Here is a 288,358-nt window from a genome sequence, read left to right on the forward strand (position 1 = left end):
TCGGGATAGCGCAGACGGTAACACCTTTCATGTTCTGTGCGGCGCTGTTCAATAGTGCGAATAGTCTGGCAGACATAAAACTGCCTACATCCACACGGTATCTTGTAAATTCCTGGCGTTCTGAGGCCTACATTGTCTCTTACAGATTTAGTTAGTTGCCGGATCTTTGCGGGAGGCCTGAAGATTGTGTCTATTTTATGCCTCTTCAGGAGAAGACTAATTTTCCCTGTTGTCGAACCACAAAACGGTAATAATGCAACCTGCTTGGTGTCTTCTTCAGAGGTCTTCTTCCTTTGAGACTTGGTTGTGAGATCTCTTTGTTGTTGTAACCATTTTCCTTAAAATCTTGGCGTAAGTAGCTCAATTCTCTCGGCAAGTTTTCAGCGTCTGAGACGGTTCCAGCCCGATGTACTAAAGTCCTCATAACTGACTTTCTGTGCTGGGTGATGGAAGCTGGTGGCGTGCACATACCGATCCGTGTGGGTGGGTTTGTGGTAAACGCTATGACCTAGAGATCCATTGGGAAGGAAAACGGTTACAACAACAAACAGATCTCACAAGCAGTGTCATCCAACATCAGCTGTAGCAGAACATGCTCTGGAAAACGGACACCGAACTGCATTCGCTGAGACGTCTATTATTAAAGGGACTAATGGCTTCTGGGATTAGTGGACGATACAGTTTTTGAAGTTTCATATTTGGTTTTTCCGCCCTAAAAAACATAAGAATAAGATTATTTTCAGCAAAACAGTTTTTCCATCCTTGGCTTGTTATTTTTTCTTTATTAAGTTTGGAATAATTTGTTGTTTTACAAATTGTTGGAAGTTCTTTTATATTTTTATATCTTAGTTCTCTCTTCCTCATGTCTTTCACTCTAAAATAGTCAAAAAATTCCAAGAGGTCTTATGTAGTTACATTTGATAATTTTTTTGTTTACAACAGTTTTATCCATACAACCACATTCACGTTCTTCCTTGGAGTAATATTCTAATCTTTGAAGTAGGTCAGCTTTGGGATACATTTTTTACTTTTTATTTACATGGAAAGCAATTTAGATTCTTTAAAATTAAAACATTTATGGTTGAAATGTAACTTTAAGTTTGTAAATGAAAATTTCAATCATTTGGGTGGATAGACAAGGTTTGGAAAAACTTATTTATAAAGAAATTATTTAGTTAGGTTTCATATACTTTTAAATAAATGAAAATTTCGTTTGTAGGTATAGATAAAACAACTTATTTGAAAAGAAGAAAATTTTTAGATTTTCCTTTTTCTAATAAAATGGAAATATCGTTTGTTGATATAGACAAACGTCATCTGGGAGAACTTATTTGTAAAAAAATTATTAATTTTTTATTCTTTTTAATTAATGAAAACTTCGTTCATGAGTATAGGTAGATTTTTTGAGTGAGGGATACAGCAAAAGTGAAATCTTGATTTATACTAGGAAATTTTTAAAAGACATGTTCTTTGCGCCAAACTCTCATTCATATACTAGTCACACATTTCCCTCCAGTGCTAAATTGGTGATCCCTTGTCTAAGAATGTATATATCCAACCAATCCCTTCTTCTAGTCAAGTTGTGCCACCAACTTCTTTTCTCCCCAGTTCTATTTAGTACTTGCATATCTTTTACATGATCTACCCATCGAATATTTAGCATTCTTCTGTAGCACTACATTTTGAAATCTTCTATTCTCTTCATGCCTAAACTGTTTATTGTCCATGTTTTGCTTCCATACACTCTACAAAAGAATTTTCATAAAAAAATTTCTAACACTTAAATATACCAACAAATTTCTCTTGTTCAGAAACGCTTTTCTTGGCAGTGATAGTCTGTATCTATATCTTCTCTGCTTCATTCATTAGCACTTACTTTACTGCCCATATAACAAAACTCATGTACTGCTTTCTCATTTCCCAATGTACTCGTAATTTCCTGAACAGCGCCTGATGTAATGCGACTACAGGCCATTATCATGGTTTACCTTTCGTCAATGTATATGTTATATCCTGCTTTCAAGACACTGTCCATTCCATTTAGTTACTGTTCCAAGTCCAGTGCTGTGTCTGACACAATTGAAATGTCATTAACAAAAAGTTTTTAATTTTCCTCCCTGAGCTTCCATTCCAACTCCAGATTTTTCTTTGGTTTTCTTTACCACTTGCTCAGTGCACAGACAAAAAAACATTTGGGATAGGCTGCTTTCCTGTCTCACTTGCTTCTCAAATTCTGCTTTCCTTTGATGACCCTTGAGTCTTAGAAATGCTGTCTCGTTTCTGTACAAGTTGTAAATAGCCTTTTGCTCCCTGTATTTCACCCCTGCTACCTTAATAGAGAACACTGTAGTCAACATTGTCAAAAGCTTTCTCTAAGTCTACAAATGATATGAATTTAGATTTTACTTCTTTAACCTACCTTTTAAGATAAGTTGTAGGGACAGTATTGCCTGATGTGTTGCTATTTTTCTCTGGAATACAAATTGATCTTTCTTGAGTTCGGCTTCTAACAGTTTTCCCATGCTTCCGTAAATAATTCGTGTCAGTATTTTACAGCCACGACTAATTTAGCTAGTATTTCTATAATATTCACACCTGCTATCTTTGGAGTAACTACTTTACTCTTGAAGTCCGAAAGTATTTCGCTTGTCTTATAGTTCTTGCTTTGACTTGGATCTTTCAGTACTCTGTCAAACTATTCACACAGTATCATATCTATCATCCCATTTTCATCTATGTTCTCTTCCAGTCCTATAGTGTTGCCTTTAAGGCCACCTCCCTTGTTTATACCCTCCATACACTCCTTACGCCTTTCAACTTTCCTTTCTTAGCTTCGGACCGGCTTTCCATCTGGGATCTTGGTACTGATGCAGTTGCTTCTCTTTTCTCCAAAGGCCTCTTTAATTTGGCTGTACGAGGTATCTACCTTTCTCCTAGTTGTACACTGTGTGACCAAAGTATCTGGACATCTCGCTGAAAATGACATAAAACTTCGTGGCGCCCTCCATCGGTAATGCTGGAATTCAATATGGTGTTGGCCTACCCTTAGCCTTGATGACACCTTCCACTCTTGCAGGCATATGTTCAATCCGGTGCTGGAACGTTTTTTGGGGAATGACAGCCAATTCTTCACAGAGTGCTGCACTGAGGAGAGGTATCGATGTCGGTCGGTGAGGCCTGGCGCGAAGTCGGCATTCCAAAACATCCCAGAGATGTTCTATAGGTTTCAGGACTGGACTCTGTGCAGGCCAATCCATTACAGGGATGTTATGTCGTCTATCCACTCCCCCACAGGGCAATGGGTGCATAATGAACAGGAGCTCGATCGTGATGAAAGATGCAATCGCCATACCTGATTTGCTCTTCAACATTGTAGACCTGTGTTGTAATAGTGCCACGAAAAAACAACAAGGGGTGCAAGCCCCGTCCATAAAAAACACAACCACACCATAACACCACCGCCTCCACATTTTACTGTCGGCACTACAAAATCTGCCAGACGACGTTCGCTGGTCATTCACCCTACACACACCCTGTCACCGGATCGCCACATTATGTACCGTGATTCGTCACTCCACACAACTTCCCACTGTTCAGTCGTCCAATATTTACGCTCCTTACAACAAGTGAGCGTCGTTTGGCATTTGCCGGCGTGATGTGTGGCTTATGAGCAGCCGCTCGACCATGAAATCAAAGTTTTCATACCTCCCACCTAACTGTCATAGTACTTGCAGTGGATCCTGATGCATTTTCATTTTGTAGAAGTCTGCATTTCCTTTCGCCTACGTCATTTTCTTAATTTTTATTTTCATTAATTGAACTCATCATCTCTTGTGTTATCCCAGGATTTAATTAGGCCTCGTCTTTTCACCTAGTTAATTCTCTGCTGTCTTCTCTATTTCATTTCTGAAAGCTACCTATTGGTCTTCTACTGTATTTTTTCCCCTCTTTAGTCAATCGTTGCCGTATGTTACCTCTGAAATATTCAAGAACCTTTTGTTCTTTCAATTTATCCACGACCCATCCTCACAATTTCCTGCATTTTTGCAATTCCTTCACTTTTAATCTACAGTTCATAACCAATAAACTGTGGTCAGACTTAAAATCTGGTCCGGAAATCTCTGTATTACCTTTATAATATCGGTTCATTTCTGTTCCACGTATCCAACTATTTTTCATGATTCTTAAACCAAGCCTTAGGTATCATTAAATTATGCTGTGTACAAAATTCTGGCAGGCGGTTTCCTCTTTCATTACTTTCACCCAGTCCATATTCATCTACCATTTTCCCTTCTCCTCTTTATTATGCTATCAAATTCCAGTCTCCCACCACAATTATATTTTCGTGTTTCTTAAATATCTGAATAATTTATTTTACCTCATCACACATTTCTTCTATCTCTGTGGCATCTGCGGACTTCGTGTCTGTCTTGAACACGATAGTGTGTTCACTACACTGTCATAGTTGTTTACTAGTATTCATGTTTTCTTATTCATTATTAAATTAAGTCCTGCACTTCCCGTTTTTGACTTTGTATTTGTACCTCTGTGATCACCTGACGAGAAGTTCTGCTCTTCCCCCTCCGAACTTCACTAATTCCAACTATAACTTCAACTTATCCGTTTCTCTTTTTAAATTTTTAACCTGCCTGCTCGATTAAAGGATCCAACATTCCACACTACAATCAACAGAAAGCGAGTTTTGTTTGATCCTAGGTAGTCCCCACCAGGAATATTTTATCCAAGAAGATGCCATAATCATATTAGCATGCACTCGGGAACAAGTTATGCCTCTATTTTCACATATCTTTCAGTTATTTGCAGTACAAACAGAAAAAGGCCGTTTTTGTTGATGTTACAATGTCGTATTAGTCAATCATCCAGACTGTTGCCCCTGCGACTACTCAAACCTACTTTCTCGTATGAGTGATAAATCCTCAGATGGCCTGAGACGAAATACACTCATGCTAATAGATTAAGGATCATGCTGATACATGGTGAAACAACGCTCTGGTGGGCGGTTGGCTGGTTTAAATCACCTCGGGGTATGACCATGCGGTGCATTTGACGTGCGGTCGTCGCACAGTGCCGCTGGCTGCAGTCCACATACGCCGAGGTGTGTTGGTGCATGTCAAAGTACGGTGCAGCGAGTAAGTGTGCAGACGTTTTCAGACGTGCTAATTGTGACTGTTTGTTGAAAATCGCTCAAAGAACACATACTGATGACGTTCTGAGGGGTAGAATAATTAGGGCGACTGGAGGCTGGTCAAACACAGCATGTCGTAGCACGGGCCCTCCGTGTGCCACGAAGTGTGATCTCAAGATTATGGAAACGATTCCAGCAGACAGGAAACGAGTCCAGGCGCTTCAGTACGGGACGTCCATAGTGTACAACACCTCAAGAAGACCGATATCTCACCATCAGTGCCCGCAGATGACCACGGATTGCTGCAGGTAGCCTTGCTCGATACCTTACCGCAGCCACTGGAACAGTTGTCTCCAGACACACAGTCTACAGGCGACTGAACGACATGGTTTATTCGCCCGGAGACCTGCAAGGTGCATTTCACTGACCCCTGGTCAGCCTGGTGTCAAGAACACAGTGCATGGTCATTGGAACAGTGGTCCCAGGTTATGTTCACGGACAAGTCCGCGTATAGTATGAACAGTGATTCTTGCCGGGCTTTCATCTGGTCTGAACCAGGAACCAGATACCAACCCATTAATGTCCTTGAAAGGGACCTGTGTGGATGTCGTGGTTTGATGATATGGGGTGGGATTACGATTGGTGCACGTACACCCCTGCAAGTCTTTGACAGAGGATCTGTAACAGGTCAGGGGTACCGGAACGTCATTCTGCACCAGTATGTACACCATTTTAGGGGTGCAGTGGGTCCCACCTTCCTCCTGATGGATGATACCGCACGGCCCCACCGAGCTGCCATCGTGGAGGAGTGCCTTGTAACAGAAGATATCAGGCGAATGGAGTGGCCTGCCTGTTTTCCAGATCTAAACCCCATCGAGCACGTCTGGGATGCTCTTGGTCGACGTATCACTGCACGTCTTCACACCCCTAGGATACTTCAGGAGCTCCAACAGGCACTGTTGCAAGAGTGGGATACTATACTCCAGCAGCTGCTCGTCCACCTAATCCAGAATATGCCAACCCGTTGTGCGGCCTGTGTACGTGTGCATGGTGATCGTATCCCATATTGATGTCGGGATACATGCCTAGGAAACAGTTACGTTTTGTAGCGCATGAGTTTCGGGACGGCTTTCTCAACTTATCACCAATACTGTGGACTTACAGATCTGTGTCGTGTGTGTGTTATGCTATTAGCGCCTGTTTTGTGTAGTGCCACGTTGTGCGGCACCACATTCTGCAATTATCCTTAATTCATGAGCAGGAGTGTAGTATCAGTGCCGTAATCAGTGACTCAGAAAGTGTGCTTTATTACTCGCCCCCACAAATAGTGGCGCAGTACACAGGGAGCATATTTCGGCGGGCCGGTAACCCCCTCCTCCACTATATCACACCAAGTGGAAGGATCTCATGGTCTCCGTAAGGGGGATAATGAAGCCTATACAGTGACAACAAGCCAGTGTCACACTGAATATAAATGGTTGGAACACACACGCTGATAGCCTTCTCGATGACGACTTACACTTGACTGTGTTGTTTGACACTCTGATATCTCACAGCAGTAAACGGACTTGGCTTTTATTTGAGGACTTGAGCATTTCGCAGGATTCACTCCATGCGTAACCGTAGCCTGCCAGAAGTTTGTTTTGTGCGCCAAACTCTTAACCTGTACGGAACTTTTAACAAGTGATTGTTTTCAAATAAAGGGAACGGAAATGGTGCAGGATGGTTATGTGCTTTACCTGGTTTTAAATAGAATCAAAGTCCCCTATAACATTTAACAGCAGTGATTTAAGAAGCGAGTGAAGGCGTTTTACCCATGCATTTCTCACTCATCGTACTGTCCATACCCAACTTGAACACTCCCATTCGTATGATTAGATGACTATAGCGTGTTTCAAGATGTGATTCAATGCTAAGATCAATGTTGTACCATTGCGAGAGCACATAAGATGCTTTAAAGGCCTTAAGAATAAAATTTCTTGTAAATGCGTCCCCATAACCAACCGAATAGCGCACAGTGTGCAAAGAGTAATTACAAATTACAAATGCATAGTTATTTAAAAGCGAGTTTTATAATCGAGGTTTTCCTCATTTTGCAGTTTTGAGCCTGGTATCTCTGTGTTTCTTACACAAAGCCGGCCGCTGTGGCCAAGTGGTTCTATGCGCTTCAGTCCAGAACAGCGCTGCTGCTAGGGTCACAGGTTCGAATCCTGCCTCGGGCATGGATGTGTGTGATATCCTTAGGTAAGTTAGGTTTAATTGGTTCTAGGTCTAGGGTACTGATGACCTCAGATGTTAAGTTCCATAGTTCTTAGAGCCATTTGAACCATTTTCTTACACAAATCACAAACAGAGTCTTCGTTTATCTGGTGCAATCTCTTGTTTTGGCACAGTCTGTGATGAAATCCATGCGTGGCGTAACGCGTTACTACTTGTCGTAGCTTGTAGCTTGCATTTTTCCATTCGTCCGTAATTATGGCATCTCTGGATAAAAAATGGATCCAGATGGCTTTGTACTTCTTGGCTAGGGGTTTGTTGTGATTTTCGTAGGGCTTGATATTTGGCAGCCTGTACTGCATTTTGATGTCGTCGATGAAGTAGTTTTCCTTGGTTAATACATTTGTTAGCCTTGAGGGTGCTGACTTCCTGGTGACTAGAATCCTTTTCAAGCAGCGAGCTTTGGCTCTTTCTATTGTTATCAGGTCGCTTATTGTGAGTTTTTCCCATATGATGCTGATCCCATAGGTGGCTATTGGGAAAATGGCTGTCGTGAACAGTAACAATGCCGTATCTAGTGACATTTGTTGAGGCTGTTTGATGTGGTAGATGGCTGTTATTACTGCGGCAGCTCTTTCTTTGTCATGGTTACTGAGGGATGACAAGTTGGTTTGCGGGGTGACTCCAAGATACTTGAATTTTGGCACTATCTCTAAAGGTTTATTGGGAAGGGTCATTACATTTCAGGGAGCGTGTATTCCTCCTTTCCTAAAATTCATTTGTTTAGTTCTGGTGTGGTTTATTTGCAATCCATTTCTTTCCGTCCACGATGTGAGCCTGTTGAGGACCCCTTGGCGCTCGTCTGCATTTTCTGATTCTATTGCTATGTCCTCCGCATAGGGAATAAGTGATTCTGAGATGTTTGTAATGTCTGCGGTCATGATGTGGACTAACGTTGAGCCAATTGTATCTCCTTGTAGAACTCCGTTTGTCTGGTTTATGTTCCTGGATATCGGTAAGCTGCCTGATATTTGGATGTTGTTGTATCTGAGGATATTTCAGATTGTGATTGTCAATGAGTGTGTGGCTACTATCAGATGATTGAGTTTTTGGACCGGTGTCGCTCTGTCGACGAATCATTACAGAAGCTACAACATAGTTCACAGGAGGAACAATACCGTCAGGAAGAATACTGTCTCGATTAATGCGTTTCGTTTGACATTTCCTACATGTAACTACGTCCTGGCACAGACACATCGTACAAATAGAATGTTGGCATTTTGTCAAATGCTTCTGGTGGTCGGGAGTCCGAAATTTGTGCTAGATAGCACTACTCCACTACATCTTTACATCAAAATGGCTTACCAAGTCTACTGGCATTAGTAAGTTTGTCTTGAACATTCTGTCTATGTAAACCTGTCACATTGTGCACGTTTCTAATTTATTATCTTAAATATTAATGTGGAGTCAACGGGAATTCAGGTGATCGATTTTGTTTTAAGTAGGTTAGTTAGGTTTAAGTAGTTCTGGGTTCTAGGGGACTGATGACCTCAGATGTTGAGTCCCTTAGTGCTCAGAGCCATTTGAACCATGGACGCAAAACGGTTAGTCTATGCTGACAGATGTTGTCCACTTAGTGATATACAGAACTGTGCAGGATATATCAGGCTGTAAAGTTTATGACGTTTTTGCGGCCAGAGAGTTCGACGCAGAGAAAAAACAACCAACACAGAGATATGTGTACACGTTAAGTTATAACATATAAAAATATCTCCACTTATACGCATTACACCATGTATATTCACATTGCTGGCTGCTATGTGTTGCTCCCATCGACTGTAGTATGAGTGACCAAAAAAAACTTCGTAGAAGTGTAAAGAAAATAGTACTTTGTACAAGTTCTGTGTACATGTCAACGTACACATTTTTACTGAGCAGTATATTCGGTAGATGCATATTAAACTGAGGAGCCATATCCATGGCAATGCCATTTTTATTGCAAACAAAAGCGTCATCCCATACTTGTAAGTAATTTTAGAAGTCTTCCACAATTATGTTTATCACGAAATATTTTTTCTCTTATGATGCTACACTGCATTGCTATTGCATTTGTAGCTGTTGTTCTTCGATGTTCATAAAGCAAACGGGCACCGGTAGTTTGATGTCTTCGGTTGTTTGTCAAGTACAACATGATGGTGGAATAACACACACCACCTCTCTCACAGATGTACTGGTGACTCTGAGCAGTTCTATAAATGTTTTTTCAGTTAGGTAAAACGAATCAAATGAGTAATTTTACTATCAACCTCCTGGAGTGAAGATCTTGTATGAAAGTGGTCAATTATTTTGCTCCACGCTGCCACACTAATCTGTATAGTTTGTGTGCAGAGAAGAGGGATGAGTCCTATTTCAGCGACATCGCCAAACAGGATATTTTTGTACTCATCTCATCAGTCTTCTGAATAGTTTGATGCTGCCCCTAATGAATTCCTCTCGAGTGCCAACCTCTTCACCTGAAAGTAGCACTTTTAACCTACCTCTTCAGTTATTTGGTTGATATATTCGAATCACCGTCTTCCCATACAGATTTTACGCTCCATAGCAACTTCTAGTACCATGGAATTTATTTCCTGATACCTAAGCCAGTCTATCATTCTGCCCTTTTATTTGTGTTCTCCAGATATTCCTCATTCCTTACCTTATCAGTCCACCTGATTTACAAAGTTATTCTGCAGCACCGCCTTTCGCATGCTTCTATTCTCTTCTTTTCCGGTTTTTCCACAGTCCATACTTCGTTACCTTACAATGCTGGGTTCCAAATATACATTCTCAGACATTTATTCCTCAGATTAATTCATACATTTTCAGATTGATACTAGTATACTTCCTTAGCTCAGGAAAGACCGTTTTGCCATGCTGGTCTGCTCTTTTTGTCCTCCTTGTTTCGTCCATCATGGGTTACTTTGTTACCTAGGCAACAGAATTCCTGAAATTCATCTACTTCGTAATCAGAAATTATGATAAGGTTCTTGTTGTTCTAATTTCTGCAACATCTCGTTACTTTCGTCTTTCTTCAAAGTACTCTCAGTCCTGATCTGTACTCATTACGGTTCATGTTATTCAACAGATTCTGTAAAGATTCTTTACTTTCAGTAGGATAGCAATTTCATCAGTAAATCTTATCACTGATATCCTTTCACCGTGAATTTTAATCCCAGTTTTGAACTTTTGTTTTCTGCCATTTTTGTCTCTTCCATGTGTAGATTAAAAAGTAAGGGCTAAGACTACATCTCTCTCTTACACATTTTTTTTGATCCGAGCACACTGTCTTGTTCTCTAACTCTTATTGTTCACACTTGGTTCTTGTACATATTATATATTACCCACCTTACTCTATTGTTTACTCTTACTTCTCTCAGAACTGCGAACATCTTCCACCATTTGACACTGTCAATCGATTTTTCTGTGTCGTCAAATGCTATGAACATACCTTGATTTTTCTTCTGTCTTGCTTCCATATCAGTCACGTCCGAACGGACTCTGACGCTTGTACCTTTCCTAAAGGATAATTATGGACCTTCAACATCTTTTTCCATTCTTCTGAATAATATTCATGACTGCAACTTCGATTCATGAGGTGTTAAGCTGATCGTGCGATAATTCTCTCACTTGTCGGCTCTTACAGTCTTCGGAATTGTATGGATGATGTTTTTCCGGAAGGCTGATGGTATATCGCCAGTCTCATACATTCTACTCAGCAAGTGAATAGTAAAACTGTTGCCACTTCTACTAATGATTTTAGAAAATCCCGACTGAATGTTATCCATCCCATCTTCCTTATTTGATCTTAAGGCTTCCTAAGCTTTTTTAAATTCTGATTCTAATACTGGATGCCCTACCTCTTCCATGTCGTCTTCTGTTTCTTCTTCTACCACTTAATCAGCCAAGTTATCACCCTCATAGAGGCTTTCTGTGTACTTTTATAACTATCTGCTCTCTCCTTTCAGTTTAGGGGGAGCCGGAAAGATGAAAATGACAAAATTAACGATTATGGTTTTCTTCATTATAAAATTATTTGTAGTTTTCTGAATAAAACAAATCAAGTTTCACCCTTGTAAGTGAATTCTGAGAGTGTTTTTTCTCACTGCAAAGTTGATGCGCCGCGTAAACGGTTGCAGCAACTTGGTGTGTCTATGCAGAATTAGATAGTGTTTTGTTTTCCAACAAGTGACTCTGTGACAAGTGACTGTTTATATCGGTAAACATAAACGCTCTACCGTGTGTGTTGACTTGTGGAGTTTGCTTTGTGTTATTTAGCTTGTCAATTTTGTGTATTTGCTCTTACCAGTTTTACGTCTTTGGTTTGTGGATATCAATATCCCCCGTTTCAGCAATCGAGTGTTTAAGAAAAGGCGCAGTGAGTGGAAGAAGAAATCTTTTCTTGTTTAGAAGGGAGATGCTGCTCGGACTGCTTCACCGACTATTTCAAATGAATCTGATAAAACTTCTTCCAGCAAGAAACTTTGTGACGCCAAAGAAAAATTTGAAAACTATGAAAGTGACAGTAATGATCTGAATGAAATAATTAACATTTCCTTGCTCTCTAATATTTTGAAACGTAACGTATTATGCCAGGTTTGCAAAGGAAGAGGACTGGAATTGAAAATAACGTCACACATTGGTTTGGTATGTAAAATGTTATTGAAGTGTAGCAGATGTGCTGGAGAAGTTTCGTTTTCTAACTCTAACAGTGTTCCGTGAATTTTAATCCCAGTTTTGAAATTTTGTTATATTGCCATTGCTGCCTTTTCGACGTGTAGATTAAAAAGTAAGGGCTAAGACTACATCTCCGTCTCAATAATAGTGAAAAGAAGGTGTATGATATAAATGTTAGACTAGTGTATAGGTTGCGTTGCAGTGGCAAGGGCAGTGCTGCAGGGACAATTTTATGTGGAATTATGAACTTGCCAAAATCACCAACCAAGTTTGGATTTTATAATGAATTGGTGGATCTTCTGCTGAAGTAATTGCACAAGCAACAATCAAGAAATCAGTTGAAGAAGCTGTGACAGATAATGGGAACTGTGATTTAACTGTTGCCTTAGATGGATCGTGGCAACGTAAAGGTCATAAATCTGCAAATGGAGTTGTGACAGCTACCAGTGGAGACAATTGCAAAGTAATTGATGTTGCTATTCTCTCAAAACATTGTAGACGTAAGGGCAATACCAAGGACGAACATAGTGAAATTTGTGAAGCAAATTTTCACGGCATGAGTGGAGCGATGGAAGTTAAGGGCGTGAAACCAATTTTTTCCATATCACAGGAGTGGTATAATGTATGATACACTAACTATCTAGGAGATGGTGATTCTAATGGATATAAAGATGTAGAGGAACTCAAACCTTATGGCAATGAAATTCACATTAAAAAAAATAGGAGTGCATTGGACATGCGCAGAAGCGCAAGGGGGCTCGCTTGCGCAAACTAAAGCAGACATTAGAATCCCAGAAGCTTAGTGATGGTAAGACTCTTGGAGGAAGAGGAAGATTGATAGATGAATCATCTGACAGATTGGAGATGTATTATGGGTGTGCAATTAGGCTAAATACAAGAAGCATTGAGTATATGAGGAGAGCAGTATGGGCATTATTTTTTCATACTGCATCAACAAATGAGCACCCACAACATGCACTGTGCCAAACAGGTGAAGACTGATGGTGTAAGTACCAATCAGGAAAGGAATATGCCCAAAAAACAGTTTGTAAAATGCTGTAATTTATTAAATTAAGCCCATATTCAGAGGTTTACGACAGCCAAGTTTATTGGAAATGTGTTTACATGGGGAAAATCCAAATGAAAGTGTAAATAATTTAATTTGGATTAGGATTAGCAAAAGAGTGTTTGTACAGATAAAAAATTGCATTTTGGAGTGTATGACGCAGTGGCAATGTACAATGAAGGAAACATTATCAAATGTGATGAGCTGAAACTTTTAGGTTTCCAACCAGGGCGCAACACCATTTCCACAATGCACCTAATTGATGAAGAAAGACTAGGGGTGCACGAAGAAGAGACAAAAGCCTACAACATGTAGCAAAAGGGAAGAAAAGACCAGTGAAAAGGAAACTAACACTGGAAAAAGAAGAGGATGCTGATAATCCATAATATGGGGCAGGAATGTATTAAAATAGTTTGAAAGCCATTTCCCGTAACTTTAACATTTTCATCTTTGAGGAACATTTTCTCAAAAAACTGCTAACAGTATATCAATGAAATTTATACACAATATTGTTTACCTATTTTTCTTCATTTTTATAAGAAATTGTAAAAAAAATATTACATAATACATCCGTTAAAAAAATTGTAAAACAGAAACCGATCAATATTTCTTAACATGGCATATAACTTTGTAGAGAAACATTAATTGAACATTTAGTCCAAATTTCAGAGCAAAATCTTTAATGGTTTTAGAAAAAATGTTCCTTCTATATGCCAAAATTAACATGAAGGAGAGGGATCGTTCCGGGTCCCCTTCAACAGAATTCCCACTCCGCTATTAATCTTACCACCCTTCCTTTTACGTTCAGAGAAGGTTGTTTTGACTTTCCTGTTTGCGGACTCAGTCCTTCCGAACGTGTTTTCTGTTTTAATTGATTCGCAATTTTCATTCGGCCGTTTCGCCTTGCCGTCCCTGCACTTCCTATTTTTTTCATTCCTGTTTGACTTCTATTTATCTTTTCTTGAGTTTCCCTGAACATTTTCGTAGTTTCTTCTTATTTCAAACCACCCAATTATTTCTTCTGTTACTCATGGTTTCCTGGCAATTACTTTCCCTGTATCTTTGTTTTTCTTCGCAGCCCCCGTAATTGGTCTTTTTTAGTTATGTTCGTTTCTCTTCAACTGCTTACTGAGCTATTCATTATTGCAGCATCTATAGCGCCACAGAACTTCAAGCAAATTTGATTCTTTAGTGCTTCTATATCCCATTTCTTTTGGCACTGATTCACCTTGACTAGTCTCAAAAACTTCAGATTACGCTTCGTAGTTACTAAATTGTGATCTGAGTCTCTATCTGCTCCTGGGTACGCCTTACAATCCTATATCTGATTTCAGAATCTCTGCGTGGCCATGATGTAAAGTAACTGAAATCTTCCCGTGTCTCCTGGCCTTTTCCAAGTATACATCCCCCTCTTGTGATTCTTTAACGAAGTATTCGTAATACTCTCCGAAACTTATTTCAGAAATCAATTAGTCTTTCTCCTCCCCCGTTCCTACAGCCAAGCGCAAACTTCCCGCAACACTTTCTACTCCGTCCGCTACAGCCGCATTCTAATCTCGCATGACTGTCAGATTTTCATTCCCCTATACACACTGAATTACCCGTATAATAATCTAATAAACTTTATGTATCTCTTCATCATCAGCCTGCGATGTTAGTATGAATACCTAAACTATTGTTGTCGGTGTTGGTTTTCTCTCCAGTCTGATGGGAACAGCTCTGACACTGAACTGTTCACAGTAATTCTTTCTCTGCCCTACCCACTTAATATGACGAATCTTACTCCTCTTCCCACTTCCTTATGCTGTTGATATTACCCTATATTCATATAACCAGAAATCCTCGTCTTATTTCTATTTCACTTCACTGACCCCCTCCCACTATTCCTAGATAGAGTATTAGCACTTCCATTTTCAAATTTTCTAGCTTCTCAACACCATTCAAAATGCTGACAATCTACAACCTGACTTGTAGAACTTTCGATGGTTTGCATTTTCTACCGGAAATGCAGATAAGGGAGAAGTCTGTAACCTTTAGCCAAAGGAGAGATCATGACACTTTCTCAATTATAGGCCACCTGTCGATCATTGCTGATTCTGCCGTCCTTCAGGCGCTGTTTCGCACCTCCAAGAGCAAAATAGTGGTGCCCTGAACATTTGACCACTCCTCTGTCCTCTATGACGAGGCCGTTTGGCACGGTGCGGATGACTTCTTAAGCCAGAAGTCTTCTGCCGCCTTTGTTGATGATTTTTACTCAAAATTGTTGCAAGGATATGTTTCAAATCCGAACCTGAAATTCGATGTGAAAAACAAGTCATCGGGTTCTCGAAATCGCCATATCTACATTTCACGATGTTTAATCCTTTCTTACACAAGAAATCTACAGTTTCACTGAAATTCGCTCCAGAAATCTCTTGATTTGCATACACGCTATTTTCCGCTTTTTTAAATTTCTTATACACGGTTGAATATTTTAAAAATTCACGCAATATGAAATGACACAATAAAAAGCAAGAAAGCCAACTGTTTCCAGAGCCAATACCAATTTGCTAAATATTCACAGGAAGGAAACCGATGCTGGACGGTTTATATAACAGCACATTTACTACAGTTGTCAGTGTCATGGACCGCGTTCCGATGCGAGGGTGTTGACAATTTCTGGATGGTCTTTGGTACATGTGGATGTGCTGCACTTCGTCTCAACATCCCAAGTGTGCTCGATGGTTCAAATGGCTCTGAGCACTATGGGACTTAACATCTGTGGTCATTAGTCCCCTAGAACTTAGAACTACTTAAACCTAACTAACCTAAGGACATCACACACATCCATGCCCGAGGCAGGATTCGAACCTGCGACCGTAGCAGTCACGCGGTTCCGGACTGAGCGCCTAGAACCGCTAGACCACCGCGGCCGGCTTGTGCTCGATGGACTTTAACTTGGGGGAATGGGCAGTCCAGTCTATTCGCCGAATATACCCTGTTCGAAGTACTCCTCTGCCTGTGCCTGTGTATAAGAAAAAGTACAATAGCGAGTAGGACTCGCTGTCTGAGGGTTCCATGCAAACTTAACTATGTATGTAGACAGTTCAGCTATTGGCTTTGATGACTGGGTTTGCGAACATCAAAATGTGAGATGAACGGCCGTATCTTTTGATTGCACTGACTTAGAATCTTAACCTTTCAACGCCGATAAGGGACCGTTGATCTTCATCTACATATACGTTGCTACTCCGCATCTCAAACTGAAGTGCTTGGCAGACGGCTCATCGACCCGCTTTCACACTAAAACCCTACCTTTATACTCTCTGAATCGGCGTGGGTAAAATGAAAACTCAAATATAACTGTGCGACCCTTGATTTCTCTTATTTTATTTCAATAATCACTTCTCCCTATTTAGGTGGGTGTCAACAGCGTATTATCACATTCGATGGAGAATGTTGCAGAATGAAATTTCTGGAAAACATCTCGCCCCAAAGGAAAATGTATGTTTTAATGATTTCCACTCCAACTCGCACGTCATATCCGCGATACTCCTCTCCTATTTTGCGATAATACAAAACGAGCTGCCTTTCTTAGAACTTTTTCAGTCTCCTCCATCAATTCCATGTGGTAAGGATTCCATACCGCACAGAACTACTCTAGCAGAGGATAGACAAGTGCACCGTAGGCAGTCTCTTTAGCAGACCTGTTGCATCTGCTAAGTGGTGTTCCAATAAAGCGCAGTCTTTTATTCATCTTCCCCACCACGTTACATACCTGATACATCCAATTAAAGTTGCCTGCAATTACAATTCGTAGATACAGTATTTAGTCGAACTGACAGCTTTTATATATGTTTGATTTATCGTGTAATCGAAATTTAAGCGGTCCCTTTTAGTCTTCATAAGGGTGACCTCACACTTTTTCTCATTTACAGTCAATGTTTTTTCACAATGCAGGTATTTTGTCTTAGTCACTTGTCAATTGGTTCTCATTTTCTGATCACCTTACGAGACAGTAAATGGTGGCATTATCGAAAACAATCGTAAATCGTTTATATAGGTTAGGAGCAGCAGAAGGCCTACAACACGTCAGATATTAATTCTCAATTACTCGAAGACTTTCCTTCAGTTACTACAAACTGTGATCCTTCTGACAGGAAATCAAGAATCCAGTCATACACGTACAACTGCGACGATACTCCATAGGCACAGAGTACGATTAGAAGACGCTTATGAGGTATGTTATCAAAAGTTATGAGTTAGTACATAACGGTTGGGAGAGGTGGGCTACGGAGTGGTGCGGCAACCGTCATCATAGGAAAACTGTACACCAGCAGAAATATCGAACTAGTTAACGCCACAAACAGAAGTTTTACATAACTTGTATTTCTCCGAGTGTACGAAGACGTATTGTAAATAACGCAACGAAGACGCTCACTGTACTAAGTATGAATAAGGGTGTCGTAACGAAGAGGCTCCGAGTGTAGGTGGGCTGAGTAGCTGCCGCCAGCCGTCCTTCACTGCAGCGGCAGTTGCCGCTCGTAGTACAGAGCTGGCAGAGGTGTGGCTCAGTGGGCACGCACCATTGGGTCTGCCAAATCCTGCACGACTGCTATCGGTGTCAGGTGGAAACCAGCAATTCCAAGTATGTGATTCCTGTGTGGTGGTTTCAAAACGTGATACCACAAAAAGCCTTTTGGAAATCTGTAAATGTGGAATCAATTTGACATACACTGTCCATAGCTCCCATTACTTCATCTGAATAAAGAGCTCCTTACGTTTCACAAAAACGATACTTTTTGAGTCTTTCCTGACTGTGCCGCCAGATCATTTTCCTCGAGGTGATTCATAGTGTTCACAGTATATGTTCCAAAATACCATTTCATACCTGACATATATTTCAACTTGATACGTCTACTCATTCTCAGTGAAAATGGGCCTTGACCTACTGACAGACGGACAACAAATGGCACAAAAAATATTTTTCCTTGATTTTTCCTTTCCTTATACCGTGAGAGCCCAATGGCCTTGCCGCACTGGTAACACCGGTTCCCGTCAGATCACCGAAGTTAAGCGCTGGGCTGGGCTAGCACTTGGATGGGTGACCAACCGGTCCGCCGAGCGCTGTTGGCAAGCGGGGTGCACTCAGCCCTTGTGAGCCAACTGGGGAATTGCTTGATTGAGAAGTAGCGGACCCGGTCTCGGAAACTGACATACGGCCGGGAGAGCGGTATGCTGTCCACATACCTCTCCATATCCACATCCAGTGACGCCTATGGGGTGAGGATGACACGGCGGCCGGTCGGTATCTTTGGGCCTTCATGGCCTGTTCGGAAGGAGTATACTGTGAGACCTTGCTTCTTGTGATTCTAGATCATCACGAAGTACCCTATAGGTTTTGAGGACATTTATGAGTATCAAAATCAGTGACAGAAATGGTTCTGCCTCTTGGTGCACTGGCTAAGATGCTTAAACTTTTTACACCCCCAGAGGACTGTAGCCCTTAGTATTTGACATAAATTTCAACTTAACAGATGGACAGACAGATGGATTGAAGTATGGTAGAACTCGCACCCTGATGCATCTGCACAAAATTAATTACGTATATAGATATTTCATGTATAGATTTTGATGTCTGAGTTTGCTAGTTTGATGATAGATGACTTAAATGGCTGTACCTTTTGATTGCAGTGACTTAGAAGCTTAAATTTTTCCCAACACCAAGGACTGTAGGCGTTAGTATTAGACGGACATCTCAACTCGGTTCAGCTACCCCTCCCCGAGACAAAGGGGTCTTAACAGATCGACACACAGATGAGCGCAAATGTAATCCTATAATGACTCCATTTTCAGAGTCTTTGGTACGGAGCTCTAAAAATGAAATAAGTGTCGAATTGTCCCTTGAAACGGCGCATATGGGGAAGGAGTATAAGGTCACAATGAGGTTTGCTGGTCAGTGCAACGTGTACAAGGATTTTCAGGTCACTATGCCCATGTAACATTACACCGCCCAACATCGTAACACCTGGACAACCATCACAATCATCTTACTATAAGGTATTACGTTGTTTGTCTATTTGGTGCTGAAGATTACTGGCGATCACTCAGTCATGGTGGTAATTGTTACGATGATTCCACATAATCTCTGGAAGAGACAGTGTACTGGAATCTTTCTTCTAGACGAGACTGAATTCGCACACACGAAATGAATTCTGGTATGTATAAGTTACATACTTAAGGCAGTGGACGACATACATAGCGTGTCAGGGGTACGCGAAAAACAGTGCAGTCGTTGCCGTAATGTGGAAACGGACCGATTTAACTCTTCTACAAAAGTCCATGATCGTTGGCTTTTAGTGGAAGAATCATTTCCGAAACAGCTAAGTCCGTAAACTGTTTGCGCGCCGTTATGGTTAAAGTATACTCCGCATGACAAAATGGCTCTATCCAAACCGGGGTCGAGGCAGATGTAGTGCACCATGGGCCATAGATACAGGGCTGAACGATGGCTGCGGTGGTGGATTTAAGTACGCCTATTATCCATTGATACGGCCGCGGTGGCCGAGCGGTTGTAGGAGCTTCAGTCCGGAACCACGCGGCTGCTACGGTCGCAGGTTCTAATCCTGCCTCGGGCAAAATGATTCAGATGACTCTGAGCACTATGCGACTTAACATCTGAGGTCATCAGTCCCCTAGAACTTAGAACTACTTAAACCTAACTAACCTATGGACATCACACACATCCATGCCCGAGGCAGGATTCGAACCTGCGACCGGTTCGGTCGCGAGGTTTCAGACTGAAGCGCCTAGAGCCGCTCGGCCACTTCGGTCGGCCTGCCTCGGGCATGGATGTGTGTGATGTCCTTAGGTTACTTAGGTTTAAGTAGTTCTAAGTCTAGGGGACTGATGACCTCAGATGTTAAGTCCCATAGTGCTTAGAGCCGTTTGAACCATTTTGTTATCCATTGAACCCCTTTATGCCTGTACATGGCCCAGTGACATTAATGTGACTACCCTCTATGTTCGAGATCAAAGCGAAATAAGCACTCACAGAAGGCAGAGCTAGCAGTGGAGCGTGTGTAAAGCATGTCGGGGGATGCAGTAAACAGTGCAGTCGTTGTCTTAATGCGGAAACGAAGCGAATTGTCTCTTGTCCAAACGGGCCTTATCGTTTGCTTCCGGGACAAAGGTGAAAGTATTTCACAAATGGCTATGTTTGTAAACTGGATGCATGCTGTGGTGATTAAAATATACCGTGCATAACAAAATGGTGCTATCCAAAACTGGCAGCGAGGCAGCTGCGTTGCACCACACGCCATAGATGTCAGGGGTGAACGACAGATGCAGAGATATGCACAGGCGAATAGACGTGCAACTATTGAGAAACTGACCGCCCAGATGAACTAAAAGGCTACCAGCCGTGTCGCCTCAAAGCCTGTTCAGCAGATAATGCTTCATGTGAGAATCGGCAACAGGCACCTGCTTCATGCTCCCATGCTGACTGTTGTTAATCGGCGACTAAGGCAGGAATTTGCACCCCTCTACTGGACCTGGCGCCATGTGACCTTTTCGGATGAATCACGTTTCATGCCCCAGCAGACAGATGGCCGTTGGCGTGTATGGCGTGAAAGTTCTGAAAGCAAGCACCCCGCAACAAGAAAGGCTGACAGGGAGAAGGGAAGTTTTTCGTGGCATTCTCTGGATGATCTCGTCATTCTAGGAGGCACAGTGGATCAACACAATTATGCATCTATCCTTGGGACCATGTACACGTCCACATGAACTTTGTTGTTTCCTCGATACGATGGCATCTATCAGCAGGACAATGCAACATGTCACACAGCTTGTAAAGTACGCGCGTGGTTCGAAGAGCACGAGGATGAGTTTATCGTATTCACCACCAGAATCCCCAAATTAAGCCTAATCGAGAATCTGTGGGACCAACTCAATCGGGCTATTTGCGCAATGAATCCTCAACCATGAAAGGGTTAGGGGCTTTGGTTGTTTGGGGGAATAGACCAAACAGCTAGAACATCGGTCTCATCGGATTAGGGAATGATGGGGAAGGAAGTCGCCAGTGCCATTTCAAAGGAACCATCCCGGCATTTGCCTGGAGCGATGTAGGGAAATCACGGAAAACCTAAATCAGGTTGGTTCAGATGGCTCTGAGCACTATGGGACTTAACTTCTGAGGTCATCAGTCCCCTAGAATTTAGAACTACTTAAACCTAACTAACCTAAGGACATCACACACATCCATGCCCGAGGCAGGATTCGAACCTGCGACCGTAGCGGTCGCGCGGTTCCAGACTGTAGTGCCTAGAACCGCTCGGCCACTCCGGCCGGCCCTAAATCAGGATGGCCGGGCGCGGGATTGAACCGTCGTCCTCCCGAATGCAAGTCCAGTGTGCTAACCACTGCCAACCATGAAACATGTAGTCTTTACAGCCCTGTTGGTAGCTTTCCGATCCTCGTAGAGTTTCTTCCTGCTCACATTGCAGCAGTCCACTCTGAACAAGGTAGGTTTTCCGCCGTTTTACAGCTGGTCACATCAGTGTGGCTCGACAGTGTATATTCTGCAAATGTGCAGATAATTATTTTCGGTCATACCATTCTGAGATGTGTAGCATTCGCGAAAACTTCATTACCTCAATGACATTTTTCACAGATCAATGGCGGTAAAAAGCACCTGGTATCAACCCATTCCAGGAAATTTGCATGCATTTACCTGTTCATCTGCAGTCGAACATCGTGTCTTTGACACAGCAGGATGAGGGATAGTGAAATGTGTTGTGTATAAAATATCATCTTTATTACAATTTGCTGAGCGAGACTAACAATTGTTAATCTGAGTGGGCAAAGACGTGGGCAAAGCTCCAAAGTTTCCATTTTAAGTACTGACTCCTGAGGGAGCCACATTACAGGTAATCCACCACGAGACACGGTCACCTCCAGTGGACGCCACCTCGGGGTTTGGTGTGTGGTGATGGCAGGTGCGGGCACCGCTGGTCTGCGCCTTACACAAACTCTCCCTGGTCGCCTGGGGCACGCTCCACGATGATGCGGAAGTAGCTGTACACCACCAGCATGAAGTACACCTCCAGACCTGGAACAGTCGCACCACACGCTCCTATTTGCAAACAATACTCATAACTTGCAGCTTAATTTTGTAAAGGGTAACCCTTCTGTCATACATAGTGCGGGGGAGCGAAAACGAAACGGCAACAGCAAAAGTATTAAGAGCTCTAAAGGGAAATATTCCTCAGAAAAAAATTACTCAGCACACTGAAATGTCAAAATAAATTTTGGGAACCCATAAGAAAAGTTTGGTAAGAGAATCCTACTGTTATATGAAGGCAGTAACTGTTCTCGTAAGAACAGATACCATTGATGACCGTGCAACTTCTCTAGAATAAATGATGATTAATTGAAACCCACAGCTGCCGATGGGGACAGAAGAGAATGTGTGCCCCGTCCAGGCCTTGAACCCAGGATCTCCTGCTTATATGGCAGACGCTCTATCCATCTGAGCCACCAAGTACATAGATGAATAGCGCGACTGCAGGGACTTATTTCTTGCACACTTTCCGTGAGATCCACATTCCCAACTGTCCACGACCTACATACGTAATGTTCGTAATAGATATTTGCCCATCCACTCATTACTCGCGCATACTAATGTACGATTCCCGCAAGAGTTAGGGCAACCTGTGCGCATTCGCACAGACGAAGGTCAACTGCCGGGTAGCCATTTAACTGTGCATGAAGAAAGTAACTGTTCTCAAAAGAACAGATACCATTGACGACCGTGCAGCTTCTCTAGAATAAATGATAATTAATTGAAACCATCAGCCGCCGACAGGTGTAGTTGATATACCTTGATGGGGACAGCTGAAAATGTGTGCCCCTACTGGGACTCCAACCCGGGATCTCCTGTTTACATCGATCGAGCCGGCCGAAGTGGCCGTGCGGTTAAAGGCGCTGCAGTCTGGAACCGCAAGACCGCTACGGTCGCAGGTTCGAATCCTGCCTCGGGCATGGATGTTTGTGATGTCCTTAGGTTAGTTAGGTTTAACTAGTTCTAAGTTCTAGGGGACTAATGACCTCAGCAGTTGAGTCCCATAGTGCTCAGAGCCATTTGTTTACATCGAGGTATATCAACAACACCTGTCGGCAGCTGAGGTTTTCAATTAATTATCATTTAATCCCACTGTTAGATGCAGAGGAGTAAAAGATGACAATGATTATGGGTTTAAAGAGAGTGAACACTTAAGGTCATCAATCTCTTATCCACCGCTGAGGAAGGAATATGTGTACCCCATTTGTCTTCTCTAGAACAAATCTCATGTACAAGTATGAGGACGTTTTCTAAATGTTTGTGTAACGTACACCTAAGGCGGAACGGGGTACCAGTCCGGTATTTGCTTAGCGGGATGTGCGAAACCGCCTAAAATCCGCTACCAGGCTGCAGGCTCAAAAGCTACCGGTAATGAGAGAGGCGGATTTGATTCGGGACAATCGCCTGACTGTTTAGCGTGTCAACGGATTCAGCTATACGGGCTGATAAGTGGACAGAATTTATGGATAAAAAGCTTGCATTGAGGGTGTGTACAAAAGGCTCGAACTGTCTGCTTGCATGATAGATCAAGAATTGTATGATGAGCAGGAGGACATAGGTTCCACCGTTAATGAGTCAAAAAGAGTAGATAACTAGTCTAAATTTCTTCAGTTATTGTCTGAAGTGATTCATTTATGAGCCTGGAGACATACCGTCAAACTTTCGGGTAAAAGTATCATCCATACAATCGAGGAGACAGCAAGGGGTGAAATGTGTATTACAACTAGTAAATAAAATGGAGGATCAGATAACGAATGTTTTAGAAAGGTAAAGAAAACAGATGCAGTTCTGAGGTTCTGCATGATAATGGAAGGAAGACAAGAAAAATCAAAGTGCTCCCACAGGATTTATCTACCTAGAAAAGTGGATGGCAACTAACACTTTACCGAAGGGGGGGGGGGGGGGGGGGTGGAGCTATAGTAGAAAGAAAAGAACTTCCAGAAGTGGCATTTAAATTTACGGTGAAAAGACATCATTGTAAATTCAGCGTGAAAGGTTACCGTTGAAGATAATCTCTGATAACATTGCTATTATCAGCGAAAAGGAGGAAGCATTACACTATCTGTTCAATGGAATGAACAGTCTCATGAGTTCAGAATACGCGTTGATGGTAAACTGAAGGAAAGCGAAAGTAATTAAGTGCAGCGAAAATGTGATTAGCGATAAACTTAATATCTAAATTGGGGAGTACGTAGTAGATTATGTGAAGGAATTCTGTTACCTTGGAAACAAAATTACGCATAGCGGACGAAACAAGTAAGGTGCAGTACACGACGTAGAATAGTGCATGAAAAGGGGTTCATTAGTATAGGATAAGACCCTTAATTTCATGCAGAAATTTCTGAAATTTACATTTAGAGGACAGCGTTGTATGCTAGTTAATCACAGATTGTGGGGAAAACGTAGAAGAAGAGAATTGAAGTACGTGTGATGTGGAGTAACAGAAAGATGCTATATATATTGTAGCATATGAAAACCGTAGGTTCCTCGAAGAATCGGCAAGGAAACCATACGGTTGGAAGCCCTAACTTGAAGAATGGATACACTGATTGAATACAAGAAGTCAGGAAATATCTTCTGTGTTTCTAAAAAGAGTTGTAGCGAACAAAAAGGAGAGGCAAGATAGATATCCTGCAACTAACAGAGGAAACTGGTTGCACAATACGTTGTGCATACGTGTATTAAACATCACACTTTATGTCCCGGTCGGAAGATAACAGTTAAAGTGATTGAAACTAGCATTCAATTACTGTTTCGACAATGCGGTACTGTTTCTACACTGCGATCTTGGCAAAGTAAAGATTAGTAATAAAATCTTCAAGCATTCAAATCTCATAAAAGCCAACAGGAAACTGCGTGGGCTGGAAATTCGTCCTTGACAGCCGTTTGTAATGTAGCTCTAGCTTGCCACTAACATTCTTTTAGTGACAGAAGCTTCAATGGACGTCAGAAACGATACTTTACTGCTGGTAACACCGGAAGTCATGTGGAGAAATAAGGCAGTAGACCGCCAGTGCCGTACGAGACAGTCCGAAGGTTACACAAATCACACCTCAGCAATCGAAGGACATTTTCATTAGTATCTACATTTTCTTGGTAGTAAATCCATAAGATTTTTTATGAAAAATAAAAACATATCTGGATTTATGCACAAGACAGTTGCTGCTATTTCCACACAACGCAGCACCAACGACAACGCCCCTACGCATTGCAACTGTGAACGACAACTTTTTTAAACGACTGTTGTGGGTTACGTAATTTGGACATGATTTCATAATCATTTATTTACCGTGTGGTTTTAAGCACAGTATTAAGTAGTATATGCAGTTTATAAACAGATATGTGAAATTTTAACATAATCAATTGCATCTTTCGCTGGCATCAGGAATTCGTTGACAATTTCACGATTTGCCCTGCTGGGACATTTTGTAGACAATATGGCGGACGGTTCACCTGCGTGTTCCACAGTCGCATTTGGAGATGGAGCCCTACCCCATCTATAAAGGGAATTCACGTTTTTGTCATTATTGGTGCATATTCTGTTAATTGTTGTCCATATTCTGAGCGATAATGGGAGTTTCTTTCTTAAGCCGGGAAAATTCTGCCAGTGTAGAGGAAGCCTTTAATCCAGTCTCGTAGCCATGAGTCGGTTAAACTGAAATGAGACATGTGCAGTTCCATGGCTGTTTTTGCGGTGTAGGTGCTCCAAAATTTCTGTTAAAATTGCTGTGATAGTGGTGTTTATGAACTTGTGTTGCCTCTCAATACGAAGGTTCCTAATAATGCTATATCAAGTATAAAACGTTGATTTCATAAAATTTTTTTTCACTTTCACTTTGCACTGTAAAGCAAATTTGGCTATGACCGATTTATGAATATATCCTTTTGGGTATAGCTAAAAGTGCGTTAATAGCCGTGTTCGTGGTTTCAACATGTAATTGGCCTGAGGTGCATAGAATTTTGCACACACCAGCTGCTTTTAGTGAATGACAAACATTTTTTACAGATATGAGCAGTTCATCTATTTTTCAGATGGACTAACACAATTTTTAATCTCATGTATCTCAAAGACTTTTCCAAAACCATTAAACTTGTCTCGAAAGGGAGGAAAAGTGCTGGCTGTTGTTACTCATTATCACTGGAGTTAAATCATCTTGCTAACAGTCGTCACTGTTTCAATTCGTCATTGATCATTTTTAAAAGCTAATTGTAGGTACTTGATCTGCAGGTGACAGCAAATAAATCAGCTCTCATATTTTATTTACTCTATCCTCCAAAGTTTTAATAAACATCCCTTCTAGTTTGGATGTGGTTGAGATCCTTTCTGTACGCTTTGTAGCTCAATGATCCTGCCGCCCGTTTGAATACTTGGATGGATGTCTGAGGACCAATTACTAATCAGACGTCAAAAGCCATAGAATTTTAAATGAATAGCAAAACCGAGCGGTCTAAGGCGCTGCAGTCATGGACTGTGTGGCTGGTCCCGGCGGAGGTTCGAGTCCTCCCTTGGGCATGGGTGTGTGTGTTTGTCCTTAGAATAATTTATGTTAAGTAGTGTGTAAGCTTAGGGACTGATGACCTCAGCAGTTAAGTCCCATAAGATTTCACACACATTTGAACATTTTTTTGAATAGCAAAATTGAGATACTGCTTAAATTTTAACTTATTTGAACAGATAGCAAGTTTCACTATCACATATACCATCATCGTAAAAGATGAAAATAAAAGTTCTTTCAGATTTTGTGAAACATGAACGTGGACCTATTATTTACAAACGGACAAACAAGGGAGGTGATTGCCTTAGAAGCGGCTGGACAGAAGACACATAGTCGTTATCATGTACGTCTGTGTACCAAGAATGTGAATTTTGCGGCTTTTACGTATCAGGTTCACTGGTATCCCCTAGATGTTAAAGTGACGGCATTTCTCAGAAAACTCTTCACGTGAGAAGAGATGCCCAGCGGTCTCTCTTACTTATCACCCACCCACTCATAGGGAATAATCTCAGGTAACATTAGGAACAACTAAGGAAACAGTGCAACCAAATTTGTAACCAATGATCTCTGTGTCAAACGTCTATATTGCTACTATGTAACTCTGTCGACGTGGAATGGTAGAAGGATGCAAATAAGCGAGACCAAATGTACAAATGTGAGTTCCTAAGGGACCAAACTCCTGAGGTCATTCCTCCCTAGACTTACACACTACTTAAACTAACTTATGCTGAGAACAGCGCACACGCGCATGCCCAAGGGAGGACTCGAACCACCGGTGGGAGGGGCCGCCCAATCCGTTACATGGCGCTTCAAACCGCGCGGCCACTCCTCGCGGCGAGAGAGACCATGTGCGACAGAAAAAGTAACTTACTTGGTAACAGAAAGTGCGAATTTCGTGAGTCCTAGAAATATCATATTACTCCAATAATGGTACGAATGAAAGTAAATCATTTGGACAAATGTAATATTGAGATATTCTCGTGCGATGTGTTTATCTTTCCGATAAAGAGGCGCCAATTTATAAGCAATTAAACTTAGAGCTTTCTTGGATACGAAGCCATTTTACATTATTCTTCTCGGTGGCTTTAGAACTAGTTTGCTGCATTATGAATATCATTCCTGCTGCATTATTTTTGGTCCATGACGTCATTCACGACGCTACCTTCCTGCTTCATAGCACGCGTCCTTTTGTGTTAATTGCCTCTGCATAGCTAAAAGTTCGTCTCCAATACATTTTATGGTATGGCCAGAGGAAAGAGACTTTGTGAAGAAGAGTCAACAGCGCCCCAGGAGTGGTCAGTTATCTCTTATTCAAAGAAGCCAGTGGATGGTGTCTCCTTAGATCATTGCTAGCTAGAAAAACTATACACAGCTATGTTCATTTTACATGTAATGGAAAATTATTCTGGTTTAGAGATTTTTTTAATAACTGGTATCCTGAAAGTGTTTTAATGTAATGTTGCTCAACTTGTGACGCCAAAACTAAAGGGAATGTTAAGTGGCTGGTGGTTCTTATTCAAATATAACACAGTTTATAAAAGGGTACAAAGAATCTAGAGCGTACCGTACACAGAATAAGCAACGACCAAAGGTCACGGTGCTCAGAAAAGCAAAATACGACTCACGAAATAATACACATAACCCATCTTTAACTGACTTTCCCCAATATAAACAATCAACGTTCACTGAGGGGCCAACTGACTATATAGTTTAACAACACGTTACTGCGTATCAAACTAGATAGAATACTAATAAATGAGACCCTCTGAATTCACTCAGGCTACAACAAAAGGGCGTGAATTAAGATACACAAATATCAACAGACTTTCAATACAACATCTCATTCTACAACCAAATAGAAAAAATACCAAACCAAAGCCGTCACTCTACTTAATATTAAACAGACAACCAAGAGCTACAATATTAGCAGTAGAGTCAACTATCTATAGACTCTGTTGCACATAGAACAGTAAACCAGTGAAGCCCAGTAGCAATGACATTTTAATGTATACTAGGCACTCTTCTTTCGGCTAGTACTCTCTCCACTGAGTACTCAACTAGGTAAGACCTACCCTAGTTTTATGTCCTACTGCCAGCACTTATCGCTGCAAACAGATACTCTTCTAACTGTCGTACTCGCAAACACGCTTCAGAACTAGAGTGAAGAGCCGAAGAAATTGGTACACCTGCCTATACCAGGTCAAAGAGGGCAAGCCTTCCCCAACCCTGGTGCTATTCTGCAAATGTTTCATGAAGCACCGCGCCATCCTCCCCCAAGCCAAAGAAAAATTATAAACAATGCTACTGAATGCCGAATAGTGCTATTACTACTAAAGACACAGACCTACTAGAGGCTATGTAGAATAACAGGAGTCTATAGTCAAACCTAAGGCGCTAAAACACAACAGAGTGGAAATTAACTATTTTCCACAACTAATGTATAGCAGTATTGTAAAAAGTTTGCAAAATACGTAAGCAGCATAGGAAGTGCAATGTTTATGTACACATATTTATTAAGTTAATGCTCAAAATTCTACAGAACCCCAATACTAATAATAGCTGACATACGAAAATGCAGGCCTAATAATTCTACGACGTAAGACTAATCTGATAACAAGAGAAAAAAGTGCATGACAGCAAGAAAAGAAAAAAAAAAAAGACACTAAGCAGGTAAATAGAGAAACCGAAAGTAGCTAATCAGGCCTGAAGTTGATGTGAACCACAAGACAAATTTTCCACGTTCAAATTGTTCTGAAGCATAATTTTAGAAAAGAGAAAGATAATGAATTGTGTTAATCACTAGAAAAATTTAAACGACTTTATTGGTTGAAAATAACTGCTGTTGTTGCAGTTGACAAAGACCAGTAGGAACCGAAATAAAATAACAGTAGTTTACAATCAGAACTATAGTGGTAAGGCTCTCTAAAACTCTAACAGACTGTACTTCCTATATTATTTTACACGTCTAAGAAGTCACAATATTCTAAAGTGCGTAGCAAATGTAAAGTATCGGCTGTAGTTGTTATTAATCCGGTGAGGGTGTAGTTGGGTCAGTTTGATCCTGCTCATTTTGTTTTGTTGGCAGTTCGTTGTCGCACAACTGCACATTGTCAAAGTTCTCAGTAGCTGTAATTATTGAACTCCTCTCCCTAATGCGTGCACGCACTCATTCAGCTGCTATCCGTGAAAGGAGATAAATGAGTGCAAACGGTAAGAGGGTATTTGTGACCCTTCCACAGCCGCGAAGAAGTATCTCTGTGCCATTTTTCCGTTTATCTTTTTTCATGGATATTTTGTATTTTTTGGTGTTTTTAGTCAAAGTGGACAACGAAGAAAGGTAAGGCTGAGCGTATGCTTCGTTGGCTGGTGTAATTACCAGACAGTGAAAACGACTTTACGGCAGATGACAGTGAAAATGAAGATTGTGTAAGTGAGCACAGTGGCAATAGTTGTGTTGAGCAAGATGCAAGTGAGGGTAGTGACAAAGAATATAATACGCCACTAAATGAGCGCTGCGTTACCAGAACTAGTCGAGCGATCGGAAAATCAGGTACGCAATTCATTTTATTTTGGTAAAGATGAATCCAAGTGGTGCAAAAATCCACCTCAACAACGAGTTTGGACCCGTTCTGAAAATATCATCAGGGAGGTACCTGGTGTGAGTTTAGTGGCAAGACAGAGCTTGAATGCTGGAGTCTGTTTTACAATGAAAATATTCTTAGTATTATCTTGAAATACAAAAACTTTCAAACTGCAAGAAGGAAAGCAGCTTGTGAAGTTGTTGCGAATCAGTACGTTATGAAGGAGATGACCATCAGTAAGCTGAAGGCTTATATAGGCTCGTTGTACATTGCTGGATTTTACCGATCTGGAAGGCGGAACACCGGTTTGGGCTTTAGATGGAACGCATTGAAATATTTTGGCTGACAATGACGCGGTAACGTTTCCATTTTATTCAAAGTTATCTTCGCTTTGACGATAAATCCACACCTGAAGAAAGAAAACGGCTGGACAACATAACACCAGTACGACAGATATCTGATATATTGGTTGAAAACTGCAAGGAAGCCTATGAACTAGGAGACTATACAACCATAGATCGAATGCTGCTTGCATTCAGAAGCAGATGCTAATTCAGACAGTACATTCCATCAAAACCAGCTAAATGTGGCATAAAAATATCTGCCTTGTTCGACGCAAAGAATTTCTATATCTTAAACCGCGAAATATATGCTGGAAAACAGCCAGAGGGGCCGTTTGCATTGAGAAATAAACAATTTCTTTTGGTGAATCAGCTGGTGCTACCCATTTAAAAAACAAGGCGTAACGTGACTTTTTATAATGGTTTACGAGCTGTGAACTACTGTCACATCTGCTGAAAGAACACGAGCTAACTTCTGTGGCAACAGTGCGTAAGAACAAGAGGGAAACCCATCCTGAATTTTGCAAAACTCGTGGTAGAGAAATCTACTCAGCTAAGTTCGGTTTCCAAAAGGATATTACACTTGTTCCTCACACGCCAGAGAAAAACAAATTTGTTTTGCTCGTATCTAGTCTTCACCACAATGCTCAAATTGATGAATTGACGGGACATAAAAAGAAACCAGATATAAATATGTTTTATAATTCTACAAAAGATGGAACTGACGTTGCAGATGAGCTGTCAGCTACTTATGATGTAAACCGCAAGTCAAAAAAATGGCCTCAGACTGTCTTTTAGGCAATACTGAATATGCCCAGCATAAATGCTGCTATTCTTCAGTGATCAAATAACAATAAAAACCAAAAGCGTCCTAATTTCAGAAAAACACTTGCACAGTGAACACCTGAGTGCCCAACAAGAGATACCTCAACTGCCAAGCACTTTGCGTAAGAGAATCAGAGAATTTAGTGGAGAATCTTCACAGGAATCGACTGCCAGAGTCCAAGGTGTACGAAAAAAATGTCAAGAGTGTCCCATTGCTATCCATCGTAAGACACCTCACGTTTGTGAAGGTCGTCATAAGTACATTTGTCAAGAACACATTGTTCCATTCTATCAACAATGTGCTATGGCATGAGATGATTAACAGCTTATGTGAAAAGTTTATTGTTCATTTTGTGTTCGAAGAAGATTTATCTCGTAAATACTTAGCAAAAAATCAGAATTACTGATGAGAACGTATGGTTTTGCAGATTTAAAAAAATATGAAACGTTAAGAGCGGTTAAAATGATTATTTGGCAGATTTTATGCAAAAATTAAGTAACAACGCATTTGTACGCTTAATGGTGTTTATGTCTATGAAAATCCTTTAATTAATGAATAAATCATAAATTTAATTCCCATATTTTGTCAAAAAGTGACAATAAATCCTTAAAAAATATAAATGAGGAACAGGGTCATGTGACCCCCCACATCCTTGATGTACCCTTTTTACACCTCATCCTCGCCCTCTTAAATATGTAACGTGCGTACTTCATCCGAGCAGCAGCATTTCTGGAAATTATAGATTGCGAAAATAAAACTTGCAATCAAGTACGCTACCCAAACACGCGAAACACAGCTGTATTACTATCGATGGAAGGAATAAGGTATTTCATTACGAAATTTCACTTAAACTGCACTGTATGTAAACAAGTGACAAGGACGGCCAACGACGGTAGCAGTGAAATACGTGACATTTTGAGAGACAGTGTTCGAATCAATAGCTCGGGTGCATGTTTTAAAGTGATGTTATTCTCTGTAATATACAGATGTGTAGATGTGTGCCGGCCGCGGTGGTCTAGCGGTTCTAGGCGCTCAGTCCGGAACCGCGCGACTGCTACGGTCGCAGGTTCGAATCCTGCCTCGGGCATGGATGTGTGTGATGTCCTTAGGTTGGTTAGGTTTAAGTAGTTATAAGTTCTAGTGGACTGATGACCACAGATATTAAGTCCCATAGTGCTCAGAGCCATTTGAACCATTTGTAGATGTGTTCTTAAACTTAGGAGGTCGCAACCGTAAATGACGATAGAGATTCTGTCTACTCTCGATCCTGCTACAGCTGAAATATACGCGTAATATCAAGTGCCCAACCACAACGTTTATGTTAGAACTTCCAGCAAGCAAAGCTCTAAGAAAATGGCTGTAAATATTACAAGGTGTGGCACCCCAATATTGCAATGTGACAACATGACAGTGCCTGTTTTGCAGAAACGAAGACATCAGCGTCATAATAAACAGTAAACAGACGAAATAACGTGATTACAGCAGTATTAGTGGTGGGAATTGCCAATAATTGTCGAAGTGACGTAATTATGTTATGCAATACAGAGTAGTGGAAAATAAAGATACAAGACATTAAGTGCAAATCCAAACAGTGTTGCACGGGCGTCAAACGCACGGTCAATGCCGCAGTGGTTTCCATCCTGGTAATACTATGTTCCTTAGCCATGGGAGACGTACAAAGTTTGCTGTAGTCACACGTCTCGATACTTTATAAAAAGCGATTACTGGAGTGGAGCACTTTTAATGATAAATTGTGTTAAATACACTCAAAGAATCTTGGTGAGGGGTCAAAAGACCCGATACATACTGTTCTCCGTTATAAGAGTTTACTGTATCCTTTAATTGGATTCTAAATGTGGTGGTATTCTGTCCCAATACATACCACCTACAAGTAAAGTTCCGGCGATAACAACATAGCAGTCGTTTGCAGAGTTTAAAAGTGATGGAATGGCAGCTTGTAACGGAAATCTGGAAGCGCTCCATGATAGTCTGCAGTCGTGTTTCAATTGTTAGCCTCTATGCACAAAGAAAAACTTGTCAATAAATGTGAGGTGTTCCATACCCATTAAATGTCATTATTCAGTTCGTTTTAAGTTCTGGAAAGGGTTGTTCTGTTGCTAGGTGCACATCAACTAGACCATCGCATTTAAATACGTTGTAACCATCCTTTGTAAGTAAATCCAGGTGGGAACAGAGCTTTGTAAACATATTTTTCACGTGTCTTTTAATGTAGTAAACATGTCCCAGTCCATCATTTTCGGCTAGGGTTCCAACGTATGACCATTTACCAGAGTTGTTTACAGTAAATGGAGATATTTTACATCATCCATTCGCAGCCAGATCTCGCCATACACTGTGTTTAAAGCAACATATAAGTCGTACCTGTACATCTGAAATAGCTTCTTTTTCCAATTTATTTTACGTTCTTCCTTTACGGCAGTTGTCTTTGCCATATACTCCTGATTGCGCTTTTTGGGCTGTGATCTCCTTTCTCGTACGCATATCCCAGTAACTCCATTTAAAGTTGTCAATTCTATAATGAGGAATGGATTAAGGCTGTGTGATATATTTACTCTGCTTCTTATGTTTTGTAGGTTAACATTGGTTGTGGGTATCAGTCCCAGTTCGGTGATATCTATATCTGACATTATTTTGGAGAACAATAGCCTGGATTTAGACGAAGTGTGTTTCCCCTGCTTTAATATAGCACATCTGTGAACGCTTAGCTTGTCTTTGCTGGAGTCAGTGTTAAGAACCTCTCTGCACTTTACAAGTAGATAATTAAAACAGTAATCTGACAGATCGTAATTTATAACTTTTCTCTGTCTCGAGTGGCAACAAGGTTATCTGTACACAAGTCAATTTTCAGATATTCTTATTACCCAGTAAACAAACAGAAAACGTTGTTAAACACCACACAGCAGCTGTTCTGCAACTTATTAGTTAGCTGACACCACATGGACGTGATGGGCACAGAACACAGTGGAGCACATTGCACATATTGTTAGAGTCTAAAATCTAATACACTTAAACACACTTGCACAGGACCTAACAAGTGACCCATTCTGCAGTTGTATATTGTAGTCTCCACCGTGGTAATGCCATGCTACTTCGTCAAACAAGACTGGACACATTATAAAATCCATAAAGTGGGTACTATTAACTGTGTTTACTCTCGTACTTGTGATTTGACACAGAAATGTGTAATGTATCTTTAATTGAAGGTTATTCACGTTAAGCAGTCTATTCCAGCTGTTTTACCGTTGTCCACAACCACATTGCTACTTCCTTGGCAGCCTCCATTCATGTAGAAGTCGTAGTTTGATATTAGGGAGTAGCACATCCCCAGTTTATTAAAAATCGAGGCAAAATCTTTCGTTATGTCCAAATCCAAAAGGTAATAGTCGTCTACATTAAGCTGTTGCAGGATTCCAGACAGCTTTTCCATCAGAGTACCCATTTAACACCGACTAGTTCCACTTCGTATGGTTCGCTCATAGGATGTTTATATTTCCTCGAATTGGATTCCAGTGCTTCATTGCCGATTTTTTCCAGTATCCAACTGACCGTCGCATAGCCGCTCCCATTTAGGAGAAACGGTACCTCTTCCTGGAAACCACGTCTCACAATGACGAACTTGGAGAAATTATTATCAAAAGAAAATCTTGAGTAAAAATTATTATCTCCAGATACTGAATAATAAAATAAACGAAAAGAATAAGAAGCAGTTAAACACGCAGAATAAAATAAATAAATAAAATCAAACAATTAACCCATTTAAAAAAAAACATCTCAAGAGTTAAATCCTTTGAATAAAAACCAGCCAAAACAGTTAATTGATCCACAACATTACGGACTGCCTCGTCTATAATTGTGTCTAACAGTCCACGTCGTCACAGTTCTTAACAACCGTAATGTTACAGCAAAACGGTCCCATATTTAGTGTTAGCACACTTAAAAAATTTCCTTTTAAGAAGCGTGCCATGGTTGGTGTAGTTTAATTTGCTCGTATCAGTAAGGAGACCGTCCATGTTCTCCAGGAATAACTACAAACCGAAACACCGTCAGTTGGTCTCTTCTTCCTCATAAATAGTGAAGAGATGTTTAGCAAATTGGAGGAAGACACGTTACTACTCGCGCTTTCCACTACCACAGAAGCCTCCTCTTAAACTCTAAGGAACAAAGATGGCGGTACTCCTCATCACGCGGTCTTCTGCTCAATTCTTCAAGCTTTGCCTGTGCTTATAGTCTAAATGCAATCTTCTAACTCAGTTGCACTGCTGTGTCAATCTCTGGGCACTAATTTGGCAAATATGTGTATATAAACATCGCACTTCTTGTGCTGCCTAAATATTTTGCAAAAAAGTTTAGAATAATACATCATCTTAGCCTATGGAAAATAATTAATTGCGACTCTGTTGTATTTTTATCACCACAGGTTTGACTGCAGACTGCTCTTATTGTACATAGCCTCTAATAGGTCTGTGCCATTTGTAGTAATAACACTATCTGCCATTCTATAGCATTTTATATTTTTCCAAGTGAATAACGCCACGTATCACGTTTCTTCCTCCAAACGTGGCCCTTCATGTTTAAATTTGGAAATATTGTGTTGTTATGTACATCAGTACTAGGCCTAATTAGTTGGTTTACCTGCCAAGTGTGGAATTTTTTGCTAACAGGTACTTTTTTCTGCTATTATAAAGCTGGTTAGGCTAATTTTACAACAACGAATATTGAGCCTGCATTTTCAAACGTCAGCGTTATTAGTACTGAGGTACATAAAATAGAATTTTGGGCACTAATTTGACAAGTATGTACAAATTAACTAACAGTTTATTTTACAACGTAGTGTTTTCGCCAATATTGTGGCAACCCACCGTTTAGAGCGTCACAGCGTTTTTTAATATATATCTCAGCCAGGTCCTGCATACTCAGTATAAAACATGACAATTTGCTATGCTGCCTACATATTTCACAGACTTAGTATTATTCAACATCTTAGATGTGGAAAATAATTAACGACTCCCATGCGTTTTTAATTGAGCGGCTATCTACTGGTGGCAGTAAGAAGTTGCAATAGAAAAATTGAACTCTAATGGATTTTCCAGTGCAACCATCTGGTGGTGGGAGTAGGCAACCGCTTTCTCCAGTGCACCCATCTGCTGGTGACCGGAGCAGGCAGATTGTGGAAGTGTACTTGCTTTTATTTACGTATCCAGAGTTTGCAGGATTGTATTTGAGGCAAAGCTCATTTTCAACACATAAGAATTCCTATTTCATTATTTATATTTTATAAACAATTTTTGGGTTCTATTTATTTATAGAGAAATATGCTACCTATTCGTTTCAGTATTCCATGGTGGATGAAATATAGCTTCGAATCAAGATACCAATGTGAAGACTGAACTGGGCTGTCACTCCTTAAACAAATTTTTGGGAGTCTGTATTGCAGACATAATCATAGAGCAGAAGTACGAGGTGCATGGAAGTACAGGAGCACAGGTGTGCAGGGCGTGGAATGGGCAGTGTTTGATGCAAAATTTGCAGAAGTGCAAGGTGCAGTGGGTGGTGATGCTGATGTCAGTGAAATATGACTTGAGGGCATATGTGTCAACTGCAGCAAGGGGGAGGGGAGGGGACACTCTGGGTGGAGGGTGCTTCAGGTAAAACTTGCATAAGTGCAGTGGGGATTAGAAACCCTCACATCCGTGACTTTTGCACATGGAAGGATAGAGTGATATCTGGAAAGGCCTTGGAGATACAGAAGCTCTTCACGGTAGATGATGACAGCCAAAAGAATTGCAGGATAAAAATTTATCAAAATTCTTGACCACTGTTTCAGTATATCTAAATGTATCTTCATCAGAAGTAAAATAACTAAAATCACATCCTGCAATTCATAAAACAATTGTGCCAAAGGCGTCGCCAGTAGTTAAAACATCATCTCCATTTATACAACGTAATTAGTTGTTTTATGAATCTCCATTGGAGGATAAGATTTTAGGTATTTTACTTCTGATGAAGGTATATTTAGATATACCCAACCCTAGGTCAAGAATTTTAATAAATTTTTATCCTGCAACTGTTTTGGCTGTCATCATTTACCGTGAAGAATTTCAACAGTTGCTGTTTCAGCCATGTTTAAAATCTCGAGATACGGAAGTGGTGATGCTGACACCAGCAAAATATGACATACAAAACTGCATAAGAGTTCCTGGAATGACCTCTGCATTGTGGTCAAAGATGGCTTGTTTTCTCCTTGCCCTCCTACTGTGATACTCTGAGCACTTCCTGTACTCTGCTTGTAACCTCAGTGTTTTGCCACCAAGTAAATCTGAACATACACTGGCAGTGGTGAGAAAGACAAATTTATGGCATAGACTCGATTTGATTTCCTTCGTCTTTGTTTGCCGAAAATGAATCCGCTGCTTTTTAGAATTAATATACCAAATAAGACCGAAATTCGAAATGTAGGCATGCTCAATAAATTTTAAGGTTCATTACATGTAATACAATAGCGAAATTCAGAAACTTGTTCTTGAATGTAGTTTATTTTGAATGTGTTATTCACCTATGTCAGTTTTCCTCTAAACGCTTCCATACTACGCCATGAAATTTCGGTGCAGTTTCGTTCCACTCAATCAATCTCAATTTTGATGTTTAATAGGTTGTTATCTTTGTTTCTTGTACTCTATACATTTACATTCTTTCTTTATTTAGAGTTATTCTGCACTGAGTAACATTTATCTCCTGTCCAGCAGTCTAGGATTTACCGGCATCCATCGACAAAGGTTATATACTCTGTAAGCATTAAAATTAGGTTTTTTTCCATTGCAGTTTTATTCGTTACTTGTACTTTTCTTTCACTTCCTGGTATAAGTTAAAAAGTAGAAATCTACTAAGTCTTGTATACAGTTTAAATTATTCCTTTCATTTTTTAAATCGGGTTTATGCACATTGTTAATAACTCATTTCATTTGTCTTTGCAGTTTCATTATATTTCTCTAGGAATAATGACATGTGATTTTACACTAGCGAAGTTGGGAATCTTCGGCAGGTGCTGATGAACAAATTAAACGCAGAAGATGCTGAACTCCTTATGAGATAATTTTCACTTTTATATCATCTCTTCATCATTTTTTCTTTCACAATGATTCAAGACTATTTCAGATTTGGAGCACAACATGGAATCACCAACTTCTTCAAAATAGATTTCTTTCCGTGCTTCTATGGCTATCCATACTTAAATGTTCTGCACAGACACAAATTTCAAGTTTCTGTTGGTATCTTTAAACTTAAGGCACTTTAGCTATGTGAAATTATTTCTTATCTCCAAGATTGCTTTTAACATTTTTCCGAAGTCATGTTTTATTCAGTTTTTGTTTCTTTATTTGACTAATTTATTTATAGAAGGTTCTGAACCCTTAGATATCTTTGTCTGTTCTTGCATACGTTTCTTTCATACATTATGGGAGTGTATGTTCTATTAATCATTGCCTTCCACCTGCTCTTCAAGTTTATACTCCGTCATCTGCAATTAATCTCATTTTGCTACAAATGCCGACTACCATGCAGTATTTCGTACTGTAAGAACGACAGTTCAAATGATGGAACATTTTTCCTAAACATTTTATTAATTTCAGCTCATTTCTCCAAGATTGCATCTGAGTAAACTACGGAGGATTTATGAAAACGGTAAAAAGTAAAGAGATAGGAGAGGCAAAATGTCAGTTTGCAAAAGACACTTCACCCAGAAAAGGTAACTTATTTTATTTAACAAGCCGTGCAGGCTGATAATATTATTTTCTTTTTAGCTCATGACATTCGCCAAACTCGAACGAATGCAATTATTAATAGTATACCAGTCCAAGAAAATCAGGGACAAATTCGATCAGTGTTAATTTGAGATTTCATACCATGAAATTGTATAAGGCTTCATATCACTCAAATGATTCTGTCTCAAAGTAAATTCAACAAAATACCCTATGAATCTGGGACTGCTACAGCAGTGGGGCAAACATTTCACTCAACAAATGTTCTGGAATAACAAATCAAGCATCAATAAACAACAATGAGCAGCAATAAAAAGAATGTGAAATATAACCCCTTTTGCAAACAAGAGGAACATTATTTTAACTGTCATAAACAGAGATTATATAGCTTTCACCAGAGATTAGAAACAAATCTGCAAAAATGGAATTACGTAGAAAGGGAATTCCGCCTGTATCAATGTACGTAGCTTGTGATAATTCAGGCTAGTTCTATAAACGACTCACACTAGACAGCAGTAACAAAATTTACGTCAATCGTGAGTATAAAATAAATTACACATAACTGCCACATCCTCCCCTCATGAACCAGGGACCTTTCTGCTTGCCTCAGCGATACAGATAGCCGAGCGTTAGTGCAACCACGATGGAGATGGGCAGCAGCCTTTTCAGTAGTTGCACGGGCGAGAGTCCGGATGATTGACTGATCTGGCCTTGCAACTTCAAGCAAAATGTCTTTTCCCTCTTAGCACTGCGAACGGCAGAAAACATGGGGAGACTACAGCCATAATTTTTCCCGAGGGTATGCAGTGTACTGTATGGTTAAATTTCGGAGGTAAAATAGTGCCCTATTCGAACCTCTGGGTGGGGACTATGCAGAAGGACGTCGTTATCAGGAGAAAAAAAACTGGCATTCTACGGACCGGAGCATAGAATATCAGATTCCTTAGTCGGGCAGGTAGATTAGAAAATATAGAAGAGGAAATGGATAGATTAAAGTTATAAATAGTGAGAATTAATGAATTTCTGTGGCAGGGGGAACAGGATTCCTGGTCAAGAGAACGTAGCCTATAAATAGAAAATCAAATATGGCTAATGAAAGATTAGGTTTAAAAAAGAATAAAAATGGAATGCGGATAAGCTACTTTGGGCAGTATAGTTAACGCATTATTAAAACCAAGATAGACTAGAAGCCCAGAACCACACAGTAGTACAAGTTTATATGGCAAGTAGCTCCACAAATGATGAAGAGATTGAAGATATGTATGATGACATTATTCAGACAGTTAAGAGAGACAAAAATTTAATACTAATGGGGGACCGGAATTCGATAGTAGGAAAAAGAATAAAAGGAGAAGTAGTAGGTGAATATCGACTGGGGAAAGAAATGAAAGAGAAAGCCGGCTGGTAAAATTTTGCACAGAGCATAATTTAATCGTAGCCAACACTTGGTGTGAGAATCATGAAAGAAGGCCTTACATGTGGAATAGACCTGGAGACACTGGAGGATTTCAGATCGAATGAATAAGGTAAGACAGAGATTTAGGAACCACGTTTTGAATTGTAAGACACTTCCAGGGACAAATGTGGACTCTGACCACAATTTATTAATTATGAACTGTATATTAAAACTCAAGAAACTGCAAAAAGATAGGAATTTACGGAGATGGGACCTAGATAAACTCAAAGAACCAAACGTTACAGAACGTTTCAGAGGGAGCATTAGGGAACGGTTACAAGGATAGGGGAAAAGTATACAGTAGAAGAAGAATGAGTAGCTTTGAGAGATGAAATAATGAAGACAGCAGAGGATCAAGTACGTAAAAAGGCGAGGACTAGTACAAATCCTTGGGTAATGTAAGAGATAATGTCAGTGATGAAGGAGAGCCGGCCGGAGTGGCCGTGCGGTTTACGCGCTACAGTCTGGAGCCGAGCGATCGCTCCAGTCGTAGGTTCGAATCCTGCCTCGGGCATGGATGTGTGTGATGTCCTTAGGTTAGTTAGGTTTAATTAGTTGTAAGTTCTAGGCGACTGAGGACCTCAGAAATTTAGTCGCATAGTGCTCAGAGCCATTTTAACCATTTTTGATGAAGGAGAAAATATAAAGTGCACTAAATGAAGCAGCTAAAGAGAATACGAATATATATAAAAAATTAGATGACAGGATTCAAAAGCATATGTTACTGGGGGTATGGCAGACTCCACCTACAGGAAAATTAAAGTCACCTTTGGAGAAAAGAGAACAACCTGTATGAACATCAAGAATTCAGATTGAAAACCAGTCCTAAGCAAAGAAGGGAAAGCTGAAAGGTGAAAGGTGTATATCGAGGGTCTTTACGAGAGAGATGTACTTGAGTGCAATCTTATGGAAATAGAAGAGGACGTAGATGAAGGTGAGATTGGAGATGAGGTACAGCGTTAAGAATTTGATATAGCACTGAAATACCTAAGTCGAAATAAGACCCTGCGAGTCGACAACATTGCGCTGTAAATACTGATAGCCTTGGGAGAGCCAGCGATAACATAACTCATTCATATAGTGTGCAAAATGTATGAGACAGGCGAAATACCCTCAGACTTCAAGAAGAATATAATAATTCCAATTCTAAAGAAAGCAGGTACTGGCAGGTGTGAGAATTACCAAACTGTAAGTTTAATAAGTCACGATTGCAAAATACTAACACGAACTTTACAGAAGAATGAAAAAACTGGTAAATCCGACCTCGGGGAAGATCAGTTTGGTGTCCAGAGAAATGTTGGAACACGCGAGGCTATACTGACCCTACGACTTCTCATAGAACGTAGAATTTGTAGACATAGAGAAAGCTTTTGACAATGTTGACTGAAATACTCTCTTTCAAATTCTGAAGCTGTCAGGGGTAAATAACAGGGAACAAGAGGCTATTTAGAATTTGTACGGAAACCAGATGGCAGTTGTAGGAGTCGAGGGGCACGAAAGGGAAGCAGTGGTTAAGAAGGAACTAAGACGGGGCTTACCCCGATGTTATTCCATCTGTATATTGAGCAAGCAGTAAAGGAAACAATAGAAAACTTTGGAGTAGGAATTAAAGTTGTAATTCTGTCAGAGACAGCAAAGACATGGAAGAACAGTTGAACTGCACGGACAGTGTCTTGAAAGGAAGATACAAGATGAACTTCAACAAAAGCAAAACGAGGATAAAGGAATACAGACGAAGTAAATCAGGTGATGCTGTGGAAATTAGATTAGGAAATGAGACATTTAAAGTAGTAGAAGAGTTTTACAATTTTTTCAGCAAAATAACTGGTAATGGTTGAAGTAGAGAGGATATAAAATGTAGACTGGCAATGGCAAGCAAAGCGCTTTAAAGTATTTTTGTGAAGTGTTACCATGTGTGGAAGTGAAACATGGACGATAATCAGTTTAGGCAAGAAGAAAATAGAAGTTTTTGAAATACGTTGCTACTGAAGAAAGCTGAAGGTTAGTTGGGTAGATCAAGTAACTAATGAGGAAATACTGAACTGAACTCGGGAGAAAAGAAATTGGTGGCACAACGTGAGTAGAAGAAGAAACCGGTTGGTAGGACACGTTCTGAGGCATCAAAGGTTCACCAATTTAGTACTGGAGGGTCGGGTTTGGGGTAAAAATATATTATTAACAAACACTTCTCAAACCCGATAGACAGGAACTACACAATGCACCAGAATAACTGTGGCAGCAACAATTCTAGCAATGTATGGTAGCCAAGTTGGAACCGATAAACTCTTTAAATATAATGTGATCTAAATAGAACCTAAAACAATATGACTGAAATAATTTAAAGAGAACCGTGGAATAGCAGATAGCTCCAAATAACTGTTCGTACAGTCTACACAGAAAAGTGTTCACGAAATAATTCGAACACGCACCAATGGCTGATCTCACTTTGCCCATGAATTCTGAAAACTCAAACAGCCTACAGTGTTTCAAGGCCGTCTTGCACCAAATCCGAGCTTCACGCTTGTCGTGGATGTAAGCTGGCGGAATAGAGAATCGCGCACACATTCAAAGTCATATTCAGCTATGATAAATCTCATGGGCCATATGACTGACAGCACTTAGCCTTGTGTCGCTATTCTGCAGCGATGGTAAACGACTGAGGGTCATCCAATGCAGTGTCGTTCAACTGGCATGGTGGAGAGTGTGCAAGACCTTGGCGGGATGCCAATGAGGTAGTTACTTAACTACACAGGCAAAGAGTTTATGCAACGCTTCCGACTTCGTATCACTCTACTTTTTAAATTAATTTATTCGGTGGTCCGCTTTTCTGTTGAAGTAACTGAATAATAAATGTTGTCTTATTTAAACCAATATTAGTTTTTTACGATCACGAAACAAAGTAAGGTATTTCGTGAATCGTTCAGTGTAGCTCGTCAATGCCCTCCATTACCTCTGGATGCTGCAGTTTTCACAACAACTGGGAACTGCTGTATAACGTTTGTCATGTCCCTCGTACGTATAGCAGCTACTGTGGTATATATGATGTATAGCCTCAGCCTAAGCCCCTCTCTGTCTAATGTGAACAACACTTACCAAGTTCTAAGAATCCAAGTACGAGGTATGTGATCATCCATGGCGTACTTCCATACATGAAGCCTAGTGTCATAGTCGCTGGGAAACTGAGTGCCAAGATGATTGTGATCGCTGAATTGATGATAAGCCACCAGAAGACAAGGCGGTGTCGATTCTGGAAGAGAAAAAATTGTGGAAGATTTATATGCATATAAAGTTAAGAACTGGAGGTTTAGTTGGCATAAAAACGTATGAATCAATGCAAACGTTATTTATTAACAATACACTATCATACACGGGAAAATTTTCAATTAGGTATCCAAATAAGAAACTAGCTTCAACATTTCTTAATTTTGAATTCTATAGGTTTGTAAGAGGTGCAGAGAACGTATATCTAGCAGAAAGAAGAAAGGCGAAAGAAACATATCTCCTTCCAATGATGGTAATATTCACTAAATAAAAATTTCAGCGACGATTTCATTGCAATACATTAGCAATGAAAAATGAGAAACACACTGATTAGCCAGAACATTATGATTACCTACCTAGTAGTCGGTATGCCCACCTTTGCCACGGCTAACAGTAGCGACGCAGCGTGACGGAAACAGTGAGGCCATCGTAGGTCGCTGAAGGGAGTTGTAAACACATCTGCACAAACGAGTAACCTAATTCGAGTAAATTCCTGGGAGGCGATGAGCTCTGATGCCACATTTAATCACATCCCAGATATATTCGATCGGGTTCAAATCAGGTGAGCTGGGGGGCCACCACATCAACTGGAACTCGGCACTGTGTTCCTTGAACCACTGCACCTAACTCCGCACCTTACGACATAGCGCATGATCACGCTTTAAAATGCGACTACCGTCGGGAAACATGATCTTCATGAAGGAGTGTACGTAGTTTGCAATCACTGTACGATACTCCTTGACCGCCACCGTGCCTTGCACGAGCTCCACTGTGTCCATGAATTCCCATGTGAATGTTACCCAGATCGTAATGGAGCCTTGTCTTCGTCCTGCAATACAGGTTCAAGGTGCTGTTCCTATGAAGGACGACAGATTCGCGCACTCTCTTTTGCATGATGAAGAAGATGTCGGGATTCATCCACGCAACCCTATGCCACTGCGCCAACGTCCAGTGCCAATGGTCATGTGTCCATTTTAGTTGTGGTTGCTGACGTCGTGGTGGTAAAATTGGCACATGCGTGGGTCGTCGGCTGCGGAGGCCCTTCGTTAGGAGAGTTGGGTGCACTGTGTGTCCAGACTCACTTGTACTGTACCCGGCATTATTAAAGTCTGACATCAGTCTCCAGTTCGCTGGACGTCTTGTTTTACCAGTGCGCCCAGCCTACAGCGTCCGCCATCTACAATGAAGGGTGGCTGCCCGACCCATGACGTTCGAACGTTGTTTCGCTACGTGTTGAAGACACTCACCTTAGCACTGCTGGTACACCCGAGAAGTCGTCCAGTTTTCGAAGTGCTCGTGCAGAGCCTTCGGGCCATCACAATTTGTCATGTGTCGAATTTAGACAGATCGGGCGCCTTCCCCATTCTACACACGGACAGCACTTCGCTGATACTACATACACCGAGTGTGTGTCTGACTAGTAGTCATTCCTCACCAGGTGACGCTGCTATCGCCTGGACAGGTTTATATCTATGGTAGCTCGGTTGTCATAATGTTCTGGCTGACCAGTGCTGAGGTCAACGATTGAAACAAAGGCTGCTGCTATCCATACGGCACTGATTGTTATGAAAACTTCATACTTCTCCACTATTCAAAAATTAAATTATACCTCTGAATTTTTCGATATTTGATAAACATTTGATAGCCGGCCGAAGTGGCCGCGCGGTTCTGGCGCTGCAGTCTGGAACCGCGAGACGGCTACGGTCGCAGGTTCGAATCCTGCCTCGGGCATGGATGTGTGTGATGTCCTTGGGTTAGTTAGGTTTAACTAGTTCTAAGTTCTAGGGGACTAATGACCTCAGCAGTTGAGTCCCATAGTGCTCAGAGCCATTTTTTTTTAACATTTGATAAACATATATATACTTGAAAATGTGTACACATCATTTTTAGACAATAAATGTTTCAGAGAGTAGTTGCTGTCGATTAAAGGATACATAATCTATTATTGCTATCTGTGCGCACATGGAATGATAAAGGACGACCGATTTTCAACTAAAATGACATGAATAATTTTTCGATTTGTATTACGGCAATTAGTGTGTAGTGCACCGATGTAGGAAGGTAGATCATTTAAACATGAAATGTATTCGCATTTTCAAATCTAAACCACCTCCAGCTCTACAATGGAGTCACGAAAAAAAATGTGGCTGGCCGCGGCTCGGACCCGGTTTCTTACTTTACGCGGGTGGTCGCTTCGATTACACGAGCGCGACTTACGGTCGGACGCAAACGTATACGTCGTCATCCATGTGTCATATCCTTATTCGTACATTCCATTAATGTTATTCTCATACAACTAATGCGTGTGTGTCGACAGGAACATTGCATCGTACATCTTGACAACACAACACAACACAATTTCGTTAATATCCATAGCCGCACAATGCACTATTCAGACAGGAGCAAGTGGATGTGATGCTCTGTTACGGTGACTGTCGCCTGATCGTGCAAGCTAGGGGATGAGTGTGTGTTGAAAAATATTCTGATGTTGCAGCGCCTGCACGCTCGTAATATGACACAACAGAGAACGTGGATCGTATAAAACGCAAAACATCGGCGCAACAATTGAAGAGAGGACCACAAAGAACGTTTTAGTAAAGGTAGGATACAATACGTAGGCAGCTGTGAGACACTGAACACGAAAGAGGTATCACAACGTTGTGCGAACACTAGAAGCACCTATCACACGCACAAGTATCTAGCTTAACTTTCTCTAGGAGGTACTCAATGGTGATTCACCGAATGGTGTCTCCTGCACCTGCATACGAATGACGTGTTACCCACCAGAATTCTACAGGTGCTCAATAGCGTCACAAACAACCTTTGAGGGACGTCATGACACGCAAAGGACAATTTCTTGATTAGGGACTTATCAGGCAGTCATCAGTTTTGAGCAAGAGCAAGGACTATTGACCAAGGAAAGCAACTCACCTTGTCATATTTGCTTCTAAACGAACAGCGTAACTTGCGAGTTGTTATTTACTTGTTATGTCCTGGATGCAGTCTGAATTGATTTTATTGGACTCGGTGAGACAATTATTTGAGAAGGTGGGGCGCGGAACACGGAAGACACTCTTGAGTCACTTAACAGCTGTAGACAACGAAAATGAATGCTCCAAAACTAGCTGCAGTTAGATGATATATTATTAAGTATTTGACACGAAAAGTCTGTTTTGGCTTATTGCTATTATAAAGTGACGTCTAGTTGGTAATCAGGACAGTAATGGATCTACAGTAAATTTTTTCTGTCACATCTTGGTCAGTATATTACGCTTTATGGTTACGAAACTTAAAAATATGTTTTCGTCAGTTTGATGTTGACAGTTCTTTCTTATGGTAGATGTGTTCAGTAACGTGCTTGAGTACCAGCTGTGGTACTTGGTGTGTAAATGTTCACATTTGTTTCAAAGGTGTATTATGAGAATGGATGCGGCAGTAGTTCACAGTCCATTTCAAGAATGGTAGGGAGGTCATTAAACTTGCTTCATAAACTTGGACAAAAAAAGAGGAAATTAATATCCTAATGCGCTCTTCAAATTAAAAAAGAGGCAACTCTGTAAACTACTTTTAATATAACTGCATATTAAAGAAAGGAATATCGTATTAGTTGAAGAAGAATCACATACAAAATTTAGTGACAGATTCTTCCTACCGTACAGTCTCAAGGCAATAAGTAAAATTTCATTCGCTGCCCTTCTTGCTGTTGAAATTTTGATGCCTGAGAAAGTTAGCAAAAGATAAGAAAGACTGTAAATTCCGTTTCGTTCTTCGCAATTACATTGCAGTTGCTACGACTGCTTACGAATAGGCCACTGAGACAAATCTGACAAGTCCACCACTCTTCCAAGAAACAGTCTTCGTTGGGGCAGGGCAAACGGCATTTGGCGAGCATATCACGAGCATTCTCTCTCTGTAAAATTTGGGCAATGTGGTTCAGCATTACTTCACGCTGGTAGTACACAATGTGCCGAAGGTTGTGTGTTGTCAAATAGACATACAGGCTCAGTAAACCAAGTGACATTTGCTACCATATGAATAGCGTCCCGCTGTCACCTGCCAGCCCATAATGTGCATGTATGCTTGTGAAACTACACTCTTGACGTGCGAGATCGTGATCACTGTTTCAAGTATGTACACATATTTTTGCTGATAGCGTCTTTAGGTATAGATAACAGTCTCATGCTTTCACTATCTAGGCCTTGTCAATCGTGTCTCAGTGAGCCTTTCCGGTACATCAGTGATATCTGCAGAGGGTATTCTTCTTTTGGCCACACCCAACATCCACGTAGCAATACTCAGTCATCTTCATCATATTCAGACTTAGCTTAGGCATCCTTGCCTGTTCCAATTTCAAGTAGACTAGAATTTGTTTTTCCATCTCTTCTTAGGACACACAACATATCTTTTCCGTTGAGGTGTATGTTTGTGTATTAATTTAGGAGTTCGCCCAGCTGACATCCTCTGAATGTATTTATGCCATTTCTTTCTGTCCTCCGCTATTTTTTGAAATGTTCTTTGACACTCAATTGAGTCCTAATTTCACTATCTTTTGCTACCTATGAGTTTGCGACCAGCTTGTGGTCTCAAGAATCATATCTTCGCTGCTTCATCCTCCTTCTTGGACAGGCGGTAAGATTCCATATCTCTGACCCATACTTTAGTACTGGTACCGCCATCACATCATAAAATTTTAATTCTGTTTCTTTCCTAATCTTTTTGAGGAGAGTGTGATTTATAGTACCTACCAACTGTTGAAAATTTTCCAAATTTGAATTTCTGATGGTGAACTTAATATGCGAGATCTCACATCCCAAGTATTTAAAATTATTTATTTATTCTAACCGTTTATCATGAACTACTATTGCTCTCAAATGTCCTTTCCCATGGAATGCTTTTGCCTTAGTTTGATCTTTAGATATTGCCATAATATTTTGCTACTTTCTGGAAGGACCAAATTGCTCTCTGTAATTTATCTTCCGACTCCGTGAAGATTATTTGATAGTTTGTGAGCGGAAATGTATTTGTAACTTCATTACTAAGGGGAGTTGGAACACCCCATCCCGACAATGATAAATTTAGTGACTTGGTTTCCTGTATTTCAGGAACCACTGCAGTCATTGACATGAAGCTTTTACGAGACATCAAACAGTATGTTCTGAGTCAACTCAACTACAATAATTGCATTTCAGCCACTGCTTTCGGAAATACAATTTCTTAACTACACCATTAAAATTTTGTGTAGTTTTTTTGTACATTATCCTAAATAATTTTAATTATACATGACATTATGTTGTTCTTTTAGTTCAGTAGACTTAAGATATTTATGTTTACTCCCTGAAAATTTGAATACTCTACTCGAAGTGATTTCTGATATTTCGGGAAAAATGCAACAGAAAATGTATATTTTCAGAAATGGTTTCTAAAGTTTCAAAAGACAGTAACTCACTTACTACATGCTTAATTTTTTATTTTTAGTTCGTCAGTAGCTCCCTGCACCATACTGTATATCATTCTCTTGATCTTTTTTCAAGTTTCTTCTTCTTCTCTCCTTTCTGGACTCCTTAGTGGGTAACTGTGCTGCATACTCTGCTTTATCAATGTGAACCTTGGTCATCCATTCAAGTTCTCTGATGCAGTTTGCTCAAGGATTAATTCCCAAATGCTGTAGCACTTTCAACCTGCCATTGTTTCCATCATTAAAAGTAATAACAGCATCACTGAGCCCACACTTCACTGTCTTCATTCCACCAAAACACTTTTTATTAACCGAGTCCATATAAGATTACTGAACGACTCATTGGGATTTTGAGTCTGACCATGCAGACACTTCTTCAGTAATTCAGGATTTGTCAGGTCTCTGTAAATAGATTTTATGTTATCCATGACTGCTGCTAGGAATGTTTATAGCTGTATGAACTGGTTGAGTGCTGGGCATTTCGGTAGTTGCACCATGAAACAGGTCCAGGAGGGCAAAGGTGGTGTACTATTTTTTCATCAGCTGACAGTCTGTGGAAGAGGGTGGCCCATACAGTCTGCTTCATTTTCAACAAATCCTCAATATTATTTCTAATGGCCATTCCATACTGCTGCTGTAGTTCATTAATAATTTTGTCTGTGAGCCTGCCTCATATGGTTTTACCATCAGAAAGTTTCTTGTCTCTCGAACTTTGTTTTATCTTCCTCAACCTCGTGCCCATCCTCTTCTGGACACGACCAACACATTCGTTTCGTGATAATCTTCTCACCATAAGGCTGAGCGGCTGCTACATTGTTATACGCTTTTGAGTCTTCATCACCTAAGAGCTTAGTGTGACACACTCCCCTTTCGTTAACAGATCGACTAAAAATTTCAGTAGCTGCAAAGGCGTCCATACCACCACTTGTTCGTTCATAATTTCTGTCACAGATATACCCTTCTTCATTCCCTGTATTACATTTATAATAACGTTTGGTTAAAATATGGAAATCTATTGCCTTTCCAGTATCAACACTGGTCGCCGTAGGAACAGAATTCTTAGAACTGAAGCCGCACTTTTGCCAAGTGCCATCAAAAGCTACTGGTATGTCAGTCATACCATGATTTATTTCAACAGATTCGTTTACAGCACCATTCAAGGGCAGTTCCAAAAAATCCTGCATGCTTGCCGATATTTATCACAGCAGACATTGTTTCTGCTGCAGTGTGTCTTTTGCCAATAGCTCTTAATCCACAAAACCACATAACATTTACTTCAAAATAATTATCCTTACACTTATCAGACTTCCAAAATGAATGAGTATATTTACAACTGGCACAATTAATGATAAGTTTCCTGGCTAATCCATTTGATACCTCACTGCCTCCATGTAAACTAAAACTGTCCGTCCACATATTTCACAGAACACACATTCACTAACATCCTTGTTAGGATGTGTAAATCTATCAGAATATTACCTAACCTACCATTTACATCACTTTCGTTTTGAGAAAACTGTGTATCACAACATTTTATTTTAATCTTCGTAGCAATAACGGGGGTTTCTCTAGATACTGATGAGTTTGCATGTATTTCATTGTCTGTAACTTTACATGCCACATGTCGAACACAATGTTTCCCTTTGTTCGAAAAACTGTTACAAGAAACCCACGTTTCCTAAAAACACTTCGTTTTGGCGTCATACTTTATGTTTTGAGAGATTTGCCAATCGATTCGTCACTTTTCCTTGGAAAAACGTTAGCACTTCGACATACAATGCATGTTTACAATATGAAAAGATAAGATACTGTTTCCGATAGTGCTACCAATACAAAACGTAATTTAACCTTTATTACACAGCAATCCATAGCCTTCTATATAAAAAAATTGCCGATTTTATTAGATCTGGAAGTAACGCACGTAAACATTTTTACATTTTCAATCGGTGTAGATTATATTTAAAGAAATAAAATAAAATATTTCCCATGTGTTTATATGTGATACATATATCATTTTTTTCGGAAAATTGCAAATTTTATGGTGAGATAATAACTGGAAAATGAGAAAAAAATTCCCTTTCCAACTCCCCTTAAGATAATTATGGTCACTACTTTATTCTGCCCTGTCCTTAGGTCGTCGTCTATGTAAATTTTAAATAATGTATGTGATAAAGAACACATTTGTCTCACTCCTTAAGAGATGGTTCTCGCAAATGGACTTCCTATTTGACCTTGCTGTGTATGTACCTACTTTAGATACCACTTATTTTCTGAAATTTCTCATAATTTCATTCTGTTAAGTATATTAAAGGGTTCGCAATGTCGACAAAGTGTTTGTAAGGGGGATGATTGTATTCTCTGTGTTTTGAAATAATCTGGGAGACGAAAAATGCTGTCTAAGCAATATCACCTCATCCTAAACCCATTCTGTTCTTCTGTGAGAAACGTTTATTGAAACATCTATAGCCTTACACATATGTCCTGTGTCCAGAGTTCAAAGGACTAAACCTGGATAACTGTCACACTTCCTGATGAATAGCAACTTCAGTTGCTAATCTTCTGGTAGTTACTGCTTATCCAATAAGTATTTACGAAAGTTAATACCTTTAAGAGCGATGACTCCGAAGCCTATTCAAATTCATCTACGTCGAAATTGTCTTGTCGTGGTGGTTTCCTGGTTTTGGAAATCGTTAACGCAAATTTCAGTTTTTCCACTGATATAATATCAACAAGCTCGAAACTAATTGCAGTTTTCCCCTTTCCATAAACTTTGGAAATAATCCAGTCAGTCACTTTCTGAAATGGTGTTAAATTGACTCGTATCTCTTCCCTCATAATTATGTTGTTTCACCATCTTATAGGCTTTAGTTTGCTTACCTTTTATTGATGCTCCAATTCAGTCAAAAAAATTTCCCACATTTGTTGCCGTATTTCTCTTGCCTTTCTTCTGACCACCGCTGTGAGCCTCTTACACTCGATGTAGTCTTCTTGTTTCCTTGATTGCAGGTATTTCAGGTTGGATTCTTTTATATTTTATTATGTGTGGCAGTTCCTTGTTCCTGATCGACAGTCTCCTTTTTTTATACTTAATGCTTTTACCCAAATCGGTATCAGCAGCTATTTATATTGTTATGACTACTTCGTTCCATTCACCTTTATGTTCTCTTATTCTTGCACATCTTTCGTACACCATCTACTTCTTGTATCTCATAACAAATGCATTCTACAATTTTGTTTTGTGTTAGGGCTTTTATAGCTATACAATAGAGGTCTTAGTTTTGACATTAACAGTAAATGGTCAGCACTAACATCGTATTCTTTTACAACAACATAATCTGTTATAGGCCTAATACCTTTAACACCCCATACACAGTTATGAATGTCTTTATGGGAGATAATCTGTTTGTATACTTAGATTGTTGAAGACAGAAAAATCTATTACCTACTCTCCAGTGTGGTTTTTAGTTCATTCTCCTTGTGGTTTCACTATTCCTGAGATGATACATTTTCCTAATTTACTCAGTGCATATTACGAGGGTTGAACTTTAGTAGTGGCTGAGCCATGCTTGGTTCGTGTTCATGCCATTTTTTGTTTGTCATCTTCTATTGCGGTACTGCCGTCTCGTTTTCTTATTCTGTTTACTGGCCTCACTGACTTACTGCCTTATTTGCCCGTGAGTGGCAGCATCAGCGGTTATCGATAAGTGCACTTTCGTACATCTCTGGAGCGACCGATAGTATTTCCGGGTCGTCGTGTGTCTGGCAGTCAGTGGGAGACGGACCAGCAGTGCAGTCGAGACGCAGCAGGAGTGAAGTCGAGGAGGAGCGCCGGTGAGGCGCCGACAGCCAGTGCTCGCCGACCGCTGGCGACACACATGAACTGTCCGACGGAGGGAGATTGGAGCGGGACGACCATTGGTGGATCGTTCGGTTGGTCGTCTCATCAGCCAACGTGTATTTGGTCCTTTCACCGTTTCCGGGCGTGGAGCACCAAGGAAGTTCCTGTCGCACGAAGTTGGGCCGGAGCTGCTGGCGACGTGCGCGTACGGTTGTAGTGTGAGGTGCTGCTTACGAGTGCTACGATGTTACTCGTCCTCCGATCTTAGACGTGAAAGTTGAGTCCTGACCTAACCTTCTATCGAGCCTCCACTGTTCGCATTTCTTCATTTGATCCTGATTATCGCTTTGGGGCATTTCTGCGAGAAACAACGGCTAAAATTCCAGCCGTCTTCCTGTGGAGTTTAACTTAATTAAATTTATTCCCTGTTATTGAATTTGATCAGCGGTATCTTTTGCCTGGTAACTGTTGACGTTCCGTTTACCTGCCCTGGTCGTTGACGTATTTTTTGGCGTGTAGTTCGACAGCTGAGGTATTTTTGGTTGTAGTGGGCGCCAGTATTCTGGTTGTCGTTGTGGTATTTTTACTGCTTGCTTCGAGCGAAACTGATTTTGTTTGATTGGTCGGTCGGCTGTCTGTCTGTCGGTTTGGTTGCCTTCTGATGTAGAGATTGTTGGTCAGGCTACCCATCTCGCCTAAACGGCCGCTGATTCCGCATAAAGTCCCGATGCAACTGACATCAATAGTTCCTCGCTTTACCTTTCCTTTCTACCGCCACTCCACCTTCAATTCGCATAATATTTATATAATGCTCCTCGTACCGTGCATCCATGCAATATCGTGACTATCTGCCCATTCAACTTCGAGCACTAAACACTACTGTGAAGTCTGCCGGATTCGTAAAACCTTCGACAAAGACTATAATAATTCTATATTAAATATGAGCATAACATTTTTTTCGTCACTGTAAGAGAATCTCTAACTGTAGACATTTACTCTTCGCACTGCTACACTCTTGATGTGAATATTGCCGAGGTATTAATTTTACACGTTACCAAACATAGAGAACGAATGACTAGCCACCACTAAACGAATGTTTGTGTTTGTGTGTTGAGCTTTTTTTCTACCTTAAATTAGAGACTCTTATACAAATGTAATATGCACAAGTCGGACGTGAGCAGAGCGTCCCGCCCTACCTTATTGGCAGCCACTATGAGGAGGATGCTGGCGGCGATCATGAGCACGGCGAACACCGACGTCGCTATGGTGTAACCGTCCACGACTGCAACACAGATAGTTGTCGTATAGCGTCAGTAGCTGCAGAATCGTTGACTGCCTGCTGCTACAGAACCACCCTAAGTAAATACCCACATTGAGAAATCTTAGGGAGAGATTTCCAGAAATCCAAAAACAAAACAATGCCTAAAAAACTGTACCTTGTGAGAGTACAATGGGACGAAGATATTCAGATTGGCACAAAATTGAATTAAAGAGTAGATCAGTGAACTTCTGAAATATTTCCTACCAGGCCGCATCAACACATCGCCGCAGTTTGCAGTTTCTTAGTTATGAAGAGCTTTTATAAATGTGCAGGCGACCAAAGAAGCGTTTTCTGCTATGCGGTGAGGAATGTGATGCGTCTGGCAAGTGTACCACTCTAGCGAAGCACCGACCATGCTCATTGCAATCTTCGTTGGCGTAGGTCAAATGCCATTTGGCAAGCATATCACGAGCATTGTCCGCTGTACAGTTTGGGCGGTGTGGTTCAGCGCCACTTGACGTTGATAGTGCACAATGTGCCGAAGGTTGCGTGTTTCAAAGAGACGTACGGGCTCAGTTAAACAAGCAGCATTTGCTAGCATATGTTTCGCCCACCCTTCCATCCTCCAGTCCATAAAGTGCACCAGTACTTTTGAAACTACCCTCATAACGCGAAAGATCACGGTCACTGCTTCACAGTTTTGGTGATAACATCTTGAGTTATAGATGGCTGTCTCACGCTTTCACAGCCCCGGCCTTGTCAATCGTGTCTTAGTGATCCTTTCCAGTACCTAAACGGTACTGGCAGTGAGTGTTTTATTTGGACCACACCGAACATTCACGTAACAATACGCAGTCATAATCATCATTCGTCGCAGGCCTCATCAGCCTAATCAGACGACTATTGCACAAAGAAACGTACAGTTTAGGAAAATCAGACTCTAGGGTAGAGAGCTCTGAGATATTTAGCGTGTCATGAAACATGTTGGGAGTGACACATTAGACGCCACAGGAGCGAGTATTCATTGCAGTTGACAAAAAATTTTTCTCTGTTGAATTTGAGTGTGATAATGAAGTTATCGTGTCCCATATAACGGGTATAGGTGAAATCAACTTAATTGTTGGCTGTATTTACCGGCCACCCGATTTCGCTGTGACATTTTTAGAGAGTTGCAAAGAAAGTTACGTATGGTAACGGGTAAATACCCAGATAATGCAGTACTAGTTGGAGGCGGCTTTGCCCTACCTAGTATAGACTGGGACATGTATGGATTCAATGCAGAGGGTACAATCTTGATATTATTTCTGAAAAGATTTCCCGAAAACCGTCTTGAGCAACTAGTTCGACATCCAACACAAAACGTATGTATTTTAGAGCTTGAAACTACAAACAGGCCTGATCTTATCAACGGTGTCAGCGTAGGGACACTGAGTAGTAGCCGTGACTTCATTATAGTGTCTGTGATAACTAAAGTTAATAAATCTGTCAAGAATGCTAGAAGAGTATATCTGCTAGAAACACCAGTTAAATCGTCCTAAGCAACTCACTTAATCAATGAGCTGACCTAATATAGTTCCAGTACGACGAATAGTAAATCGTGCTCTGGATAAGTATGTGTCTAGTAAGCGGATTATGGACGAAAAATTCGGAAAATGCTGAGGAAACAAAGGCTGTTCCAATGTGGGTTCAGAGGAGAACGCGCAGATGATGACAGATAAGCGTAGTAGAGATTCGTGCGTGTTTACAAAGATAAATACGCGAATCATTTAACTACCACCGCCATACCTTAGCAAAAGATCTGGCCGAGAAACCGAGAAAAGACTTGTCCTATGTAAAATCACTAAGCGGCTCTAAGGCTTCTAGGCAGTCACTCGTTGACAAGTTTGGAGTGGCAGTATAAGATAGCAAAAGGAAAGCCGACGTTTTAAATTTCTCGTTAAGAAATCATTCACGCTGGAGAATCGGACACGTACCGTCGTTTGGCCATTGTAGAGGCTCTCGCTTGCATACTGTCATTTGACCATCAGAGGCGGGCTGCTAGATTTGTTTCCAGTAGGTTTCAACAACACGCCATTAATACGAAGATGCCTCGGGAACTCAAATGGCATTGCCTGGAGGGAACGCGACGTTCTATTCCAGGAACACTACTGGGAAAATTTAAAGAATCGGCATCTGAAGCTGACTGCAGAACGATTCTACAATATAGTTCAAATGGTTGAAATGGCTCTGAGCACTATGGGACTTAACTTCGGAGGTCATCAGTCCCCTAGAACTTAGAACTACTTAAACCTCTAGCCTACGGACATCACACACATCCATGTCCGTGGCAGGATTCTAACCTGCGACCGTAGTGGTCGCGCGGTCCCAGATGGTAGCGCCTAGGACCACTCGGCCACTCCGGCCGGCGGCAATATAGGCATCCGTGGCTTAGAGGAACAACTAAAAGGGTTGAAACCAAGTAAGCCTTTGGGCTTTATAGAAAGTACTACGGCAATGGTCCCTTACTTACAGTTATCTCGAATCTCTCGCCCAGCGCGAAGACCCAAACGACTGGAAAAAGCGGGGGTGATCCCTCCTTACAAGAAAACGGACATGCAAAATTACAGACTAATGTTCTTTACATCGGTCCGCTACAGATTTATTGAACGTATTTTAAATTCGAAGACAATAAATTTACTTGTGACCGAGAAACTTCTGTCAAAGAATCACCTCGCTTCTAGATAGCTTTGCTCGTGAGAAACCCAAATTTCTTTTTTCTCACTTGATATACTGCGACCTATGGATGAAGAGCAATAGACAAGTCCATGATTCTAGATTTGCGAAAAGCATTTGGGACGGCACCCCACTGCAGACTGTTAACGAAGGTAAAGATTACATGAAATACGTTCTCAGATATGTTCGAGTTTGCTGCTTGACGCGGTCACGTTGCTTAAATATCTGGGCGTAACGTTGCAAAGCAATATGAAATGGAACGAGCACGTAAGGATTGTAGTAGGGAAGGCGAATGGACGACTTCGGTTTGTTGGGAGACTTTTAGGAATGTGTGCTTCACCTGTAAAGGAGACAGCGTATGAGGCGTTAGTACGGCCTGTTCTTCAGTACCACTCAGTTGTTTGGGATCCGCACGAGGTCGGACTAAAGGAGGACATCGGAGCAATTCAGAGGCGGGCTGCTAGATTTGTTTCCAGTAGGTTTCAACAACACGCCATTAATACGAAGATGCCTCGGGAACTCAAATGGCATTGCCTGGAGGGAACGCGACGTTCTATTCCAGGAACACTACTGGGAAAATTTAAAGAATCGGCATCTGAAGCTGACTGCAGAACGATTCTACTGGCGGCAACGTACATTCCACGTATGGGCCATGAAGACAGCATTAGAAAGATCAGTGCCCGTACGGAGGCAAATAGATAGTCGTTTCTCCGTCGCTGTGTTTACGAGTGGACCAGGAAAGGAAATAAGTAGTAGTGGTACACAGTACCCTCTATCAGGCATCGTGCAGTGGCTTAAGAACTATGTATGTAGACGCAGATTCAAAGTATAATGAAATATATTATTGATTTTGTTCCTCGAAGTGTTTGTCGAGAACAAATCGTTGTATGGAAGAGGCACTTGGAAGGGAAATAAACTGAAAGTATTTAAATTATGGTCATAAAAAAAGGATGATGAGGAATTAAAAAATAAAATAAGTGAAGCGGTATGAGAATAGCCAAAAAAGAAGTTAATGATATAATGTTGGCTCGAAAAGATTGTTAATGGTGGAATGTCTGCTAAGACATCCAGGTTAAATTAGATTCTCTTTAGAAGTATCATTAGACGTATGAAGATGTGGAAAATTACCAAAAATAGGAGTAGGTAATTCGGAAAGGATGACAGTAAGACATAAGGTATCTCAGAAGAAATATATGTGTAGAAGAAGAATACAAGAAGATTAAACGTAATTTCTAAACGACTGAAAAGTATCCTAATCTAGCAATCTGAAGGTGAAAAGAGTCATATGGTCAACTGAAAGACTAGATAGATGGGAGGAATACATTAGAGGTTAATGTTATTTCACAGAGCTGTCCAAGAATGTGGTAGAAGAGAATAATGACGTTGATGTTGACGAAAATAGCTGCTTAAGGAAAGCAGCAGGAATTTGATGGAACATATGACCTTAGCCCAAAAAAGAAAACAGCAGGAGCGGATGATATACCGTCCTAAACTGCTAAAATGAGTCGTGAGCAGAGTAACAGTGGTTATAATTCTAATTGATGGCAGAAACAAATGAAACGGGTTATCTGCAGTTCCAGAAATGCATTTCAGTAACACTTCTAAAGAAGGCGGAATGGATAAGTATGAAAACTGTCGAACAGCTTGTCTGGCATCCCACACTTAAAAATTTACGAGAAAAATAAATTTCTGAAGCACAAAAGGAAAAACGAGGATACGTTGGAAGATAGTTTACATTGAATTGAGAAAAAAGTATAAACATGGATCACAACTGTATTGGAGCAGAACAAGGACATAAGGATGCTGGTCAAGAATAAAATGGAAGCACGATTAAAGATTTATTTGTCTGTCATTTGGCATAAAGACCTGGACATGTATGATACATTGGGCATTTAAATTACTCCAGTTGAGGATCTGAGAAAACAAGCAATTCAAATATATTGCGTATTAGCTATAAAATATGTATAAAATACGCAGTAACGTGACCAGCATAATGTGCAATGCAATTTGCTGAAGAATAAGCAGTAACAGTAAGTTCTATCGGCAGCCAGAATAAGAATGGACGTTAAAATCAGCAATAAAGTAACATTAAAATGAACAATAACTATGCGAAGAAAATAAGAATAAATTGAATAATGATTTACATTAAGAAAAGTTGACAGTGAGTTAAGGAACATGGACAAGCACAGTCCTTAAATATTAACGTCTAACCCACTCATTCATGAAATTACAGAGTCTTTGGGTTCATATAAATCTGCTTTTGGTAGTGGGTACACTCTGACATTGCAGTCAGAGTACAGTCCATTAACGGGTGCACAGCACCACAGTCATACTGAGGACCAGGAGGATTTACAACATTTGTACAATCAATACTGGCAAATTCGATGTGATTTTGGAATCCTCTTAAGAGCCTAGCAATATCAACGGGGATGATTGAGCCCAGTGGATCTTTGTGGCGGTCGGATGTGACCAATGAATCATCAAATTAGCGGCGCCCCACTCTCGCCATCCCTGAACACCGATTGTGAAGTAATTGTTTACAGTCGTTTCGTAAGCGTAATGAAGGTTTAATATAACCCAACCTCCTCAGTGGTATTTGACGAATGTCCTTATGCACTGAATGAGAAGATGATTTAAATAGGAACACAGGACAGCCAAAGTTAAATGGCTGCACGAAAAATGTGAGGAAAACGAGAAATAAATGGTAATCAGAAGGACTAATTCAGTATATCGAAAAGGAAAAAAAATACGGCCTTCTGTAAAATTAGCATTGAACTTCGCGAGTGCAATGGAAAACCCACTTGAAAATGCAGAGGAGAAAGCAGATAAGTGGAAAGATTAATCTGAAGGCCCCTGTGAGTGGGAGAATTTGTCTCATGACGAGATAGAAGGAAAAAGGAACTCCATATGGAAGACACGTGCCATACACTCAGTTTAGCAGAACACTGGAAGACTTGCTATCAAGTAAAGTATAAGGAATAGATAAAATCGTTACAGATTTCTACAATCGTTGTGGGAAGTGGCGACCAAACGACTATTCAAGATCACACTTAGATTCCGAGACTGCAAACATACCATCAGAATTTTAGAAGAAATATCGTTATGACAATTCCGAAGACAGCAAGATCATATGGCCAGATTTACCATCAATGTGAGGCAGCTGGGCCGGCCGTGGGGGCCGAGCGGCTCTAGGCGCTACAGTCTGGAACCGCGCGACCGCTATGGTCGCTGGTTCGAATCCTGCTTTGGGCATGGATGTCTGTAATGTCCTTAGGTTAGTTAGGTTTAAGTAGTTCTAAGTTCTAGGGGACTGATGACCTCAGAAGTTAAGTCGCATAGTGCTCAGAGCCATTTGAACCATTTTGAAGATCATATGAATGTCACATTTACCACACAGTCAGCTTAATGTTTAATGCATCCAGGTTGCTGGCAAGAATAATATACAAAACAATGGAAAAGAAAGCGGTGGAACTATTAGATGAAGATCAGTTTAGGTTCCAGAAAGATAAAGGAGCCAGAGAGGTACTTCGGACGTTGTGCTTGCTAATAGAGGAAAACTTAACGAAAGTCAAGATACGGTTGTTGTATTTGACGATCTACAAATAGGGTTAGACAGTGTTTTATGATGAAATTGTTCGAGGTTTTCTGCGAAAAAATGGTGTAACCTAAAGAGAAAGACGGGGAATGTGCAGTAGGCCTTTGTCCAAAAGCCAAGAAGGAACAATAAGAATGGAAAAGCAAGGACGTTGTGCTTAGATTAGAAAGGGTTTTACCTTTCACACCATCTGCTCAATGTATGCTCGATGTATACCGTGAAGAAGCTATGATGTAAATAAAAAAAAAAGGTTAAAGAGTTGGGTTATAACTGAGGGTCAAAGGAGAATAATGATAAGATTCGCTGGTTTCCTCTGTGAAAGTGAATAAGAATTATAAGACCTAATGAGCAGAATGAATACAAAATATAGATTGAGAGTAAACCGAAGAATGACGAAAGTAATAAAAATGAGAATACGGTTAAAGAAATGGTTCAAATGGCTCTGAACAATATTAGACTTAACATCTGAGGTCATCAGTCCCCTAGAACGTAGAACTACTTAAACCTAACTAACCTAAGGACATCACACACGTCCATGCCCGAGGCAGGATTCGAACCTGCGACCGTAGTGGTCGCGCGGTTCCAGACTGAAGCACCTAGAACCGCTCGGCCACTGCGGCCGGCAATACGGTTTAACTTACAGTCAAAATTGTTGACCATAACTTAGATGAAGTTATGGAATTGTGCTCTCTTTCAGACAAAATAACACGTAACTGATGCAGTAACGAGGAAGTGAAAATCGCACTAGGCCAGAAAAGGAGAGCAACTGCACTAATATCAAACAATGGACTTAATTTGAGGAAGATATTGCTGAGAATCTATATTGTAAGTAAATGACACACGCAAGCTCTTTCACATGCTTTTTTCATTCCATATTAAGTAAGTTAAGGGAAGAGATAACTGTGCAGATTACATAGGTATTGTCCATTAAAGTACATCGAATCCCAGGGCCAGGACATATTGGGCTCTTTGTGGCCTCATTCCTTTCATTTTATATAGCTACGGGAACAGCTTGTTTTCTGAACGCCTTTTGTGAGTGTGGGAAGGTACAGCGACTCGGATATGGGACAGGATGGACAGACTGCTACAAAAAACGAGCAGCTCTCTGTACCAAGCAGGGACGGTGACCTCAGGTGACTGTTAGCGGACGTTGGGTCGCCAGCGTGCAGCCAAGGGACCCAGTAGCTACTGCGCATTTTACAACCTGGGCCTGCCAAGCGACAGAACTGATGCTGAGACGGTACGCAAACGGCGAGAGGGCTTTGCTTTCCTAAGCTTCCAAGTATTTCTATCGATAACCATAGCTTGCTTTCCAAAACAAATACGCAGTGCTGAAATAATTGCCCTTGCCTCGTGTACGGCTCTCTGATTTCAGTGCACTTGTGAAGCGAGGCTAGTGATGGGTGTGAGAAGTTGCCATTGGGAAAGTAGTCAGTGGTGTCATAGAGGCAGGGCTGAAGTGACTATAAGTGGGAAGACAATCTGCGATATGATTGGATTGATACCGTGACGCATCGTTTTGGCAGGAATCTGTGTGCTGGAGGGAATCCACGCTGTTCGGCAGCTGTGTACACATTCTTCGCTATTAAAGTGCGCGTCATATGTGTTGGCGGCCGAGTTTAGGTTTGATCTGCGCATCTGACGTCACAAAACACAGTCAGCCAATGAACAGAGAACGACGTTGCCAGATCTCGACTGCAGAGCAGAGCACGGACGAGAGTCTTCAGTTTTAGAAACGTTCAGTCATAAATAAAGTAATAGAACAAAAACAATGTCTTGATAGCAGATTTTCGTTTATAGAAAGTTTGGAAAAAGCGTTCTTTATACCAATTGCTTCATATTCTATTAATTAATTAAACCAAACAAGCAATAAGTCTTCTAATTCAGGCGATAGCAAGGAAAGGTGTTTGTATCAATCTCACGAACCGCTTTTTCGCAATAAAGAACAGCGGTAATTGTTTATTTCCTATTGTACTTCGACAAGTGTGAGTAATTCATAATCATACCAACAGTGTTGGTCAGTATTTTGCGTGAGGTGTTAGATACCTCGTGCTGTTACATTGTAGGACGAGTTGTGGTAGCGTAACGGTTAAGGCGTTGGGTTGGTAGGTGAAGGGTGTAGAGTTCAAACCTTGTGTGGTGCTTATTATTTTCTTTATTTAAAAAAACAATATCGAAGTGTCTTACTTCATGAATTTTATTCGTTTGAATGCAATTTTTTGAAATTTCTAGTGCTTTGTCTCTTCATTAACCCTTTCGCTGCTGCAGACACGTCCTCCCCGCATTCAGCGCTGTGCGCGATTTTGTCATCACTGCACTGCTCGCCTGTGCAGACACATGGTGTTCTCACAGCTTTGACACACTTATCATTCGATTTCACAAAAACTATTTGGCCCAAAAATTAGATTTTTACACATCTTCTTGACTGATACCTTCCCCCCGTAAATGACTTAATTTTGTTTCGATGTTCAACCCAGGTATTGTGCAGCATTGAATATAGTAAACCATTGCACGAAATTTTGAAGAGTTTGCAGAGGTAAATGTCCATAGAGTATACTTTCCGTATGGTTGATTTTAGTTGCCACAATGTTGAGAATGAAATGTGGACAAGGTACCTAAATTTCATATAAAATTTACTGTGTAACAATATCTCATTTAATTTAAGTACCACATAAGTGTCGTATGTAATATTGAGAAATATTCCATCTTTCGCGACTGCAACAAAAGTGTGTCTGCACAGGCGAGCAGTGCAGTGACAAAATCGCGCACAGCGCGGAATGCGGGGAGCACGTCTCTGTAGCAGCGAAAGGCTTAATGCGGCCTTGGTGGCATTACTTCATGTACTGCGCGCTCCCCCCTAAACGTAAGCTTGCGAACTACGCTATACTATGGTGCTGCTTCTCTTGGCGCGTGAGTCGTGTGCAACTGGCAACGCAGCAATCTCCCGCGTCTGGGCGGGCATGCGCGAGCCGCCAAGATAAAAGAATTGAACTATAGTGGGCATGTATGGCTTGGTGGGATAATATTTCTGGGTGCAGGAAGGTGATGATAAATGAGAGACGGTGGCGAGTGTTCACGGTGGACGGAATTCGGAACACGCGCTCAGGACCCTAAAGTCACATTGTCTGGAGAGCGCATCTTAGCCACCGACCGGAATTCAGAGTTGCAGTCACTGCACCACGCCCACATCCATCACAGCAGAACCATCTCCCCGTCAGCGCTGTCCAGCATAGCTGCCCGAGATTAATTTCGGTGTGCGTAAGTTGCAGCTCTGGCCTGATAGTGCGTTCGTAGTCTGCACTTACGGATTTCTGCACGACAACCTGTCTCAGATTCACAGACGCTGTGTCGAGCGTACGAGACTCTTCATTAACTACAGATCGATCCACGAAGGACGGCAGTTCGTGCAGATCGAGAAGGGGACGGGGATTGCGCTGTTGTCTGCTCCAAGCGACAGATGCGGTTCGCAAATACACGTGCTCTGCACCTGATGAAAGTGTGTATCCCGGAAATTGTGTGTCTCGTTTAGTTGTGCAGAATCTGTCGCTCACCACTACCATCAGTCATGACACCTCGCAACAAATGGAACAAAAATTCACTAAATAACTCGCTACGACTGCCTATAGTACTCGCATTGCATACAACATTCACAGCAGAGCGCTCGGGAAGCTACTGAACGCTTATTGGCTGGCGGAGAACGCGTGACGTAGGTGCGCGGAACAAGCATTAACTCGACCGACATCGTTCGTGACTCAGATTACAGCAGGTGTCCAGTCGCTGTATTCGTTTGGGGCTAACGAACCTTCAGACTAAATTACTTGTTGATAGTTTGCATTAGAAGGGCTCAATTACCTTGTTGGGGAAAGTAACTCTGCGAATGATTTAAATCTAATAGTTAACGTTATATACGAGGGTTATTCCAAAAGTAAGGTCCGATCGGTCGCGAAATGGAAACGACTATGAAAATCCGATAAAGCTTTGCACAGATGTGTTGGGTAGTGTCTCTAGTATAACCCCAGTTAGCATCACGTCGCTCTTCTCATTTCTGAGCTCGCAGTGAGTGCGTAAGGATGTCTAGAAAATAGTGTCTGCCGCCAAGTACGAGGGCCTGGTGAGAAATTTCGCCTGAAGCTATGCAGCCAACATTACATAACTGTCGTGCTGTTTCGTCTTCACGACAATTCTCAGCCGCATTCTGCAGGGGCAATGAAGATGCTCCTGCATCGTTTTCAAATGGAAATGTTAGATTACCCACAATACAGTCCGCAATTGTCTCCCCCTGAGTTTCATCTCTGGTCACATGAACCGCTGTCTTTGAAGACAACATTTTGACACAGACAACGAGGTGTAGGCCAGCGTGGAGGATTGGCGGAAAGCACTGGCGGCTGCCTTCTATGATGAGGCTATTGAAAAGTTGGTACAACGCTATGACAAAAGTCTAAGTCAGAACGGCGACTACGTAGAGAAGTAGCTGAAAGGTGTAGCTAATTGTTACAAGCAAAACATTTCTGATGTTCACTGTGGTTTCAATTTGGCAATCAATCGGACCTTACTTTTGGAATAACCCTCGTACATTGACTTTAATAATCATTTTGCCATATTGAATAATCTGTTCATTTCTTTCTATATTTTACTGAATTAATTATTATTTTCACTGAAAGACTGTATCTATTAGATGGTTTCCATACACGTTAAAATAAAATTTTGTGCAAGTCGCCACATTAGGATCTATAGTTAGGGCCACACAAACCACCTTATCTATTAAAGATGCTCACGTTAATATTGTTAACTTAGATTTTAAAGGCATGCGAAGCACACAATTAGTTTCCTGTGCCCTGACATATTTCAAACGCAGAGGGTTTCGCAGATTTGGCGTACCTGTGCTCAGGATTCTACGTCCCTTAGGATCTCATAATGTGCAGTCAGATTCATTAATACCAATGTTACTGAATTTTGTCTATTCTGTCGGAAATCTCTGACAGTTACAGTAATATAACCAAGTGTTAGAGCTCTATGAAATACTATTCAGTGTGGATGCACGAATATTGTTCAAATCACTAAGGGAATGAAAAATTTGAGAGCTACAACGGAGGAATACTGCAGTGCAGTGTGCGGTAGGTTGTGAATTTTGGTTGGACTGTAGTCGAGTCCGTTAAGACAACCGTTCTAGAGAAGCGGAGGATACGGGTTGAAGTCCCAGCCCAATACAACTTTTCAGATTTCACCACTGAGTCATTATTTCTCGCCTACCTCTTTTCCTTCCTTCCCCCTTCCTCAGTTTCAAATCAATAATACAGTTTTTTTTTCGTTTCTGATGCATTTCAGTTTGTTCACGTGGGATGTGAAACAAGCACCACACCACAGTAGCATCTAGGACTTGATGACGTGAAGTAGTAATTCATGCGACATCTTTCCTCTAGGTTAATATTCAAGGGGCCGTGGCTTCTGCTCAGTATCTGTACCTAGACTGATACCAGCGAGTCTTTGTTAACTTACAATGAGTATAAATGTCAGAAGGTATTTTAGGAAATGAGTTTGTATTTTGTGTGTCGGTCGTTTAGTCGATTTTGAATAATGATATAAAGTAAAGCACATCACATATTAAGTCAGGATAGCTGCACACCAGATAGAATGATGGAGCAAGATAAGGCCATATATTTTTGTGAGTCAGGAGAGAATCATGCGACATATCCTGCAGAACAGTCAAGTCCAATATATGGAAATCACGAAGACAGTGAAACAAATAGCCCCCTATTAGAAAATGAGAACAGTACGGCGAACAGCAATACACTTGAAGAAACAGGAGATAATGCACAGTAGCTTGTAGAAGCCTTGGTAATTATTCACAACTGGGCAGAAGAGAAAGGCGGGTGATCGAACACAGAATGATTGAGCCACTCCGGTAGGATCATGCGCACCTTCACCACACAGAACTAATGAAACGGAAGATGACGACTTCAGGGTTATAACATTTTTGAGGGGAATGAGAAAGGAAAATAAGGAAGTGGGCGGGAAGCTACTAGGCGAAACTCCTGAAATAAGGAAACACACGAAGAAAATAGCCAAACTGGCTAGCGAAACGAAGAAAATTGCTCGGAAAGCAGAGGCTCAAGCACAATCCTGTAAATAGGAAAGAGAGTTGAAAACACGGAGATGCGACATTGAAACAGAGAGAAACGACGCCAAACTGCAAGAGGTTACAAATGATTTAGTGAATGAGACTAACGTAAACTGGAAAGCCATCTTCGGAAAATTAGCACAGGATCCGATTTAACGAACCGAACACCCGCGGCCGAAACTGAAGAAGTTCGGGCGCTGCTCACTTTCAAAAATAAGCAGGGGATTATCATCTCAAGTATGGCGAAAAATATTATAGAAGTTCAAGAATGCAATGGCGTAATAGGACCACAGCCGGAGAAGACACTGTTTTAAATGGACCACATAACTATGCGCCATGGGTAATGACACAGCTTCAACATTGGTAGTGGTGGGACCTTACATAAGGTACCGAGCACCAAAATCGTGAGAAGTGCAAAGCTACTGACAGGACGAGAATAGAAAGCGTGTTACCATTAGATTACAAGCACTTCTCCCACGTTAGGAAATTTCAAAACCACTAAGATTAGGAAAACTGGGATTTTTCAATTTTATTCTTACTACCACCGTCTTGGCCATAATTTTACAACCTCGAATTTGTTTTTGCGGTTGGAGTGAATGGCAGAGGAAAAAATGAGAGTTATAGCAAATACGTGCTGGTCTTATAAAGAATTTGGATACAAGTTCCTGGGGAACCACTGGTCGAAGGAAACTCAGGAGAGAGTCAAACACAAGCTGATTCTCGCCAAGGATTATGGAGGTCAAGGTGAACTTCCCTGAGGTAGCGATTAAGAAAAACCAGTTTATAGATGAACCGTACATGACGAGAGAAATAATCGGACACTGTTATGTGAAACTTCCGTCTCATTAACAGCAGCTGTTAACAGGAACATGTAACGTGAGCTAAAAAGCATTCCGGGGGAATCTGCACCAAGTTAGAATTAAGATTACATTGCAAGGTAGGTGCAGTAATGAGAACCACTATGGATATCCATCACACTGCTAAAACTATTTTAACTGCAGTACTAGGAATTAATAAGTAATAATCACTGGGTTCATCAGAGGGAGGTGATATTGAATGTAATTATGGACCACGAAATGGAGGTTGGAATGAAAGAGAAACAGGTACGGGATGAAAAGCAGAGTGTAAAACATCGGCAAAGTATTAGTAGTTGACTGGAGAACGGCGAATGAAATAATCATGGGTACATCTACAATGGAGAACGATTTGGGCAGAATAACGAGAAGGAGATTCGAACAGAGACTGCCTAGAGATTGTTGAAATTCGAGGGCCTAACCCACGCATCGAACAGCATGGAAATGGTCCAGCGAGGCATTGACTGTAGGGCAATGTGGGAGAGGCTAATATTACGACTGCTACACAGATCGGAACTAGCCTCATAAATGTAATCGAATATTACGATATTTATGAAGCTTCATTAGATCGAACAGAAATGACAACAACCAAGGACAGGTGAGAAAAGACACAACGGAAGTTGTTGATTTTGGTTAGCGATAGCTAACTTTCGGCTCTACCAGAGACCACCTTCAATAGATGGGGAGTGGACTGGAAGAAAATTAGAGTTACAGACGTTCTATTGGGAAGGTTACTGAAGCAAGCAGGAATGTGTGACTCAAACTAGACTGTCTGCGTCATGTCTGCTGTGCAGCGAGCTACGTTAATTTAAGTATTAGCCGTATTTTTCTTACTTGTCACTTCTTCTTCCGTGTGTTTTTGCTTTTAGAAAGCTTTAATTGTCGAGTGCTAGTAATAGTGTTCCATAGATTTAGTGTTTGTTTTGAATACAGTCAGAGAGAGTCACTTTAATCAGCCATAGTGCCAGTAGTGCTAGTGTTTGTTTTCAATAGAGTCCAGAGACAGGTAGTGCTATTTTCATTGTTTTCTACATGACGTGTCTAGTAACCACAGTTTAGTCAACTATCAGCCGCCTTTAGTGAATTAGCAGTCTAGATAAAAGTTGATTAATTCTCTACAGTAAATTGATTTCTTAGGATGGATAGGATCTGTGACTTGTGTACGGACGCAGGAGGAGCTGGCCACTGTTCGCGAAAAGCTGAACATGTTGATGGCCGCGGTCAGCCGTCTTCAGGCTGCTGTCTCGGAGTGTAGCGGCAGTGGGGAGTCTGGTGCTTCGCATGGTACAACCCAGGTGTTACATGCTTCACCCACTGTCCCTGATGTCGAGACATCTTCGCAGGTACCGGGTGCGGTTGGGCCACCCTCTCCCCACGGGAGTGGCGAGTTCAGCGGCGTTCGCGGCGCACGAGGCGGAGGGTCAATGTGGAGGCTGGCCGTGTGGCATCGTCCATTCCGCCTATGAGTGGACATGTGGCCGCTCCTTCAGCAAGGTCCGAGCAGGCACACGGGGGGAAGGGTTTATTAGTTATTGGGAGCTCCAACGTTAGGCGGGTGATGGAACCCCTTAGGGAAATAGCGGAAAGGTCGGGGAAGAAGGCCAGTGTTCACTCTGCCTGCTTGCCGGGGGGTCTCATCCGAGATGTGGAGGAGGCCCTGCCGGGTGCACCCGACTGCAAATTGTTGCTCATGTCGGCACCAATGACTCCTGCCGTCTGGGTTCAGAGGTCATCCTCAGTTCGTACAGGCGGTTGGCGGAGTTGGTGACGGCGTAAAGCCTCTCTCGCGGGGTAAAATGGCTCAAATGGCTCTGAGCACTATGGGACTCAACTGCTGAGGTCATTAGTCCCCTAGAACTTAGAACTAGTTAAACCTAACGAACCTAAGGACATCACAAACATCCATGCCCGAGGCAGGATTCGAACCTGCGACCGTAGCGGTCTTGCGGTTCCAGACTGCAGCGCCTTTAACCGCACGGCCACTTCGGCCGGCGCGGGGTAAAATCTGAGCTATTTGTAGTATCGTTCCAGAACCGATCGCGGTCCTCTGGTTTGGAGTCGAGTAGAAGGCTTAAACCAGAGGCTCAGACGATTCTGCGGAGATCTGGGGTACAAATTTCTCGACCTCCGCTATCGGGTGGAGAAATGTAGGGTCCCCCTGAATAGGTCAGGCGTGCACTACAAGCAGGAAGCGGCTACAAGTGTAGCGGAGTACGTGTGGAGTGCACATGTGGGTTTTTAGGTTAGAGAATTCCCTCCCTAGTCCCGACAAGACGCCTCCTGAGACGCGTCAAAGTAGGAGTAGGCAAAATGCAACAGGGAATAACAATATTAATGTGCTAATAGTAAACTGTAGGAGCGTCTATAGAAAGGTCCCAGAACTGCTCTCATTAACAAACGGTCACATAGTACTAGGGACAGAAAGTTGGCTGAAACCTGATGTAAACAGTAATGAAATTCTAAACACAGACTGGAATGTATACCGTAGAGACAGGCTGGACAGTGAAGGGGGAGACGTGTTTATAGCGATAAGAAGTGCAACAGTATCGACGGAAATTGACGGAGATCCGAAATGTGAAATAATTTGGGTGAAGGTCACGATTAAAGCAGGCTCAGACGTGGTAATTGGATGTATCTATAGGCCCCCTGGCTCAGCAACTGTTGTGGCTGAGCACCTGAAGGATAATTTGGAAACTATTTCGAGTAGATTTCCCCACCATGTCATAGTTCTGGGTGGAGATTTTAATTTGCCGGATATAGACTGGGAGACTCAAACGTTCATAACGGGTGGCAGGGACAAAGAATCCAGTGAAATTTTTTTAAGTGCTTCATCTGAAAACTACCTTGAGCAGTTAAACAGAGAACCGACTCGTGGCGAAAACATATTAGACCTTCTGGTGACAAACAGACCCGAACTATTTGAAACAGTTAACGCAGGACAGGGAATCAGCCATCATAAAGCGCTTACTGCATCGATGATTTCAGCCGTAAATAAAAATATTATAAAAGGTAGGAAGATTTTTCTGTTTAGCAAAAGTGACAGATTTCAGAGTACCTGACGGCTCAACACAAAAGTTTTGGTTTAAGTACAGATAGTGTTGAGGATCAGTGGACAAAGTTCAAAACCATCGTACAATATGCGTTAGATGAGTGTGTACCAAGCAAGATCGTAAGAGATGGAAAAGAGCCACCGTGGTAAAACAACCGCGTTAGAAAACTGCTGCGGAAGCAAAGGGAACTTCACAGCAAACATAAACATAGCCAACGCCTTGCAGACAAACAAAAATTACGCGAAGCGAAATGTAATGTGAGGAGGACGTTGCGAGAGATGTTCAATGAATTCGAAAGTAAAGTTCTGTGTACCGACTTGGCAGAAAATCCTAAGAAATTTTGGTCTTATGTCAAAGCGGTAGGTGGATCAAAACAAAATGTCCAGACACTCTGTGACCAAAATGGTAATGAAACAGAGGATGACTGACCAAAGGACGAATTACTAAATGTCTTTTTCCAAAGATGTTTCACAGAGGAAGACTGCTCTGTAGTTCCTTCTCTAGATTGTCGCACAGATAACAAAATGGTAGATATCGAAATAGACGACAGAGGGACAGAGAAACAATTAAAATCGCTCAAAAGCGGAAAGGCCGCTGGACCTAATGGGATACCAGTTCGATTTTACATAGAGTACGCGAAGGAACTTGCCCCCCTTCTTGCAGCGGTGTACCGTAGGTCTCTAGAAGAGTTTAGCGTTCCAAAGGATTGGAAAAGGGCACAGGTCATCCCCGTTTTCAAGAAGGAACGTCGAACAGATGTGCAGAACTATAGGCCTATATCTCTAAAGTCGATCAGTTGTAGAATTTTGGATCACGTATTATGTTCGAATATAATGACTTTTCTGGAAACTAGAAATCTACTCTGTAGGAATCAGCATGGGTTTCGAAAAAGACGATCGTGTGAAATCCAGCTCGCACTATTCGTCCACGAGACTCAGAAGACCATAGACACGGATTCCCAGGTAGATGCCGTGTTTCTTGACTTCCGCAAGGAGTTTGAACAGCTCCCCACAGTCGTTTAATGAACAAAGTAAGAGCATATGGACTATCGGACCAATTGCGTGATTGGATTGATGAGTTCCTAGATAACAGAACGCAGCATGCCATTCTCAATGGAGAGAAGTCTTCCGAAGTAAGAGGGATTTCAGGTGTGCCGCAGGTGAGTGTCGTAGGGCCGTTGCTATTCACAATATACATAAATGACCTTGTGGATGACATCGGAAGTTCACTGAGGCTTTTTGCGGATCATGCTGTGGTATATCGAGAGATTTTAACAATGGTAAATTGTACTGAAATGCAGGAGGATCTGCAGCGAATTGGCGCATGATGCAGGGAATGGCAATTGAATCTCAATGTAGACAAGTGTAATGTGCTGCGAATACATAGAAAGAAAGACCCCATATCATTTAGCTACAATATAGCAGGTCAGCAACTGGAAACAGGTAATTCCATAAATTATCTGGGAGTACGCATTAGGAGTGATTTAAAATGGAATGGTCATATAAATTTGATCGTCGGTAAAGTATACGCCATACTGAGATTCATTGGTAGAATCCTAAGGAAATGCAATCCGAAAACAAAGGAAGTAGGTTACAGTACGTTTGTTCGCCCACTGCTTGAATACTGCTCAGCAGTGTGGGATCCGTACCAGACAGGGTTGATAGAAGAGATAGAGAAGATCCAACGGAGAGCAGCGCGCTTCGTTACAGGATCATTTAGTAATCGCGAAAGTGTTACGGAGATGATAGATAAACTCCTGTGGAAGACTCTGCAGGAGAGACGCTCAGGTCCCGAGTTCTAGTCTCGGTCCGGCACACAGTTTTAATCTGCCAGGAAGTTTCATATCAGCGCACGCTTCGCTGCAGAGTGAATATCTCGTTCTGGGAACATCCCCCAGGCTGTGGCTAAGCCATGTCTCCGCAATATCCTTTCTTTCAGGAGTGCTAGTTCTGCTAGGTTCGCAGGAGAGCTTCTGTAAAGTTTGGAAGGTAGGAGACGAGATGCTGGCAAAAGTAAAGCTGTGAGGACGGGGCGTGAGTCGTGCTTGGGTAGCTCAGTTGGTAGAGCACTTTCCTGCGAAAGGCAAAGGTCCCGAGTTCAAGTCTCGGTCCGGCACACAGTCTTAATCTGCCAGGAAGTTTCGTATCAGCGCACACTCCGCTGCAGAGTGAAAATCTCATTCTGGATATATCAGCTGCGTTTATTCGTGGACTTAATGGTATCCTCAATGAATCAGCGGAGAAGTACATTACTAGTTACTTGGACGATCTGTTAATTGCAAGAGAATCTTGGAAGTATCTCAATAGAATACTAAAGGCATTGCTCCGTGCACTGCGGAACAACGTTTAATAACTTGATATAATGTGGTCTCCTCCACAAAAGCATCATATGGCAAGAGTTATAGATCGTTCAGCCATCAGCGGCACTGTTAAGCAAATTTGGTTACACTTCAAGACACACCAATCATGATTTTATATTGTACAATTTATACATGGTACTTTACAGTAATTTGGAGTATCTGTTTAAGAGCATGGTATATTTTTGTTGCAGTAATAATATCACTCTATTTTGCACAGTCGTATTTCAGATTTTAGTAATCTTGTACTGGGTTTGGTCCTTTGAGTATTTTGCAGAGTCATGGAGCCGAGAAATGGGGTCACTGTGGCAATTTGCAATGTGAACCAACATGACACAACAAGGGGCGTGGTGAAGTGTAGCCAGAAGGAAGAAAGTGTACTTCACAGTGCGGCGGCATGAGGCCTCAGTCGCTGGCAGCATCTACGATCCAGGTCCGCCAATCTACAGTCACTCGACAACTTGTGGCATGGAGCTTACGTCAGTGGCACACGGCGGGTGCAGGTCCAAGGAGACAAGGGAAAAATAGCTTCCAGTGACTGGCACGTGGCTGCAAGGTGAGCAGCAGTCGTTTACATCACAGCGCCGTATGTCAACAGCTGGAATTCGAGGCATGAGGAAACCTCCAGATATGGTATGGCTAGTGTTATGTCACAACTAATGAACTGGATAATTCAAAAGGTTCTTCACAGAATGAGTCTGCGACTCCTTAACATAAATTGCCCTTTTCTCCAGCTACGGACCAGTAGCAAATAGCTAGTCTCTACCATAATGCATTTCTTAGCTACACAACATATCAGCTGCAATTGCAGTTCTCACAGCTAAAACTTCCAATGCTGTTTATCGACGTGCTCCCTGCAGATCAGCACAACTTTTCCTGTTGAACTTTTGGGCCGTGCGGAATGACTGGCCAAGCTATACCACAACTAGTTTTTGTTCAGCTCTAGTAAGCAAAATAGCAACACACACAGGCCGTCGGCTGTGGCTGAGCGGTTCTAGGCGTTTCAGTTCGGAACCGCGCTGCTGCTACGGTCGCAGGCTCGAATCCTGCCTCGGGCATGGAGGTGTGTTATGTCCTTAAGTTAGTTAGGTTTAAGTAGTTTTAAGTCGAGGGAACTGATGACCTCAGATGTTAAGTCCCATAGTGCTTAGAGCCATTTGAACCATTTAGCAACACACAGTCTGGGTACAGTCGAGTTGATCACTACGAGCAGCACCAGTCACGTCGACACGAACACTGGAGTAATGATCCACTTCTTGTTCATACACAACTGTAGCCAAAACACTGTCACGATGGGATAATGCTAGCCAAGTTACCTGCAAGTGAGGTGATGCCACACGCAGCGTGCTGCCACTCCTCTGTGCAATATACCTTGGAGAAGTGATGGAGTTCCACTTGCTGTCCACTAGTTTGACTGCATTTGCCAGATGGGGCACACACACACTGCAAGTGACAACGAGAGAGCTGCATCGAACTAGTCAGCATGTCCTCCCACTATACTTTGTGCTTCTCTCAACCCCGATGTACTCGTGTGTGCTGAGTGAACCTCAGTTCTCTTGTGACCTTCCAAAGGACAGTGACAGCTAAACGTCCAGGCTCATTTCAGTTTGTATACTATGTAAAATTTTGCAGTGTTCTCTATGTCATGTTGAACGTATATTGTCATTTTTGTGTTTGAGCTGCTATTTTATATGACATACTTTTTGTGTACTGGCTGTTTGCATTTAAGAAATCCAGGATGATACCGAAAATTTATTGTCACTAAACTTGTACAGACCATATATTCGCAAAAAAGTAATTCAAGTAATCCTAGCACCTGTTGACTTAAATGTAACGTTTCATTCAACACTCATTTAGCTACTTGGCAATCCTGGAAACATGGCTACCTGATGTCATTGTGTCTACTAGATCTTTCGATCATAAAGTGCAAATGTACCACAGTAGAGATATCCTTGTAATCTCACGTCGTCACAACTGTTAGTGATGATATTTACAACGTATATATATAAATGGCTCTGAGCACTATGGGACTTAACATCTGTGGTCATCAGTCCCCTAGAACCTAGAACTACTTAAACCAAACTAACCTAAGGACATCACACACATCCATGCCCGAGGCAGGATTCGAGCCTGCGACCGTAGTAGTCGCGCGGTGCCGGCCTGGGAGCCTAGAACCGCAAGACCACCGCGGCCGGCATATATATATACACTCCTGGAAATGGAAAAAAGAACACATTGACACCGGTGTGTCAGACCCACCATACTTGCTCCGGACACTGCGAGAGGGCTGTACAAGCAATGATCACACGCACGGCACAGCGGACACACCAGGAACCGCGGTGTTGGCCGTCGAATGGCGCTAGCTGCGCAGCATTTGTGCACCGCCGCCGTCAGTGTCAGCCAGTTTGCCGTGGCATACGGAGCTCCATCGCAGTCTTTAACACTGGTAGCATGCCGCGACAGCGTGGACGTGAACCGTATGTGCAGTTGACGGACTTTGAGCGAGGGCATATAGTGGGCATGCGGGAGGCCGGGTGGACGTACCGCCGAATTGCTCAACACGTGGGGCGTGAGGTCTCCACAGTACATCGATGTTGTCGCCAGTGGTCGGCGGAAGGTGCACGTGCCCGTCGACCTGGGACCGGACCGCAGCGACGCACGGATGCACGCCAAGACCGTAGGATCCTACGCAGTGCCGTAGGGGACCGCACCGCCACTTCCCAGCAAATTAGGGACACTGTTGCTCCTGGGGTATCGGCGAGGACCATTCGCAACCGTCTCCATGAAGCTGGGCTACGGTCCCGCACACCGTTAGGCCGTCTTTCGCTCACGCCCCAACATCGTGCAGCCCGCCTCCAGTGGTGTCGCGACAGGCGTGAATGGAGGGACGAATGGAGACGTGTCGTCTTCAGCGATGAGAGTCGCTTCTGCCTTGGTGCCAATGATGGTCATATGCGTGTTTGGCGCCGTGCAGGTGAGCGCCACAATCAGGACTGCATACGACCGAGGCACACAGGGCCAACACCCGGCATCATGGTGTGGGGAGCGATCTCCTACACTGGCCGTACACCACTGGTGATCGTCGAGGGGACACTGAATAGTGCACGGTACATCCAAACCGTCATCGAACCCATCGTTCTACCATTCCTAGACCGGCAAGGGAACTTGCTGTTCCCACAGGACAATGCACGTCCGCATGTATCCCGTGCCACCCAACGTGCTCTAGAAGGTGTAAGTCAACTACCCTGGCCAGCAAGATCTCCGGGTCTGTCCCCCATTGAGCATGTTTGGGACTGGATGAAGCGTCGTCTCACGCGGTCTGCACGTCCAGCACGAACGCTGGTCCCACTGAGGCGCCAGGTGGAAACGGCATGGCAAGCCGTTCCACAGGACTACATCCAGCATCTCTACGATCGTCTCCATGGGAGAATAGCAGCCTGCATTGCTGCGAAAGGTGGATATACACTGTACTAGTGCCGACATTGTGCATGCTCTGTTGCCTGTGTCTATGTGCCTGTGGTTCTGTCAGTGTGATCATGTGATGTATCTGACCCCAGGAATGTGTCAATAAAGTTTCCTCTTCCTGGGACAATGAATTCACGGTGTTCTTATTTCAATTTCCAGGAGTATATATATATATATATATATATATATATATATATATATATATATATATACAATGTTCTGAACACTATATTTGCTAGGTATAGAGCATGAGCCGACATTTAGCGGCAATTATATTGATCTTGCATTAGGATGAGTGAACCAGGAACCACATTAAATGACACTCAAAGTGAGAGATTCAGAACATATGATTCAACGTTGACTTTGATCTGTGAGGAAGGTTCGTCTTTCATATGTTCATCTGGTCTTTGGTACCTCTTTACCTCTTTCCATTGCATTTTCTATAATTCCAAAGGACCAGACTTCAGCATTGAATCCAGTGATAACGTGGGGTTGCTTCCTTGGGAGTGAGACTGTATATGTGTCATCTAATTGGCTATTTACATACTGTGGTTAGCAGAGATGTTGGGAAAGATATTGTCAGTCATAAGAAGGCTTGACGTTCTGACATACGAATTACATCTGAGAAGGTTAGTGGACAAATTTTGCTTGTAGCTGCCCCTCTGCCAAATGAATAGGGACACCTAAGGCACAAAATTTACACAGATGATGTCATGGCACACGAAAAGCTATTTTGCATGCTTTTTCCATTTTATATAAAATCGATTAGTGGAGGAGAGAAAGACAATGGTGCAGATTACTTGGGCAATGTTTATTACCTTATAACAAATCCCAGGGACTGGGAATACTGAGCTGGTTCTAGTCTCATTTCTTTCATTATGCCTTAATTCTTGAACGGCCTGTTCTCCAGATGACTTTTGCAAGTCTGGAAAGGCACAGCGCCTGGGATTTGTCACTGCATGGACAGATCGCAACGAAAACAGAGTGGCTCTCTGCCGTGAGCGAAGACTGCGTCCTCCGGTGCCTGTTTTTGCAGGAGCCGGATTTCCAGCACGCAGCCTGGGACCTAGCTGGCACTGTGTATCTCACAACCCGGGCCTACCTAGCGGCAAAACTGTGGCCGAATCGCCGCACAAGCAATGTGAGAGCGCCGCTTTCCTATGTATAAAATAAGTTTTGTAGATAGCGATAGCTCCCTTTCCCAAAGAAACATTTAGAGCTGAAACAATGAGCCTACCTATTGTATGGCTCTCTAATTTCTGAGGACCCGTGACGTGGAGCTAATTCAGAGCGCGAAAACGAGCCATTGGTAAATTAGACAGTGATGTTGTGGAGACAGAGCTCAAGCGAGTTTATGTAGGTGGGAACGCAGTTTCCGACATTACTGGATGGATGTGACACGTTGTCTTAGCGGCGTTCTATGCTCTGGAAGTAATCCATAATTATTTCATTCACACTATTTAGCCACCATGTACATAATTCTCGCTGTTGGTAGACATGTATGGCTTGGAGGTAAAATATTACTGTGTGTAGGAAGATGCTAGAATGAGGAACGGCGGTGAGATATCACGGTTGGGACGCTGAAGTCACAGTCCCGAGAGAGCAACTCAGCGTGTGACCGGGGTCCATTCCAGCAGAGCCATCCACACGTCAGCGGTGTCCAGCACAGCTGTCCGAGAATAATTACGGTGAGCATAACTTGCCACTCTGAATGAAAAAGCGTTCTAGGCCTTCCCTAGTAGATTTCTGTGCGATGACCGGTCTCACAAGGAACCCCTTGACTGCGAGGTCGAAAATTCAATCTTTTGTAAGGTTGGTTGGTTGGTTGTTTCGGGGAAGGAGACCAGACAGCGAGGTCATCGGTCTCATCGGATTAGGGAAGGACGAGGAAGGAAGTCGGCCGTGCCCTTTGAAAGGAACCATCCCGGAATTTGCCTGGAGCGATTTAGGGAAATCACGGAAAACCTATATCAGGATGGCCGGACGCGGGATTGAACCGTCGTCCTCCCGAATGCGAGTCCAGTGTCTACTTTAGTAAGGCTTATTTCATATATTGGGTGCTAATGACTCCCCATGTGCATCAACAGGGCGACAGAAAATGTAATGTAGAGCATTAAACGACGCAGCAGCCCCTGTTGTATTGCAGAACATATTTTCGGTCAAACTGCAGTTTTACCTGCCATTGTATCGCATTTACTGTAGTAGGTAATCCCTCAACAGCAACATCGTCTCTCTTTCTTAGATGCTGGGTTCCTTTGATCCAAACTTCTGTTAAAATTCATTCACGCATTTTTCGCCACTGCTGTAAGTTATTCCTAGTTTTTATTATTTATGCTGGAGTTACTGGTATCGTATTGCTAACATTTGTTATTGGATATACATATTTTCTGCTGTATTCTTATCACATTTTATATGATAACGTGTAAACAAGTAATGAAATAATTTAACAGGTTTTAATAACTACAGAACGAATTTTACGAAACACTGCAGATGCCGCAGCAGAGTTTTTTAATCAGGACTCAATAAAAAAAAGTGATTATGTGTGCAAGTACGAAGAGATATTGAGTTCAGCTCCAGCTGCTACCATGTTTGTATCCTCCCTCCACGACAGGTAACATAAAATGATTCAGTTTATAGGACACGCACTGCCGGCGTTAAATGCTAGAAGTTGTCGCAATAATACCGCTCCACTAGAAATAGCACACGCAAACCAGACCAATGTTCCCATTAGATTTCTCAATGTCACGGCTTTGTAGGTAAGAGACCCTGGTCCGGAACAGACGAGTCGAAAGTTATAAAAAAAAAGTCGTTGTGGAATCTCTGACAGCGGCATATGTTACCGGTACTGAGTCGAGTAAACATGGGCTCTAAAATGCAAACCTGAAGAGCTATGACCACTAGTTCATCCTCTTTATTGTGAAACACAGGTGTGGTATTGACAAAGTTCCCGTAGATTATGCAATTTGGAGCTCACATTTACCTGACATTATTTTCTCGTTTTGGTGCACAGTATCTCCTCCAACAATAAACCAAAGATGTTACAGTAGGATAGTAGTGTTTCACAGTATCTAAGACGAACAAGTGCCCATATTCTCAAGTATGCACTAGAATCCCATGTTTCAGAGCCTTTTCCTTTTTTCGAAATTAACTTGCTGACTGCTAATTCCTTGACGTCAAATGTATTAGGTTTAGATCTTCAACCCAACAGTGACATGCGAAAACATAGCAAGCGGTCACCTCAGCCACTTCCGTTATCCGTGCAGGCTTCCAGGGCTGACTAAACTTCCATATGTCACAATGTCTATATCCTTATATTAAAGTTCACGAAATAAAATCCTGGTCCAAGTCCCGGCCTGGCATATATTTTTACATTGTACTATAGGGAAGTAGATCTATACAGCTGATGTCAAGGTATTCGCCGACAGAGAATTACTTTCGAAATTTTATATTCCATAAAGCCTGCAGCGTAGTATTAGTCAGCAAGTGACGTCTTTATAAGGAGTTTCCAGACTCACTGCTGTGTGATATTACTTTTTCATTCTTTCACTACAGACCTGTTTCGGCTGATTTGCGAGTATCGAGTGCCGTATATATTGTCTAGATGGACTGACATCGTTGGGGACTGTATTTTGACTGTCCTGCTGTATTTACTGCATTAGATGGTAATTAATTTGTTATGGCAGTAATCTGACTACCACAATGCAGAAAATACGTAAAAGTAAAGTTCCCAACGATGTTATATGTATGTCAGTCGATCTAGACAGTATATACGCCACTAGATAATGGCAATTTAGCCGAAATGGATCTTTAATGAAATCAAAAAAAAATATATCACACACCAGCAAATCCGCACAATCCATATGAATAATTTCAAAATATTTCATACAGATGTCGATCGTCAACATTGTGTGTTCTTTCAGACCTGCATGTCAATAAAGACATTTTTTCTTGTATTGGTCCGTATACTACCACCTCTGAAAATCGCCCACTCTACTATACTAACAGTACAATTTTCGCTTACAACTTTCGACTCGGTCGTTGCCGGACTAGGGTACCTTACGTCAGATTGACACATTTACCCTCCTCCATCATCCGTGAAAGGTTGTAACATCATCATAGAATCAACTCGTATATGAAAATGTATGATTTCACCTCACAGCGGGCTGAACTTTCAACATTACCTTTCAGAATAAAAGGCGAATCTACTTACATTTCTTGTGATGAATTTCACCTAGTAAATAATTAAATGTTTCAGGTGTAACACTTTATCAACAATACATGACGACATTCGTACTACTGATACACAAACAGACGGGATGATCGTTGGTTACTTTACAATTAATATGCGTATGTACTCACAGTAGGTCCAGGCAAGTTTGTAACTGAACTGGAAGGGATGAAAGTCTGAAACAGAAGAAAGTGTTTCATATTACACTTAGTAGTCGATCATTTACAATTAAATAATATAAACTACTTGGATGTAAGATTATCAGGAATCAGACATAATTCGGTGTATAATAAATTTGAGCACCTGATAGTTATTCAGGCTATAATGAAAACAGTGAGTGACTGATCTGATTACTCATGCAAAAATAAGAAGAAAGTCCTATGTCAACAAATTATGGAAATTATTAGTTTCTGAAATATGAATCACTCATACTGAGAAACCTCAAGTATTTGATCATCACGGTCGTAATTTGCTGCAAATTTCGAATAACCCGTAAATAATAATAATAATAGATAAATAATAATAACAAGTGTTCAAAGTTGAGCTAATTGTTGTATAAAGTTCTGACCACGTTCGAATACATTCGGCCTATTGTGTACTGTCTGTACTTCCACAACTCGCTTCAGAGGAGATTCTCCATCAACGACAGATTTTGCGTAAGTATTTGTCTTAACTCGTGAAAGTATTTTAGCACTAAATGAGTTCGCAGTACACGATGTCTTACTATTCCGAACTAAACGCTTCAGGAACCTAATGACACAGAGTTTTCTTCTTCTTTTTGCCTGAGAAATACAATCTTGGAGGTTTTTACCACTATTGCTAGTACATCCCTTAATGATCGATGAGAGATAATTTTTGAATAGTTTACTTACGCATGAGTGCTTCAAGTAAAGCCAGTATGCTCCGTACCTGTAACAAAACAGTTTATTAAGATACCACTATGGAAAGACAGCATCGTGTTAACTTTTGTAAATACTAACTGTTGTATCATGAGTAATCTCCTACACTCCGAAGGAAATATATGCTACCTTCATACGTCACTGAGGTATTTACAACCTGTTAGACATCAAAAACGTTACAGGTACCACAGTCGAAATTAAATGAAATTGTTGGTACGTGCAAAACTACCTCTTTCGCCGGGACATTGTGACAATCCAGAAAAATCCTAGAGTACGTGACTGGTTTATGATTCGCATCACCTCATGTGATAGTACTTTGTTTATTTTATTGTAATATGTAATTGTAATTGCGCCGGCCGATGTGACCGAGTGGTTCTAGGCGCTTCAGGCTGGAACCGCGCGACTGCTACGGTCGCAGGTTCGAATCCTGCCTTGGGCATGGATGTGTGTGATGTCCTTAGATTAGTTAGGTTTAAGTAATTCTAGGGGACTGATCACCTCAGATGTTAAGTCCCATAGTGCTCAGAGCCATTAATTGTAATTGAATTGTTCTGGTATATCGATGTGTGGGAAGAAGGCCGGCTCCTTCTTTGTCCTTCGGATTACCTGCGACGTGCAGAAGATAATACACTGCCTGACAAAGAATGTGAAGCACCAAAAAGACATACTCGGATGTCCATGTAACTTTAACATGTACTCACTCTCTGCGCGTGTACAAACAATTAGAGTTAGATTTCTCAATGACAGCCAGAGCAGACATCCGATTGAATTAGTATCGTTCGTGTCTGAGAATGACTCGACTTTCATAGAAATCCAAGGAAAGTATTATGATAATCTGACCTGAAAAGATACTGCAACGAGGTCTGGGAACTGACCAACGAAAGGACACATGTTGTGTTGATTGTAAATATACGATATTGTCGTTTCAAAGTCGTCGATAAAATACAGAAGGTGAGTAGCATTCTTTTTGAGAACCGGAGTGCGTACTGTGAACTGCTTCTCTCGAGCTCAAAAGCTTCCGCAAATCTTTACCAATGAAGATACCTCTCGACGAGAGTGAAGAGCAATAATGACTTGATACCGGGTAGGGGGCCATGAAGTGTCCAATCGAAAGCGGCTTATCTGCAGCGCTTTTCTTTGATTAATTACTGTTCAACGCATCGCTAATGGGGAATGTGTTAAAGACCAGGCATTCTTTCAGGTTGGCAGCACTCTTGGGAGCAGTCGAGCGTGGCGTTCATTAGGAAACTCTGTTAGGGTATATAAGAGGCATAAACAGACCCTATGTTGAGTGACAGTCATGAAAGAGACGGAGAGGGTGCGTACTGTGTGAGCGGTCAGCATCTCCCAGTGTTCGAGCCTCCATTATAACGGGTGGAGGAGCCGTACAATACCAGGATTTGTGGGCATTCCTCTGCGACAAGTGGCTCGGCGTTGGACCGCAAGGGAACATGAGGGCATGTATATTCGTCGTCTGGTTCCGGACGACCACGTCTCATCACTACAATGGAGTATCGTCGTATTGTGCACCGAGCACATCGTAACCGCTTAGCATCTGCGTCCGCCATCCGAATGCAAGTAATGTCTTACGTGCAATGCACACACACCATTGATCGGAGACCAGCGGGTAGATTGCCATTAGTACCACAAACAGTGGGTTGCATTTGGAGTGCTGCCGTTACAAGGAAGCATTTGCTGGTGAGGAATGGCGTCTTGTGTTCGGCGATGAACTGCTGTTCTGCACTAACCTGAACGATCATCGAAGGCAAGTGTGCTGGAATCTAGGAAGAGACCTCATTCTTTCAAGGGAGGATGTCATTCTTTCAATGTTTTGCTGAGGCGCTGGCGTCATGGTGTGGAGATGCATCACAGATGGTTGTGATTGAGGAATCTCCGATGGTACAACGGCACGTTACGGGTATCATGTGTTGTCATGTGTTACGTCCTACGCAACAATAAGGTGGTGCCATTTTTCAACAGCACAATGCTCGTCCACATATGACGTGTGACTGTATGAAGTGTCTGCGTGACGCTAATGTTCTCCCGTGGACAGTAAGAGTACGTGTGGAAGAATCTTGGACGTCACCTCTGTCCCAGTGCAAGTACCAGGATACTAGGTCATAGTACCAATTATAATAGCTGCGCGCCAGTTTCTCCCACGAGACGATATGAAGGCCTTACGTCGTTTTTTTCCCACCAAATCGGTGCATACATTCAGGCCAGAGAGAGCGTAACGTCATGCTAATAAATGGGCTCGTATTGCAAAGTGTTTCGTAAATTTGACTCTGTATTTTAATCACTGAGATAACATCACATGCGTCTCTTCGTGAAAAGTTCCATTTAGTTTCCTCCTTCCCTTCCGGACGCTCCACCTTTTTTCTCCGATAGTGTATATTCTGCTCTTGGGTCCACACATAACTGACACCGATCTCAGAATAAAGGGAAAAAAAACTGAATGTCTAGAATCACCATGTATAATTATTGGAATTTGGACAATATTGTGTCAGGACCGTGAATGCGCTATTCACTTCGCAAGTAAAGGCATTTGAGTTTGTTGATGTAATTGTTGCAGTATACAGGAAATTTATACCCACCGAAACAGAAGCTACGTGTGAGATTGTTTGGGCACGGCGGGCACAAACTTACAATTGGATCTTTCTATCGATCACCTGATTCTGCTGCAAATGTTACCGAAAAGTTTAAAGGAAAACTGAGTACGCTAGTACGTCTGTTCCTTAAGCATAGTCGAATACTCAACTGAAATAATTAAACTTTTGTTAAGTGAAGGGGCTGACAAAGACAACCTGCGAAATATTACTAAGTGCCTTGTCAGAAAACTACTAGGAACAGATTCAGAAGCACACACAGTACGTAAGTATGTTGGACCTAATGCCAGTAAATAGACGTGACCTCTCCGAAAATATGAGCATGAGGCAGTTGTATGAAGAAGTGTAAAAGCCAGGCAAACGAATGGGAAGATTTTTTTTGTTTCATTAAAATAGCTGAAGAGGCAGTCGTGCCATGTCTCAGAGTGGAACTTAAAACTCTTCCCACCTGGCATCTAGAGCAAATGAGGTTCAAGTTGAAAAAAATTGGTTGGCCATATGATGGATTGACAAAATCCTACCATGTGGTGAGCAAGATGTATGAGATAGGCGAAAGAAGAATATAATAATTCCAATCCCAAAGAAAGCAGGTGTTGACAGATGTGAAAATTACAACTATCAGTTTAATAAACCACAGCTGCAAAACACTAACGCGAATTCTTTACAGACGAATGGAAAAACTAGTAGAAGCCGACCTCGGGGAAGATCACTTTGGATTCCGTAGAAATATTGGAACACGTGAGGCAATACTGACCTTACGACTTATCTTAGAAGCTAGATTAAGGAAAGGCAAACCTACATTTCTAGCATTTCTAGACTTAGAGAAAGCTTTTGCCAATGTTGACTGAAATACACTCTTTCAAATTCTGAAGGTGGCAGAGGTAAAATACAGGGAGCGAAAGGCCATTTACAAGTTCTACAGAAACCAAATGGCAGTTATAAGAGTTGAGGGGCATGAAAGGGAATCAGTAGTTGGGGAGGGAGTGAGACAGGGTTGTAGCCTCTCCCCGATGTTATTCAATCTGTATATTGAGCAAGCAGTGAAGGAAACAAAAGAAAAATTCGGAGTAGGTATTAAAATTCATGGAGAAGAAATAAAAACTTTGAGGTTCACTGTGACACTGTAATTCTGTCAGAGACAGCAAAGGACTTGGGAGAGTAGTTGAACGGAATGGATAGTGTCTTGAAAGGAGGATATAAGATGAACATGAACAAAAGCAAAACGAGGATAATGGAATGTAGTCGAATTAAGTCGGGTGATGCTGAGGGAATTTGATTAGGAAATGAGAGGAGTTTTGCTATTTGGGGAGCAGAGAGGATATAAAATGTAGACTGGCAATGGCAAGGAAAGCGTTTCTGAAGAAGAGAAATTTATTAACATCGAGTATAGATTTAAGTGTCAGGAAGTCATTTCTGAAAGTATTTGTATGGAGTGTAGCCATGTACGGGAGTGAAACATGGACGATAAATAGTTTGGACAAGAAGAGAATAGAAGCTTTCGAAATGTGGTGCTACAGAAGAATGCTGAAGATTAGATGGGCAGATCACATAACTAATGAGGAGGTATTGAATAGAATTGGGGTGAAGAGAAGTTTGTGGCACAACTTGTGTAGAAGAAGGGATCGGTTGCTAGGACATGTTCTGAGGCATCAAGGGATCACCAGTTTAGTAGTGGAGGGCAGCGTGAAGGGTAAAAATCGTAGAGGTAGACCAAGAGATGAATACACTAAGCAGATTGAGAAGGATGTAGGATGCAGTAGGTAGTTGGAGATGAAGAGGCTTGCACAGGATAGAGGAGCATGGAAAGCTGCATCAAACCAGTCTCAGGACTGACGACCACAACAACAACAACATATGATGGATAGATATGCACCGAGTAGAACAGTTCATGATGGTTAGGACCAACCGTAGTACACAACCAATGTAAAGAAACTTCTACAGAAAGAGTGAAAATTGCATAATGGGTTTACAGCAAACCATAGTTAGGTGATGAATGAACCGAATTTGCCAAGCAAGAGTGCTGTGCCTGTAGTCTTTAATCACTGCTGAACCCTAATTTGATCGAAAGATCATTAAACCCCGAGGTTTTATGGTCATATGTAAAGGCTTCAGGTGGCACCAAATTAGTAACGAGACACATGAATAGCACAGGAATTGAAACTGGGGGTAGAAAATCAAAAGTAGAAACGCTGAACTCACTTTTCAATTTATTCTTTGCAAAAAAGAAACAAAAAAAAAAAAAAATACTGCACTGTCACAGTTTAATTCTCGCACCACTTCAAAGTGACTGACACATATACAGGACATGGCAGTTAAAATTATTTAGGGAAACATGTGGAAATTACACATCGGATAACAAAAAGCATTTTAATAGCAGCTGTTCATCTCGAAGGGGGACATATAATGACACTACATTCGACCATCCTGATGCACTCTTATGGGGTGGGAGAGAGGTGAGCTTCGAAATATTCAGTAGGAACTACCAATTTCTGTTGGGGATATGGATTCTCTTGAAAAAATACATAACTTCGTAGGGAGAAAATTATTGTTGCGTAATAGATGGCGCTGTAATCGACCATTTCGAAAAGGGTTACAATCCTTTGAAATATCATAGTGTTTCAGAATATTACCCAACACACTAGCAATCCAGGACTGTAGAAGGGCGGTATTCTTACATTCTGTAATGCGACACCGGTGTTTTATAGGAAACCAACGTGATTCTCCAGACCATAACTCATTACGGTGTCCACATTATTGGTGTAATTACATACATAGATGGCGCCGAAGTGGAAAGCGATTGGAACACATCATTGGTTTGTTAATCAATCCAGTAATAACTACATTTACCGTTACCCAGGAACAACGACGTGGATATTGTAGTGTTTCGTTCGCTTCGGGATGGTTTTTTAATGTGAGTGTCCATGACTCTCACCACTGGGGTGTCTGTTTTAGGTGAGTCCCCTTGCCTCTCTCCAACGACGATCTTGTTTCAGGTGGGTCCCCACGCCTCTCACTACTGAGGTGCTTGTTTTAGGTGAGTCCCTATGCCAGTAACCATTGTGGCGCTAGTTTTAGGAAAGTCCTCTAGCCTCTCACCATTGGGTGCTAGCTTTAGGTCAGTCCCCTTGCCTCTCACCACTGGCTGCTCATTTTAGGAGAGTCCCCTTGCCTCTCATCTTTGAGGTCTTGTCTTAGGTGCATCCCCTTGCCTTTCACAAATAGTCATGTTTTACTGAAGCAAATGTTGGAAATGGTGCCTGTTTGCTATTACATATTTTGCAATCGTATCTCTGAAAGACAATCCTACATCTCTAAGGGTCTCTTCACTAATGTTTGCACATTCAGAGATAATTTGCTGCCGCGTATTTGCAAGGGATGTCGTTACGACAATGTAACATTTCTCTTTTAGTGTTCCGACAGGAAAAAATCTGGAGGCATTAAATCGGGTGAACACATAGGCCACTAACGAGGACCTCCTTGTCCAGTGCATTGATCAGGATGGTGTCTATTCAGAGCTTCACGAGATATCTATGACTAGTGCGCTGGACAGCCATAGCGTTGAAACCATGTATCCATTCTCATTTGAAGTAGGATATCTTTCTGTAGTATTGGCAAAATATTGACTAAAAGTTATAATGAAATCTAGACCTCTCACTGTTGACAACTCCATTCTTCGAGAGCTGCAAGATCACCAATGATATCTGTATCGATACCAGCTCCACATTGACTAAAAAGTCGTCATGTGTTCGACATTTCACAATACCGTCTATAAAGTGTGGGCCAATTGTATTATAGTATATTACGTAACACACCGCATGAAACACTGATACTACACGGTCATTGAAATTTGACTTGCCTTAACCAGTGGAGATTCTCCCCTGCCCAGCAAAGCATTTACCTGACGACGATTCGTCAGAGGAAAGTATCTGTGAATGAAAAATCATCATTGGCTGATAATTGTTGTTGCATCCAATTGCAAAATTTCAAGTGGCAGTGAAAGTCGCCCCCACGTAGGGCTTGACGCAACGACAGGTGATATGGGTTGTGCTTGTGTTCATACAGTATGCGCAGAACGCTTCGTCGAGAAATTCCCGTACCACATGCGATTTACCGCGAAATAATGTGAGGATATGCAGCAGTTACAGCTAACACATCCATTGCTGCACATCCGTTCGTCGGAATCCGCGATCGGATAGTTCGTGTGTTTTGAGCGTTTCCACCTGGCAATAAACAGTTGGATAAGACTGCGAAATGTCGTCGCAAAACGAATATTCCTCTCAGGGAACACGTTCGCATACCATCGACGAGCTTCTCCTACAAGCCTACTAGAAGCAAAATACGAAGCAGTGATATCTACTGTCTCTGTTATCGTCATCCTGGCTGCTCACGTAATAAAAGAGTTTTGCGGTCCGAATATTTAACGAAAAGTGAACTGTGCCCGCCGGTTCCTTGACCGTCGTTCGCGGTAGGGTCACAATTGTGCTAGACACAATGGAACTACATCGTTGCACCTCAGCGTGTTCCATCTACTGCGAGAGTCTGATCACGGACAGCCATCCATGTTCGCCGTTCGTTCGTCTCAGACGGTTATTTGAATGGTACAAAATGTATCTCAGACAATGCTTAACGTATCGAATATTTACCTAGCACTTTTCAATGGTTTGTTACGCATTTTGATTAGTGTCAGGTAAAGCGCCATCCATCAAGCAACGACAAAATTGTTCCATAAACACTTGAATATATTTTTTCCGGAGAATTCTAATCCGCAATAAGATTTGGGGGTCCCTATTGAAGATTTCTAAGTAGACCTCTCCCACCCCCTTCAGGTGCGGCAGTTGGGTCAAGTTTAGTGTCACAGGATCGAGACGAACAACTTTTAGTGTAACCGTTTTTTCATCCGGGTTGTGGTGTCTGAGATATTTCCATGAACAATTTTACAAGATTTGTAACTGTTTAAGTCTTGACCACAATGTAGCGACGATCCCTTGAACAAAAAACTGTGCTCAGTGATTAGGAGAAGGAACAGGTGACACCCGTTTACGAGGAGAGTAGCAAGGGAGATTCGTAGAACTAATATGCAATATCTTTGGCATGCATCTATTGTACAAAGTAGAGCCTAGGAATAAGCATGCATTTGCATTTGACTCTGTACCACAGTACCGTTTATCAATAAAATTGCTACCGTGTGGGGTGTGAACAAAATTCGTTTGGATTAAGGATATCTTGCTAGACTGGACGCAGAATGCTATTTTGGATGGAGAGTCCGGTGTGTCCCACGTGGCCGTCTGCTGTAATTTTTCCAAGAGGAGGCCATATTCTAATGTTACTAACTTTTACATTTGTAATACAGTTAGACAGAATACTTAGTATGCTACAAGAACTAAATTTGACAGGAATTATATTACATTTTATCTTAAGCGATTGATGTAGCTTCTTTTACTGTGTTTTGAGTAGAATACTTCGATAGCACAGTATATAATAATCTAAGTATATATTTCTCCGTGTTATTGATACGAATACGAAAACCACCATTTCGACTTAACTATTTGAAATTATGTGATTTTTGTGGTTTTTCACTCTAAAGTATTCAAGGAATTATTCACAATAAATATTTTATTCATACACTAACCATGTTATGTTGTCATCAAAAACTAAAAACCTGAAATAGAAAAAATTAGAACACTGAGAAAAGATTACTAAGGAAAAATCACAAAAAATGCTAAATTAATACTTCTCAAAATGAAGCAACAGGAATAATATTAAACACACATTCTCTACCATCGAGGTAATGCTAAATCTGTTGTTTAATGAGATATCAGACAACCAGTACTAAAATTGCATAATAATTCTGTAGTAAATATAAAGTACATGCCACCAGGTTCCAGCAGAGGGCGATTGCCCCCTCTTGTGCCCTGCTGCGGAAGCCTACGCCTGGGGCTATTTTCCTTGTAACGTTATCTGAATGCTACCTAGGCTGGCCAATCAAAACCCCTGTGGGTGTTTGACGTCAAGGCATGGGAATCAGCAATAATTTAGTCAATTAGTGAGATTAACATAAAGTAGCTTTTCTTTATATATTTGATTTGCTCAGTCTGAAAAATTAATGATTTTATTTATAAGAACTGAAAGTTACTCACTTAACACTTTTGAGGTCAATTACTTTGCTACCCAAGCAGTATGCATATTTCAAAAGCGTATGAAGGTACATGTTTTTAAATTAACAGTATGGATATAGATGCCACCTCTTTGATTAAACAGTCTGAAATTATATTCACATATGATTAAATTCAGGATATCTAACGAGTTACAAATTATAGCTAGAAAATATTCACAAAAAGTTAGTTCATGTACCAGTAACTTTAGAGTGACGCTGGCAGTTAAAAGGCTGAAATTTAAAAAAGACAAAACAATTGAGAAAATCCTGTGAACTTCAACAAAAATATCCAACAAAAATTTACGCTAATGCTCCTCGAACTTGAGAAATATGAAAAAAACTCTGAAAAACGTTTATTTAACTCCGATGACACCATTTTTGTGTACACAACTTCACAGCAGATCATATTAATGTATCCATTACATTGTTTTTGTGATTTCTGTAATTTTTTAATGTGAAATGGTATAATTAAAGGTGAAAGAATGTGTTTCTTACGCTACATTTTTTTGGTTAATTGGGGAAAGTGTAACGCAGGGCCAGTATATGACTGGACTAACGTGGGAAACCTTCCAAAGCCATTCTGTGATTGGTCTGTTCTAGTCTCTCCACTCTGTCATGTTATTGTGCACTCATGTCATCAGATGTGTAAAATGCATGGCTGTGTTCCTGTATAGGGCGCTGCATTGCACGTCGTAGAGTTTTTAGAAGATTCCATTCATGGAGGGGACGTATTTTCGACCTTGCAGTATTTCTTTCTTTTTCGTTTTACCTAAATTGTAAAATGGGATTTTCTTTGTTAGAAATTCGATTCAACTATGAGAGAAAATAGACCACCAGATTCCATGAGCGGGCAACTGACCACTATTGTCCCTTTCGTAGACGCCTATGGTGCCTCAGGGAAATGTGTTGGGATTCCTGTAGTTCGTGTTGGCTATCTGGCATCAGTAGTACTAACCTCAAACTTAACAACATTCAAACCGAACATTAAACAAATAACTCATGTAATTAACGAGAGAAGAAACTGAAATAAAAGTTACACATTCCTTTTAGAGAACTTTGTGTCTCGCACTTCTATCGAGTTGATGTTCACTGATAGACTAGTCAGTACATGAAAATATATACGGAATCATTGGCTTGTCACTAAAGCGTAGTTATTCGTAGTTCACTGACATTGAACTCAAAACTTTCTAGAAATCCGTAAAGCATAGGTAAAGTCGTAACTCATACTCACTGGTCCACTCAATAAACTCATGCTTGCCTACAAAATGGTCCCTAGAATTCTGTTTTCAGTTTAAACTCCATATTGATAAATATCCCACTGAGAAGAGACCGTGAAATGTATTGTAGGCATCAAGAATGGCCCTTCTTGCGGATCCTTGGGTTGCTGTTAAGTTCTTTCCATTAGGTTGCCTAGATTATTTTAATGCAACAAAATCGTAGCAAAGAACCTGCTACGTTGACGTAAATCCAAAACGTGTAACATTTGAAATTTTGTGTAGTCTGTACGCTTTATGACCTCATTAGCTATTTTATACATACCACTTTAGGTTCTGTCAAAATAAATTGGTAATGTACCTACATGAATCACAATGAGAGCATTTCACGATATTTTCTCGTTTATCCTGCATGCTTCGAGCAATATTTGTATGGGGAAACAATATATTTTCAGGCATCTATGGTTATACGTTATTTTAATAACTAGAGAACTTTAGTTGGATGTTAAGTCTTATGGACTTACGAGTTCAAAGGTGCCGATGAGAACGCTTCCCGTCTGCAGAGTGCAGCCGCAGCAACAGTAGTCCAGCATAGGCACCCTCATTGTGAATCTGAAATAGTGTGAAAATTGGTATTTGTGATATGAAAACCTGGAGTCTAAGACATAATCTAGGCTGCGGTAATGGTACATCGTAATAAGCACGATGTGCAGTCCCCAGGATCAAAATCAAAAGTATATTTATTTCGATTTTTCGATTTTTTAATTACTCAAAATAAGATCAGTTTCTATGTACGCAATATTCTACCTCTATTTACTGGCTGATAGATGGTTCAGTTAGGAAATCCCCAGTATTTGACGATTACTGTCTTCTGGATATCCTTAGCAGAGTCAAATCTTGAATTCTTCAAGAGAATTTTCCATTTTTGGAAGATAAACACAGTCAGTATCGTTTTCACCTTTCAGGATTTTGAAGGGCCTTTTTACAGACTTGGAATGCCCTTCGCCCTATGTGGAACTCTAACGTCTTGTTTGACGATTGTCGGCAAAACTCTAACTTTTGTCTCCAGTATACCCACGTACACATACTCTGCAAGCCACCAAATTGTTAAACACACTGTGCACCACTGCTAGTCATTGCCTTCTCTATTCCGCTCGCAAATGAGGGAAAACTGATTATGTAACCGTACAAGGCCTAATTTCATTTGTCTTCGTGCTCATTACAAGAGGTGTACATTTGTGGCAGTACACTAGTTCTGTAATGAATCGCATATACCAATTGTCTAAGCTTCCTCATAAGTATTTACGGGAAAGAACATCTATCTTCCAGGTATTCCCATTTCAGTTCACTGACCGTTTCCGTAAAGCGTATTGTAAACTGAACACAGTGATTTTTGCTCCAACTGAAATTTGTGTCCAGAACTGATAATGGGAAGTCAACCCCTGTCCGAACTTCACAAATTTTTGAGCAGGCAGATGAGCTGAGGCCCCGATGTGATGTTTTACTTCATAATAACTACTAGTGAAAAGTAATTGAGATGATCGGACGAGAACTGAAATGCCAAAAGTTTTACCATCTGAAGTGAACACAATTTATTTTGTTTCTTGTCTGTCACAAAATATTTATTTACTTATGAGCGGATCTTCAGATATTGCAATGGAAAATATAGAAACCAAATTACAAAAATGAAATTTAAAATTATAACTCTCTTACTTAATAAACATAAAGTAAAATACGGTTACAAGAACTGGTTCATCAGTCTGCATCATTGTCATCGTAAGGATACAGATAATCCACGGGGAACGGTTGAGGTGTCTCATGTACATTTGATATGTTGCCATGTTCCATACTAACTAAAAAGCCACGAGGATGCACATGTACAGGGTGAACATTAATAAAACCGAGAAATGACGGGGATGGCTTCCTAAATGGAAATGGAGGAGAAAACATCATATGATCATCTGTCGTAAATGCGTCGTAGCCACGGTACATGGCGCTAACGAATGAAAGTTCCTCTGACTACGTGCCGTGTTTTCCTTATGTGTTGCAGGCTGCGTAATGACGCAGCAAACTGTAAACAGCACAATGGTCCGGTATTCATGTCGGGGACAAGCCGCGATGGTGTTTGTGTACAGCCAAACGGATGGAAACGGTCGAGAGGCAGCACCGCTGTACCAAAACAAGTATCATCACAGACGCCAACCAAACCACGCAACTTTTCAAGCCATTTTTCTGCGTTTGTGTGGTGACGGGTACTTTCAGACAGACGAAAGTGCAGAGAGGCGGCGGACTGTGCGTACACCAGATCTGGAGGGTTATGTTCGACAGAATATTGATACGAACCATAGTACAAACTCCAGGCAAGTGGTAACCATAGTAACACTATGTGCATCCGGCATGACAACTACTACTATCCGTATCACTTGCCACGAGTACAAGAATTTTCATCAGCAGATTTCTCTCTACGGGAATGATTCTGTCTATCCTTTTTGGACCAGACCAAAACAATTTCGGGATTTCTGTCATCAATCCTCTTCACCGACGAAGCAGTCTTCACAATAACTGGCATCATCAGTCTGCATAATTGTTCAAAAATGGTTCAAATGGCTCTGAGCATTAACATCGGATGTCATCAGTCCCCTAGAACTTAGAACTACTTAAAGCTAACCAACCTGAGGACATCACACACATCCATGCCCGTGGCGGTCGCGCGGTTCCAGACTGAAGCGCCTAGAACCACTCGGCCAACACCGTCGGCTGCATAATTGTCATCGGTAGGATACAGACAAACCTCAAAGAATGGTTGATGCGTCTCGTTAGCATCGGTTCAACAACGATGTGTGGGTACGGGTTCTTATACCACAACGCCTAAACGGAGCAACGCACCTAGACTTGCTGCGGAATACCCTGCCTGAGATTCTTGAGGATGTGCCTTTGACAGTGCAAAAGGTCATGTGGTTTCTGCATGAAGGAGCGCCACCCGACTACCGCTTTACAGTTCGCCAACACCTCAACAACATATTCGCTGATAGTTGGATAGGACGCGAAGGCCCTGCATCACGACCTGATAGATCACCGGACTTAAAGGCACTAGGTTTTTACCTCTGTCGGCATCTGAAAAGCGTTGTGCATGATGAACCAGTTACTGATATGTGCCGGCCGTGGTGGCCGAGCGGTTCTAGGCGCTTCAGTCCGTAACCGCGAGACTGCTACGGTCGCAGGTTCGAATCCTGCCTCGGGTATGGGTGTGTGAGGTGTCCTTACGTTAGTTAGGTTTAAGTAGTTCTAAGTTCTAGGGCACTGATGACCTCAGATGTTGAGTCCCATAGATCTCAGAGCCATTTGAACCATTTGAACTGATATGTAGACCCTCCAACAGCTTGTTCACGACGCTTGTGACACTGTTAAGAGAGAGGCCGGAACGCGCGGCAATCCATGGTGCGACATCGAAAACGCATACATTGCTTACCATGGAGGGCACTTGGATCAACTGTTGTGACATGGATGTGATGCAACTCTGTACTATGTTTCGGGACGATTTGTTGTCGTTGCACGCACATTGTCTATGTCTGGAAATTGACACATGTTCATAGTACCTTTTTTTCCTCCAATTTCAGACAGGAATGCGTCCCTGCAGTACGTCGTATTTATTGACACCCTTCCTGTATAGGTAGCATAAACTGCACATAGCTTTACCGCCCACTCCAAGCACCAAATACGCGTGTTATCTATATGTCACGTCAGAATATGAAAACTGTTTTCCTTGTAAATTTAACTGTGTATCAAAGTCAATACACTGGTAAGTGGAAGATATATGAACATTAAAACTTGTATGTTAAGCAAGATACGGTTTAACAGGACGGAGTATGCATCATACAATAAGTTAAGGAATGAAAAAGAAAATAAAAATAATTAAGGTGGCACTGCTTAGTATGGTTTTTCATATTAGGACACAGAACAGTTCATAAATGAAAGAAAAGGTTTAAACGTTAAATCAACTAAAATCAGTGCGTATTTTTTTCAACTGGCTTTCGGGAAGTGCCCACACAGCCATCTCAACACTGGAAGATACCATAGAGTGAGCCAACATTTCGTAACATTCATTAGGGCCAAGTAAGAAGCTATAGTACGAAGTTATTCGAGATGTGATCAAAAAGTAACGGGATTTATTTTAAGTTAACGGGTTTTATACATCTGATTTTCAAAATTTTTTCATCTTGCTGTAGCACATGTTCCTGACGTGTGTTTTCATTTTAGGCTATTTTGAGTATTTAGTTTGTTGTTGACAGTCAATGATTATACGTGTTTTGACAACTCGGCGAATTTTTTATTTCGAAAAAGGTGGATCCTTTAAAAATGGAGTAAAGTGCACCACCGCATTCGAAACGTTGACTGTGCCTTTTGGTGAATCTACTGCGAGTAAAACAAGAGTTTACGAGTTTTATAAACATTTCGAAGAGGATCAAGAATATGTTGTAGACAACGACCGTCCTGGACGCCCTCGCATATGAGTTACCGACAACAAAGTAGAAGAAGTAAAGAAAATGGTTCTGGAAAATCGCAAAATCATCATCAAAGTGGTTGCTGATGATGTTGGCATAGCCTTTGACTAATGAAAATTCATTTTTTGATGTTTTGGGCGTGAAACATGTAGGAGCAAAATTTGTCCCGAAATTGTTGAGTTCCGACCAAACTCGACGTCAGAAGACATGGCTCAGAAATTGCTAATTGAAGTCGATAACCACCAGAACTTCTAAAGAAGATTATAGTGGGTGACGAAAAATGGGTATACGGGAACGACGTCCGAAACCATGGCCCAGTCGTCCCAATGCAAACTGACTGTAAAATCAAGACCGAAAAGTTCAAGTTCGATCACACCTGAAGGCTCCTCTCACTGATTTCTTCGATTACTGTGGGATAGTGTCTCATGAGCTCCTGCCTTATTGTCGTATGGCCAGTAAAGGAAACTATCTAGAAGTCTTGCGCTCTTTGCTTCAAGCAGTCGGAAGAAAATGACCAGGATTGTGACAAAACCACTCGTGGAAATTGCATCACGCTAATGCTTGTTCCCAGTTCCAGCTCAATGCTTGTACGTGGTTTTTGGCAAAAAACAAAATTGTTATTTTGCCTCACAGTATTCGCATGTCACCCTGTGACTTTTTTCTATTCGCGAGGCTATAAAGAACCATGTAAGGCCGTCGTTTTGCCATCACTGATTACGTAAAAACAGAATCACTGAAGCAGCTTAACACTACAACGGAAAGTGAGCTCCAGGAGTGTTTCCGAGACTGGAAGAAGCGCTAGTACAAGTGTGTTTTATCTAAGTGGCAGTTCTCCGAAGGGGTCAAAGGTAATGAATAAATAAAGATTCTTTAATAACAACGAGAATTCCCGTACCTTGTGATCACACCTCGTATATGCTTAGACTTGTTACGCTATTTTCATGCCATTGATGACGGTACGAAGATAAGGAAAACGTAACTCTCAGTCCAAGAGCAGAGAAAAATTTCCATTTGGGATGGGGATTGAACTCTGGCCCTTTTGGGTAGCAAACTACCACGCTGACCCCACAGTGACTGAGACGAACCAACCATATATACGGTAGGTAGTTATGTCGACCATAGGTGGCGCTCTTTTCCCGGCAGCAGGATGTTTATGTCGCTGGTCATTTGCACGGCGGCGTCATCGCGGTTTGGGCAGAGCGGCACATTAACTCACGGCGCTAACCAGCCAGCGGATAAGCCAAGCAATCGATAATTAATTTTAAAACAAGTATTACTGACAAGCTAGTTTTCTTCTTTCAACAGTCAGCCTGTCTCCTTCCTTTTTGCAACGTACATCTCCAGTTCTTCTGAAACGTCGAGTAGTCTGTTTTTTTGTGTTTTGTTCATCACTTCCATTTGCTCTTCAGTGTTATCCTCGCCACATTTCTACCTAAGCCAAGCTAACTCCGTTTTGATACTTCACATTGATACTCATTAGAAAATTGGAGCCTTACTAGACGTGACTGTTCAAGCTGCCCACTGGGGTGGACAAGGACGTTTGAAGTACATGTGGACCGATACTCACAGGGAGCGTTACCGGTGGTCGAGGATTCTCGATGCGTAGGTAAAACTTACAGAATAGATAATTTCCTGGAAGACTGGGTGCAAATTTCAGAGAGTTTCGTATTGGCGCAAATTTCATAGGATGAAGCTTCCATACAGGCTGAAGCTGTGTCAGCTGCCCCTACCTGACCATTTAGTATAGACTAGCAGCCATGTAATCCTCTGCCAACGGGTATGCAGGGGCATGGGATCAGTACAGCCTTCTCTCCGTGTCAGCTTACCCGACATTGGAGCCAAGACTTCCCATTCAATGAGTTCCTCAGCTAGCATCACGAGGCTGAGTGGATCCTGCTTCAGTCCTCCCACCACAGAAAAATCCCTGGACATACCGAGAATCGAACCCAGACCATCCGCAAAGCAGTCACAGTGGCTGACTACTGAACTATGGAGGACACGCACCACATGTCATTTCCATAATAGTCGCGTGTTGATCTAACCTGCCACTAAGAAATTGAGCAGAACACCTCTAAACTGCTTCGATATATTTCTTTAATCCTCTTTGGGAGGGGGGGGGGGAGGGGGACAGGAGTAATCAAGAATGGATCATACAAGTGTTTTACAATCACATCCATTATACATTGAGGAAAAAGTCGCAACACTAAACAATAATTAATGTATAGTAGGGAAATTTCGGGAACACATTTGCCAAGGTAACATTTTAAAGTGATTAAGACTACAATGTAAGAGGGTAATGTATGAGATATATGAGACACTGGTACATTTATAAACGTTGTAACAGCCAGAATGTGGAATGCAAGCATACAGACGTGCATACATAGTATTTCACATGTGGTCGATGTCAGTTAATGGGTTGGAGTCCGATGCCTGTTGCAGGTGGTCCGTCATTAAAAGGATGGTTAATACTGGTTGTAGATGGTGCTGGAGCTGTCACCCGATGATGTCTCACATGTACTAGATTGAAGACAGTTGTTGTGCTCGAGCAGGCCAAGGTAACATGCCGGCAATCTGTAGAGCAAGTTAGATTAGAGTAGCGATATGTTGGCGAACGTTATCCTGTTGTAAAACACTGCCTGGAATTCTGTTCATGAATGGCAGCAAAACAGATCGAACCACCAGACTGACGTCCAGTTTTGCAATCATGATGCCTGTGATAACCACGAGAGTGCTCCTTCCGTCATAAGAAATCGATTCTCAGACACTAAATCCAGGTGTAGCATCAGTGTGTGTAGCACTCAGACAGATTGATTGCAGACCCCCAACTGACCGCCTTCTAACCAACACACGGCCTTCATTGGCGTCGAGACAGAACCAGTTTTCATCAGAAAATACAACACTCCTCCAACCTGCCTTCCAATGAGCTCCAGCTTGATGTCACCGAAGTCGCAAATGATCGTGATTTGGGCTCACGCTACTGGGCGTGTAGCTCGGAGCCGCCCTTAAACTAACCGATTTATAACACTTCATTTTGCCACTTTGGTGCCAACTGCTGCTGCAGATGCAGGACGATGCCTCAGACCCATACGCCGAACAGGATAGTCTTCCCTCTCGGTATATTTAAAAACTCAAAGCTAAAGAGAAGTTAGGTAGACCAGAAATCTCTTTGGAGAACTGAATATAATGCAATGTGACAAAGTGTGTATTAGCCAAACAGCAAGGAAATTAAGAATTAAATTTAATTAACATTCCTGTCCAAGTAGTATCTCTGCATTAAATTCGCATTTAATATGACACAGTCATACACTGGATAGAATTACTGATCAGATGGAAAAGTTGCATACAACTGAAAAAGATATGATTACAAACCTTCTACAAGAAACAGAGATTTTTGAAAGTAATATTATTCATCCAGAAAAAGTTCTCAATGAGCAGGTGGAACTTAAACTGAAAGTTTCTGAAATAATTTCATTGAGAGTTTCAAATATTTGAGTGAATCTTCTTAAACTACAACTATTTTCAATTAAGCCCTCCCTTTTTATTTCAACTGTGTCTCCCCCCATCTACCCTCGTCATTACCCACTTTCCTGTTTTTTAACTTATAGGGTTTTTTGGCATACATGTTTTACTTTGACATTTGGCATCTCTTTATGGAATTTAAGTTACAACATTTTGTGATTGTGAGACGTTGGATGACATATACTCGTAACTAATGTGCAACTGTTTAGGTGTTTTGAACACGTATGTTTTACTTTGACTTTGTATTGTACCATATTTGTTTATTAATTTTTATACGTACGATAAATTGAATTTCAAATACGTTTTGTGAGCGTGCAAACTTTGGATGACATCGTCTCATAACTAATGTTAATAGTTTGGATGTATACCATACATCATCACAAAAAAATGGGCAGATTGTGACATAAGCATAAAATTTTAGATTTTTCTCATCTACATATTCTGCATGTCTTTTGTATGTTCCTTCACTCTTAAAATTGTATTTCCTTCATATCAGTTCACTTTAATGCATATTTTTGTCAAATTTGGTTTGTCTGGTTGTAATTTCATGGACAACCCTGTAGCTTGTAATTTACGTGCTTACATTTTTCACTGGATTGTAAAAAATTGTATATTCTGACATTCGTCAGTCCAGTTATTCTTTTACTTTATATTTATTTCATCAATGTTTTTATGTATTACCAAGCAAGTGTAGAACTGTTAACACTTCTGTTTTGTAATCTAATTATCGCAGAAGTGTTTAATACCAACTTCATAGGATTTGGTCAAGACTGTCATCTTTGTCCTTCTGCCAATGTGCAATTAAACTTTAATCTTGTCACAATTTTTCATTTTTATTGGCAATTACGGTTCTCAGTAACACATGTCAAAGCATGTACGACATGTGGTATATCTGCGATAAATTTTGTATTTCGATTGATTTAACGGTTTTCCCTGTTTTATCTTATTTCGTTTGGCATTGTCAGATTGTCCAATTTTGTTTGTTATATAGCTGCCGCTGATGATGGTTTAATAACGAAACCGGCAGCGGAATAAATAACAGGACAGTGTTATGCATTTTGTAAAATAGCATCAACTCACCCCACCCAGCCTCAAACGTAACTAAGGCCTACGACCGTTACAGCGTATATTTAGAGAAAACCAGATTTGCATCCTGGTAGTGGTGCTACTAGCACGACTCTTATGCGACCGGCGCGATATTTGAATAGACATCATCTTTTAGATATAGATAAAGGCCTACCTACTTTCCTTTTGTCTCTCACAACTTCTTGAAGTTGCGATTTTTTTCCCTGGAGTGTACATCAGCTATACTTTTCCTAAAGAGCTCAGTAAATAGGAGGGCTAGGTTTGTTACAACAATTGACTGGAAACCGAAGTGAAAATGAAAGATGTTTTATTTGCAACTTTTCCTTCCAGACACTGCTCTACATAGTCGTTCTTCCGTCTTAGACATTTGTCATAGCGCCCTACTGACATTCCAGTACCTTCGTCCCAGAAGGCAGCCGCTTGTGGTTTCTTCATTTCCCTACGCTGATCTGCAGCTCGTTTTCTATGCCAAAATACTGTCCTCATGTGAGCAAAGTGATGAACGTCAGTGAGAGTAACGTCCGACCTGTAAGGTGAGGGATCAGACACCTCCCATTGATATTTTATCGATTTGATTTAGTTAAACAGCACCCCACTAATACTTCATACGAACGTTGCATGATTTTTTCCGTACTCATCTGTATTACCTTACATTTTTCCATATTTAGAGGAAGCTGGCATTCAACATGCCAAGCAGACCATCTCTCCAAGTCTTACTATATTCTCTTATTGTCACTGAACGACGACACACTCCAGCGGCATTGGGAAACATTGAAACATTATAACTCAAATCGTTTATGTATTCAGACAAGAAGTGAGTTGTCGGTTCTGGTATGTAGCGATGTCATCACCGTCTTTACTAGACTAATTGGAGACGAACACTTTTTTTTAATCATGCAACAAAATAAAAGTAATTTCCAGCCACATCACTACACCCTCCCTCATTTGCATTCACACTTTCACACAGAAGACCAAAGGATGTATGCCTCAAGGCATTTAATGATTAAAATACATATAATGTAACAACACAAAATCTAAGCTGATGAAACATGAAATCGTGCCTGGGTGACCAATGGGAGAAGAAAAAATTAACCATTTACCCTGGGAACATATTAAAATCTTCTACCAAATAATCTATGTCAAAGGTCAGGCAGAGAAAAATTGCGGCCTTAACACATTTCTCTGGGGTACGCCTGATGGTACACTAGTCTCTGAGAACATTAACCATCGTAGTAATGTCAGCTAAAAGTTCTCGTCAAAGGCAAATAACGACAAGACACAGCTCTTCATTTCCTCCTCTGTTGGAACATATGTGACAAACATTGCTCACACACTGTGTTGTTCAAATCTTCCCTTAGTATCCGCAAAACGAATTCTTTGCGGATTTCTAGCATGTAATCTGATTTAACTTAGCTGCGAGGCTCCCCTTGTCCCGAATTGGTTATAATCGACCATTCCGTTCGTAGCACAATGCCAGAAAAAAATATATTAGTACACTTGGAAAGGCAGCGTAAATTTTTTTCCGATGACGGCATATAGCACTTGGGGGGGGGGGGGGGTAGTAGTAGGTGTACTGATAATGGATTCATCATCGTCTGCCAACAGATAGCGTAGTGGCATAGGTACTAGAGAGTCAGCTGTGTCTACCTTTTGTTAGGGAATGCTCACAGCCAGAACACTCAGCGGGTGCAAAAATGTAAAGAAAGCTGCCAATAGATGCATTGGTGCTTCCTAGAGCCCAGTGAGGGAGTTGCCTTCCGAGTGGCGAGAATTGTCACTCAATTTGGATGTACTGCGTTTGTTGTTGAAGCATGCTATTGTCAGTGGTCACGTGATCGTTCTCACATCTGTAGACGAGTTTCTGGACGTCCATGCAACATAGACGCCCGCCAGGAACGTCGTGGTGTAAGTGCAGCAGTGCCAGGTCGTACGGCTACCACAGCACAGAGAAAAGGGCTTGTGAACCCAGACATGTCATCACAGCTGTTGTGAGCCAGCTATTAGCACTGGCACTGCGGGCACTCAAACCTCTAGCCCGCCTTCCACTCACACCACAGCATCTATGTGCACAGCCCGACTGGTGGCGTTAGAAGTTCCGTTGGAAGATAGAAAAGCGTGCCATGGTCTCCAGTGAAGAAAGCAGATTCTGCCTGTATGTTTGCGAGTATGATGTAGACCTGGTAAGCGCTGTTTGTCTGTCCCTTTGGGTTCATCATTCGTGCCATATGGTCAGGGATGTGATAAGCTAGTTCCTCCGTGGTGTTTCTCTATGGGACGCTATCAGTGCCCCATATGTGCAGAATCTTGTTAGACCCGTTCTTCTGCCGTTCTTGCAGCAGGAAGGTGATGTATTGTTCCAACAGGTTAGTGCTTGTCCACACACTTCCCGTGAAACCCAACGTGCTCTACAAGAAGTGCAGGGACTTCCCTGGCCAGCAGACTTGTCTCCAGTCGAGCACATGTGGGATACGATGGGACGAGGAGTGACTAGTTCGACTTGTCGAACAAGAATTCATGCATAACTATGTGAAACGTCGAGTAGGCGTGACTTGACGTATCCCAGGACAGTATCTGACGTGTGTACGATCGACTGATTGCTGCCAGTTGAGACTACACCACTTATTGAGATGGGTGTTTCAGCATGGGTCGATACATGGTACCTCAGAATCGCGTGGTTACTGATTTGTAAATGTAATCATTTCATGTGCTTCATGTGCACTGTTGCAACAGTAACTCTTGACTGGAAACCTTTAAAGGATGTACTGTTTTTATCTGGTGGTGCATATTCACGTCCTCCAGCCAACACAAAAGATTAGTGCCACCCAGTGACGGCTGTGCGGCTCAGTGCTGATTCGTCGTACTAAAACACTTCAAATGTCAATGAAAAGTTATATCTGTAGCAAGCTTTTTCTACCCACTCTTCTGTTTCTTCGCCCATCTGCCGAGTTTGCAGACACATCAGTTCGTGTAAGTACACATGCAATGTATCACTCGTGGCTGCAGCTCCTGGCTATTCGTCGTCTTGTCTACTGTTGTCGCCGGAGCCAGCTTCCGATATGTGAGAGAAGGGGACTACGTACTGCTTGAAGATGGTAAGTCGATCTTTCGAAAACCCTTCTACATGAGGTATGCCTCACTATGTTGTGATGGTGAAAGGGCTACTGACTTTCCCACGATACCAGGTGTTTTACAACACCTATCGGAAATTATCTTTTTTAAAATCCCCGAAGCCAAAACCAGACTTCTTTCGAAGACTACAACCAACCGCAGCAGCAAATGACCAACGACAGTATCTCCATTCCGCTTTTGAGGTTGATTTAAAGGTGTGAAATACGACTTGATCTCCAGGGTTCTGAAAACTTCAACAAAATATGTGATCAGGAAATTTATATTTATTTATCACATGTTTCTACTGACACTTTTAGCGTAGCTTTACAACAGCATTACAAAGCTCAGCCTGTTGAATTCGTTGCTGGTAACAACACATATGTCTTTTATTGAGCCGATGCACAAACATCTCACAATCATAGATGAAATGAAAACGGGTTTTAAACCTTTGGCGCAGAAAAGAGTTCATTTACCAAGATAGCATATCACCATGCCTATCTTTTATCCGCAGCCGACTAAATCTCCATTAGAAGTGAGTGTCATCAGGCCAAAATGAGAACTGGGCCTTACTATTTCTGTTCAGGAAGTGATAGCGAATCTACATCTACATTTGTACTCCGCAAGCCACCCAACGGTGTGTGGTGGAGGGCACTTTACGTGCCACTGTCATTACCTCCCTTTTCTGTTCCAGTCGCGTATGGTTCGCGGGAAGAACGACTGTCTGAAAGCCTCCGTGCGTGCTCGAATCTCTCTAATTTTACATTCGTGATCTCCTCGGGAGGTATAAGTAGGGGGAAGCAATATATTCGATACCTCATCCAGAAACGCACTCTATCGAAACCTGGCGAGCAAGCTACACCGCGATGCAGAGCACCCCTCTTGCAGAGTCTGCCGCTTGAGTTTGCTAAACATCTCCGTAACGCTATCACGGTTACCAAATAACCCTGTGACGAAACGCGCCGCTCTTCTTTGGATCTTCTCTATCTCCTCCGTCAACCCGATCTGGTACGGATCCCACACTGTTGAGCAAAACAAAATGCTGTGTTCTGTCTGCTAAAAACTCTTCAATCCAGTCACACAGCTGGTCTGATATTCAGTAGGCTCTTACTTTGTTTATCAGGCGACAGTGCGGAACTGTATCGAACGCCTTCCGGAAGTCAAGGAAAATAGCATCTACCTGGGAGACTGTATCTAATATTTTCTGGGTCTCATGAACAAATATAGCGAGTTGGGTCTCACACGATCGCTGTTTCCGGAATCCATGTTGATTCCTACAGAGTAGATTCTGGGTTTCCATAAACGACATGATACTCGAGCAAAAAACATGTTCTAAAATTCTACAACAGTTCGACATCAGAGATATAGGTCTATTGTTTTGCGCATCTGCTTGACGACCCTTCTTGAAGACTGGGACTACCTGTGCTCTTTTCCAATCATTTGGAACCTTCCGTTCCTCTAGAGACTTGCGGGTCACGGCTGTCAGAAGGGGGGCAAGTTCTTTCGCGTACTCTGTGTAGAAACGAATTGGTATCCCGTCAGGTCCAGTGGACTTTCCTCTGTTGAGTGTTTCCAGTTGCTTTTCTATTCCTTGGACACTTATTTCGATGTCAGCCATTTTTTCGTTTGTGCGAGGATTTAGAGAAGGAACTGCAGTGCGCTCTTCCTCTGTGAAACAGCTTTGGAAAAAGGTGTTTAGTATTTCAGCTTTACGCGTGTCATCCTCTGTTTCAATGCCATCATCATCCCGGAGTGTCTGGATATGCTGTTTCGAGCCACTTACTGATTTAACGTAAGACCAGAACTTCCTAGGATTTTCTGTTAAGCCGGTACATAGAATTTTACTTTCGAATTCACTGAACGCTTCTCGCATAGCCCTCCTTACGCTAACTTTGACATCGTTTAGGTTCTGTTTGTCTGAGAGGTTATGGCTGCATTTAAACTTGGAGTGAAGCTCTCTTTGCTTTCGCAGTAGCTTCCTAACTTTGTTGTTGAACCACGGTGGGTTTTTCCCGTCTGTCACAATTTTACTCGGCACGTACCGGTCTAAAACGAATTTTACAATTGCCTTAAACTTTTTCCATAAACACTCAACATTGTCAGTGTTGGAACAGAAATTTTCGTTTTGATCTGTTAGGTAGTCTGAAATCTGACTTCTGTTACTCTTGCTAAACAGATAAACCTTCCTCCCTTTTTTTATATTGGTATTAACTTCCATATTCAGGGATGCTGCAACGGCCTTATGATCATTGATTCCCTGTTCTGCACTTACAGAGTCGAAAAGTTCGGGTCTGTTTGTTATTAATAGGTCCAAGATGTTATCTCCACGAGTCGGTTCTCTGTTTAATTGCTCGAGGTAATTTTCGGATAGTGCACTCAGTATAATGTCACTCGATGCTCTGTCCCTACCACCCGTCCTAAACATCTGAGTGTCCCAGTCTATATCGGGTAGATTGAAATCTCCACCTAAGACTATAATACGCTGAGAGAATTTATGTGCAATGTATTCCAAATTTTCTCTCAGTTGTTCTGCAACTAATGCAGCTGAGTCGGGAGGTCGGTAAAAGGAGCCAATTATTAACCTAGCTCGGTTGTTGAGTGTAACCTCCACCCATAATATTTCACAGGAACTATCCACTTCTGCTACACTACAGGATAAACTACTACTAACAGCGACAAACACGCCACCACCGGTTGCATGCAATCTATCCTCTCTAAACACCGTCTGTGCCTTTGTAAAAATTTCTGCTGAATTTATCTCTGGCTTCAGCCAGCTTTCTGTACCTATAACGATTTCAGCTTCGGTGCTTTCTATCAGCGCTTGAAGTTCCGGTACTTTACCAATGCAGCTTCGACAGTTTACAATTACAATACCGATTGCTGCTTGGTCCCCGCATGTCCTGACTTTTCCCCGCACCCTTTGAGGCTGTTGCCTTTTCTGTACTTGCCCGAGTCCATCTAACCTAAAAAACCGGCCAGTCCACGCCACACAACCCCTGCTACCCGTGTAGCCGCTTGCTGCGTGTAGTGGACTCCTGACCTATCCAGCGGAACCAGAAACCCGACCACCCTATGGCGCAAGTCGAGGAATCTGCAGCCCACACGGCCGCAGAACCGTCTCAGCCTCTGATTCAGACCTTCCACTCGGCTCTGTACCAAAGGTCCGCAGTCAGTTCTGTCGACGATGCTGCAGATGGTGAGCTCTGCTTTCATCCCGCTAGCGAGACTGGCAGTCTTCACCAAATCAGATAGCCGGCGGAAGCCAGAGAGGATTTCCTCCGATCAATAGCGACACACATCATTGGTGCCGACATGAGCGACCACCTGCAGATGGGTGCACCCTGTGCCCTTCATGGCATCCGGAAGGACCCTTTCCACATCTGGAAACATTGGTTTTCTTCCCCTCTCTTGCTGCCATATCCCTAAGGGGCCCCATTACGCGCCTGATGTTGGAGCTCCCAACTACCAGTAAGCCCACCCTCTGCGACTACCCGGATCTTTCAGACTGAGGGGCAACCTCTGGAACAGGACAAGCAGCCATCTCCGGCCGAACACCAGTATCAGCCGGAGACAGAGCCTGAAACCGGTTCCTCAGACAAACTGGAGAGGCCTTCCGTTCAGCCCTCCGGAATGTCTTTCGCCCCCTGCCACACCTCGAGATGACCTCCCACTCTATCACAGGTGAGGGATCAGCCTCAATGTGGGCAGTATCCCACGCAGCCACAGTCGTAGTCCGATCGGGGGATGCGTGGGACGAGCTGGCCGTCCCCGACAAACCCCCATCCGGACCCCCACAGTGATGCCCATTGGCAACAGTCTCAAGCTGTGTGACCGAAGCCAACACTGCCTGAAGCTGGGAGCGAAGGGATGCCAACTCAGCCTGCATCCGAACACAGCAGTTGCAGTCCCTATCCATGCTAAAAACTGTTGTGCAAAGAACGTCTGAACTAATCTACAGAGAGCACAAACAAATCGACACAAAATTTAAACGGTTATTAAAATACAAGATTGCCTAGTAAATGCAGTAATGCTGCTACTTGCGCACTGCTGACACACTGCTTGGCGGCGGAAAGGACTACGCGATTTTACACTATTCAGGTACTAAAACGCGATGCTACAACTCTCAAATACTATAATACGCCCGAAATTTATGAATTTAAACAATGCAAGTACCAAAAACACGCAGAGAAATTAAGAATTAAACTATGTAACAAATGAGTGAGCTAGGAGTATACGACTTTCTGCTAGCAGCAGCTTATCCAACGGCGGCAGGGAGCACACTGCCTTTGCATTTCGCGAGCAAGTACTCTATCACCTGAGCTACCGAAGCACGACTCACGCCCGGTCCTCACAGCTTTACTTCTGCCAGTATCTCGTCTCCTACCTTGCAAACTTTACAGAAGCTCTCCTGCGAACCTTGCAGAAGTTTGGAAGGTAGGAGACGGGGCACTGGCAGAAGTGAAGCTGTGAGGACGGGGCGTGAGTCGTGCTTGGGTAGCTCAGTTGGTAGAGCACTTGCCCGCGAAAGGCAAAGGTCCCGAATTCGGGTCTCGGTCCGGCACACAGTTTTACTCTGCCAGGAAGTTTCATATCAGCGCACACTCCGCTGCAGAGTGAAAATCTCATTCAAGTTATATTCCTGTTTTCGTACGTCAGATTTTAAGTTTATATTTCTTTCTTATAAATTGCAATTGCACTGCTGGTGTCCCTTTCTACTTATTTCCGTTTTCAGGTGTTGTGGGACAGTATTTGGTACTTCCGACCGTCCCAGGAGCACCGTCAGTTCGTTTTGGCACTCGCTGGAGCCCATCGGCTCAATATTCTTGCTTCACGTGGGTACTTGTGAGAGTGTGCATGGCAGGCTGAAACGTAAGCGGTACCATGTCTCATGACTCCCACTCTGCACTTAGAACTATACCCACAGAATTTCACTTAAATTTAATTCTGCATTGGATGATTACACCGTTACATGCTCCCAATGCTACCTTGGTTTGTGGTTTGTGTTGTACCGTACGACATGTATACGTGTGATACTGCCAATGTTCTGTTCATAATAGAGCCGCCGCGCCTAAAAGCTCAATTAAACATGCCTGTATCTAGGAATAACACGTGGATTAGTTCCGCAAATTGTGATATTACTCTACTCTGGCTAAATGAGGATCGGTATTTGGAATGTACGAGTAAACCTAAGAATCATAGAACAATTGGGTACTGAAAAGATATTTGATGTAAATAGAACATTCAAAGAAAACTATGCAAAATGGACAAATATTTACATAGAATGTTAACTCCTATTCATTAACCTAAATTTCAAATCGGTGAAACATCTATGAGCTGAATCGAAATCGCGCCCCCCATTTATTCAACGGTAACACCAAATGGTTGGTGCTCATTAGCCTCAAAGTTAAGAAGGTATCCACCCTTGCTGGCACTAGTTTTGACGAGTTCTGCTCTCAAACCAATGAACGTAGCAAATACGCTGTTAAAGATTCTCTGTCGGCTGAACCTTGGTGCGTATGTAACCGAATTCTGTGATGGGAAGGGCAAGTCTGCACATCGATCTGAGCTATGCTGCCGACCGTCGTCCAATCGAAGTGCGTTCTATAGTTGTAAATTCTGACTACTTCAGTAAAATGCTGGACACGAATCAGTACTTCTGCTTGCTCATTAGCCAGGAGAAGAGAGTTGACTCAGATGTGCTATCGTAAAGAAGCACTGCATAATGCCTTAGTCTCTACAGAGAAGCACAGATTCGTTTCTCTGCTGACAGAGCAGTGGTGAAATCAGTACTTTATCAAATCTCATAGTGAGACTGTTTACTGGCACCTTGCAAGAGGCGTCTCGCAACGCTATTCTGCCATCTGCGTGTTCTCTCGACACCTGTGCAGCGCCCAGTTTAGAGAAAAACCTCGTCTTGTCATCATGTGCTTCCCATGCAGCCAATCATTTACTTGTGACGAATAGAATACTTTCTACTTTACGAGTCATGAAACTCTCAGCCAACCACTTTCAGCTCATAATAAGTTCGATTTCAGTGCCTTGTGGTGGGAATGTGCCTTGACGTCTTGTGTGAGAACTTTGGCGACCATTAGCTCGCATCTGCAGCCTGTGTTCCTTGCTCATGCCTCAATGCTAAAAAGCTGGTGGCGACACTTATAAGCTGGCATCTCGACAGTTTTAAGGTTTCAGCACTGCCTCACCCCCAACTCATTCGTAGCAGTGGATGGCCGCCTTGAGGAGCCTCTTCCACCGGCTTCTTGACGGCGCGGCTGTTCTAGGCAGTAAACATCTGTGTTGTCACAATCTTTTTAGAGCCATAAAAACTGCCAAGCCTCCAGCCCTCGGTTCATGTCACTTTCGAAGACCGTTGAGTTCCTCACTCTCCGTGCTGTCAGACCTGGTAGGAAATTATGCTTAAAGCAAGTAACTCTGCAGAAATGTTAGTGTGAAGCTACGCAGTGTCAACCAACAAATGATTAATAATTCGTTAACCTAACCTAAGAAATGGTATCATATAAAGTAAACATGAAATATGAATTGTCAATCATTATTCATGTATGGTGGCAAAATCTTGCGTAATTTAACTCCTTCAATTAAAATCTTGCTATTTTACACACTATGTAATTTCACTCTTTCAATTCGCAAATTGTCACTGTTTCCTGTAATTTGACAGTCAATACAGTATAGCGGCAAAAGTAGGACATAGATGTATGCAGACTGATCCTATGAAGAGCGTCGTGATTCGTGCCGGTTTGGCTCACTCAATGACAGCACTGATCGCAAAACTTGAGGGTCTAACGCACTATTTTAGTTGTAAGTAAGTTTCATCTAGGAAAGTTTCCACATCTTAAAGCAAATGTTTCATCAGGATTGACTTCCACCAAGAGTGGCAGTGCTCACTTCAGGGTTTTCTTAGCAGCCACAACAACGATCTCTTCTGAAGCACCGAATCATTTGAATAGACTAAACACCAGAAACAATGGGGCACTTACTGCTGATGTGGGAAGAATGAGAGTGTGGATGTGGCATAGCCATGAAGCCGTGTGTGGTTCACTCACCACATGTAAGTGGTTTCAAGGTTTCAAGGCTACAGCAATTCCTTTTTGAAAAGAATAAGGAAGAAAGAGTGGGTTTTACTCATTGGTGATGACACTGTCCTTAGAAAAGGGAAACTGGAAAAATTAGACGAAGATACTATTAGATTTTCGCAGAATCTTCTTTGTTAGAACCGTCCTGGCATCCGTTTTAGTGATCTGCATAGTGCCTAACTGAAGAATGGGTTTTTTATTAGTCACCTGCTCTAGAAGTAGCGTCTTTGACTACTAATCAAAACGCCCTCGGTCCCGGGTTCGAATCACGAAACCGTTTACATTTTGAATAAAAATCAACAGCAGTGACAGCCGACACTTCCACCTTCATTCTGCCAATGACCTTGTCAAAGAATGCCGAGGAGCGGAGAGAGTTTCACGGTACGCCCTTGCCCTTGGGGCGGGAAAATGCCTCTAAAGGCGGAAGAAGCAGCAATGTTCAATGGCATGAGAATGCAGAAGGAAATTAAAACCACTGCTATAAAGACACACAATGTGTATCAACAAGACATGTGGCCTCTAATTAAAAAAATACCATGGTGCTCTCTCCACTGGCAAAAGATTCTAGACTGGTCCAGCATTTACATCTCCGGAACAGGTCTACCAAGGGGGAAGTGACTATGAGAAAAAGATTGAATAATCGATGAAAGGATAACGTTCTACGAGTCGGGGCTCGAAATGACAGAAGGTAGAACGTTTTAGGGAAGCTAGAGAATCGGAAAACGGGAATGCAAATGCTCCATCTCAATATAGCGTAGGTCAGTGAAGTGAAACGGAAAGAAGACAATCGTCTCTGCTCAAATTAGTATATTATAATATCAGTAGCAACAGAAAATGGTACAGCTGGAGTAAGATTCGTTATGAATAGGAAGGTATGGCAGAGAGTGTGTTACTGTGAACAGTTCAGTGATAGGGTTGTTCTCATGCGAATTTACAGCAAACTAACACCGACAAAGACAGTTCAGCATGTTGACATTGCATGCTGGAGATGAAGAGACAGAAAAAGTATATGAGAATACTGAACGGGTAATTCAGTACACAAATGGAGATGAAAATCTAAGAGCCAAATGTGGTTGTAGGAAGAGGAGTAGAAGAAAGCGTTACGGGGGAATAGGGGCTTGGTACTAGGAAAGAGAGAGGAGGAAGATTAACTGAGTTCTCCAATAAATTTCAGGTAGTAACAGCGAATACTGTATTGAAGAATCACAAGGGGAGGAGGTGTACGTGCAAAAGGCTGGGAGATAGGGGAAGCTTTCGCTTGGATTACATCATGGTCAGACAGAGATTGTGAAATCAGGTACTGGATTGTAACATGTAGCGAGGAGCAGATATAGATTTAGATCACAATTTAGTAGCGATGAAGAGGAGGCTGAAGTTCATGAGACTTGGCAGGAAGAATCGATTTACAAAGCAGTGGCATACGGACGTACTAAGGAGTGAAGAGATATGCTTGACGTTCTTTCAGGCTATAGATAATGTCATAAGGAATAGTTCAGTAGACAACTCAGTTAAAGAGGAATGGACATCTCTAGAAAGAAAAAGAAAAAAGTAAACACAAAGAGAATAACTGCGAAGAAACCATGGGTAACAGAGGAAATACTTCAGTTTACCGATGAAAGAAGGAAATACAAAAACGTTCAGGGAAACTCAGCAATGCAGAAATACAAGTCGCTTTAAAATGAAATAAATAGAAAGTGCAGGGAATCCAAGGTGAAATGCCTGCATGAAAAATGAGAAGAAATCGAAAATGAAATTACCATCGGAAAGACTGATTCAGTACATAGAAAAGTCAAAGTAATCTTCGGTGAAACTAAAAAAAATGGAGGTTCTCTGCGTATGCAGAGAACAGAGCTGATAGCTCTGAACAGTACATTGAAGGCTTCTACGAGGGAGAAGATTTCTCTGACGCGATACAAGAAGAAACAGGAGTGGAAACTGAAGTGTTAGTATTAGAATCAGAAATTAAGAGAGCTTTGGAAGACTTAAGATTAAATGACGCAGGAGGGATAGGTAACGCTCCATCAGAATCTCTATAATCATTGGGGAAGTTGCATCTAAACAGCTATTCATGTTGGCGTTTGGAATGTATGAGTCTGGCAATATACCATCTGACTCTCGCAAAAACATCCACACAGTTCCGAAAGATGCAACAAATGACAAGTTCGAGAGTTATCGCATTAAGAAGCTTGACAGCCCATGCATCCAAGTTGCTGACAAGAATAATAAACAGAAGAATGGAAAAGAAAGTTGAGGATGTGTTAGATGACGATCAGTTTGGCTTTAGGAAAGGTAAAGGCCTCTCTGGGAGAGGCAGTTCTGACGTATCGGTTGTTAATGGAAGCAGGAGTAAAGAAAAATAGCGACACGTTCATAGAATTTATCGACGTGGAAGGAACTTTCGACAATGTCAAGTGGTGCTAGATGTTCGCAGTTCTGAGAAAAATGGGATAGGATATAGGGAGAGACGGGTGATATACAACACTTCAAGAGCCAACAGGGAATAATAAGAGTGAAGGACGAAGAACGAAGTTCTCGAATTAAAAAGGGTGAAAGATAGGGTGTAGTCTTTCGCTTCTATTGTAGAATCAATAAATCGAAGAAACAATGATGGAAATAAAAGGAAGTTTCAAGAGTGGAACTGAAATTTAGAGTCATAGAATATCAACGGTAAGATTCGCTGATGACATTGCTGTCCTGAGTGGGAGTGAAGAAGAATTACGGGATCTACTGAATGAAAACAACGTCTAAAGACTACAAAATATGGACTGAGAGTAAATCGAAAACGTCTAATGAGTCTAGAATATGGATTGAGAGTAAATCGAAGATATCGAAGGAATGAGACCTAGCAAAATTCGATGGTCATGAAGTAGATGAAGTTAAAGCTTTCTACTCTCCAGCCAGCGAAATAACCCATGGCGGAAGGAACAAGGATGGCATCAAAAGTAGACTAGCACTGGCAAATAGGTCATTCGTGCCTAAGGCAAGTCTGTAGTATCAAACATAGGCCTTAATATGGGGAAGAAAGTTCTGATAATGTACGTTTGGAGCACACCATTATATGATAATGGAACACGGACTGTAGACTGTAGGAAAACTGCAACAGAAGAGAACTGAAACCTTCGAGATGTGGTGTCACAGACAAATGTCGAAAATTATGTGAACATAAGGTAAGGAATGAGGAAACTGTGGACAGAATCGGAGACGAGAGGAATGTATGGAAAACACTGACAAGAAGAAGGGACATGTCGATAGTACATATGATAAGACATCAGCGAATAACTTCCAGGGTACTAGAGTGATCTGCAGAGGGTAACGACTGTAGAGGAGGACATAGACTGGAATACATCCAGCAAATAATTGAGGATGTATGATGCATGTACCACTATGAGATGAAGAGGTTGACAAATGGAAGGAATTCGTGGCGGGCCGCATCTTTAACCACATGAATTGAGATCACCGATTGTTAAATGCCGCTACGAAATTCAGCATCTACATCTGCATCAGTACTCCGCATGCCACCTAATGCTATGTGGTGGAGGGTAATTCTCGTACCACTAACTTATGCCTCCTTCCGTGTTCCACTCGCGAATGATGCGTGGGAAGAGCGATTGTCGGTAAGCCTCTAATTTCTCGAATTTTCTCGTTCTGGTCATTTCCCGAGACGTATTTGGCTATAAGAAGTATGTTGTCTGACTCCTTCTGGAACGAGCTATTTCGGAAACTCAACAGTAAACATCCGTGAGACGTTCAACGTCTCTCTTGTGAGGTCTGCCAGTGGATTTTTCAGAGACTTTCTATAACGCTATTGCGCGACCAAACGACCCAGATACGAAGCAAGTCGCTCTTCGTTGGATCTTTTCTTTCTCTTCTACTAAACGTATCTGGTAAGGGCCCTACACTGACGAACAATACTCGAGAATCGATCGACAAACTGTTCTGTAGGCCGCTTCTTTTCTGGTCGATCTACATTTCCGTAAGATTCCTCCTATGAACCTCAGTCTGGCCTCTGATTTTCCTACTATTTATTTTATGTGGTCATATTCATTAAGGTCGCTCTCGATAGTTACTCATAGATATTTCACGTTGGATACTGTTTCTAGCTGTTTGCCACCAACACTGCAGTTGTACACTAGTGGATTTCTTCTCCACTGCGTGAGCAATATATTTCATTTATTTACGTTCACTGTCAGGTTGCTAGAGCCTGCACCATACATCAAAGATATGCAGATCCCCCTGACGATCGATTCTGTTTTCTGATAATACTACTTTCTTATAGACAAGAGCATCACCTGCAAAAACCTGATCCTGAAACTAACCTTGCATCTGTCGACTGTGTTTCGTTAAGAGCGACGTGTTCAGTTCTGTCTACAAGGAAGTCTTGAATAAAGTCACAAATCTGGTCCGGTATTCGGTAAACTCGAATTTTTGCATTAAACGGCATTGAAGGACGTTACAAATACCTTCCTGAAGTTAAGGAGCATGTCATTAACCTGAGCGCAGATATTTGTAGATCTCATGGAGGAACAGAGCGAGCTGAGTTTAGCAAGGTCACTGTTTGAGGAACCTATGTTGATTTTATAGAGGAGAGCTTTGTTCTCCAAAAATATAATAGTAAGTGAATATAAAACATTTTCCATAATTCAACAATAGATTGACGTCAGTGCTATAGAAGTATAATTACGTGCATCTGTCGTTCAGCGCTTCTTGAAAACGGGAATGACACGCTATTTTATCCATTCCTATGTACGGACCCCCATCATTGGTCCAGAGAACTACGATAAACTGCTGCTGGAGATGGAACAAGTTCTTATGCATAATTCTCGTAGAATCTCACAGGTATGTCATCTTGTCCAGATGCCTTTTCACTAAGCGACTGCAGTTGCTCTTCTTTTCCGTGAACACCTATGACAATATGCGCCATATCTGTATTCGTATGAAGATTCAAAAGAGGGCTCGTATTACGATCTTCCGCGATGAAACAATTTCGGTAGACCGAATTCAGCATTTCGGCTTCTCTCTGACACCTTACCTTTAGAGTCAACTCGGTCGGCAAAATAATGCTTTCAGTGGTATTGAAGGCTTCTCTCATTGCTCTCCTTACATTCATTTTCGCTTCGTTTAATTTTTGTTTTCAAGCATTATTTTGACTTCTCTTAAATCTGTGATGCTCTCTTTGCTCACGTAGCACTTTTCTGATATGACTATTAAACCTCGGCACGTCTTTCTAATCCATCAAGACCTTGCTCGTAACGTACTTGCCTAAGAAATACCAATGATGGTTTGTAGATTTTTCCATTTGAGTTCCACATCTTCGTGCTCAGCACTAGGGATTTGAAGTGGACTCTTCACATACTCAGCAACTTGCATCCTGTCACGCTTGCTAAGTAAAAAGATTCTCCTACCATTCTTAGCAGTAGTTGTAAACTGTTATCGCTGACGCTATCACTACCTTATAATTACCCACCTCCACGTTAGCTCTCTTCAAAGGTTTACGTGTGGTTGTTCCTAGGAGATCTAAGACGTTACCTCCACTACCTGTTTTTCTGTTTGTTCGAATAATTTTCGAATGAGACATTCAGAATGGTGTCAGACGAATCCCTGCCTCTGCCACCAGTTTTGATTATATGACTCCCATAGTACACCAGGCACGTTGAAGTCTCGCCCTTTTACAGATTCACGAGATACTGCACGTTCTCTCTGAAGTGGTCACCCACTAGAGCTCCTGATGGATCCGATTACCGTTTCTGAGCCACCTTTGATACTCAGCTGTACTCAAATTGACCCACATTAGCAATCTGTCACAGGCTCACTAGATGTGTCCGGACCCTTTACTGCAGTAGATCGTACGGCGTTGATGGCCAACAGTTTCCGCCTCTGGAAGTTCGGCCGCCGAGTTGCAAGTCGTTACATACGCCCCAACCATTGCATGTAACCTATCTTTAGGATAAACATCCCAATGTGAATTTACGATTTCGTTGCTATTCAGTTCCGGTTTCAACCAACTTTCTGCTCCTAATACTATCTGGCCAGTATTATCTATAGTGAACGATACCAATCCCGGGAGCTTGCCACGATTGCGGCTGCAATTTACTGATTTCATATTAACCTTTTCTGTTTACGATCTGCGAGGAGGAGTATTCTGTGAGAGAAATATGGCTGGGCTTCATTCGATTTCGGCAGCAATGCATCTGTAATCTGAACGACATAAAGCCTTTTTCTTCTGTTCACAAACAAAAATCACATTTGTCATAGGATTGTGCTAGTTAAATCCTATTCGATATTCAATTTGGTCTGCGCATGAATTATTGTGAATCAGGAGAGTCCTAAACAGTTTAACTGGACATGTTTGTTGTCGTTGTGGTCTTCAGTCCTGAGACTGGTTTGATGCAGCTCTCCATGCTACTCTATCCTGTGCAAGCTTCCTCATTTCCCAGAACCTACTGCAATCGACATCCTTCTGAATCTGCTTAGTGTATTCATCTCTTGGTCTCCCTCTACGATTTTTACCCTCCACGCTGCCCTCCAATACTAAATTGGTGATCCCTTGATGCCTCAGAACATGTCCTACCAACCGATCCCGTCTTCTGGTCAAGTTGTGCCACAAACTTCTCTTCTACCCAATCCTATTCAATACTTGCTCATTAGTTATGTGATCTACCCATCTAATCTTCAGCATTCTTCTGTAGCACCACATTTCGAATGCTTCTATTCTCTTCTTGTCCAAACTATTTATCGTCCATGTTTCAGTTCCATACATGGCTACACTCCATACAAATGCTTTCAGAAATGACTTCCTGACACTTAAATCTATACTCGATGTTAACAAACTTCTCTTCTTCAGAAACGATTTCCTTGCCATTGCCAGTCTACATTTTATATCCTCTCTACTTCGACCATCATCAGTTATTTTGCTCCCCAAATTGCAAAACTCCTTTACTATTTTAAGTGTCTCATTTCCTAATCTAATTCCCTCAGCATCACCCGACTTAATTCGACTACATTCCATTATCTTCGTTTTGCTTTGTTCATGTTCATCTTATATCCTCCTTTCAAGACACTGTCCATTCCATTCAACTGCTCTTCAAAGTCCTTTGCTGTCTCTGACAGAATTACAATGTCATCAGCGAACCTCAAAGTTTTTATTTCTTCTCCATGGATTTTAATACCTACTCCGAATTTTTCTTTTGTTTCCTTTACTGCTTGCTCAATATACAGATTGAACAATATCGGGGAGAGGCTACAACCCTGTCTTACTCCCTTCCCAACCACTGCTTCCCTTTCATACCCCTCGACTCTTATAACTGCCATCTGGTTTCTGTACAATTTGTAAATAGCCTTTCGCTCCTTGTATTTTACCCCTGCCACCTCTAGAATTTGAAAGAGAGTATTCCAGTCAACATTGTCAAAATCTTTCTCTAAGTCTACAAATGCTAGAAACGTAGGTTTGCCTTTCCTTAATCTTTCTTCTAAGATAAGTCATAAGGTCAGTATTGCCTCACGTGTTCCAGTGTTTCTACGGAATCCAAACTGATCGTCCCCGAGGTTGGCTTCTACTAGTTTTTCCATTCGTCTGTAAAGAATTCGTGTTAGTATTTTGCAGCTGTGACTTGTTAAACTGAGAGTTCGGTAATTTTCACATCTGTCAACACCTGCCTTCTTTGGGATTGGAATTATTATATTCTTCTTGAAGTCTGAGGGTATTTCGCCTGTTTCATACATCTTGCTCACCAGATGGTAGATTTTTGTCAGGACTGGCTCTCCCAAGGCCGTCAGTAGTTCCAATGGAATGTTGTCTACTCCGGGGGCCTTGTTTCGACTCATGACTTTCAGTGCTTTGTCAAACTCTTCACGCAGTATCGTATCTCTCATTTCATCTTCATCCACATCCTCTTCCATTTCCATAATATTTTCCTCAAGCACATCGCCCTTGTATAGACCCTCTATATACTCCTTCCACGTTTCTGCTTTCCCTTCTTTGCTTAGAACTGGGTTTCCATCTGAGCTCTTGATATTCATACAAGTCGTTCTATTATCTCCAAAGGTCTCTTTAATTTTCCTGTAGGCAGTATCTATCTTACCCCTAGTGAGGTAAGCCTCTACATCCTTACATTTGTCCTCTAGCCGTCCCTGCTTAGCCATTTTGCACTTCCTTTCGATCTCATTTTTGAGACGTTTGTATTCCTTTTTGCCTGCTTCATTTACTGCATTTTTGTATTTTCTCCTTTCATCAATTAAATTCAATATTTCTTCTGTTACCCAAGGATTTCTACTAACCCTCGTCTTTTTGCCTACTTGATCCTCTGCTGCCTTCACTACTTCATCCCTCAAACCTACCCATTCTTCTTCTACTTTATTTCTTTCCCCCATTCCTGTCAATTGCTCCCTTATGCTCTCCCGGAAACTCTGTACAACCTCTGGTTCTTTCAGTTTTTCCAGGTCCCATCTCCTTAAATTCCCACCTTTTTGCAGTTTCTTCAGTTTTAATCTACACGTCATAACCAATAGATTGTGGTCCGAGTCCACATCTGCCCCTGGAAATGTCTTACAATTTAAAACCTGGTTCCTAAATCTCTGTCTTACCATTATATAATCTATCTGCTACCTTTTAGTATCTCCAGGGTTCTTCCATGTATACAACCTTCTTTCATGGTTCTTAAACCAAGTGTTACCTATGATGATGTTGTGCTCTGTGCAAAATTCTACCAAGTGGCTTCCTCTTTCATTTCTTAGCCCCAATCCATATTCACCGACTATGTTTCCTTCTCTCCCTTTTCCCACACTCGAATTCCAGTCACCCATGACTATTAAATTTTCGTCTCCCTTCACTATCCGAATAATTTCTTGTATTTCATCATACATTTCTCCAATTTCTTCGTCATCTGCAGAGCTAGTTGGCATATAAACTTGTACTACTGTAGTAGGTGTGGGCTTCGTATCTATCTTGGCCACAATAATGCGTTCACTGTGCTGTTTGTAGTAGCTTACTCGCATTCCTATTTTCCTATTCATTATTAAACCTACTCCTGCATTACCCCTATTTGATTTTGTGTTTATAACCCTGTAGTCACCTGACCAGAAGTCTTGTTCCTCCTGCCACCGAACTTCACTAATTCCCACTATATCTAACTTCAACCTATCCATTTCCCTTTTTAAATTTTCTAACCTACCTGCCCGATTAAGGGATCTGACATTCCACGCTCCGATCCGTAGAACGCCAGTATTCTTTCTCCTGATAACGACGTCCTCTTGAGTAGTCCCCGCCCGGAGATCCGAATGGGGGACTATTTTACCTCCGGAATATTTTACCCAAGAGGACGCCATCATCATTTAACCATACAGTAAAGCTGCATGCCCTCGGGAAAAATTACGGTTGTAGTTTCCCCTTGCTTTCAGCCGTTCGCAGTACCAGCACAGCAAAGCCGTTTTGGTTATTGTTACAAGGCCAGATCAGTCAATCATCCAGACTGTTGCACTTGCAACTACTGAAAAGGCTGCTGCCCCTCTTCAGGAACCACACGTTTGTCTGGCCTCTCAACAGATACCCCTCCGTTGTGGTTGCACCTACGGTACGGCTATCTGTATCGCTGAGGCACGCAAGCCTCCCCACCAACGGCAAGGTCCATGGTTCATGGGGGCACGGCAAATTTCATATGATAAAGACTTTTCTGGGATACCTGTGCCCAAGACAGATGATTTAAAAGCATTTTTAACATTTTTACTGCCAGTTACCCAGGTGTGTGTCGACTTAAATATATTGCAAATTGCTCAATGCAGCAAATTGAGAGTGGTAGTGATTTTCTTCCCCTCATTTCTAACTACCATAAATTAATATTAGGTAGATTTTTTGTTAAATGTCAGACTCGACCGGTGAGATACTTTACTTTCGACAGAAATAGCTATGAATCTCCATAAGATAAACAACTGCATTTATTCTGCAGAGAGTAGGAGTTGCAGGAATTTTTGTTTCATTTGTAGCAGCGTCAATAAGTAAACCGGAATACGGTTTGAGTATCTGTTCACTGTAGCTTTAAATTTTTGTAACGAGTATCTCGGCTGTTCCTGAAGGTACTGAACAAAACGTGCTGATGTTCTTTTCTGTTTCAGATCTAAATAATATGTGTAGGCATTAACTAAAAGATAAAAAGATTTCTTTTCTGATTTCAAGTTTGACTAAAAAGGACAGTATAATTAACTTCTGTGAACAAATGATAAACGGGTAAGGACGCTGTCAGCGTCGTATTTTCAATCCAAAAACTGCTAGGCTGAACCGCGTTGTGGGCAACTAACAGAGTTTTAGATCAGTCTTCGAATTAAAACCATACAAAACGCGTTAAGATAATTAATAAATTCTACAAAAATTTTCTGTAGCAGTTTATGATACAATGACCTGATGATTAAAAAATTTAAAATTTTCATTTGGTGCTTCCGGTTGTCACTTCATCAATCTTTTGTGTTTTATAGTTGTAGATTACTAACGACCCACACAGCTAATTAACTACGGCTGGACGACTTGTAGCGCAGTGGTAATAAATATTACACTGAGGTGACAAATGCAGTAGGGTACCTACTAATGTCGTATTGGACCTCCTTTTACTCGGCGTCGTGCAGAAATTCGACGTAGCATGGACTCAACAAACCCTCTGCAGAAATTCTGAACCGTGCTGCCTTTATAGCCGTCCATAATTGCGGAAGTGTTGCCAGTGCACGATTTTGTGGACAAACCGACCTCTCGATTATGTTTCCCATATGTTCGATGGGATTTGCGTCGGGCAAGTCATTCGCTCGAATTGTCTGGAATGTTCTTCAAACCAGTTTCAAACAAATGTGGCCCAGTGACATTGCGCACTCGCATACATAAACATTCCATTGTCTTTTGCTGCAAATGATCTCTAAGTATCCGAACACTGCCATTTCCAGTCGATGATCGGTTCAGCTGGACCAGAGGGCCCAGTTCATTCAATGTAAGCACAGCCCACACCACTATCGGCCCACCAGCATCTTGGAAAGTGCCTTGTTGGCAACATGGGGTCCGTGGTTTTGTGGGGTCTCCGCCACACTCGAACCCTACCATCAGCTCTTACCTACTAAAATCGGAACTTAGCTGACTAGGCCAGATATCCCAGTCGCCTAGGGGTCAACCGATATGTTCTCAAGCCCAGGAGAGGCACTGCTGGCGATGTCATGCTATTAGCAAACGCACGCGAATTGGTCGTTTGCTGCCATAGCCCATTAATGCCAAATTTCGCCGCTCTGTCCCAACGGATACGCTGTTGTACGTCCCACGTTAATTTCTGCACTTATTTCACGCAGTGTTCCTTGCTGTTAGCACTGACAACTCTACCCAAACGCCGCTTTCTACACGGGTAAGTGGAGGACGTCGGTCATTGCGTTGTGCGTATTACCGGCACACTCTTGATACTATGGATCTCGGAATACTGAATTCCCTAACAAATTATGAAATGAAGTTATCACATGCATCTAGCTCCAGCCGCCACTGCGCTTACAAAGTCTGTTAATTCTCACGTGTGGCTATAATCACGTTGTAAACCTTTTCACATGAGTACTAATAACAGCTCCGCCAATGCGCTGCGTTTTAATATCGCAGTCCCACGACTCTGGAACCTCAGAGTACATACACAACAGTGACGCCAGGTCAGGTGTAGTAGGTGCTGTAACACATCACCAATATTTTTACCCTGTCACTATTTAAAAATGTTTATTTATATTACTTTGTGTTCTGGTTTTTACGCCAAAAGTACTTCCCAGTTTTGTGTTACACGGAACTCTCTTGTAGCAAGAGGCGTGTAATTCTGACTAGGCGAAGTATAGTAGGCTTCTTTTCTCGCAGCTCAACCTCGAGGAAGCAGAGAGACTTAGAACATAACTGCGACCGTGTGGTCGCTTGCTTCAGTTTGTCTTTTGATGGGGCATGCGGTGAGGGAGACGAAAATTTTATTCCCAGCAGCTTCCTGTTTAAGACTGTAAAGCAGTGATTATCGTATGCGTGAGCATTCTTCCGTATGTAGTGCGTTTAGTGCTGTATTGCAAGTTTTAAATTATGGGCGCCCCACTGAATCTCTATAAATATGCACTCTAAAAGAAGTGAACCATTCAGGTAAATTTTGAATCAGGTTTTGATGGCAATGATGAAAGACTTCAGTATTGTAAAAGATATCACTTTGTTTGCCTTTCAATACCGAAAAATTTGAAGAACACGAAACGTTATATTTCTACTGTATTTGACAACCTGAAAAATTTCTTTGGGCCTGTATTCTCCAAGAAACAACGCGTAAGAAACAAACTAATCTGTGTGCCGATGAGAAGTACAAAAGGATTTCCAGCAGAAAGACGTTAGAAATGATAAAGACATTTTTACAGGTACTTCTAAAGTACTGTCCTTTATCCGACCATCCCTTCCACTAAAGGATTTGTGGAAGTCAACTTGTCTTACCTGACGTGAATATAACTATATGGAACTTCCCGGCAGATTAAAATTGGGTTCCGGACCGAGACTCTAACTCGGGACGTTGGCCTTTCGCGGGCAAGTGCTCCACCAACTGAGCTACCCAAGCACGACTCACGGCCCGTCCTCACAGCCTTACTTCAGCCAGAGCACTTACCCGCGAAAGGCAAAGGTCCCTAGTTCGAGTCTCGGTCCGGCACACAGTTTTAGTCTCCCAGGAAGTTACGTATCAGCGCACACTCCGCCGCAGAGTGAAAATCTCATTCTGGAAATATAAATGTATATTATAAACAGCTTACCCCGGGCCAAAAAGCAATGCATGGTGCTCAGGAAATGTGGTTAAAATACGAAGTTAAATCTATACAAAACAAGAGCTAAATCACGAGTTATATACTGAAAAGCCAAAGAAACTTGGCATGCTTATTCAAATACAGAGGTACGTAAACAGGCAGAATACGGCGCTCCGGTCAGCAACGCCTATGCAGGACAAAAAGGGTCTGGCGCAGTTGTTAGATCGGTTATTGCTGCTACAATCGCAGGTTATCAAGATTTAAGTGAGTTTGAACGTGGTATAGTCGGCGCACGAAAGATGGGACACAGCGTTTCGGAGGTGGCGATGAAGCGAGAATTTTCCCGTACGACCATTTCACGAGTGCACCGTGAATATCAGGATCCGGAAAAACATCAATCTCCCACATCGCTGGCTCCGGAAAAGATCCTGCAAGAACGGGACCAACGACAACTAAAGAGAATCGTTCAACGTGTTAGAAGTGCAACCCTTCCACACATTACTGCGGGTTTCCATGCTGGGCCGTCAATAAGTGCCAGCGTGCGAACTATTCAACGAAACATCATCGATATGGGCTTTCGGAGCCGAAGGCCCACTCGTGTACCCTTGATGACTGCGCGATACAAAGCTTTATGCCTCGCCTGGGCACGCGAACACTGACACTGGACTGTTGATGACTGGAGACATGTTGCCTGGTCGGACGAGTGTCGTTTCAAATTGTATCGAGCTGATGGACGTGGACGGGTATGGAGACAACCTCTTGAATCCATGGACCATGCATGTCATCAGGGGACTATTCAAGCTGTTGGAGGCTCTGTAATGGTGTGGGGCGTGTGCAGTTGGAACATCTGACAGGTCTAGATACGACTCTGATAGGGGACATGTACGTAAGCATCCTGTCTGATCACCTGCATCCATTCATACGATTGTGTATTGCAACAGACTTTGGCAGTTCAAGCACGACAAAGCGACACTCCAAACGTCCAGAATTGATACAGAGTGGCTCCACGAACACCATTCTGAGTTTAAATACTTCCGCTGGCGACCAAATTCCCCTGACATTAACATTATTGAGCTTATCTGAGATGCCTTGCCAAGTGCTGTTCAGAAGAGATCTCCACCCCTCCGTACTCTTACGGATTTACGGACACCCCTGCGGGATTCATGGTGTTGGTTCTCTCCATCTCTACTTCAGACATTGGTCGAGTCCCTTTGACGCCGTGTTGTGGCACTTCTGTGTGCTCGCGGCAGCCACACACAATGTTAGGCAGGTGTACCAGTTTCTTTGCCTCTCCAGTGTTTAAAACCCACTTCCAACTTGAAGACACCATTAATAATATGGCAGATCTCTCACATGGTAAACAAGGGTGAATGGCATACAAAAACTGCTGTACAGAGAATGGAAGTAGTTCATGGAAGAAAGATTAGCCAACTCAAATTCTCCCGTCGCAACACAATGACTTTACACACAACCAAGTAAAACGTACATACAAATTCTACCCACCTTACAGACACACAATCAAACAATAAAGAGAGAAAACTGTTAGAGAAAGGATTAAAATACAATCTAAATTTAGAAATAGATGAAGATTACATAGAAAGTCTGATTATAGAAGCACTAAGTGTATTGACAAGGAAAGATAGGAACGAAAACAGCAATGCCAACATTTGACTAACTAGAGAAACAGATAAGGAATGAAATCCATAATATAATAACTAGTATGAAAACACAAGAACACAAAATTAACAAAAACACAGAATCTGTAACACTCAGGAAACTTAGCAAAAAATTCAGAATGAAAATGTTAACATTTAAAAAGCAGACAATGGGAACACAGTAGTACCTATACACAAAGAACAATACACTGAAAAAGAACAATAATTCATCTCACAAAATAATATTACAAAATTAAAATCAGACCCAAGAAACAGATTCCAGACGAAAGTAAAAATCACTCTGAAAAATATAGACATAATACTGGATAACATGGGGAAAAGAAAGCTGACACAGATTAATCCCACTGCACCTGTTCTCCGTCGCATACCAAAGATCCAGAAACTGAATTTTCCTGTGAGGCCAATATTGGGTTTCATAAAATCCCCCACCTACAAGCTTGTGGAATACATGTTTCAATTACTGTCTGAAAATTTCAAAGTAGAGGAAGACAGAGCCATTAAAAACACTAAACAGCTAATACAACAAATAAAATGTAAAACTCGCAAGCACAGAAACACTCCTCTCAACTGATACTGAAAGCATGTATTCCAACATACCAGTACCACAAACAACAGAAATCACAGATAAGAATGTGAAAACTTATAGTCTTCTCCCTGATGTACAGATTAATGAAATACGCACATTAATAAAGCTCATACCAGAACAAAAGTACTCCCAACACAATAATGAGTTTTATTTACAGAAGGATGGATTATCAATGGCGTCCCCAGATTCAGGAGTCTTATCAAATATTTTTGTGAACCACATTGAACAGATCATTTTCACAAAAACAGAAGCAAGAGAATACAACACGTTATATTGGTTCAGGTATATGGATGACACCCGTTGTGTAGTAGATGAACCACAAACAAAAACTGAAAAACTACGTAATGACAACAACAATGTACATAAAAATATAAAATTGACAATTGAAAGAGAACAGAAGAACCAAATTAACTTTCTGCATATAACAAGCAAACAACAAACCAATAAGCACATAACTGATATTTTCCGTAAACCCATACCACCAGACATTATCATTCCCCAATCCTCGAACCACCCACACTCACAACAGCACACAGCAAACCGACACACAATCCATAAACTCAGCACAGTACTACTCACCAAAGAAAACTACCAAAAAGAACTTGATATAATAATGCAGATTGCACGATACAATAGGTACAATAGTAACACAGTCACAAAGCTAACACCAAAATTAAAAGCAAAATAAAAGTAGAAAGTACCAAACTAATAAAACAATCTAACAGAACCAAACACAAGCAGTCAATGCCATATCAACTACACAAAATATTCAGAAAAACATAAAACAAAACACAAGATGTTACAAAGTGACATACAAATACAAAATCACACATTAAATCACCAACATTTCCATAAGACAAAGAATAAACACAGCATACACAACAGTCAATTCTATACAAAAATATAAACCAAACCTGACAGAAAACAGAGACATATACCAGAAAGCAGGTATATATCATCTACAGTGAACACTGATTACATATACACAGGACAAAGAAGTAGAATATTTGATGTCCGATACAAAGAACACATGGGAGTCTGGAAGTATGGGACAAATCACTCGACATTTGCAGAACACCTAAAAGAACGTATCTACAAACCAACCACTAGAGAAGAAGACACGTATATAATTAGAATCAATAATAAAAAGCACCTCCTACTCCTGCAGGAAAATTGCCACAGTCAGAAAACCAAAGCAGAAAAGAGAACCCTGTTCAGTGATAAAGTATACATGCCAAACAATTCATTATTTACACAAATAAATTAAATAATAGAATAACACTCCAAAATAGGATTATTATCATAATACTAATAACACCACTCAACACCTGTTCATTCATTTATACATGAACCACTCCAGAGAACACTTAAGCTAAAACTCAAATCAGCTTATACCAAAGCTTGCAACCACTGTCTGACAGCTGTTACATTCATATTCAACACTCTACAATACAAATCACCAATTGCATCCCCCCTCCTCCCATCACACACACACACACACACACACACACACACACATACACACACATGAATAGACGTTATAGATTTCGTTAGATTGGGAGCTTGTAGGTGAACCAATCAAACAGAACGAAACACATAATGGACTCACAAAATTTACGTCTTTAAAATCACAATTTCAAACAAATAGGTATAAATAGTGGGAAATGAATAATAGTGCACCACAAAGTAGGAGGAGAAACATGGTGAACAGTGTGAAAGGAAAAGCTCGGAATATAAAATTGCGCTTATATTTCGGAAATGAAGTGGTAGTACTGCCTCCAGAGCACATAAGAGAAGAAACGCAGATGCCAACATACTGTAAGTAATTACTTATTTACATAAAAATGTGACGTGAACTGTTTGATAATCTAGAAAAACAAAACTGCATCGTTGTAGATCCCACTGAAGATGCATTAGAGTGAGATAAAGGTGAAGTCTGGTAGAAACACATTAAGTTGCAGCAAGAAAAGGCGGTTTTATTTATAAGCCAGTTTTTTAAAAAAATGAATTTTTTTTAGAATTTCTGATACCATATCTTAAACGCTCGACGGTGGGGGGCAGGGGGGGGAGGAGGGATGGGGGAGGTTGCCAGGTCAAGATTTTGCGCCGGTTCCACAATAACGTAGATTCGGGGCTGGCAGGGTGTGTCGCTTATGTAAAACGAATTCTATAGATTAGTAAAGATTTGACAGTTCATTTATATACGTCGACATATTTATACACTTTAACATAGATAAACAACAAATGAGGACGCTTAATACAAGGTTAAAACAATGTCGTTTCCTTAACGTTTTTTCTGGACGCTTCGTTCATCGATAGAAATTCATCGAATTGTATCTTAAAAGAGCAAAAATGTTGTTAGAAATATTTCACTGAATTTGCAGCCTTTCGATTATTACATAATTTTGGGTAGTTGTTTTATGTTATGTTCAAAAGTTTTAAGATGCTTTTTAGTTCACTTTTTTGTGACTGCAGTACTACTTATGGCATATTTGTATAGCTTTGAGGCGCCCATTATACAGAGATACCCCAACGTAAAGTTTTGCTGGTGAAACAAAGCTAACTGAAAACATACTTCGGTGACTTCAGACCCCTTGCGAAGACCCTGTAACCCTTGCCAGGTATTTAATAAGGCAGTTAAAACTGCATTTACGTGGTAGCTCGGACATTAAGTGCATGTTTTAATGCATAAGTACAATAATCTTGAACCTCGGGATCACGGTAAAGAATAATATTACTGAAAAAAGCTTCGAAGTTACCCGAGAATATTGTCTTAGGGACACAGGGTAAAAATTTCGCTGATCGGCCAAGAATAGAAATTATAGAATTAGCCATCCCCACAACTGGTACTTTTCGAACCCAAAAATCATAGTTTTTCGGGATTTCGACAGGAACCGGACAGGAGGTAATGGTGCTTTTATAAGTAACTTAAGGTCCGGCCCAGAACTTGTCTAGCGCAACAGAATAAACCGTTTTGCTCAGTCTGCCTAGGGTGGAGGCAATGTGTAATATTTGACCTTATATTCTAAGATAGCTGCAGCATGCCCCGTCTTCTGATAGGCATGCAAAAGGTCGCTACGCCAAGGGCAATCAAAACACTTGGCCCCTATCTCCGTAATCAATGGCACCTGACATATGACCGCCTATAAAATCTCGTTTTCAGGCCGGGCTGTTTGAAACATATTGATACCATACACTGTCGTACACGAGCCGATTATTAAGTTAAGCAAGTAAAAATATGTCTTTCTTTTCTGCTAGCTGTTCATCTAACTTCTCACGGAGGAGCCGCAACGGATACACAAACGTTGCTCATAAATTGATCCCTCTTTTAACGGAAGCCGTTTCAATATCTCTGCATTAGATGCCGAGGTTAGTCATCACATACAGACGCATAGATACGAATAAACGTAAAGAAGGGTTTCATTGCAATAACAGCGCTACTTTGCTTTCACATTACTATGCGCATACAGTAGCAGCTACTGTAGTTATAATAAGGATGGCGGTAGTATAATTAGAAAGACCGAAAACATTTTTCCACATGACCGTTTGATCTCGCTATGACCCCACGTGTGAGTGGCCTATCTGTCAGACGCTGTGGATTTGCAGGTTATTTTGTACGTTTCCCTCTAACAAAGAAAGTTTTCCGAAAGAGGTCTTCCCTAGCTCCAAGGCTGAGGAACCCCTGTCTGTTGATATGAATTTGAAATATACAGTGTGGTTAGAAATAGCGCGGTAATTTGTAATGGTATTGCAGGGTATGCTGTAGTGAGTAATAATAGTTACAAAAAAATTCTATACGTCGTCAATTCTCCGATTTGATTAACACTGAAGTTAACCAATCAGGCCGTAGCTCGCTCCAGTTCAAGCGGCCCGTCAGGGATGGTTCCGCCAAATGTGTCCTTACTTTGGTTTCGTAAGACTGAACAAGTGAGCGACACAAAAATTGGACACGGGACGGTAGTAAGGACAGAACCTGAGCCAAAAGCTGAGCAGTACCGTGCGTAGCCTTTTACGCTATGAGAACAACTGATACCGATTGCAACTTGCGGGCCACTTGAATTTATGTGCGCAACGGCCTGACTGGCTAACTTCAATGGTAATTAACTAGTAAACTACCTAAGGTATGGAACTTTTTTAACAATTATTTGTCAGCACAACCCGCCCTGCAACACCATTACAAGTTCTCAGATTCTTTCTGACCGTTCTGCATATATGGATCCCGATTTGACGGAACATCTGTATGAATAGTCCACAAGCCACCTGAAGGCGTGTGCCGGAGGATTCTTCTGACACCACCATCTGATCTTACCTGTGCTATTCCACTCGCGAATAGTGCGTGGGAAGAATGACTGTTAGTAAACCTCTGTATTAGCTCTAATTTCTCGAATTTTCTCGTTGTGGTCATTTCGCTAGACGTGTGTGGGAGGAACTAAAGTGTCGTCCCACTCTTCCCGTAAAGTACTCTCCCAAAATTTCAGTAGTAAAACTCCGCGTGATGCAAAATGCCTGGTTTGTAGGTCTGCTGTTGCAGTTTTCCGAGCGTCTCTGCAACACTCTCGCTCCGAATAAACGATCCCGTGACGAAATGCCCAACATGGCAACGGTCCCAAATTGATTGACAGTACTCAAGAATGGTTCGAACAAGGGCCTTGTAAGCCATTTCTTTGGTCTATTAATTACATTACCTTAACGTTCTTCCTATGAATATCCGTCTCATTCTGCTTTTTCTTGTAGTTATGGTATGCGGTCATTCCACTTAACCCGAGAACACCAAATTCGGGAAATGTTACATTGTTACTAAATCATCCTAAATTTTACTATTCGGTTTTTTACTCAAAGGAAGTCTCAATTTAAAGTTTATACAATAGCTACTACAATTATAAGGTCTCCAGTGGTATGTCACATACAAAATAAGCAGAAACTATCCTGTTTGACGCCCTATACTGACAATAGCAAATAGTCCTAAATATTTTACTGTGGTTAGTATCCAGCAGTTTGTCATCAGTAATGTAGTTGTAAGGTAGTGGATTTCTGTACCTACCTATGCGCAGTACGTTACATTTATTTACATTGAGGGTCAACTACCAGTTCCTGCACATCTTCTGTCGGTTCTCCTGCAAGATCATACTGTCTTCTAGCCCAGCTATTTTCCTTTTGACAGCTGTATCACCTACCAAGAGTCATATACGGCTTCCGACGCTTTCTACTGATTCATTTATATACATTTCGCGGTTGGATTCTGTGCTGCGAGGTATGGTGTTTGTGATGTGAAAGACCGAAACGAGGGCTGGGGACGGGAAGAGCACCGATCATAAATGTCCTCTGCGCAAGAGTTCCGTAAATTTGCTGTGGATAATGTATTCGAGGAAATGGATGCGCAGCTGTGGATATCGAAATGTATGACGCAATAGATCAGGGTTCAGTTGCAAGTTACGACACTGGGATGCCCTCGTTGGTTCTTATTGCAAGTCACGTCAGCCTGTGTTATCTAGTGGCTAAAATATGGGTCACATTTTTTTTTCACTCATTCCCAGTAACAATTCAAATTTTAACGCTCACCAGCGTATGCTTCCGATACTAAATTGATTTCTGAACCATTGTTGACGTCTCCGGTACGACCGAAAAGTATTTCTTTCCATAACCTCGTTTTTCTTACTCGTGCATCACCTGCATTAGATTAGTAGAAACTACAGCAGGGACCTATGGGATAAAATAAGACTTCGAGTGACTTGATGCTTTCAACTAAGGTGTCTACTTAAAATCCGAACAACAATGAATTGAAGGAAGATTTTGAAATACTCTTAAATTCAAAGATCTTCTTTGCAGAAGCGCATCAAGCAAGCTGCACAATGGTCTGGGCATCTCCGATCCCAGTGATCAAGTTTTGGAGGAGCAGAGAGTTCACTGGAAGCAGTCGAAACGTTTCTTGGGTAGATTGTCGCTAGCTTCAGGGGAACTTTGAAACGAAGACTAAAGATGCTTTGGATAACATTTTTTCTGGAATTTCAACTTTGTATGTTTAGAATCGGTGATCAGAATTATCAGATAAAAAGAATAAGAGCGCCGAATAGATTCAAAAGTTTGATTGGTAAAGCGACAGGCTTGGATGTCAGTCGTGTGCAAAGGATGATGAATCAAAGTGCAAGTTATTAAAATTGCTCATTATTGTTAAGATGATGTGAAAATATTGTATGGACTTGTATCAACATAGGCGATTACGAATCACACACCATGTTATTATACACCATAGTATTGTGTAGCTGATAGGTTTTAAAATACACGATCTACGTCGCCTTATTGCTGCCTTGTCTGGAGGCAGCTGAAAAACTCTGAATTCCCATCACTGAGCAGCTTTTCTGTGAGTGACAAAAGTCGTTTTTGAAACGTATGTATTGACAAAACCTGTTTGTATTAGGTTTCACATGATGCTGAATGGTTGCTTGTACTTATGCTTACATACACTAGGAGTGATACCATGGATGGCTGATTGCATCATGCGAACTTTGCGAATCACAATACGTACAGCTGAAACATTTCCTACTTCGTTGTTTTTTATACTTACATATAACAAGCTATGGATGAGGGGTTATAATGAGAGATTACAAACATGATACGTTTTGTACCCAACGACAAAAATTTGCAGGTTGTTCAGTGTTTTGATGGAATGGATGTGTTCACTGTTGGCTCGCAACCCAAGTAATTGCTTTACTTTTGATTTCTAGCCCACACTTACCTTTGTGTTTCTATTGCACTGAAAAAGCTTCAGAACAGAGTAAATGACGACGATATGCGCTACGAGTAATTATGAAACAGACTTTAAAAATACTGTAACTTTGCTCAAAAATATTTCATGGTTTCTTGGGAATTTCTTTATAGTTTCTTGTCATGACACGTATCGGCATTATCCCTCACCTTATGACCTAATAAGTAAACGTAACTTGTTTTTATTACACTTGGTAGATGTTACAAGAGCCGTATAATGGTCGTTACAATAAAACAACAGTCAAGAGACGTAAAATATAAACCTCCGAAACATACAATGGCGGACGAAAAAAAAAAGAAAAACATAAATAAACCACAGCATGAAAAGTCAGTTAATACCCTTGAATCCTGTTCCTACTGTGAAGGCAGTAATAATAACACAGTACTTTCGAAGCTGTACGTAAGTGACTACAAACACTGAAGAGACAAAAGCCATGGGATAGCGATATGTACATACACAGATGGTGGTTGTATCGCGTACACAAGGTATAATAGCGCAGTGCATTGGCGCAGCTGTCATGTGTACTCAGTAAATTCATGTGAAAACCTTACCGACGTGATTATAGCCGCACGACGAAAATTAATACACTCTGAACGTTGAATAGTAGTCAAAGCTAGACGCGTAGGACATTCCATTTTGGAAATCGTTAGTGAATTCAATATTCAGAGATACACAGTGCAAGAGTGTGGCGAGAATACGAGATTTGAGGCATTATCTCTCACCACGGGCAACGCAGTGACTGACGACCTTTAGTTAACGGCGGAGAGCAGCGGCGTTTGCGTAGAGTTGTCAGTGCTAACAGACAAGCAACATTGCTTGAAATAACCATAAAAAATCGATGTGAGACATACGACAAACGTATCCGTTGGGACAGCGCGGCGAAATTAGGCATCAATGAGCTATGGCAGCAGACGACCGACGCGAGTGCCTTTGTTAACAGCACGACATTACCTGCAGCCCCTTCCTGGGCTCGTGACCATACCGGTTGGATCCTTGACGGCTGTACAGCTGTGACCTCTTCAGATGAGTAATGATTTCAGTTGGTAAGAGCTGGTGGTATGTCTCGACTGTGTCGCCGACTCCAAGAAGCCATTGGTCGAACTTGTCAACAAGGCACTGTGCAAGTTGGTGGTGGTTCCATAATGGGGCGGGTTGGGGGAGGCGGGTAGGCTGTGTTTACACCGAATGTACAGGGCCTTCTGGTCCATGGTCCATATGAGCCGATCGGTGACTGGAAATTTTTATGTACGGCTGCTTGGAGACCATTTGCAGCCATTCATGGACTTCATGTTCCCAAAGAAAGATGAAATTGTGATGGATGACAATGCGCCATGTCAGAACACCATGGACAATTCGAGCGAATGATTTAGCCAGGCAGATCGACCGGAAGGAATCCCATCGAACATTTGTGGGACGTAATCGAGAGGTCAGTTCTTGGACATTTTCGGGGTTATCGACGGCTATGGTAGCATCGTGGCACAGTATTTCTGCAAGGAACTTCCAGCAACTTGTTGAGTCCCAGCCAGGTCGAGGTTGTTTACTACGCCGGGCAAAAGGAGGTCCGAGACAACATTAATAGGCATCCCGTGACTTCTATCACCCCAGTGTGAAAACGACATCCTCCCATATTACAATGATTCGATATTACAAACCTTTTGACTGATGTGAAGGCATTTTCACAGCAACAAAGCAACTAGGGTAAGAAGCAGAATAAATCTTATTAGATTACCTTTAGCACCTGTATCGGTGACTGCAGCAATTCATCTGCTGATAATCTGTCCGTAAACCTTGTGGATTTAAGACTGAATCGTATAAATAGAAGCACAAATTTTCCAGAAGACGTTTTCTGGTGGAAACTTTCCAACGGTGAAACCATCTCCCTTGTAGGTACGTTAGTGGTTACAAACTGGATAAACATGTCCGCATTTCTATCCTTAGGCGAGAAATATCCAAACTAACTATATGAGTCATTTATGAATATACACTTGTCCTTCTTGCCAGCAATATCTCTTTACTTTTAACTTCTCATGACTCGTTTCTGGTTACCCCACCATCAGATTTGTGGCATAAGAATACAATGTGAAACAGAATAAATACATGTACATTACAAGGAGGAAGTGGAGCTAAGTGACGTATCTTTAACATCGATATACAGTATCTTGTCACTTACAATCAATCCATTACAACACCAATGTCCGAACGGTCTTAGCAGTACATATGCTATAAGGTAAAACTCTCTTCCTCTAGGTGCTGTAAATGAGAGCATCAAAACGCATATGACAACAGACTTGTCTCTGACTTGTGACTGCTTATTACAAGTGCATTATTTAATTTCAGTTATATAAAAAATTACTACACGAGCTGTGAAGAGCATAAAAGTTACATCTCAGTGCTGTTCGGATTGAAGTGTAGGAAGCAATTTTGTCAGAAGTTTGGTATATTGTTTTGCAGCTAACTTTCGCAAAATGATTGATGAAGAAATCATAGCGTCATTCACTTTATATTTTCATTCTTTCAACTCATTTTGGTCCAACATTTTTACTTAAGTTAAACCAATACGGTATGTTGTTTCTGATTTTGCAGAAAGCCTTTGAAGATCTCTGGAATTACCTTAAAAGGTAAGTAATTGTTTCTTTTCCGAATATGTAGGGCTGAAATAAGATTTAGAAATTCACTTTTGTTACAGAGGAATTTTAAAAGAAAAAGCAACCCACTACCGTGATCACAAGATACATATTTACCTTTAAAGGTCTTACCAACACTCCAATGCAAGTAATGTCTGAGGGAGGGGGTGCGAAATGGTAGTTCACTTGTGTGGAATAATATTCTGGAATCGGTCTTGGCTCCTTCGAATACACGCCCGGTAGATAACAGAATATCCGGTCCGCCGAGGAACCTCATATCACAGTTACATTATTGCTCCGTCACGAGCCACTGGAGACCATAGGGCCCTCATACCAAAATAGTCAGAAAATGTCCCTGACCAACGACATTCTACTTGTGGAATACTGGTGTACCCCGTAAGGCAAAAACGTTGGAGTCCGTGTATAGAATGTGACAGATAGATGCAGCCGTGTCTAGTACTCACGGACGGCGTCGCGGCGTGCGAAGGCAACTCGGCTGGCGCTGCTGATCCTCGTGTGGGAGGGACCCTCTATTGGCGAGCGGACGCTGGCGGAGTGCGTTGTCGCCGGCCGAGGCGAGCGCCGCGCCGGCCGAGGATGAGTCGTCACGTGTCTGGGAGTAGGAGGAGGAGGAGGAGGGAGGGGGGCGGATCCAAGAGCATTCGGGCAGCGGGGGCGATCCCAAGCTAGGCCCGGCGGGTCGCCCGCGGTGCCGCGCTCAGGGACACAGATACCGCGGATGGGTGCCACGATTCGTAGAGATAGAGGGAAATTTTGTTATGCGGCGTGGCGGCTTTTTTAAACCCATCTTTAAGTTACACTGACCGAAAAAGTAAAAGCAACACTAAGAAGAAGTTGTGGGTCATAAACAAAAGTTGGTAGGCGTGTTGCTGCATCTGGCGGATCATGTCAATCCAGACTGACCGCCAGTCACGTAACAGTGCCACTAATAGCGCAACTAAGAGAACGCAAATCAGGTTTGCTTTAAATACCCGCTGTAACGGTTGTGAGCGTTAGTTACTTCTGAGATTGGACATGGTGATTTGATGTTACTCAAGAACTCCTGTAACGCGACAAAGACGCCATTTTTAACACCTAAGTGAATTTGAACGAAGTCGTATAATAAGATTATGAGCACACATGGTGTTTCGTGGGGCGATCACTCAGTTTTTAAAATAACTGAATAGCCACGATCGCTTCAATATCGTTTAGTAGATGACCGGTTTCAGCACTCTGAAGGTGCCATCATCGGATCTGTGAAGGTATAACATAACAGGTTTGAGGGAGGGCTGATATGAGTTAACTATATACATTACAATTATTACACAACCACATACCCGAAACGTGGATTAACATTTATAAGACCATATAGACATCATGGCACATGAGGCAGACCGTCTGGTAAAAAATACTGTCGCAACCGATAAAAAATAATAAAAAACTGCTCTCATGATCGTTCTTTCCATAAAATGTAAGACTGAGGTCACCAGATGAAACTACCACTGCTCGCCTGACACCGGTCGGCATCATCACTGCCATATTCCGCACAGGCTTACCTGCTGTGATTCTAGCGGTTCACAACCGGCCACCAGATAGCGCTGTCCAAGCAGCACACACACGGTATAACCACTCATAACTACTAAAACACAACTTTAATATAACTTCTTGTCACATACCCATGCAAAGCCCACATTTTCGAATATATTTCATGTACATACTACAATCACTATAACGTACGTAAAATACAAAGTAAAAGCATCTGAGGCACAGAAATTATCCATTAGCGCCTTACAAAACTACATATTATAATTTACCTTTATTCATATAAGGACGTCAGGAATATGCACACAGAAAGCTGTTCATAACACAACTTACATACAATGTGACGAGTGATTAAAACCTGGCCGGCCGGAGTGGCCGAGCGGTTCTAGGCGCTACAGTCTGGAACCGAGTGACCGCTACGGTCGCAGGTTCGAATCCTGCCTCGGGCATGGATGTGTGTGATGTCCTTAGGTCAGTTAGGTTTAATTAGTTCTAAGTTCTAGGCGACTGATGACCTCAGAAGTTAAGTCGCATAGTGCTCAGAGCCATTTGACCCATTTTTGATTAAAACCTGTATCCTGGGCCTTACCTGTCTACCCACTATGGTCTTAGGTATTGTAAGAATAATGTATATAGTTAACTCATGTAAGCCCTCCCTCAAACCTGTTATGTTATACCTTCACAGATCCGATAATGGCACCTTCAGGGTGCTGAAACCGGTCATCTCGTAAACGATATCGAAGCGACCGTGGCTTTTCAATTATTTTAAAGATTACGAGATGCTGGACGTTTCTTCCACGATATTGCATAAAGACTTGGCAGGAATATAGCCACTGTGCGTCACTGCTACAGACGGTTATCGGGAGAATGTATAGTTGCAAGTTGGTCAGGCTCCGGACGGCCCCGTACCACTGCCAACAGGGAAGATCACCGTGTTCGGCGTATGGCTCTCTCTGGTCCAAATGGTTCAAATGGCTCTGAGCACTATGGGACTTAACATCTGAGGCCATCAGTCCCCTAGTCTTAGAACTACTTAAACCTAACTAACCTAAGGACATCACACACATCCATGTCCGATGCAGAATACGAAACTGCGACCGTAGCAGCAGCGCGGTTCCGGTCTGAAGCGCCTAGAACCGCTCGGCCACATCGGCCGGCCAGGCTCTGGTCCATCATTTTGCATCTACAGCAGTAAGTCTGAGCAGCAGTTGGCACCACAGTGACACAAAAAACTGTTACAAATCGGTTACTTCAAGGACTGCTCCGAGTCACATACCCGGTTGGGTGCATTCCACTGGCCCCAAATCACCGCCATTTGCATCTTAGGTAGCGTCAAGCGAGAGCTAACTGGAGGGCGGGATGGAGGTCTTTTGTGTTTTCTGATGAAAATTGGTTCTGTCTCGGTGCCAATGATTGCTGTGTGTCCATTAGAAGGAGGACACTTGAGGACCTGCAATCAACCTGTCTGGGGGCCAGACACACTGGGCCTGCACCTTGAGTTACGAACTGGGATGAAATTTGTTATGACAGTAGGCTCACTCTCGTGGTTATCCCACACACCCCGGCGATTGAACATTTCATGAACAGCTTTCCAGGAGGTTCTTTCCAACAGGATAACGCTCGCCCACGTACTGCTGTTGCAACTCAACATGCTCTACGGAGTGTCGAAATGTTGCCTTTGCGTGTTCGATGATCAGATGTCCACATTCATCTCCAGTCGACCACGTATTGGACATCACCTGACGACATCTCGGACGATATCCACAAACGGCATTAACCGTCCCTGTATTGACCGACGAAATACAACAGGCATGCAACTCCTTTTCGCAAACTGACATCTGGTACCTGACAAACCATGGACCTTGCCGTTGGTGGGGAGGCTTGCGTGCCTCAGCGATACAGATGGCCGTACCGTAGGTGCAACCATAACGGAGGGGCATCTGTTGAGAGGCCAGACAAACATGTGGTTCCTGAAGAGGGGCAGCAGCCTTTTCAGTAGTTGCAGGGGCAACAGTTGGATGATTGACTGATCTGGCCTTGTAACATTAACCAAAACGGCCTTGCTGTGCTGGTACTGCGAACAGCTGAAAGCAAGGGGAAACTACAGCCGTAATTTTTCCCGAGGACATGCAGCTTTACTGTATGATTAAATGATGATGGCGTCCTCTTGGGTAAAATATTCCGGAGGTAAAATAGTCCCCCATTCGGATCTCCGGGCGGGGACTACTCAAGAGGACGTCGTTATCAGGAGAAAGAAAACTGGCGTTCTACGGATCGGAGCGTGGAAAGTCAGATCCCTTAATCGGGCAGGTAGGTTAGAAAATTTAAAAAGGGAAATGGATAGGTTAAAGTTAGATATAGTGGAAATTAGTGAAGTTCGGTGGCAGGAGGAACAAGACTTTTGGTCAGGTGATTACAGGGTTATAAATACAAAATCAAATAGGGGTAATTCAGGAGTAGGTTTAATAATGAATAAAAAAATAGGAGTGCGGGTTAGCTACTACAAACAGCATAGTGAGCGCATTATTTTGGCCAAGATAGACACAAAGCCCATGCCTACTACAGTAGTACAAGTTTATATGCCAACTAGCTCTGCAGATATGAAGAAATTGATGAAATGTATGACGAGATAAAAGAAATTACTCAGGTAGTGAAGGGAGACGAAAATTTAATAGTCATGGGTGACTGGAATTCGTCAGTAGGAAAAGGGAGAGAAGGAAACATAGTAGGTGAATATGGATTGGGGGGAAGAAATGAAAGAGGAAGCCGCCTTGTAGAATTTTGCACAGAGCGTAACTTAATCATAGCTAACACTTGGTTCAAGAATCATAAAAGAAGGTTGTATACCTGGAAGAATCCTGGAGATAGTAAAAGGTATCAGATAGATTATATAATGGTAAGACAGAGATTTAGGAAGCAGGTTTTAAACTGTAAGACATTTCCAGGGGCAGATGTGGATTCTGACCACAATATATTAGTTATGAACTGCAGATTGAAACTGAAGAAACTGCAAAAAGGTGGGAATTTAAGGAGATGGGATATGGATAAACTGAAAGAACCAGAGGTTGAAGAGAGTTTCAGGGAGAGCATAAGGGAACAATTGACAGGAATGGGGGAAAGAAACACAGTAGAAGAAGAATGGGTAGGTCTGAGGGATGAAGTAGTGAAGGCAGCAGAGGATCAAGTAGGTAAAAAGACGAGGGCTAATAGAAATCCTTGGGTAACAGAAGAAATATTGAATTTAATTGATGAAAGGAGAAAATATAAAAATGCAGTAAATGAAGCAGACAAAAAGGAATACAAACGTCTCAAAAATGAGATCGACAGGAAGTGCAAAATGGCTAAGCAGGGATGGCTAGAGGACAAATGTAAGGATGTAGAGGCTTGTCTCACTAGAGGTAAGATAGATACTGCTTACAGGAAAATTAAAGAGACCTTTGGAGAGAAGAGAACCACTTGTATGAATATCAAGAGCTCAGATGGCAACCCAGTTCTAAGCAAAGAAGGGAAGGCAGAAAGGTGGAAGGAGTATATAGAGGGTTTATACAAGGGCGATGTACTTGAGAACAATATTATGGAAATGGAAGAGGATGTAGATGAAGATGAAATAGGAGATAAGATACTGCGTGAAGAGTTTGACAGAGCTCTGAAAGACCTGAGTCGAAACAAGGCCCCGGGAGTAGACAACATTCCATTAGAACTACTGATGGCCTTGGGAGAGCCAGTCATGACAAAACTCTACCAACTGGTGAGCAAGATGTATGAGACAGGCGAAATACCCACAGACTTCAAGAAGAATATAATAATTCCAATCCCAAAGAAAGCAGGTGTTGACAGATGTGAAAATTACCGAACTATCAGTTTAATAAGTCACAGCTGCAAAATACTAACGCGAATTCTTTACAGACGAATGGAAAAACTAGTAGAAGCGGACCTCGGGGAAGATCAGTTTGGATTCCGTAGAAATGTTGGAACACGTGAGGCAATACTAACCTTACGACTTATCTTAGAAGAAAGATTAAGAAAAGGCAAACCTACGTTTCTAGCATTTGTAGACGTAGAGAAAGCTTTTGACAACGTTAACTGGAATACTCTCTTTCAAATTCTGAAGGTGGCAGGGGTAAAATACAGGGAGCGAAAGGCTATTTACAATTTGTACAGAAACCAGATGGCAGTTATAAGAGTCGAGGGGCATGAAAGGGAAGCAGTGGTTGGGAAAGGAGTGAGACAGGGTTGTAGCCTCTCCCCGATGTTATTCAATCTGTATATTGAGCAAGCAGTAAAGGAAACAAAAGAAAAATTCGGAGTAGGTATCAAAATTCATGGAGAAGAAGTAAAAACCTTGAGGTTTGCCGATGACATTGTAATTCTGTCAGAGACAGCAAAGGACTTGGAAGAGCAGTTGAACGGAATGGACAGTGTCTTGAAAGGAGGATATAAGATGAACATAAAAAAAAGCAAAACGAGGATAATGGAATGTAGTCAAATTAAATCGGGTGATGCTGAGGGGATTAGATTAGATAATGAGACACTTAAAGTAGTAAAGGAGTTTTGCTATTTAGGGAGTACAATAACGGATGATGGTCGATGTAGAGAGGATATAAAATGTAGACTGGCAATGGCAAGGAAATCGTTTCTGAAGAAGAGAAATTTGCTAACATCGAGTATAGATTTAATTGTCAGGAAGTCGTTTCTGAAAGTATTTGTATGGAGTGTAGCCATGTATGGAAGTGAAACATGGACGATAACCAGTTTGGACAAGAAGAGAATAGAAGCTTTCGAAATGTGGTGCTACAGAAGAATGCTGAAGATAAGGTGGGTAGATCACGTAACTAATGAGGAGGTATTGAATAGGATTGGGGAGAAGAGAAGTTTGTGGCACAACTTGACTAGAAGAAGGGATCGGTTGGTAGGACATGTTTTGAGGCATCAAGGGATCACAAATTTAGCATTGGAGGGCAGCGTGGAGGGTAAAAATCGTAGAGGGAGACCAAGAGATCAATACACTAAGCAGATTCAGAAGGATGTAGGTTGCAGTAGGTACTGGGAGATGAAGAAGCTTGCACAGGATAGAGTAGCATGGAGAGCTGCATCAAACCAGTCTCAGGACTGAAGACCACAACAACAACAACAAGTAAACCTCATACGGAAGTGTGTGTGTGTGTGGGGGGGGGGGGGGGGGGTAGAGGGAGGGGGGAGGAGGGATTGGAGGCAGTTGAGCGACGAATGCCGCACGGTGAGGAACGGTATGGGATGATAATTTTCGCCATCCTACTCAGTGCTGACAACATGCTTCGTGATTAATCAGGTTTAACTTGGCATAATAATGTCAGCACTCAGGAATTAGCTCATTGTAATAAGCCCACTCCTGTTACAAACAAGCTTTCTTCGTGTTGCATTGTCATTTAACGTAATGCCCAACAAGGCGACAATAACGACAATAAATGATTGACTGCGTTATGACAAATGCGGCAGCGTACATTGGTACACCGCATGTTTTGGCAGTACTTGCAAAGCATCACGAAAAATTTCGAATACCACCGACTAGCCCCGATCAAAATATGGCCACCAGCAAAGCAGGAAAAAGCATTCCCGGCTGAGGCATCGACGACAAATGAAGGAAGAAGTGGAGAGGGTACAATCCGACGTTTCTGTATGCTGCGCACAGTCCCAAACAAAGATTCTGCCATAAATCCATTTTCTTTAACTTTATACTTTTGCCAACCAGTTTTCTCACTATTATTTCACTGTAAAAATAAAGTAGCGTAAGGGAAAAATTTTACTTATATCAGTTAAGTGTTTTGTTCACTTGTACGGGTACACCTTGAAATGCCGTCCGCGGTGGTCTAGCGGTTCTAGGCGCTCAGTCCGGAACCGCGCGACTGCTACGGTCGCAGGTTCGAATCCTGCCTCGGGCATGGATGTATGTGATGTCCTTATGTTAGTTAGGTTTAAGTAGTTCTAAGTTCTAGGGGACTGACGACCACAGATGTTAAGTCCCATAGTGCTCAGAGCCATTTGAACCATCTGAACCACCTTGAAATGCCCTTGTGTACTACCAAGGGTACGCTTACCACCGTCTGGAATCCACTGTTGTAAATGAACACTACCGTTAGATATTTGAATATACCGCTGATGCCAACAACGCGCTGTAGCGCACGTAACGAGCAAAGGTCGGTTGTAGACAGATAGTGTTGCACTTGAAGTAGTTACTTTCAAATAAACTGATTGATTTTTCCAGATTATCAGGTATCATAATGTCTCAAAAGAATGGATCCACTCCAAAGACGATAAAGAAGTAGAAGTGCAACTATTATAATTTATAATTGAATTTACTGTCAAATTTGATTACTTTTACTTCAGATGAAGTCGTATTCTTTGGTTTTAAGAGACTGGATGAAAAAAGCTTAAGGCCAAAAGTTCATTATTGGTTGAGGCACTCTTGGTGATGAATGACCATGCAAGTATTTATTGTTCATATAAAAGAAATTATTTTTTAAAAAGTTAAAAAATGGTTCAAATGGCTCTGAGCACTATGGGACTTAACATCTGAGGTCATGAGTCTCCTAGAACTTAGAACTACTTAAACCTAACTAACCTAAGGACATCACACACATCCATGCCCGAGGCAGGATTCGAACCTGCGACCGTAGCGGTTGCGCGGTTCCAGACTGAAGTGCCTTTAACCGCGTGGCCACACTGGCCGGCTTTAAAAAGTTAATTGGACTTCGTATTACGATGCAGGCTCGACTTTACAAAAATAAAATAACTAACGAAAGAGCGTTGAGGGTGCTCAATCATTGCGTCACCAAACAATCCGCTTCCTACTGAATTAATCTGACCATAAAGTGATTGTCTGATTTAATTACTACAAGACAGCTGAGATGTTTCTCAATTTACAGATTAATACTGGCTTAAAACGAATCATTCCAATTATTTTTGGCGAAAAGGTAGATGTATCAGTTTTTATATCTATAACGTGTCGGTCCCAGACCAAGAAGAAAAAGACAATATAGTGTCGCATATCTCTCAGACAGAACAATTATCGGATAACAAATATTGGTATAACATCATCGTGTTAAAGACACTGATTTTTCCTAGAGTTTGCTTTCGCATGGGTACAACTAAAAGAAATGGCTTTTTCCGGTTCATTCTATATAGTTTATGTAAATTCGCAAAAATTTTAATTGAGAGAATATTAGCAGTTGTTACGTGGCAGTCCACGAGCAGGAACATATTTTGACATTGTTTCTTTCATGTGCCTTCAGAATTATTGAATTAGGCGCAAGAGTTCACCATTACGTCTTCATCATAGGATATGTTGTAGACTACCGTGAGCCACGGGCGTCCACATGCGAAGGCGGTTAACACGGCATCACGTTGACGGCACAAAGCAGCGCAACGTATGTAATTTGAAACGTGTTTCTGTTTTTGCAAGTGATTTAGTATCACCACATACTGGTCAAAGCTTACGCACTGAAATAATTTAGTAGTTGAAAAAACCTGATTCGTCGTAGTTAGCATTAGTGGTCAAGAAAGCTCAGCGATACAGCCGGCAGGAACAATCTCACCCCACCTTAGTGCTAATGAAGGCCAGATCGTACGCAAGGTAATAACAGAACGCATAACGCCAAATCAATTACACGTGGTGGTGAGTGGCTCCAGGACATTGAAACAACTTCAATCTTCTGAGGCTTTGTAGAAGACAAACGTAGCATCACGGTGAGTTCATCAGCTATTTGCGACAGCGGCGCTTCGTGTGAACTGGATTCAACATTGCTTCGCAGTGAATAGAAAAGGAACTGAGAACTGTGTTAGTAACTGTTAAGTGACAAAAAAACTTTTAAATTACATACAGACATTAGCTATATATCTAAAAGTGACTGTAGAGAACATTATTGCAATGACTGATAACGGAGAAAAACAGCAAAGAGACAATGAAGAGCCAAAGAAAACTGATACACTAGCCTATCGTGTAGAACCCCAGCGAGCACACAGAAGTGAAGCATAGACTCGACTAATGTCTGAAGTAGTGTTGGAAGGGAATGGCACCTTGTATCCTGCAGGTCTGTCCATAAATACGTAACAGTACGAGGTGATGGAGATCTCTTCTGAACACCAAGTTGCAAGGCACCCCAGATATGCTCATAATGTTCACATCTGGGAGTTTTGTGACCAGCGAAAGTGTTTAGGCACAGAAGAGTGCTCCTGGAACCACTATGTAGCAATTCTGGACGTGTAGGGTGTCCCATTGTGTTGCTGGAATTGCCCATGTCCCTCGGAATGCACACAATGGACATGAATGGATGCAGGTGATCAGACAGAATGCTTACGTACGTGTCACCCGTCAGAGTCGTACCTAGACATATCAGGCGTCCCATATCACTCAAACTGCACACGACCCACACCATTACAGAGCCTCCACCAACTTGAACACCCCCTTGCTGACACGCAGAGTCCTTGGATTCATGAGGTTGTCCCCATATCCGTACACGTCCCTCCATTCTACACAATTTGAAACGAGACTCGACCGACCAGGCAACACGTTCCCAGTCATCAACAGTCCGATGTCGGTGTTGAAGAGCCCAGGCGAGGCGTAAAGCTTTGTGTCGTGCAGTCATCAAGCGTACACGAGTGGGTTTCCGGCTCCGGAAGCTCATTTCGGTGATGTTCCGTTTCATGATTCGCGCGCTAACACTTGTTGATTCCCAGCACTGAACTCTGCAGCATTTTGCGGAAGGTTTCCACTTATGTCACGTTGAAAGATTCTCTTCAGTCGTCATTGGTCCCGTTCCTGCAAGATCTTCATCCGGCGTTAGCGATGTGGGAGATCTGATGTTTTACCGGATTCCTTATATTCACGATGCACTCGTGAAATAGTCGTACGGGAAAATCCTCACTTCATCGCTACCTCGGAGATGCTGTGTCCTATCGCTCATGCGCCGACTATAACGCTAAGTTCAAACTCACTTAAATCTTGAAAACCTGCAATTATAGCAGCAGTAACCGAATAACAACTGGACCAAGCACGTGTCTTATATAGGTGTTGCTGACCGCAGCGCCGTATTCTGGGTGCTCACATGTCTCTGTATTTGAATACGCATGCCTGTACCAGTTTCTTTGGCGCGTCTGTGTATTGTTAATGCGAAAAGACAATTTGATGATTTGAACAGAACTATGAACGTGACAATATCATGATCTGTCTAACAAAAGATGGGTAGTTATGATTCGATAATGAACAGTTGAAGACTGGCAGCTATTTGACAAACGGAAACGACTGTTGTTAACAATAATTTACTAGTGTGGATGTTCAAAGGAATGAGTCAATAAATTAAACAAAAAATTGATAACCTTGACCAAAAAATAAAAATTGGATCAGGCAAATGGGAAATCTAATCGAGAAATTAAAAAATTCTGACAGTGAAATAAGCTTTCATATCGAACAAAACTAAGAAAGTACTGTGACGAGTGTAGGAAATGTGGAGACGCCGTAAGTGATTAATTACTGTTCTATTATCCCATGCAGTCACTTTGTTGAAATGGACATTTTAGGCGAGGCAAATGATGACCAACAAAATTCTGTGAGGAATGTAGCAAATGCGTAGACACTGGACGTGCTTAATTACAATGCATTCCATGTAATAACTATGAAGAAATTGACGTATTCGGAGGCGAGGCAGTTGATGCTAAAGTGATATCTGAGTTGTGAAAGGCACACAAACTTTTGACCGAATGTACTGAAAACTTCTAGAAAACTGTTCCATGAGTGAGGCTTGCTTTGTCTTTGAATCGTGTAGAGCTAGTTCCGTGCGTAAAATTGTGTCAATATTTGTCGTCATATGTAACTTAACTGGTAGAAAACGCACTAGAACGAATGTTACGACCAATTCAAAAGCAATTATTATCAACTTGATGCTTCTCCGGGAGATAATAACTTTTCTGAAATGTGTGATTGTACTGAGAAATTACGAAGATTTAATCTGAGGATTTCATTCTGAAAGGATGTAACTGAAATGGATGAGATCATAGATATTTTTTCTTTATACAAACGCTGGATACATTTTAACTGAAAATACGTGTGAGAATAAAACGTACAGCTAAGTACAGAAATGAAACTGTGTATAATCTCTTGGGAAAGGTATAACAAATCGTATTAAATCAAAGACTATGGGCACCACCTGTCAGAATAATGCATTGAAACCTTCAGCAAAAAAAGTGATGTCTCGAATAACTGAGAATTTTAATGAAATGACTGTAGTAGGTGCCTGCAGCTCGTGGTCGTGCGGTAGCGTTCTCGCTTCCCGCGCCCGGGTTCCCGGGTTCGATTCCCGGCGGGGTCAGGGATTTTCTCTGCCTCGTGATGGCTGGGTGTTGTGTGATGTCCTTAGGTTAGTTAGGTTTAAGTAGTTCTAAGTTCTAGGGGACTGCTGATCAAAGATGTTAAGTCAAATAGTGCTCAGAGCCATTTGACTGTAGTAGGTAGCTGAAGTGACTGTTTACGTAACTGCAACCCTTTGCTAAAATGAAGTAATGATTATTGTCTGTTGATTACATTAGCGTTTCTAGGGACTGTGTACTTTGGAAGACGCTACAGAAAACAATAACTGTAGCGTGCACAGCATGTGTTTTGTTTGTCAGTTTACATGCGGGCTCTAGCAAAGCTAGGTCGTGCGTGAGCAGCCCTTCAGTGTTTTGTTAGTAATGTTGCCATAAAATTTTTTGTATTCTGATGTTGGAAATACATCCAGTGGAATGCGACGGGTGGAGCGTTGAATCATGAGAGGTCGACGTCATCGGACGAGCAGCTCGCTCTACTTGTGAACAAAATGAGACACATGTGGATCATCTGTTAAGATCTGACAGTGGTACTGGAGATCATGGGGTTGTAACACAACCTTGGGTCTCTGCCAGATGACTTGGTGCGCTCTACGTTTACCAGTCTGTCACTCGGTTTTTTATTGGTTTATTTAAAGCCGGCCATATTTGTTTACGTTTCATAGTAAAGAGAAGCTGCTCTCACTGCAACGTGTTTGTGATTACGGCTTATCGTGTGTATTTCACGTTTTGTTTTGCGTTGTGAATGTTTTTCTTGTATTTCTCTTGATTTTTGCTCAGATTCATTGGTTGGAGTTAATGATTCCATGTTTTTGTGTGATATAAAAAACAATTTGGTTTCATTGGATATTTTTCTGCGGACATATTGTTTTTGACTACGAGTCCTTCTGTGAACTGCGAGATTGTAAGATATATTGTCTGTATTCCACTTTATTTAGTTCACATCCGTTTTTAGTACTATATCGAATTTAATGGAGGATTCCACATTATCAGCTTTCGACGGAATTGATATTCAACTTTATTGCATCTTGTCATGGCATGAGTGTGTAGTTCTGTTTTGAATCGTGTTGTTGGGTACAGAGTTACGTGCCAGGTATTATTATGTAGCAAAAGTATTCTACATAGAAGTGCGTGATTATACATAGGATTGTTTGGTGTCGTGTGAACGTACCTGCACCGTACTAAATGCTCCTACATTTAGTTAACTCTTATTGCACAGAATTCACTAGCAGACCCCATGATGAAAGCATGAGAGCGTGTATAAATTGCTTTTTGAAATTTTCAGTGGAGTGGGAGGATGATTGTAGTATATTGACGTCTACTAAATATTGTTTCTCCCACGTGTTAATAACGTGTGAACACATTTGGGTAACTACGGTTGCAGTTTTAGCATTTGCAAGGAAGAATGGCGTAGCCACTGAGACGACAAAGCATACACAGTTGCAAGGAGCAACACCATTCAAAACTGAAATTCACAGGCCTTACTCATTCCATGATCAGACAAATATGGTTGAACACCAATTCTGTTAAATGCTGCTGACATGGAGTTCTCCATTAAATACGAGAAAGTATGAAAAACGGATGTGAACGAAAATAAAGTAGAATAGGAACAATATACTTATAATGTACTTATAACGAGCAACTCATAGTTTTATAGGCAGGAAGCAAATGTCCGCAGAACACTACCCGAGAGAAAAAACCGACTTCTGTTTTACACGAAACAAAAATAAAATTGAATGTGTTACTCCATCGAATTTTACGAATTCATACAAACATAAAGCATACTATGAGCAACATATTGATAATGCAGCTCAAACTTTACAATTCATAGAAGAAAACGTAATCAGGAACACACGAACTTCTGTATCATGTCCTGTCAGATAATTTTTACTTTTTGAGATGTCATAAGATTCAATTGTTTCCTCTTTACAATGGCCACATGGCCGAAATAGTAATATTGGGTTTTACAAATAATAATTTTACAGTTAAAACAGGACAGTGATGCCATTAACTAAATTTTAATGACTGTGAACTCCAGCTACGAAAAGTTGACCTTACGTTTTGACTGAGATTTCTCGAATATATTTCTGCAGAAGGTCAAAAAATATCTTTCGATTTCCAGGCCAGTACTGTAATAGTAGACTATGAGGCCGACCCACAAAATATAAATGAAAAATACTGTCATGTAAATCGCGTATTTCGAATTTAAAATACTCTTTTTTGGGCCATGTTTTCTCGCAGTCAAACTTCACTGCCAGGCTACTTGAAGCGCTGCTGTCGTTCTCTGTTTCCATGTCGTAACATACGCCTTGCGTTTCTGATGTTTTAGGCGTTCTGTGCTGGAGGCATATGGACGTCGCGTCCACTGAGACGTGTTTGCAGTCACCTCGTGAAACTGGGGAAAGGTGTGTGACGTACAGCTCAACATAAAGGAAATGTGTTAAAAGCAGAGTAACCAGTGACGTATTTACGACGATTGTACGTCTTCCATGCCGGCCTCTGTCGCCGAGCAGTTCTAGGCGCTTCAGTCTGGAACCGCACGATAGCTGCGGTCGCAGGTTCCAATCCTGCCTCGGGCATGGATGTGTGTTATGTCCTTAGGTTAGTTAGGTGTCAGTAGTTTTACGGTCTATGGGACCGATGACCGCCGATGTTAAGTCCCTTAGTCCTCAGAGCCATTTGAACCAGTTTTTGTACATCTTCCGTAGACCCCAGAGCCAATGACGCCACAGTTCACTGCTTTGAGAGACTGTATGATTGTGCGTTAAGTACATCTCAACATGTAAGTAAAGAACTGTCCTTTTAATAATTATTCACTGTAGTACAATAATTACCAGTGTCTCAAGGTGTATCACGAAGCTGATATTTTTTTATCAGAGGTGTATAGATGGATTATGTCAAGGTAGGTGTAAATTTGTAAGTATTATTAGTAGATTGTACACTGTGTGCCAAGTTAATCAATTTCTTCTTACATGATTTAATATCTTCCTACAGAATAATTACCAAATAGGTATCTGCCTCTATGAGACATAACATGCTCTTGTGGGCTAATACTACACACATCTTCAAATGCAGGGTTCCTTTATAGGTTGTACACGAGCTGTTTTCCATATATAACCTACCTATTTACTTCCAGACTTCCTTACAAAAACAGTACATAAATGATTTTTACTCATGAAATTAAAAACTATCGCAGAAGGAACATCCAGCTTCTAATAGCTCATTTACACGACCTTGTTTAAACTCGTTGAAGTGATGATAATGGCGTCTTTGTCGCCTTAAAGGTATTCTTGACTAACATCAAGTCATCACGTCCAATCTGAAAGGAAACTAACGCTCACGACCGTTACAGAGCGAATTTAAAACAAATCTAATTTGCATTACCATACGCTGCTACTAGCGCCAATCTTATGTGACATCATCTTTCTGATGTAGAAACACGCCTACCAACTTTCTTTATGTCGCACAAAACGTTGTTGTCATTGGCATTTTTTTCGTCACTGAATTTTCGTTTTAAATATTGTCAAAGTTCCTTGTAAGTAAAATTCTAGTACCTTAAAATTTGGATTTGGTTTCACCGTGGTTAGCGTGTTTTTTATTGGGTTTCAAGCCGTTTGTGTAACTGATAAGCATAACTATTGGTATCACCAATAGATGTTCTTGATCTGTAACTGTTTGATTATAAACTCATTGCACCTGTTTGGTACTTTTAAATTATTTTTGATCTCGCTGTGGAAGAGCTTTATTACTGGGTTTTAAGCTGTTTGTGCTTTTGCTAAGAATATTTTTTAATTAGTCTTGAACAGTAACTTCGTCAACGGCTTGTACTGTACTTACTTGTAACTTTAAACTATTTTGACTTACCGATGAAATACAGGTTTCGTGGGACCTTATGCAAATTGTGCAGTTGCTAAATATAATTTATTCATTTCTTGAATTTTCTTTTAATGAGTAGCGCTACGGGGCGATTAAAAATTTGGAGCACCTTCTGAGTACAAGCATGATTTGATAATTTCATTACGGCCCTTCTATGTGGGTCGATCTGTTGTTTCTTGATAATCACTTTACTCTGATGCATTTCAATGACTGGATGTAGTTGTGTGTGTTTTCTCATCGTTAAGGTATTAGTTGTTCATAATAACAAGTTGTTGTTAAAGAATGCTTTATCTTGTGGTCCCAGCACCTTTTCACCGCCCAGCCAGATCCCCTTGATCCTACACCTTCGAACGACCTTGTGGCCAATGGAGACGTGAGATTCTTAGATTCACTTGTAGTGAGGCAGCTGTGGGTATGAATTCGACTGTAGTGTTACTACCTCTAATTTTGTGGCTGATGGTAGCTCCCTTCAATGTTTCATTAAAAAAAAATCCAATAAGCTTCGTGACACAGCTTTCACGGATTTTTTTCACTTCTAACGTAAATAATCCAGCGTAGAATTACATCTTCAGGAAACGTATGCAGAATTTTGAGAACCAATATGTGGCGGTAATCGTCCACAAGCTCATTGGGCTTGTTGCATTTGACACAAATATGTAGCATTATAAATGTTTATTAATGCATAAACCATTGGATTTGTAACGTCAGAATATATCTTGAGCATGGTTAATAGGATCTCTTCCTCAATAGCGATAAACTAAATCCGTTTCGTTTCATCATACTGGTATGCAGTGATTAGTACAGTTACATGAGGATGCTGTCGTTCGTTGTACAAGTACCCTCAGAAGGACGTCCGTTGTGGAACCTGCAGGACTGCAGTCTTCGAAGACGGAAACTGCTCCCAAAATCGGAACCACGTTTATAATTCTCTTGAAGACAGCCATAATCAAGTGGTTTTAAGGCACCACAGGTACATGAACTGCTGTTCAGTTGAAATTGGCCAGTTTCACCCCATTTGCAGTCGAAGAGGAAAAACTATTCGCAACCTACTTTGTTACCTTCAAAACTCCTTCCTGGTGACGTCGACCTATTCTTCGCATTTGATGGTGTCGGTGTCACAGTCCGCGTTGGAAAGCAGATCTTGGATTGCATCGTAGAGCACTCTCCTACGATCTAACGTCTGCTGCAGTCTTTTTCAAAAGTAATCATGATATATATTTTTGCTTGTATCTCCATCAATTGTCATACTCAACCCCATTACTAGCGTTCTTTCATTCTTTCATTTCCTTTTCAAATTTCGTGGACGCATTTCTGTACAACCAAAGAATATAATGCTTAGAACTCACAGTAGAGAGAATTGACAAAGAATACCGTTGCGTGACAACGTTGAAAGGTAGTAATTATAAAAGCAAACAATTTATGGCGTTGATTGCAGTTGAATATCTTGTATCCATAGACCTTCACTTCCTTATGAACATTCCACAACAGTAACAGTCGTATGTGTTCTGCCTCTGTATAAACTATACAGTAACTGCAGAAATGAATTAAAGCGCCTATGCCAAAACATTAAAGCGCATTACTTAAATTCTACGTCGGCGTTATGTGATTGCAGTCTGGATTGCTATCTTGGCTCTCTCTTCGATTCGATGACATGAAACACGCGGATATTGTTTTCATCTAGCAGCTCCCATGCTCCTCCACAAAGTCTCAGATTCCCAGGTTTCAGTACCAAGATAGATCTCGTGGATTAACACACAAGACACTAACTGTATTTTCTTACAGCAACTTCTACAGTCAAAGATATTACATTAAAGATATAAGTAACAAGCAGTGTATTTGTTTACAATCCCCAAAAGGAGCCAATGTATAAAAATTGCTATTTCTTAATAACTGAGTCGATCGAAAAAACTGATTGACTATCCCCAGAATGCAGCAGTCTAGTCACTTTGAAGAGGACCGCTCCAAAAACAGAGCCTCATTTATATAATAGCTTTAGAGTTTTATAATGATGTTGTCTTGCACTTAAGATGATTTTATTCAAACGGATAGTGAATCAATAAGTCTCATGCACCAAGAATCAGTGACAACTGTTCATCAACATATAATGTACGCAGATTCATGGACATTAGCTTAATATGTAACTAAGAAGATAGACATTAATTTTTTCCTTTTTCCCTTCTCCACCATGTACAATTTATGACAGATAAGGTATACCTTTAATAATTTTAATACAATTACTGATGACTGATCTGCTGGCGTAGCTTAATCCACAGGGAGGTAGCTTACAAGAGGGGACGTGGATCACACGTGGATCATATACACATGATGAGTTAACGACAATCGGCTGGTACACTGGGCAGCTTAAGTGTGGTTTTTTAGGTTGTTCCCCACACTCGTTTAGACAAATGCTGGGCTGGTCATCAAATTCTGCCTCAGAAAATACGATACAAAGACAGCTAAAATATAACACCCAGAACAAAGTTCGCTTGATTCACAGACAGATAGTACACTAGATAGCTATAATTGAAGTTAATTTACGCCACTTCATCTTACTGCCCCATTTAATCAAACACTCGGCACCTTGCATGACACTATATAACTGCATAGTGTTCCATGGTAATTATGAAGTATTTTTGTTTGCATTGGCTTTTACAGTGTCCTATTTCCAATGAACCAAAGTAAAAGTAAGTTATGTCCATGGAGATGTGTTCTGTTTATGCAACTAAATAAAAGGCAATTTGCTTTTTGCCAGTGTGTTTCGCTTCTTTTATTTGTGAAGCATCTTCAGTGGCGATTTCCAGTGTTGTTAGTCCATATTAGTCTATGTTTGTGGTCCTGAATATATGTTCATCCGGTCCTCATGCTCCGCCAGATCCGTATCCGGCGTTTGGCCACGTTTATTATAACACATCACTTGCACTTTTCTTTTTGTGATCCGTGTGTGTTTACAGAGTGTAGTGTTGGCAACACCGCTAATGAAAATCACAACACTATTGACAAAAGTATCTTATAATTTACGCAAAAAATTGTGAAATACGACACTGCAGTGGTAATGTGGGAATTAAGTGTGATTGATTTCTGCACCGGAATGAACCTTGCCAACATTACTACAATCTGTGCACAATGCACTAACTAAACACGTGTTAGTAGCGGATGGCCCAAGCAGCGAATTCTAAATTGCCAAATTCGTAATAAAACAATAAATGACATAAATATTCCACAGAAGAAACAACAAATTCCAAGTGAGCAACGCATAGCGTCTACTGAAATGAGAAAGGATATTCATTGTGACGATGGATCTACCCCACAACAACGTGAATCAAGCATAACGTTCAACACAGTAATAAAGAGCTGATATGCATGTATCAGTCAGAACCATAAAAGTGTAAGGATGGTTGCAAAGTTGACGGGAAGACGTGACACTTCATAGTAGTTTCTTTCAAGACTTCTCTAGTATTTTCTGCCGCCTATAGGAACTCTAACTCACAGAGAACACTCTTGAAAGCTTTCACATTATCTCCACGGTTACCTGCAAGTACCTGTCGATAGTTAGTGGTTAGCTTCACGTAACATTACTTGATTATTTCACATATGCAACATGACACATTCAGGAATCAACTCTTCTTACACAACTCGGAAAGTTTCACTGTGCTTCTGAAACCTGACGATTTCAAATCTTTAACCATCAAAATGTCTCGTGGCGATCCTTCCGTATGTTGGGAAAGGAAATCGGATTTGTAGTATAAAGCCCAGAATGGTGGTAACGATCGATCAAACTGAGGAATCCACGATGTTGGATGCAGTGTATTTCCACTGTCACAGTAATATTGGAAATTCTGCACAGCTAAAGTGTTTGTGATCGGATGTTGCGTAGAGATGGCGATCATCGCTGAAACAACCGGTTTTCGGTCAGGTCGATTTCTTCCCACATCATTTTAAACTGACTGATAAAATCATTCAAATTAACTGCTTTGTCAACTAATATATTTTCAGTTTTTCTATTCCTACATTTTTTGAAAAAATTTTTACTCAGTTTCAAGATACATAGAACCAAAGTATCAAATTAAAATGGAAAATAAAAGAAAACTTAGTCCATCCACCATTAGCTACTTTTCTCAGAAAGTGATAGCCAGTTGAATACTACACAGAAATCACCAGTATTCTCCTACTGATACAATATTTTTGCAACTCTGCTCAAAATTCATGTTGTAATCGCAGATCATACACTATGTGATCAAAAGTATCCGGACACCTGGCTGAAAATGACTTACAGCTTCGTAGCGCCCTCCATCAGTAATACTGGAATTCAGTATGGTGTTGGCCGACCCTTCGACAGCCTCCACTCTCGCAGGAATACGTTCAGTCAGGTGCTGGAAGGTTTCTTGGGGAATGGCAGCCCATTCTTCACGGAGTGCTGCACTGAGGAGGGGTATCGATGTTGGTCGGTGAGGCCTGGCACGAAGTCGGCGTTGCAAACAATCCCAAAGGTGTTCTATAGGATTCGGGTCAGAAATCTGTCCAGGCCAGTCCATTACAGTGATGCTATTGTCGTGTAACCACTCCGCCACAGGTACTGCACTGTGAACAAGTGCTCGATCGTGTTGAAAGATGCAAGCGCCATCATCGAATTGATCTTCAACAGTGGGAAGCAAGAAGGTGCTTAAAACCTCAATGTAGGCCTGTGCTGTGATAGTGCCACGCAAAACAACTGGTGCAAGCCCCTCCATGAAAAATACGACCACACCATAACAGCACCGCCTCCGAATTTTACTGTTGGCACTACAAACGCTGGCAGACGACGTTCACTGGGCATTCGCCATACCCACACTCTGCCATCGGATTGCCACATTGTGTACCGTGATTCGTCACTCCACACAACGTTTTTCCACTGTTCAATCATCCAATGTTTACACTCCTTACACCAAGCGAGGCGTGATGTGTGGCATATGAGTAGCCGCTCGGCCATAAAATCCAAGTTTTCTTACCTCCCGCCTAGCTGTCATAGTACTTGCAGTGGATCCTGATGCAATTTGTAATTCATGTGTGATGGTCTGGATTGACGTCTGCCAATTGCACATTACGACCCTCTTCAACCGTCGGAGGTCTCTGTCAGTCAACAGACGAGGTTGGCCTGTACACTTTTGTGCTGTACGTCTCCCTTCACGTTTCCACTTCACCATCACATCGGAAGCAGTGGACCTAGGGATGTTTAGCAGTGTGGAAACCTCGTGTAGAGACGTATGATGCAAGCGACACCCAATCAACTGACCATGTTCGAAGTCTGTGAGTGGCGCGGAGTGCCCCATTTCGCTCTCTCACGATGTGTAATGACTACTGAGGTCGCTGATAAGAAGTACCTGGCAGTAGGTGGCACCACTATGCACTTAATGTGAAAAACGTATGTTTTGAGAGGTGTCCGGATACTTTTGATCGCATAGTGTATCACTGTTTGGGCATTACGAATAGTCTGTGGCAAGGGGTGAGATCTTAGTTTGAAGAACTGTTTTGTTAGTGTTAATTTTTCCATTTTCAAGGTTTACAAGCAGAAAGGCGTATTATATAGACATATGGAGCAGATCAGCTATTTTTCATTTTTAATTTATAGTGTTAATGAGTTGTTGGTAAGTTTTTAATTTATTACTGTTACTGTTATTGCCTTCCTCTTTTATTATTTCTCACAAATGGTAGACAGATCTTTAACCGTTTGAAGCAAGTGAGAAGAATTGTACTTCATAGCTAGATCACCTTATTTAAAACACTTCGAGACGACGTTGGTGGCATTCTGCAATACAGCGGATGTCCGATGACCACGGTGAGAAACCACCATATAGACTAGGTGGGGGAAAGCTTTCCACATTACACTTACCTTAAGCACAATGTGCAGCAACTGGGACATTGTTGTCTCAGCAATGCTGCACCAGTTCTCATGCTATGTGTTTGTTGCTCGTTTCTATCGACACTGTTATTAAAGTAGCACTGATTTGCTTTACCATTTTCAATAACAACACAAAATTTCAAACCAATACAAATTTTATGAGTAAAAATTACTCCTATTATAAAAAATGTTTATACAAAAACGAAAAATTGTAGCATAGCTACTATGTCTAAATGGAATTTATTTTTTTACTCTGTTATTAGTAAAAAATAAAAAAAATCCTGCTGCAAACAATCCCGAACAAACATTGAATAGTACCGGTTATTCGAAACTGAAATACTGGTATCGGTTTTAGCCGGTTGGCTCTTGCCATCCCTAGCGCTATGACGTCTCTTGCGCTCGTTGTTACTCCCGATTTGGATGCTCTTATTCCTTCCACATGGTCCATAACCTCATGATGCCGGTTGCTATGACTGTGTCCTGCAGTATTTTCGTAACTAATGTGTTTTTCGCACCTTCTGTGTGGCACACAGTTGTGTGACTGGTCACTCTCCACGTCCCGGCTTGCGGCCTGTACTGCACTAGTTTGTGGAGGACACGCACATACAGGTCGGCCTGCCACGGACTCTTCCGTATGCGCGGTTTTATGATCGAAAACAATAAATGTCCTGTCACGCAGCGCCAAGTGTAACGGTAACATCGACCACCTTAAACGGCAGTCACTGCTAACTTTAAACCTCTGCGAGGAATTTTGAGAAAGTTGTAACCATGAGATTACCTAATGGGAACAGAACAATCAGACTGCGATTCGTTTCCGAAACACTCCAGCAAAGTATAACCAACAGTAAACATGTAGGTCAGGAACAGACGTTCTCCCAGCACAAAAACAAGTTGTGACGTTACATATTAATATTGGTCGCCATCCTAAATAGGCATTCTTGTGTCATGCAATATAACAAAGCAGAAGGCAGTGCTAAGGCTAGCCAACCTTCCTTGACACACACATTAAACTCATTCTTTATATCTGTCCGCACTATAAAATAGTAATCTAACCTTGCAGATAAATGTACTGCTGACTTGGAAGTCAGACAAACAAATACCCAACGAGATGGCAAACAGTAATATATGCCTCTTAACAACGCGTATCTTAAATGAATTAGATGCAGCAGTTTATAGAACCAATCACCAATACACATGAAACTAGTAGCAATACTGAACAGGGAAGAGCATGAATTGATTCTGATTTAAATCAGGGGGTCAGTTAATGATCAGATTCTATAACGCCATTGCTAAGTATAGGGTGTCTATGCCCATGCATTGACCAGCGTGCATTAGAATAGATGAAACAGTCAATATTTGTTCCTCAAACTCGGTTCGAAGCAATTAAACTGAATGCAAATCGAACTACCGTGGCTCTGAAGGATACTTTGCTTTGCTTCATTAGCTAAGTAGTCTAGTGCATGAGAGGCCTTAAACTTTCATGCTTTCAAGAACCATGCTCATTAACAAAACTACAGAACCATTTATGAGAAATGGTTAATATTTTCATTAATAATTATTAATTTAGTAAAGCACAAGAACCTATAACTCTTTACAAATGTGCTTTGATAAGCAGGTTTTTTAAACTACTCAAAATTTAGATCGCTATGCAAATACCAACACAACATTAAATTCAACTTCAAACACTTTCTCAAGAAATGAACACTAACAAAACTTTATAATTCTGATCAAAATGAACAACTGCAACAATTAATAATCTTTCTCACTTCAGATCAGCTTTGCTATTTTCAGGCAGCTTTGCAAGTAAGGCAAATTATTTAAGAAAATGACTGCAGATTGATTTTAAAATGCACTGGAAGTGGTGTATTTATCGAACTATAAAACTGAACTTTAAACACTATGACTGACATTAAGTGGCTGCTTGGTTGTCTTTGCCCTCTGCTATCGATATCTGCGTTTTTGCTTCCGGGAAACTGCTATGGAGGAAGTGAGATCTTTGACCGGTTGTAACCTCCTGTGGTGGCGCTAAAGTAGGGGCGTTGAGCGCAGGGAGTGTGGTGGACACGGGAGGGCAATGTGGCTCTCAAGCGCGAAGTAGGAGTGGTCGGTCGTACCGAATCGCCACGTGATGTGTGTCGGTTGTGTGTAACGAGCGGGTCGAGTTGACGGAAGAGCTCCCCGCGTGTTGGTTGTATAGTGAATCGCCCCACGAGTAGTTTCTGTTCATTTCGCCTTGGTGGGACGTTAACGAGCTTCTTTAAATCCTCCATTTCAACACTGGAGTTTAAAAGGAGACACCTAACATGAAGGAGCGGTCACTACCCGTCAACGTTGCAGACGAGACGTGAACTCCGGTGACAGAGCGTGTAGTCGCGTGACCGTGGCGTGCTGGGTACGCTGGCGACGCGTGCGCGGTCGCATGTGTGGATCCTTGCCATCAGAGGTCGTGTACTGCCTATTCGAGCATAATTGCAAGTTAAGTTCGTGGAAGGTTTAATCATTAAGTAATAATTTTGAGTAACCAGCGTCTCTTCTACCTTGTGGCCTCCAGCGACTGGGCTTCCTGTCCCTGGCACCGATGTAATTGAAGACAGTGATCTTTCCTCCTCCTCTCGTTACTGTCCGATGGGAGGTGTAGTTTTGGCAGTTTAATTGTTTCGCTGTTTTGTCGTGGGTTATGAGCAAATTCAAGCTTCTTGTTGGTTGATCATGTGGTCGCTCATTCAGGACTGTGTGGTGTAATGTTTCCTTGCACGAGGTTAGCTCTAATTCTGTCAGCAAGTTACGCCATCTTATATCAAGTTTTCGCTGGCTAAAAGTCGGTGCAGTGACCAGCCTGAGAGTGGCAATTGTGTTTACGGTCGTATGTAAATTGGTCAGTATTCTGCCTAGCCTGAGCATCCCTGAGTGGGTGATTTGTGGCCGTCTTACATCGGGTCCGTCATATCTATTATGTTCTAATGATACTCAAGGACACTTTTGTTAAAAAAAAATTTAAAGTCCTCCTAGTTTGTAAATTCTTTTATTGCCATTAATCGTGTGTTTGCTGAGACCTGTTTATTTTTTTTAATGGCGGTGTTGGAAGCTTCACTACCTCACCGTACTTTATTAACAAAGTTCTGTATTTACTTTAGTAGCATGTTTACTACTGTTCTTTAAATTTCTTTTAAATTGTTGTATTGCTGTAAATTACTTTGATTGGCGTAGCGGCTTGTTTTAAAAGGTAGTTTACTGCCATACTGCTAGCTTCTGTGTTTAAAAAAAAATATTTAAACTGTTGTATTGCTATAAATTACTTGATTGCCGTTAGCGGCGTGTTTTAAAAGGTTGTTTATTGCCGTACTGCTAGCTTCTGTGTATTTTTTTTTTTTTAATTGTTGTATTGCTATAAATTACTTGATTTCCGTTAGTGACGTGTTTAAAAGGCTGTTTATTGCCGTACTGCTAGTTTCTGTAAGATACGAATAAAGCATTTGTGAAAATCTCACCTAGACAGTAAACTACTAGAAATTTGGCCCCGTTTCCCAACTTGTGGTGTGGCTTGTAGTAACCGTAACCACTGTGTGTGTCACCATTTTTATCCTTCTGTTACGTTGTCTAGGTGCTACACTACGACTTTCAAGTAACTGGTTGAAGAGGTTGATAACTGTCGAGATGGTTGATGTATATTGGGTACCGTGTTGCGTACGCCTACAAGAGCGAACTGCATTCTTCCTACTTTTACCATCAGTATGTCGGCTTGCTCTGCATTGGCAAATCCCTTCGTCCACTTACGACCTACTGCATGGACTGCCACACACTTACTGAGTAGCAAGTCGCAATACACTCAAGGAGCACATAAGCTCATTGTAAGCAAACATAACATCATATCTTTCAGCTATACAATTTGAATGGTACAAACAAGTGTTGGTGTGGAAACTTTTCAAAATACGATATCTCTTAAACGACTCGCACTAGAATCCTGCAACAACACCACAGAAATACTATTTTACGCTACTTTCAGTTTGTTAATATCAACAGGCATATTCCATTTAAAAAGTACCTTCTTTCACGAAAAATACTCTTTCTAAGAATCATTAATATTTGGCTACCAATCTATACTGCGAAAACCACACATTAATAACACTTTACATTTCCGCAATATCTGCGGTGCAGGTTTTAAGTAATTCACTCTACATATAGATGACCATCTCTTCGAAATGATGATATCAAAACTGCAAAAACATCAATAGTCATCGGCGCAGAAATCTTCAAACTAAACCATCCAAAATAAAGAAAGCTGTGCGTTTAAAAATAAAAACGTGGTTTGCTAAATTCGTGCCAGCAACTATCGCTATCACAGATCTAAATCTTCACAACCCTTGAAATAAGATAAGTTATTGGAAATCACGTTTAAGTTTAGTGACTACACATCAGAATCTTCCTAGCGAAAGCTGACAGAGACAACAAACTGTACAAAATTTCATAGTGGTATGGTAATGTGGGGATTACCTGTGAATAATTTCTGCACCAGAATGACCCTCAACACAGGAAAAATCTTAACATACGTTACTGTAAACTGTGCACAATGGATCACCTAAATGCGTATGAATAATGGATGGCTCTAGTAGTTAACCCTGAGTTGGAAAATCAAATATTCCGAAGTAAAAGACCACAAATTCCAAGTGAACAAGATATATTGTCTACTGAAATGGGAAAGGTTATTCACTGTCACGATGGATTTATTACAAAAAAATACATAAGTACTAATAGAAGTTTGGCAGGAAGGAGTGGAAGTCTCTCATGACGCCTCCCTCTCTGTATACCAGAATTAACACTATCTGACTAATTCTGTAGTGAGCTACAGTTATTGTGAAACACTAAGCTCTAATGATATGCTATATGCACTAATTGTAGAACTGCTGCTCCAGGTAGAACGAACACGCCACAGACGGAGATAAAGCATCCTGAAAAATTCCTTATGTGTCGGAGCTGCGATGACACTCACCCCACATAACTGTCCATTATGAGTAAATTCTGTGTTTTGTGCTTTAAATCTGCAAGTCTATGACCGGACACCCCTGCACAGACTGTAATGACTAACTGCACCAACGCCGATTAGAAAGTAAGGTAACCGAGGTTCCCGTGATCACGGTTAAAACTTAATCGCGATTAAGTTTGTGTTGCACCAACGTTAAACGCCGATTACCAAAACGCGGTTTGCTAATCGGCAGTTTGACGGCGGTTACAAAGGAAAGGCCCATATACATGCAAAGATAATTATATTCACTGTCTGCCTGAGGCAAGGGTGTTGTAACCGACTGGATCTGTGGTACTTAAGCGCGCTTTTCATATCGTTTGCGTAACGTGAGCGTTACTATGGAGAAAAAGAAAACGACGCGGAATTTTTCCATATTCGAAGTAGACGTAGTTTTGGAGTTGGTTGCCTCCAATTCAAGTATATTGAGTGTAAAAAAAAAAACGGATGGTTGCACACTTAGGGACAAACAGTATGCATGGGAACATATAGCAACATAATTTAATTCAACTCCAGGTAAGATTAAGTTTTATTTGAATCATAAATCAATAAATATCTGTTACTAATATAAATTGAAACACTATTTTTCATGGTGCTTCGATTAATACTGAATAACAATTCAAGATACACACAACAAAAATGATATCAGCTACTACAAAATATATCCATTTCGGGTGTAACAAAAAGAAGGCCTGAAAGGCTTAAAACATGTTAGGAGAATTTGAAGGGGAGGTTGCGGAAGGATTTGTCTGAAGAGAAGATTCATGTCTATAAAAGAGGAGGAGGAGAGCCAGTACCAGTACCTAAAAAGAGTCCACACGAGGCAAAACTACTGGAAATAGTTGGCTCATCATTGAAGCCACTGGAAGATACCTTTGATTCGGATGCACAGTACAGTGTAATAATGGATCTAAATGTAGATGTAGTTGATGATGCAGCAGTTGGCGATGCCGGCAGTACCACAAACAGAAATGGAACTGTAATTGCTGCTGAAGCTGGCGAAGCCCTGATACCAGCACAGGTTGTTATGGAGAATGTTCGACGACCCTTCTCCAAACCTTCAAGTGCAGGAACACAAGAATCATGCAATCGGAGAAGGATGCCACCGAGACCTAAACCAACTTCCTCCTGTGCACTGGACAGTGTGATGCAGACGAGGGTGGAAGTACTCCAGCAGCAGCTGGAAACGATGAAGAGAGAACATATGAAAGAAATGAGAATAAAAAATCTCAAAATTTTGGCACTAAAAGAAAAATTAAAATATTGGAAGCAGAAGAATTCTGCCGAATGTAATGTAAATATTTAAAAAACATTTTGTAATTTGTGCACTATAATAATTTCAAATAAAAATAATTACATGTATTAATTAACAGTTTACCTCAGTGAAAATGCTCATCAATTATAGTGCGACGAACTGCTCGTTCTGGGAGTGTGTCATCACGATACATTTGTTGACCGGTAGGCAGTGGCTCATTATCGTCGATATTAGGACTCCTATTCCTAAGTGATAGCCTCAGAAGTCGCATAATTTCCGTATCTTCTGCTGGCTCTTCCTTGCTTGTGCTCCTTGCAATATTATCCAAGACAGCCGTTCTCACTATAATTGCGATTGTCTTTTGTGGATTACACCTCATTCCTATAGATAAAATGGGGAATCTCCTCTTCCTCTTCCACAAACCATATTGTCTCACCACAGTGTTCCTTGGTGTAATGTGAGACCTATTATATAGGTGCTCTGCCGCACTATGTGGAATTGAAACTGGTGTCAGTAAATAAGATCTGCATGCATAGCCACTATCTCCTACTATGTGACCGACTGGCATTTCACCATTTTCAAACTGTGCCTTCGAGCGCAATTACGAGATATTGTACTATCGTGCACAGAGCCAGGCCACCGAGCCACAATGCCCCGTATTATTACATTGTGGTCGCTGATTCTTTGACAATTAAAAGAGAAATATGATTTCCTATTGCAGAAAAGTTCTGCATTCTTTCCCCCAGGTGACTGAATCCTTATGTAAGTGCGCTACACTGTACCAATGACTCCAGGAAACGCCTCGGGCATGGATGTGTGTAATGTCCTTAGGTTAGTAAGGTTAAAGCAGTTCTAAGTTCTAGGGGACTGATGACCTCAGATAAGTCGCATAGTGCTCAGAGCCATTTGAACCATTTTTTTGAGAAGGAAACTTTATGTACTGACGAGACATTGTTGCTATGATTCCCGACACTTCACTTATAGTTCTTTGTGCTGTTGTAGAATGTATACTAGCACTGTCACCAATTACTATATTAAATGCTCCAGCTGCGTATGCCATTAATGTCATCAGAAGTTCAAAATTTTCAAATGTGTGTGAAATAGTATGGGCCTTAACTGCTAAGGTCGTCAGTCCCTAAGCTGACACACTATTTAACCTAAATCATCCTAAGGACAAACACACACACCCATGCCCGAGGGAGGACTCGAATCTCCGCCGGGACCAGCCGCAAAGTCCATGACTGCAGCGCCTTATCGTCAGAAGTCAGTTCATGGGCGAAACCGGATTATTTCGGTAAGTGGGAAATTCTGACCTATCGTGGATTTGATCCAATAACTACCACACTGTTTCTTTTTGAAAGACGAAACCTCTCTTCGTCTTCTGTGCCATCCAAAACATCAAAACGCGCTGCCATGTTACGTGTTTACTATAAGTTAACCGCGATCAATTCAAGATAATCGACCCTTCGAGCTCGGTTAACTCTAATCGCGATCAAATCCCTTGATTAACTTTGATTGAGGTTGGTGCAGCCAAATATCGAGTTAATCAGGGTTAAATGCTGACTTGACTGCGGTTAACTTTTAATCGGCGTTGGTGCAGTCGGCCCTAACTGGACTCCGCCTTGATCGCCATCCCTGGGCGAGGACTTCGATCTTCACTCTACACTGTCCCCATACAATTTCCTCAATTTTGACACCATGCCATCCCCGGGTAGACTCCTTGAAACCTTCCCCGAAACTTCCGCCACCGAAAAACGCAACACATGAACACCGCAAAAATTTTTATCAGTTGAAACGTGGTAATTATATTTTTGCACAGACTCCCTCCATGAGATGGGCAAAAATGACTTCTCCAATAGAGTGGCTTCAGGCGAAAGATTACTCATACCTCTGGTACATCTTCTGAAGTCATCTTCCGATTCAGTATCTTAACGCATATTTTCAGCGCATGTAGGAAATCAGTTGGTGTGGGAAACCAAAAGGCTCAAATAATAACTCGATTACACTGTTGAGAAACTGTGAGGCACCAGTAGCGTGGGGCTGTTTCGCAATATGAGGATAAATATTTTACAGTCGGGTCAGATACACTATGTGATCAAAAGTATCCGAACACCCACAAAAACATACGTTTTTCATATTAGGTGCATTGTACTGCCACCTACTGCCAGGTACTCCCTATCAGCGACCTCAGTAGTCATTAGACATCGTGAGAGAGCAGGATGGGGTGCTCCACGAAACTCACAGACTTCGAACGTGGTCAGGTGATTGGGTGTCAATTGCGTCATACGTCTCTACACGAGATTTCCACACACCTACACATCCTTAGGTCCACTGTTTCCTTTCCGATGTGATAGTGAAGTGGAAACGTGAAGGTACACGTACAGCACAAAATCGTACAGGCCGACCTCACCTGTTGACTGACAGTGACCATATACTGAATCTTTTTTGACTATGGTATATTTTATAAATATGGGTGAATATTATTATGAACTTGAGGAAATTTATGCTTTGGCTAGGGTAAATTACGATGGATGTAACCTAACCTTATAGTATATACATATATTGGCAATAGTTCAGTAATTGAATGACTGTTAAGCAAAATTTCTTTACACTTAATGTATCCCAATTAAATTTTCTGTTCTACTATTGTTTAAATATGCGCATGAAACTAGTTACTTTTAATACTTAAATATTCACACACAACTATTGGTACGTGGAATAATTACAGGTACCACTTCTTATCCTTAATTAAAAATAAATGAATTAGATATTTCACTCACACGCCACTTTTTTTGACTTTATAATAAAAATTATTTTTATCAGAAAATACACACAATACTATTGAACGTCAATATTATCACTTCTTAATTTATTTTACTCTTTTTACGTCTTTTGCTTGAAGTGAAGATCAGTAGGCAAGCAGCGTGCTGGAAAAAGATCAATTTGTGTTTTTTGCAATCAAAGGGAAATTTCTGTCTTCTCGTCTGGCGAGAAATTCAGAATAATTTGATTTAATTTCGTAAGTAACGCGTTGTCACAGTAAGAAAAAAAATGTAGCAAAGAATAATCTATAACTTTTATAAATGGGAAATTGGGGACAGCCGTTACAAAATGAAAGCAGAAACGTTAAAATACACAATTATTATTTAACGAAGAAAGTAATTTGTAGGGAAATCTAACATTTTATGGATAATTCTCACAGTTTTGAACATAACAAAGAATTGTGCCGTATTTCGGCGAAATACTTGGAAATTACAATAATCTTATCTCAACTCTGGTGCGAAAGAATAAAGCATTCATAATAAGGTCATATTAGTACTCGCAATTGGCGATAGTAATAGAATGTTTAAATAAATTACCAGCAAGTTTAGTTCATTCAAACAAAATGGAAGAAAATAGGAGTCTGATAGCTTAAGATACCGTCAGAAAGGCGCGCGATTAAGGAAGAAGAAGAAAGGACGAGATCGCATTCTTATATAGAAGAAAATAAAGATGATAATGATGCGCCGCTCTCATTATTCTGGGCGTACATATTCCCTGACTTGCAGCGCAGTTCATTGACTCAGTGGTTAAATTGTATCTTTAAATCTTAATATTCCGATAGAAAAAGAAAGTAGTATGTTATTACGTCGTGGGCAGGCCACAATTTTATGTCGCCACCCGGACGGGAATTTAAAAACTATATAGAATATTTTGAAATTATCGTCCATTTTTTAAAGAATAGATTCTCTGATTAGTTGTAGACAGGTATCAGCTACTCCTATTTGATCATAGAGTTTACATTCCCTTTACAATGGCTTTCTATCACTGACATGGGCACCCTTACATTTTGACTACGGTTTTATTAAATTTCGAAGATATCACCCATTCGGCAGTGGAAGGTCCGGGAAAAACAAAACCGTTTGAAAAAAAAAAAAAAAAAAGAGAAGAAAAGAACCGTGATCCGAGGTTTGCGCATGTCTACTAGCGATATCACAATCAGGTCTTTATAATGTTTTCAAATAGTTCTTGTTGTTGTTGTGGTCTTCAGTCCTGAGACTGGTTTGATGCAGCTCTCCATGCTACTCTATCCTGTGCAAGCTTCTTCATCTCCCAATACGTACTGCAGCCTACATCCTTCTGAATCTGTTTAGTGTATTCATCTCTTGGTCTCCCTCTACGATTTTTACCCTCCACGCTGCCCTCCAATACTAAATTGGTGATCCCTTGATACCTCAGAACATGTCCTACCAACCGATCCCTTCTTCTTGTCAAGTTGTGCCACAAACTCCTCTTCTCCCCAATCCTATTCAATACTTCCTCATTAGTTATGTGATCTACCCATCTAATCTTCAGCATTCTTCTGTAGCACCACATTTCAAACGCTTCCATTCTCTTCTTGTCCAAACTATTTATCGTCCATGTTTCACTTCCATACATGGCTACACTCCATACAAATACTTTCAGAAACGACTTCCTGACATTTAAATCTATACTCGATGTTAACAAATTTCTCTTCTTCAGAAATGCTTTCCATTCCATTGCCAGTCTACATTTTATATCCTCTCTACTTCGACCACCATCAGTTATTTTGCTCCCCAAATAGCAAAACTCCTTTACTACTTTAAGTGTCTCATTTCCTAATCTAATTCCCTCAGCATCACCCGACTAAATTCGACTACATTCAATTACCCTCGTTTTGCTTTTGTTGATGTTCATCTTATATCCTCCCTTCAAGACACTGTCCATTCCGTTCAACTGCTCTTCCAAGTCCTTTGCTGACTTTGACAGAATTACAATGTCATCGGCGAAACTTAAAGTTTTTATTTCCATTCGTCTGTACAGAATTCGCGTTAGTATTCTGCAGCCGTGACTTATTAAACTGACAGTTCGGTAATTTTCACATATTTCAACGCCTGCTTTCTTTGGGATTGCAATTATTATATTCTTCTTGAAGTCTGAGGGTATTTCGCCTGTCCCATACATTTTGCTCACCAGATGGTAGAGTTTTGTCAGGACTGGCTCTCCCAAGGCTGTTAGTAGTTCTAATGGAATGTTGTCTACTCCATGGGATTTGTTTCGACTTAGGTCTTTCAGTGCTCTATCAAATTCTTCACGCAGTATCATATCTCCCATTTCATCTTCATCTACCTCCTCTTCCATTTCCATAATACTGTCCTCAAGAACATCGCCCTTGTATAGTCCCTCTATATACTCCTTCCACCTTTCAGCTTTCCCTTCTTTGCTTAGAACCGGGTTCCCATCTGAGCCCTTGATATTCATACAAGTGGTTTTCTTTTCTCCAAACGTCTCTTTAATTTTCCTGTAGGCAGTATCTATCTTACCCCTAGTGAGGTAAGCCTCTACATCCTTACATTTGCCCTCTAGCCATGCCTGCTTAGCCGTTTTGCACTTCCTGGCGATCTCATTTTTGAGACGTTTGTATTCCTTTTTGCCTGTTTCATTTACTGCATTTTTATATTTTCTCTTTTCATCAATTAAATTCAGTATATCTTCTGTCACCCAAGGATTTCTACTAGCCCTCGTCTTTTTACCTACTTGATCCTCTGCTGCCTTCACCACTTCATCCCTCAAAGCTATCCATTCTTCTTCTACTGTATTTCTTTCCCCCATTCTTGTCAATTGTTCCTTTATGCTTTTCCTGAAACTCTCTACAACCTTTGGTTCTTACAGTTTTCCAGGTCCCATCTCCTAAAATTCCCACCTTCCTGCAGTTTCTTCAGCTTTAATCTACAGTTCATACCCAACAGAGTCCACATCTGCCCCTGGAAATGTCTTACAATTTAAAACCTGGTTCCTAAATCTCTGTCTTACCATTATATAATCTATCTGATATCTTCTAGTATCCCCAGGGTTCTTCCATGTATACAACCTTCTTTCATGGTGCTTGAACCAAGTGTTAGCTTCGATTAAGTTATGCTCTGCGCAAAATTCTACCAGGCGGCTTCCTCTTTCATTTCTTACCCCCAATCCATATTCACCTACTATGTTTCCTTCCCTGCCTTTTCCTACTCTCGAATTCCAATCACCCATGACTGTTAAATTTTCGTCTCCCTTCACTACCTGAATAATTTCTTTTATCTCATCATACATTTCATCAATTTCTTCGTCATCTGCAGAGCTAGCTGGCATATAAACTTGTACTACTGCTGTAGGCGTGGGCTTCGTGTCTATCTTGGCCACAATAATGCGTTCACTATGTTGTTTGTAGTAGCTTACCCAAACTCCTATTTTTTTGTCCATTATTAAACCTACTCCTGCATTACCCCTATTTGATTTTGTATTTATAACCTTGTATTCACCTGACCAAAAGTCTTGTTCCTCCTGCCACCGAACTTCGCTAATTCCCACTATATCTAACTTTAACCTATCCATTTCCCTTTTTTAAATTGTCTAATCTACCTGCCCGATTAAGGGATCTGACATTCCACGCTCCGATCCGTAGAACGCCAGTTTTCTTTCTCCTGATAACGACGTCCTCCTGAGTAGTCCCCGCCCGGAGATCCGAATGGGGGACTATTTTACCTCCGGAATATTTTACCCAAGAGGACGCTATCATCATTTATCCATACAGTAAAGCTGCATGCCCTCGGGAAAAATTACGGCCGTAGTTTCCCCTTGCTTTCAGCCGTTCGCAGTACCAGCACAGCAAGGCCGTTTTGGCTAATGTTACAAGGCCAGATCAGTCAATCATCCAGACTGTTGCCCCTGCAACTACTGAAAAGGCTGCTGCCCCTCTTCAGGAACCATACGTTTGTCTGGCCTCTCAACAGATACCCCTCCGTTGTGGTTGCACCTACGGTACGGCTATCTGTGTCGCTGAGGCACGCAAGCCTCCCACCAACGGCAAGGTCTATGGTTCATGGGGGAAATCGTTCTTAGACATTGCATAAATATTGATGTTTTCAATAAAATTCCTTTTACATTGGCATTCACTAGTTTTTAGTTTGCTCTATTTCGAAGTTATGCATTTGCAGAATATTACCAGGTAGTAAATATTTACAGTCAATTCATTGAACTAGTGTTCGACCATGATGATATGAATCCTTAAATATTTCAACTTAAATCTCAGTTAATTGCATTATCATATAACAATAAATATACTTTCTGTTATTAACGTTATACGGAAAAGGGTATTCCTCTGGATTATGGTTACACAATACGTCATAAATTGAAAAAGGAAAAATCTTAAATATTTCACAATTTGGTTGCATAAAAATTTGTGTTACTGTGAATTAACCAGGTTTTAATAACGCTGCACTTTAAAACGTTACTATGTGTGTAGTGTGTTATTGTGGGTATTTTATTTTTCATAACAGCATTCTATTTAAATCTTCATGTGGTGAAATGACGAGTGACTTGATTGAAGCGTCGGTTGAGGTGAGGAAAAATTATTTCGTCGCAATGGAACGACGGCCTGCGGGGACTGTCAGGTACAGTTCTCGCGGCGGCCGCGATGGCCGAGCGGTTCTAGGCCCTTCAGTTTGGAACCGCGCGACTGCTACGGTTGCGGGTTCGAATCCTGCCCCGGGCATGGATGTGTGTAATGTCCTTAGGTTAGTAAGGTTTAAGCAGTTATAAGTTCTAGGGGACTAATGACCTCAGATGTTACGTCCCATAGTGCTCAGAGCCATTTGAACCATTTTTGAACAGTTCTCGCCCCCCGTATGTAAGTATTAGGTCCGGATGGACCCGCTCTGATTCACCGACTGCTGCTGGCTGCTTTCATCCTTCCTTCCTCTCGGCCAGAGCACTTGCATTTCTCTGGATCGCGGCCCGTTATGGATGGATGGCAGCCTGGTGTAGGTGGTCATGAAAAAAAAAGAGAGAAGAAGAAAACCAAGTAGACGTTGTAATAGCTGTATTTGTAGATGCTAGCTTATCGCCCTGTAGGGTCAGTTGTGTTATTAGGCAGGTGCCGAGCCCTGAATGTTGCCGTTCTTTCATAATATTTCACTGGACGGGGAGCGCGTGCGAAGTCTCTACACAGGCGGATCGGCAAAAATTAGCTGGCTTCGCACGGCCCTTCGTAAACTTTTTCAACAATGATTGGGACAACGCTAGCGGTGGCTGGCGAGGAAATGTTCATGCCAATGCAAGAAGAATGAGCCATTGTTCCGACAACACGTACAAAACATAGTCTTTAAAAATTCGATCAAATTTTCAGTTCCCGGGCGGATTCTGTCCTACTAATCACACTTGTTTTCGGTTTTGGTTGCAGTAAAGCACAAAATTCAGAGATCACTTTCTGTCTGGTCGCTGTTTATGGCCACTGAATGAAGCACTTCACACAGTTCACACGCAGTGATGTATGGGGAAATGTCACAAATTGTCAAATCTCGTAGAAAAATCGCCACACAAAACCTGACGTGGTATCACTGTTCTTTAAATAAGATTATTTTACACTCAGTTCGTTGTGACAGCCTTCGGTTTTTCTATACGTTCCTGTAAATCACAACACTGTTCATTGAAAAATACGATGACGCTTTATTTTAAAAGTCTCAATCAACGTATTCACCACGGACAAGTTTTATAGTTATAATATCTAAGCATTCATTGAAACACAGTTCTGTGAAAGTTCATTGCTGTGTACATTTATTTATACCCGCGTTGTAGGTCCATATACTGAATTTCACAGTAACGGGCACTGACCAGTAGATCATTATTACTGTCCGTATAGAATTGCAATGAAATTAGAAGTATAAACGAATCAAAATTCGGTTACTCGTAACCATTTACATATTCACAGGAAAGGAAGCATAGCTTCCTTTCTCATTCAAATGATACTCGTTGCTCGGCCAAGCAGAGAAGATCTGCCGATTTTGTGTCCTACTTACGAATTTAAACTGCAACGAAATTTAGCCAAAAGCCTACCACGTATAGATCAGAAGAATGTATAATCTAATGGTTTCAGCAAGGTAACACCTTTGATTCTCTAGAGACTTACTATATTAGGGTTTTATATACATACTGTATATTGCAAGTAACACATTAGCACAAAAATCAAAATTATTTCATAAATAACTGGAAAAATGGAATTTACTGATCATCAAGTGTTTCAAAGTTTGAGTTTACTCATTGACTTCGTAAAGATAGTCCAAAAGGTTTTTTCAACTTTATTTATGACATGACTAGTCATTCATACCCATCGAAACAATAAATAAAAAAGTTATCTTTGAAAAATTATCCTTGCTTATTGAATGAAGTTACCTACTTAACTAATTCAGAAGGAAAAGCTTATAAGCTAAATACTGAAAAAAATAAATTCACATTTGTTAAACATACATCAAGAATATGCATGTCACATACATGGTTAGGTTGTTCACATACAAATACTTGTACTCCTTAAATAAAGATCATTATTTCACGTGGGTAAGTAGTACTTCGTCGACTAACGTTTGTTCATTCATAATATATTTTTTTTATCTATCTGGTTGTATAGTCCCTTGACTTTGCCACTGAACGGTATTTTCAATAAATAGCTTCCTTTTTACTCCACGGCATGGCATATGATGTCCAACAAAAAGTTTCGTGTGGGGCATCATTCATATTATACACAAAATCCTTAATGATTCCAGGTTTATTAGCAAATATTGGCATATAATTTTCAATGACATTTGCGAGTCCTACCTTCTGTGTTTGGTTCGGATAAGTCGACTCTGATACTTTTGCTGCAATTGATGCTGAATTGTTAAGTACTGCTGCGTTATTATCTTCAGAGTGCAGAAATTCTGATGTCTCGAAATTCCTAGAAATGCGGAGTATTCTTGGGCCTACCAATTTAACTGTAGCATTACGACTGTATCTGTTAGGTGCCTTTGGAGTCCTAATTAACCGTAGTGCAGTTCTTTTCCCTTTGTTTGTAACCTCTCATTTTCCCGCAGGTAGGTCAATCTTTGCATTTCTACCGCGTAGAAAATCTCGTCCCAGGATGCAAGAAACCGATAAATTTTTAACTAGTAAGAAGTGGCACTAAGTTGCTTGTCTTCTACATAGGGATCCGCCTGTACTTGTTGCTTAACGATCTGTGTGGCAGCCCCTAATGCGACAGAAACTCGGCAATTTTTCACGGGCAATATACACTACTGCCCATTAAAATTGCTACACCAAGGAGAAATGCAGATGATAAATGGCTATTCATTGCACAAATATATTATACTAGAACTGACATGTGATTACATTTTCACGCAATTTGAGTGCATAGATCCCAAGAAATCAGTACCCAGAATAAGCACCTCTGCCCGTAATAGCGGCCTTGATACGCCTGGGCTTTGGGTCAAACAGAGCTTGGATGGCGTGTACAGATGCAGCTGCCCATGCAGACTGAACACGATACCACAGTTCACCAAGAGTAGTGACTGGCGTATTGTGACGAGCCAGTTGCTCGGTCACCATTGACCGGGCGTTTTCAATTGGTGAGAGATCTGGAGAATGTGCTGGCCAGGGCAGCAGTCGAACATTTTCTGTGTCCAGAAAGGCCCGTACAGGACCTGCAACATGGGGTCGTGCATTATTCTGCTGAAACGTAGGGTTTCGCATGGACCGAACGAAGGGTAGAGCCACGGGTCGTAACACATCTGAAATGTAACGTCCACTGTTAAAAGTGCCACCAATGTGAACAAGAGGTGTCCGAGACGTGTAACGAATGGCAACCCATACAATCCTGCCGGGTGATACGTCAGTATGGCGATGACGAATACACGCTTCCAATGTGCGTTCACCGCGATGTCACAAAACTCGGATGCGGCCGTCATGATGCTGTAAAGAGAACCTGGATTCATCCGGAAAAATGACGTTTTGCCATTCGCGCACCCAGGTTCGTCGTTGAGTACACCATCGCAGGCGATCCTGTCTGTGATGCAGCGTCAAGGGTTACCGCAGCCATGGTCTCAGAGCTGATAGTCCATGCTGCGGCAAACGTCGTCGAACTGTTCGTGCAGATGGTTGTTGTCTTGCAAACGTCCCCATCTGTTGACTCAGGGATCGAGACGTGGCTGCACGATCCATTACAGCCATGCCGATAAGATGTCTGTCATCTAGACTGCTAGTGATATGAAGCCGTTGGGATCCAGCACGGCGTTCCGTATTACCCTCCTGAACCCACCGATTCCATATTCTGATAATAGTCATTGGATCTCGACTAATGCGAGCAGCAATTTCGCGATACGATAAACTGCGAGCACGATAGGCTACAATCCGACCTTTATCAAAGTCGGAAACGCGATGGTACGCATTTCTCCTCCTTACACGAGGCATCACAACAACGTTTCACCAGGAAACGCCGGTCAACTGCTGTTTGTGTATGAGAAATTTTTTTGGTACTTTCCTCATGTTAGCACGTAGCAGGTGTCGCCACCGGCGCCATCCTTGTGTGAATGCTCTGGAAAGCTAATCATTTGCATATCAGAGCATCTTCTTCCTGTCTGTTAAATTTCGCGTCTGTAGCACGTCATCTTCGTGCAGTAGCAATTTTAATGGTCAGTAGTGTAGATAATCTCTTTATGCGATTAATTTGGTCAAACAAGGCTTTATTTATGTCCCTCGTAGTGGCACCAGTATCAATGATTGCTTCCACACTAACACCATTAATACTGACCATAATTGCAGCTTGCACCATGTATTCATCGTCATGTTTACAGACATTAGCTTCTAATAATTCGTCCCTGATGTCGGCACGGTCGTTGTAACGTAGTGCTTTCAGGTTGATTGTGGGGTTGCCTGCAGTTATAGATCCGACGGTGCTCGGGAGGTCGACCAGAGCGGTGGGCTCTGGTTTGACTGTTGCTGTTGGCCGGATTGTTTTACGACTTCGCGCCGCAGTAGAACGACTTCTATCAATATGGTTTTGATTGTTCGTGTTTGGAATGACGGACACAGCTTGCATTATATTCGACGTCTGGTTACCGAGCCATAAAATTTATTGCTGGTTTGACCATTGAGTGCCGTTATTACTATTCGAATATTGGTTCTTGTTCCGTTCATTTGTGTTTGACTGATTCGGAGGATTGTTATTGTTGCTCCATTGATTTCCAATCCGCCTTTTCCACGGTGCCTTTTTATTGTGGTTAGCGTCATGGTAAGTATTTCCATCTCCGAACTTGCGCTTATAATTCTTACCGTTTCCCGAGTTACTGTCGCCATAATTCCATTTACTGGCTACGTTATCGTCACCATAACTCGATTCTTGTCTGTGCTGATTACGTTTCCTCTGTTCATTACTACTCGGGTTATCAACACTGTGACAATTGCAGTTATTCTCGAACGCTTGGTAGGACTTTGCGTCTTCTTGGATTATGTCTAAGGCATCCATCACCGAAAGGAAGTGCTCCAAATCTTCATCTGGTACATTTATTAACTTTTCCCTAAGGTTGATCATCCCAGTATCTCGTTTTTGCAATCGTTCAAAATACTTGCGCAATCTCCCTTTTTTCGGATTGTACAGTTCCGGAATATAAACATCTTTGTGCAAACGTTCTTGGACTCCTGTGGACCAATATTTAGCAAGAAAAGCTTTCTCGAATTCAGTGAGCTTATTAAATAGTCCGGTGGTTTCATTGGCCCATAGTGCCGCGTCACCGGTGATGTGTAACATCACGAACTGGATTATTTGGTGTTCAGACCAGCATCTGGGTAAGACATTCCTGAATGTGCGTATAAATACAATTGAAATAATGGACTTCTTGTCCTCGGCAAATGTTTGAAAATGGCGATGCTTGAGTAGCCTTTGCTCAGTTTTCGCTGAATTCATTTTACGTTCGTCTTCATAATTACATTTTGCTGACGACAAGTCGGGCGTTTGGAAAATTCTTTCATTCCAGAATGTCGTCTTTCGTGCATTGTCGTCGTTCGGCGGTTGCATAGGAGAAGTCATTTCCGTTCTGCTGTCCGTTGAAACGGCTTTGTCCAAATTTCGGACGCGAGCGTTCATTTCCCACCTCCACATAGGTATTACTTCGTTTGGTTCTTTTTGTTCGTCTCGGGCATTGTGCGCGGTGCCTGAATTCGCTTCTACGGCAGAACATATTTCTTCCCACACGCGCTGCACAACGTTGTCGACGGCAACATTAATTTTTGTGTCAAGTTCCAACTCTTTAGTGGTTATCCAATTGGATATTCCAATATTTATTTGCCTTTTGTGACATTCTAGTTGTTCCTCCAAAATCTCTTGGTTATTTATTTTGAGATTCGTAACGGCAGATATTAAGTCTTCCACATCCTACATTATTGCGGAATGCGAAGATTATACTCGTAGGTTTTCGACATCACTGTCCAGTTTAATGACTTGGCTCAAAATTGATGAATACGCTTGCTTCATATTCATTAGCTTGGGCCTAATGCTGGATAATTCAGTTTTTATTTCATTTTTTAATTATTTGTCTCCTTGTTCCTGTTTCTTTCCCACTGACCGCGTTCGCGATCGCGCAAAGCTTCCTTCTCCATTTCCCGCTGGTCGCGTTCATGATCGCGTGATTCCAACCTTTTGAGGAAAGCGGGCCAAGCGCAATACTCTCTTCCGTCGTCCCATTAAATTGATTGGTACTCGCTGCAGTTTCATTAATTTCAGTGGTCGGACGACCATTTTCGTTATTTTGTGCGATCTCCGAATTCGCGGTGGACTTGTTCGAGTCCATGATTTGATTTTCTAACTCATTTGCAATGAAATCTATGGGTGATTTATTTAGATTTACCGCTTGATTTTCGAAATATGATGGTGAAACCATGGTTTCAATTGATAAATTCTCTTTTTTACCGACTTTGACCATAATATGTAATTTCGAAAAATTCGGGAAAAATTCGGCACATTAAAGTTACTACTTAACAGTGACTCACATATATAAATAACAATAAATAATCTTAACACAATAAATAATTTTCCTGAGTGCGATACTCTTTTATCATTGTGCGGCCATATCGGCCATTTTGTGTTCTCTAATTTCACACACAAAACAATCTTTCGTCGATTTTTGCAAAGTTGGATATTTGTTAATACAACCTTCCAAAATCACTGAGCTGAACTACAACTAACAACGATTTTAATTTTTGTAGAGAATCAAAGGGAAAAAAATACTATAGAAGAAAGTTACGATCTTGACAGAGCAAAAAAATTCATATCAATGAGTTTTTACCCTTGAGATGTACAATTTGTCGTAAACAGGATTGGTTGACCTTTTTCCACGTCATGGTACAGTACATCGGGTGGGTAAATAAAATAGAAATAGGAATTTTATATTAGAAATTGGAATTTAATTTTTTTTAGATACACTTTTTCTTACGTTTCGGTCAGTCGTTTTGAGCGCCAAATATACTGAATCTTCTTTGACTACGGTATATTTTATAAATATCGGTGAATATTATTATAGAATTGTGGAAATGTATGCGTCGGTTAGTGTAAATTATGATGGATGTAACCTAGGCTTATAATATATTCATATATTGGCAGTAGTTCCGCAATTGAATAACTGTTAAGCAAAATTTCTTCAAACTTAATGTATCCCAATTAAATTTTCTGTTCTAATATTATTTTAATATATGCATGAGATTAGTTACTTTTAATACTTAAATATTCAAATACAACTATTAGTATGTGGTATAATTAGTGGTATCAATCTTATCCTTAATTAAAAGTAACTGAATTAGATATTTCACACATACGCCACTTTTTTTAACTTTATAATGAAAATTATTTTTATCAGAAAATGCACACAATACTAATCAACGCACAATATTATGACTTCACTTCTTAATTTATTTTACTATTTTTAACCTTTTTGCTTGAAGTGAAGATCATTAGGCAACCAGCGTGCTGAAAAACGATTAATTTGTGTATTTGTAATCTCAGGGGAATTTCCAACTGTCTTCTCACCTCGCGAGAAATTCAGAATAATTTGATTTAATCTCGTGAGTAACGCGTTGGCACAGTAAGAAAAAAATGTAGCAAAGAAATGTCTATAACATATATAAATTGGAAATTTGGGACTGCTATTACGAAATGAAAGCAGAAATCTTAAATTAAACAATTATTATTTAACGAAATGAACAATTTATAGAGAAATCTAACATTTTGTTGATAATTCTCACTGTTTTGAGCATCACAAAGAATTGTGCCGTATTTCGGCGAAATACTTGGAAATTACAATAATCTTATCTCAACTCTGGAGCGAAAGAATAAAGCATTCATAATAAGGTTATATTAGGACTCGGAATTGACGATAATAATAGAATGATTAAATAAAATCCCAGCAGGAATACAAGTTTAGTTTATTCCAACAAAATGGAAGAAAATAGGAGTCTGTTAGCGTAAGATGCTGTCGGAAAAAGAAAGAGGAAGAAACGACGAGCACGCATTCTTGTATAGAACAAAATACAGATCATAATGATGCGCCGCTCTCATTATTCTGGGCGTATATAATCGCTGACTTGCAGTGCAGTTCATTGACTCAGTGGTTAAATTATATCTTTAAACCTTAATACCTCGATAGAAAAAGAGAGTAGTATGTTATTACGTAGCGGGCAGGGCACAATATTATAACCACCGACAGTTGAAGTGGGTCGTAACGTGTAATAGGCAGACATCTTTCCAGACGTCACACAGGAATTCCAAACTGCATCAGGATCCACCGCAAATACAATGACTGTTTGGCGGGAGGCGAGAAAACTTGGATTTCATGGTCCAGCGGCTGCTCATAAGCCACATATCATGCCGGTAAATGACAAACGAGGCCTCGATTGGTGTAAGAGCGTAAACATTGTCTGACTTAACAGTGGAAAAAGGTTGTGTGTAGTGACGAATCACGGTACACAATGCGGCAATCCAATGGCAGGGGGTGAGTATGGCGAATGCCCGGTTATCGTCATCTGGCAGCGTGTGTATTGACAACCGTAAAATTCCGAGGCGATGGTGTTAGGGTGTGGTCCTGTTTTTAATCGAGGGAGCATCCACCCTTGATGTTTTGCGTGGCAGTATCACAGCACAGGCCTACATCGACGTTTTAAGCATCTTATTGCTTGCCACTGTTGAAGACCAATTCGGGGATGGTGATTGCAACTTTCAGCACGATCGAGCACCTGTTCATAATACACGGCCTGTGGCGGAGTGGTTGCACGACAATATTATCCCTGTAAGAGACTGTCCTGCACAGAGTCCTGACCTGAATCCTATAGAACACCTTTGGGATGTTTTGGAACGCCGACTTCGTGCCAGGCCTCGCCAATCGACATCGGTACCTCTCCTCAGTGTAGTACTCCGTGAAGAATGTGCTTCCATTCCCAAAGAAACCTTCCACCACCTGATTGAACATATGGCTGCGAGAGTGTAAGCTGTCATCAAGGCTAAGGGTGGGCTCACTCCATACTGAATTCCAGCATTACCGATGGAGGGGGGCCATGATCTTGTAAGTCAGCAGCCCGGTGTCCGGATACTTTTCATCACATAGCGTATGATTTTTATGTGTGGTGTCCGTTCTTTTGGACATGTCCGTAAGAACAGACACCACACATTCATATAATTGATTCACCTTTGGCGGAAAATGAATTAACCACCTTCTTTGCGGGTGCACAAATACGTTCGATCTCTTGTGGACATCTCAGAATATCGAGCATGGGCGGGGACTGTTGACAGGCGCTGATAGATGGGAATATGAGTCAGTTGAGGGGCGGACTGAGCTAATCCGTTCAACTGCGGTAAACACTGTGTCCAGGTGGAGTAGTGGTTAACGCAACTGCGTTGTAAGCAGGAGAGCCCAGGTTCCAATCCCAGTGTGGTACACATTTTCACTGATCGCCGCTGATTCTGCTTCATGTCTCGATGCATCTGACATCAATAGTCCCTTCTCTTTTCTTTCCCTCCCCCCCCCCCCCCCACCTTCAGTTATCTAACACACAGATTGTCTCAAAATAAAAAAAAAATAAAAAAGTTCATCTGAAAGCCGGCTAGGAAATACCAACAGATTCCAAAGAAGTTGATCTTCCAACAGAGAACGTCCTCCGGGTTTAAAGTCGTAAAAAAACCTGCAGCTGACACCAGAAACAATACATCATAGTGCATTAATAACAGGACACTGCTAATGGCTGGGTGATTCTCCAGTGGCAGTTTCCGCAAGCCTTCCGTCTGATGTGGGAGTCTGAGCAAACCCTAACGATTCCTTTTATTGTACCTGCAACCTGGTGCTTCTGCTTTCTCAGAACTGCTGCCTTTAAGAGGGCCTGCAGTGTGTCTCTGCCCACACAGAGGCAACAAAAACAGTTCAAAGGATTTTACTCAACTGTGAGAAAGACCCGTCACATCCAGTTATCCAGTGCAACTAGATACCGAGGGATGCAACACACAATCACTTTCAACCGACTGTTAAAAGATGTTACCATCCTAATACCTTCCTATTTAGGTAGTAGTACGCTAAATACTCACACACTCATGATTTGCATTAATTAAAATTTAAGAAGGAGAGCCCTCAAGACTTTCTGTCTTTCAAAATCATTGAGTCAATTAGGCAAACACACACTTTACCTCATTTTACTACAAGTATTATATATAATATTTGTATTAAAAAAACCATAAATATGTGATTACCCAACTGAGTTCTTTACTTTTTGATTAATTTTAAGATAATTTTGTTAACAGCTTTGTGATAATTATTAGCAGTTACACATTTATTTTGCTATGTATTATAAATTAATGGAGGTTGACATAAAGCATAAGTTTTTTCCAGTGGATTGCTGTGGTAAATTTAACCTCATCCAAGTTCTCCAACTCTCATACTCATCATAACTCAGTTCATCATTAGTCTGTCAACAGATATAACCTTAAACCTCTTATGATTATCCAACTGTAGCTACTGAAATTGTCGCTCATTTTTCGCTTAATTCATAACATGTCGTTACATTATTACAACAAATTATATCAAACGTTAGTCGCTTAAATGTTCAAACAAATCTCATTTGACTCCAGTACGTGTTTCATCCAAGACGTTAATGTATATTTTACTTATTGGAGGTACACTCACAGGATCATATAAAGTTTGCGTACAGAAAAATTACTATCGTAATTTCTCATCTTTCAAAAACATACGAGAGTTGACCGAAAAGTACTGCCTCCACCTTCGTAACTCTTCAGCAGTTGGCCCCATTAGTATGCGGCAGATACTGGCTTGTCCCTTAGCCTCTTCTCTACAGCTCCAGTTGGCGGGAAGCCTTAGCATTGAGCGGTTGTGTTGCCACAGTGTAAAGTATGGAACCCTGCGCAGACGGTCGGTCAATGCTATTTAAGCAACGTGCAGTCATTGAATTCTTGACAGCAGAAGGTGTCACCCTGTAAGGTGTATGCTTCGCCGGCGATGGGCGAGGCATGACAGAATCTCTGACCAGAGAGTAGTTTATCGTTAGTTGTTGCTTGTCGCGAGTCTGCGCTAGTCTGCGCAGACTGACTTCTCCTGCCGACTCGCGCAGACTAGCGCAGACTCGCGACAAGCAACAACTAACGATAAACTACTCTCTGGTCAGAGATTCTGTCATGCCTCGCCCATCGCCGGCGAAGCATACACCTTACAACCCCAAAGGAGATTCACCATAGAATGAAAGCAGTTTATGGTGATTGTGTTGATGTGAGTACTGTGCGTCGTTGGGTGAGTAAGTTTAAAGATGTTGAGGCGGGAACCTGAGTCAGAGTTGGACGGCCTGTGAAAGCAACCACCGGGTTTCACAAGCAAAATGTTGACAGATTGATTCAGGACGATCGGCGTATCACTAAGAGAGAAACTGCAAGCACAATCGGCATTTAACAAGAACGTGTGGGTTACATTATTGTTTCGCTTGGCTATCGGAAGGTCTGTGCACGATTTGTACCCCGGATGCTGACTCCTGAAATGAAAGTTCACGGACTTGAAATTTGCCAGGAACTCCTCTCGCGTTACGAAAATGAAGGTGACGCGTTTCTCCATTCAATTGTGACAGGAGACGAAACGTGGGTACACCATTACGACCCAGAGACGAAACGTCAGTCTATGGAATATAGACTCAAAGACTTGACTGAGAAAAAGGAATTCAAAACGCAGCCCTTAGCTGGAAAAATCATGGCCACAGTGTACTGGGGAGCAGATGGTGTTATCTATGTTGACTTTCTTGACTGTGGAACAACAATAAATTCAGAGCGTTACATCACAACGCTTCGAACTCTGAAACGACGGCTAACAAGGGTACGAGAGGAAAGGGGAAATGTATTCCTACAGCAAGACATTGCCAAACCACACACTTCACGTTTCACCACAGCAGAACTTCAGAGACTGAATCTCACCACCGTACGGCATCCTCCATACAGTTCAAAGTAGCACCGTCTGATTTCCATTTGTTCCCGATAAAGAAAAACGATCTGCGGGGACATCATTATGCTTCTGATGAGGACATTGAGATGACTATGAGACTGTAGTTGCGGAAACAGAGTGTCGACTTCTTCCGTGACTGCTTCAGAAAACTTGTTCATAGTTGGCAGAAATGAGTCCAATTGGCTGGTGATTATGTGAAAAAGTAAATATTGGTGATTAAAGATCACATTCTAAGGATTCATTCTGCATGTGATTTATTAAAATATTCCCATCCAAACCCAATTAACGAAAGTGGAGGCATTACTTTTGATTCAGCTGTCATAAATTGTTGCTAGTGTTTCCCATCTTTCACTCGTTAGGAAGCTCCGTTACACCACAGACTATTCAGTCAAATTTGCATCGTCCCAAACTTCTCATATGTGTTGCATGACTGTACATAATAAAAATACACAATCCCTCGGCTGAGCTACATGCTATTAACCATTTATTTTCTTTATCTTATCTACATCCATTTTCACATTGAGATACGATAAATTCCCCATATTTTTTGTATCAAGGATTTTCATAAAATTGTCCACATTTCCATATCTCTCTTCAATATGCGTCACTAGTTACCATAAATTACACTTCCATGGCCTTCAGAGGCATCTTCTGCATTACCTTAGTCCCACTTAAGCATCCTACTCAAACCTCCTAGCAAACTAACTTCAGCCGGCCGTTGTGACCGAGCGGTTCTAGGCGCTTCAGTCTGGAACCGCGCTGCTGCTACGGTCGCAGGTTCGATTCCTGCCTCGGTAATGGATGTGTGTGATTTCCTTAGCTAAGTTAGGTTTAAGTAGTTCTAAGTTCTAGGGGAATGATGACCTCAGATGTTAAGTCCAATAGTGCTCAGAGCATATTTTTTTTCAAACAAACTTCATTAATATATTATAAAAGAAACAATCACATGTATACAAGGTGTCTCTCCTAAGAGTCATTAGGAACATTTTCTCTGGTATTTGAGAAGATACCTGCAATTTCGTTTTTGCATGGTGTAGCTGGAGTCACCCCAAGCAGTCAGTACCCATCACGTCTTTCATGCGAAGCGCTCTGCCGACGCAAAGCATCGGTTTGTTTCCTAGTAGAAACGAAATGAATTTTAAAGGAGTATTTTACATGCCCATTAGATAGAACGGTGCCACGTTATTTTAGGGCCATATTCGTTTTAGCGATATGTATTAACGGGGACTGTAAAACAGGAGCAATAAACAACAATCCGGCAGCGGCCCAGTAGCGCTAAATGCTTCGTGCCAGCAGTCAATATGGGCCCGGGTAGCCGTGTCACTGCTGGATTACTGGCTATTCTTCGAATTTTAGTGTCCCTGTTAATATATACCGGTAGTACAAATATCACACCAGACTAATCTGGGACAGATCCGTTGAAAGGGCATGTAAAATTGCGCTTTAGAACTCATTTTCTTTGTAGCGGAAAACAAACAGACGCTTTCCGTCGACACTGGGCGTTGCATGAAAGACATGATAAGCACTATGTGTTTGATCTGACTCATCCTACATAATACAAAAAACGGAATTTTAAGTATCGGATGAAACACCTGGAAAAATGTTCCTAATCACCCATTGACAGCTATACCCTGCGGGCTTTCAATAATAAATGATATGATGAGTGTGATGCCCCTCAACTACGTACCCTCAAAACTCAAAGTAGAAATATTAAAAGTTTTGGCTAGTTTCGTTGTCTAGGGGCTGGGATATGTAGTTGCCGCATTACAAGCCAAATACTGCTGAATCTACAGTATACAATACGAATATAGGCATGAATCGAACGGTCGAAGGTACCTAACACTCAGCAATTGCGAATGTAATGCAGAAATTTATAAATGAAGATTGCGATTAAATAAAATCTGCAGGTTTATCTTAACGACTTTAAATGATGAGCACGATAGTAGAAGTACTGTTGAGAATGTGGTATATTTCTGCAAAACACTTATTGGTGTCGATCGTCCAGCAATTAAATAAAATATAAGTTGAAAAACAGGGAAACAATAGATTCGTACTGCACGTAATTAGTTACGAAAAACACCATAGCTTGCGAGATATTCAGTTCTAAACGCACACTACGCCTTCACTGTAGAAGCCACGGATATGTCACAAGTGCACAAGCTTCGACGATAAATATAATAGACCGGCCCTGACGTCATTTTCGTGGCGCAAACATCTCTGGGCTAAAGTCACGTGAATGTTGGCAAAACATGGGTGTTTCGTGTTGCGCTTATGGCTGTACTCAAGGTTTTGTCGGGGGAAATGGCATTACATTTCACGTGTGTTTCTATGATAGTGCAGATGCGTTTATTGAAATCTGCTGAAGTGACTTTTATATGATTTTTTACACTTGAAACAGAGTATCACGTAAATTAAAGTGTTGAAAGTGATGCCTGTAAAGTCAGACTCATATTACATTTTGGAAAGTATCTGTGATAATTCGGTTACAGAAGTAAATATAACTGTTTCTCGTTCCTACTCATAGGTTCACTAAGGATGAAAACCGAAGTCAGCTTTGGATACAGGTCCTGAAACGGAAAAACTTTAAGCCATCTGCACATACGCGCCTTTTTGTATATACAAATGAGATTATAATAAGGTAAGAGCACCTATAGTCGACACATGAAGAGAATTTTTTTTCTACCTTCTAATACTATTAAATAAATGTACGCTCCAAAAATATTTTCTGAAACTTCAAAGTCTCACCTTTCATCTAAAATATCATTTTTTTTAAACTGATAGTTTAAACTTTTGTAAATATAGTAGGAACTGAACCTTTGAAGTGCACCTAAAATTGATACTCTAAAATGGACCTGCTCCTAAAGTCGACAATTTTGGCACCTATAGTTGACATAATTCCTATATCCCATTTTCTTTTATAAGTGAATAGAGCTCAAAACGCGGCGAATCCAATATACTTTTGACACGAGCCCACTCTTTTTAAAAGAATTTTAGCGACATTTTACTTTAATTGATCAGTTTATAGTAATTTCGTCCCGCTGCCCACCAGAGGGGCGTTCGATGTATTTGTTAGATTTTATAAATGGTACTGTGAACAAATCCAGGTCAAATGTAGTTCTGACGTAATTTGTCGCAAATAAAAATGTAATTTTTGTTGGAACCGTTTGGCAGTCAATTGAGAAATGTGGGTAAAATACGATACAAACATAGGATGGCAGACCGCTGATTTGAAATCCCGCCACGTTTTGCCAACAGTCACGTGGTTTATGTCGGAGCCACACCGGCCCTATAGCTTCTGCACAGCAAGGCCAGTCTACTAGTATCTACGGTCGAAGTGCACAAGTCGGTACTCCAAAGTATTTCTCTCTGCTGTGACCACGCTCAAACTGCTCCACACTCTCCAAGTCTCTGCCACGACCATGTGTCTGTCGCGCCGTCACGTCCACCACTTCCCCATGTCCTGTGGGACTGTCCCTCACTCCGTCCTGTTCAGAAATCCCTTGTTCTCTCTCCAAACGATGCTCTTGTCCCACTTCCATCGAGTCTCCCCGTTCACGAGTTCTGTGATTAGCTAGAGCGCTCTCTCCATGTCTCCAATCCAATGCATTCTTATAAACGTATTGAAACACATACAAAATGCCTGATTTAACCTTAAACAACTTGAAATTAAATAACTATTACTGCAGCTGGACCATAAACAAACTCTAACACACATTATTAAATACACAAACAAAGTAAATAGATATATATCAAAGGAATACCAAGCAATAGTAGGCCAGTAGCCTAAAGTCTCTGTGTTTTCTAAAAGACAGTAAATAATTGACCAATTTCTTCATGATAAGCGTATGTCGGATATAAACAAAGACATAGATGAACGAAAATATTTATAAGCATGCTGCTGCCGTTCTTAGTGTAACTGATGGCTTGAAGCGATCGATAGTAATAGGACACTTTGACCTCCAATAACTTATGTACTATTCACGTTATATGCCTGCAATTCATACCAGTTTAGGTTTACACTAATACCTTTCTAAAAACACGTCGATCGATGAAATCGGATGAAGCGTTTAGGTTTTGTAAATTCCTTGCTGTATGTTACTTGTGTAATTTATCTTGAGATACTAAACTTTAAACTAATAAAGATATTGAAAATCCGATTTCACCATCAGAATCGTAGCGCAAATAATAGTAGTGCACATGTTTTATTTTGAGGTATCATGATTTATGTGGCTACTATTAATTTCTATACGAACTCTGAAATGCCTACCATGGTGGTTTCACAAAGTCCGCCATCTTTGGCACTCTCGGCATGCACGTCTGTTTCTTCGACACAGCGTCACCATGGAATTCCCAGCCACGCGCTCGGCCTGGACCCCTCTTGCTTCGGCCAACGTCCATCACCACGTGGTCGGCCTGCCGAGCGGCCTGTGCGGCCACGCAAACTCCGAACATAGAATATATTCAGGGGGCCACAGTTCTCCTGTTACGTCACACATCTCAGCTTACTAACATTCTGGCTTGCCACAATGTGCAGATGTAGCACCCTGCAGTTCATTCAAGTACATATAAAACAAATTTGAAACAACAGAATTAAGTGAGTAGTGTGTAGTAGTGTGTGGGAGCAGTATGAATTTAGAAATAATTTAAACTACCACAAATTATTAACGAGATGGCATATTCAATAAACGCCTGCGTTTCAGTTACGGATAAATAATTTTTTTGGACAAGAAATAAAATTTTTAAATGCACTTTTACTTATGTACGATTTGGAAAGCACTTCTTGTGCCATTCACTCAGCGCTTAGGTGCCATCTTGCACTAATTTTTTCCGTCGCACTACACACGCTCACATGGCTTTTCGCACGAAGTATTGATCAGCTCACATCAGTCTTTTCACCAAGTGCTTCGCAGAAATCGTGTCTGCCTCTGAATTCCGAGTTCCACCGTATATCGTGACAAATCTGCCTACAACCAACACCAAAAGTAGAAACCCGTCAACAAACCGTTTTCCAAAACCAACCAAGATCCTCGCTGAAGATTCCCTCCAGTGGAAAACGATACTTTAGGAACGAAGTCACAAGGCAAAAGACTGAATCACAGTAGACTTAAATTCCCATAAGTTCTGTTTGACTTCAATCAATCCTTGCTAACTCCACGCACCAAAAATTGCGTGCACATACAATTACAATTTTCATACCCTTTAGATTGACCACTAATTTCTTTGCCACACTCTTATACAAAGCATTAATCAATACATATTTTACTTAAATCAAAGAGGTCACTGACCTCTACAAACCCTCAGTGCCTGAGCTGCCCCCTCTTGAACACGTACAGTGTCACAATAAACTAACAAATTACTAATGAATCCCCAAATAAAATAAATAAAACAATCCCTCCGGAATTACTGCCACTAATTACAAATTAGAACAACTTTTCGTTTCTTCCATCTCTCTTCCAATTCTAGCGTACACACATCCTGTTCTATCCATCCCTCAATCTAATGTTCATCCCAAAATAATTCATTAAATATTTCCTTCGCTCCAAATTCATGCCTTCCCTTTTATAAACCCGTAGTAATTTTAAACTTTTCTCGTTTCCACAGATGCGGTGGCAACGACCAGAACGTTCTACCGTACCAACTCCAATCAAACTAAAATCACACTCCTCCTTCATATACCAATTCGTACGAGCTTCATTACACAAACTATCGCCTTACACACTACTTACTTCCCCCTTTCTAAGTTTTCTATTAGTTCTTCCACACATTTCGCCGATTCACTACCCACAGCATCCACAACTTAACTGCTTTTCCCCTCCAAAATATCGACACTTCCAGCTTCAACGAAATTACACATCAATTCACTGTTAAACACTTTATCTTCCTGAAATAATACATCGAGGCCTAAGCCATCATCACCATAAATATTCATCTCAACATCCATATCTGCTGATACAGCATATAAATCACTACATAAATTCACATCAGAAACCTTACTTTCCCCCGACGACAAATAGCTGTACGTGAATCGTACTCAACTTAATCTTCCGCCGCTACATGACACAATTTGCTGCTAACGTACGTTCACACTTTCACACTGTCGTCGTCCTTGTCGTCGTCGTCCCCCCGCCCCCCCCCCCCCTCAGACTGTCAATCCTAACGGCCTGGGTTTGGTTCCCGGCTGGGTCGGACATTCCCTCATCATCATTTCATCCCCATCGACGCCCATGTCGCCGAAGTGGCGTCAAATCGGATAACTTGCACCCGGCGAACGGTCTACCCGACGGGAGGCCCTAGTCACACAATATTTTATTTATTTACTTTCACACTACGACAAACGTTTTAGATTCACACATTCATCAATAAGTTTCGATTCACCTTCATTCGTGACCAGAAACGAGTAAATTCCTTCTTCCAAAGTATCAATACCAGTAGCTTTTACTTCATTACATAAACTACTCTGTTCCTTTAAACAGAAATCATCTACATATATATTTTTGACTTCAGCTGCTGGCGATACCAATGCTAAGTCTCCCTTAGTAACATTGACGCTTTCCGCCAAAACACAATCATCTTTACATGCAGCTGGCGAGACCAAAGCTATGACGCCTTCACTAACATCGACGCTATTCGCCGACTCACAAATAATTGCTACTACACCTTCCCTAATGAAATTACTACTTTTTGCTAATACCTCTTCAGAACTCTCCACACAATTTGCTTTCACAAAATTCATCTCCTCTTTAACTTCTTTTTGAACCACTGAATTTTTCCATTTATCACCATTCACACACTCATTCATTACACATTCATAACTTACATCAGTTGCTTTTTCAAAGTTACCCCCAATTTTTTCAGCTTCCTCTTTCACAGCGGAACCTATTTCAGTTCGCATTGTCCCATATCAGTCCGAATTGTATCTGTAACTGTTTGAATTGTACTGATATTATTTACCATTGTATTCATATTATTTCCCAATCCCTGGTTCATATGCATTAGCCGAGACATCATATCTCCCCCACATTCATTCCCCTTGTCTGAATACCTACTAGTTACATTTTGGCGCTCTGATTTCGGACTACCAGGCTCACTTCCGTTTTCAGAAATACACATACTACGTGACAGTTTTATATTGGCGAGATCTATAAGTGGAGCCTGAACTTCAGAGTTAAACACTATTTCACTATTTGCGCAGGCACTAATCTGATTTGAGAAGGTTCCCTCTGCCATGGTGCTGCGGTCATTTGTATTGGAAGTCGACACTGAAGACTACCCTGGAGTACTCGAAGAAGCTGCCGGCGTACTGCTGTTGATCTGAGTGCGCCACTGGATAAAGTCGCCTGATGTATTTGTAGCTGCTTCCGCGTTTTCCAACCGTCTCCGATACCGTTGTCCGTTAAACGCGCTAACCGCCACTTTTCCCTGCACTCAACTTATTAAGCCTCTGAGCCCCCACGTATGAAAATAACTGCGTAATTTCATTATTTCCAGGCACCTATTTGCGGAAAAAACCGATCTCACACTGTGTTTTGTGAGAGGTACACTACAGAAATCTATTGGTTTTGCAAAGGTTTTTACACTTCGCATAGTACCCTGAATAACAGAGAGCAAAGGAATTACCACTTTGCAGGACACAAATCCCATACGAGCCCCCAATTGTGGGCTTTCAATAAAAACTGAAATGATGAGTGCCGTGGCCCTCAACAACGTATCCTCAGACTCAAAGTTGAAATATTAAAAGTTTTGGCTGGTTTCGTTGTCCAGGGGGCTCGGATAAGAAGCTGCAGCACTGCAATTAAAATATTGCTGAGTCTACAGTATACAATACGAATAAACACATGAATAACACGTTCCTATCACTCTGCAATTGCGAATGTAATGTAGAAATTTATAAATGAAAGATTGCAATTGAATAAAATCTGCAGTTACTATCTTGTTGTTGTTGTGGTCTTCAGTCCTGAGACTGGTTTGATGCAGCTCTTCATGCTCTTCTATTCTGTGCAAGCTTCTTCATCTCGCAGTACCTACTGCAGCCTACATCCTTCTGTATCTGCTTAGTGTATACATCTCTTGGTCTCCCTCTACGATTTTTTACCCTCCACGCTGGCCTCCAGTACTACATTTGTGTTCCCCTGATGCCTCAGAACATGTCCTACCAACCGGTCCCTCCTTCTAGTCAAGTTGTGCCACAAACTCCTCTTCTCCCCAATTCTATTCAATACCTCGTCATTAGTTATGTGAGCTACGCATCTAATCTTCAGCATTCTTCTGTAGCACCACTTTCGTAAGCTTCTATTCTCTTCCTGTCCAAACTATTTATCGTCCATGTTTCACTTCCATACATGGCTACACTCCATACAAATACTTTCAGAAACGACTTCCTGACACTTAAATCTATGCTCGATGTTATCAAATTTCTCTTCTTCAGAAACGCTTTCCTTGCCATTGTCAGTCTACATTTTATATCCTCTCTACTTCGACCATCATCAGTTATTTCGCTCCCCAAATAGCAAGAATCATTTACTACTTTAAGCGTCTCATTTCCTAATCTAATTCCCTCAGCATCACCCGATTTAATTCGACTACATTCCATTATTCTCCTTTTTATTTTGTTGATGTTCATCTTATATGCTCCTTTCAAGGCACTGTCCATTCCGTCAGCTGCTCTTCCAGGTCCTTTGCTGTCTCTGACAGAATACAATGTCATCGGTGAACTCAAAGTTTTTTAATTCCTACTCCGAATTTTTCTTTTGTTTCCTTTACTGCTTGCTCACCCTGTCTCACTCCCTTACCTACCACTGCTTCCCTTTCATGCCCTTATAAAACTGCCATCTGGTTTATGTACAAATTGTAAACAGCCTTTCGCTCCCTGTATTGTACCCCTGCCACCTTCAGAATTTGAAAGAGAGTATTCCGGTCAACATTGCTTTCTCCAAATCTACAAATGCTAGAAACATAGGGTCGCCTTTCCTTAATCTATTTTCTAAGAAAAGTCACAGGGTCAGTTTTGCCTCACGTGTTCCAACATTTCTATAGAATCCAAACTGACCTTCCCTGAGGTCGTCTTCTACCAGTTTTTCCATTCGTCTGTATATAATTCGTGTTAGTATTTTGCAGCTGTGACTTATTAAACTGGTAGTTCGGTAATTTTCACATCTGTCAACACCTGCTTTCTTTGGGATGGGAATTATTATATTCTTCTTGAAGTCTGAGGGTATCTTGCTCACCAGATGGTAGTGTTTTGTCAGGGCTGGCATTCCCAACGCTATCAGTAGTTCTAATAGAATATTGACTACTCCCTGGGCCTTGTTTCGACTTAGGTCTTTCAATGCTCTGTCAAGCTCTTCACGCAGTATCATATCTCCCATTTCATCTTCATCTACAACCTCTTACATTTCTATAATCTTGTTCTCAAGAAGGTCGCCCTAGTATAGATCCTCTATATACTCCTTCCACCTTTCTCCTTTCCTTTCTTTGCTTGTAACTGGGTTTCCATCTGAGCTCTTGATATTCATAGAGATGGTTCTCTTTTCTCCAAGGGTCTCTTTAATTTTCCTGTTCGCAGTATCTATCTTACCCCTAGTGATATAAGCCTCTACATCCTTACATTTGTCCTCTAACCATGCCTGCTTAACCATTTTGCACCTTATGTCGATCTCATTTTTGAGGCGTTTGTATTCCTTTTTGCCTGCTTCATTTAATGCATTTTTGAATTTTCTCCTTTCATTAATTATATTCAATACCTCTTCTGTTATCCAAAGAATTCTATTAGCCCTCGTCTTTTTACCAACTTGATCTTCTGCTGCCTTCACTATTTCATCTCTGAGAGCAATCCATTCTTCTTCTACTGCATTTCTTTCCCCCATTTTTGTCAATCGTTCTCTAATGCTCTCCCTGAAACTCTCTGCAACCTCTGGTTTTGTCAGTTTTTCCAGGTCCCATCTCCTTAAATTCCCACCTTTTTGCAGTTTCTTTAGTTTTAATCTACAGTTCATAACCAATAGAATGTGGTTAGAGTCTACATCTGCTCCTGGAAATGTCTTATAATTTAAAACCTGGTTCCTAAATTTCTGTCTAACCGTTATAAAATCTATCTGTAAACTTCCAGTATCTCCAGGATTCTTCCATGTATACAACTTTCTTTCATGATTCTTGAACCAAGTGTTAGCTATGATTAAGTTTTGCCCTGCGCAAAATTCTATCTGGCGGCTTCCTCTTTCATTTCTTCCCCCAAATCCATATTCACCTACTACGTTTCCGTCTCTTCCTTTTCCTACTAACGAGTTCCAGTCAGCCATGGCTATTGAATTTTCGTCTCCCTTCACTATCTTAATAATTTCTTTTCTCTCATCATACATTTCATCAATTTCTTCGTCATCTGCAGAGCTACTTGGCATATAAACTTTTACAACTTTGGTGGGCGTTGGCTTCGTATCTACTTGGCCACAATAATGAGTTCACTATGCTGTTTGTAGTAGCTTGCTCACATTCCAATTTTTTTTTATTCATTATTAAACATACGCCTGTATTATCCCAATTTGATTTTGTATTTATAGCCCTGTATTCACCTGACCAGAAATCTTGTTCCTCCTGCCACCGAACTTCTCTAATTCCTACTATACCTAACTTTAACCTATCCGATTCCCGTTTGAAATTTTCTAACCTACTTGCCCGATTAAGGGATCTGACATTCCACGCTCCGACCGATAGAACGCCAGTTTTCTGTCTCTTGATAACAACGTCCTCCTGAGTAATCCCCAACTCCGAGATACGGATGGGGGCTCTTTCGCCTCCAGAATATTTTACCTAAGAGGACGCCGTCATCGTTTAACCATACAATAAATCTGCATGCCCTCGGGAAAAATTACAGCTGTAGTATCCCCTTGCTTTCATTCAATCACAGTACCAGCACAGCAAGGCTGTTTTGGTTAGTGTTACAAGGCCAGATCAGTCAATCATCCAGACTGTTGCCCCTGCAACTACTGAAAAGGCTGCTGACCCTCTTCAGGAACCATACGTTTGTCTGGCCTCTCAACAGATACCCCTCCGTTGTGGTTGCACTGAGGCATGCAAGCCTCCCCACCGACGGCAAAGTCCATTCATGAATTTAAATGAAGAGTATGACAGAAGTACTTTGAGAATGTGCTATATTTCTGAAAAATACATATTTGTGTCGATAGTCCAGCAATTAAATAAAATATAAGTTGAATAACAGGGAAACAGAACATTCCTACTGCACGTAATTAGTTGCGAACAACAACATAGTTCGCGAGATATTCAGTTCTAAACGCACACTACGCTTTCACTGCCACGGATATGTCATAAGTGCACAAGTCGGTACTGCAAAGTATTTCTCTCTGCTGTGACCACGCTCAAACTGCTCCACAGTCTCCAAGTCTCTGCCACGACCATGTGTCTTCGCGCCGTCACGTCCACCACTTCCCCGTGTTCTGTGGGACTGTCCCTCACTCCGTCCTGTTCAGAAATCCCTTGTTCTCTCTCCAAACGATGCTCTTGCCCCACTTCCATCGAGTCTCCCCGTTCACGAGCTCTGTGATTAGCTAGAGCGCTCTCTCCATGTCTCCAAGCCAATGCATATTTATAAACGTATTGAAACACATACAAAATGCCTGATTTAACCTTAAACAACTTGAAATTAAATAACTATTACTGCGGCTGGACCATAAACAAACTCTAGCACACATTATTAAATACACAAACAAAGTAAATAGATATATATCAAAGGAATGCCAAGCAAAAGTAGGCCAGTAGCCTAAAGTCTCTGTGTTTTCTAAAAGACAGTAAATAATTGACCAATTTCTTCATGATAATCGTATGTCGGATATAAACAAAGACATAGATGAACAAAAATATTTATAAGCATGCTGCTGCCGTTTTTAGTGTAACTTATGGCCTGAAGCGATCGATAGTAATAGGACACTTTGACCTCCAATAACTTATGTACTATTGAAGTGACATGCCTGCAATTCATACCAATTTAGTTTTACACTAATTGCTTTCTAAAGACACGTCGATCGTCGAAATCGGATGAAGCGTTTAGATTTTGGAAATTCGCAGCTGGGTGTTACTTGTATAATTTACCATCAGAAACTAAACTTTAAACTAACAAAGATATTGAAAATCTGATTACACCATCAGAATCGTAGCGCAAATAGTAGTAATGCACGTGTTTCATTTTGAGGTATCATGATTTATCTGGCTACTATTAAGTTCTATACGAACTCTGAAATGTCTGCCATGGTGGTTTCACAAAGTCCGCCATCTTTGGTACTCTCGGCATGCAAGTCTGTTTCATCGACACAGCGTCACCATGGAATTCCCAGCCACGCGCTCGGCCTGGACCCCTCTTGCTTCGGCCAACGTCCGGCACCACGTGGTCTGCCTTCCGAGGGCCCCCCCCCCTCCCGATCCCGAGATGCTCTTGCGGCCACGCCATTCTTTTGTGATAACAGGATACTGTTTCTAATTAAATTTGTTACTTCCAACATTCTACACCATATACTTCCTTCATAGCTAAATAATACAAACTGTTCGGTGCTAGTTAGTTTGATCAATCCACATTACAAGACATAACGACTTACAGTATCTCCAGGGTATAACCAATTCTACAGCAAATACCTGTGAGTCTTGATGTATGTAGCTTCTCACTTTAGATCACACTAATTCCATCTTCTGAAGAAAGTTCTCATTCAGGAAAATCTAGGTATTTTTCGTATCATATGGGTACACTTCCGCTATATTCTTACTTTTTACAATATCATTATTTGAATTTCTATTTCACCTCTCATCCACCTTTTTTTCTCCCTTTTGCAGATGAATTTCCCTTTTATCCTTTTCTGCCATACTGCTGGGTATTATTATTTTGATCTACACAAACGATATCTACTACAGAGTGTCCCAGATAAAACCGGGATACCTCACATACTAGTTAATCACCTCTAATCAAATTGCTTGTGAAGTAGTCTTACTGCTTCGAAAATTAGACACATTCCATTTCATCGGAAAGTTAAGTGCAACTGTGTGTTCATCCGCCAGTTGTAGTGAGAAGCTCGTATTGTTGGGTTGTTGGAGAAATGGGGCAGTTCGCATTAGAACAACGAATCGAGATTGTGAAGTGTTACGTAAATAGAGGCTCCATCAACGAATATACTGGCAGAAGTAAAGTTGTGAGAACGGAACGTGAGTCGTGCTTGGGTAGCTTAGATGGTAGAGCACTTGCCCATGAAAGGCAAAGGTCCCGAGTTCGAGTCTCGATCCGGCACACAGTTTTAATCTGCCAGGAAGTTTCAGGCAACTACATGTTTTTTAACGTTACTATTACCTATTCATTATGTGGGACACCCTGTATTATCTCACTGCTTTGTCCCTCTAGTACCACTATTCATCTTTACCATTATTCTCCTTTTTTTGCAGCTTTCATAACCATCAGTAAGACTTAACGCGTATTTACCTCAATCACTAACACCATCACATCACCTCTTAATGACTTCAGTAGCGCTCACCGTCTTAGCTATTTTCCATGCAGTCTTATCTAATTTCATTTCCTCAGAATATGCTGTCCAGTTCTCTCCGGATTTCAATTCTGCTTGCAGTTACTACATGTACTACCGTTGATTTTACATCCTTAAATGATCCTACCACTTCATGAATAATTTCCATCTCTAATGTTCATTCACTTTCTCCCTTGAAAATGTGTCTCCGTCCACTGTCCCTCACAAAAGGCACTGCAGTTGTATCACCGAATTCATGAATTAATTTTTCTGGCTTCTTTATAACAAATCACTGACATATCTGAAGTTTTGTCTGACTTTCAGTTTTGTTTTTTGGTCGTAAGATGGGTTGACAGTAGAAGAACTACATTGACAAATACATATTACAGCAGCAGAATAGGGAGCAATGCAGAAACCTAAGCACTGTAACGGCTCAGAGCCTTGCATTCGGGACACACATAGACATCAGAGAGCAATGAAGCCCTTGGGATAACGGAATGATGTAGTCCTAATTTCTGGGGCAGCAATAATAATAACCTTCTGATATAGCATGAATTTTATTTCCTATGTGTAATAAAGTCTTCAAGAGCTCACCCACTATTTCATAATAAATGAATAAGTGGTTCTTTTTACTTCATGAACCAAGGACTGCTCTTTTTCTAATAACTAAGCACTAATGTGCTGTCCCATGCCACAGTCAGCTATACCCAGCTTATCAGCTGCTCCACTTTCGTGTATGGTCAGCAGATTTCCCAGTCTGTCCGACAGATTCGGACTGCAACATTGTTTCAGACTCTCTGTCGGTATATTCAGCTTACTAACACTCTGTAACCATCCTATGTAAACTCAGTAAGTGGGTCAAAACAATCACTTCAGTAGTCACTCAGAGACCCTACTGGCAGCGAAACGGTAGATGACACAGAGAAATGTTATTTTCGGTCTATCCAAATTGTTCCACCTTGGAAGATCAGACAATGGTTTGTCCTTTCAATAATTGCACGAGCGCCGATATTGCTGATATTCAGATAAAGGATAGCAGAATAGAAAATCGCGAAAAACCATAGGTCATTTTAGTTTCCAGTAAGTGTCGTGCAGCAGATAGACATAGTGACTGGCCTATACGACTGACCTCAATTATTGTATGTTTATGGAACATATATATGCTCAGGCATTATGACGATTTTGGAAAGCAAAAAATCTCCTCTATAAAAAATCAACATGGATCTCTCTAACAGAAGTGCTGAGACAGCTCGCTTTGTTCATACATGAAATCCACTGCGCTGTAGAAAAAGACGCCGAGGTTCGCACTATGTTTCACGATTTCCAAAAGGCATTCAGCAACGTTCCACACTGTCGTTTAGTCAAGAAAGTACATAATTACCGAGTACCAAACGAGATTTGTGACTGAACTCAGAAGTTGCTAGTAGATAAGAATCAACAAAATTTTAAGGGACTAAATCGACAGAGGTTGGTGATTTGGAGAGCACACCAAGGGAGAGTCATATGGTCATTGATGTCTACATGTTTACAATTTATATGAATACCCTTGTGGATAATGTCAGAAGCTTGATGAGTCCATTCGAGGACGATGCTACCGTCTACAGGAATTTTGGCTGAAGAATACGAACTACAGTAAGAGCTGAAGAATATCAATAACTGCTGCAGGGAGCGACAGCTTCCTCTGAATGTAAATAATTTGCCCATAGGATGCTTGAGAAACACAGAGCGGACAACACGTTGAACAAGAAAATAATGTTTGCTGATGAGGCACTCTTTCTGATGAATGGACTCGTGTACGAGCAAAATTGCGGGATTATGGAAACAGAAAACCTTTGTGCAATTAATGAGAAGCTAGCTACCACAGCACAGGTAAGAGGGCTGTGAGTCCAGACGTGTCAATCCGAACTGTGCGAACTGGTTATTAGCAGTGGGACTACGGCAATGAGCACCTCTATCCCGTCCTCCACAAACGCCACAGCATCAATGTGCACAGTTCGACTGGTAATGGCAGAGGTTTACTTAGAAAATGGAACGGCGCGCTGTGGTCTTCAGCAATGAAAGCAAATTCCGCCTGTACGCAAGTGATGGTTGTGTGGGTGTATGTAGTAGCGTGCACTCGCCCAAGACACACTGGCAGCACCTCAGGCCTTATGGTATTGCGTGCTATAATCTACAACTCTCGTTCACCTTTTGGGTTTCTGGAGGAGACGCTTACCACCGCTCGGTAAATGCAGGATGTTATTAGACCCGTTCTTTTGCCATTCTTACAGCAGGAAGCTCATGTGTTGTTCCAAAAGGATAATGCTCTTCCACACACTACCCTGAAACCCAGCGTGCTCTGCTAGATGTGCGGCAACTTTGCTGACTACCAGAATCTCCGGAATTGTTTCCAATCGAACACGTGTGGAATGTGATGGGACGAGAAGTAACTCGTGCGACCAGCCAACCTACATCTCTAACAGAACTACTTTTTAACATGCAGAGCAGGCGTGGCATAGCGTACCCCAGGACAGTATTCGCCATCTGTATGACTGTCTGGGCGCCAGAATCAGTGCCTGCATTGTCGCCTGTGGAGCCAACACCACGAACTAACAGTGGTTGTAACCTCCTCCTTCCTAATCGACCGACTGGATTGCGACATAACTGACCGTGATCGCATTTGCCTAATGAAATTGTGCAGTGAGCAAGATTATCGTTACCGAAGGAAAGTAACACCATTTAGTTGGAGGAAAGTGTACAACAGACTCTTCTGAAGGAAGAATCTATTCTAAACTTAAGCTAAATCTTAATGATAATTTTGAAATGGGTCGGATATGGTACAGTCGCTCACGAACCACACATGGTTGAAAAGGATGCTACGCAATGTTCAGTGCAAAATTTACCAATAATACAAAGAAAACACTGATTAGCTAAAACGGTGATAATTAAACGGTCGCCAGCAAACTAGAACAATGAGCCTCCAAAATCTTAAGAAAGGTAATGGCAAAGAAATTTAAGCAAATAATCACTGGCGTGGCAACAGAAGGATGTCACGCTTTTCTGCAGCACAACTGTTCACGAGAAAATAAATGAATCCGAAAGCACAGAGCTTGCAGTTACTTATTCTGAAATGCTAAATTTTGAAAGTAAAGTAAATGAAGTTACTTCTTAATTAAATGACTGGCTTAACTTAAACTTTGTTATGTAAAAAAAATTACTTGAAAGTAACCTCAGTGGAACGTGATGCAAAATTTAGAAAAAGGCAAGCAAGAAGATTGAAGTGAATTTACTTTAAGCAAATGAGCAACTGATTTTACTTTTCAAACAACAGTAAGTAACGTGCGAAGCCAGCAGAAGTCACTCGCTAAGCTAAATACAGAATAAATGAAATGTAGACTCTTAATTTATGCTGTATGTTTAGTTATTACTGTTGCCAATGAAATTTTACGTTACTTTGAGTGAATGGAATTAATAGGCAAAATCGCAAATTATTTAAGCCTTTGTTACACATTAGAAGAATGAATAGTTACTGAGGCAGAAAATCTAGATTGAATTGGTAATTAGTAAACACACAAAACTGGCAGGAAACAATTAATCAGTTTTCATATTCTTACGACACTGGGTGATTGCATGGAAAGGAAAGGGACACTGCCTTGTAATAATGTCTGAGGACAATGACAACACAGGTGCCCTACAACTTATAACTATTGCAGTTTATTATTCAAGTGAGCCATACTTTTGGAAAGAAGTGTCACTGGGTAATGCCTACGTAAGTTTATAATTTTTCATGTAACACTCTGCTGTCTGGCGATACCACAGTGGTGTCATCGCTCAGTGGCCGGCGACACCACAGTGGTGTCATGAGCATAGTATCGCGCAGTGGCCAGCGACAGCACTTTAGTATCTTTTGCATCCTGTTGGTGTTTTGTTTAGGTAACAATAAGTTACACACGTCAACAAGTTTCGTTGTTTTTACAAGTGTTTGTGCCCTTTCATCATGGGAGACGAAAGAGACGATACGATTATTTACGATGAACACGTGGACGTCTTGGCTGACGTTCCGGGCGATTTGGCCGATTGGGAAGAAGACATTGTATATAAAAAAAAATGAAAGTGAAGTAGAATCGTGGGAACATATTGAAATACGTCCAAGAAGAATTCGCGGAACGCTACGGTTGCGAATTAATTCGGAATTCGGAATGAAGCAGACGAAGAAGGCAGTGCAAAGTGTTCAGGTTTTGATTTACAGAGGACCAACAATAAATCTGAAGGATCTCCGGGTCCAAACACAAAATGGTTCAAATGGCTCTGAGCACTATGGGACTTAACATCTTAGGTCATCAGTCCCCTAGAACTTAGAACTACTTAAACCTAACTAACCTAAGGACATCACACAACACCCAGCCATCACGAGGCAGAGAAAATCCCTGACCCCGCCGGGAATCGAACCCGGGAACCCGGGCGTGGGAAGCGAGAACGCTACCTCACGACCACGAGATGCGGGCGTCCAAACACATTTCCCAGAGATAAACAGAGCGTCGAGGATATCGTAGAATTATATATTGAGCACGATCTATTTGGATGTATGAGCAATGGAACCAACAAGTACTACAGTCAATATTGCAATAGAAGGAAACTGGTTAAAAAAAATGCCAAATTTGTCGACGTTACGGAACGCGAACTTAGATAAAGGTCTGGGCTTTCTACCCTTATTGGAACTGTAAAAAAAGCAAGGATCGATAATTATTGGTCAACGAATCTGTTGACAGACACCGATATTTCGCAAAACGATGTCCCACAACCGATTCAGACAAAAATTATCATTTGTACGTTTTTCCAGCAACAACAGTGTACAGGATAACACCGACCGGCTTTTCAAAATGCAATTCGTAATTGATTACTTTTCCAAAAAGTTTAAAGAAACGTTTAATCTAAGTCAAAACATCTCAACTGATGGAGGAATGATACCGTGGCGTGGACGGTTGAATTTTAAAGTTTACAGTTCGTCGAAAATTACGAAATATGGCATACTCATTCGGAAGCTGTGTGATTCGAGTACGGGATACATTTCCTCATTCAGGATATATTCCGGCGCTGGACAGCCCTTAGGAAAAACAGTCATGGAACTATTGACATCTTCTTATGCAATGTGGCATTACCTATACATGGATAACTATTATAACAGCTTAGAGTTAGCAGAGAAGTTACTTGAAAAGGAAATTCTAGTTTGTGGAACAATACTGCAACATTGAGGATTTCCGGAAAAATTAAAGCGCTCAAAAGTCAATGTGTTTCAAACTTGTCATCAACGGAAAGACGACAAGTGGCTTTTAGCTAACAATTTACAATATTTTTATTACAATTACAATCAGTTATATACAGTCAGAAATAAATACACTATTACATCGTTTGCGTATTAAATACAGTTTCTGTAATAAAGCTTACAGATTCAGAACCAGAAGTACGGTACAAGTTATCAACGGATATTAAACGGCAAACATTTTGGATGGTGCAGAAGATATTTTATCTGCGTTTTCGGTATTACTGGTGTTTCGTCATGGGTCGATACCTGATACTTCAAAATCGTTGTGCTGCTGATCTGTAAGTGTAATCATTTTATGTAGTCGATATGGTTGCATGGAAACATGAAAAAGGATGTACTAGTTTCTTGTGGCAGTGTATATGGGTGGTATCAGCTCAGACATGACCAACAGAACAGGTTCCACCCACACCACATCACCGCTGTTCCCAGAACTCCTGAAGACTGACGTTGGCTGTTGATATTGTATCACAGACACAGTCTCTTTCACTGTTCAGAGATGTTAGTAAACCCTCCCATAGATGTAAACAACCATGCCCGAGCAGCGCCTATCAAACGGAGGGGGTCAGACAGCCGATCAGTTCCAGTCATTCCACCAGGAATGAGGTACACGGCTCGTATTGTCTGTAATTCAACCATGCCAAGACAGTCAATATTGCGTTTCGATCGCGTCCGCATTGTTACTTTGCGCCAAGAAGGGCTCTCAACATGGGAAGTGTCCAGGGGTCTCAGAGTGAACCAAAGCGATGTTGTTTTGGCATGGAGGAGGTACAGAGAGATAGGAACTGTCGATGATATGCCCCGCTCAGGACACCCAAGAGCTACTACTACAGTGGATGACCGCTACCTACGGATTATGGCTCGATGGAACCCTGACAGCAACTCCACGATGTTGAATAATGCTTTCCGTGAAACCACAGAACGTCGTGTTATGACTCAAACTGTACGCAATAGGCTGCATGATGTGCAGCTTCACTCCCGACGTCCATGGCAAGTTCCATCCGTCTTTACAACCACGACACCATGCAGCGTGGTACAGATTGGCCCAACAACATGCCGAATGGGCCGCTCACGACTGGCATCACGTTCTCTTCAACGACGAGTGTCACATATGCCTTCAACCAGACAATCGTCAGAGACCTGTTTGGAGGGAACCCGATCAGGCTGAACGCCCTAGACACACTGTCCGGCGAGTGCAGCAAGGTACAGGTTCCCTGCTGTCTTGGGATGGCTTTATGTGGCACCGACGTACGTCACTGGTGGGCATGGAAGGCGCCTTAACGGCTGTGCGATACGTGAATGCCATCCTCCGACCGACAGTGAAACCATGTCAGCAACATACTGGCGAGGCAATCGTCTTCATGGACGACAATTCGCGCCTCCATCGTGCACATCTTGCGAATGACTTCCTTCAGGATAACAACATCGCTAGACTAGAGTGGCCAGCCTGTTCTCCAGACATGAACCCTATCGAACATGCCTGGGATAGATTTAAAAGAGCTGTTTATGGACGACGTGTCCCACCAACCACTCTGAGGGATCTAGGCCGAATCACCGGTGAGGACCAACAGTGCCTTGTGGATAGTATGCCACGACGAATACAGGCATGCATCAATGCAAAAAGAGGCTCCTGATACGAAACAATTGCAGGAAAACAGGTAATGCTGCGAGCAATGAGGTAATGAGGTTAATGGACAGGGACGCTGATAGCATGTGGCCAGTTTTGATTTTGGAGCGGCCATGAAGCGTGTCCGAATGGCCGAGGTGGTTTAGACAATCAATCGCCTTAAGTGGAATTTAAGGGTGCAAGTCCCAGTCTGGCACAAATTTTCAACTTTCATCACTCACTTTACTTCAATGACTTATTGCGGCTGATGTCTTATTTACGATATCTTGCATATATACGTCTGGCTGTCTTACACAGTCGTGTCTATTCTGTCTGGCATGTTCGTTTTAAAAATATAATATAAAATTCAGTCTGTCATACATAAATTTCCAGGGTCAGACGTGCACTCTTTGATAATTTATTGGTTGTGAACTTTAGGTAAGAAAATGCAAAAAGGAAGCAAAGTAAGAAGATGGAAACTGGATAAATTGAAAGAACCATAGATTACTGAGTGTTTCGCAGGAACCATCAGGCAACATTAGACTGATACACAGGGAGAGAATACAGTAGAACACGAATGAGTAGCTTTTGGTAATGAAACATTGAAAGTAACAGAAGATCAAGTAAGTGTAAAGACAAGATATAGTAAAAATCTTTGGATAAAACAGGTGGTAGCGATGTTAACTGACGAAAGGAGAAAATATAAAAATGCAGCAAATGAAGCAGGCGATAGCGATTACAGTCGTCTAAAAATTGAGATCGACAGAAACCACAAAATGGTGAAGCAGGAATGGATAGAGGACAAATCCAAGGGTGTAGAAGCATGTACCACTAATGGAATGGTACGTACTGCCTGTAGGACTGTTAAAGAGGCCTTTGGAGAAAAGAGGAGCAACTTTTGAATACCAACAACTTAAATATCAAGCCAGTACCAACCAAAGAAGGGAAAGTTGAAACGTGAAAGGAATATATTGGGGGGGGGGGGGGGGGCGATGTAGCCTTATATGAAAGCGAAACGCGTTCGGTAACCTTTCAGACAAAAAGAGAATAGAAGCTTTTAGAAAATGGCGCTAGAGAAGAATACTGAAGATTGGAAGGGTAGATCGCTTAAATAATGAGGAGGTACTGAGTGTAACTGAAGAGAAAAGAAGTTTATGGCACAACTTGACCGAAAGAAGAACTCGGTTGAAAGGGCTCGTCCTGACTCAACAAGGAGTTGTCGGTCTGATACTGGAGGGAGGTGTGGAGTGTAAAAATGTTACAGGAAGACGAAGAAACGAGCACAGCTACCAGGTTAAAATGGATGTGAGTTGCAATATATATCCAGAAGTGAAGAGGCTTGCACAGGACAGCCTAACATGGAGAGGTGCATCAAACCAGTCTTTGTACTGTATCCCACGACAACTACAATGAACAAATTAAACATCTGGACACACAATGTTGAAAAAATCTCGTATGTAGAGGTTTAGGTAGAGACAACGTCGTTTTTGATTATAAGTTTGATTTCTTCAAAGCTTCTTATAACTATTAACTTGTTTTGCTAGAATATAATTTTGAAAAGAATTTTTCACCAGAAGTAAACAAACATAAGATTTTATTGTGAATCCTTTTACAATTTAAATGGAACAAGTGAAAAATATCAAGACTAATTTTTAGAGCCTTCTTGTGAACGCTATTGCAAACTTGAGTTTCCAATAAAAACGTTAAGCAGTTTTCGACTTGACAGAAATCCCGGTATTGTCAGATGGTTCAAATGGCTCTGAGCACTATGGGACTTAGCATCCTAGGTCGTCAGTCCCCTAGAACTTAGAACTACTTAAACCTAACTAACCTAAGGACATCACACACATCCAAGCCCGTGGCAAGATTCGAACCTGCGACCGCAGCGTTAGCGCGGTTCCAGACTGAAGCGCCTAGAATCGCTCGGGCACACCGGCCGGCTCGGTATTGTCGGATTTAGCAGTGACAGTTCTGGCTACAACGTAATTATGTGAACTGTTATTTTCAGCAAATGTACCCACTAAATCAAAGGTCCTTAGAACATATATTGAGCCATGATACCAGGAGTGATGGACGTTATGTCGAACTATTGTGCCAGAAGAAGCAGTCACATCCATCACATTCTAGGTAGCTTTATTTTTTTTCAGCCTTCTATAAAATATATAGTTTTATTGTACAATTGTTGTAGATAATTAATTAATAGTATAATGCTCTTAGTTTTACTGTCAGTACCTTTTCCATTGTTCTGTTTAAATCCACTACTTTAATCATAATTCATTAACGAAATATATTCGTCTAGATCAATTTTTTTTTCTCAGATATTCTCCGCGGAAAATAATTTGCATGCTCAAGTTTTGAGCAAAGAGGGTCGTTGTGCTACTGTTTGTTTATGCAGAACAGTATCCGCAGAAACTAGGGTATCTGTTGTTGGTATACGCTCTTAATATGAATTGCATATATAACAGCGACTGCAGACCGTGAATGAATATGAAAGGGGTCGCCAGCGAAAAGGTTAGAAAAATCCTGAATTACAATGTGGTATTGAGTTAGAGTCATCTTTACGGTGAGAGGGTACACAAGGGGCGTACATTGCCTGCTGCTATCGACTATCACCAAGGACCACAGTGAGGTTTTTTCTCATACGTTATAGACAAATGAAGAGTTCCCTATTGGAGCACAGACTGGTGAGCAGACGTTTTCGACAAGATCTGACCCTCTTGATGGTTAAATATGAGACGTGGAAGCTCTTTCCACCATCGGCTAACTCCACCTCAAGGTCCAATGTACCAGCGAGGGTCAACGACTTTGGGTGCGAAGACGAAATCCGTGTTCCGCCTGTTTATAATCTTTTCAGCTGATATCAGCGCGCTTCTGTTTTTATTTGTTGCTACTTTGTAATTAGCGGGACTTCAATGTGTATGCACAGAGACAGACATAACCTACCGGTCTCCTAGTTGCGGGAGCTACTTCGACGTTCCCACACATGTTTAAGGAACAATAAATTTATCAAGCTAGCTTCGTTTTCAAGCATTTACTGGGAAATGTTTTTTCAGGGTATACACAAAAACACATTTTTAATAATCTTAATTTATTATCACACATACAACACTAAAAGTATGATCAGTACTTCCACTTTAAAAATATTTAAGAAAAGCATCTCATAGAAGATTAATCCTTGACCATCTCAATAATTTTAATATGGATGTTATGTTTCAAAGTAATGAAATTTTGTCATGACAACAATCTCTTCCCTCCCTTCTTCCGGACTAATATTTTTTTCTGAATGCGGTCAATGAATTCATTTAGAATTTCTACTAATTCGTCATTCGCTTGAGATATCATTTCCACAACATTTGAAAGCGCAACGGTACATATTTGTAAAACTTCTGGACTGTATGGCGTTCCAAATTGCTTTGGGTAATATTAATCACAATGAGTTTAATTGTCCATGTTTTTGTTTCAGTATTTCTATTCTCTTCAGAGTAAATTTTATTCAAAGTATAACAAACTTTTCATATGTTGAAACAAAGAACTTTTAACACTTCGTCTTTGCTATTCTGTTAGGTGGTGGACAATGGATTTAAAATGAAAGTACATCCTTCACTACTAAGTATTTGAGTATTGCAGTGAATGTGGCAAAAATGTGCTAATATCGTGAATTATCGAAAAATAACTCATTACTGCTAGTGAAACTATGGTGACATCATTAACTGGTAAACAGGCTCTGGGCTCCACAAGGAAAGTAAAAGTACATTGCATGTGGGTAAGTCCCTCTGAAGGCCAATATTTTTACTTTACCTATTTGCGCTGTTATCACAAGCCTTAACCATGCATATCTTTGCAAATCTAACTGATAGAATGTAGTTAAACCGTGACTAGTGGTATCTGTGACACGCCAGAAATGCACAAGTGTTCCCTTACTTCAACTTTCTTTGTTCCAGGTTTAGGAAAAATAAATATTATAAGTATCTTTCCTCGTACACCTAGCGGGATATGTAGTACAAAATAACAGAAAAAATATTTTGATCGCGTCATTTAATAATAACAGCTTCTTAATTCTTCGTCTCAATAAATATATAATTTAATTTTGGATATTATGACGAGATTATGTTTATGTAGGACTGAGCCTCTTCGGTCGTGAGTCAAGTGATCTGTTGTCTACGATTATATGTAAAACTAAATTTGTTATGTAGTACAGATCAAAAATTACCTCAGTAATGGAACTAATACTCAGTCTTCGCTGCCCGCTGGGGAAGGTACCCACTAGCGGCGCACTACGTTCACCTCCGTGTAGGTCCACGTTTCTCTAGACAGTTCTTTCTAGCACTATCATTGGAATATGTTTAGATTTCGTGGAAAAATGCGTTCTCTCGCCAATATACTTCGCAGATGGCGGGCGGTCACCAGCTTGCTGTTGTCAGCTCCTTACAGAAAAACTGTGGTGCTCTTACCTGTCCGACTGCATTGGAACTTTTGTGTATCGTTTTTCTTTCTTTTTTTAACGACCTTTCTCAGCTTCAGTCACGCTTAATTCCGAATATTTATTGACACAATGCTTTTATCAGCATATTGCCAATATCTGTGCCTAACTATTACTCACACGTAAGCTGTTAATTTGAAGATTCATGCGAAGTGCAAAGAGATATTTTGCTGGGTGTGCTACTAAGGTTATAATCAACATTTGTGTTGCCGATAAGTACACTGGCTTTCATAATAATTAGTGACTAAATAGAGTGATTGTTGAAGGCTACATAGCTTAACTGTTTATGACGAAATGGTGCTTACGTTGAAAGCTATGTAAAAAATACGTCAGTGGCAAATTAATCATAAAATCTTTCTGCAGGTTACATGTATATCTAATTAAAAATTGATCTACAAGTAATAAGTAATCTGTTGATGACAGCTGACGGTCGAAACGCCTTGTGGCAATAAATATTGGGTATCAATGTGACTGAAAATTTTATAAATTTCGTAATACAGTCACAGACATAAGTGAAGATTATGCTTGATGGAGCTTCGTTACTGTCACAGTAAAGTACACTAAGGTGAAAAAAGTTATGGGATAGCTATATGCAAATATTCAGATGGTGATAGTATCGTATACACAATGAGGTGTCATTTGTACTCAGGTAAAAGCACTCCGTCTTCAGACCGCAAGTGGCCCATTGGGACCATCCGACCGCCGTGTCATCCTCAGATGAAGATGCGGATAGGAGGGACGTGTGGTCAGCACACCACTCTCCCGGTCGTTATGATGGTTTTCTGTGACCGGACCCGCTACTATTCGGTCGAGTAGCTCCTCAATTGGCATCAAGAGGCTGAGTGCACCCCGAACAACGGCAACAGCGCATGGCGGCCCGGATGGTCACCCATCCAACTGCCGGCCACACCCGACAGCGCTTAACTTCGGCGATCTGACGGGAACCGGTGTAGCCACTGCTGCAAGGCCGTTGCCTGTACTCAGGTAATTGATTTTATAAAGATTTCCGACGTGATTATGGCCGCAAGATGGGAATTAACAGACGTTGCACGTGGAACGGTAGCGGGAAATAGATGCATAGGACGTTCAATTTCAGAAATCGGCGGGAAATTAAATATTCCGAGATCCTTACCCCGAGCATATCACATTTCGGGCATCACCTGTCACAAAAGAGAACGCAGTGGCCGACGGCCTCCACTTAATGACCGAGAGCAGCGGCGATAGCGTAGAATTGTCAGTACTAACGCTGAAGTAGAAGCGGAAATGAATTTGGGACGTACGACGAACGTATCCGTTATGACAGTGCGGCGTTCATTGGGTACGGTAACAGACGACCGACAAGAGTGCCTTTGCAGACAGCACATCGCCTACACCGTCTCTCTTTGGCTCGTGACCATATCGGCTGGACAGTAGCCGATTGGAAAACTGTGGCCTGGTCAGTGGAGTATCGATTTCGGTTGGTAACAGCTGGTAGTAGGGTTCGAGTGTGATGCAGAACTCACGAAGCCATGGACCAAAGTTGTTAAAAAGGCAGCCTGCGCGCTGGTAGTGGCTCCACAACGGTGTGAGCCGTGTGTACATGGTATGAACTACACTACTGGCCATTCAAATTGCTACACCAAGAAGAAATGCAGATGGTAAACGGGTATTCATTGGACAAATATATTATACTAGAACTGACATGTGATTACATTTTCACGCGATTTGGGTGCATAGATCCTGATAAATTAGTATCCAGAACAACCAACTCTGGCCGTAATAACGGCCTTGATACGCCTGGGCATTGAGTCAAACAGAGCTTGGATGGCGTGTACAGGTACAGCTGCCCATGCAGCTTCAACACGATACCACAGTTCATCAAGAGTAGTGACTGGCGTATTGTGACGAGCCAGTTGCTCGGTCACCATTGACCAGACGCTTTCAATTCGTGAGAGATCTTAAAAATGTGCTAGCCAGGGCTGCAGTCGAACGTTTTCTGTAGGCTATCCAGAAAGGCCCTTACAGGACCTGCAACATGTAGTCGTGCATTATCCTTCTGAAGTGTAGGGTTTCGCAGGGATCGAATGAAGGGTAGAGCCACGGGTCGTAACACATCTGAAATGTAACGTCCACTGTTAAAGTGCGAACAAGAGGTGACCGAGACGTGTAACCAATGGCACCCCATACCATCACACCGGGTGATACGCCAGTATGGCGATGACGAATACACGCTTCCAATGTGCGTTCACCGCGATGTCACCAAACACGGATGCGACCATCATGATGCTGTAAACAGAACCTGGATTCATCCGAAAAAATGACGTTTTGCCATTCGTGCACCCAGGTTCGTTGTTGAGTACACCATCGCAGGCGCTCCTGTCTGTGATGCAGCGTCAAGGGTAACCGCAGCAATGCTCTCCGAGCTGATAGTCCATGCTGCTGCAAACGTCGTCGAACTGTTCGTGCGGATGGTTGCTGTCGTGCAAACATCCCCATCTGTTGACTCAGGGATCGAGACGTGGCTGCACGATCCGTTACACCCTTGCTGATAAGGTGCCTGTCATCTCGACTGCTAGCTATACGAGGGCGTTGCGATCCAGCAGGGCGTTCCGTATTACCCTCCTGAACTTCCATATTCTGCTAACAGTCATTGGATCTCGACCAACGCGAGCAGCAATGTCGCGATACGATAAACCGCAATCGCGATAGGCTACAATCCGACCTTTATCAAAGTCGGAAACGTACGCATTTCTCCTCCTTACACGAGGCATCACAACAACGTTTGACCAGGCAACGTCGGTCAACTGCTGTTTGTGTATGAGAAATCGGTTGGAAACTTTCCTCATGTCAGCACGTTGTAGGTGTCACCACCGACGCCAACCTTGTGTGAATGCTCTGAAAAGCTAATCATTTGCATATCACAGCATCTTCTTCCTGTCGGTTAAATTTCGCAACTGTAGCACGTCATCTTGGTGGTGCAGCAATTTTAATGGCCAGTAGTGTAAGTCATGTGGTCCAACTGAACCAGTCATTGACTGGAAATGTGTATGTTGGTTACATGTTCCCAAACAGCGATAGAATATTAATGGATAACAATGCGCTGTGTACTCGGGTCATAAATGTCCACAACTGGTTTGAAAAGCGTTCCGGACAATTCGAGCGAATGATTTGTCCACCCACATCCCCCAACGTGAATCACACCGAATTCATGGGACATAATCGAGAGGTAAGTTCACGCACAAAATCCTGCAACGGCAGCACTTTCGTAATCACGGGCGGCCACAGAGGCAGCATCGCTCAATATTTATGCAGGGGACTTCAAACGACTTGTTGAGTTCATGCCGCGTCGATCTGATGGACAACGCCCGGCGTAAGGAGGTCCGACGCGGTATTTGGAGGCATCCTATGACTTTTGTCACCGCAGCGTTTTGTGAAATGTGTTGTGTATTAAATATCAAATTTATTAAAACTTTTCGAGAGAAAAATGGACAACTGTGTATCTGAGCAGTCGTAGTGGAACAGTTGCTAAGTTGCCTTTTAAGTACTGGCTTCTGATGGAGTCGTGCAGAAGTGCTGACTTGTTCACAGCCGTCCACTACGAAACACAGCCGGCTGCAGGTACGCCCTTGCAGGCCCACCTCGTGGTACAGTGCTGGCAGGTGCAGGCAGCGGCTCTGGAGCACCTCGCGCACACTCGGTCTTTTAGGCCGGTGCGCCCTCCTCGCTGGCGCGATAGAAGCTGTACACCACCAGCAGGAAATACATCTGCAGAGCTGCAACAGCCACACGACGCTCTCATATCTCACTCATTACTGTCAGCAAACACTGCTAGTTGATTACGCAAAGAATCAAACCCTTTGCTGAATCGCCCATTTCTTTCATATTGTCTGTTTTGTGCACCTTGGCCAATGAGCGACAAGGCATTGCAGCGCTTTTAATTTCCGTGATTGGGTCCAAACCTCATAAAATTTCTGATAAGTTTGTCTTGTAAGTAGGCTGTATAGGTTTTCTTTATTGGTAACGCCACCGCCACATAGCGCTCTGTATGAAAATCACTGGCTGTGCTGTGTACAGTCTGTGGCTGCGTGGTATTGTTCGAATTTGCTATTGTAGTGTTGGGCAAATGGCTGTTAACAACGCGTAGCGTTGCGCAGTTGGAGGTGAGCCGCCAGCAGTGGTGGATGTGGGCAGAGAGATGGCGGAATTTTGACAGCGGACGATCTGGACGTGTGTCCCACAGAAAGAGTAAATTTGTAAGACTGGATGTCATGAACTGATATATATATTATGACTTTTGAACACTGTTAAGGTAAATACATTGTTTGTTCTTTATCAAAATCTTTCATTTACTAACTAAGCCTATTAGTAGTTAGTGCTTTCAGTAGCTAGAATCTTTTATTTAGCTGGAGGTATTGGCGCTCGCTGTATTGCAGTAGTTCAAGTAACAAAGATTTTTGTGAGGTAAGTGATTCATGAAAGGTGTAGGTTATTGTTAGACAGGGCCATTCTTTTGTAGGGATTATTGAAAGTAAGATTGCGTTGCGCTAAAATTATTGTGTGTCAGTTTAGTGTTGATCAGAATAAGTAAAGAGAGTAATGTCTGAGTATGTTCAGTTTTGCTCAGCTGTTTGAAAAGCAAATAATGTAAGAGGTTTAGCAGCACAGTAATTCATTCCATGTGAAACGTCCCCTTAGAAAAATTAATGAATTACTGTGCTGATAAACCTCTTACATTATTAGCTTTTCAAGCAGCTGAGGAAAACTGAACATACTCAGACATTACTCTCCTTACTTATTCTGATCAACACTAAACTGACACACACTATTTTTAGCGCAACGCAATCTTACTTTTAATAATCCCTACAAAAGAATGGCCCTGACTAACTATAACCTATACCTTTCATGAATCACTTACCTCACAAAAATCTTCGTTAGTCGAACTACTGCAATACAGCGAGCGCCAATACTGCCAGCTAAATAAAAGATTCCAACTACTGAAGGCACTAACTACTGATAGGCATAGTTGGCAAATGAAAGATTTTGATAAAGAACAAACAATGTATTTACCTTAATAGTGTTCAAAAGTCATAATATATATATCAGTTCATGACATCCAGTCTTATAAATTTACTGTCTCTGGTGGACACACGTCCAGATCATCCGCTCACAAAACTCCGCCATTTCTCTCCCCACATCCACCACTGCTGGCGGCTCACCTCCAACTGCGCAACGCTACGCGCTGTTAACAGCCAATTGCCCAACACTACAATAGCAAATTCCAACAATGCCACCCAGCCACAGACTGCACACAGCACAGCCATAGAGAGCGCTACCTGGCGGTGGCGTTACCAATAAAAAAACCTATACAGCCTACTTACAGTCTTGCATTAAACTGTATTAAATTGGAACAGATACTTACTCAATGCTCAAAAGATATTTTTAAAAAAAGGCAGTTTTTGTGTAACTTTTATAAAATACTGAACCATTTTAACTTGCGCTTCAATCGAATCTGTGACCATCAAACTAAAACTGCATTTTCCTTTCTCATGTGCTGGGTGCTGTAAACACTAAGGGTAGATGTGATTCTTCAACTTCTCCCGGCCAATTTCTTGCTCGAACAGTCCACGGGTGTACAGCCGGTCCATAGTGTCCAACGGGCACAATATTTCGGCTATCAGACATGTCGCTATCGTCAGGACTTAGGACGGACGCCCACCCTCAGGAGCTCAGTTCGTCAGCGCACCTGACGATGGCGACATGTCTGATCGCCGAAATATTGTGCCCGTTGGACACTATGGCCCGGCAGTACAGCCGTGGACTATTCTAACTTAGGGTAGATGATTCTAAACTGTGAAGTTTGACGTAAGTAACTAATGATCGAAGATAAGTATTACTTTTTACACACAGAAAGAACTTAAACGTTTCATCACTAATTAAAGGTCACAACAGCTGTTCAGTCTGAGGACAGCCTGTCTCAATGCCTGCGTTGGAGTGAGACATTTTTCCACATTCCTCTTAAATATTCCTGTTGTTTGTTGTAGAATATGACAGATAAATATGGCTCTGAGAGCTAATTTATTAGTTTCTATGGGGTTTCATTCACCAACGGCGCCATTTCATCGGAAATCAAAATACGATTAGGTGTCAGATGGGTGATCAGGAGGACATTTGTTGTTTAGGTGCTCTCGAACATAAGTATGTTAGAATAGTGCATCATCGTGTGGAAATCCTACCGCAGAAATTGACACAAACTGTACCACCACGTCTTGAATGACCATCAGGTAATGTGCAGTATTCAAATGGGGTAGCAGCCAAGGTCATACCGTCTATAGTTCCAACACCGCAAGGCCGTACTGCTTAATGTTACAAGGACACAGCATTCTTTCAGCCTCTTGTTGAAAAGGTTGATGTCCCGTTTCAGGAACCACATGTTATCTGGCCTTACAGTCTGTATTCAACCAATGTGGTTGCACTTATTTGTGACTATATCATTAATTCACAGAACCTACCCCATTGTGGCAAGGTTCATTGTTAGTTGGTTGTATTATAGGGTTTCTTACAGGCAATACAGTCTTCAGCTGCACAGTTTCACTAATTTCTTCTAGAATGTACTGTTTTACAAAAATCTTATTCTCAAATAAAATTTTTCTTCAGTGCAATTCTGCTCAGTCTGTCTAAATTTTGGTTCTTAAGTGGTCGAAGTGGTTGTTAGTCTTGTTCCTCGTATTCTTCTTTTACTACCGTTATTACTTATTCTAAGCTATTCTGTACTGACAAGCATGACCCACCACTTCAGCAGCTTAGCTCTCTATTATATAGAGCGTCATGGTTCAAATACTCTGCAGGCATTAAGAGTCTGTTAGTTCCCATGCAGGTTTGTTCCTGTTTTCAACTTTTCTTTCCTTTCCTTCGCCCCGTTACTTCGGTACATGTTAAAAATTATAGTCAAAATAAGACTTAATTGCATTTTCCATTATTCTTTATATTATATTTAATTATAAGTATGATTTGTTCATTAGTTAACATTTCAAGTAGCTCTACACCTCGTTTCTGTTTCCTTCTGGAATATCTACACCTAATTTATATTTCTACTTATAAAGCATCCCCATAGAAAAAGCATATCATTCTTTGGCGAAGAAGAGATAGGTTCAATACTGTCCAAATTTCTAACGCAAAAAGCATTCACCTTCTTCTTCAAAATTTCTCACTTATTGTTATTCTAAGGATATCGTGCTTCTAAACTCCTCTTCATGCTGATCCATCCCATGTATATTTTATTGCTTTTGCATTTGACACAACAAGTGAAAAACTAAGCTCAACTTCTACATTTCTTTTCTCTCTGAGATTGCATTTATCATAGCTGTAAGCAAAATGTGGCTTTTTTTGCCTTCCTGTCTTCCCACACTTTTTTGTTAAGGTGTCGTGTGTTCGAATTCCTTTATCAACCTGCTAATTCGTTTTTTTCCTTTGTTTTATCCTCTTTTGAGGAGCATCTGTCCAATTAACCATGGTGGTATTGCATGTTTCTACATCTACATCTACGTCTACATCTACGTGATTACTCTGCTATTCGAAATAAAGTGCCTGACAGAGGGTTCAATGAAGCACATTCAAGCTGTCTCTCTACCGTTCCACTCTAGAACGGCGCGCGGGATAAACGAGCACATAATTTTTCTGTGTGTGCCCTGATTTCTCCCTATGTAGGTGGATGCCAACAGAATGTATTCGAAAGCGGAAGAGAAAACTGGTGATTTAAATTTCATGAGATCATTCCGTCGTAGCGAAAAACGAATTGTTATTCAAGAGTTTACTTTGTAGGCCTTAAAACTGCTGCCTATTACGGCCCACAATGTAATTTTTCAGATTTATCGTACCTTTTATTAGTTTAAAAGTGAAATAATTCATGTGATGACGTCATTATTGTAAATGTATTTGACATTTTAGCTTATCTGTCATCACCACTGTCATTACTTGAGTATATATTTGCTCCCACGCAATCTGTCTATGACTGTGATCTAGTACGATTACTTTATATTGAGTCCACTAGTCTTTTCTCGGCGAGTCTTCTGGTAATTTAGAGTCTTTGATATCGCAAAACAAGGCAGCCTTCCTTGATTCTCGTTCCTTAAAATCCGCCTATTTCAATTCAGTCTGATATCTAATCGCCATCTATTGCTTTATGATTCCCCTATCCGGTGGAAGTGAAATTTTCGTAATCTTTCATGTGCTTCAGTGGCACCATAAACGTAATCCTCTTTATTGCCATTAGAGTGACTATGTGACTATATGAAATAGGTTTCGCCCCCCTCCTGGAAAGAAGATTTATATCTACACTCCTGGAAATTGAAATAAGAACACCGTGAATTCATTGTCCCAGGAAGGGGAAACTTTATTGACACATTCCTGGGGTCAGATACATCACATGATCACACTGACAGAACCACAGGCACATAGACACAGGCAACAGAGCATGCACAATGTCGGCACTAGTACAGTGTATATCCACCTTTCGCAGCAATGCAGGCTGCTATTCCCCCATGGAGACGATCGTAGAGATGCTGTACGTAGTCCTGTGGAACGGCTTGCCATGCCATTTCCACCTGGCGCCTCAGTTGGACCAGCGTTCGTGCTGGACGTGCAGACCGCGTGAGACGACGCTTCATCCAGTCCCAAACATGCTCAATGGGGGACAGATCCGGAGATCTTGCTGGCCAGGGTAGTTGACTTACACCTTCTAGAGCACGTTGGGTGGCACGGGATACATGTGGACGTGCATTGTCCTGTTTGGAACAGCAAGTTCCCTTGCCGGTCTAGAAATGGTAGAACGATGGGTTCGATGACGGTTTGGATGTACCGTGCACTATTCAGTGTCCCCTCGACGATCACCAGTGGTATACGGCCAGTGTAGGAGATCGCTCCCCACACCATGATGCCGGGTGTTGGCCCTGTGTGCCTCGGTCGTATGCAGTCCTGATTGTGGCGCTCACCTGCACGGCGCCAAACACGCATACGACCATCATTGGCACCAAGGCAGAAGCGACTCTCATCGCTGAAGACGACACGTCTCCATTCGTCCCTCCATTCACGCCTGTCGCGACACCACTGGAGGCGGGCTGCACGATGTTGGGGCGTGAGCGGAAGACGGCCTAACGGTGTGCGGGACCGTAGCTCAGCTTCATGGAGACGGTTGCGAATGGTCCTCGCCGATACCCCAGGAGCAACAGTGTCCCTAATTTGCTGGGAAGTGGCGGTGCGGTCCCCTACGGCACTGCGTAGGATCCTACGGTCTTGGCGTGCATCCGTGCGTCGCTGCGGTCCCGTCCCAGGTCGACGGGCACGTGCACCTTCCGCCGACCACTGGCGACAACATCGATGTACTGTGGAGACCTCACGCCCCACGTGTTGAGCAATTCGGCGGTACGTCCACCCGGCCTCCCACATGCCCACTATACGCCCTCGCTCAAAGTCCGTCAACTGCACATACGGTTCACGTCCACGCTGTCGCGGCATGCTACCAGTGTTAAAGACTGCGATGGAGCTCTGTATGCCACGGCAAACTGGCTGACACTGACGGCGGCGGTGCACAAATGCTGCGCAGCTAGCGCCATTCGACGGCCAACACCGCGGTTCCTGGTGTGTCCGCTGTGCCGTGCGTGTGATCATTGCTTGTACAGCCCTCTCGCAGTGTCCGGAGCAAGTATGGTGGGTCTGACACACCGGTGTCAATGTGTTCTTTTTTCCATTTCCAGGAGTGTATCTTCTAGTTTAACACACGCAACGGCCCATCTTTCTATTGAAATTATTTAACATTTACAGATATTTCAGTTTCTTTAGTACTAATGACGCTTAGTGGAGGCTTCAGCTCCTCCTACTTTGATGTAAACGACACTTACCAAGCTCTAAGAGTCCGAGTGCGACTAATAACATGTTCCACATAAACGATCCGCGAAAGAATATTAGCAGTATGGTCAATGGAATAGTCAGTGCCGTGGTGATGATGATTCCAGCAGTGGCGAGAAGCCACCAGAAGATGAAACTGTGTCGAATCTGTGGGGATACGAGAGAAAGAATAATGTATTACAAGATTTATATGCATATACAGGTAACAACAGTAATTTTTATTTGTATGAAGACACTTTTGTAAATGTAAAATATTTGATCATTTAACAACCTGTTGCATTTTCAGTTATATGCTCAAGTAAAAAAATGGCATCAATTTACCTCTCACGTCTTTCTGAAGGAGTGTTCTTTACCAGTTGATAGTTAAGGAGGTTGAGAAACTAAATGATGAATATCAACACAATTTAAAAAATAATATTTCAGGGGTTGATTAAATTAATTTTCTGTCGTAGATAATTCTTCCAGTGACTAAAATATGAATACTGAACTACTAACGACAAAAAAAAGTCTGATCATATGGCCACAGTAGGTTAGGGGAAGTAGAAGAGAAACATTTGCTATGCACAAACAAATTAGCTAGCAGACATAGCTAGCTACTAACTAAAATTTCCTTTAATTCTTCTTCTTCTTCTGCTTTTACGGCCTCATTGGACCACTTCTGTCAATCATTTCTGGTCCTCTTCTTTGGTATTTTCCCCTTCCGAGTGGCCCAGTAACTCTTCATTCGTTCCGATGCTTTTCGTCGTTCCTTATCTGTAAATACCCTTTTCATTGTATGTCGTTTGGCAATTTTTGGTTTAAATCTTATTTCTGTGTCCCTCAACTTCTTTAAAATTGGCGTTTCGTTCTGCAAATCATCCAGAGTTATTTCCAGTTCTTCCATATCCTCTCTTATTTCCTTAAGCCATCCTCCTTGTTGTTTCAAATTCCAGAGTTTCTCAATAATTTTCCTTGATAATCTGGTTTCTGGTGTCTTCAGAATGTGACCACAAAAAGAGATCATTTTCTTTCGTATAGTATCAGTGATGGGCTCCAGTTTTCTGTATACCACTTTATTTGGAACTATCCGCCATTGCCCAGCTTTTTGATATTTCTTATTTATGCATGTTCTAGCAATTCTTCTCTCTACTTTTAAAATTTTGTCAATTCTGTTTTTCTGGGTGACTTTAAAAAGAGTTTCACTTCCGTATGTAACCTCTGGTTGAACCACCGTCTTGTAATGTTTTAATTTTGTTTTAATTGATAGACATTTTTTATTGTACGTAGACCATGTTAGTTTTTGAGCTTTTATCATTTTATTAGTTCTTGCTCGCCATGCAGGTTTCTTGTCCAATTTATGTGTTATATTTTCACCCAGGTATTTAAATTGTTTCACTATTTTAATTTCCCTATTGTTCACTGTGATGTGATCTATTACATGTGGATCCGTTACCATTATTTCAGTCTTTTCAAATGATATCTGGAGCCCTAATTTTTGTGCTATATTTTGTAAGCTTGTTATTTGTTTCGTGGCTTCCTGAATATTATTACCTAGTAATGCTAGGTCATCAGCAAATCCCAAGCAATTTAGGTTTATTTTATCTTTCTTAGTTCCAATTTTAATATTATTTAATTCATAAGTAATTAAAAACTTAGATACAAACTAGTGGAACATCGTACAGTTTGCTTCACGCTAGTAGAAGTAATAACACTACACACTTGACGTTGCACATGTGTTTTATACAATTACTGACCAAATTTTCTGTGTTGTGGGCAACCTGTAGGGAAGTAAGGTAATGGAAAATATCTTCATAATCTGCTGTTGTATATCTGCCTTATTAATAAACGTTTCTTTGTGTATAAAAATTAGAATAAGTGAAAATACGTGATAAAGCATTTACTAAATAGACAAACTTGTTCTTGGCACTGTTTGATAGGTACATCAGCACGTGCATTTTGCTGTATTAAGATGTAAACTGTCCAGTCACATTAATGTGACCCTCTGTCAAAAGCCACAATAACCACCCTTTGCAACACGGTGTAATGGGACAACCCTTTCCAACATAACCTTATTCTAGAGAAATAACTGATACCGTATATACTACCGATTCTTGTACAGCTGAACATTGAGCTATTTAAATGAATGAACTTCATATGATTTTGTATAGGGTGTATTATATTTCAGACTAAAATGTATAAGAATTTGTTGCACAGTTAAAATTATTATTCTCTTAGAAATACTTGAAATTACGAAATATCTGGCATACTAAAAATTTCTATTGTACGAGGGCTGTCCAGAAAGTAAGTTACGATCGGTCGCGAAAAGGAAACGACTATGAAAATCCGATAAAGTCTTGCAAAGATGTGTTGGGCAGTGTCTCTAGTATGACTCTAGGTAGAATTATGTCGCTCTTTTCATTCCTGAGCTCTTAGTGAGTGCCTGGTGAGAATTTTCCCCTGAAGCTATGCAACCAACATTACATAACTGTCGTGCAGTTTCTTCTTCAAGACAATTCTCAGCCTCATTCCGCAGGGGCGATGAAGATGTTCCTGCATCATTTCAATTGGAATTGTTTGGTTACCCACAATACAGCCCGTAATTGTCTCCCACTGAGTTTCATCTCTGCTCAAAGGAACCGCTGGCTATGAAGACAACATTTTGGCACAGACAACGAGCTTTAGGTCAGCGTAGAGAATTGGTGGAAAGCACCGGCGGCTGCCTTCTATGATGAGGATATTGGAAAGTTGGTACAACGCTACGACGAATGTCTGAGTCAGAACGGCGACTACGTAGAGAAGTAGCTGAGAGGTGTAGCTAACTTTTACAAATGAAACATTTCTGATTTTCACTGTGATTTTCATTTCGCGATCAATCGTAACTTACTTTCTGGACAGCCCTCGTAAATTGCATAATCTGACGATAGTTAAGAAATTTATTTCTGGACTGATTTACAAAATAATGATATATCTTAGCGGAGATTCTTCATTTGTCAAGAAAGCTTGTAGACTCTTTTGCGTTGTAAACTCTTCGGAATATAGTGAGTGTCACAGAATGTAAGGAGTAGTGGGCATGCCTCTGATGGAAACGCGCGTGTTTTTTTTTAATTTAGTCTACAATAATGTAATTGATGGTTGTATGAAAATTGAAATTGTGATGTTAGTGTGATACAGAAAAATGGGATAAACTAAAAGAAAATAATAGCAGCACATAGTACTTCATCAGTTATTTAGTCTTCTGGAACCCAGTAAGTCAAAATTTCACCCGCAAGAATGTACCCCTAGACGCAAGAACTGGAGCAAACAAGAAGAGCAAATGAAGATAACTAAAAAGTTTTTCTTTTGCATATCTTACGCCTCTCGAAGCTTTTGAAACTAATGAAGACGCTAACAAAAATTTAATAGTGATTTGTGGGAGGGTACGATTACAACGGGTAGCTGTCAGTAATGTTCTGGAAGGTACCGACGTAGCCGTGGAGCCGTGCCGACTCCAACGCCGTGGCCAGCTGCCCTAGATTTCTCGGCATCTACATCTACATCTACATCCATACTCCGCAAGCCACACGACGGTGTGTGGCGGAGGGTACCTTGAGTACCTCTATCGGTTCTCCCTTCTATTCCAGTCTCGTATTGTTCGTAGAAAGAAGGATTGTCGGTATGCCTCTGTGTGGGCTCTGATCTCTCTGATTTTATCCTCATAGTCTCTTCACGAGATATACGTAGGAGGGAGCAATATACTGCTTGACTCCTCGGTGAAAGTATGTTCTCGAACCTTCAACAAAAGCCCGTACCGAGCTACTGAGCGTCTCTCCTGTAGAGTCTTCCACTGGAGTTTATCTATCATCTCCGTAACGCTTTCGCGATTACTAAATGATCCTGTAACGAAGCGCGCTGCTCTTCGTTTTATCTTCTCTATCTTCTGTCTGGTACGGATCCCACGCTGCTGAGCAGTATTCAAGCAGTGGGCGAACATGCGTACTGTAACCTACTTCCTTTGTTTTCGGATTGCATTTCCTTAGGATTCTTCCAATGAATCTCAGTCTGGCATCTGCTTTACCTACGATCAACTTTATATGATCATTCCATTTTAAATCACTCCTAATGCGTACTCCCAGATATTTTATGGAATTAACTGCTTCCAGTTGCTGACCTGCTATATTGTAGCTAAAAGATGGATCTTTCTTTCTATGTATTCGCAGCACATTACACTTGTCTACATTGAGATTCAATTGTCATTCCCTGCACCATGCGTCAATTCGCCGCAGATCCTCCTGCATTTCAGTACAATTTTCCATTGTTACAACCTCTCGATATACCACAGCATCATCCGCAAAAAGCCCCAGTGAAACTTCCGATGTCATCCACAAGGTCATTTATGTACATTGTTAATAGCAACGGTCCTACGACACTCCCCTGCGGCACACCTGAAAACACTCTTACTTCGGAAGACTTCTCTCCATTGAGAATGACATGCTGCGTTCTGTTATCTAGGAACTCTTCAATCCAATCACACAACTGGTCTGATAGTCCATATGCTCTTACTTTGTTCATTAAACGACTGTGGGGAACTGTATCGAACGCCTTGCGAAAGTCAAGAAACACGGCATCTACCTGAGAACCAGTGTCTATGGTCCTCTGAGTCTCGTGGACGAATAGCGCGAGCTGGGTTTCACACGATCTTTTTCGAAACCCATGCTGATACCTACAGAGTAGAGGATCAGTGGCGCGAACAGCCCAATCGAAGTGGTCCCACAGATTTTCAAGTGGGTATACATCCTGGTGTTTGTTGGCCCGGGGAGAACGCTAAACTCATCTTGGTGCTCTTCAAACCACGCAGGTACACTGTGAACTGTGTGACACGTTGCATTGTCCTGCTGGTAGAAGCCACCGTACCGAGTAGAAACAGACTGCACGTATTGGTGCACATGGTCCCCTAGAAAGAATGCATACTTGTGTTGATCCATTGTGCTTTCTAGAATAACGATATTGACTATAGAATATCACGAAATCATTTGCCATATCACAAAACTCCCTCCTATGGCCTGGACCCTTCTGACTATTGTTGCAGGATGTTTGCTTTCAAACGTTTCTGTCCGAAGGAGCATAAAACGTGATTCATCAGAAAAGGCCAGTTATCGCCACTCGGTGGACGTCCATTTGTGGCAATGGCGTCGCCGACGAACAGCAGTGAGCACGAGTGCATGAATCAGGTGCCCGTTGCGCAGGCTCTTACGTAGTAACGTTTGCTGAACGCTCCTTGAGGGGACACTGTTGATAGGCCCCAGGTTCATCTCAGCGGTCAGTTGCTCAACAGCTACACGTCTATTCTCCCGTACACACCTCTTCAGCCGTTGAACAGGTCCGGTTGTCTCGGCGCCGATTTGGATAGCGCCATTTTGCCATGCACTATGTACACTCATGCTCACAAATTAAGGATAATGCTGATACATGGTGAAACAACGCTCTGGTGGGTGGTTTGCGGGTTTAAATCACCTCGGGTTATGACCATGCGGTGCATTTGACCTGCGGTCGTTGCACGGGGGCGTTGGCAGCAGTACACATACGCAGAGGTGCGTTGATGCATGTCAGAGTACGGTGCAGCCAGTAAATGTGCGGACGTTTTCAGACGTGCTAATGGTGACTGTGAGTTGAAAATGGCTCAAAGAACACATATTGATAATGTTATGAGGGGTAGAATACTAGGGCGACTGAAGATTGCTCAAACACGGCAGGTCGTAGCACGGGCCCTCCGTGGGCCACAAAGTGCGATCTCAAGATTATGGCAGCCATTCCAGCAGACAGGAAACGTGTCCAAGTGCTGCAGTACGGGACCTCCACAGTGTACGACATCACGAAAAGACCGATATGTCACCATCAGTGCCCGCAGACGGCCACGGAGTACTGCAGATAGCCTTGCTCGGGACCTTACCGCAGGCAGTGGAACGGTTGTCTTCAGACACACTGTCAACAGACGACTGAACAGACATGGTTTATTCGCCCGGAGACCTGCAAGGTGCATTCCACTGACCACTGGTCACAGGAGCCTGTAAAGCCTGCTGTCAAGAACAAGGTACATGGTCACTGGAACAGTAGTCCCAGGTTATGTTCACGGACGAGTCCAGGTATAACCTGAACAGTGATTCTCGACGGGTTTTCATCTGACGTGAACGAGGAACCAGGTACCAGTCCCTTAATGTCCTTGAAAGAGATCTGTATGGAGGTCGTCGTTTGATGGTGTGGGGTGGGATTATGATTGGTGTACATGCACCCTTGCATGTCTTTGGCAGAGGAACTGTAACAGGTCAGGTGTATCGGGACTTCATTTTGCATCCGCCTTTTCAGGGGTGCAGTCGGTCCCACCTTCCTCCTGATGGCTGATAACGCACGGCCCCACCGAGTTGTCGTCGTGGAGGAGTACCTTGAAACAGAAGATATCAGGCGAATGGAGTGGCCTGCCTGTTCTCCAGACCTAAACCCCATCGAGCACGTCTGGGATGCTCTCAGTCGACGTATCGCTGCGCGTCATCAAGCCCCTAGGACACTTCTGGAGCTCCGACAGGCACTGGTGCAAGAATGGAAGGCTATACCCAGCATCTGATCGACCACCTGATCCAGAGTACGCCAACCCGTTGTGCGGCCTGTGTACGTGTGCATGGTGATCATATCCCACATTGATGTCGGGGTACATGTGCAGGAAACAGTGGCGTTTTGTAGCACATGTGTTTTGAGACAGTTTTCTCAACTTATCGCTAATACCGCGGATCTATAGATGGGTGTGTTCCCTATGTACCTATGCTATTAGCGCCCCTCCGACAAGCGTTATATACACTCCACCGCTAATGCTGGCACCTGCCGTCTGTAAATGGTTCTTGCACGTTGACGTCGAACATAGGCAGCGGTCACATTCCTCTGAGTAGACTGTGTAGTTTTCGAAGCTTAATTTCTGTAAAATTACTGTATACTGGAGTAGAAAGAGACTTAAGTGGAAAGATATATGGTAGGGTTGGCACCTACGTAACGAGATCTTCGACGACATTCCCACAGAGATGGTTATATCCTTCGTAGAGCCAGACATGGCAAAAGTATGCTACATGGTGCGCAAGGTGTTTGAGACAGGGAAAGATCATCAGGAATGTGATAACTCGAATTCCAGAGAAAGCAAGTGCTGACAGGTGTGAACATCACCGGACTATTAGTTTAATAAGACATTGCTGAAAAACAATGACCAGAATTATTTGCAGGAGAATGGAACAAACGGAAGAAGTAGGCCTAGGGGAAAATCAGTTTGCGTTCCCAAGGAATGGTGGGACACGTAAGGCAATATTGCCCAACGACTTATCTAAGAACATGAATTATTGAAAGAAAAACGTGTGCACACTTGAAGAAAGCTTTCAACAATGTTGACGGTAATAAACTCTTTGAAAACATGAAAGCAGAGTGGCTAAAATACAAGGAATGAAATATTATGTACAACTTTTACAGAAACCAGACGGCAGTTATAAGAGTCGAAAGGCATCAAAAGGAAGCTGCGCTTGAGAAGGGCATAAAAAGAAATTTGTGCTAAGGTCTTATGGGACCAAACTGCTGAAGTCATCGGTCCCTAAGCTTACTCACCACTTAATCTAGCTCAAACACGCATGCCCGTGTGAGGACTCGAACCTCCAACATGGGGAGTCACGTGGATCGTGACAAGGCGCCTCAGACCGCACGGTTAACACGTGCGGCGAGAAGGGAGTTAGACAGGGTTGTAGCTGATCCCCGTGTTATTCAGTGTGTAGTTTGAGCAAGCAATAAAGAAAGCCAATGAAATATTTGGAGCAGATATTAAAGTTCAAGGAGAAGAAGGAGAAGAAATAAAAACTTTCAGGTTTGCCGCCGACGTTATACACTGTCCAGAATGAGATTTTCACTCTGTAGCGGTGTGTGCGCTGTTATGAAACTTCCTGGGAGATTAAAACTGTGTGCCGGACCGAGACTCGAATTCGGGACCGTTGCCTTTCGCGGTCAAGTGCTCTACCAACTGAGCTACCCAAGCACGACTCACGGCACGTCCTCACAGCTTCACTTCTGCCAGTACCAAACTTGGAATGTAGGAGACGAGGTACTGGCAGAAGTGAAGCTGTGAGGGCGGGGCGTGAGTCGTGCTTTGTGAAAAGTGCAACTCCGAGAAGGAATTACCCGAGCAGCGCCACACTTGGTGGTACTGGCGACGAGTGTGCAAGCAATACGTGATACGTTTTGCAGCGAGATAGGGTACACGTGTAGGTCCGACAGCGTCGGCGTTGCGCCTATTGTAGTCGGTGCAGAGCTGTCACACAATGTGGGAACAGTACAGCGAGTGCCAGTATGCCTCGCCGACGTTAAAGGGCACCATATTGGCATGTGAGCGACTTGGAACGGAGCAGAATGATCGGTGTCCGGGAAAAGGAGTTTCATATCGTGACATTTCGGCTCACACAGGGCATGCTGCTATGACAGTGATGCGGGAGTGGAAGCAGTGGATAGAGGGAGGTCGTTCGCAGTGACATGCTGGAACTGGACGACGGAACATCGCCACGGAACTGGATGACCGTCATCTTGTCCGCATGGCCATTACGGACCGCACAGCATCATTCACAGAATTGGCTCGTCGCTGGAGCCCTGCAACAGGTGTCAACTTGTCTGCATCGACGGTTCGTCGCCGTTTGCTGCAGGATGAACTGGCTGCACGCATGCCGTTACGTCGGCTTCTATTGTCCAGAAACCCAGAAACCACAAGCTCTTCTGACTATAATGGGCACGTGAATACCGTCACTGGGGTGCTGAGTGGCAACATGTAATCTTTTAATCATTCCGGATGAGTCCCGCTTCAACGTGTTAGGCGGTGGGGGGAGGGGGGGGAGGGAGGGGGGGGGGGATAGCCGCATACATATCCGTCCATACCATGGTGAGCGCAACCTGGAGGGCTGCATTGTGGAGCGGCATAGCGGACAAACACCAGGTGTGATGGTTTGGGGTACCATTGGTTACAACAACCGATCTCGCCCCGTACGTATTGCGGGCACTTTGAACGGCAACTGGTACCTAACGGAGGTTGTGGAGCCTGAGGTACTTCCCCTGTATCAGGCATCTCCACAGGGCACATTTCAATAGGACAGTGTCCGACCACATATTTCGAGGAATGTACAGGCCTTCTTCAAAGAGCGACGGTTACTTTTGCTTCCGTGGCCTGCACGTTCGCCAAACATGTCTGGGATATGGTTGGTCGGCACCTGGTGCGTCACGGTGTTGTAGTAACTGGTGTCACGGATTTGTGGGCTCGGATACAAACTGCGAGGGGGGAAATCCCTCAGGAACGTATTCAGAACCTTACTGATTCGATGTCACGGCGCATAGCAGCTCTAATTGTAGCGCACGGTGGCCACACGACATCATGAATAGTAGGGCGCAAAGGACATGGACAGATTTTAAAAGGTAATCATTTGTTACTTGTCATGTACGTAACCTGTGGTATTAAATTAATTGAATTCATGCGTTTCCTTCTTGGTGTTGCAATTTCCACAAATGGTAGTGTAATTCTGTCAGAGACTGCAGAAGACTTGAAAGTGCAGCTGAACGGAAGGAACATACAGGATGAAGGTTAACCAAAACGGGCGGAATGGAATGTAGTCGAATAAATCAGGCGATCTTCTAGGAATTACAATAGGAAATCAGACTGTACTAGTGGTGGATGTCTTTTTCTATTTGGATGATTGTCACAGTATAGAAAATATAAGCTGTAGTCTGGAAATGACAAAAATAGCGTTTCTGAAGAAGAGAAATTTGTTAACGTTCAGCCGTGGTGGCTCTAATCTTGGCGGCATGGCATTCCACTGGCGCCACAACTTCTTAGGTTGCCGATATCGATTCGATCGTGTGTCGCGAACTAAGGTCTTTGCTCGAGGTGTGTGTGTTGTTGGTATGGCGGGGTCTGGAGGGCACATGGCTGCCAAGTTTTTGCTTTTAAGGAGTCCGACTATCCGGCCCGGGTCTCGAGAAGCTGCTAATGATTAAATCGGTCAGGGGCGAGCCTTGCCGGCTCGCTTAAGGATTGGTAGCGGCGGGCTGCCCAAAGACCTGGTTGTCGCGTGCAGCCTGGTCGGTAACTTCCCGGTATACTCTGCAAGCTTAAATGTTACGGCAACTCGACAATCGCCTGTAAGGATTTGAGGCAATAACACCATGGATATAATCCTCCAAGTCACCGCTCCTTCACAGCTGAGTGGAGTTAGGAGTTGTTTTGTCTGTGTTATATGGTACTGGACCCGTTATATTAACGCACGTACGAGTGACTGAGCGCATGATCATCGGTCAGTATTACTAATTGCAATTTGTGTTCCGGGTTATATGTTGTTCAAGTGCAAGAGTATTCCCTGTTATAATTCCCGAGGAGATAATCAATTGTAACGTGATCTTTGTGGGAGGCAAAGTAACCTTGATATATGTATATGATTGAATTGCTGCACCAGCAGGTTATGACATCTACATCTGCATCTACGTGATAACTCTCCTGTTCAGCCGGCCGCGGTGGCCGAACGGTTCTAGGCACTCAGTCCGGAACCGCGTGACTGCTACGGTCGCAGGTTCGAATCCTGCCTCGGCATGGGTGTGTGTGATGTCCTTAGGTTAGTTAGGTTTAAGTAATTCTAAGTTCTAGGAGACTGATGACCTCAGCAGTTAAGTCCCATAGTGCTCAGAGCCGTTTGAAGCAACTCTGCTGTTCACAATAAAGTGCCTGGCAGAGGGTTCAGTGAACCACCTTCAAGATGTCTCTCCACCGTTCTACTCGCGATCGGCCGCGGGAGAAACGAGCACTTCAATTTTTCTGTGCGAGCCCTGGTTTCTCTTATTTTATCGTGATCATTTCCCCCTATGTAGGTGGGTGCCAACAGAATTTTTTCGCAATCGGAAGACAAAACTAGTGATTGAAATTTCATGAGACGATCCCGTCGCAACTGTTACGCCTTTGTTTTAATGATTACCACTCCAGTGCACGTATCATGTCTGTGACACTATCTCCCCTATTTTGCGATAATACAAAACGATCTGCCCTTCCTTTTACTTGTTCGATGTAATCCGTCAGTCCCACCAGATGCGGATCACACACCTCAATGTAACACTCCAGAATAGGGCAGACAAGCGTGGTGTAAGCACTCTCTGTAGTAGAACTGTTGCAGCTTCTAAGTGTTCTGCCAATGAACCACAGCCTTTGGTTTGTTCTACCCACAACATTATGTATGTGTTCATTCCAGTTTAGGTTATTTGTAATTGTAATCCCTAATTATTTAGCTGATTTGTCTGGCTTATCACGTAACTGAAATTTAGCGGATTTCATTTAGTACTAATGTGAATAACTACACACCTTCCTTTACCTTACCTTACTTCATGAGTATAAGTTGTGCTTTTCTGAATCCGTGCTGACTATGTGTCAATATATCGTTTTCTTCGAGGTACCTCATAATGTTCGAATACAATATGTGTTCCAAAACCCTACTGCAAATCAACGTTAGTGATATGGGCCTGTAATTCAGCGGATTACTCCTACTTTCCTTTTTGGGTATTGGCGTGAGTTGAGCAATTTTCCTGTCTTAAGGTACGAATCTTCCTGTGATCGAGCTGTTGTATGTAATAGCTAAATATAGAGCTGTTGTATCAGCATACTCTGAGAGGAATCTGACTGGTACACAATCTGGACAGGAGGTCTTGGCTTTATTGAATGATTTAAGCTGGTTTGTCACATCGAGGATATCTACTTCTATGTTTCTCATCTTGGCAGTTGTTCTTGATTGGAATTGAGGAATATTTACTTTGTCTTTCTTGGTGAAGGAGTTTCCCAAATCCGTGTTTAATAACTCCGCTTTAGTGGCACTGTCATCAGTGACTTACCCGTTGCAATCGCGCAGTGAAGGTAAGGTATTGATTGCGTCTTGCCACTGGTGTGTTTTATATGTGACCAGAATCTCTTTGTGTTTTCTGCCAGATTTCGAGACAGAATATCGTTGTGGAAATTATTAAAAGCATCTCGCATGAAGTACGCCCTATCTTTCGAACTTCTGCAAAAGTTTGCCAGTTTTGTTGAATTTGAGTTCCTTTATAATTGGCGTGATTTTTTCGCTGCTTCTACAACAGCGCTCTGACCCGTCTTGTGTACCATGGGGGATCAGTACCATCACTTATTAATTAATGTGGTATATATCTCTCAATTGCTGTCGATATTATCGCTTTGAAATCATTGAACAACTTATCTATGCTTACATGATCAAATCGGAAGGAGTGAAGATTGTCTCTTTAAAGGGTGTTAAGAGCATTTTATCAGCTTTTTTAAACAGATTTACTTTAAGTTTCTTTTTGATGGTTGTAGGTATTACAGCATTCAGCCTAGCTGCAACGGCCTTGCGGTCGCAAATCCCTACATTCGTCACGCTACTCACTGTTTCTCCAGGGTTATTTGTTGCTAATAGGTCAAGTATGCTTTTTGGAATGGGCTTACGAAATAATTGTTCAAAATAATTTTCTGAGAAAGCTTTCAGTACAATTTCTTACGACGTTTTATGCCTGCCGCCGGCTTTAAACGTATAATTTTTCCAGCGTATCGAGGGTAGATTGAAGTCACCACGGGCTACAATTGTATGATTGGGGTACTTATTTGAAATGAGTATCAAGTTTTCTTTGAACTGTTCAGCAAATATATCTTCTGAGTCGGAGGGTCGGTAAAAATATCCAATTAATACTTTAGTCCGATTGTCAGTCATAACTTCTACCCATACTATTTCGAAGGAACTATCTACTTCAATTTCACTACAAGGCAAACTACTTCTGACAACAATGAATACTCCACCACCAACTGCATTTAATCTATCCTTTCTGAACACTGTTAGATCGTTTGAAAAAATTTCGGCTGAACTTATTTCCGGCTTTAGCTAGTTTTCTGTACCTATAGCTATTTGAATTTCAGTGCTTTCTATTTGGGTCTGGAGCTCTGGTTCTTTCCCAACACAGCTACGACAATTTATAACTACAACACCGATCGTTTCTACAACTACCTAAGTGTGTTTTACCTGTCCCCTTTTAGATGGACGCCCTTCCTGTGGATCCCTGAGATCCTCTAACCTAAAAAACAGCCCAGTCCCTTCCACACAGACCCCACTACCCGTGTAGCCACCTCCTTTGTATAGTGGTTTCCTGACCTATTAACCAGAACCCAGGAGCACAGTCAGTTCTATCGACGATGCTGCATATGGTGAGCTCCGCCTTAATCTTGGGAGAAAGACTGGCAGTCTTTGCCAATTCCGCTAGCCTCCAGAAACCATAGAGAAACTCCCCAGATCAGAAGCGACACATGTCATTGGAGTGCACACTGGCTTCCTTGCTCTCCTTGGAAGCCATGTTCCTAAGGGGCCCCATTACACACCTAAGCTTGGAGCTCCCAACTACCAGCAAACCCACCCTCTGTGAATGCTCTGACCTTGTGGACCGAGAAGCTTCCTCCGGAACAGAGTGGACGAGTGCATCCGGCTCAGAGACACCGTCAGCCACAGATAACCCCCGAAACCTGTACATCAAATGAACCAGGAAGGCCCTACAATCGGACCCTCAGGAAGTTTTTCGCTGCCTGCCAGTATGATCTCCCACTGAACCACAGGTGAGGGGTCGACCTCAGTGCAGGCAGTACCTGGGGCGACTACAACATTGGACCGATTGGGGGCCATGTCACTCGCTTCCTCGTGTCGAAGCCCCACAGTGATACCCCTTGGCAGCAGCCTCAACCTGTTTCATGGAAGCCAACACAGCCTGGAGCTGTGAGCGAAGGGCTGCCAATGCAGCTTGCATCTGCACACAGCAATCACAGTTACTATCCATTACTGCAGAAGCTCCTGTTGGAAGCTCATAAAAATAGATAACAAACGAATGGTGTACTGGCCTTATTAGCAGCAGGAACACGACATGCTGTGCTCTGATGGTCTATTCGACACTGAGCTATACTAACCAAAACAAAAAATATGCCTTTACTGTAGGAGGGTCGATATAAAGATCGACAACAGCGGCTGTACTGTACATTACACTGTTATTAAACTAAAAGTCTGTGCCTAGGAAGCACTCGAACACGCAAGAAATTACAAAAATAATCTAGAAACAACACAGGTATCTGTAAATAGGTCACTCCTGTAGGATGCTCGTAAAAATATGTAACAAACGAGTGGTGTACTCGTTTTATTAGCGGCAGGAGCACGAGGGGCTGTGTCTCTGACATTTTCCCTTGTGAATGATAGTAATTTTAGGGAGTGTTAACCCATAGCAATAGCCGCTTGTGGCATTAGTTCGCAATTTCTACTCTTTGGCCATTCTTGTGTGAAGCCTTATTTGGGCAGATTACTGTTCACTTTCGATTGTGTTGGTGGGGTAGCTTTGGCGGCAACAATGCTCCCAGGCCTGGAGCAGAGGTGTTTTTTCTTTTGCCATAGCGGCATTTCTGTTGTTGCACGGCATTTGGGTTGATTGGCAGTTGGCCACCTTTGCAAGTCGCATTGTGATGGCTCAGTGAAATTGATCATTTGATGCATGTCATGGCGGCGTGTCGCCATTTAAGTGGGAATCAGTTGTTTGATGTACTCGGTGATTTAAAGAGTTCTGGAGGTTAACCTTGCGTTCTTACTGCTACTTATCAGTGTATTAAGTTTAAGACCTATTACTTATGAATATAAACTGCCGAACCTTACCTTGATCCACAGTCATTAGCTACTACGCTTGTCATATTTGGCTGCTCGTTCCTTGTTGGCTGCGTTAGCTATCTGCTGTACCTTACTTTGAATTTGGGCACTTGTATGTATATTGAAGGTTGTGTCAAAGTTTCTACTGGTGTGTACTAGTCGGAAGCCCATTTCTATTGCATGTAGTTCCAACTTATATTGAATTTTGGGCAATTGTATGTTTATTAAAGGTTGCATCAACGTATTTGCTGGTATGTACCAATTGGAAGTACATTTCAGTTGCATGTACTTCCGACTTACTGGTGAATTTGGGCGACTTTATATTTATTAAAGGTTGTTGTTAATGTTTGGTTGGAGTATACAGGTGGACATTTCCATTTAAATTTTCCCGTTTGGAGTGGCCATGCAGTTTGAGGCGCCATGTCATGGTCTGCGCAGCTCCTCCCGCTAGAGGTTCGAGTCCTCCCTCGGGCATGGGTGTGTGTGTTGTTCTTAACATAAGTTAGTTTAAGTAGTGTGTAACTCTAGCGACCGATGACCAGTTTGATCCCTTAGTAATTCACACACACAATTAAATTTTATACATTTACAGTTTATTTGTTTTGATGGGCTGTGTATTTTATTAGTTAAGGGATTTTTTTATTAAGTGTTATACAATCTCTAACATATCTTGTGATCATTCCTGTATTTGAATGAATGCTGTCTAATTCTGTAACGGTTACCTAAGCTTGCCAACTGTTAGTTGTTGTTTAATGACTGGTGTCTTAGTTCATTTCATTGATAGAATTGTTTGTGAAGCAGCTTGCAGCCACGCCCAGTTGGTGTGACTTTTCTCGTTTTTGTTACCTGTGTACTTCCGATTTCCATGCGCTGCTCTTAATGATACAATTGTGACAGTTGAGTTTTAATGAACTGAGCCTGTTAAGCTTCGGTGAGAATTCTGATTCTTTTAATAAGTTTTGTATTGTGATAATAATATTGTTGTTAAGAAATAGAGTGCATAACGTGAAACAGCAAACGATGAAATATGTGGGTCCACCTTCCAAGTGTTTTTGTTAAGGGAACATAGTGAATATATGTGAAATTAGTTGAACTTTGACATTTTCTGTTGTCTGCTCCATAATGTACTTTGGACTTTCCTGAACATTTTGGTATATAATACTTTAAAATCAGACAATTGTGAGACCTTCAAATAATATTTTGAATGTTGATGTGTGTGTGTCAAATTTCGCGGCTATGCATATACTGCCACATTTGAGCAGTCATATCTTGGGAACTGCACAGTCTAGAAGTGTGTTAATTGCTTTGTTTAGTGCCTACTGCTACGTCTCAGAAGCCTGCATTACGAATAAACAAATCAGTCCTTGGTTTCTGATCCTAGTTTAAGTTGAAAGTATTGTGATTATCGGCTATTTTTGTAGTAAGCTAACTTCTATTGCTTTTTATACGTAAATAAAATGACTAGCCGTAAAAGTAACTTCAAGAAACGCAAATTTGCGGGTAACAGATATGTGGGACCTGCATTTTCTTCTGAAGTGCTTGAAAACACTTGTGCTATCAATGAAGGAACCTCGATAATGTTCCTGAAGTGACCACGCCCCCTAGTGCATCGAAAAGGAAAGTAATTTTAGAAATGGGTGACAGTGGTAAAAGTAATGATATTATGGACCACGTCATTATTGATCGGAAAATCCTTGCACAAGTTCTTTCTGAAACTGTTTCTTCCTGTCTTTGTGGTGGTGAAGTTAAACTTTATGGGGATGTTGGAGCTAGAATAGATGTTGTGTCTAAATTAATTATTAATTATCAGAAGTGCAAAAACGAAAAATCATTGCATACTTGAATAAAAGGGTTCAGGTAATAAATTGTATGGAACTAATGTGAGACTGTTCTGTGGCCTTAGATGCATTGGTAAAGGGCTGGTAAGGTTCTCTCCACTGTGTTGAATTTGACAAAACCACCTTATAGGTACACCAGATATGTAACAGCGATGGGACACTCTGTAAATGCTGTGGCTGAAGATTCAGTGGTTGCTGCTACATCAGAGGCTGTTGAACAAAAACAGGGTGACACCGAAATTGCTGTGGATGGATCCCGGCAAAAGCGTGGTTTAGTTCTAAAAATGGTTTTACTGCTGCAATAAGTATTTACACTGCAAACGTTTTTGGTTTTGAAGTTCTTAGTAAGTACTGCCAAGGTCGTACAGTGAACCAGAAGGACAGATTACGTAATAATCAGCAGTGTATAAGAAATTATGATGGTACAAGTGGAGGAATCGAGGCGAAAGGACCATTTAACATTTTCCAGCGTTCGCAGAAGGATATGTGAATTAGTGAATTACTTAGGTGATGGAGACAGCATGGTTTTCATTGCAGTACAAAACAGTAAGCCACATATCGTTCCTATACAAAAACTAGAGTGTATAGGACATGTCAAGGAAAGGATGGGAACACGTCTGCATAACCTAGACACCAAGCTGGATAACACAAAACTGTCTGATGGCAAGACAATAAAGTGTGCTGGAAGACTAATGGACAAAGTAATTGATGAATTACAGGAATATTATGGGAAGGACATCAGAGATAACTGTGACAATTTAGAGAAGATAAAAAGAGCTGTGTGGAGCACTTTCTTTCATCGAATACCAATTGATGAAAAAGCCTGCTTTGTGTCCACCTCCACCAAATACTTGGTGTAAATACAGGCAAGCTGAATTTTCTGGCAACCTGCATGAATTTAGACAAACATTCTCTTCCTTTGGCAGTAATGGAGGCAATCGAACTTATTTACAGATATCTGGCAAATCCTGAACTACTAAAAATGTGTTTGCATGGGAAGACCCAGAATGTGAATGAGTCCCTCAATAATATTGTGCGCTGCTGTGTGCCTAAAATTGTTTTTGTTGGCCTTATGACTCTAACGTTAGCAGTGTCTGATGCTGTAACAACTTTTAATGGTGAGAACTGTGAAAGACAAGGTTCGGAGAAGTTTTGGGCAAGATTTGGACAGAATGCAGCTAATGGACTGTGGGAACTGGACGAGCTTCTTGTATGTGAAGCAGAGTTAGCTGCACAGAAAATGACAAAAGAAACAAGAACGAAAAGGAAGAGGCAAGCACTGGGCTGTTGTGACACTGAAGAAGGCACGGACTATGGGCCAATGGAATTCTAGTGCATAAAAGAAGCAGAAATGTAAGTCTGTATAAGAATTTGTAATAAAAAAGTTTTAAACCTCAATATCCCTGAACTAAATTTTTTGCAGAAAATGACCCATTTTCTAAAAATGTAGTAATGGTAGAGACATGAAATTCTCACAGCATGCCAAGGGTGAGGTTCAACACATATTGAATTACATTAATTAAAATATGCTGAGTCGTTTTGTTTTTATGTTAATTGATTTACAAATATCTGTCAATAAATTGAGTGGTTGAAAAAAAAAGAAAGATAACATGTCCCACAATACAATTTTAGTAACAATTCTAGTTCAGTGTATCTAGGAAGGTCCATTCAATAATTATAAAAAATTGTAAGTTGGTGTCTTAGAAAGCCTCCAAGATAATGGGTCACAAATTTCGATAATTTGACATTGGCGGTATCGAACATACAATGTCTCCTTAAATCTAATCCTACCCCTGTTGTGAGGTACAAAATATCTAATATTAATTTAAATGTTAGGACAGACTTTTCTGAAGGCATTTTTCTGCAGTTAAGCCTTGTACAGAGGTGAAATGTGTATGATAAATAGTTTAGACAAGAAGAGAACAGCAGTTTCTGAAATGTGGTGCTATATAATAATGATGAAGATTAAATGGATAGATCATGTACCTAATGAGTAAACACTAAATAGAACTGAAGAGAAATGAAATTTGTTGTTTAACTTGTCTGAAAGCAGAGATCAGTTGATAGGACACATTCTGAGACATTCAAAAATGTAATATTCGGGGGTAAAAATTGCAGAGGGAGACAAAGAGATGAGTGATGAGGGTTGCAGTAGTTATTTAAAGATTAAGCTCGCACATTATAGAGCAGCATGGAGAGCCGCATTAAACCAGTCTCCGGTCTGAAGACTACAACGAAAACAGCAGCAACAACAACCAGATCTAAGCAGTCAGTCAGCAGAGATCAGTGTCCTGAGTGTTACGAAGAGGTACTTGTGTGACCCTGTGCAACAAACAGTAAGGCTGTACATGTCAGCTGAACTGTGCATTACTAAAGACTTTGATGACCTGTTGAAAGAAATGGCCAAAAACTCAGCAGAGAATGTGTTATTTTATCCATCGCTGTAATTTTTGGCGTCTGTAGTATATGTTTCAGAATAAAATTCAGTCGTCAGTTGCAAATATATATTTCGTGTTACCGAACGACAAATTAATTAGTCATGCTGAGGAGCCTTCAAACGTAGCGAAATTATCAATCTGTAGACATTGTCTAAACATTTATGCAATGTATAAAAAGTGTGTTACAGAAACTTACATAGTATTGTCTTTAGCAAATGTCAGTATCTTCTTTATAGATATAAGATCAAGTGTGCAAAAATGTACATTTTGTATGAGGTTACTGCAATCAGAGATTCACAATTTATAGTAACTGAGACACATGTGTGTACATGCAAAGGTATTGTGCTATCAGCAAACAATTGTATAAAAGCATCTAAAAGGCATAAGTAAGGTATATAAAGAAGTTGTATATAACACATTTAACAAAACATAACGACTGATTCTAACACATAAAAATAATTGGCTCGTTTTCACACTTCATAAGATATGCTGTGCAATTAAAATAGTGTCTGCTTTCTATTGCAAGTTGATGACAAAAGATCTTTTGAATTTATATGGAAATATTTATATATTTAAATTCTTCCAAAAGGTTCTATGAAGAAGACACCCGATAAAGAAATCCTATGTACGTTTCTGTAATATTCTTCTTATAATTCAAATAAATGTATGGCCAATGTTTAAAGACTGATAATATCGCTAAGTTTGCAGTCTTCTGAATATACACTCCTGGAAATTGAAATAAGAACACCGTGAATTCATTGTCCCAGGAAGGGGAAACTTTATTGACACATTCCTGGGGTCAGATACATCACATGATCACACTGACAGAACCACAGGCACATAGACACAGGCAACAGAGCATGCACAATGTCGGCACTAGTACAGTGTATATCCACCTTTCGCAGCAATGCAGGCTGCTATTCTCCCATGGAGACGATCGTAGAGATGCTGGATGTAGTCCTGTGGAACGGCTTGCCATGCCATTTCCACCTGGCGCCTCAGTTGGACCAGCGTTCGTGCTGGACGTGCAGACCACGTGAGACGACGCTTCATCCAGTCCCAAACATGCTCAATGGGGGACAGATCCGGAGATCTTGCTGGCCAGGGTAGTTGACTTACACCTTCTAGAGCACGTTGGGTGGCACGGGATACATGCGGACGTGCATTGTCCTGTTGGAACAGCAAGTTCCCTTGCCGGTCTAGGAATGGCAGAACGATGGGTTCGATGACGGTTTGGATGTACCGTGCACTATTCAGTGTCCCCTTGACGATCACCAGTGGTGTACAGCCAGTGTAGGAGATCGCTCCCCACACCATGATGCCGGGTGTTGGCCCTGTGTGCCTCGGTCGTATGCAGTCCTGATTGTGGCGCTCACCTGCACGGCGCCAAACACGCATACGACCATCATTGGCACCAAGGCAGAAGCGACTCTCATCGCTGAAGACGACACGTCTCCATTCGTCCCTCCATTCACGCCTGTCGCGACACCACTGGAGGCGGGCTGCACGATGTTGGGGCGTGAGCGGAAGACGGCCTAACGGTGAACGGGACCGTAGCGCAGCTTCATGGAGACGGTTGCGAATGGTCCTCGCCGATACCCCAGGAGCAACAGTGTCCCTAATTTGCTGGGAAGTGGCGGTGCGGTCCCCTACGGCACTGCGTAGGATCCTACGGTCTTGGCGTGCATCCGTGCGTCGCTGCGGTCCGGTCCCAGGTCGACGGGCACGTGCACCTTCCGCCGACCACTGGCGACAACATCGATGTACTGTGGAGACCCCACGCCCCACGTGTTGAGCAATTCGGCGGTATGTCCACCCGGCCTCCCGCATGCCCACTATACGCCCTCGCTCAAAGTCCGTCAACTGCACATACGGTTCACGTCCACGCTGTCGCGGCATGCTACCAGTGTTAAAGACTGCGATGGAGCTCCGTATGCCACGGCAAACTGGCTGACACTGACGGCGGCGGTGCACAAATGCTGCGCAGCTAGCGCCATTCGACGGCCAACACCGCGGTTCCTGGTGTGTCCGCTGTGCCGTGCGTGTGATCATTGCTTGTACAGCCCTCTTGCAGTGTCCGGAGCATGTATGGTGGGTCTGACACACCGGTGTCAATGTGTTCTTTATTCCATTTCCAGGAGTGTATTAAAATTAATTTGTCGAAACCGGTCAAGCGAAAAAAAGTGTATTTGCAACTGACGATTGAATTTTATTCTGAAAGAATATTGTCAAAATCTAAACGAAACAAATACAAAGGTATGAAGAGTAATAAAGAGAATGGTTTGATTAACTTCGAAATTGAGAAAACGCAGCAGTGAAAGAAGTGAAACAGATGTCCTATATAGCAAGGAAGAGTAGATGAGATTTGCTAAGCTAGAAATATATGAGAAGTAGGTGGACGCAGACAAAGCAAGACTTCCGTAAATAAAGCGCTATACTGGTACCCATATATTGATACAGAAATGTAGAAGAAATTTTTGAAAATGTACGTCTGGAACATAAAATTCTATGAAAGTGAAAGGCGTATCGTCCGAAAATCAGAGAACTAGAAACAGGTGAATAGCTTTGTTGGTCCTTCAAAGCTAGTAGTGTAGTTATTTCGTATGTGTGGTACCAGCTACTTGCTTGCCACCAAAGATCGAAATCCGCCTTCTCCTTTTGGGTGTAGATCTTTTTATAATGCGGAATTCCGTGTGCCTCAAAGCCCTGGTGTAAGTCTTTCTATTAGACACCAAGTCTGCCTACACCATTGATTCTACCTGAGAAAGGAGGAATGTGTTGTTCCTGGAGAGGATTCCCATAATTAAGATATGGTGCTTCGCGGTCCCAGCGGGGTTCGACCTCGAGACGTTCCGGTACTCTCTTTACCACTAATCAGCCTGGTCTGCCAATAGTAGCAATCATTATACTCTCTTGAATATTCTAGAATTTCAATCAAGAAGAGCTGCCGACATGAGTAACTTAGAAGCAGATATCATGAGAGTAGTGAAGCAATTTAAATCGCATAACAAAAGCAAATCTTCAGGTCAAGACTGTTCTCCAACTAGGTCCTTTTCAGAGTATGCTGACGCAATAGCTCCATACATAACTATCGTATACAACAGGTCTCTCGGCGTTAGGTTCATACCCAAAAACTGGAAAGTTACACAGGTCGCACCAATTTTCAAGAGAGGTAGGAGTAATCCACTAAATTAAAGGTCCATATCGTTAACGTCGATATGCAGCAGGATTTTGGAACATATACCACTATTGTGTTCGAACATTATGAGTTACCTCGAAGGGAACGGTCTATTGACACATGCAGTCAACACGGATTTACAAAACATCGTTCTTCTGAAACGCATCTAGCTCTTTACTCACACGAAGTGTTTAGTGCTGTCGACAAGGAATTTCAAATTGATTCCGTATTTCTAGATTTTCAAAAGACTTTTGATACTGTATCTCATAAGCGGCTTGTTATCGAGTTGCATGTTTATGGAGTATCGTCTCAGTTATGCGACTGTTTTGGATATTGATCGTAAATAATAGCAAGTGTGAGGTCATCCACATGAGTCCTAAAAGGAATCCGTTCAACTTCGGTTACGCGATAAATCAATCAAATCTAAGAACAGTATATTCAACTACATACCTAGGAAGCCCGATTACGAACAACTTAAACTGGAAAGAACGCATAGAAAATGGTGTGGGGAAGGTGATCCAAAGACTGCGATTTATTTATTGTCAGAACACTTAGAAGATGGAACAGATCTACTAGAGACACTGCTTACACTACGCTTATCCGTGCTCTTTTGGACTACTGCTGCAGTGTATGGGATCCTTAACAGACAGGATTAACAGAGTACATTGAGAAAGTTCAAAGAAGAGCAGCACGTTTTGTGTTAATCGGAAAACAGGGGAGAGTGTGGCACGGGCATGATACAGGATTGGGGGTGGACATCATTAAAAGAAATTTCGATCCCCAACATTTTCCTGCGAATGCGAAACTATTTTGTTAAAGCCGACCTAAATAGGGAGAAACGATCGTAATAATAAAATAAGGGAAATCAGAGCTTGCAATGATAGATATAGGTGTCCATTTTTTCCGCACGCTGTTCTAGAGTGTAATAATAGAAAAAATTATTGTTAAGATGGTTCGATGAACCCTCTGCCAGGTACATTAGTGTGTCATGTGCAGAGTATCCATGTAGCTGTAGAAATAGTAATGTAACCATCCCTGTTTCATGCAGATCTGTATACAGTCAATTATTCAATAGCGTTTTCACATTCAGAGACAATCTCAGCGTAGGCGCCTGCACTATCCTTGGTCTGGCAATCTTGTCCAAGAAATCATTCCAGTCCAGGATACCAATGACCTTTTTACCAGCGTTTGCAGCCACGCCTCTGGGTCACACATAACCCAGAACATACTGCGACGATATCTTCAGTCTTATCTCAGATACGCTGATTAAAACTATCTGGACACCTGGCTGAAAATCTCTTAAAAGTTCGTGGCGCCCTCCATCGGTAATGTTGGAATTCAGTATGGTGTTGGCCCACCATTGGCCTTGATGACAGCTTCCACTCTCGCAGGCATACGTTCAATCAGGTGCTGGAAGGTCTCTTGGGGAATGGCAGCCAAATGGTTCAAATGGCTCTGAGCACTATGCGACTTAACTTCTGAGGTCATCAGTCGCCTAGAACTTAGAACTAATTAAACCTAACTAACCTAAGGACGTTACACACATCCATGCCCGAGGCAGGATTCGAACCTGCGGCTGTAACGGTCGCTCGGCTCCAGACTGTAGCACCTAGAACCGCACGGCCACTCCGGCCGGCTTGAATGGCAGCCCATTCTTCACGGAGTGCTGCACTGAGGAGAGATATAGATATCGGCCGGTGAGGGCTGGCAAGAAGTCGGCGTTCCAAAATATCCCAAAGGTGTTCTGTAGGATTTAGGTCAGGACTCTGTGCAGGCCAGTCCATTACAGGGATGTTATTGTCGTCTAACCACTCCGCCACAGGTCGTGCTTACGAACAGGTGCTCGATCGTGTTGGAAGATGCGATCGCCGTCCTCAAATTGCTCTACAACAGTGGGAAGCAAGATGGTGCTTAAAACATCAATGTAGGCCTGTGCTGTGATGGTGTCACGCAAAACAACAAAGCTTGAAACTCCCTCCATGAAAAATACGACCACATCATAACACCACCGCCTCTGAATTTTACTGTTGACACTACACACGCTGGCAGATGACGTTCACTGGGCATTTGCCATAACCACACCCTGTCATAGGATCGCCACATTGTGTACCGTGATTCGTCACTCCACATAACGTTTTTCCACTGTTCAATCGTCCAATGTTTACGCTCCCTACACCAAGCGAGGCGTCGTTTGGCATTTACCGGCGTGATGTGTGACTTACGAGCACCCTCTCGACCATGAAATCCAAGTTTTCTCTCCTCCCGTCTAACTGTCATAGTACTGGCAGTGGAACCTGATGCAGTTTGGAATTCATATGTGATGGTCTGTATAGATGTCTGCCTATTACACATTACGTCCCTCTTCAATTGTCGGCGGTCTCTGTCAATCAACAGACGTGGTCGGCCCCTACGCTTTTGTGCTGTACGTGTCCCTTTGTGTTTCCACTTCACTACCACATCGGAAACAATGGACTTAGGGATGTTTAGGAGTGTGGAAATCTTGCGTACAGACGTATGGCACAAGTGACGCCCAGTAACCTGCCCACGTTCCAAGTGCGTGAGTTACGCGGAGCGCCCCTTTCTGTTCTCTCACGATATCTAATGACTGCTGAGGGCGCTGATACGGAGTACCTGGCAGTAGGTGGCAGCACAATGCATCTAATATGTGGAACGTATGTTTTTGGGGGTGTCCGGATACTTTTGATCACATAGTGTACCTCATGTCCACCGGTCTCCTTCAATGTTTGAAATTTCCCCAGAAGTGAGAGCGATGTATTTCAAGAGCAAAAGGGAATTTCCCTCAAAACTTCGAACCAATAATCCACCTGCATACCGACTGCTTGGAAGCGGAACATGTCGCTTGGCAGAAATTTCAAGTCTATAGTTAAAGGACAATTTGAGATACGTTTATTATTCCCTCCCCAGAGAAAATGTTCCCCTACTTAGCAAGAGGCGTATATTTTCCTAAAAGCTATATAAGAGACGCATCACCTATGGATGATGATTAACGGTGTGTTGCAGTGCTAAACACACCATTTGAGTTCCACCAATATGCCGCGTCAACTCTTAGATCACCTGTGTGCCAGCACAGTTTCAAAGATCTTTCATTGGTGTTACAGAAGCAGTCATGCAAGGATAAAAATGAAGAAAATAAAAAAACATTGACAGTTCTCTAGCAAGCTGTGGCTCTGTCACTTTGTTTTATGCTCACGTTTTATGTTGCCTGTCCACCGCCACAGCTAAATGGTCAGCATATATGTCTGCATAGCAGATGACCCAGGTTTGTCTCCCGGTACGGGCAAAGATTTTTCGTTAGCGGGAAGATAGGTACAGAGGCCGCACTGGGCCTCGTGATGCCATTGAGGAGCTACGTGGTTGAGAAGAAGCGGCTGCAATGTCTGAATCGACAAAACGTCTTGGAGAGTGGTGTGCTGACCTCATGATCCTCCATATCACATCCCCATGATGCTGCAAGGCAAATGATGATACTGCGGCCGGTCGATATTCCTTGACGCTTCATGGCCTGGACGAGGAGGTCGCTCTATGATGTTGCCTCTATAGAAGAAGAAAAGAAGAAAGAAAACGACGGAACTACTATGTTGGGCTCTTTTTCTTTCAAAATACCATTACACAACGTGTTTCCGACCTATCTCCCAACACCGAACCATCAACGCCCTTTTGCGCCTATCTACAAACTGCGAGCCTACACTCCATGAGCACTAAACGATTTCAAAGTTGATAAGGTTAATCCGTATTTTAAAGAATTTAATCTCATCTCACGTGAGACGCCGATGCAAGCTTCTCTCTCCTCCAGTGTGTTTCAATAAGCCAATCGCGTCTGGCTAACCATCTCCACCATTTAGTTGCCTAAGATACGCATATTTTACTTAGCTCGCTGGAAAGCTTAGTTTCAATATAGTGGCTATCATAGGATACCAACGAAATTTGTTAAAATAGCTCAATGATATCGACACAACAGCTGACGACTTTGGGAGTTAGGAAGAATTTTGAGTGGAATAAAGTGCCGTAAAACTTGCTTCCAGAAAGCTGAATTTTTTATTATTGCGAGAGACCAATTTGTAGATAATTAATGCAGCTCCAAACAACCTGAGCGTGCTGAAAAATAGTGCCTTCGAATTTTTTTATATCAAAACTCCTGTTGGTTTTTAAATAAAACAAACGTTATTGGCATGCTACATCTTTATTTTTCATTTCGAAACCTAGTCGCGATAATGATCAACATATTTCTCCCAATGAGACACCAGTTTGCGGAGAAGGCCACTGTAGAATTTTTGACTTGGTTGACGGAGTGACAACCTCAATTCCGCTTCCACCGCTCCATTACTATCAAACTAAAGCCCTCGAAGGCGTTCTTTAAGTTTTGGAAAGAGATGAAAATCGGATGTGGCCACGTCGGGGACTGTAAGGAGAATGACGGATGACAGTGAACCCAAGGCGTCAGACTCCTACAGATGTCGCAGCGCATGCATGCGGTCCGGTACTGTCATGCTGAAGGAAAGGGTACTCCGTGTATGAATGAACTCATAACGCGATTACTGCACGCTGTTTCTCACACACCGACATAGTTACTTTACACGCCGTCATGTTACACGCTACAATTCTGAGCCCTCTAGCGGCAGACATATGCACTTTTCGCCAACAAAGCGGGAAAGTCGACCGAGTAATATGCACGACATGTAATACTTCAACCGATATCGAAAATACAATAAAAAATTCGGAGGTGTTACTTTTCAGCACGCCCTTGTACAAAGCTACTTTGTAAAGCGAGCAGCTTAATGCGGTCGACGGCAAATGAAATGAGATTCGGAGAAAATGCATGTAACTTACGAAAAAGTTGAGAGTGTTGAACTGCCTAACCTTGAATGAATTATGCTATTATTAGCTATGTGCTTGGTCGCGTGGTGACTTAGTTATTTCTTAAAACTTCCGGCAATTGCCTTTCGGATCAATTACATACCTACAAGAAGGGATAGGGGGGCGGGGGTCCGTTCCAGACTATCATGTATGTGGAACATTGGCATGCCAGAAAATAAGGGAGAACTAATATAGCGGGTTCAACAAATTAATGCAATAAGAAGAAAACGTGTGGCAAAGTACACTAGTGTATTGTTTAGTAAACAAAGAGAGGTATAGCCGGCCGCTGTGACCGAGCGGTTCTAGGCGCTTCAGTCCAGAACCGCACGACTGCCACGTTCGCAGGTTCGATTCCTGCCTCGGGCATCGATGTGTGTGGTGCCCTTGCGTTAGTTAGGTTTAAGTAGTTCTAAGTTCTAGGGGACTGATGACCTCAGATGTTAAGTCCCATAGTGCTCAGAGCCATTTCAACCAAAGAGACGTATAGAGATTGTAAATCACCGACAAAATGCAGAACAGTTCACTGTACAAAACAGGTACTGCGTAAGGATTCATAGAGATCAGCTACAGAAATTTTAAGAAACAGAATCTGCCCCTATCGCAAGCATGGTAGTGAGCACAACAATCACTGTTTCTAGCTCTAGCGTACTATTTCATGAAGAACTCAGTTTAACACACTCGAAGACAGATACAATAGGCTTAAATACGGAAAATGGTTGGAAAGACCGAGGCACGTGTAGCAAGGATGAGAACTTTTGCCGACTACTGAATTCCAAGGTTCCTTACCTAACGTGACCATACGTCATTCTGTGGGCGGGACAGTCCCGCTTTCAGGCTGTCTGTCCCTTTGTCCCCAGCAAGAGCAAAAATGCCTACTTTTGCAAATAGACCAATGGGTAACTGATTAGACGTACCCCCTACCTGCCTATATTCAATACATTCGAAACGTGCGGGTGGCGGCGGCAACTCGGGCGTCGTGGAGAGGAGAGAGTGAGTAACATGCAAGAGCGCGGCAGGTGCAGCCGCTCAACTTAGCCAACAATCACATCGCGCAAGCGCGAACTTGATGTGCAGCGACATTGTTTACTCTTAGTTTGTATTGGAATGTTCGGGCGCACGTGCACAATCAAGCAACTCATTCAACGTTTTCGTGTTTGTGTGTGTACCATGAGAAAAAATGCCTAAACGCAAGTGTACCTTTAATATTACTTTGCATAACAAGGACCCATTTGTAAAACAAAGGAGTAGTGCATCAGTGGTGCTTCCAGACCGTCAATACTTTTTTTTTTTTTTTAATGGAACCGATTTGCCGGCTTCGATGGATTCAACCGTAGTTTCAGTGGAAGGTGCATGGCCGTATCACACGATTCAGGAAAACCACAGGTTAGGCTCAAATGACTGCGCCTCTAATTTAATTCAGGTATGTCCTGAGAAAAAAATTAGGTGTCCTCGTACAAAATCGCAGGCTATTATTGTAAATGTGCTGGCACCTATGGTGATGGGTGAATTGAAAGAGCATCTCTGTAAAGCCCTCTGCATATCTTTATGAACGGATGCTTCAGGCTATCACTCACAAGTCATTAAAATTATTCGTTGTTTTGATTCGATATTTTTTTACCTTGTAAACGTATGATAGTCACGGTTTTAGAGTTTCTAGAGAAGCCTTGTGAAACATCGGATACTGTTGTCGGTTATTTGAAGGAGGCATTATGGCGAAATGATTTAAATAAGAAAGTTCTGGCATCTTGTGGAGATAATACTAGATCAGCTTTAGAGGAAAGGACAGAAAAGGGAGGAATAATGCTTACGCAAAATTGAACATATCGAGGTAATTCACTGGGATTGGATATGGAACCCATATAGTTCACAACCCAATCAAAACAGCTTCAGATTGCTCCCTGTGGATTTCGAATGTATTATTGTGAAAATTTACTCATTTTTTTTTAACATCTATAGCGTTCTATTGGAAGCTCTCAATGAGCTCTGTGATTCCACTGACACAGAGGATCAGGAACTGCTGGGCTTCAGCAAAACCAAGTGGCTCGCGTTAATGCCGGGGCTTGAAAGAATTTTAGAAATGTTTGAGCACTTAAAAAGCTATTTTCTGAGTTTCGATAAATGCCTAAATACTTTAAAAACATTTCTCGAAAATCCCACCTCTGAAGTATGGTTATACGTTTTGTATGTACTGGCAGCGACTTTACATCGAACGGTGGTAAAAACTGAAGAACAGTATGTGTCTGCTGTAGAATATACAAAGGAAATTAAGCGTCTCCTGCATAACTTGGCACTTAACGAAAGTTCGCTTTTTCTTTCTCACACCGTCCGTAATCTAATAACAATACTACAAGAAACTGACGCTGTTTTTCAAGGTATAGAAACTGAAGGTTCAATTTTATAAGACTAGTAAAGAATACTTGGATCAGTGGTGTCAGTTCAAATCATACTTAGGAAGTGTTTGAATGGGTAACCTTGACAAAAATACCTACTGAGATGAAATACGTACTGCGACGGATTTGCTGATTACACTAAGATTTCTTAGCAGGGACCACGATACGGACGTATTCGATGAGTTTCGCTTATTTCCAAGTTCGTCACAGATGAAAAAATATTAAGCTGGGACGGTAAAAATGTTGCTACCGAAGACCGTCGGTTGGAGTTGTTACACATTTCCGTAACAACAGTCTGAACTGTAAGAAATTTAGTATAATTGTTGAATGCGTTTCATGTTTAACTGGAAGTAACGCACTTGTCGAAAGTTTTTTCTCTAATGAATAAGAGTTGGACAAGTGAAAACAGTTAACTGTCGCAGTTTCGAAAGTCATTTTGGTTAGCAAGACTATTATCAACAGATAATAGGATAGCCTCCATTCCTACTTGACAACTAGACCAGAAATTTAGAAACTGATTTCCTCCGCCGACAAATATAAAACAAATACGTCTGCAACTGCAATCTAATATTGATTAAATAGAATTATATATAATTAACAAATTGTTGTCGAAAAACGGTCACGTTATTTTTACCTGCAGCGAGGCCTGGAGAGTAAGCTGCCGAATCTAGAGTTGCGGTATCTACGATGGCGGTGAATTACTGATAACATCGCGATGATGTTGCTAAAGTAATAGACTGTGAAACATAGCTTAATGCACAGAGGAATGTTTAGCTATCTCGGCTCGCCAACATTGATTCCTAAACATGCACATTAGCCTGTATTGACAAAGAGACGAAGATGGACGCCTTAGGCTAGCGGCTATTGTACTACCAGTCCATCTTCCCTGCCCTATACCGGACGACTCATCTCCACCAAGATCTGATCCAAACGAAGTGCTGCTACAGAGTGAGAGTGCGGCTGGATGCGCTCCCAGTTTTACTAGCTCCGTTTCCAAACGAACTTGAGAATATCGGCATGTTACCAACCCCATAGCGACGACTGCCCCAGCGTCTATAGCCATCCTTAGACCTGATAGCAACTGCGCAATTCCATTCGGTTGGCACCCCAACCTAACCACCACCCCCTAGGCTGATAATACTTACATGTGAGTCTGAAGGGACAGACACACTTGAGCTCTGCTACCCGGTAGCGACGCATAATAATTTCTGCCAGTCTGGAAATGGTAAAACCGAATTTCTCGCTTAATGCGAGTGGTCGCAGACCGACCCAAACCCACAGTACTGTACAAGGCTGTAGACAGTGTGGCATGGAAGTCTGGGTCGGTCCAGAGAGCGTGCACAAATTGCTGGAGAGGTTAGGGCAACGGAGCACGATAAAGAGGAACTCCATGTTCGAGTACAAGTTTTAACGTGTTACTATTGGATTAGTGGATCTATACCTAATTAAGTTGCCGAGAAGAAATTCTAAGTCAGTGGTTTAATTTCGAAACGGTTCTCATTTGTCGACACCTGAATTTTAAGTTAACGACTAACGCCATCAAACTGAAACTTCGTGTCCACTGACTCCCGTAGATGGGCGTGCTACTGAAAGCTCATCTTGCTCAATCCAGCGTAATTAAGCCTGCAAAATTCGACCATACATTCTAACCTAAGGTAACTGGCGTATTCAAAGTTATACGTTTCTCTTCCCTTAATTATTAGTAATTAAAAGTTACTTTTACTTAAGGGAAGCCCTTGGTTTCTAAGGCGCTACAACCAGTGTGGAGAAAACGGATTTACCAAGCAGGAAAAGCAGCTACAACTTCGAAATTAGTCATCGTGTCTGATGACAATTGAATACACCCCCAGCATTCACGTCACTATAACAGCCAGAACAGTCCACTTCATCATGTTCGTCTATGCTGTAGTTGATGAAATTTAAAGGACGCTCGAAACCGTGTGTTTAAGACCTTCAGCATACACTGTAATTAATCTACAATGAATATGAGTCAAACACTTTCCACCACATTGTTACATCCTCGCACTACATTGTCACTTTCTATCTCATCGTCGCCACACAACCGTGGCACTTGAATGATGTCGTGGTGTTAATTTTACATCGGACAGAATCTATCATAACGATTGACTAGCTGCCGCGAGACGGATGGTCGTGTAAAGAGGTTTCTCTTCCGCCAAAAGATACTCCTAGTAAATGGAATAAACATATAGTTGAACAGAATGCCAACACTTTTCTGAGACAGCCTCGGGCGTAAGAAGAGTGCCTCGCCTTACCTTAATGGCAGCTTCTATCAGCAAGACGCTCGAGACGATGACGTACACAGAAGACACCATTGTCACTCCGGCGTAGACGCCCCCGGCTGTAACACATTTTTTGAATGACAATAATTTACTGCACTTACTGCCTTTACTTGGTTTAGAAGATCCTATTTGTTTTCGCTACTGCTCATTTTCGGAAGTGTAGTCATTTATGGGAGAAGACCTCGGAAATAGGAATGAGAGGGTTGAATTATTAAATGAGTGTGGCAATAAATATAATAATAATGATAATAATTATGATAATAGTGCCTGAAGGTGGAGGACTGGACAGAGGTTCAGAGCACTCTCTCGTCCTTGGAGTGGGAAATTGCCCCTAAAGGAGGAAAAACCAGCAATGGTAAACGGCATGAGAAAGCAGAAGGCAATGGAAACCACTGCATTAAAGACGCATAACGTGTATCCACATGAAATGTGGCCTGTATTTGAAAAAGTGTCACGATGATCTCTTCTTTGACAAAAGATTCCGGAATAGTTCCCCATTCGGATCTGAGGAAGGGGACTGTCACGAGGGAGCTGACCTTGAGAAAAAGTTTTAATAACCAACGAAAGCATAACGTTCTACCACTCGAGGCGTGGAATGCCAGAAGCTTGAACGTGGTAGGGATGCTAGAAAATCTGAAGAGGGAAATGCAAAGGCTCTATAGATGCAGTGGGGGCCAGTGAAGTGAAATGGAAAGAAGAAAGGGATTTCTGGTCAGAAGAGTATAGAGTGATATCAACAGCAGCAGATAATGCTATGATGGGAGTAGGATTCGTTATGAATTGGAAGACAGGGAAGACAGTGTGTTACTGTGAACAATTCAGTGAAAGGGCTGTTCTTATCAGAATCGACAACAAACCAACATCGGAAATATAGTTCAGGTATACATGCCGACGTCGCAAGCATATGAAGAGATAGAGAAAGTATCTGAGGATATTGAAAAAGTAGTAAAGTGCGTAAATGGAGATGAAAATCTGATAGTCATGGGAGACTGGAATGCAGCTGTAGTGGAATTAGTAGAAGAAAAGATTACAGGAGAACATGGGCTTCGGACAAGGAATGAGAGAAGAGAAGGACTATTTGAGTTTTGCTCGTAATAGCGAATACTGTTAAAAAATCACACGAGGAACAGGAATACTTGGAAAAGGTCGGGTGATATGAGAAGTTTTCAGTTAGATTAAATCTTGGTGAGACAGAGTATCCGTAATCAGATATTGGACTGTAAGGCTTACCCAGGAGCAGACATAGACTCAGACCACAATTTAGTAGTTTGGGAGAGTAGGCTGCAGTTTAAAACATTAGTCAGGAAGAGTCAACGCGCAAAAAAATGGGACACGGAAGTACTAAAGAATGACGTGATACGCTCGAAGTCCTCCAAGGCTATAGATACACTAATAACGAATAGCTCAGTAGGCAGTATAGTTGAAGCGGAACTGATATCTCCAAAAAGAGCAATCGCAGAAGTTAGAAAGAAAAACAGTGGTACAAAGAAGGTAATTGCGAAGAAGCCGTGGGTAACTGAAGAAGTACTTCAGTTGATCAATGAAAAAAGAAAGTACAAAAATGTTCTGGAAAATTCAGGATACAGAAATACAAGACGCTGAAGAATGAAATAAATAGGAAGTGGAGGGAAGGTAAGACGAAACGGATGCATGAAAATGTAAAGAAATCGAAAAAGAAGTTATTGTCGGAAGGAGTGACTCAGCATATAGGAAAGACAAGACGACACTCGGCGAAATTATAATCCAGGGTGGTAACATCAAGAGTACAACGAAAATTCCGCTGTAAAATGCAGAGGAGAGGGCGGATGGGTGGACAGAGTACACTGAAGGCCTCTACAAGGGAGAAGATTTGTCGCATGTGACAGAAGAAAAACAGAAGTTGAACTAGAAGAGGTACTTGATCCAGTATTAGAAGCAGAATTTAAGAGTTTTAGAGGAATTAAGATCAAATAAGGTAGAAGGGATATATAACATTTTACCATAATTTCTAAAATCATTGGGGGAAGTGGCGACAAAACGACTATTCACGTTAGTGTGTGGAACGTATGAGTCTGAAGACATACCATTTGACTTTCGGGAAAATATCATGCACACAATACCGATGGCAGCAAGAGCTGTCAAGCCAGAGTTATCGCACAGTCGGCTTATCAGCTCATGCGTCCAAGTTGCTAACAAGAATAATATACAGAAGAATCGAATATAAATCTGAGGACGTGTTAGATGATGATCAGTTTCGCTTTAGGAAAGATAAAGGCATCAGAGAGGCAACTGTGACGTTGCAGTTGATAATAGAGGCAAGACTAAAGAAAATCAAGACATGTTCATAGGATTTGTCGTCCTGAAAACAGCGTTCGACAATGTAAAATGGTGCAAGATGTTCGAAATTATGAGATAAATGTGGGTAAGCTATAGGGAGAGATGAGTAATATTCAATATCTACAAGAGACAAGAGAGAATAATAAGAGTGGACGACCAAGAACGAAATGCTCGGATTAAAAAGGCTCAATCTGTACATCGAAGAAGCAATGATGGAAATAAAAGAAAGGTTCAGGATGGGATTGAAATTCACGGTAAAAGGATATCAATGAAACGATTCGTTAATACATTGCTATCCTGAGTGAAGGTCAAGAAGAATTACATGATCTGCTGAATCGAATGAAGAGTCTAATGAGTACAGAATGTGGATTGAGAGTAAATCGAAGGAATACGAAAGTGATGAGGACTAGTAGAAATGAGAACAGTGAAAAACGTAACATCGTGATTGATTGTGACGAAGTAGACGAACTTATGGAATTCTTCTGTGTAGGCAGCAAATTAACCAATGACGAACGGGGCAAGGCCGACATCAAAAGCGGCCTAGCACTGGCGACAAGGGCATTTCTGGCTAAGAGAGGTCTGTTAGTACCAGATATAGGCCTTATTTGCGGAAGAAGTTTCTGAGAAAGTACGTTTGGAACACAGCACTGTATGGCAGTGAAATATAGCCTGTGGGAAATCTGAAACAGAAGAGGAGCAGAGCATTGGAGATGTGGTGTTACAGAGAAGTGTTGAAAATGAGGTGGATTGATGAGATGAGGAATGAGGAGATTCTGCGCAGAATCGGAGAGGAAAAGGATATGTGGAAAGCACTGACACAAGAAGAAGGGGCAGGATGATAGGACATCTGTTAAGATATCAGGGAAAGACATACAAGGTACTAGAGGGAGCTATAGAGGGCAAAAACTATAGACGAAGGCAGAGATTGGAATACATCCAGTTAATAACTGAGAACATAGTTTTCAAGTACTACTCGGAGGTGAAGAGGTTGGCACAGGAGAGGAATTCGTGGTGGGCCACATCAAACCAGTCAGAGGACTTTTCTTTCTTTTGCTTGTGCCGTTTTTCCCGCGGATACGCAGGGTCGGCATGGTTAATCGGATTTCGCAATGTTAGTTGAAGGGGTGGCCGGATGCCCTTCCTGCCGCCACACCGTGCCCCCCCCCCCCCCCCCCCCCCAGGAAGGAATTAGTGTACCCCAACTGTCTGCGACTAGTGTAATCCATGAAATACGAGTAGTGCGAAAGTGTTCAGATGTCTGTGAGCCATGTAACTGAGGTGGAACGTGGGGACCAGCCCAGTATTCACCTAGGGGGATGTGGAAAACCACCTAAAAACCACATCCAGGCTAGCCAGCCCACCGGCCCTCGTTAATCCGCCAGGCGGATTCCATGTGGGGCCGAGTCCAGAAAGTAGCGCGTTAGCGCGCTCGGCTAACCTGGCGGGTCTCAAACCAGTCAGAAGACTGATGACTCAAAGAAAGGAAATGATGCGGAATACACCGTTGAAAAATCACAACAGCAGGAGGTATATGGGAAAGCCATAAGAAAGGAAGATTCAAGATGGGTTACATCATAGCTAGACAGAGATTCCAATATCATTTACCGGATTGTAAAACCTTTACCCTGGAGCAGATGTAGCCTTAGATCACAGTTTAGTATTGGTGAAGTTTAAAATAATCGTCCGAAAATACCAACGTCGAAAACAGTGGAATAATGTACTGAGGTTACAAAAGGCATTTGCATGAGATGCCTCCTAACACCGTGTCAGACCTCCTCTTGCCCGACATAGCGCGGGAGCTCGACACAGTATGCCCTCAAGAAGTAGCTGAAAGCCCCCTGAAAGAATTTTTATGTTGCTGCCTTTATAGCGGTCCACAACTGTGAACGTCTTGCGGCTCAGAAGTTTTTGCACAAACAGACCCCTCTATTGTGTCCCATAAACGTTAGACGGGATTCACGTCGGGTGATCTGGATGGCAACATCATTCACTTGATGTGTACACAATGTTTTTTAAACAGATCGCCAACAACTGAGGCCCGATTACATCATACAACATTGTTTAGGAAGTCCACGAATGCCTACAAATGATCCCCAAGTAGCCGAACAAAACCATTTCCAGTCAATGGTCGGTTCAATTGGACCGGAGCACCCGGTCCATTGAATCTAAACAGAGCCCACCTCCTTATGGCGTCACCACCAGCTCTCACAGTGCCTTGTGGACAACCTGGGTCCATAGCTTCGCCGGGTCGGCGCCACAATCGAACCTACTATCAGCTCTCATCAACTGAAATCGTGACTCATCTGACCAGGTGGCAGTTTTCCAGCCGTCTAAGGTCCAACCGATATGATCACGAGCCCAGGAGAGGCGGTGGAGGCGATTTCATGATATTAGCATAGGCGCTCGCCTCGGTCGTCTGCTGCCATAGCCCATTAACGGCAAATTACTTTTCACATGAATCACCTGAATACAAATGAGAGCACGGCCAAGGCGCTACCCTTTCATGCGTTGTGTACGCAATACTAACGTCATCTGTATGTGTACATATCGCTATCCCATGGCATTCGTCTTCTCAGTGTGAAGTATTGAGGAATAATGGGTTATGTTTGAAGTGCACTAGGGTCTAAGTAATGACATCTACACTCGAAGAGGAATGGACAGTCAGAGAAGTTGTACAGAGAAAAGTAGGTTCAAGGAAGATAACAGCGAAGAAACCTTGGGTAACGAAGAAATACTTCAAGTGCTCGACGAAAGAAGGAAGCGCAAAAAATTTGCAGGGACATTGAGAAATACAGAAATGTAAGATACTTAAGGAAAAAAGTAAGTATGAACTGCAGAGGTGACAAGGCGCAATGCATGCCAGAAAAATTAGAAGAACGGTCGTCGGAAGGACTGACATTCTGTGAAATTAAAAGCAAGGGTAACAGGACTAAGAGTACAATGGGAATTTATGTGTTAAATTCAGAGGAGAGAGAGCTCATAGGTGGAAACACTGCTGCGGCGATACACGGTAGGAATCACGAGGTGCATGCGCAGTAGCAAGAAGCGCCGCTGACGCCAGAGTGAAAGTAACCAGTGCTCAGTTGCCCTCAAATTCCGTAACGTATTGTTATGTAATTGCTTTTACGAGCGAAACCAAGGTTATTTAAGGCAATGTGAATTTTTGTTAGTGACTGTCGATTGAGTTCAGAGTTACGCCGTAATTAATAGTACACTGAAGGATTTTTTGAGCAAGTTTTCAAGTGAAAAATAAAGGTTTGTTGGATGATCGACAGTTGTACTAACCACAGTAGAGAAATAAATGAGTTACGAATTATATTTCATACATTTCTTAAAAACAAGAAGACGAAACGAAGATGAATAAAAGTTCGTAAATATTCAGATTCGTTTTGAGCTGCAAATGTTCGGGTTTGCTCAATTCATTTCACCGATTCAGACTATGAAAAGGATTTGAAAAGTGAACTGTTGAATACTGAAAATGAAGACTGACGCTGTTCCAACTGTAAATCGACCATCCTGTGGTGCTGACTTCGGGCACAGTAATGAGCCTAATAATTGGACAGTGAAACGAAGCTATCGTAAAGAAATAGATGATGTTTTACAGATAAATATATTTCCAACTAATGAAGAAGTTACTACTGGCCAAACGTTAACTGTGAAACAAAAACTGCTGTTAATGCAGTAATGCATGCTTACGCCAACAACTAGAAATAATGGGAACAGAAATGAAAGACAGGCAAAACAATGCAATTCCACTCTCGCACTCTAACAACATTGTCAGTCAGATTAACGTTCATATTTTAGGTCACGACCTCGGTGTTCTCCTGTACTACATTTGCTGTGTGTGTGGCGTATGATATTTTCTACATGAGAAAATTGTGGGTAGAATGTGCTTAAAAATGCATGTATAACCTGTAGAGACTTTGTACCCGAGGGACTATTGTGGAGGAGATAGACAGCTGGGAGAGAGATGAGTTGGGGGCCATAAATGCTGAGTGTAGCGACCTGTCCGTATGAGTAATTCTGGAAACCAGTTCTCAGTGGATGTTACCTGCAGAGGGACTTCTGGCCGAAACTCTCTGTTCCTTCCCCTTAGTGTCAGACATAAGGGCGCCGGGTCACAAGATATTTCACCTGGGCCAGGCGGCCGTTCATTGTGAAGGTGGTCAGGTGGCCATAGGGGGTGGTGGAGGCCATGGAAAGGTCAGAAAACTCTGTGCATTCTCATGTTAAAAGCTGGGACGATACAGACAGAACAGCTGGTGTCAGTGTAGGCAGGACCGTAAACCTCCTTCCCCCCTCGATGCCAGAAGTCCCCCAGGATCTTTCAGCGAGCGGGAAAAACAAATATTTCACGGGCATGACTGTCTGGGAAGCTTAACAGCCTTCTTTGAGAAGTTGGAAATGGTCAGCCGGGAAAGTTTGATCACTCTGTAAATGAGTTGGTGGTATGTTCCTATGGTACCAAACTGCTGAGGTGATCGGTTCCTAGGCTTACACGAAGCCTAATCTAACTTCAACTAACATATGATACGGACTACACTCACACCCAAGCCCAAGGGAGGACTCGAACCTCCGACGGGGGAAGCCGCGCGAATCGTGTAAGGCGCCTGAGACCACGCGTCTGTAAATGAGGGTTGTGGCCCATCCAGGTGGAGGTTTTTTGCCGAAACATGACCGTGCTTACCGTCAGAACTACACCTCCCTTGTCTAAGAACTTCGTTTTTCAGGCAAGGCAGATCTGGAGTCACTGATTGGCTCCTCTCGTGATATGCAAAGTAAAGGCTTGCTGCCCCAGCGAGAGAAACCTAGATGCTGTGTCTGGATTGGCTACGAGGACAAAAGAACAGTCAAGCGCGGAGCTTCAGTGAGTATAGGGGAGTTCGATTGCTTTGAGCAACTTGGGGACGGTTTCGGTTTTTCTAATTCGGCTCCCGTGTCAAGACTTGATCGTGATTCTTTGTTTTCTTCGGCTTTTGGTCCTCCCCTGGTGGAGAAGTTCAGGTCTTTTCCTAGTGGGTTGGACTTGTGGTCTGTACCTTGTGGTGCGCTGAAGGCCAGTGGCAGTTCCCAGCTATACAGGCAACGGAATTGCACGTCGTCTCCTATATATTGGTGAATTTATTCGTCCTGAGTCAGCCGTCTGCCGTTTGACACTTCCAGCACGCACCATCGTGCCTGTGAGTCACATCTGTTTGGCCCGACCAGCGAAGGGGTGCACCTCACACTGAAGTCTGCCAGGGTTTCAGGGCTCTGACAGGAAAATTTCGCGCGTTCTAATAATCAGAACGCCATTCCACGTAGTTTGCATATTTTCGTGGACACCTCGGAACATTACAGCTGCCGCAATGCAGCTCTCCTCGTCCGTTTTCTGCTGCCGCCTGGATCAATGTGCAAGTGGAATGTATTGCTGCACCGGCGTAGGGTTATTAAAAGTAGTTCTCAGCCCCCTGTTCCCAAGTAAATCATAGTTTGTGGTTTACTTCATCACAACTGATTCTATTTGAATACAGATGCGCCGCACAATGGATTCATGTACACGAAGTCGTATTGCGTAGTAAAAGGGATTAATTAATGAGAGAATTAGTAGAGATTCCACCCCAATGTACGCATTCCTTAACTGATTTGTGTTTGTCGTATTTGTGTAAGATTCATCAGCTGGTGCTCTAGAAATTTACAGTTAACTTAAGGTTTAATAAAACTTGTCATTATTTTGTAAACTTAAATATGCCACTGTTCTCCTTCATACTTCCTCTGTTATCCACTCTTTCTATTTTATTGTGGTGGTACATGTTTACACCAGCAATCTGTGGTTCAATCTTAATGAATTAATTAATTTAATTTGTTCTGAAAGTGATTACAGGCACAGGGCAATAAAAGTACCATGAGTAAAATCAGTAATTCGAAAAAAAGTGAAGGGTGTATCAAGCCATTTGAAGGTCATTGCCAAGAAAATATTTTTCTTTATGTAAAGATAATAACATTTAACTTCTCTCAGACATATATTTATGATTGAAGCACGTTACAACTTGCAGTTGGCGTCGTTTGGCCAGGATCTCAAATCATGGCACTTTTCCTGTGGTACTTAGTGTGTTATTTTGCGGAGCACGTGTTTTTCTTTTTTTCAAAGCGAGACTGTGGTGCACGAAGAACATTTAGACTCGCGTTTGGTGCTATGAGTTGTATCTCAACAACTTGTAGTACATTTTAGTCATTTTATTTCGGTATATATTTTGTTTGTGTCTCTTTTTTTTTGCGTTTCTCATCGTGACTTGTCTTAGATTTCTGCGTTACTTGTTGTCTGATGCTACGTCGTTGGTAAAACCGTTGTGCAAGCTTCTGGGGGGATGTATACGACATTTTAGACTAGGTTTGGTTATTTGTGCGTTATTTAAAAGAAGATCAAAGCAAAGTTGTGGTGCATCATGAGTCAGAGTCGGAAACTTCTGGAGTGGCAATCGATTTGAATGCTTAGGTGTAGCAAAGCTCGTGCGTATAGTCAGAAAGGTCGCGCAATATTGTCGTCCAAAATGAAACACTAGTCAGCCACTGACGCAGAACAAGGCAGAACGGAAGAAGAAACTAATTTAAATCACTCTGCAAACAGGGCGCAAATAGCAAATGCAGAATGCTCCGATGATGAGGATGCAGTTCACTCACAAAGTGAAAACAGTGCTAAGGTGGTGAGTCATGTATGTTCTTCACATACGGAAAGAGGTGCAGTCAGAAAAAGCAAGGCGTCATAGAGAGGTTGAGTGCCGTGCATTTGTCCAGGGTACATTACTGGAAGTGCGCAGTCGTTCAGTTTGTACAAAAAGAAGAGAAGAGATGACAGGAGGAGGACAAACAGAGAAAGGAATGGGAAGGAGAGAAGACAAAAAACAAGAGAACCTCATTAATGAAATTTGGGAAATTCAGTAGTGACAAGACAAGGAGGATAAAAGACAGAATGAAGTCATAAAATAAATTCATGAAATTCGAAGGAGGGCTGATAGTGTCAGGAATGAAATTAAGGGTGCGACTTTTTCGTATTGGCCTCAATGTGACGGATCGCTGCAATCGTTGCCGTGAAACTGATACATTGTATCATCTGGCTTTTCTCCTCAGGAAGTCGGAGGCGGCTATCTCGGGGGAAATTCTCATGCGTCCCTATTCATCCTTCTTTCCCCGATCGAAGAACAATGCCATCATGTGGCTTGCTGGAGATTACGACCAGTAAGCGATGGTGAGTGGATATGACGCAGATCCGCGTGTTTTCCGAACATATAGTCACAGCCGATTGGACGTGGCTCAGGATGCCACGTTATCGTGAAATTTTTTCTAATATGCTGTATCTCCCCTTTTTCTGTGGACACTCTTGTTTCGATTTAAGTGTTACACGATGTAGAAGTGACGGACGAAAGAAAGTGTGAGTACGCTAACATTAACGCCATATTCCTTCATACACACGTTTATAATTTAATCCTTTTGTTTTATTGAAATGACTTCGTTTTATTTTAATTGATTGCTTTGGAGTGGAAAAATATATGTTAAGCTTTGACAGAGATAGGCAGTAAGAGTTGTGTTAGACTGAAGCAGTTTACGTTAGAAAAAGTTGATAGAGCACTTGCGCGAAAGGCAGAGATCCCGAGTTCGAGTCTCGGTCCGTGAATACATAAAAAAATCGTTTCAACAAAGCCTGAACGGGTGTCATCGGACGTCTGCCCCAAACGAATTCAACGAACAATATACAACTAAATGAGGTCAACACAGAATAAAAAGAAAAAAAGGGTAACGTGTTTGATTAGCAATCAAAACGTCATCGGTCCCGGGTTCGAAACCCGCCACCGCTTAAATTTTGATTAATAATCAGCATTGGCGGCCGAAGGCTTCCGGCATAAGAAGTCACCCTCATTCTGCTAACAGCCTTTTCAAAGAGGGCAGAGGAGCGGACAGAGGTTCAGCGCACTCTCTTGTCCTAGGGGTGGGAAACTCCCCCTAAAGGCGGAAGAATCAGCAATGATCAACGACATGAGGATGCAGAAGGCAATGGAAACCACTGCATTAAAGACACGTACCGTGTATCCAGAGGACACGTGACCTGTAATTGAATAAGTGTCATGATGAGCTCTCTTTTGGCAAAATATTCGGGAACAGTTCTCCATTCAGATCTCCGGGAGGGGACTGCCAAGGGGAGGTGAACAAGAAAAAAAGATTGAATAACAAACGGGACGTGGAATATCAGGAGACTGAACATTTTAGGGAAGTCAAAAAATCTGAAAAGACAAATGCAAGGGCTCAATCTAGATATAATAGGGGTCAGTGACGTGAAATGCAAAAAAAAAAAAAAAAAAAAAAAAAAAAAAGAAAAAGAGGACTTCTGGTAAGATAAGTATAGAGTAATATCACCAGCAGCAGCAGATGATATAATGGGAGTAGGACTCGCTATGAATAGGAAGGAAGGAAGGAGGGTTGTAGGGGAAGAAATAGAAGAAAAGGTTACAGGAAAATATGGACAATATGGGCTTGGGACAAGGACTGAGAGAGGAGACGATTTCTGTAATGAATTTCAGTTCGTTATGGTGAATATTCTGTTCAAGAATAACACGAGGAGGAGGTAGGTATACATGGAAAATGTTGGGTGATACGGGAAGATTTCAGGTAGATTACATCGTGGTCAGGCAAAGATTCCAAAATTAGATACTCTGTTGTGAAGCGTACCCAGGAGCACATACAGAAACAAACCACAATGTAATAGTGATGAAGAGTAGGCTGAAGTTGAAGAGATTAGTCAGGAAGAAACAGTATCGTAAGAATTGGGATACAGAAGTACTAAGCAATGACGAGATACGCTTGAAGTCCTCTAAGGCTATAGATACAGCAATAACGAATAGCTCAGTAGGCAGTATAGTTGAAGAGAAATAGATATTTCTAAAAAGAGCATTTACAGAAGTTAGGAAAAAAAACATTGGTAAAAAGAAGGCAACTGCGAAGAAAACGTGGGTAACAGAAGTTAAACTTCAGTTGTTCGATGAAGGAAAAAAGTACAAAAATGTTCATGGAAACTCAGGAATACAGAAATAGAAGTCCCTGAGGAATGAAATAAACGGGAATGCAGGGAAGCTAAGACGAAATGCCTCCACGAAAAATGTGAAGAAATTGAAAAAGAAAGAATGGTCGATAGGACTAACCCAGCATATAGGAGAGTCAAGACGACGTTCGGTGAAATTAAAATCAAGGGTGTTAACATGAAGAGCGCACCGCGAATTCCACTGCTAAAATCAGAGGAAAGAGCGGATGGTTGTAAAGATTAAATTGAAAGTGTCTATGAGGGGGAAGATATGTCTAACGTGATAGAAGGAGAAACAGGAGTCCATTTAGAAGAGCTAGGGAATCCAATATTACAATCAGAACTGAAGAGAGCTTTGAAGGACTTAGGTCAAATAAGGCGGAAGGGATAACATTCCAGGAGAATTTGGAAATCATTTGGGGGAAGTGGTAACAAAACGACTATTCACGTTAGTGTGCAGTATGTATGAGTTTGGCGACGTACCATTTGACTGTCGGAAAAACATCATCCACACAATTCCGAAGACGGCAAGAACCGACTAGTGGGAGAATTATCGCAAAATCTACTTAACAGCTCATGCACCCAAGTTGCTGACAAGAATAATATACAGCAGAACGGAAAGAAAATTGAGGATATGTTAGATGACGATCAGTTTGGGTTTAGGAAAGCTAAAGGCACCAGAAGCAAGACTAAAGAAAAATCAAGACACGTTCATAGGATCTGTCTATCAAGAAAAAGTGTTCGACAATGTGAAATGGTGCAAGATGCTCGAAATTCTGAGAAAAAACAGCGTTACACTATAGGGAGAGACGGGAAATGTACAACATGTACGAGAGTCAAGAGGTAATAATAACAGTGGACGACCAAGAACAAAATGCTCGGATTAAAAGGGTGTAAGACAGTTATAATCAATCACCCTCCCGTAACATTACACCTTTTTATAAGAGTTACCTGATACTATGTGCACTATCGATTCTTGCATAGGTCAAAATTATCTCAGCTGTTTCACTAAAAGAATTCATGTCATTTTGTATACGATGTATTATATTCAGACTAAAATGTATAAAAAGATATTAGTATGTCACAATTGGCATGTATTAACAGTTACAATCACCCCTCTTTTAAAAATAATTGAAATTACAAAATTTGTAGCATACTTAAAGTTCATATTATTAATTACACAATCTAATTCTAATTATTAAATTTATTTCTAGATTGATTTACAAAATAATGGTACATTTTAGTAAAGATTCTTCTTTGCTAAAGAAAGTTAAAACCCTTTTGCTTTGTAAACTCTTTGGAATAATGTGAGTATCGCAGAAGATAAGGACCGGTGCGCGTGCCTCTGATAGAAGTAGACGTTTCCTAACTTTGTCACCAACAATGTAATTATTGGTTTTTTTGAATGTGGAAAATGTAAAAATGGTGTGATGTTGAAATATGTGACAAAGAACAAAATTCAAGACTAACACAGGCAAATCTTCATCAGATATTTAGTCATCAAGAACCTACAAAATCGAAATTTCAGCTGCAAGAATGTACCCCTAGACAAGACTCTGAACCATCTACGACAATAGCGAGATAGTGAAGGTAATTAAAAATTTATCCTTTTCATATTTTACGCCTCATGAAGCTTTCAAAATTTGTGCAAAGAATGAGAATTTTAATAGTGATTCGCAGGGGTGTAATATTACACGGTGATGTAGTCTTTCGCCCCTACTGTTCCATATGTACATCGAAGAAGCGATGATGGAACTAAAAGAAAGGTTCAGAAGTGGGATTAAAATTCAAGATGAAAGGATATAAACGATACGATTCGCTGATGACCTTTCTATCCTTAGTAAAAATCAAGAAGTTACATGATCTGGTGAATGGAATGAACAATCTAATGAGTACAGAATATGGATTGAGGGTAAATCGAAGAAAGATGAAAGTAATGAGAAGTCAGCAGAAACTAGAACAGCAAGAAACTTAACCTCAGAACTGATGGTCACGAAGTAGAAGAAGTTAAGGAATTCTGTTACCTAGGCAGCGAAATAACAATGACGGACCGAGCAAGGAGGGCGTTAAAAGCAGACTAGTAATGGCAAAAAGGGCATTCCTGGCCAAGAGAATTCTGCTACTATGAAACACTGGGTTTAATTTGAGGAAGGAATTTATGAGAATGTATTTCTGGAGCACAGCATTGTATGGTAGTGGAACATGGACTGTGGGAAAACCGGTACAGATGAGAATCGAAGCATTTGAGATGTGGTGTTGCAGACGACTATTGAAAATTAAGTGGACTGATAATGTAAGGAATGTGGAGGTTTTGCGCAGAATCGGAGAGGAAAACACTGACAAGGAGAAGGGACAGGATGATAGGAAATCTGTTACTACATCACAGAATGACTTCCGTGGTACTAGAGAGAGTTGTAGAGGGCAGAGACTGTAGAGGAAGACAGGGATTGGAATACATTCAACAAATAATTGAGGACGTAGGTTGCAAGTGTGAGATGAAGAGGTTGCCACAGGGGAGGAATTCGTGGCAGGTCTCATCAGCCCGGTTAGAAGACTGCTGTTGTTGTTGTTGTTGTGGTATTCAGACCTGAGACTGGTTTGATGCAGCTCTCCATGCTACTCTATCCTGTGCAAGGTTATTCATCTCCCAGTACCTACTGCAACCTACATCCTTCTGAATCTGTTTAGTGTAGTCTTCTCTTGGTCTTCCTCTATGATTTTTACCCTCCACGCTGCCCTCCAATAATAAATTGGTGATCCCTTGATGCCTCAGAACATGTCCTACCAACCGATCCCTTCTTCTAGTCAAGTTGTTCCATAAACGCCTCTTTTCCCCAATTCTGTTCAATGCCTCCTCATTAGTTATGTGATCTACCATTCTAATCTTCAGCATTCTTCTGAAGCACCACATTTCGAAAGCTTCTATTCTCTTCTTGTCTAAACTATTTATCATTCATGTTTCACTTCCATACATGGCTACACTCCATACAAATACGTTCAGAAACGACTTCCTGACACTTAAATCTATACTCGATGTTAACAAATTCCTCTTCTTCAGAAACGCTTTCCTTGCCATTGCCAGTCTACATTTTATATCCTCTCTACTTCGACCGTCATCAGTTATTTTGCTCCCCAAATAGCAAAGCTCATTTACTACTTTAAGCGTCTCATTTCCTAATCTAATTCCCGCAGCATCACCCGAATTAATTCGACTACATTCCATTATTCTCGGTTTGCTTTTGTTGATGTTCATCTTATATCCTCTTTTCAAGATACGGCCCATTCCGTTCACCTGCTCTTCCAGGTCCTTTGCTATCTCTGACAGAATTACAATGTCATCGGCGAACCTCAAAGTTTTTATTTCTTCTCCATGGATTTTTATACCTACTCCGACTTTTTCTTTTGTTTCCTTCACTGCTTGCTCAATATATAGACTGAATAACATCGGGGATAGGCTACAACACTGTCTCACTCCCATCCCAACCACGGCTTCTCTTTCGTGCCCCTCGACTCTTATAACTGCCATCTGATTTCTGTACAAATTGCAAATAGGCTTTCGCTCCCTGTATTTTAGACCTGCCACCTTCAGAATTTGAAGAAGAGTATTCCAGTCCGCATTGTCAAAAACTTTCTCTAAGTCTACAAATGCTAGAAGTGTAGGTTTGCCTTTCCTTAATCTATTTTCTAAGATAAGTTCTAGGGTCAGTATTGCCTCACGTGTTCCATCATTTCTACGGAATCCAAACTGATCTTCCCCGAGGTCGGCTTCTACCAGTTTTCCATTCGTCTGTAAAGAATTCGTGTTAGTATTTTGCAGCCATGGCTTAATAAACTGATAGTTCGGCCATTTTCACATCTGTCAACACCTGCTTTCTTTGGGATTGGAATTATTATATTCTTCCTGAAGTCTGGGGATATTTCGCCAGTCTCATACATCTTTCTCAGTAGATAGTAGAGTTTTGTTAGGCTTGGCTCTCCTAAGGATGTCAGTAGTTCTAATGGAATGTTGTCTACTCCTGGGGCCTTGTTTCGACTTAGGTCTTTCAGTGCTCTATCAAACCCTTCACGCAGTATTATATCTCCCATTTCATCTTCATCTACATCCTCTTCCATTTCCATAATATTGTCCTCAAGTGCATCGCCCTTGTATAGACCCTCTATATACTCCTTCCACCTCTCTGCTTTCCCTTCTTTGCTTCGAACTGTGTTTCCATCCGAGCTCTTGATATTCATGCAAGTGGTACTTTTTTCTCCAAAGGTCTCTCTAATTTTCCTGTGGGGGCAGTATCTATCTCACCCCTAGTGAAATGTGCCTCTACATCCTTACATTTTTCCTCTAGCCATGCATGCATAGCCATTTTGCACTTCCTGTCGATCTTATATGTGAGATGTTTGTATTCCTTTTTGCCTGCTTCATTTATTGCATTTTTATATTTTCTCCTTTCATTAATTAAATTCAGTATCTCTTCTGTTACCCAAGGATTTCTGATAGCCCTGGTCTTTTTACCTACTTGATGTTCTGCTACCTTCACTATTTCGTCTCTCAAAGCTACCAAATCTTCTTCTATTGTATTTCTTTCCCCCATTCTTGTCAATCGTTCCCTAATGCTCTTCCTGAAGCTCTCTACAACCTCTGGTTCTTTCAGTTTATCCAGGTCCCATCCCTCAAATTCACACCTTTTTGCAGTTTATTCAGTTTTAATTTACAGCTCATAACCAATAGATTATAGTCAGAGTCCACATCTGCCCCTGAAAATGTCTTACAATTTAAACCGGGTTCCTGAATTTCTGTCTTACCATTATATAATCTATCACCTTCCAGTATCTCCAGGGTTATTCTATGTATACAACCTTCTTTCATGATTCTTGAACCAAGTGTTAGCTATGATTAAGTTATGCTCTGTGCAAAATTCTACCAGGCGGCTTCCTCTTTCATTTCTTAGCCCCAATCCATATTCACCTACTACGTTTCCTTCTCTCCCTTTTCCTACTATCGAAATCCAGTCACCCATGACTATTAAATTTTCACCTCCCTTCAGTATCTGAATAATTTCTTTTATCTCATCATACATTTTATCAATGTCTTCGTCATCTGTGGAGCTAGTTGGCATATAAACTTGTACCACTGTGGTAGGCGTGGGCTTCGTATCTATCTTGGCCACAATAATGCGTTCACTATGATGTTTGTAGTAGCGTACCCGCATTCCTAGTTTCCTATTCATAACTAAACCTACTCCTGCGTTACCCCTGTTTGATTTTGTGTGAGTCAGTCATATATGATAAGGATAGTAACGCTTCGAATGCTGTTGCAGACACCCGTAATCATGGTGTCTGGCCAGAATGAGATACGATGCGTTCACACACCTAGAATCATTTATTGAACAAAAATCATACTGCACGCGTTAACACATATACTGATGATAAAATATTTGAAGGGGATGTAAATGTAACAAAAGCTGATAAGTGGAATCTAGCGAAAAATCAAAGGCAGATATATCGGATACTGCACGCTCTAGTCGCATAAATCTGAGCACCGCCTAACTTCGTCATCAACGTGCAGTTGATGACACAGACGGCAGGTGGCAGCTATTGTAGTGGAAGACACATCGTAGGGGTGCGGAAAACGGTGCAGTAGTTGCCGCAGTGCGGAAACGGAGGGGGTCCGATCATTGGCTTTCAGACTACAGGTGAAAGTATTTCCGTAACAGCTATGTTCAATGCCGCCGTGGTTGAAGTACACCATGCATGGTAAAACACCGATATCGAAACCTGGCTTCAAGGCATCTGTGCTACACCACAAGCTATAGAAGACTGAGGTGGACCACGGCTGTGGAGATGCGTACGGGCAAATAGACTCGCACTGACCGTCCAGATGGAGCAACTGACTGTCCAGATGGACCAAGGTGGTATCAACAGTGATTCGTCAACGACTGTTCACCGAAAGTGCACTGAGAGGATCATGTTTTAAACTCCATCAGGCAGATGGTCAGTGGTGTGTACAGGGTGATACGTCTGAAGGCAAACATCCTGTAACAATCTTTGGAAGGGTCTAGGCCGGAGGGCATTCCCTGGGTGATCTTGTCATTCTGGAAGACACAGTGGATCAATCTAGTATGCGTCTGCCTTTCAAACTAGTGCAGGCGCTCCTGTCAAAATCGTGCTGGTCCGGACATGACGTCACGTGTACCACTGCGACCCGGACAGTGTACTGAATAACGTCGTACACGTTTGAACACGTCTAGCGTAAGCTAAAAAATTTACAGCAGAGCACCACACACGATCATCAAGAGTAGAGCAAGTCAGTTCAACTGGTGTACATATCGACCTTTGGAAATATTATTTTTAATTAGTTATTGAACCAAGAATGTGTTTGTAGCGGCCGGCCGGTGTGGCCGTGCGGTTCTAGGAGCTTCAGTCTGGAACCGCCTGAACGGTACGGTCGCAGGTTCGAATCCTGCCTCGGGCATGGATGAGTATGATGTCCTTAGGTTAGTTAGGTTTAAGTAGTTCTAAGTTCTAGGGGACTGATGACCATAGATGTTAAGTCCCGTAGTGCTCAGAGCCATCTGAACCATTTTTTTGTGTTTGTAGCGAACTTATCTACAATAACAGTTGTAGATTTTTAGCTGCAAACGAGATCAACCTACGATACAAAAGTGCATGTCAAGACACATTGAGTGAACCACCACCATGTTTATTTACATCCTTACTTAGTCAATGAGAGGCGATTGAACTAGATGTTTAATTAAAGACAGTGTAATCAATTACCCACAATAGTTACAAGAACAGCATGGTAGCATATGGTGGATATATCTAGACAAACTTCATAAACACAACTTTGATCATAAGTGTTTTATGTTTAATTACTGGTTTTAATCAGATAATCAGAATTTTTTATAATTTCACCCTTAATTTAAATTACAAGAAGTTGAATTGCAGCAATAGAAAGAGACGATCGTTTCCTACAAAACTGATGTGCCATTCATGTGCATGTCATAACTGTTCGAGGCACAGCCAACAAAAACTGATATTGATATTTTCTTTGGAAATGTGTAATCGTTTTTATTAAAATTATGGACGAACTACTTAACCTGTTCTTTTGTTGTAGTATACCATTTTAACTGGCTTTTTCACGAACTTCTACAGACGCGTCTAGCTTTAAGATTACGTTTCTGTATCAAAAGTAATTGAGACTGGTGATTTCGTAACCTCGCTGAACGACGCCGAAATTGTTCAAATGTGTGTGAATTGCTAAGCGACCAAACTGTGGAGGTAATCGGTCCCTAGACTTACACACTACTTAAACTCACTTATGCTAAGAGGAACACACACACACACATGCCAGAGGGAGGACTCGAACCTCCGGTGGGAAGGACTGCGTAATCCGTGACATGGCGCCTCAAACCACGCGGCCACTCCTTGCGGCAACGACGCCGATTCTCGGAAATTCCAGGAGTATGAAAAATTACCTTGTAAAAGGGCGCAGCCAACTCTGCACTGGGTCAGTTGAATCGGGGCACTAGGAGGCACAAAATACATCTCTCTGTGTTCCACTTTTAACTGTTCAGTTTTTGCGAACTTAGGAGATTTTCGGGACTGAAGCAGTGAACACTTACAATAATTTCGTCACTGGTCTGGATGAACGCAGTTTTTACGTTCAGGTCTGGTTCAGTAATTTCACGCTGAGCTGGACTGAAGCACATAATGTTTGTTGAACTACAGACTGAATATTTTTGCTTCACTCTACACATAGAAAACATTCGTTAAGTGGTCGGACAGGGTTGTGTTTCTTGATAATAGTACCAGCCAGCAATTAGAATTATCCCCATGGCGAGTGGGACTCAAAGTCAGTTCACTGGGGACTTGAAACATTTTACACCAGTCAACAATTGGAGTAATTTCGCAGAGTGTTGGGCAGTCGCTATTAGCGTAGTCCTGAACACAGAACAATTTGAGACAATCAGCTCATGCCCTTTAAGCAATTTTTGAGATGTTTCCGATTTTATTTTAAATATTTTGTGAATTTTTAATCACTTTATGAAGACTGATTAGACACATCGAATAGATTTTTCACCAGTTTGCCTTTTAGTATGTGTATTTAAATAATAAATGTGTTTGGCACTAAACTCTACACTCATTGTTGGAAAACATTATTTGAATGTAGCAGCTACGATTTTGTGCACCAGGGACACATTTTGTGCATCACAGACATTTACTTTGATGTTTACTATTGATAAAGATACAGGCACGGACTCGAAACTGTGTGGCAGTTATACGAGGCAAAGACAATTCCAGATATATTCTAATGTTTATTACTGGACAGTAGAAAACTAACGCTGGAAACATACAAAAATCTGATTTGTTATTTCAAAAATCATTTTCTTCAGCCCTTATGCTGATGTCGCAAATGGATATATAGGAAACTACAGACATACCACTCTGACACCTAAGTCCTATTAATTGCTACGAAAAATAAATTATTGAAGGACAGAAAGGGAAAGAAAAGAGTCTCATCTTTATCCACGATAAAGATGAGACTAACAAGGGGAAGGCCTCAGACACGGCCAACTGATTTGGCTCAAATTTTGCAGGTCGCTTGCGTACAACCTAAAACGAAAGAATCTAAGATATTTTGGGTCAACATCCCCGCAATTTTGAGAAAATCACCCCTAAAGGTTATGACGAGCAATCGATTCAAAATTCGAGGGAACGACGGATGATTGTAAAAAGTGCATTTTTCGTCATCAGGTATGGGACCGCAAACGCAAACTTTTCCAGAAATCGAGGAAAGAAACTTTTACAACTGCTGCTTCTATACCTTCATTGTAAACGCATTTCGCCGACAGCGGCGATAGCGCAACGGCCAAGGTAACTGGCTGGGAATCGGAGAACCCGGTTTCGAATCTCCAAGAAAGCTCGTGGATGTTATTCTTTCCGTTTATATTTTTTTCATATCTCAATTGATAGGGAAAGGAGGGTTAATAAAGTAAGTAAAACAATAAGGAATGATAATAATAAGGTAGGCAAACTAATTTCCCAAACGCCGTGTATTAAACTTTTAAGCCTTGCAACAAGAAAACAACTCCCAGTAAGAATGCTGCGAATTCCTCACGAGGGATTACAGATAGCCAACCGCGCGATGCTTGTTTACAACGAGGCACGGGACGGAATGCACGCGGGGAGAGTTATATTGTCCCAGTTGCCTCATCGTCATATCATAGTTGTGAACATGGAAGAGTGAAGGTGTCCAGCACGAGCCTTATAGAAGTCAATCGGAAAGAGTTGTTTTTCGTCATTAGGCTGCCGCGAACCTCGTGGATACATGTAGTGATTTTTCCATCGTTAATGTGTCGAATGAAACACGTTTTGTGAATGAATACAGTGTTCTTCCGTAAGTAACATATGACGAATGCTGTATGTAGTTTGTAGTAATTAACTCGTCTGTTTATGCCGTAGTAACTAGTTATTGTTTTTTGTTTCATATCTTTCAGGTGCATAATCTGAATAATGGAGGATGTGCACCCTTCGACTAGCGCTGTAACATATAGTTGGGAGCCTGTCACAGACGATGGCAAGCGGGAAGTTACCGACATTGTGTTTTGGTTTGTAAAAGTGTTGCAAGACAGATGCATTATTAATGCACTACCGGAAGCAGGCAGTTCTGTTTCTCGGCGTTCCAGATTGATAGGAGCGGCTATCGTCGAGCGATTTTTGGAGCTGACAGACGAAATGACCTTTGTTGATACTGAAGTACTGTACCATGAAGACGAAGCAGAAGGTGATTCAGTGAAAGATGTCACGACTAGTGAATCGCAAAATGGTCATAACACTTTGGAAATCTCCACATCACTGGGAATATGTGCTTCATCTGTTCCCGATGAGTATTACTAACAGGTTACTAAACGATTGAACTACGGGGCTATACCCCTTGAAGTAAAAGTAAAGGCGGTTGCGCTAGCCAGTAATCATCCAAACTGGAACTTACAAACATTGCAAAGGAATGGAGCAACAACAGCCCTGAAAAGGAAGAAGGACTTGAAATTGTGAGAAAGTGATATCGTTAAAGGCGGGACAACATACGACAAATACCAGGCGATAAATATGTGGACATAAGACAGATTTGTCGAATCTCCTTGTCGTAACGAGAATGTAACAATTAGAGTACTTGGAGTGAGCTGCAGGTGCAGCACTTCAATACACGGCCAACAAGGATTTTCCGTTTGCTGCATCATTATCTTGGGCAAGAAATTTCAAATCGGAGTATAAAATTGGTCAACGGAACGTCACTAAATACGTCTCTCATAAGAACGTACAAAATGTAGTAGACATACAGAAAGTGGTGGCTCTTTTCAGCATGCAAAAGGCGTCACTTATGACCGGTTTTAATCGAGATTACGTGATCAACACCGATCAAACAGGATGCGAGTATCGGGTGAACATTCGACGAACGTTATCGCATAAGGGAGAAAAACGAACCCTTGTCGCAGTTGGTAGTAAAAACAAACTAACTCATTCGTACACGGCGCAATATGCCATCACAGCCTCTAGAAAATGTTGCCTAAATTTTTCCTGTGTTTACAAGAAACGAATGTTACATTTGGTCCTCGGGCTATAGAAGAGGTCAATCGTTTAACCGACTCGTTGAAAAATGTTTACATTACCTGCTCCAAATAGGGGAAACTGACGAATGCGATTCACATAAAATTTGTTGAGAATGTTTTAAAACCATACGTTTCTGATACCAAGTTTTGTCTAATATTGGATTCCTGGAGTGGACAAATTAATACTGCAGTATATGACAATACTTATAGATGGCGAGGGTCAGCTGACGTGCACAGTAAAAGTAATACCGCCAAACTGCACACCTGTGTGCCAACCGTGTTATGTTTATTTCTATCGCCAGGTTAAAAACTTCATTTCCAGGCTTCAGAATTGCAGTGTGCTTCTGGAAACCCAGCGGAAACTGCACAACCGCACGGATGCAATAACTATTCAGAGCATAATTCATAACCAACTTTCAGCACCGATTTTTCAGGCAATGACATCGTATGCGTGGTACGCATCAAAATTAATTCCCGAAGAAGACATATTTTTAAATGTAAACCAAGTTTGTTTTCCGCCGACTCTTCTGAAGGAACAGTGTAGGTGTCGAAAGATTGCATTCATTAGATGTTCTTGGTGCCGTGAGTATATTTGTTTCGAATGTTTATATGACAAGTACCATCCATCTAGTTGTTCGAAGAAAAGTGAGGACACGTAACTGTGACTGGAAGAGCCATTATAAAGTGACCTGGAGTATCATTTCAGTTGTTTACTATCCAAAGAGATTTGAGAAATTTATTTACCTACCTTATTATTATCATTCCTTATTGATTTACTTACCTTATTAACCCTCCTATCTCTGTCAATTGCGATATGTAAAAATACAAACGAAAAGAAAAACACCCGGTAGGTTTCTTCAAGACTCGGACCCGGGTACTTCGATTCCCAGCCAGTTACCTTGGCCGTTCCGCAATCGGTGCTGCCAGCGAAAAATTGTTTACTATGTGGGTACAGAAGCGGCAGTTGTAAAGGTTCCTTACCTCGATTTCTGGAAAAGTATGCGTTTTCGGACCCCATTACCTGATAATGAAACATGCTCTATTTGCAATTGTCTATCGATCCCGCCATTTCTGTGTCGGTAGCTCGTCATAACCTTTAGGGGTGATTTTCTAAAAAACGCGGGGGTATTGACCAAAAGTATCATAGATTCCTTCGTTTTATGTTGTACACAAGCGACCTGCCAAATCTGAGCCGAATCGGTTGGCCGTATCTGAGGCCTTCCCCTTCTAAGACGTCTCGAGAAAAATTTAATTATAACGAAGGAAAAGAATTAACAGACGGAGAAGTGTTTGTGTGTCATAACTGAATTGAAACAGAACATGCACATACGAAACCCTGTTAAGAATAAACATGGAATCATGTAAAACGAGCTCATACAAGGATGTTACAAATTGTGTAGTCTGATAAAACGTGAAATGGAAAGGGACTACAGTTATTAAAAGTGCAGTGGCAGGGAAAAATTGTATTTGAAGATAGTTTTAGGCAGGGAGGGAGAATTTTCTGTTGCCTGTAGCAGGGACGTGAAAATGATATGATCAGCACAAGATGAGAAACATTCAGGAACGATTTCGAATTACTGGCGACTTCAAAAGAAAACAATGTGAAAGAAAAGGAACAGTGAGAGGGTTTTGCGAGTTATAGTAAACAGAATACGCAAAGACGAAAACTCTTTGACTGAGAATGAAGACAGACAGCGAGAATCAATTTGCTTCAGCAATTACTCTTTAATAAGTTAAGTCTTACATAGACAAATACCTGTATCAGGTATTCAGGTGTGCAGCTTCACCTAGATGAACCAAAAACTGACGACCTACTATCGCCTTATGAGCATTCACCAAGATCGTTCCTGCAGCACAGTTCCTTATCATACTCCTCTGGTATGGCTACAACCATCTACTGTCACAGCGAAGTGATCTGCTGCATACAGTTTTCACCACACAGAGGCTTTTCTACATACTTTCTACAAACTTGATTGCTCATGAAAAGATGAAAAAGATCTTTAAATGTTCGTAAAATGCTACAAGGAGAGAGGTGCTTATTACAAACTAGCGGCTAGTGTTACTCAACATCTGTATTGTCAGTGTTTGTCGAAGATAGCCAAATGTTTTGATGTCATAGGACATCGTTTCTTAAAATGTATTCCATCGAACTCGAGGATTACATAAAACTTGCGTGCCCTACAACATTTAACGAAGTAACATTCAAAACAATAAAAATTGATGTCTCTATCACACTAAAAAACGTAATGACAGCCAACTCTCGATTCCACTTAGCTATTTGGATAGCCAATACGAATACGACACTGACATCGAGTAAAGCTGTATTTATTGCAGGTCAGCCTATTCAAACTGTCGTTAATCATCTTAAAGCAGACGCACACCCGTAGAACTTTATACGACTATGTCTATCGTCATAAAATGAGCCATATTATTCTATGTAACCTTGATCTATATGAATGAATGTTTCTCTTCTTCACTCCTAGCTTGACAAAATTTTGTACCGTTGACCACAAGTGAAAAGAATGTTAGCCTGTCACTAACTTCTTGGCGGCGCCTCAGGAACTATCATGTCAGCAGCAGCAGTGAAAGGCAGGCGACGGGTGCTTCAGTGCCTGCACGCCGATTGCAGCGCAAGGGGGCACACGCCGAGCACTGCAACACTGCAGCCACAGTTGTAAAACGGAACCCTTGCATGTCAAGTCCAGCCATTTCCACACTCGCAGATCATAGATCTGTTGTATCGAGCGCAGCCGCAAACAGTGCGCCAGCAAACCAAGTGGGTGCACGAATACGTATAAAAAATCACTAATTGAGCACAGGACCAGCTGTGCAGAGCGCCTACAGGGGCGAGAGAGACACGCTGGGGCACCGAGCGACTTGGGACAACACGCAACGGGTAAAAGTCCGGGCTTGCACTGCCGCACCTTTCAGCATTGCGAATACCTCCTCCTTAGCCTTGCTACTTCTCCAAGGGCTAACTGCTGGCCCGCTCCAACAGCTGCCAGACTCCTGTCACGGGTGGCAGCGAAACGGCGCAGCCACCGACCCTTCTATGCACGAGCGGACACCTAGACTCCACGCGCTGAGCCGAGTTCCGCCAGCGGAGGCCGGCATCCTCTACAAGTAACTTGGCGTCTTCAGCTCCGCTGACTCCGACAAAGTGCTGGGGTGTCACGTTATCTGGGCTACACGCTGCTGTGTAATCTTCTGGTAGTAGTAGTGCTTGTAAACTACTTACACTGGCTTCTACCTCATTATGTTGCCATGTAAACTGTGGACAGAGCCGGCTTGTCGGTTTACCAACTAATAGGATTATCGCCCCTCGACTCTCACTGTCGCCGGTCGCTGTGGCCGAGTGATTCTAGGCGCTTCAGTCCGGAACCGCGCTGCTGCTACGGTCGCAGGTTCGAATCCTGCCTAGGGCATGGATGTGTGTAATGTCCTTAGGTTAGTTAGGTTTAAGTAGTTCTAAGTCTAGGGGACTGATGACCTGAGATGTTAAGTTCCATATTATTTAGAGCCATTTGAACTCTCACTGTCAAAACATGTGAATTGCGGGCAGTCATGTACTCACGTTCAATAAACACCTCTTTCTGGTCATCCACTCCATTTTTTCTCTTTATTTACTCACTTTTCATGTACATATAAGTGTTTGTGTCACATTCCGGCTCATTACTGTAGATGGTATCATCGCCCATCGATACCACAAACAAGGCAATAGATTCAGTCGCAGAAGTTGGAAATGATAGCGGCCGCTACAGGAAGATACAGTCGCTAGCACCGCCCACTCACTGGACGCGGGAAGCGCCACGACAGAACCAGAAAGCAAAGTATAAGAGGCCGCCGACAGCGCTCCAAGAGAAAGTTTATCGGGAGCACCGTTATCGTGTGGACAGAAGATGAATGAAAATATGTGTACTAACATTAACATTGATATCTACATCTAACTAATAACATACAAATAATTTGAAATAATTTATGTTATGAAAATAACTTGCAATAACTCATAACTCAACTATTTATATAGGTGTTTCATTTTTTTTCTGTCCACAGAGTCATGGAAGTAGCCATAGATTTCATAGACAGCGAAAGATCTCATCGACTATTTGTAGTGCATAGATTTAAGTTTAGGCTCCACAGGGAGCTGAAGGATGGTACGCTGAGATGTGCTTGTACTATGAAAACCTGTAATGCCTACTTCAAGTTGTCGAGTGCCTACAAAGCCAATATCAATCATAACTATGAAAAATCGACCACCCAAGAGCTAAACTGACAAAATTTGAGTAACTCATTGAAGGAAAAGCACTTGAAGAAAATTCATGCAGGCCGAGTTAGCTAATACGTCTGAAGCTGATGAAGAATAATGATATCGAAACTCTCACGTAGGAAGACGAAAGCTGCGTTCGGTGCAAAACAAATCACACACGATCCCCAGTGCAACCAAAGTTGCCAAGTAGCTAACAAAAACGAATGAAAATATTAAGCTTCGCAGCCTGAAGACGAGTTGTAACGAACAGTTTTTTATGAGGAACAACGAAGTGAACGTCATTACATTTCCAACTCTTACTAGTTTGAAGGTACTGAGTGAGAAGTCGCAAAAATATGTGGATGGTACGTTCAAGAGTTGTTTATGGTATTTTACACAGTCTGTGTTCATGTATTCACGTGCTGGAGACGAAGGATGTTAGGTACTGTCTTGAGAGATAGTGTTCATTTATTTGTTGGTTTATTATCCTACTGGAAGAAATTCCTAAATTTTGATGTGGAATCCGAACTGACATTTATCCTACTGTCTTACTGCATGAAATTCAAACAAATACCACTGCTTAAAATTGGCGGGATGATAGTAAAACGCCCTTGTGTGAAAACAGATCTCATGTCACGAAGTGGACGGTAAATTCGAGAAATATATTGTTTGTACATTTAAAGGTTAATTAAATCAGTTAATTAAAATGCTGGGAAATGTGGTCAATTGACGAGATGTTGGTATCAGACGGGTTGGAGTTTAATAAGCGTATTACCTGTAAGCACACACCTGATGACTGCATCTTTAGCCTACTGCATGAGCAATGGAATGGGGCAATAACCGATGAGTCTAGGGGAATTATTTTTCAGCAAATAATGGTGATGGAGCGGGATGGCCTGTGGATGCATTTCAAAACTCGTATGGACTACTCCCGGTGCTGGAGTTCTTCGAGTTTTTTTAAATGGCCGGTCAGTCCATAGTGCACGAGACAATTTCCTCTTATTCCACTACCCCAGACTAAATGAACCTTGGTGTATGGTGCTCGATTTTGGACGATTGACGATTGAAACTAGTTTTCTTCCTCTTTGTGACCACATGTGTTCAATTTTCTGTGTGCTCTACTCCAAAATACGACTTTAAATAGGCGGGAAACTGTCCTATAGCCTCTGCGGAAAGAATTGGCTCCTCCTGATCCACAAGTGTGTAGATGCTGAGGCACTTGTACAAAGGTACATGGTAAGAAGGGACAAGGCAGCAAACTATCACTGAAGTGTAGGAAGAGTTGCCTCCTACAGATCTGCAAGCAAAATATCTGCAGAGGAGCTTGTACACAGATACACTATCTGATCAAAAGTATCAGGACACCTGGCTGAAAGTGACTTACAGGTTTGTGGCGCCCTCCACAAGTAAAGCTGGAATTAAATATGGTGTTGGCCAACTCTTAGCCTTGATGACAGCTTCTACTCTCGCGTGCACACAGGCACATGGTCAGAAGTGATGGGACACTGTTATAATTAGGAACCGAAATTGTCGTGCAAAGACCACCACTCGTAAACAAACGATAAAAATGCACTGGGTACTGAGAAAAATCACTGTGAGAATACAACTACCGCAAAAACTGACGCCAAAAGATCACGTCAGGAGAGAGTGGGTGCACAAAGAGATCCATCTGTTGGCAGTGATATACTGTTCCTTGTCTATAGAAATCTGTCACAGATGAACAAAAGGCCCACGAACAGGATGCTTCCTACAATCCATTAAAAGCATTTCTCGGAAAGACCGGCCCCAGGAAAAATAGCGAACCACTTAACCATTTAAAGAGGTTGAAAAAAATCAGCCAACTATTTGTCACGGATGAAAAACTAAACAATGTGCGTTCGAATGTTTATGATTTGCCTTCACTGTCTGAATGTGTTTCTCAGCTAAGTAAAATCAATCCCATGTGCGAAAAACATTTAAACAATACATTGACTCTCTGACTGGTAGACGTGTCAGACCCTTCACAGCTGTGTGTGTGTGTGTGTGTGTGTGTGTGTGTGTGTGTGTGTATGTGTGTGCGTGTGCGTGTGTGTGTGTGTGTCTTGTCGTATACTGTGGAAGGATGAGATTCCTGCTCTACATATGGCACAGGAATAGAAGGAGAGGGTTTCTACACAGGTAATTTTCTCGTTGTGATGTAACACACTGTGTACCTGCCCGTAGTGCTTGCTGCTGTTCTTAACATATCAACTGCTGTAATGTAAGCTTATTCATTTAAAAAAGAGTGACTCAATGAACAGAAATACTCATTTGCTGCATGAAGTATTACCATCGTGTATTCTTCAGGTGTGATTCTTATGCCTGCTACAATGAATATTGTACTGATGGATTGCACGTCACATCATGTAAAGTGTGTAGTCTTACACTTTTAAAACAAATACTATGACCATGCAGATAGGGGATAATAGGGGATATAGGACTAAAATCAGTGAAATCTCAAGCTAAATAAGTAAACTCACTCAGTGGTGCAGTTGATGGACATTCCAAGTTTGGAATCAGTTCTGCATGTTGACTTGATTCCCACTCCACCATTAAGGGAACTGCAACAGGGAGGTGAGTTGAATTGCAACAGGAAGGTGAGTTGTGTATGGAGCTGATTCCTCCTGCTGCTGCTGCTGCCTCGATTGTCCATAAGTATATGATCATATTGCTTACCAGGTGCTGTCAGCTATTTCTGTTTGTACCACTGAAATCTGATACATGCCCCAACTCAGCCAAAGTATATACAACACATCGATAAAACAAATGTACATGGAACACTGTTTGGTGTTAGATGGTTGATGTTATTCTGTTACAAACATAGTAGAATCATGCTATTTCATGCGTTGGGTTCCCAGGTATGGACCCCACGCCCTCTCTCCCTCACTCGACCACTGACTTAATGCAAGACTGTTTAACTGTATTTAAATCTGATGATGATGATGATGAAGTCCCATGTTCCTTGACAGAGCGTATGCGAACGGTGTGGGAGACCCGCACCGCCATACTAGCCAAGGTCCGAGCCAAGGCGGTCTGCCATTGCCTTCCTCCGACTATTAAAATCTAACAAATAGTATTTACATTGTCTGGATATGTGATTACGATAACCTTTTCGTCCTCCTTAGTCAAATGTCATTGTATTACCAGTTTGTGGATTGCAAAATACACCTACAGAACGGATTGTGTGTTCGACCCCATGCAAGCATGTTTCAGTGTTTTAAAGTATGACAAACAGTATTTACTATGTACTTGTCTGTACTTTCGCAACCATGCGGTGACAGCTAACAAATATGTTACAGAACACTTGCAACACAGTTTTTAACAACATTCTGCAAGTTGGCAGCCGCCTTGGATGCTTTCCTAGAAAAGAGAAATATATGCCTGTAAATTAACATGGATCTACATTAAAGGATGATAGAAAGTAAATAGATTAATTGCTTGAGACAGGTTATAATGAGGTAGACAGATAATATAATCTAGAGAGACGCAGATGTTGTAATAGGTGATATATCACACGTTTTAACATTTTTTTCCATTGTTCTCTCAGGCTGTATAAGTTGTGTGATATAACCTGCGCTCAGCTCAATACAATTGTGTGTTCTGGGTGTGACACAGAGCACTCTCTATCTGCAACTGTTAACAGCAAACCTCCCCATAAAGCAGTCACCTAAGAGCTTCCGACGCATGTGGGGTGAATCATGTTCATCAAACCAATGGAAAATCAGTTTCTGTGGCACCTTCCTGTAGACAAATGAAGAGGCAAGTGAAGTACACCATTTAACTGCCACATCTTGGACCTAAATCGAGTCTTGAGACTCATAACTGCAGAAATTCTAAGTCAGTGACAGTGGTTTGTCAGGTACTGCAATCTCTGTGTACATATTTGCTTGACAGTTGTTCTGTGTGGAAGAGGCTGTGTTCTGTTCACTGAGTTACTGTACCATGACGTGTAATTTCACATGTGAACCACCGCTGATGTACCTTTGTATGTTTCCTCATATGATGCACTTGTTTCATGCGCTTTACGTTGCTGATAATCATTTTGTAGGACTGATGGTAGTACAGCATAGTTTCCCCAACCCTAATCGGACGTGAACAGTGGGCGCTGCACACCTGTGTAGTTCATGTATCGCAAAGAACTTTCTTTTGTGTGGGAGGTAACTTCATCATCTTAAAGTATGTCACCACAGTGAGTGAGATAGAAAACGTGCAGGTTGAGTGTATGTCATGAGTTAGAAGTATATTATTTGCTTTGGAATATTAACAGCGTTGCTTTCCAGACTAATATATTGGACCCACACTCTTTTAACATCACAAAATGTTTATCTGCAGAAACATGTGTACAAGTGTGTATTGATATTCTATGATCATCTCTCTCTTTCTAGTACCTTCTTGGTATGGACTCCAAACACTAGGACAATCCTTCAGAATGATAGCACAAGTGATTTATGTAAAATGTTTCAGATTCCTTCCATGTGGAACTGTATTATGCATAAACCATACATATATTCTTCTCCTTCTCCTTCTTCTTCTTCTTCTTAACCATCCATTATATCACCACAATGCACTCAAATTTATTAGACTCATATCTACTATACACCAATAAGGAGTTTTATCTCCTGAACATGCATAAATCTAGAGAGATCATGTGCAGTAACATGGGTGACGTAAGACTGGTACAAAACATTCTTTTCAGAATTGCAGTTACGATAATGGGATAAGAATACTGGTTCATATCATAGTGTCAGTCAATTGTGTTACTTAGGAACAGCTGCTATGCTCTTTCCAAAAGCAAACTATCGAAGTACACTCCTGGAAATGGAAAAAAGAACACAATGACACCGGTGTGTCAGACCCACCATACTTGCTCCGGACACTGCGAGTGGGCTGTACAAGCAATGATCACACGCACGGCACAGCGGACACACCAGGAACCGCGGTGTTGGCCGTCGAATGGCGCTAGCTGCGCAGCATTTGTGCACCGCCGCCGTCAGTGTCAGCCAGTTTGCCGTGGCATACGGAGCTCCATCGCAGTCTTTAACACTGGTAGCATGCCGCGACAGCATGGACGTGAACCGTATGTGCAGTTGACGGACTTTGAGCGAGGGCGTATAGTGGGCATGCGGGAGGCCGGGTGGACGTACCGCCGAATTGCTCAACACGTGGGGCGTGAGGTCTCCACAGTACATCGATGTTGTCGCCAGTGGTCGGCGGAAGGTGCACGTGCCCGTCGACCTGGGACCGGACCGCAGCGACGCACGGATGCACGCCAAGACCGTAGGATCCTACGCAGTGCCATAGGGGACCACACCGCCACTTCCCAGCAAATTAGGGACACTGTTGCTCCTGGGGTATCGGCGAGGACCATTCGCAACCGTCTCCATGAAGCTGGGCTATGGTCCCGCACACCGTTAGGCCGTCTTCCGCTCACGCCCCAACATCGTGCAGCCCGCCTCCAGTGGTGTCGCGACAGGCGTGAATGGAAGGACGAATGGAGACGTGTCGTCTTCAGCGATGAGAGTCGCTTCTGCCTTGGTGCCAATGATGGTCGTATGCGTGTTTGGCGCCGTGCAGGTGAGCGCCACAATCAGGACTGCATACGACTGAGGCACACAGGGCCAACACCCGGCATCATGGTGTGGGGAGCGATCTCCTACACTGGCCGTACACCACTGGTGATCGTCGAGGGGACACTGAATAGTGCACGGTACATCCAAACCGTCATCGAACCCATCGTTCTACCATTCCTAGACCGGCAAGGGAACTTGCTGTTCCAACAGGACAATGCACGTCCGCATGTATCCCGTGCCACCCAACGTGCTCTAGAAGGAGTAAGTCAACTACCCTGGCCAGCAAGATCTTCGGATCTGTCCCCCATTGAGCATGTTTGGGACTGGATGAAGCGTCGTCTCACGCGGTCTGCACGTCCAGCACAAACGCTGGTCCAACTGAGGCGCCAAGTGGAAATGGCATGGCAAGCCATTCCACAGGACTACATCCAGCATCTCTACGATCGTCTCCATGGGAGAATAGCAGCCTGCATTGCTGCGAAAGGTGGATATACACTGTACTAGTGCCGACATTGTGCATGCTCTGTTGCCTGTGTCTATGTGCCTGTGGTTCTGTCAGTGTGATCATGTGATGTATCTGACCCCAGGAATGTGTCAATAAAGTTTCCCCTTCCTGGGACAATGAATTCACGGTGTTCTTATTTCAATTTCCAGGAGTATATATTGATGAAGTGGAGCTCAGCTCATTTTGTTATTCCATGAGACATCGAATGTAGTGGGTATAGCGCCCTCCTACTTCTGGTCAGTTCCATATTACGTCAGAGACAATGTTGCAGGTAGGGTTGGTTAAAGACGTAGGAACAGCTACAAGATGCATCTACGGTTTTACTCAGGATGTTTTATAAAGTGTTTAAGCTAATGAATGTAGTTTTTGCACCTTATCTCTGCTGCTGGTTATTTATCACACTATGAAACAGTGTTTGCGTCATGTGGTGTAGGCAGTGTAACAGGGTTCACGATATGTCCACTTGTATATAGCACTCGGGAGCTAACGGAGGTAATGGTTTACTAATCATACAGAGATTGAGAACCATGCTACAATGCCAATGGCTAGTAGGATCACGAGATCGACGCGATGAGACGTTTAGTTGACGTAGCAAGTCGTCGAGAGCAGTGATCTGGAAGTCGAGGAGTTGGGTACAAAAAATTGAAATAACAGAAAAAATTGCGAAAATTGATTGAAAAGACCTCTGATCGGGGATAGTACGACAAAAAATGTCGTTATAGAGCTCCTAACTTTGCAGTCTGCTCAGCCGTTATTGACAACAGTACTGTAGACTGAATTCGGAGTTTTATTCAGTTGCATGTTACGAAATAACGAGCAGTGAGCAGATGATAACTGCAGTTTGCTGTCTGGTGTGAAAATGACTGGATAAACAGTGTGAAAGCCGCTGTTCTGTACTGATATTTCTGCATCTGAACTGTATGTAATACACACATGCATGACGATTTATTTACAAGGCATCCACAGCACTAAATTTCAGTGCCTGGAGGCTAGTAGAGCGCGCCTGCTATGGGAGACTGCTGGAAGTGGACTGTGGCAGTTGGAACGGTGAGAGCCAGCATAACTGAATAGCGACTACCTGCAGCAATCTCAGCAGCTGTCGACCACAGCGCTTGCACTCTGCTGAGTGCAACCCCAAGAGCTACCTGTTCCCATCGATAGACACAGACGGTGCGGTACCATGCTGTTGGCCATTCTTCTCCGGGAGAGTCGTCTTTGCCATCTCGCTCTTGTTCCACGGATTGGCATTTTATAGAATTAAGTTTGATTCATGCAGACCTGGAACAGTATATCATTGTCAACTCAACACTAACGAAATCAGAGCACGTACAGTGGATGGATATTTTTCTGCTCCGTCAGCAACAGGTTGGATCAAGCCTGCAAAACCAGTATCCCCACCTACAAGGAGAGAATAAGGTGGGATGGCAGGAGATAGGAGGGAGGTAGAACTGGTTCTAAGTTGTTTAGTGTGCATCCACACACTGAGCTGAATACACATGCATGAACTATACTGGTGGAAAGCTATTTCTTTTTCTTTTCTATTTTTTTCTTTTTTCATGATTTTATTATGTTATCACAGTCTTTCGTCTTGCTATAGGAATAAGGCCAAAATGCACTCATAGCATAATATAGTCATTGTTACTGTGTGTTTTTTTTTAATAGTTGCTTGCTTATTAAAGGATTATGTCCCATGTACCACTCACAAGAAAAAGATGTCCATCGATCCCGGAATTTTCATGTTCACCCCAGTTTGGTTATCACATTGTTGTTCGGTCCTACCATCCATACATTATTGGTGAATTTTCTGATCACCATGGTGTGTGGAACTTGCTAGTTCAATGAATGTTTAAGGACTGTTGGGTGCTGTTAAGTTCTTATTTTGTATTATATTCAATACAAGATTCAATGTTCTTGGTACAATATTCATTGTCGTAAGCATATGTTCATACCACAAGAGTGAGCTTACATTTATTTTGCTGGAGATTTCATTGATTTTAGTATACCATCTATTTGCATCGTCACAGTATTCGTTCGAAAAGAGTAAGACTACACGCTTTGCGCTATTTGAGGTGAGCTTATCGGTAGTGTATTTGTTGAAGTAAGCATAAGAATCACAACTGGAGAATACACTATGGTTTATTGAGTTATTTTTTTTTTAATATATGAGCTAATATTACAGCAACTGATCTGTTAAGAACAGTATAGATTTAGGCAGACAAGCAGTGTGTCGCCTGACAAGGGGCAAGTGACCTGTGTAAAAACCCTCTGCGTCTGTTCCTGTGTCATCTGCACAGCAGGAATCTCGTCCTTCCACAGTACACAAGAAGACACACACACACACACACACACACACACACACACACACACACACAAATACAGACACATATAGCTGTGGAGCAACTGCGAACCATGTAAAAACAGTCGATGTGTTATTTGGATGATTGTCTTCTATGAGATTGATTTTACTTATCCCTGGACAGTGTCGTGCACACAGGATCCTTAAACCTTTTCATTGTTTTCATCGTTGCTTCTTCGATGTATAGATTTCAATCAGAGCATTCGCTCTTAATCCACCATTCTTATTTATTTATTTATATATTTTCTGTTCATCTAGCAATCAGTTTTGAGACGTTTCGTACTTTCACATATTTGTAAGTGCGTACATTGATATAAAGAACGAAAATAAAAAAATATCAGTTTTTTTTTTGCAAAAACTAACTTATGGCTGTATATATTGTTTTACAAAAGAGCATTACAACTTTAAATATTTTACTGACTAGTGCTTCAAATTTTTTTAAGCTGTTGATATTAGCTACTTTCAGATCAGATGGTAGTCTGTTACAAAAAAAATTTTCTTAAAATTCTGTGGAAGTTTTCCCTGCTCCAGGTATTATAGTTATGTCCATTACTATTTACTATCTTGGGTACTGGATTTCGTTTCACTAACAAGATCCTGCAGGATATATATAGTGTAGATGGTAAACGTATGATATTTCCTAAACGTTTCTCTACAAGGTTCTCTCTTACTTATCTTAGCTACCACTCCTACTGCCTGTTTTTGTAGTTTAAATATACAGCCTACATAGGCTGCTGATGCCCCACCCTGTATCTCAGAACCATACTGAAGATGTGGGTGTATAGATGCGAAATATATTTGCTTGGGCTACCATGGCCCAGGAAGGCAGAGACCCATTTCAGTAGATACGCATTTGTAATGATTTTCTCAAAAATATGATTATGTACTCTTTGTATGACAAGCGTTCATCACCAATAATACCCAAAAATTTGTGTTTATTTGCATAGCTAAGTGCCTATGGAAACGTGAATATGGTACCATTTACGTTCTGATTATAGCCAAGCATGAACTGCATTGTCACTGTTTTCTCTTTATTTACAAGTGTCTTATTTGCAATAAGGTAAGTTGACAGAAAATTGAAAATGATTTCATTATTGTTGGCAGCAGCTTCCATATCATGGACCCAGCTGACAAAATATGTCTCATCAGCATAGCTTACAACCTTATATTTTTGAGGTTCATTTAAAGCATTAAGATACCCAAGAAACAAGGTTCCAATACATACTTCCTTGAGGCATACCACACAGAAATATTCTTAGGTTGATTTAGTTGTTACCAACTGTACATTCCTTCTTATAACATGATACACTATTTGCTGTCTTTCAAACAGGAAGTAAGTAAATTTTATGCTATTACTCTCATCCCATATTCTAATTTATGTAATAGAACTTTATCATTCATGATATCAAAAGCTGTATCCATGTCCTGGAAATTGCATGTTTAATTGTAGTCTTTATCCAGGTTGTTTAATATTTAACGAATAAAATTTGCTGTTGCTATTACAGTGGATCTTCCTTTTTTGACGCCATATTGTGGATCTTTGAATAGATTATGTTTGAAGAAATATGCCTCGATTTGATTTAACACTATTTCCTCTAGCAATTTAACAATATTGGCCTGTAGTTCTTTTGTGTCGGTTTTCATTCCGTTCTTACACACTGTTGGCATTTCAGTGATTTTCAAGAGGTTGGGGAATTCTCCAAGGCTGGGAGAAGTATCAGCAGGGTGTCAGAGGGTTCGCTAATTCTCCTTTGTTTCCCTTTAGCAACTTAGCTGAAATGTTATCCCAGCCACGATATAGTTTAGCCTGAAGTTTTGAAATAATTGCTAGTAGGTCCCTGTCACTAATTTCATGGATGAAAAAGACTTGTTAATGTTTCTAGCATTAAAATTAGGTGTCCAGACTGTAACACCATAACACAGTAGACTGCACCACAAAATAAATTCAATTATTGCTCCATTTTCGAAGCTAATATACAAAATCAAATGCAAGCGTATTCCCACACATGTATACGGAAGGCAGCCAACATTAAGCATTGCGCTAAATAACGTCCTAATATTCTGCTGGACGCGACCCTTTTGCTAAAGAGAACTTAATGGGCAGTGCCAGTGATTCGAGCAGCTATTCTGTTCAACACCCAGAAAGGAAACCTTCCTTTCGCTATAGAATTTCCATTTCATAGCTCTGTCAATGTGTTGTGAGGACCTGAATAGTGTCATACGCTAATAACAGAGTGAATTAAGTTGCTATTGTCATTATTTCTGTATTTCAGTATACTAGAGTTGTTCACGCAGCGAGTTGGCTACTGTAAGTTTGTTTCAGTAAACTGTGTATGCTAATGAACAAAAAATCAGGACAACTAATTACTGTAATTACTTATCGACCATTAAATAATATTTCAGTTAACCAAATCTTCGTTTATCATCATTAGTAGAAAAGTAAGTTAATGACGAATCGGTTATAACATCCATTACGTTATTACAGGATCATTTTGATTCAGAGTAGATGCCTTATTCCGTACTGAAAGGATCCTTAGGAACACTTGCCTTTACAAACAAAGTGTAGCACCGGAGTAGGGGTGTTATGAGTTCGTTACTTGTGACAATTTTATTAAACTTCTGTTTATTTCCATAATTTTCTTTTGTAGTTATGCAATTGTGTTCACGAGATGGCTGTTTCCGACACTATTTACACATTATTTTCCAGGCTGTTTCACCATCACTGTCGAAGTTGCTTTCTTGACAGGCATATTTCTGACCTTTAACGTTGATCAAGGAATCTGTATTTTTTCTGGGGAATTTGTATTTTGTAAAAAGGGGATTGTAATTTAGTATTTATAAAGAGTACATAACAGTCTTTCATGTTCTCTCTCAGTTGAACGATATCAGGACAGAAATTCTCAGGTTTATGATTTACAGCTTTTTTCACTAAAGGACATGTTCCATTTAAAGTTTTATTGTGTGGTTTAAACAAATTTTCCCATTTATTATCCACATCAGTAGCATTCTGTAACGTTTCCCATTTTTCATTCCATAACGCCCTCTTAAGTTAATTATAATTAATTTTTTTATGTATAAATATGTCACTTTTACTTATGTCCACATTCCCCATATCAATTTGTACAGTAAGAGCTCTGAGGCTGGCTATGTGGTTTCCCGAGGTTGTTATGTTTACTTGCTCCTTAGTTACGTTTGTGAGAAGGTGGTCAATGCATGTCATGTATCTATAGTAAGTCTTGTATGTTCTGAGTTTAGATGGTTATAGTTATGTTTAATGAGTCTGCATTGATGTCCTCAACAAACAGCATACGTTTTCTGTACGCTGATGTCTTCTCCAGCAAGTCCTCCAGACAATTAAAAAAAACTTCAGTACTGTTTCCTAATGACCTATGTAGAGCTGCTATAAATTGGCTGTGTTCCCTAGTTTTGAATCTAGTGCTGCAACCTCAAGTACCCTTTCGGTATGATATTTGACTTTTATACATGCTATATCATTTCTGCTGTAAATGCCTATCCCACCACATTCATGTGTCTTTCTACAGAATAATTTTATGAGTTAGTAGTTATTTAGCTTGTATCCTTACATTTTTTCTTCCTTGCAGCGCAGTAAACTTGGATGAGGAAATGTGGCTTAGTTTCATTAGGTACATGCCCACATGTTCTGTTTTATACACATATAGATACTTACATACATACATATATTAATACTTGTTCCATAGATAATGAGTACAGCAATTCGTAATGATGTGGAACATGTCACTTTAACATAAGTTTACCGTACACAAAACAATTTCTTTTTATTTTTAACAACTACTACTTCAAATCTAAAAATTCATCTATTGAGTATAAGGAGTTGTCATTCAGAAATTGATTTATTTTGATTTTAAATATTGGATGGCTTTCTGTTAGACTTTTAATGCTATTTGGTAAATAAGCAAAGATTTTGGGGCAGCGTAATTCACCCCTTTCTGTTCAAAGTCAGATTTAACCCAGAGTAGTGAAGATCATCCTTTCTCCTAGTGCTGCTGCTAAGCACTTCGCTGTTATTTTTTAATTGGTATGGGTTAGTAATTACAAATTTCATAAGTGGAATATATGCATTTTGAAGGTACTGTGAATATCGCGAGTTTCTTAAATGAATGTCTGCAAGGTGATCTTGGATGGGCTGCAGCTATTAGTCTGATTACAACCTTTTGTGCAATGAATACTTTTCCTCTTAGAGATGAATTACCCTAAAATGTGATGCCATATGAAAGCAGTGAATGAAAATAGGCATGGTAGGCTAATTTAGTGATATGTTCATCACCAAAACTTGCAATAACCCTAATAGCACAAGTAGCTGAACCTATCCTTTTTAGCAGATCATGGATGTGTTCCTTCCAGTTTCTCATCAATGCACACGCCCAGAGATTTTGAAAATTCTGCCTTCGCAACAGACTTATGTTCATATTCTATATTTATCAATGGAGTTTCGCCATTTACTGTACAGAATTGTATATACTG

The 288,358-nt window shown here is 41.7% G+C and overlaps 1 protein-coding gene across 1 annotated transcript; it reads right to left on the reverse strand.

Annotated features, from left to right (window-relative positions):
• Window positions 1-21,917: 21,917 nt before the first annotated feature.
• Window positions 21,918-136,131, reverse strand: LOC126469822 (uncharacterized). Its single transcript, XM_050097112.1, has 7 exons — window positions 135,953-136,131; window positions 92,311-92,398; window positions 81,786-81,822; window positions 81,045-81,089; window positions 54,471-54,556; window positions 43,814-43,967; window positions 21,918-22,233 (listed from the first exon to the last, which is right to left on the reverse strand). The coding sequence occupies exons 2-7, from the start codon at window positions 92,389-92,391 to the stop codon at window positions 22,145-22,147; spliced, it is 492 nt and encodes a 163-aa protein (XP_049953069.1). The 5' UTR covers window positions 92,392-92,398; window positions 135,953-136,131; the 3' UTR covers window positions 21,918-22,144.
• Window positions 136,132-288,358: the final 152,227 nt, after the last annotated feature.

This window comes from Schistocerca serialis, chromosome 1 (genome assembly GCF_023864345.2).
Source record: "Schistocerca serialis cubense isolate TAMUIC-IGC-003099 chromosome 1, iqSchSeri2.2, whole genome shotgun sequence".
Taxonomy (NCBI): domain Eukaryota; kingdom Metazoa; phylum Arthropoda; class Insecta; order Orthoptera; family Acrididae; genus Schistocerca; species Schistocerca serialis.

Excerpts from the sequence above, each read along its gene's own strand:
- LOC126469822 (XM_050097112.1), bottom strand. The coding sequence starts at position 92,391 with ATGAGGGTGCCTATGCTGGACTACTGTTGCTGCGGCTGCACTCTGCAG. Across the intron at positions 81,823-92,310 it reads TCATCGGCACCTTTGAACTC|GTACGGAGCATACTGGCTTT; the intron begins GTAAGTCCATAA and ends GTTTTGTTACAG. Across the intron at positions 43,968-54,470 it reads TCATAGTGGCTGCCAATAAG|AATCGACACCGCCTTGTCTT; the intron begins GTAGGGCGGGAC and ends TTTCTCTTCCAG.